At 40.0% G+C, this 234,018-nt stretch overlaps 1 protein-coding gene and 1 pseudogene across 2 annotated transcripts; one reads left to right on the top strand and one right to left on the bottom strand.

Annotated features, from left to right (window-relative positions):
• Positions 1 to 28,039: 28,039 nt before the first annotated feature.
• On the bottom strand, positions 28,040 to 215,227 carry ST6GALNAC5 (ST6 N-acetylgalactosaminide alpha-2,6-sialyltransferase 5). 2 transcript variants are annotated; one of them, XM_061186430.1, is made up of 5 exons: positions 215,213 to 215,227; positions 214,230 to 214,427; positions 47,500 to 47,909; positions 40,549 to 40,656; positions 28,040 to 28,271 (listed from the first exon to the last, which is right to left on the bottom strand). In XM_061186430.1, exons 1-5 carry the CDS (start codon positions 215,225 to 215,227, stop codon positions 28,040 to 28,042), a joined length of 963 nt encoding a protein of 320 aa, XP_061042413.1. The 2 variants fall into 2 exon arrangements, with proteins under 2 accessions (XP_061042413.1, XP_061042414.1); XM_061186431.1 differs by lacking the exons at positions 28,040 to 28,271; positions 47,500 to 47,909 and having other exon boundaries at positions 40,591 to 40,656.
• Positions 118,870 to 119,492, top strand: LOC133089038 (transcription initiation factor TFIID subunit 9-like; annotated as a pseudogene).
• Positions 215,228 to 234,018: the final 18,791 nt, after the last annotated feature.

The raw sequence follows: 234,018 nt of genomic DNA on the forward strand, positions 1-234,018 counted from the left end.
ACATGAGAAGAGCAAACATTTTTTTTTTAAAGCAAATTACCTGCTTTTAAGAGACACCTGGCTTTTGTTATTGTTATTCTGCAGATACTCAAGCAGCCACAAAATCCAGTAGATTGTGTCTGTAACTTTGATTCCCAAGGTCAGGTTCTTTGCAGAGCATCCCTTGGGGTTCCTTTAGACTGAAAGCTAAAGGTAGCAAGCAGTTCAGAAGGTTGAGCCTTTCTCCAAGGTTCCCGGCTCCTGTGTCTACATGGCTTTTAATTGAGTCCCTTGAAGAGTTGGGCATGGAAACAGGTTAGAAAGATACATACCCCTGGCTTGGCCAGCCCTGTTGTCGGTTTGGCTCTCTGAGGTGTCCTGCGGACGTGCCATCACAAGTTGCCTCGAAGCCAAGCAATCATTCAACAAATATATTTCCCACCTACATAGCTCTCAGCGCTGAGGTAATCATGGACCCTCCTTTCTTCCCTTCACATTGCTGGCTGCAGCTCAGACAATTGTACTGTTTTGTAGTATTTCTGGCCTCAGTTAGAAAGCAAATCAGTGGATTTCAAACTTTTGGGCTACCACCCACAGTAAGAATACATTTCATATTGTGACTATGCATATATGTGTTTATATCTATGTGACTAAAAAGTTTTACAGAATATGTACCCTCTCTAATGTCATACACTATTATCTTTATTTTTTTGTATTCTGTATTATAGAATTGTCTCAGCTGGGAGCCAGATCAATGGTTTTCAAAAATATTTTGCTTCTATCTGCACTAAGAAAGAGATTTCACACTGTGATCTGATGCACATACATGTGTGTGCATCTATATAACTGAAAGAAACGTTTTACAAAACGATACTGACTCTTTCTTCATATAAAGCACCTATTAATTTTCTATTCTATTGTATTATAGTTTTGTTGATGGCTTCTGAGCAATATATGGCTATATTTGCATCTCCAAGCTTCCTGCCGAGTGGACTCAATGAGAGTGTGGAGAACCCCAGCCAAGGAAAATGCCCCACAGGGTGGTAGAATTATTACGAACATCCTTGCACTGACAATGCACTTTACTGCTCCCTGGTGCCAATCTAATCTTTACATTGTGTGAATGACATAGCCTCAGTCTTGAAACCTGTCTGGTAAGTTAAAAATGTCTTTATTCTGTCTTGTTTATTTACAGTTGGGGATGGGGAGCCGGGTGAAGAGAGCTCCAGGAGAGCTTCTAGAAGGTATCATGAATTGAGAGCATAGGTTGAATACAAACTTTTTGAAAAGGACAAAAAATCCAACACAAATATGCTAAAATAGAAAATAGAATTTATCAATATTTACATAACAATGTCCAGGAGAGATTTGTCTTCAGGCTCAGCTTGATCCAGCGCTCAATGACATTCTAAGATCTATCACTCATATCTGTTTCCCCTGTGATGGCTTCACTCCCAAGGTGATTCTTCTTGTGGTAGCAAACATGGCCTTATCAGTCTCAGACTCTAAAGCATTATGAGCTGGGGGGAAGAGTTGTATCCCTGCATAAGGTCATGTTCCCATCCCTGAACCAATTCTTGTGTCTGAGGGACAGGATATGCCAGTAGGTTTAAGCCAGTCAGGGCCTACCCCTGGAGCTATGTATAGAGCTAACCACATGGTTAATGGTGGAGAGATTGACTTTCCAAAGAAAATACAGGGAACCTTTGCCCGAAAGGTAGGGAAATGGAAGCTGGGCTGCCAATGGCAGGTGCTTACTCCATTGAGCCTTTGAAGGCAGTGTGGAAACAGGGAAAAGAGTTGTGGTGGGGAAGGCTTGTCAACAGATGGGGACACAGGGGAAGGGTCAGCACTCGAGGTGCAAGGAGCAGCCTGGGCGAAGCCTGGAGCCACCTTAAGTCACCTGAGGTAGCTGGAGCTTCAGGACACACGTGGAGGAGCTGTGAGGGAGGAGACTAGAGCTCAAAAGGCAGACAGTGGGTTCTGAATCCAGGCTACGGAAAGAGGATTAAATCTGGCAGCTAGTCAGAATTCAGAAGAAGGTTCTGAGCGAGATGAGTACTTTATGAGACTTACCTTGCACTGGCAGAATGAATGGGAGAAAGGCAACCCTGCAAGGCCAGGGCGGTCCAGGCAAGAGTTAAATGAGCGCGAACAGGGAGCAGTGAGCATGGAGACAGAGGAACTGATGCCAAAGCTCTGTGCTCCTTTATCTCCTAACCTGAAATGAACTTTCAGTTCTGTTGACTTATGCAAAGGAAGGAGACATCCTTTAATATTTAATTGGCTTCAAATAAAGATCAAATAATTCCTGAAAACTTTACTTTTCAAAAGGGAAGAAACTACCCGTTGGTGGAAAAAATAAGCCAGTGCTTATATAACTCAATACACATGTCTATCCCATCAAATGGTTAAACTACTTTGCAATAAACAAGACAGAACAAAGATATTTCTAACTCACCAGACAGGCTCTAGAGACCTCCCTGGGACCTTCTGATCAGAGCTCCTCTCCTCCCTACCCCATAGAACCTTGGGTCCAACTGTCTTGTATCTGCATTACGTGTGTGCATGTTTTACCACCCATGGATTATGAGCAGGACAGAAGCCTCTTCATGTTGACTGAAATCATTTCTCTTACCCTGTCTCCCTCCCTTTCCCAAGCACCTCTGCTTGGACCCAAGCATCGTGATAGATGCTGGAGATACGGAGATGAGTTCCAGCTAGTCCTGAACCTGAGGAGGCTCCAGTCTAGTGTGGGAAGTGAGACATTTAACAAATACTGGGAGAGACATCTATGCAGAATACAGTGGGAGAAGAGGTCAGCTCCACATGGAGATCAAGAAATGCTCCATCAGAGGCAACATGTGATATGAGTCTTAAAAGACTAGCAGCAGGAGAAGATGGGCAGGAGAGAGGAAAAGCACTGAGTGGTAAGCAAGCACTCAGTCAGGCAGGGAGGTGTCCTAATGTGGAGGAGGCCATAACAACTTTGACCTCATGGGTGTCTACAGAAATATGTACCCATTTCTCTTAGAGCACTTTCAGAGCACCTCCCTGCCATGCTGGGACTGAGTTATCATGGGCAGGAGCCTTTCATATGTTCTTATTTGATTCTTACTACAACACTGTATAATAGATACAATAAGAGGAGCCCCAGTTTTACAGAAAACGGAGGTTTTAGCAAAGTGGTAGAGAGGCACACAGCTGGGAAGGGAGTAGAGGATGGGCTTGTGAACAGTCCTGGCTTGCAGGCCTTTTGCTCCATGAGGGCATACAGCCACTGCCCGCTGTCTGCTTGCAATGACTGTCCTTCTGGAGTTGAATCAGGTTGGAGAACTGGAGCTCCCCTTTGTGCCCTCAGCTAAGTCACTTCTTTATTTCACTTGCCAGAATCAGTCCAACAGTGTTGTTGTTGTTTTTTTTTTAATTGAAGTATAGTTGATTTACAATGTTGTATTAGTTTCATGTGTACAGCAAAGTGATTCTTTTTCAGATTCTTTTCCATTATAGGATATTACAAGATTTTGAGTATAATTCCCTGTGCTATACCGTAGGTCCTTGTTGCTTATCTATTTTATATATAGCAGTGTGTATATGTTAATCCCAAACTCCTAATTTATCCCACCCCCCTCCTTTCTCCTTTGGTACCCATAAGTTTGTTTTCTATGTCTGTGGGTCTATTTCTGTTTTGTCAATAAGTTCATTTGTATCTTTTTTTTTGGTTCCACATATAAGTGATATCATATGATATTTGTCTTTCTCTCTCTTACTTAGTTTGATAATCTCTAGGTCAATCTATGTTGCTGAAAATGGCATTTTTTCACTCATTTTTATGTCAGCCCAACAGTTTTGACACTTGCTTGAAGAAGAAGCCAGTTATAGATAGATAGACAGAATAAACTGCACACACACACACCAACACACACATTTGGCATAACATGGTGATGGTTAATCTAAAATGAAAGACTATCTGGTGTTAAGAATACAGGTTTATTTTTACTAAAATAAGGCAAACAAGATTCATTTCTCTCTACATTATAGCCACTTACAATTATATTGAAAACAAGGAGTAATCTTGTAGAAATTGAAACACTGATACTTAAAGTTATTTTGATGTTTTTCTTTAAAAAATAATTCTCAGCAGAAGAAAACATTTTTAACATTCCTTGAACCCCATAAAGCATTGCTTTACTCACATAACTTCCATGCTTAAACTTCAGTGATACATTGCTAACATCACCAAGTCACACTTTCAGCTTGGAACTCAAGGTCGGCAGTAATTTCACTGCAATCTATGTTTCTAGTTTTATTTCCAGGCTTCTTGTAGAGTTCTTCCTTTTTGTCCATGCTCACTTCTCTCTACTTACCTTTAGATTTTACCTTTAGTCCTGCCTCCTCAGTGGTACCTGTTGCTATTGACAGTGCTGTCTGTGCTGAAAATGCTCACTAGGAATCTGAAGACTTCTGAGGACTGAGGTCCCAATCTGGCACACTGTGGGAGCATATCCCTTGCCAGTGAACTGTCTACGATCTTCTCTCACCCTGTGGGTGAGCCCGGCTGGCGTTGCTTCCCCTTGTAGACCTCTTATTTGATGCAGAACAGAAAGCTCTAGTCTCATGGAGGGCTTAGCTGGATAGACAATTTGGCATCTGTCAAAAGCACGCCATGTTACTACCTCAAAGAAGGGTAAGAAGTGATAGTGAAAAGGTAAGGCATAAAGAAAATCAAGGTAATCCTTCCCAACATCTTGTTTCATTCGATCCCTTATTAAAGATGCCAAGCCAGATCCTCATATCTCTCTTGAAATCCAGGGGAGGAAGGAGGCAGACATGTGGGTCCAAGAGGTGGAAGGATGTGTTTGTGACACAAGGAAAAAAGGACGCTGAAAACCAGAGCAGAACACTGCAGGGAAGGGTTAAGCTGTAAATCAGCCAAGAGTCACAGAAAAGAACTTTGAAAATTCTTTGAAGCAAGAACTTAAGAGAGGGAATACAGTGGTCTCCAGGTGCCAACTTGATTTGTTTTTAGGTTTTGCCAGGGGGGATGATACAGACACTGTTTCTGTTTTAGCAACATGTTTGTTAAAGGCTTCCGCTTGTAAAAAAGTGGTGAAATATGTGCTGGATTGAAGTTACAAACACCAGGCAGGTCAGTTCTATCCATATTAGCAGCTTTCTCTTATCCTACAGGGAAGCCTTGCCGGAAAACCATCTCCTGAATAATATGCTTATCAATTTTACACTTAGCACAGGCAATAAGAGATTAAATGTGTACGAGATGACAAAATTAAAATTGTCTTGACAGGCTGACACCGGTAAGATTAAATTTAACATAGATAAATGTTAAGTTCTTTATTTAGGTTAATTGTTTCTTCCCCTGAGGTTGAAATGGTTTGACATACAGGATTATAGGAAGATGCTGTTGGAAATTGTAGTTTGTCCTATGACAACTTGCCCATTTTAAAATCCATTAAAATTTTTTAAAATTCCATATATAATTATTTTATATTTTGATTCTGATAATTCAGATATTCAAGGTCTTGTTTGTTATTTCTGTTGAATCTCCCTAATGCTGGCATATTTCCTTGGGTATTTTGTGATTTTGTATAGATTATACAGATACATGCTTGATAAGGAGTCTACATAGGAATGTTCCCCCAAAAGTATATGAACAGAAATATGGGTTTGGGCCCAAGTATTTGCTCTGAATTGGTCAGATGGTCTGGGTTGGACTGGATTAAATAACAGATTAGACAGGATAAAAGAATATTAACAAATTGGGGACTGGAAATGAAGAAATTAATTAGAATGTGGCACATAAACACAAGGAGATGAAAAATGTGAAAGAATGATTAAGAGCACAGAGAATAAAATAGAAGATCTGTTATGTATCTAACCCGAGTCCAAAAAAAGGAGAATAGAGGGAATGCAGGAGAGGCAACAGGTGAAGAGAAAATGGCTAATCATTTTCCAGAATTGATAAAAGATGTCAATCTATACATGTAGGAAGGAACTTGTATACCTAGCAAAATAAAGAAAATCTGTATCTAGACATATTATAGTAAAACTTCACAACCACAAAAACATAAACAAGACAGAATAAGCAGCCAGAGACCATACAACAGAATAAAGTGAAAAACAGAAGACTTTTCAACAGCAATATAAATCAGGAGACAATTGAACAGTATCATTAAAGAAGTGAGAGAAAATCACTTTTAACTTAGAATTGTGTATCCAGAAAAGCAAGGATGAGATAAAGACATTTTCAAGCATGTAAATCTGATATTATTTCCTTACAAATAAATCTTCACCAATGGAACTTCTAAAGTATGTCCATTTAAGAGTAATAGAGATCAGACCTTCAAGATGGCAGAAGAGTAAGACGTGGAGATCACCTTCCTCCCCACAAATGCATCGAAAATACATCTACATGTGGAGCAACTCCTACAGAACACCTACTGAGCGCTGGCAGAAGACCTCAGACTTCCCAAAAGGCAAGAAACTCCCCATGTACCTGGGTAGGGCAAAAGAAAAAAGAAAAAACAGAGACAAAAGAATAGAGATGGGACCTGTACCCCTGGGAGGGAGCTGTGAAGGAGGAAGAGTTTCCACACACTAGGAAGCCCCTTCACTGGCAGAGACGGGGGGTGGGCAGGAGGGAAGCTTTGGAGCCATGGAGGAGAGCGCAGCAACAGGGGTGCAGACGGCAAAGCGGAGAGATTCCTGCACAGAGGATTGGTGCCGACCAGCACTCACCAGCCTGAGAGGCTTGTCTGCTCACCCACCAGGGCGGGTGGGGTCTGCAAGCTGAGGCTTGGGCTTCAGAGGTCAGATCCCAGGGAGAGGACTGGGGTTGGCTGTGTGAACACAGCTGGAAGGGGGCTATTGTGCCACAGCTAGCTGGGCGGGAGTCCAGGAAAAAGTCTGGACCTGCCTAAGAGGTCCGCATTCCGTACCCCACCCCCCTAATCAGCTGCTCCTCCATGTCTGGGCGAAGAACAGATGCCAAAGGACAACCTACATGCAGAGGCGGGGCCAAATCCAAAGCTGAAGCCCAGGAGCTGTGCGAACAGAGAAGGGAAAGGGAAATTTCTCTGTGCAGCGTAAGAAGCAGCAGATTAAATCTCCAAAATCAACTTGATGTACCCTGCATCTGTGGAATACCTGAATAGACAATAAATCATCCCAAAATTGAAGTGGAGGACTCTGGGAGCAACTGTAGACTTGGGGTGTGCTGTATGCGACTGACTAGTTTCTGATTTACATGTTTATCTTAGTTTAGTTTTTAGCACTTGTTATCATTGGTGGGTTTGTTTATTGGTTTGGTTGCTCTTTTTTTATTAGTTTTTTTATTTTAATAATATTTTACAAAATATTTTATTTTAATAACTTTCTTTTCTTTTCTTTCTTTCTTTCTTTTTTTTCTCCCTTTTCTTCTGAGCCGTGTGGCTGACAGGGTCTTGGTGCTCCGGCCGGGTGTCAGGCCTGAGCCTCTGAGGTGAGAGGGTGAGTTCAGGACATTGGACCACAAGAGACCTCCCGACCCCACGTAATATCAATTGGTGAGAGCTCTCCCAGAGATCTATGTCTCAACGCTAACACCCAACTCCACTCAATGACCAGCAAGCTCCAGTGCTGGACACCCCATGCCAAACAACTAACAAGACAGGAACACAACCCCATCCATTAGCAGAGAGGCTGCCTAAATTATAATAAGGTCACAGACACCCCAAAACACACCACTGGACATGGTCCTGCCCACCAGAAAGACAAGATCCAGCCTCATCCACTAGAACACAGGCACCAGTCCCCTCTACCATGAAGCCTACACAACCCACTGAACCAACCTTACCCACTGGGGGCAGACACTAAAAACAACGGGAACTACCAACCAGCAGCCTGTGAAAAGGAGACCCCAAACACAGTAAGTTAAGGAAAATGAGAAGACAGAGAAATGTGCAGCAGATGAAGGAGCAAGGTAAAAACCCACCAGACCAAACAAATGAAGAGGAAATAGGCAGTCTACTTGAAAAAGAATTCAGAGTAATGATAGTAAAGATGATCCAAAATCTTGGAAATAGAATGGAGAAAATACAAGAAACATTTAAGAAGGAACTGGAAGAACTAAAGAGCAAACAAACAATGATGAACAACACAATAAATGAAATTAAAAATTCTCTAGAAGGAATCAATAGCAGAATAACTGAGGCAGAAGAACGGATAAGTGACCTGGAAGATAAAATAGTGGAAATAACTACCACAGAGCAGAATAAAGAAAAAAGAATGAAAAGACTTCAGGACAGTCTCAGTGACCTCTGGGACAACATTAAATGCACCAATAGGGGCTTCCCTGGTGGCGCAGTGGTTGAGAATCCACCTGCCAATGCAGGGGACACGGGTTCGAGCCCTGGTCTGGGAAGATCCCACATGCCGTGGAGCAACTGGGCCCGTGAGCCACAACTACTGAGCCTGTGCGTCTGGAGCCTGTGCTCCGCAACAAGAGAGGCCGCGATAGTGAGAGGCCCGTGCACCGCGATGAAGAGTGGCCCCCGCTTGCCGCAACTAGAGGAAGCCCACACACAGAAACGAAGACCCAACACAGCCAAAAATTAATTAATTAATTTTAAAAAAATGGTATGTGATTTAATATTGTTATAAAAAAAAATGCACCAATATTCGAATTATACGGGTCCCAGAAGAAGAAGAGAAAAAGAAAGGGACTGAGAAAATATTTGAAGAGATTATAGTTTAAAACTTCCCTAATATGGGAAAGGAAATAGTCAATCAAGTCCAGGAAGCGCAGAGAGTCCCATACAGGATAAATCCAAGGAGAAACACACAAAGACACATATTAATCAAACTACCAAAAATTAAATACAAAGAAAAAATATTAAAAGCAGCAAGGGAAAAAACAGCAAATAACATACAAGGGAATCCCCATAAGGTTAACAGCTGATCTTTCAGCAGAAACTCTGCAAGCCAGAAGGGAGTGGCAGGGCATATTTAAAGTGATGAAAGGGAAAAACCTACAAACAAGATTACTCTACCCAGCAAGCATCTCATTCAGATACGACGGAGATAGTAAAACCTTTACAGACAAGCAAAAGCTAAGAGAATTCAGCATTACCAAACCAGCTCTACAGCAAATGCTAAGGGAACTTCTCTAGGCAGGAAACACAAGAGAAGGAAAAGACCTGCAATAACAAACCCAGTGCAATTAAGAAAATGGTAATAGGAACATACATATTGATAATTACCTTAAATTTAAATGGATTAAATGCTCCAACCAAAAGACACAGACTGGTTGAATGAATAGAAAAACAAGACCCATATATATGTTGTCTACAGGAGACCCACTTCAGACCTAGGGAAGCATACAGACTGAGAGTGAGGGGATGGAAAAAGATATTCCAAGCAAATGGAAATCAAAAGAAAGCTGGAGTAGCACTTCTCATATCAGACAGAATAGACTTTAAAATAAAGACTATCACAAGACACAAAGAAGGACACTACATAATGATCAAGGGATCAATCGAAGAAGAAGATATAAGAATTGTAAATATTTATGCACCCAACAGAGGAGCACCTCAATACATAAGGCAAATGCTAACAGCTATAAAAGAGGCAACTGACAGTAACACAATAATAGTTGGGGACTTTAACACCCCACTTTCACCAATGGACAGATCATCCAAAAGGAAAATAAAAAAGGAAACACAAACTTGAAATGACACATTAAACTAGATGGACTTAATTGATATTTATAGGACATTCCATCCAAAAACAACAGAATACACTTTCTTCTCAAGTGCTCATGGAACATTCTCCAGGATACATCATATCTTGGGTCACAAATCAAGCCTTGGTAAATTTAAGAAAATTGAAATCGTATCAAGCATCTTTTTCAACCACAACGCTGTGAGACTAGATATCAATTACAGGGAAAAAAACGTAAAACATAAAAACACATGGAGGCTAAAAAATACACTACTAAATAACCAGGAGATCATTGAAGAAATCAAAGAGGAAATAAAAAAATACCTAGAAACAAATGACAATGAAAACACAAAGACCCAAAACCTATGGGATGCAGCAAAAGCAGTTCTAAGAGGGAAGTTTAGAGCAATAAAATTCTACCTCAAGAAACACGAAAAATCTCAAATAAACAACCTAAACTTATATCTAAAGCAATTAGAGAAAGAAGAACAAAAAGAACCCCAAAGTTAGCAGAAGGAAAGAAATCATAAATATCAGATCAGAAATAAATGAAAAAGAAATGAAGAAAATGATAGCAAAGATGAATAAAACTAAAAGCTGGTTCTTTGAGAAGATAAACAAAATTGATAAACCATTAGCCAGATTCATCAAGAAAAAAAGGGAGAAGACTCAAATCAACAGAATTAGAAATGAAAAAGAAGTAACAACTGACACTGCAGAAATGCAAAGGATCATGAAAGATTACTACAAGCAACTATATGCCAATAAAATGAACAACCTGGAAGAAATGGACAAATTCTTAGAAAAGTACAACCTTCCGAGACTGAACCAGGAAGAACTAGAAAATATAAACAGACCAATCACAAGCACTGAAATTGAGACTGTGATTAAAAATCTTCCAACAAACAAAAGCCCAGGACCAGATGGCTTCACAGGTGAATTCTATCAAACATTTAGAGAAGAGCTAACACCTATCCTTCTCAAACTCTTCCAAAATATAGCAGAGGTAGGAACACTCCCAAACTCATTCTACGAGGCCACCATCACCCTGATACAAAAACCAGACAAGAATGTCACACAAAAAGAAAACTAAGGCCAATAACACTGATGAACATAGATGCAAAAATCCTCAACAAAATACTAGCAAACAGAATCTAGCAGCACATTAAAAGGATCATACACCATAATCAACTGGGGTTTATCCCAGGAAGGCAAGGATTTTTCGATATATGCAAATCAATCAATGTGATACAACATATTAATAAATTGAAGGATAAAAACCACATGATCATCTCAATAGATGCCGAAAAAGCTTTCAACAAAATTCAACACCCATTTATGATAAAAACTCTCTAGAAAGTAGGCATGGGGGGAACTTACCTTCACATAATAAAGGCCAAATATGGCAAACCCACAGCCAACATCCTTCTCAATGGTGAAAAAACTGAAACCATTTTCTCTAATATCAGGAACAAGACAATGTTGCCCACTCTCACCACCATTATTCAACGTAGTTTTGGAAGTTTTACCCACAGCAATCAGAGAAGAAAAAGAAATAAAAGGAATCCAAATCAGAAAAGAAGAAGTAAAGCTGTCACTGTTTGCAGATGGCATGATACTATACATAGAGAATCCTAAAGATGCTACCAGAAAACTACTAGAGCTAATCAATGAATTTGGTAAAGCAGCAGGATACAAAATTAATGCACAGAAATCTCATGCATTCCTATACACTAATGATGAAAAATCTGAAAGAGAAATTAAGGAAACACTCCCATTTACCATTGCAACAAAAAGAATAAAATATCTAGGAATAAACCTACCTAAGGAGACAAAAGACCTGTATGCAGAAAACCATATGACACTGATGAAAGCAATTAAAGATGATACAAACAGATGGAGAGATATACCATGTTCTTGGATTGGAAGAATCAACATTGTGAAAATGACTATACTACCCAAAGCAGTCTACAGATTCAATGCAATCCCTATCAAACTACCAATGGCATTTTTCACAGGACTAGAACAAGAAATTTCACAATTTGTATGGAAACACAAAAGACCCCGAATAGCCAAAGCAATCTTGAGAAAGGAAAACAGAGCTGGAGGAATCAGGCTCCCTGACTTCAGACTATAAAACAAAGTTACAGTAATAAAGACAATATGGTACTGGCACAAAAACAGAAATATAGATCAATGGAATAGGATAGAAAGCCCAGAGATAAACCCACGCACATATGGTCACTTTATCTTTGATAAAGGAGGCAAGAATATACAATGGAGAAAAGACAGCCTCTTCAGTAAGGGTGCTGGGAAAACGGGACAGCTACATGTAAAAGAATGAAATTAGAACACTTCCTAACATTGTGGTACATGACTCTTTTTGAATTATGGTTTTCTCAGGGTATATGCCCAGTAGTGGGAATGCTGGGTCATATGGTAGTTCTATTTTTAGTTTTTTAAGGAACCTCCATACTGTTCTCCATAGTGGCTGTATCAATTTACATTTCCACCAACGGTACAAGAGGGTTCCCTTTTCTCCACACCCTCTCCAGCATTTATTGTTTGTAGATTTTTTGATGATGGCCATTCTGACTGGTGTGAGGTGATGCCTCATTGTAGTTTTGATTTGCATTTCGCTAACGATTAGTGATGTTGAGCATCCTTTCGTGTGTTTATTGGCAATCTGTATATCTTCTTTGGAGAAATGTCTATTTAGGTCTTCTAACCATTTTTGGATTGGGTTGTTTGTTTTTTGATATTGAGCTGCATGGGCTGCTTGTATATTTTGGAGATTAATCCTTTGTCAGTTGCTTCATTTGCAAATATTTTCTCCCATTCTGAGGGTTGTCTTTTCGTCTTGTTTATGGTTTCCTTGCTGTGCACAAGCTTTTAAGTTTCATTAGGTCCCATTTGTTTATTTTTGTTTTTATTTCCATTTCTCTAGGAGGTGGGTCAAAAAGGATCTTGCTGTGATGTATGTCATAGAGTGTTCTGCCTATGTTTTCCTCTAAGAGTTTTATAGTGTCTGGCCTTACATTTAGGTCTTTAATCCATTTTGAGTCTATTTTTAAAGTTGTTATAGACATATATATATATATATATGATGAAATTTCAAGAGTGACCATTAACAGAAAGAATATATAACTTCCAAACTGATAGAAAAAGAAAAGTCAAATAATAACAATCACAGTCAGTTGAGACAAAAGGACAGTATAGGAAAGAAAAACTGAGAAAAAGAAGAATGAATGGAAATTGTGAAGTAAGATTATTGTAACAAGTCTAAATATATTATTCATCCCCTCAAATTGGAAATGAACTCAACTCTCTCATAAAAGACAGAGATTGTCAGATTAGAGAAAGAAAAAGTTTTATTGTTTATGAGAAATGCCTAAAATATAAAGACATGAAATACTGAAAATAACAGAATAAAGAAAGATATTCCTAGAAAGTAATAGCCAAAAGAAAACACTGAGGTAGCTATTTTAATGGCAGAAAAATACAGACTTTAAGGAAAAAGCAATACTGTATTGGGAATAAAAGTGGTTAATACCAAATGATAAACATTAATTTCACCAGGAAGATTAAACAATCATAAAGTTGTATACACCTCAAAACAGCTAAAGCAAAATATTTGTAGACTTATAGGAGGAAATTCAATATTATATTGGAAGACTTTAAAATACTTCTCTATCATTGTTTGACTACACAGACTAAATAATCAACTATTGCTGTTTTTAAGAGAAATGATTTAAATAAAAAGACATAAAAAATTGAAATTAAAAGAATGTAAAAAGGATAGAAAAGAATATAAACATACAAACATTAATAAAATAAAAGCAAATATAGCTATACTACTAACAGGCAAAATGGACTTTAAGGAGTGAGGTATTATTACTAATGATAGCGAGGGATATTCCATAATGACAAAAGGATCACTTCAACAGGGAGATATAAGATACTAAATACATATGTAGCTAATATGTACATTTTCAAAATATACAAGGCAAAAATTTACAGTCTAAAAGAAGAAGTAGACAAATTTGCAATGATAGTTACAGATTTCAATACATCCCTCTTAATAACTGATAGAACAGCAGAGGAAAAACGTTAGTAAGTATAAAAATGATTTAGACCACACTAGTAATGAACTTGACTTAATTGACTTAAAGAATACTGTACACAACCATAGCAGAATACACATTTTTTTGATCATGGAACTTTGATCAAAATAGACAATATTCTGGGCCATAAAACAATTCTCAATAAATTTCAAATAAGAATTGAAATCATGCAGTGTATGATGTTTGACCACAGTGGAACTGAATTAGAAAATAATAATTAGAACATTTCTAGAAAATTCCTAAGTATTTGGAAATTATGCAACACATATATGAATGACTCATGCATTTAAAAAAATCACAATAGAAATTAGAAAATATTTTGAAGTGGATGAAAATGAAAATTCAACATACTAAAACTTGTGAGATGCTCCTAAAGCAAAATTTATAGAAAATTTTATAGCTCTAAATTTATATGTTAGGCAAAACAAGAAGAATGGTTGAAAAACAACAATCTAACCTACTTCAAGAAAACAGAACAAGCATAGCCAATTCAACTGAAGAAAGGAGAAGGAAGAAGATAATAAAGGTAAAATATTCAAGGTTATATTAAGCAAATGTACAATAAAGACAAGAAAGCCCTGGCAAATTAGAATGAGAAAAAGAGATATACCAGCTATCCTAAAGAAATTAAAAAGAGAATAATCATCTTATGAGAAACTTTATTCAATTTAGATAAAATGGACAAATATACTAAAAAACACAATTTACCAAAATTGACACAATAAGAAACAGAAAAATCTGAGTATCTTCACACAGAAAATCACAGTTCCAAGTGGCTTCAATTCTTCCAGACACTTATGGAAGAAATAATGCCAATATCACACAAACTTTTCTAGAAAATAGAAGAAGAACAAACACTTCTGAATTCATTAATGACACCAGTGTAACCTTTATAGCAAAACCTGACAAAGCTAATACAAGAAAAATTACAGGTCAAGCTATCTCATGAACACTGATGTAAAAATTCTCAACAAAATATTAGCACTCAAATACAATAAGGATATGACATCACAAAGTATATTCCAGTAATTCAAGTTGGTATGAACTTTTGAAAATCAATGTACTTTAGCACAATTACAGAATAAGGAAGAAAATCTATATGATCATCTTAGTAAATGCAGAATAAACATTTATTTCAATCCAAGACACTAAAATAAAAAGTCTTAGCAAACTAGGAATAGAAGGGAACCCCCGAGATCAGCTCAGTGCTTTGTGTCCACCTAGAGGGGTGGGATAGGGAGGGTGAGAGGGAGATGCAAGAGGGAGGGGATATGGGGATATATGTTTATGTATAGCTGATTCACTTTGTTATAGAGCAGAAACTAACACACCATTGTAAAGCAATTATACTCCAATAAAGATGTTTAAAAAAAAAAGGGAACCCCTCCATCTGATAAAGTGTATATATCTTCCAAAAGCCTGCAGTGAGCATCATTAGTTTTGGTTTATACTAAATAATATTAAACAATTTTCCCTGAAGTTGGGAAGAAAATAAAAATGACCACTCTTACTACTTCTAATCAACACTAGGCCAGAAGTCTTACTCAGTATAATAAGAAAATAAAAAATATAAGATGGAAAAGAAAGAAAACTGTCAGTATTCACAGAATTATGATTGTACATGAAGAAAATCCAAAGAATCTACAAACAAACTTTCAAAATCACTGAGTTCATTTAGCTCTAATGCTGGATATAAGATCAATATACAAAAAGCAGTTGTATTCTATATACTAATAACAAATAAGTAGAAAATTAAATTGAAAACAAAATCATTTGTAATAGCACCAAACAAACCCATCAAATATCTAGGAATAGATATAAGAAAAGATGTGGATGACCTCTATAGAGAAAACTTTGTGCTCAAGAACTGAAGACTTGATTTTGTTAAAATGTCATTCCTCTCCAAACTGTCCATAGAATCAGTGCAATCTCAATAGGAATCCCAGCAGGTTTTATTAAATACGGAAAATGATACTCTGATTCTAAAATTGTATGTGGAAATACAAAGTGCCAAGAATAGCTAAAGAATATTGAAGAAGATGAGTAAGCTAGATACCTTCCACTTCTAGATATCAAGACTTGTGAAGTTATAATAATTAAGATAACGTGACAATGGTGCAAGAATACAAAATGATACAGAATTCAGAGTCAAGAAACAATCCAGCATATATATGATAACCTGATTTACCACCAAAGCACCGGTGAAGAAAGGGTGGTATTTACAATAAATGGTGCTGTGTCAATTGTATTTTCTTAAGGAGAAAAAAAAAAGAACCTTGAGCCCTACCTCATATTATACCCCCAGGTCAATTTGAGATGGATCATATATACAATATGGAAAGGAGAGAAAAAACAAAGCTAGAAGAAAACATAAGCAGTTACCTTCATGACCTTGGACACAAATGATACTATATGAAATACTGATAAATTGGAATTAAAATGATTAAAATTAAAAACGTTTAGTCATCAAAATATACCATTAAGACACGAAAAGGCAAGCCACACACTGCAATATAAATAACAAAGGACTTGAATCTAGACTAAAGAATTCCCATAAACAAGAAAAAACCATGACAACCCAACTAAAAGAATGGACAAAAAGCATACTGCTTATGTTTTCTTCTAGGAATTTTATGGTTTCTGGTCTTACATTTAGGTCTTTAATGCATTTTGAGTTTATTTTTGTATATGTTGTGAGAAAATGTTCTAATTTCAATCTTTTACATGTAGCTATTCAGTTTTCCCAGCACAAATTATTGAAGAGACCGTCTTTTCCCCATTGTATATTCTTGCCTCCTTTGTCATAGATTAATTGACCATATGTGTGTGAATTTATTTCTGGGCTCTCTGTTTTTTTGTGCCAGTATCATAATGTTATGATTATTGTAACTTTGTAATATAGTCTGAAGTCAGGGAGCATGGTAACTCCTGCTTTGTTCTTTTTTTCTCAAGATTGCTTTGGCTATTTGGGGTCTTTTGTGGTTCCAGACAAATTTTAGGATTATTTGTTCTAGTCATGTGAAAAATGTCATGAGTATTTTGAAAGGGATTGCATTAAATCCGTAGATTGCTTTGGGTAATGACATTTTAACTATATTAATTCTTCCAGTCCATGAGCACAGGATAACTTTCCATTTATTTATATCATCTTAATTTCCTTCATCAATGTCTTAAAGTTTTCAGAGTATCGGTCTTTCACTTCCTCGGTTAAATTTATTCCTAGGTATTTTATTTTTTTTGCTAAGATTGTAAATGTATTGTTTTCTTGATTTCTCTTTCTGATAGTGTACAGAAATGCAACAAATTTCTGCATATTAATCTTGTATCCTGCAACTTTACTGAATTCATTTATTAGTTCTAATAGTTTTTGGTGGAGTCTTTGGGGTTTCTATGTATAGTATCATGTCATCTGCAAATAGTGACAGTTTTACTTCTTCCTTTCCAATTTGGATGCAGTATGCTCTTTGACATAAGGCTTAGCAATATTTTTTTGGATCTGTCTCCTCAGGCAGGGCAAACAAAAGCAAAAATAAACAAATGGGACCTAATCAAACTTAAAAGCTTTTACACAGTGAAGGAAACTATTAACAAAATGTAAAAGCAACCTACTGAATGGGAGAAGATATTTGCAAATGATATGTCTGATAAGAGGTCAATATTCAAAATGTATAAAGAATTTATACAACCCAATATCAAAAAACCAAACATCCTAATTAAAAAATGGCCAGAGGACCTGAATAGGCATTTTTCCAAAGAAGACATACAGATGGCCAACAAGCACATGAAAGATCCTCAACATCACTAATCATCAGGGAAATGCAAATCAAAACCACATCGAGACATGATCTCACACCTATGAGAATGATTATCATCAAAAAGACAAGAAATAATTGTTGGCGACGACATGGAGAAAAGAGAAACTGTTGGTGGGAATGCAAATTGGTACAGCCACTATGCAAAACAGTATGGAGTTTCCTCAAAAAATTAAAAATAGAACTACCATATGACCCAGCAATTCTACTTCTGGGTGTATATCTGAAGAAAATTAAAGCACTAATTTGAAAGGATATATACACCCCAATGTTCTTAGTAGCATTATTTATAATAACCACAATATGGAAGCAACCTAATTATCCATCAACAGATGAATGGATAAAGAAGATGTGGTATATATATATATATATATATATATATATATATATATATACAATGGAATATTACTCAGCCATAAAAAAAGAATGAAATTCTGCCATTTGCAACAATATGGATGGACCTGGAGGGTATTATTCTTAATGAAATAAGTCAGATAAATACTGTATGTTTTCACTTAAATGTGGAATCTAAAAAATAAAACAAATGAACTAATATAACAAAAGAGAAACAGATTTACAGATACAGAGAACAAACTAGTAGTTACCAGTGGGAGAGGAGTGGGGGAGGGGTAAAATAGGTGAAGGTGATTAAGAGGTACAAACTACTAGGTATAAAATAAACAAGTTATAAGGATGTATTGTATGGCACAGGGAATATAACTAATATTTTATAATTACTTTATATGGAGTGTAATTTGTAAAAATATTGAATCAATATGTTGTACACCTGAAACTAATATAATATTGTAAGTCAATCATACTTCAGTGTAATAAATAAATAAATAAAAATTTAAAAAATTAAAAGAATGGGCAAAAGCTTTGAACAGGCATGTCACAAAAGAGGATATGCAAATGGCCAATAAGCATATAAAAAGGTGCTCAAAATCATTATTCATCAAGGATATATGCACAGGAAACTATATTCAACATCTTATAATAACCTATAATTGCAAAGAATCTGAAAAAGAACATATATATATATCTATACACACACACACACACACACACATATATAAGTGAATCACTTTGCATTTGTGATTTCTGGTTTGTTAGTAAACCAGAAACTAACAAAATATTGTAAATCAACTATACGTCAATAAAAAATAAATAAAATATATATATATCCAGTTATATATATATCCAGTTAACAATCACACTTGAATTTTTGCCTAGACTGTCAGTTTCTCTCTTCCTGTTATATCCAATAATAAATTTATTAAAATTTAAACAACAAAAGGATATATGAATCTAAACCCATAATGATTTACCACTATCTAGCCAGAAAAAGGGTTACATTCCTAAGGACTGACAATACCTTGCGCTGGTAAGTATGTGAAGCAACTGGAGCTCTCAGTTACTGCTGGTGGGAGTGTAAACTGGTGCAACTATCTTGGAAATCTGTAAGTACCTACTAAGGCCAAGCACAGGTGAATCCTGTGACTGAGCAAATCCATTCTTTGCCGTGTACCTAGTAGAAATGAGCACCATGTCCATCAAAATACATATACAAGAATTTTCATAATAGCTAAATTTGTAGTAGCCCCAAACTGGAAACAACCCCAAAGACCACCAACATTAGAATTTGTAATTCTAGTGCAAAGTGATACTATGCAGCGATGAAAACAAAACTACTGCCCATAGGCATCAACGGGGATGAATCTTACAAACATAATTTTCACTGAAAGAATCCAGACACACAAGAAGTACAATACATACCATGTAATTCTATTTACATAAAACTTTAAAACACCCAAAATAAATCTACATTGATGGAAGTCAGAAAGGGATTATCCTTGACCAGGAGATTGACTGGAAAAGAGCATGAGTGAGCCTTCTGGGGTGCTGGAAATGTGCTAACCTGTGGTCTGGGTAGTGGTTAGATGGGTGTACAGATATATAACATTTCATCAGTCTGTATACATAAAATCTGTGTACTGCATTGAATAAAAATGCCTCAGTAAAAACTAGTGACTTAAAAAAAAAGAATAAGCAAACATCCCTCAGGAAGAAGAATAAAGTGAAGGGGAAATTGCCCTACAAGATATCAAGAATTATTATAAAGTTATAGTAATTAAGACTGTGTGGTATTAGTACAGGGGTAGACTGGTTAGAATGGAACAGAAAACAGAATAGAAATAAATCCCCACATATATGGAAATTTGACTGTAGATCACTAGAGAAGAATGAATTCTTCAGCAAATAGTGCTGGGATGGTTAGTATTTATATAAAACAAAAAGTATTTTTTCTACAAAAAATAAATCCCTGACTGCCACATGAAAGACAAAAGCTTTGAAATTTTTAAGAATAAGATATGGGAAGATACTTATTGACCAGGAACAGTGGAAGATTTTTTAAGTAAAGTATAAGACCCTCTAATCACATAAGAAAAGATAGAAAACATGACTACATTGAAATTAAAAACTTCTGTTCATTGAAAGACACCATAGAGAAAAAGAAAAGACAAGGCAGAAATTGGAAGAAGATATTTGCAACGCATATAATCAATAAAAATACAGTATATGGAATATATTAAGAATTTTTTAAAAGAAAAAAGTAAGGGAAGCCAGCAGAAAAGGGTGTGACGATGAATAGCCATTTCATAGAGAGGTAATACTAATGGAGAAGAAAAAATGCTAAACCTTATAAGGAATCAAGAAAATACAAGTTAAGAGGACAATGAGATGTAATTTGCACGTACCAAGTGGGCAAACATTTACAGTCTGAAAATACCAAGTCAAGTGTTAGCAAGGATGTGGGCAACCACTGTTAGGAGTATAACGTGTCCAAGCACTTTGGCAAACAATCTGGCAATATCCTGCACATGTGAACAACTATAGCCCAGCAATGTTATTCCTAGATATATACTCTGTATAAAAATTCTTGCACGCATGTACTAAAAGAACTTTCCAGAATGTTCATAAAAGCATTAGCAACAAACTGAAAACCCAAATGTCTACTTAAAGAATGGATAGAAATAAATTATGGTATATTTACACAATGGCATTATACAATCTTGAGAATAAACTAGAGTTACACACAAAGAAAATGGATGACTCTTGGGGGAAAAAGCAAGTTCAGAAGACTATACACAATGTTGTAACAGTTTTATAATGTTTATTAATATTTAAAACAAAAACCATTTTATTTGTTGATGTATCTGTATGTAATAAAATTATTTATAAAGCAAGAGAATGGGAAATCAAAAATCCAAGATGATAGAAGGAACACTCAGGTAGCTTCAGGGGTCGTGGTAATATTCTCCTTATGTTTGCTTCATAATTTATAGATTTGTCACTTATTATTTGGTATTTCTCAAATATTACATATATTTGAATATGATGTAATAGAACCTGATAAATATTCTGATAGAAATTGCTACCTATACGGTTAAGTTTCTGCCAGGAAATACATGATGACTGAAGGCAGAGACTCCAGAGGGTCTGTCTACCCTGTGGTGTCTAACCTGACTTTCCCACTTACTAGCTGCATGACCTAGTAAGTTACTGAAAGTTGGGAAAGTTACTGAAGTTCCCTGTGTCTCAGTTTTCACATCTGTAAAAGGGGAACAATGAAAGAACCTATTTACTTATTGGGGTCATGGTGAGGATGAAATGCATTTATAAATGTAAAGCACTTAGAAGAGTGATTGGTCCATGGCAAGCCGTGTCTGCTCTCATCTTCATCACTCTGGGGGCTGGGTATGCAACCTGTCCTAGTCTCAGCTTACTTATTTTCACAGTGGGATCATAGGATTATTGTGGAATACAATGTTGTGTTAGTTTCTGCTGTACAACGAAGTGAACCAGCTATATATATACATATATCTCCTCCCTCTGGGACCTCCCTCCCACCCCCTGCCCCGTCCCACCCATCTAGGTCACCACAGAGCACCGAGCTGAGCTCCCTGGCGCTATACAGCAGGTTCCCACCAGCTATCTGTTTTACACATGGTAGTGCACATATGTCAGTCCCAATCTCCCAGTTCATCCCACCCACACCTCCGTGTCCACATGTCCATTCCTTGCATCTGCGTCTCTATTCCTGCCTTGCAAATAAAGCAACTATATGCCAATAAAAAAAATAAACAAATATAAAGAAAATGACATTGTGCAAAGCACTCATTAGTCAGTAGATAAAATATAATTGTAAACATTTTGACTCAGTGTCATGGATTTCCTATATTTGTTTTTTTTTTCTTTTTTTTACTATTTTAACTATTAAAAAATTCTTTTTAATTTTTATTGGAGTATAGTTGATTTAAAATGTTGTGTTAGTTTCTGCTATACAGCAAAGTGAATCTGTTATACATATTCATATACCTACGCTTCTTTAGATTCTTTTCCCATATAGGTCATTACAGAAAATTAAGAAGAGTTGCCTGTGCTATACAGTAGGTCCTTATTAGTTATCTATTTTATATACAGTAGTGTGTATATGTCAATTCCAATCTCCTAACTTATCCCTCCCCTATATTTGGTTTTGAAATTAAAGACTAGTCATGTGGTAAAGAACTAAAGATGCTAATCCTTAAGATGATTTATGTAGTGAGCAATGACATTCTTTTATGTGTAGTTAGACATGGTATATATCGATACTAGCTTTTTACTAACATTCCTGTTGGGATTCAGTTTGAAATCCTGGCATAATGTCTTTCTTAATATTTCATTAAATTACATTTTGCAATTATAATAGCTCTGAAAATGTGGGGAAATCTATAATCCTATCCACTCAGAAATAAGCACTCTTCTCAGTTTCATGTAGCCCTTTTCCTATGTTCTAAAAAATGAAATCAAGATCACACAATTAAATAAATACGTGGAAGAGCAGACAATGAAGGGAAAAGAACTCCAGAGTGTCCACATGTTCAAGAGGTAATAGTTATGGTTTCTGTAGAGGCCCCCACCAGCAGCTACTCACCCTTCCTGACTTTATGCCATCTTACCCTCTCCTGCAACCAGGTGGTCCTCGGACACCAGGTGCTGGCCAGGTGGTGACTCAGGAGCCTGGGATGCTCCACCTGAGGATACCCTTTCTCAAGAGTTCTCCTTACCCCTCAGGTTCTGATACAGATGAAACCATTTTAGATGAGCTTCATGGAAACAAAAGGTTTTTTGCGGGGGAGGTATTTTGTTTTTAAGATAAATATATGCTTAATTTTTATAGACCCTCAGTAACCACCAGTTGGATTCTCAGCAGCTTAAGTAAGCTGTCAAGTTTAAGGCAAGCTATACTCATCTCATTTTAGCCTCCCTTTTATAGTTGAACCACAGAAGTCAGAGCCCAAAATGCCTTTCCACTTTTTCGTGTGGTATAGCATTTGTCAATATTAAATTTAATTTGTGCTAAGAGCAGCTCGCTGACAGCGAGAACACAAAGCTTGTTGAACTTCACTTTGTGTGTTCAGAACAGCCAGCATAGCAAACCTAATGAAATCAGCAATATTATTCTACCAAATCTAGCTCAGCTCTGTTGATTAAAAATGGTATAGGTTTAAGGACTGACCCTATAAAAAACCATTTAAAATTTAACTATTTCATCACCTATTCTGTCTCTTGTACTTTTTACATGGAAGAATATATACCAATTACCAATCCATTGGGCCAACATTAAGAGGTCATCATCAACAACAGACATTTATTGAGCGCCTATTGTGTGCAAGGCACTGTGCTAGGCATGGGGCTACAAAGACAAAGGAGAAACAGTCTCTGCTCCCAAAGGGCTTACAATCTAATTAGACTAACAGGACACATACATAAAAAGACAAAGGACAATCCAAGGTAGCATATAATATTAGGGCACTGAGCGGAAACAAACAGGATTGCAGCCTTTTTTTGCATTTCTATGGTGGCTCAATACCCTGAGTAGGTGGGGATGAGGGAGCTAGAATAAAGGGGTTACTCCTATTCATTTATAAGCCTTGTAGACACTCTCTCACCTCTTCCCACTCCAAAGTGTCCTATGGCATGTGCTAGAACCTAGGTGGTTGGTTCACTTTTACCCCGAAGGCCTTAGTATTATAGTTCTCATTGAAGTGGCCTTTTGATAGGGTGACGCATTGTCCTGGCTTTCCTGGGACTGTCCTGGTTTTGGTACAGAAAGTCCATATTTTGTAACTCCTCCCCTTCCCTCCTCCCTTGGCCATGGGGAAACCAGGATGGTACTTCTGAAAAACCTTGTCCTGTAGTCCTCCCAACCTACTGTGGCTATTGCGCTGGTAGGACCCATCCCAAATCTGTTCCCCAGGTAGGTCCCTAGTTTAAAAACCTATAAGGAAGACCTTAAGAGACCCCAAAGACTGCTGGTTTAAGAGTACACTGTAGACAAAAGACAGCAGGAGAGAATGATGGCAAAGACAGAATGAGGTTTAAGAGAGAAGCAGTGAGGGTAGAAGAAATGATTGGGTCAGGAATGAAAGATGTAAGGGTGCTAACATCACCTCCTAACACTTCAGAGAGAGAGAGTGGGAACACAGACCCTTCTTTCAGAGTGGGTCTGTTTAACAACCTGAATCATCATGCCAGTGGAATACAGGGTATATTTCTGAAATGAGGTCACTCCTACATAAGGGCAAATATTTGGGCCTGTTAAATCAGTACACATGCATTTAAATAACACTCTCGTTCTTGATAGAATTTCAACATTTTCCTTCCTTCTAAATCAATAATTTTAATTTTTGAGGTGAGTTTTTATTTCAAAATGAGGTTCTAGCCTTCCATTTTAATGTAATTCAAAAAGATCAGTAATGGAGAGAACTTCAGAAAACAAAGGTAATCTGTCTTGAGAGCTCTTGTTTGTAATCTGATACACATATCTGGTAGGAACCTAAGGGTTCCAAGAGACCTCACAGAAATTTCTCTTTTAAGTACAGTACCTTGTGTTTTGCTTTCATTTATTTTTTGGAGAAAAGCTCTAACTCTGCAATCTTAGGACCTTGGAAGTTCCTGCATTGCTCTGGTTTTAGGTCTAGCCCTTAGGAGCACATACCAGGGTTAGTGAAGCACAGGGACTTAGTTACCAAATACCCATTAACCGTAATGGAAATCACACAGCGAAGTCCCCACACAGCACACTGAATATTTACCTCTTAATGTTCTTTTAATGTATGCTTTCTTGGGTGAATATTTACTGGAGAATATTACAGGCAAGATTCCTCCTTTTATGGGCCATTTGAAGTGATTGATTTTGCCTGTGCATTCCTGTATCGTTGCTCATAATGGCTATGGCCTCTGCCAAATGTTCTTGCGTTGAAATAACAGATGCCGTGGATGGGCCAGCCGTAGCTTTGTGTTACTGGGGTCTTAAAAGCTGAGAGGAAGCTGATGACACAGCTGGGGAGAGAGGAGAAAGGTATGTAACATAATGAGTATGATGTAGGCTCCAAACACAGTTGGATACTGAAATCACTGAGGTCTGTAAACGTGGTTGTAGTCTTTTATATCAGAGTTGATTTTAATGGTGTTGCATCGTGTTAAGACTGATAGTCATGAAATGATATCGGCAAGAGAAGAATTCAGTTGCCCACAGCCAGTTCCAGCAGCACAGTCTATCAGAGTTCTAGGTATTTTCTTTAAATGCTGTAATAAAACCACTGTCCAAGTGATAATTTCTTACATATTTATACCATAGTTTTAAAAATATAAATTCACATACTCACATATCCCAGCCACATGTAAATTTAAAATATTTCCCAATGAAGCCAGGAATTTCAGAATTCCTTTGCTTTACACTCTTTTGAGTATCCGCGAGAGAAAAGTTACAAAAAAGAGGGAGCTATCATATGATCTTAAAAAACAAAACAAAAACAAAACCCCTAAAACCTGAGGATAATACAGACATTTGAGATATTATTAGATTAGTAATATAGCTACATCTTTGCATGTCCCAGTATGCCTTAAAAATAAAACTTGTTAAAGGAGCTACTTACATCTGAGCAATATAATCTCTTCAAGTGATGGGAAAGGTGGCCTATGAATCATTTATGTAAAATTCTTATGATTTTTTATAAGTTCATAAAGTACTGTCTGTCCAGAGTCCATGCTGTAGAAGAGATTGTGCTGGAATAGAATCCTATTGTTTCTTTAAAAAACTGAGACAATTTAAAGGACACATTCCAGTATGTTTTGGACAGACGTTTCCATTGTATTGGCTTTTTACAGCTCACGCTGCACCACAATACTACCAAATTTATTTTTGCTAAATGAATATCTGGACTGTGTTTGCATCTCAATAACAGTACTCCATATAATTAATAGTACTAGTTAATGCAAAGGAATGGAATCTCAGTACTAATTAAGGAAAGGGAAAAGAGGTGGTAATGTGAGAAACCTTCTTTAATCTCAAACCAGGTCATGTTTTGTAAAACAATGTCAGTCTCCATACATAGTATTTGCTGGTGCCTTCAAATTTGGCATTAGAGAAATTAATGCCTCCTAAGCCATGTGTAAAGAAAAAAAACATTGGTATATTTTTTTTAAAGGCTATTTTTGAACAATATTACTTGCGTAAATGAAAATCTTTCACACTAGCTGATCTTGGCTCGGAATAAAAATAAGTCCTTTATACTTGTGAAGACGAGGGAACGGCAGTGAATATAATGTGAGATTTGCAGTAAGTGAATCTGAATAGTTCATAGGATAAATGAGTTGTATGATGGGGAATCTCCTTGTATTCTCTTCTCCACACAAACTCACAGAAGTGCAGTTCCTTGCTCTTGTAGTCAGGGAATAGCATGAAAGATCCCCCCCACCCTCAGAATAGCATGGAAGTTCTCTCTCTCTCTCTCTCTGGTGCAAGAAGCACCAGAGAAGCAGGGGATGGATTTTGGCCAATGGGTTCCATGGAGGAGGTATGTTTTTAACCACAAGAGGGGGCTAGGTAGTAGGGGGATATAAAAGGCCCCCTAAAATAAGGCTCCTGCTACTGTGGGAGCCCCATCATTCCAAGTGCAAAGTCCTCATGTGGGTCAACAAGAGGCTCGTTGAGAGAATTTCCGATCTGGAATGAAACTTAAGAGGTCCGCTGGTACAGTGACATCATTCTGCAGAAGAGGAAACTAGGGCTTTAGTGAAGTAACCCACATCAATGATTACTAAAGCAAACTGTCTTTAAGTTTCTCTTGCTGGTATCTTTTTTGTTTGAACGACGCAGTTTTTGGTTTTCAATGTTGTCATTTGGAGCATTTCTGCATATTGGAAAATGTCATAGCTGTTCTTGAAGCCTGAGGGTTCAAAACATGCAACGCAACATTTCCAAGCCAAATACCGTCACATGCTAACGATGAGTACTGGGAACACGGCAACTCACCTCCCAGTTCCGGGCCTTTTCCAACCATCATTCAGGATTAAAGAATTAGGAAGGATAAATTACCACGTAATCATAATCTATAAAAATACTGGCCGAGAACACACTAAAAAAACTCTCAATAAATAAATATTGGGGGCTTCCCTGGTGGCGCAGTGGTTGAGAATCCGCCTGCCAATGCAGGGGACACGGGTTCGAGCCCTGGTCCAGGAAGATCCCATATGCCACGGAGCAACTAAGCCCGTGAGCCACAACTGCTGAGCCTGTGCTCTAGAGCCCACAAGCCACAACTACTGAACACACGTGCCACAGCTACTGAAGCCTGTGCGCCTAGAGCCTGTGCTCCGCAACAAGAGAAGCCACCGCAATGAGAAGCCTGTGCACCTCAGCAAAGAGTGGCCCCCACTCGCCGCAACTAGAGAAAACCCACGCACAGCAACGAAGACCCAACGCAGCCAAAAATTAAATAAATTTTAAAAATATTAAAAAAAAAAGTTTAAAAAAAAAATAAATAAATATTGGGCATTTGCTTATGAAAGTCAGTGAAGATGTACTCTTCAGAAATCAGAAGTCCATACTTTCAGGCTGCTTTTTACAAATCACACATACAGAGTCCAACAAATGACAAAGGTTCAGGTTAGGATACAATTTGATAGAAAAATGACTTTTGACGTGGTATTTCTACAAAGGAATACAACTAATGTTGAGTTCCTAATGTCTCAGTTTCGAAGGCAATACTTAAAGAGATCCAAAATGTTTTTAGCCATGGCAACATCATTTAAATGAGAGTTCAGCCCCTATGGTAACCCCTTTTGAAAGGGACGACACTCATTAGGATGTATTCATTCTGGAATTTTCCCTTACAAACCAACTGCACTGCTGTGTAGTCACGCCTCAGAGGCACCTGTACATGGTACTTCTTGAGGACTGAAGCTAGCCCAGCGACTAATTCTGTTCCTCTTTCATGTCTGGTGTTTCAGGAAGTTCAGTGGCCTGATGTCTGATACAGTGGGTTCTTGGGATTTCCATCTGGCCACACACATTCCTCAGAACACAGGTTTATTCTCGGGATGACTTATAGCAAGTGATTCTGGTTTCCAGTCCGGTTGAAAAAAGTGAATATTGAATGTCTGTGCCCAGTTCTTAAAGACTCGTTTCTCTGTGATAAAGCGGTGATGACTACCCTTCCGTCCTCGCTCATGGGAGAGGTACATTGTACATTCATCAGGTCCAAAAGGTTCGTAATAGTGATAAGGTACTGAAGGGTGATTGGGATCCCTGTAGGAGGAAAACGAGATAACTGATTAAAGAAAAAAAAAAAAAATTCCTTTCACAGATTTAGGTAAGATGTTATCTTTAATAAGCTGATAAGCACAAACCATACTTTCAAGTTAAATGAATTCAACAAACGGTTTTGCTGATGTTTAAGCAATATGCACGTGAAGAGGATCTGAGGCTGTGAAATAAACTCAGCGACCATCATTATCAAACAGCAAGATTAAACGTGAGCCCGTAGGATGTTCAGGCTTTTGGGATTTGGAAACTACGTAGTCCTAAGAGCCAGCTATAGTTATGATTTCCACTCTTGCCCCACGCAGTCTGTTTAGCACTAACAGCTATGAAGATATTTACAAAACAAAAACACATCATCCTCCTTCCCCACCCCCGCCCCCGCCCCACTCCAAACCCTCCAGGGGCTTCCACTTCCACTAAGAGCCTGGCCTACAGGGTGTTCCGTGATCTGGCTCCTCTCCAGAGCCTTCTCCTAACCCACTTGACCTTGTCTGCTATGCTCCCACCTTACTGGCCTCTCTGGTGGTCATCTCGACCAAGCTCGTCCCTAGCCTGAGGCCTTGGCTCTTGAGGGCAAGTCACCTGGCTGGAACGCTCTCCCACCAGCTCACTCCTTCTCACTGCTGGGGATCGATTCAAATGTATCCTCCTCTGAGAGGGCTTACCTGATGCCTGCCCCTTCTCTCTATCTCACTTGCATTTATTTTCCTTGTGGCATTAATCATTCTCTGAAACTGCTGTTGTTGTTTACTTGCTTATTGTCTGTTCATGAGAGCAGGCCTTTGTCTTGTTCTTAGCAGGTGCTCAATAACTATTTTTGGAAGTTCTGTTGTTGAAAGAAATTTATATGGAGTTAGCAGCTAAACGGCAAGCCTCTAAAGACAATTCCTCCTCCAGGTATGGAAAGTGGATGATCCAAGTTTGATCGCACGGGAGAAACTCAGCAGGCACGACGCCACCATTTTTCTCTTGCTGTTTTAGACGGACAAGGTACTCAAACCTAGAGTCTCTACATTGAGAAAGTCCAAATCTTCAACCCCTGCTGTGTAGCCCGAGAGTCCCCACATTTTTCGGTCTCTATATCCCTGTCTCCGCCTCAAAGGAGAAACACTGGCTCATTTCTTCAAGGTAATGTGAACAGGATTAACGTGGTGGTGGTGAGCGCCCTGATGTAGGGTTACTAAAATATCTCACCCCCAAAGAGGTCTGGTCTCAGACTGGGTTCCATTCTAGGCCAGTCCACCCCACCTCTTCTGTCTTGAAGTTTAAATGATAAGAGCAGTCAAGATATCCCAGCAGATAAACCTTCCTACCTTGATCTACACTCACCAAGCGGCCTTGTTGCAAGACTAAGCTCTTCTTGGTCTCTTCTTAGCGCTTCTCTTAAAAAGTGTCCCAGCTTCCTGCAAACCACCTTACAGCGCTTGATGCCCTGGGGTCCCCCTCCCAGCACTCAGCTGTACTCTAAGTAGAGTAACTTGGTTTCCCAGAGATGCTCATCCTGCTAGATACCTATTCGTCTTCTTCAGAGGAGATCAATACACAAATGGCTTTTAGAGTAGCAACTTTTCTGGGGTCAGGGATCGAAGTCTTTTATCAAGAGGGGTGTCGAGTTCATGGCTCTGAAGACAATAAACCTTTGAGCTTCCTCTCCTCTGAGGTTAAAGTTCTTCCAGGAAGAGAGATTTACTTTTGTCATGCAGCATTTAAACATTCCTCATCCTGGGTTGGATGCTGCACTGAGTTAATAGTTTGCATCTCTATTATGCCTGTCTCAGAAGTATCTCTATGTTCTGTAGTGAGACATCAGATCCCGTCCTGTCCGGTTATTATAGAGTTTGCTTATTTACTTACCCTAGAAATTGAAACCCCTTAGAATTTTAATAGAAGATGTTTTCAATATAGAAAGTGCATGGTAGGAAAAATTCAAGTTGGAATGGACCACTATGAAGAAAAAAAATTAAAAAAAGAGAAATAGAAATTTGTGAGACAAGTCTCCCCAGATTCAAACGGCATAATTTGGGGAATCGTGCTAAATTCATGTTGCCATGGTAAACTTGGGGTTAAGCTTTTATTCCAGTACGGATCAGGTTTTAAATCTGATTCATCTAAGTTTTGGACATAGTATTGGCATCAATCTGACTAAAGAGTCCATCAGGTTTCTAAAAATATCATGAGATTGATTTGGCACCTAGGCATAGAGGGAAATTGGAAACCAGCTGAAGGATGCTATAGGATCAATTTCCTTATTCAGGAAGACCATCTCCTTGAATGAAAATGCATCTGGCTCCACACTGATCTCCTAAAGGGAGAATTAAATTTACATATTTGGTTCATATGGTTTCAAAGGTGTCCAAATAACTGAGGGTTGTCTCCATGCTTTAAAACTTTGTCCAAATGGCAGAAAAGGGCTTGATGGGACTTAGAAGGCAGAGCCAAAGCAACTGCAGGAACAACTCTCCTGTAGGTTGTCAGCCTGCCATCAGGTGTCATCCACTGTGCCGTTCAGAAAGCCCTTCCTTCAGAAAGTTCAAGGTTATAATTCCTTAAGCCTTTTTTCCCAAGCCTGACTTTCTAAAGGCTGCCATAGTTTTTTTTCCCTCCACCTGATCCAAATGAAAACAGCAATAAAAATCAGCAGACTTTCCACATCGGGAGGCTACTACTGTAAAAGAGAGGATTCTGGATTGAAGAGAGGATTCTCAGGTTGCTGTCTGGGATCAGGGGATGCTCAGGGAGTGAAGGTGCAGGGGTGCAGGCTGTGCGGGCATGATAATCACAGAGCCAGTTCCCTAAGCGGCAGCAGCCTGTCATCAGCCCTCCAGGGGCCAGTGGGGGAACAAATCCTGCAGAATAATGTGAAGAAGGATTGTTTTTTCTCTATAGAGAAAGCAGGTGGGGAGAATGAGAGAACTACCATGTAGTGCACAGGTATTAAAGAAATACCACTGCCTATGTTCCACCTCCATAGAGTCTGGTTTAATTGATTTGGAGAGGGTCCCAGGCATAGGTTATTTTAAAAAGTGCCTTAGGTTTGAGTGTCAAAATAAATAATGGCAGTATTGGATTTTAAGTCCCATAAAATAAAACAGAATAAATATCCATGAGTCCATGATGATTTCAATAAATTACTGAATAAATAAATAAATGAAATACAGAATAATTCCAATTAATAATCTAGAAAGAATGAGGGAATAGAAAATCACCATTAGAACAATGCAGTAATTGTTGCAGGCAAGATGCACAGATGAATGGAATATGAGAGAGGAAAAACATGAGGAGAAATAGGTTATTTGCACAAAGTCCCCCCAATGTATTTATTAATGATAGAGGGAAAAATTGTAACTTTACAATGAGTAAACCTGGCAGCCACCACCTTCACCAAGTGACCAAGGTTAACATCGCCAGTAATAAGACATTCTGACATCATGTACCTCTTGATATGAAATGCTACTGCTTCTGTGGTAGCCTTCTCAGTAATGTATAACCTCAATCTAATAATTAGAAACTATCACACAAATCCAAAGTGATGGACATCCTACAATGACCAGAATTCTTCAAATGTGTCGGAGTCATGAAAGATAAGGAAAGACTGAGGAACTGTCACAGACTGGAGGAGACTAATGAGACATGATAAGAAAATGCAAAGGGATCCTGGATTGGGTTCTGCAGGAGAAAAATGACATCAGTAGGAAAAATGGTGAAATGTGGATAAAGTTTGAAATTTATTTAAGAGTATTGTACCGGTGTTAATTTGTTAGTTTTGATAATTTTGATAATTGGACCAAAATGGTAACATTAGGGGAAGCTGGGTAAAGGGTATACAGGAACTCTCTGTACAATTTTTGCAACTTTTTCTGTAAGTCTAAAACTTTTTCGAAACAAAAAAATTTTAAAAGGTAATAATGTTATAAAGTTCTGTAGGAGATTCTAATATGCAGCCAGGTTTAAGAAGGCTGATTAAGTTAAATACCTGCTAAGCCTCAGTGCTTAGCTTATACTATCTCCTTCATTCTCCATCAGGCGTCTAAGGTTAAGTATCACTACGCCATGTGATGGGTGAGCATCCAGCACCCAGGGTGAGAATCCGGCACCCAGGGTGAGAGTCCTGTGCCTGGTTTAAGCACACAGCCTCACTCATGGGCCATCCAAGATTCTAGACTTGACTCACATAGTGCTCAGTACTCCACATAGACTAACATTTAATCCTCACGTCGCCCCAGTGAGAGAGGTACTGTTATTACCTCTGTTTTACAAATGAGAAAGCTCATACCCAGAGAAACTGAAGAAGTTTCAGGGCCCAGATCTGAACCAAAGCTGTACTCTTAAGAGTGAGGCTCTGTGTCTTGGAAAAATTCCTGTGCCACCAGGTGGCTGTCTGCACTAATGGCACCCCAGGTTCCCATTGGGTTGGCACCACATGGCTGAGAGCAACTCTGTCCTTGCTGCATTCTCCCAAGCACCCACCTACAGAGGTGCCCCGTGCCTGGTGGGCACTGTGCAGCAGGTCAGGGTGCGAAGCACAGGCCTCATGCTCAGTCACAATTCTGCCCACTGATATCTTATCTGTGGCAGCAGAAGCTGGTAACGTGCCATTTTAAATCTTCTCAAGCTAAGCTGTGCAATTGGAAAGAAACCTTGTATCATTAACAGGTAAGGGTGGATATTTCCATTTCTGGGTATGATCTAGGTTGACCCTGACCTCCCAGTTTGGGCTGGACGATCTAGAAGGCTAAAAAAGATCCCGATGAAAGAATGGTGCTTTTGCCTCTCTTTAGAGCTCTCAGATACTCTCTCCAAACACACTGTTATTCTTGGCATGGTATACAGTACCATATAGCAGGTAGTCAGGAACTGTTTGAGGAATAGTGTTGAATCAGTAGCTGTCAAGTACCTCGGTTGTTCTGAATTTGGCTTGCACTGGGGGCCTTGGGGACATTATGGAGCATTCAGAAGAAAATGTTCCCCTAACAGGCCTTCCTACACAGCTGCTTCAGGCCTGGGAGGCCCCATGAACCACCTTTATTCTGTTGCCTCCATTTCTTGTTTTTACAGCCTCTTTTGGGAGGAAACTGCCACACACCTTGGAAGCCAGTGAAATAATACTTGTGTTTCTGGGGCACAAAAAACGCCGAGAGCCTGCAGCTGTCCACCCGTCATGGGTCAAAGGCCCAAGTGAGTTGCCTGAACCCCATATCCACACCCAACCACTCAGGCACCTCACATGGCGCCATAACATCCCATAACAGATGCATTGTACCCATGGGAGAGAGGAAGGTAATGAAAACACCCAGTGACCAGTAAGTTGGTCAAATTATAGCAAAGACAGAAGAAGAAATTATGGCAAAGTTAAGCATCTATGAAAAAAAAAAGTACAACAATGTATTTTAAGTTCACTGCATAAAATGTGAACCACGTGGATGCATTATATTCCATACCCGTCCTCTGTAAGCATCTGATTCTACAGGGTGGACTGTTGCCAAGTAGGAACTTGCCCTGTTATGCTGGCAGCTTTATTAATGTTCACTAGCTAATAACTCTAGCAGAATCAACTCTCTGATATTCACGATACCTTTGAGATGTCCTTCACATTATGGATAAGATATTAATTTAGTTCCATGACAGTGATCGCTCTGAGTCGTTACTCTGCTAATTAATACTCAAGAAATGATGGGTAACAGAAAGTTGTAAACTTGGTAATGTGTTAAGTATGACCAGAAATAAGACTGTTAGGTAGAATTTAAATGCTTGGCCCATTATTATCACAAATAATTTACAATGGAAAATGAGTTTAAAAATACTCACCATCACTTAGTTTGGAAGGCAATGATAACAGAGCTTTTTCATTGCAATTTATAGTCCATCTAGAGAGAATGGATTTGGCTTCCCATATGGATATAGCATGATTTAAAGGTCTATGTCCCCATAATAATATATTTTGAGGCTGTCTCTGGTGTGACACGACATTAATTTTCTCTGGCTTTCTGAACACCGATGAGCCCGGAGTCCAGTGATAGAGGCAGGATGGAGACTGATGCCTCATGCCTGAGGACCCAGTGCTGGCCTTGGCTGAGAATGATACAGTTGGTCACCAGTGACTTCTTTGGACCCTCGAAATCGGAACTTGCCACTGGCTAATTATACTCTTCACTCACCTGGCACTTTTGATCTCGGAATAAATATAGAATCAGTCTCCTAAACACCATCAAGGAAAGGAAGGTTTTTATTTATTCACTGAGTTAATCAATACTGAATACATACTACGTGCCAGACACAATGGCAAGAGCTAGAGACACAAACGTGGCTTGAGATAGGACCCCTTCCCTTAAGGAGATTACAGGCTGATGAAGGAGATGGACATGTCACTCAGTGCGCTGAGGCAGAGTGGGAGGTGGCAGAGGCCCCAGTAGGGGCCCAGGTGGGGTCTGACTCAGATAGGAAGGCAAGGAAAGCTTGGAGGAGGAGGACCTCCAAAGCAGTGGAGGGAGGGGTTAAGAGTTTTGGCTCTTGAGCCCTGAAGACCTGAATTCAAATCCCAGCTCCATCACTTACCTGCCCCACGACTCTGGCCAGCTGTTTCATGTCCTAAAGCTTCGTATGTAAAATGGCGATAATAATAATGTTTATCTCCTGGGATTATCATAAAGCTTCCATGAAGTGGCACCTGTACTCGTACTCAGCACACCACCAGCATGTGGTATGTGCAGAAAAAATATCAGCCATTAATATTACGGTGAAGAACCGGTAGTGATCAGCCAGATTAAGAAGGAGGGGATGGATGATCCGAGATGAGGGCAAAGGGGCAGGTGTGTGCAGGGTGAGCGCCTTCTTAAGTTCCTCAGCATGGCTAGAACAAGTCTGTGAGTAGAGGAGATGAGACTAAGGTGGCTGCAGAGGTCAGGTCCTGAGGGCTTGTGTGCTAAGCTAGGGAGTGTGAACTTTCTTCTAAAAGCTATGGGGACCTAGGGAGGGGTTTAAGTGGTACAGAGTCAGACTTGTGGTTTATCCAACAGCACAGTGGTGTTTGGAGAGGAAAGAGAAAGACCAGAGCTGGAGAGAGCGGTCAGGAGGCTACTGTGGCACCAGATTAAGGAGGAAACGGTTGCACGCCAGTCACATGACTTTAGTCAGTGTTCGATTCTGCCAGGTTTCGAATAACATGTCCTTCATCTGCCGCCATGGCCACTTATACATTCACTGTTTCCATTTGTGGTTTTAAATATGAACGTGGGGTTATTCGTCTCCCTAAGGAGTCCATGTGCTTAGTAGTTTAGAGGCTACTGGAAATCTTCTTGCCAATGAATGATTCCTGGAAGTCAGTCAGGCCCTTTGGCTGGGAGGGATGAGAAGGCCAGACGTCCAGGAGAGCTGGATGGAAAATGACAGCTCCAGGCTTGTAGAAGTGAACCCACCCACACGTCTTAGAAGTCAGGCACTCATGGATTGCTCAGCTGTCTGCTCCCAGGATATAATTTAGTCCCCTACTCCCTGTCCTACTCTACCTCCCTATATGTCCCAGCATATAGCAGCTGACATTCCCTTTGGGTCACTGCCACGCTAAGCTGATGGAAATGACTGCAGAAGTAGTCCGGTGTTTGGTCCTTCTGTGCCTTGGTTTCCTTGGCAAGGAGAAGGTGATGACTCTATTCTCCTTAAAAGTGTGTGAGAGTGTGATTTAGATTGGAAAGCGGCATGACCGTATCTTAGACCAGAGGTCGTCAAGGCTGTCAATGTTCTTATTTGCCATGGGACCCTTTGCGATATGAGAGCCCATAGGTAAAACAGAGAGAAGTTCATCTGCTGCCGATGAGGTGGGGCAGGAGGGAGCAATGTTTTTTCAGCTTAGCTCCTTGCCCTTGTTCCACCGGATCGGGTCAGGAGAAAGCCAGAGCTGGATGTTTCAATAAAGCCCTGCGGGTCAGAGACTACTGACAGGCAGAACGTGAATATTTTCTCCCACAGGAACCTTGGGAACCTTCTGTCCCTTATGACTGAATTGTGTCCAAGTGACACGCAGGAGACCGAAGGCAGGCACCCTGTCTCATTCATCTTTGATTATGTCCCTAAGTGCCCAACACAAGTTAGGTGAATGAATCAAAGTCTCTGTGATTTGTTTAGTAAATGACTTCTTTTGAGGGTCCTAGTTGTATCTCAAAGTCTGGAAAGGTTAATTTACCCAAAAAGAGCAGTTGGCTGTCCTTTGGTTTGCTGAACTCTGGCCCCATGTGCCTAACTCTTCCTTCCAGTGAGAAACTGGGCATAAAGAAGCCACAGAATGGGGGGCTCTGCTGTGAGCAGCCCGTGGGGTGTCCTGCAAGGAGCTGGAGGGAAAGTGGGACCCAATTCTCATGGGAGCCTTTCGTGTCATTGTCCCTCCCTGCCAACCAAGCAACGTTCATTAGTGCTCGCCAGATAGCTCCTTAAAATGTGCTCATGGGTGCAGATGAGTGAGCCCTTTCCCCTCGTAAATTTATCCACGCTTAATGTACACCAGCACTGTGCCAAGCATTCCTCATCTATTATGTCATGGAATTATCATACAACCCCGTGAGGTAAGGACTAATGTCATCATCATCTGCAGACATGGAAACTACGGCTTCTGAGACGGTCATTAAGTAACCTGCCCACGGTAACTAAGGCTCAGTGAGGTTGAATAACTTTCTCAAGGTCACACAGCTTCTGACCTTGAGAAATATGGCTCATTTTCAGTCATATAAACACCCTTTGACTACAGCACGAGAGAGAGAGGACAGGGCCATTCATTCACTCGGTATGTATGGAGCATCTGCTATAGGCCAGGACGGTACCGATCTACTGTCCTGTGCACCACGGCTCCAACAGTGACCCCAATACACAAAAGTCTCTGCCCTCGGGCTTCCCTGGTGGCGTAGTGGTTGAGAATCTGCCTGCCAATGCAGGGGACACGGGTTCGAGCCCTGGTCTGGGAAGATCCCACATGCCGCAGAGCAACTAGGCCCGTGAGCCACAATTACTGAGCCTGCGCATCTGGAGCCTGTGCTCCCAACAAGAGAGGCCGCGATAGTGAGAGGCCCGCGCACCGCGATTTAGAGCGGCCCCCACTTGCCGCAACTAGAGAAAGCCCTCGCACAGAAATGAAGACCCAACACGGCCAAAATAAATAAATAAATAAATATTAAAAAAAAAAATAACTTTGCATTCAAACTTTGTGTTAAACCACATATTTAAAAAAAAAAAAAAGTCTCTGCCCTCGAGGTGTTTATATTCTGGTGGACTCAACCAGCGTGAGGTCTGTCATCTCACAAAAGCTTCCCTACCACTTTTGGCCCCGGTGATATCTTATCTCCCTAAGTCCTACAGCTCATGACACATGTACCCTGCTGGCCTTAGAGTTCTTAGCTTCTTTCAAAATCAAGACAAAGGGGGAATGATCAGACTAGTAGCTGGATTATAAGCTACTTTATAAGTTGCTTTTTCCTTTTCTGGTGGTGATACTGTTTGCAAGAGTCATTTTAACTCCAAGTGGCTTTGCTGTGCTTGTTAGATTTCTGTGTGGGTAAGGCTTATCGTAAGCCTCCAGGAAGCAAGAGCTGTGGCCTGTTCTTTGAACCCCCTCCAAAATTCTTGGTACCTTTCAGGGCAATTCTCAAGGGCTTAGGATAATATTAATAATTATTTTATATATTTTATGTATAATATTAAAGTATTAGTAATACTAATGTTTTTAATAATCTTTCCTGAGCACTAGCTGTGTGCTGGGCACTGTGTCAAACATTCTACAGCCATGATCTCATTTAATCCTCACCATGACCTGTTTGCTTTTATCATTATTTTCTTATGCCCATTTTGCAGATGAGGACAGCAAGATTCAAGGTCACCGGCAGGAACTGGGTGCCTGGTGGTTCAGCCCATGTGTCCTGGACGTGAAGACAAAAGGCACCTGGGAATCAGTCTGGGCTGCTCCTCTCTTTCCCTTCTTATCCTTCCTAAACAGGCATCAGGACTGAAGAGGATGCTGTCACCAGCCTAACCCTCTGCGCCAGAGGACACCCAGCACACTTCTTCACTTTCTCCGATAGGACACTGGGGTTAGGGATCCTTCTGATGAGTTCTTGCCGAAAGCATCTTATGAGAACAACTGTTGAACCTGTGGGATGGTGGCTGAGGAACAGAAATTCAGAGCGGCTGGCAACATACGGTGCACGGACAGTATCTTGACTTCCTTGCTAGTATTACTGTATAAATTGTTCCCATCCTAAGTGCACCAAGCCGTGATGAGCTAACTCTGAGTAAGAGAAATGACAGGTTAACTTGCCTTTCATTTGTTTTCCATAATAAGTGCAATATTTCCTTGAACACTTTAAGTCATTAACATTTCAATTTATTCATGCCCTTTTTCTCCGGTGCCCTAATGGCAATATTACATAATTATATCTGCCGTCTAACCATCAGCTTTGATGGCTCTTTGCATGCCCAAAGGGGCCACTGCCACTGCCTTTGTTAGCCTGTTGGTTTGAGGAGGCAGTTTGCTTTTTTACACTATCTTACCTACTTTTTTGCACAGAGGTTGTCAAAGGGGAAAACAAGGCCAGTGCATTAAGTGATGAGGAACTGGGTGAGGATCCAGGCTCACTCTGGCCATGTACTAGGCGCTGTTCCAAGCACTTTACATGTATTCACTTATTTAATCCACCTCCAACCCTCTGAGGCAGAGTCTATTATTATCATCACATCCACTTCTAATGGCGAGGAAGCTGAGACACAGAGAGAATGAGTGACCTACTCAAGGTCGCACTAGGTTAGTAAGTGGCAGGGCTGGGCTTTGAACCTGTGCCGTCTGGGTCCAGACTCCACCCCCTTCCTTACTACATTATGTCTTCCCTGGGGATGCATGAGTCCAGGCAGATTTCAAAGGCCTGCTCTGTCCACCCCTTTCCTTCTCCCCTGTGACCTGACTCTTACATATAAACTAGTACTGCTGCTGTGTGGTCTTTGGGTTAAAAAGGGTGGGAGAAAAGTGGCAAAGTGATAATGGCACAATTAAGTATGCTTCATCATTCTTGCATCAAACCTCCAAATGGTAGATTTTGCCTAAAGGCCCACGGCCTTTGAGAAGTTGTTAGGTTTAAAACACATGAAGGTATAAGCAAGCATAAATTTTAATGAACAAGTTTAAAATGCCCTCCCACCCCAGATCTTACCATTTGAAGATCATGACTGAGGCCATGTGCAGGTCAGCAGGCATGCCTGAAAACTAGGAAACTTTCTGATTTTATTGGCATCACTCCTTTAGGTTACAGGTGAATTTCAATCGGCCTTCCACAAATCAGGCCCTGGATATTTCTCAGTGTGTCTGTTAGTACACACCGAACTCTACCTGGGCACATGCCAGGAGGTAACTTAAGGTAGCAACAGAGATGTATGTGTGTTCCCTTTAAAGCGATACATCAAAATAATTATGCCTGTGCTTTTGGTCTTAGAAACACAAACCAAGGCTACTGATGTGGAAAGGGAAAGAGACTAAGAGGAATATTTTAATTTTGGAAAACAGGCCTTACTGTCAAAGAAATTGCCCTCTTTAATTCATTAAAAATTACCACATTCTTTTCAAATGAGAATAAAACTAATATTTCTTTTTTTTTAAATTAATGAATTAATTTATTTATTTTGGGCTGCATTGGGTCTTTGCTGCTGTGCACGGGCTTTCTCTAGTTGTGGTGAGCAGGGGCTACTGTTCATTGCAGTGCACGGGCTTCTCATCGCAGTGGCTTCCCTTGTTGCGGAGCACGGGCTCTAGGCACACAGGCTTCAGTAGTTGTGGCTCACAGGCTCTAGAGCTCAGGCTCAGTAGTCGTGGCTCACAGGCTTAGTTCTCCGCGGCACGTGGGATCTTCCCAGACCAGGGATTGAACCCGTGTCCCCTGCATTGGCAGGCGGATTCTTAACCACTGCGCCACCAGGCAAGTCCCCAAAACTAATATTTCTTAATGCTTGTTCATTGTTAATATTATGCCAATTACTGCATTACTTTTGGTTGATAAATATTCAGAGGATAAATGAAGCCCACAAGATGGATTAATTCTCCAGCAGTACAAACAAAAACTTTCAATATTTTATATCACATAATTAAATGCTGTTTGTTGTTTCTAGAACCAGGACTTGGGACATGTTAATTAATTGCTTCAAGAAGACAGGAAGACATGTTTCATGGTTGATAGTTGGAATCAGACATTTATAAATACTGCACAACACTGCTGATGAATTACATTTGCAGAAATCCTACCTGCAGAAGTCTGGGGGCACCATGCCATAAACACTGATCCTGTCACAGAGCTCCAGGGCAATGGTCATTGTGAACCAGCCAGTGCTGAGCCAAGTGTTGGAGATCTTCCTGGAAGGAACAGCAGTTAAGTCTGCAAGCTGGTAAAATAATCATTATACCCACTCCATCTTAAATCTTTTCTGGAACAAGGCTGACTATAAACACACACACACACTCTCTCTCCATTTGGTAAACTCTCTCTCTCTCTCTCTATCTGCTCAAGCTGGAACTTTAGCAGATAGAAATCTGTTACTAATACCACCATATTCCATGATAATATGATAAATGATGTCAATGCTCCATCATGGTGGATTCTCAAGGGACTTCTACATAGTCAAAGATGATGATCAATGTTTCAATGTTTAAGTGCGAATTATTACCACTCAGTTTCTTGTAAGATGACAATTCTCGTGTGTCGACTCTTTATTAACTAGAATACTTGACTAGCTATAAGTATTCTTTTTTCTCCAAGCAGGGTGGATAACGAAGAGCTTATTAAATGTGAATAAACACAGTTGTCTTTATCTATCAATTGATCAACTGATCGACCAAATGATCTTAGGGTAGAAGCTTGCCTTCAACTAGACTAATTAACACCAACATCTTGACTGAATGTCTTTCCTTAGAAGGAGTACATTCATTTGGGAATGGGCTAACGACCAGAGGAAAAGGGACACAGGGATGCTTACGTTTAATTGAGCATTTGCTTTATTTTACCTCAGAACAGTCAAGAGCCCTGTGAAAATTTTTATTAAAAGACCAAAAATGGACAGAATTTAAGGAATAAATCGGTGGGTTCCAACATTCATTCATTTGCCCATTCAAACATCTGTATTGAGCCCTAACCACACACCAAGTCTAAGGGTAATCGTGGAGACACAACATCAAGGTCTAATTTGACTTGTGAGGATGACTTGGTCCACCAAGCTATGCTGCTGTGGATATTAATTTCAATTCTTCGGGGGTTGCTGCATTTACTTTTTTTTTTTCCAGTGCTTGTGGCATGCCTCATTAGCCAGTTTCAAACACCTTATCCCCAAGGTCAGACTGTCTGACTTTGCCCAGCCATAGCACCGTATGTGATGTGAATAAAAGAATCGCAGGAAAGCTTTTCTACTTGCACTGCATAGCACCCCTCTTTGAAAAGGAAGAGTTTTTGTTAAGCAGTTTGCATTATTTCCATTTCACATAAGGAATAACAACCAAAAAAGGCATTTTAAGATGTCTTTTGTTTTGTCACATACCTGACAGGAATGGGTAATTTAGTCATTCCTGAGTTCGTGGCTTCAACTTTCTAGCTCTTAATTCCTTTACTCATTTTTATTTTCAATTCCATTGTATCTGGATCCAGTAATATCCCAGGAAGTACATTTAAAAAATTCTCAAGATGGAAATAGCATGGATTTGTATCTTACTAGTTTCTATTATGCACCAGCTAAATGACCTGAGGCAGGTTATTGCTGTTATTTGAACCTTGATTTCTTATTTAGAAAGCAAGCATGGGAAGCTCTATCTTCCTGTGCTATTTTGAGGACTAAAGGAGAGAACATCATAAAAAGTTATCTAGTCTGGTGTGTTGATACATCAAGATCCCTTCCTCCCCTCTTGGTTGCTAGGTTGGAGCAAATGAAATAAATAATTCAACCATTACTCCCAGTGCTTTTTAGCACACACAAAACAACTGATATCCTTCCAACACTGCTACTGGCTCTTGTGTAGGAGCCATCATCAGTAGTCAGGGCAGTGCAGTAAGTCCCTTACATACGAACTTTCAAGTTGCGAATTTTCAAAGATGTGAACGTGCGTTCGCATGTCCAATCGCATAAGTTAGTTCACGTGTCTGGCATACATAGTCACATGCGTGCATCCTCTACAAGTGGTTGTGCTTTCATGTCCTTTACTGTACAGTACTGTATAGAGTACAGTAGTACAGTGTCTTTATTACAAGCCCAGGATGTCATCTATGATGAGGAAAAAAGAGCTACTACCCAGACATCACTGGATCCTTTTTTCAAGAGGGTAGATAGAATTGAATCCAGCGAGGGAATGGAACTTGTGCCATCAACATCAGGCATGAGTGAAATTGCTGCTTGCCCTCCATCTCCTATTGCTGACGATCCTTCAGCTCTACCATCTCCCACCTCCTCTCCCTCCTCCAGTCAGTAAGTCTTCTTGCCTGTTCACTAGATGCCAGCTCCTGTATGCAGCTGTTGTACTGTACTACTGTACTTTTCAAGGTATGGCACTGTAAGATTAAAAACTTTATTTTTTGTGTTTGTTTTTTATGTATTATTTGTGTGAAAAGTATTATAAATCTATTACAGTACAGCACTATATAGCTGATTGTGTTAGTTGGGTACCTAGGCTAACTTTGTTGGACTTACGAACAAATTGGACTTATGAACACACTCTCAGAACGGAACTTGTTCATATGCAGGGGACTCACTGTAATTAGAAAATTCTGGAGCCTCCAGCCTACATAGGTATTAACAATCCCCCTTGTTTTTCACCAGGGCTATAAATTCATAAGACCTCTGGGACTGAAGGAGGTGGGACAGAGCAGAGCTGACTGAATGGGGGAGGGGAAGAGAAGGCAGTGCCTTGCCTCAAGTTAGACCTTGTCTTCACCAAGGCTGTGACCTTGAGATGGCAGGTTGTTCTAGACTTAAACTGGGAGAGTGAATAACCGGAATGATGTGGCGCCCAGGAGGAGAATGACAGCTTACTTATACCCCCAGATTCCCGATCCAGGAATCACACTCATGTCGCTATGCTTTCGAGTTGTAGGAAACACTAAGAGGGCTTTTCCCAGGGGCAGAAACTTCCCTACAACTTTGGCTTTCTTTTGTGTGATGTAGTAGAAATCACAAGCCACAGCCTGAAATATAGGGGGATGTGACTCTACAGAAAAAGATTTAATGGGTAAAAATGGGGAGAATATAAAGTGGAGGACTAAAGAAACTAAGGTGAACATTTCTTTAAAGTGCCACTTAAAATTCCCCGGACTTGCGAAATAATAGTCTTTTGGGATCACATGCTATAGAAATGCAACTGCTTTGTGCTGTCTTTCTAAAAAGATTCAAACTCTTTTTCCAACAAAGGAATATCTAGTGTTTTTACACTTAATCAGCTGTAATGAAGGAATATGAAGAGCTGTCATGTGCTTATTAGGGAAAATGATCAGATATTCTTTTATATGATCAAGTAACACACTGAGCTGATAATGCTATAGGACACACTAAATTACAATTAAAGGCCTTTCTGCTCCACCAGAATCTCATTTATAATCTCTATGGAAACATTCTTCCTGCAGTTATTTCATTTATACTTCTTTTACCTAATTACTATAATATTGGTTCTGAATCATATTTTCCTAATGTACCCTATTCAATTATAAAGTTATTTTCAAGTACAGTTACTTTCTAACATCAAAGAATACCACCATCTATGTCATTTGTCACGCTTCTTAATTGCAGATTGTTCCTGAGCCATTTTTTTCTCCACTTTTAAATAGGGTGAAATTTCCATAAATCAAAATCTATTGAATTATCTCATTTCTTCAAAATATTAGCCTGAAATGAATGTCCTAATTATGAGATTGCAAAATTAGATGTTCCATACTTTGTGTATCTTTAATCCATGCCACTGTTTTGTTAGGTTTCAAGAAAAGCATACACAGAGGCAATACTGTTAGACCCTAAGTGTTTTGTGTTTTAGTTTATAGAAATAGTTTTGTTCTGAAGGGCTGTTTCTGACTTTGTTCTTTAGCTTGGAGTAGACTGAAGATTAAGAATATGGACACATGAGAATATTGAGTCAATACAATATTAGCTTCTTTAAGACAGTTTCTTAAAGGTAAGAGGCACAAAGATTCTAAAAGTTGACAGTGTACTTTGGCATCCTACAAATCCATCAGTGTGATTCCCTGTGTGGGGATTGCATGGATCCTAGTAGATGGATGAGAAGCTTGGTAGCCAGTCCATGAAATTTCATCTGTCTCTTACCATCTGGGCTCACTAAGGACACAGGCCTACTGAGCAAAAGGTTTTCACTGGTCAGAATTTAATGAATTTAGTGAGTGGGTTATGTCTTGATGTGAGATTGTTTCCTAAAGATGTAAGGATGTAAAGACTAGTCTCCAAGTTTTCAACTTAATCCCTTAAGAAGATCCAGAGCAATGTGTAAGTATCCTAAATAGCTAACACTGCAGCAGTGTTTCAGGAATACTTAAATTTAGCAAACAACCATTAAACTCAAAAGAGAGAAGTGTTTTCTATTGAAGAGAGTCTTTCTACTTATTTTGAATTTTCCAACCAGAAAAAATGAAACTGTAAATGAGTTCCCTCATCCTCCTTCTCTTATAAAGTGCTCTCTTGGTTAAATAACTCATTCAAATGAGCAACAGTCTCTTATTTGTGGTTTTTAAAGGACAGTAAGTGACTGGATTTCATGACAGCGTGTGATGATGACCAGGATCCCCCATGTGATCTACTGGCTGGGCTAACCATGGAGTTACCTGGGCTTCCAGGGAAGGAGGCCACAGTGCCAGTGGCCAGGTCCACCTCTCCTCACTCCATCAGATGCCATGCCCACTTTTGCCTGGACCAGCCCTCAAATGGTCACAAGGTTTTAAGGATTTAAAAAGAAAGCTCTTCCCTGCAAAGAATTTGGGAATGATGGGCTTTGGTCTTTCTTTAAGACTCCGTTCTTCATAATGAGCTGCCTAAGCTAGCCAAAAGGATTTAGTACTTCACATTCTTATCATATCTCTTTAGTTTTAAGATAAGAAATTGACGCAGGAACAGTTTTTGTAAGGGAGGGGGTAAATTACATCATTAAATGTGTATTAGTTATAAACATACGTGTTTTAGAATTAAGGAAATGAGAAAATTTAATTATTAGACTGGTCCTACGAGGCCTAGTCACTATGCCCTTTTCACATGTGAGGTCACGGAAATGTTAGATACCTTGTCCAAGGCCATATAACTAGTGAGGGACAAAGAATTCCAACCTAGAGCTGTGTGTTTGGACTACACCACACTGCTCCTTTCAATATCTATAGCTGTCCTTTTCTTCACCTAGATTTGGCCAGCTCCTCACCCTTTATCTCTGCTTCCTCTCTGGCTACTCCCCACCAGCACTCCTGTTGCAGCCACAGGGACTCTTCTCCAACCCCCTGGAAGTCCTCTCACCGCCGAGTCCTTATACCCATAAGGATGTTTCTCTCTCCCCTTCTCAGGTTCTTCTTTACCTGGATAAATACTTATTGGCCTAGGTCTCAGCTTAAATACACCTTTTGGAGAAAGTCTTTCCATCACACCCTCATCTTCTAGACCAGTGCTTTTCAAAAGATTTTGACCTATAGTCAGAAATACATTTTACCTCATGATTGAGCATACATGCTCACATGTATTGTACATGGTTTTCATTTCATTTTAGTTTTCTAAAGTGTGTAATTTAGTGTTTTTTTAATATATTCACAGAATTGTGCTATCATCATCCCTATCTAATTCCAGGGCAATTTTATCACTTCAAAAGAAGACCCTGTATATGTATATTTCTATGTATAAAACCGAAACAAATTTTATCCCATGAAATAATACTTTGCCTTACTTACTATAGGAGATGAATGCTGATATTGTCTGTTTTATTCCATTCTTTCCATTACATTAAAAAAAATCTTGCAGTGACTCAATACATACATTTCATGTTCCATTACTGAGTTGTAAGCAACAGTTTGGTAAGCCTTGTCCTAGACTACGGCAGGTCTCTCTGTCCCACTGGTCATAGCACCGTTTTCTTCCCCTCACATGACCTAGCACACTGGCCACTACTTGGTGAATATCTGGTGGCCCTGTTAAGACTATATTCTGGGAGGGCAGGGTCTAGATCTGCCTTATTTCTGACTGTGTATATCCCCAGTACCAGGTGCAGTGAAGTAGTAGGTACTCAATAAATATATGTTGACTGAATAAATATTTGCCTTTGAAAGAGAAAAATAACCCTATACACTTCTTTTTGGTTAGTGTTCACACAAGTAAAATAAAATGCAATAAACCTATTATCTTGCACTTACTACCAGTGAAAGCCAGGGGCAGTGTTGCCTCACCCTCCAAAGTAGGGATTTGGCCCTGAATTATCTATATAAATGTCTCAGTGCTTCCTTTCACTTTGCCCTATAAATTCCGCTTCAGCAGTCCAGTCTCCAGGAGGACCCTACCGATGAGCTCTATAGATGGCATAAGCAGTGTGGTCACAACAAAAAGCGCTTAGCAAAAGCTTTTAGAAATAAAATAATGCCATTTGCAGCAACACGGATGGACCTAGAGATTATCATATCAAGTGAAGTAAGTCAGAGAAAGACAAATACCATATGATATCACGTATATGTGGAATCTAAAAAAATAATATGAATGAACTTATTTATAAAACAGAAACAGACTTACAGACTTAGAAAACAAACTTATGGTTACCAAAGGGGATAGCGGGGGAAAGAGATAAATTAGGAGTTTGGAATTAACTACTAGTATATATAAAATAGATAAATAACAAGGACCTAGTGTATAGCTCAGGGAACTATATTAAATATCTTGTAATAACCTATAGTAGAAAAGAATCTGAAAAAGAATATGTATATTATATATGTATGTGTATATATAATATATATAAAAATTATATGTTTATAACTGAATCACTTTGCTATACACCTGAAACTAACACAACACTGTAAATTAACTATACTTCAATTTTAAAAATGGTTAAAAATTAAATTAAAGAAAAAGAAGCTTAAGGAGATGAGCTTATCTGACATAAGCATAAAAAAAAAAAGCTTTGCTTTTGTTGAATCAGCCAGCAAGGACATTTCCTCACCCTCCCCTGGACCCCGGCCACCCCCTGCCCGCGCCTCTGTACCTGTCTTTGCCGGTCTCGCGCTTGAAGAGCTCGTCAAACTGCAGCATCTTGTGGCGCGTGATCATGAAGGCCTTCAGCCGGGGCAGCACCTGGCTTAGGAGCTGCAGGTTGTTGTAGACCTGGCCCTTGCCGTCGCGCCGCATGTAGCTGCTGGGGCCCCAGAAGATGAACACGGTGCCCTGGCTGACGTTGAGCAGGTCGTGGCGGTTGCGGAGGATTCGCTGGAGGCTGGAATGCGCGATGACCCTCAGGCTGGTGCGATTGCCCACGTCGTGCCCGTAGCCGCGCGTAGGGGCGTCGTTCATGCGGATGACGCACTCGGTCTGGTCAATCCGGGGGCCTCGCAGGCTACGCAGCAGATGCCCCGAGCTCGTCACCAGGGCGCAGTCCCTGCAGTGCATTTTCAGGGGCTGCAAGGAGGGGGAGAAGGACCCCATCAGCGGCAACACTCGCTTGGCACCAGCAGGTCACTTCCCTGCCTCCGAGGGCTGCCATCTTCGCTCTTCTCCCTCCTATGCCAGAATACATCCCTTCTGCTATTACCTCATCAACCCTTACATTCTCTTCCAGACTGGTGACAGGGAGTACTGGACAACAGGGAAAGAGAGCCAGCTGTGACCTGTTGACCATTGGGCTCTGGGCTTTACTGATATTAATAGATCAAATCGTCATATCAACCCAGCAAACTTGCTGTTACTGCCATTTTACAAATAATGATACCCTAGGCTCAGAGATGTTAAAAAATTTGCCCAAAGATGCATAACTAGCAAGTAATGAAGTCATGCTTTCAAACCCAGGTCTTTCTGAATCCAAAGTTACCCCCAAGCTGAAGAAAAGACTATACTACAATTTGCTGTGACACTAGTTTTAATGCTCTTAACTCACCTTATTGGAAGTTAAGCATGTATCAGTGTTCTTGGATGCTGTACAAATATATTTATCCTAAATAGACATCGTCTAAGAATCACATGAGAAAAGACATGCAAATTGGAACCCCTCAGAAGCCATAATTTTGAAATGACAATTAGGATAATTTCTCCCATTTCAAAGGGAGAGGGAGAGAAATTGAGTCAGTCCATCTTCAAAAATGTAAAGAAAGCCTCAAGCTCATCCACTGTACTCATGCCCTGTGGAAGCCCTGGCTCTATGGTGCCCACCAGGGACAACACCAATGACAGTGCTCATTTCAACATCCTGAACCAGTGATGTACTTTCTGAACACCTACATTCTTACAAATTAAACATTTCCCTGTTCATGTTTAATGAGAAATATCTCTGAGTTGCTGCTTGAAGATAATGTAATTAGGGCCGGAGGCCCAGGCCAGCAAGTGCACAAAAAAATTACAATCAAGAATGTTCTGAAGGACAGTTGCACTGTTAGATTTTCCCCAGAGCCTCTGCCCTTCCTCCCTGTTAACTTTGAACTGGACGCACTGGCTCCCCGCACAGTCTCAGAAAACTGGAACCAATTTAGTGCTGCGTATATACAGTCTTGTATTTACTCTTGGAGTTTCCTAAGCCATAGCTCTGTCTTCCGAACCAGACAGAGAGCACCGAGGGCAGTCACCTTTCCTCACTGCAGAGCGTCCAAGGGCACCCACACAGGACGGTCCAGGCTTGTCTACACTACCTGTTAGCTATGGGACCTTGGCAAGTCACTAACCTCCGCAAGTTTCAGTTTTCTCATTTTTAACTGAGGATAATTAATGCCCCATTCCACTTTGATAGAATTAAAATGTACATAGTGGTAGGTTGAGCCATTTAAAATTGCCAATATTTGACCTGCGAAAGTAGCAATTGCATGGGGTTGAACCCAGTCCTTACCATAGGACATGGCACAGTGTCATTCATTAAGTGACGGCTGCTCTGGGGCTTTTCAGGCAGAGTGGAGCGCATGGTAGGTACGCACCGCATCAGTGTGTACTGATCGCTCTGGGTTGCTAATTGACACATGGGCTTATGAAATGGCAATTCTACCACTGCAAATTCTCATCATTCATTTGACATCCAGTTACTCTTAGGTGACAAATGTGCTGGGCGGCAAGAATGCGAATGGAATGGAAAAACAGAACCCCTCAAAGTTTATACTTTACTGGGGGGCAGTAGGTCAGAGATGTGCAATGACATGTGACACAATGCGGGGCTGTGCCTCACTGTTAGTAAAAGGGGCTGTTTAGAGCACAGCAGGGCTGGGGGCACAAAGGAAAGAGTGGTCAACTTAGTTAATATTTCTGATGTTCTTTATGTGCCAGGCACTGTTCTGAGCTTTTTATATAGTTGAATTAATTCTTCAAATAAACCTATAAGAAAGATACTACACCATCACCCCTGTTTTACTAAGGAGAATATTGAGAGGTAGAAGAGGAACCCGGTTTGTTAGGGGTTGTTTGGGTTTTAGCATCCAAAGTCCTGTATCCTGGGAAACCTCTACTCATGTTAAAACATTCCTACAAAGATGACAGGGGCATCTGCAAATAGCATGTGACTAAATGATGATTAGGGTCAGGAGACCCAGGGTCTAAAGCAGACTTTATCACAAATTGGGTACTTAACTTTCTCACCCGTAAAACAAAGAGAGCGCCAACTAGACACTTGTGGCCAGATGATATTCATTCGTTCATTCATTTAACAGACACTTATTAAGCACTTAATACGCCCCTGAGGTACAGTGTAACTCAGTCCGTTTGCTTAATAAGGTCACTTTGCAAGATTTCATTCCACTGGACCCTAAAGCCATTGGAACCTGCTTTTTCTCCTCAGACTCACCTAGCACTATTATCCTGAATTTTCCAGTTTGATTTATAATTTCAAGACATTGTGCTCATTTTTACTGGGGAAAAATTCTAAAGAAAGGTCCCAGCATTTCTTTCCCCATAATTAATTATTCTGCTGTGATTCTCAGAGCATAGGCTGCTTGACGGGTGAAACTTGTAACACCTCCCTCTCCCTCTCCCTCTCCCTCTCTCTCTCCCTCTCTCTCTCTCTCTCTCCGCTATGCCCATGTGAGGCCAGATGAACACCCTTTCAGGGAAGGCCAAGGTTCCTGACTGTGCCATACAGACCCTCTGTGATTACTGGGCGCCACCAGAACATGCTGGGGTCTACCCAGTCCCAGAAAGCCCTCCCCCATGAGTCCTGCCCACCTGCCTTAGCTCTGAGGTATTGATTACCTCAGGCACCAGCATCCTCTCTTTGAGTTGTACAGATGCACCAAACAATGCAAAAAAGATCTAAGTCTGAATTATGCCTTAAGTGCCTTTCGGTAAGTGGTGCCAATAAAGTGACAATAGCTGTTCTAAATAAACAATGTTACACTTCCTGCAGTTGAGAAGAGCATGTACCAAAGTCTGAATCACTTCCAAAGGCGGAAACGAAGTCTCTTTCCTGCATTCAGAGGAACTGAGGATATCTTGGGAGGCAGAAGGACTATACAAACTGTGGGACCCAGGTTCCTGGGATGCTACAGTCCCCTGAGACAGCCCTGCTCCTCCACATCGAAGTACCATTATCATCCTGAGTGTCTTAATGATATGGGTGAAAATACGCATGCCTTGGTGAATTAAGATTCCTGATGTAGTATTGAACATGTTCTTCCCTTAAACACTCAGATGCTGGGTTGATGAATCACTCAGCAGAGCATAGGAAGGTGAACTTGGGGCTCTGCCAGCAGCAGGCCAGGGAGATAAAACTCCACCGAGGACAGGAGAGGGGAGGTGGCTCCTGGTGAACTCACTGCCTACCTACGCCTTCCCTCCTCCTTCTTTCTCACAGTATTCAGCCTCCCTGATTCTTGGGGACATTTTCCTTAAAGACTCATTTGGTGAGGGGTTCTGCCCTTTGTAGGAAAGATGGGCACCATGTTAGGTCACTCCAACCTTGGTAATCTCTCTGGCTTCCTAACCTATGTACAGCACTCAATTAATACTAAATTGATTGATGGATTGATAAGTGAGTGAATGAAAGCCAACCTCCAGGCTTCTCAGTCCTCTGAGAAAACCTCCATATATACAAAGAAGACATGATGTGGTGCCCTAACCAACAATTCTCCTGCAGCCCTATGTACTAATACCACGGAGAGAAGCAGGGGAGAGCAAAGAGGAAGCTCTGTCTGCAGAGAAGGAGGCTGGGCCATTTGCCTCAGGGCCACTCAGCCCAGGGAGCCCCACAATGGCCAGAGCCCAGGGCACTGCTTGCAATTAATGGCTGACTGGGAAAATGGCCCAGGACACAGTAAGGGCCATTAAACCCAGCTGGTTATTAATCCCCAGTAAGAGCTTGATGCCAAGGTCATTAGAGCTGTTGTGGAGTGAAAAATGCTGAGGAAAATCTACAAGGCACGGAGGAGTTACCTCTTCTCCAGGCCACTGATGCTCAGAGCAGCAGCCCAGGCCCCAGGAGTGCGGTGCACAGGAGCCTGTGGGGGCAGGCGGGCTGGCTTCTAGAGGGAGTGCACACACACACACACACACACACACACACACACACACACACACACACACACACACACACACACACACACACACACACACACACACACACACACACACACGGGCACATGCAATGCTTACCATTTTATTTTTGCTGTCACTTTTGCTGTTTGATAACATGTAAGGATTTCTCATCATCCCATTTCCTAGGACAGTGGCTGCAACTCACTGGGGGCTCATGAATGTGTTAGAATATTTTAGAATATTTGGGATATTTAGAATATTTTAGAAGGTGTGAATGAACTTCTCTCTCCACCCCCGACTCCTGGGAAAAAAAACCCACAATCAGGGAATAGGGGAGAATGACAACTTTCATCACAACTTGCTCCTTTGGGCCGCGGTGACAGGAGCAATTCCTGCCTGAGAAAGCACGCTCAGGGGATCCAGGTTTGATTTCTGTCACAGCCCGGAAGAGCAAGTGCAGAAGGCCTTCTCCCTGTGCCCCAGCTGATGCCTCCTGAGCCTTTCTTAAAAGAACAGAACGGACCAAGTCAAATTTAACTTGACACCTAAAACACTCAGTGACGTCCTTGCAAACATTTGCAGCATGGCAATCTCAGGCTTCACTGTAAAAAATTCTGATTTATTTGGCAGAGAGAAAGCCACCTAAGAACATAATGTCCATTAGTTTGGTAATGAGACCAGTCTTGCTCTGGGAGCTGACTGTTGGTCTGGAGCAAACATAAGATGGATTAAATGGCTTCGCAGGTTTCAAGAATCTCTGCACTTTCCAATCTGATATTTTCCTGTAATTACTGGGCTTTAATTACCTGTCAATCTCCTTTTACCCTGACACTGGGTATAAGCCGCTCTGGTTATTTAATATGATTCACTGGAAAAGTGTTACTCTTCCAAGTTGCTCCTCTCCCTCTTGTTCAATGAAAGCCCGCCCATCAGCCAAGAAGTCCTCCTCTCTCCACCAGCACCACTTTCCATGATTTCCATCCACTGGCTGGCTAAGGATGAAGGAACTCCTTGGGTAGGAGGAAGTACTGAGCAGTGTTTAAAATATGGCCTTTGGAGTCACTGGCTTCGAACTTGCTTCTTCCACTCCTTAGGTGGATAATTTGGGGCAAATTGGCTTAGTTTCTCTGAGCCCCAGTTTCTTCATCTGTGATCTGGATATAGTAAAGTCAGTCTCAAAGAGAAGGTTTGCCTTTTCAATTAATGGTGTGCCTTCCACCCAGCTGCTCAAGACAAAATTCAAGGATTGTTCTTGACACCTCTTTCTCCGCCCCCTACAACGCATCCTGTCCTATTGGATCTCTCCTCCTATAGATGTCCCAAATCCTAGCTCTTCTCATCATCCCTGCTGCCAACCCCTTCATCAAAGCCACCATCATCTCTCTTTAGCTCCTGCTGCACACTCGTAACTCTTTACTTCCCTCATTCCATCCCTCCTCTATATTCCTGTCTCCACAAAGCTCCTGGGGTGACCTTTAATATGTAATTACCAGAGAGTTCTGTACAAGATGATGCCAATACCATACTGTTTGATTACTACAGCTTTGTAATATAGTTTAAAATCAGGGCGTGTGATGCCTCTACTTTTTTCTTCTTTCTGTTAATTACACTGCCATATCTCCATTTCCTGTTGTGTGATGTGATTTATATTATATAATATAATAATTGATATTATATCCACACCCAGGACGCTCTTCTCCTGATCTTTGCATGATGACACCTTCACATTCTTCAGGTGTTACCTCAAACCACCTCCCCAGAGAGACCTTCCCTGATCCCTTAATATTTCCACTGCCCTCCTTTGCCATCTTCTGTCACTCTCTCCATTATCCAAGCTTATTTTTTTTAATCTTTATTTTTTTTTTGGTTGCACCATGCAGTATGCGGGATCTTAGCTCCCCAACCAGGGATTGAACACGGGTCCCCACAGTGAAAGTGCCAAGTCCTAACCACTGGACTGCCAAGGAATTCCTTATCCAGGCTTATTTTTAAACTCAAGCATCACTACCTAAAGTAATCTTAATTATGGCATGTGTGTTTACATGTTTATGCCTTTCTCCCTTACTAGAATGTAAGCTCCAGGAAAGGTGGAGTTTTGTCTTGTTCACACTGTGTCTTCAGCCTCAAGAACAGTACCGAGAATAAAGAAAAAGTTCAACAAATATTTTTGAATGAATGACTGAAGGATAAACCATGTAGCACCTACCACAGTGCCCGGCACATCAACAGTATGAAAGAAATGTGCTTACTGTATTTGTGTCACCATTCTACTAGTAACCAGTCCCTGATATTTTTTTGTCTGGGTGAGTAGGTTGATATATTCTAAAGCACAGTATTTGAATTCTCCTGCATATGTCATAACCACCTTCAGTACTAGGTGACCTTCAAAGAGAAGTCCAGGAAATCCCATTAGTTTTTTAAAATTTTTAATGGAATTGCATTCTATTTTTTTTTACATGCATTCTATTTTTCAAATGTCTCTTGACAACTTTATTGATATATAATGTATATACCGTAAAATTCACTCATTTTAAATGTAAATTCAATGATTTTTAGAATATTTACAGAGTTGTGTGACCATCACCATGATCTAATTTAAGAACATTCCTGTCATCCTGAAAAGATGCACATCCTTACCAACACTTGTTATTTCTCATCTTATTGACAACAGCCATTCTTACAGGTATGAGGTGTTATCTCATTGTGGTTTAGTTTTGCATTTCCCTGATGATCAGTGATGTTGAGCACCTTTTCATGTACCTGTTGGCCATCTATATGTCTTCTCTAGAGAAATGTCTATTCAGATCCTCTGCCCAGTTTTTCTTCCAGTTTTATTGAGATATAATTGACATATAGCACTGTATAAGTTTAAGGTGTACAGCATAATGACCTCTGCCCATTTTTAAACTGGATTGTTTGTTTGTCTGTTTGTTTTTTGTTGTTGAGTTGTATGAGTTCTTTATATACTCTGGATATTAACCCCTTACCAAATATATGATTTGCAATATTTTCTCCCATTCAGTAGGTTGCCTTTACATCTTGTTCACGGTTTCTTTTGCTGTGCAGAAGTTTTTTAGTTTGATGGAGTCCCACTTGTTTATTTTTGCTTTTGTTGCTTTTGCTTTTGGTGTCAGATTCAAAAAACATCATCACCAAGACCTATGACAAGTAGCTTACCACCTCTGTTTTCTTCTAGGAGTTTTATGGTTTCAGGTTTTATGTTCAAATCTTTAATCCATTTTGAGTTAATTTTTGTGTATGGTGAAGAGGGTTGTCCAGTTTCTTTCTCTTGCATGTGGCTGTCGAGTTTCCCCAATACCATTTATTGAGGAGGCTGTCCTTTCCCCATTGTATATTCGTAGCTCCTTTGCTGTAAATTAATTGACCATAAACGCATGGGTTTATTTCTGGGCTCTCTAGTCTGTTTCATTGATCTGTGTGTCTCTTTTTATGCCAATACCATACTATTTGATCACTACAGATTTGTAATATAGTTTGAAATCAAGGAGTGTGATGCCTTCACTTTGTTCTTCTTTCTCAAGATTGCTTTGGTTATTTGAAGTCTTTTGTGGATCCATACAAATCTTAGAATTGTTCTATTTCTGTGTAAAATGCCATTGGAATTTTCATTGTGTTCTTGATTTGCATTTTCCTAATGACTAATGATGTTGAGCATATTTTCATGGTCTTATTTATGCCATCAGTTTTCAGGTTTCTAATTCCATCTATTGCACCCCATCTCTACCCCAAATACGTTCTACCATGAGTAGGTGATTCTATTGAACTCTAAGTCAACATTCTGTTGACTTCTGCAGGAGTCTTGTATGTGCAGGACCTACAAGCCAGAGGAGGATGCATGGTCTACGTGCATGGAGAACAGAGAGAAAGAGGGGCCTTTTACAACACCTTTAACTCAGGAGAGGTAAATCCAAAGTGGAAAATCAGGTGAGCATTGTCTGGGACATGTGTTTATATTTAAACCAGATTTTGTAAAAATAGAACTACCATTTGATCCAGCAATCCCACTTCTGAATATACATATGAAGGAGACAAAATCAGTCTTTTGGAGAGATATCTACACTTTAATGTTCATTGTCACATTGTTCACAGTAGCCAAGATATGGAAACTCTGTAAGTGTCCATTGATGGATGAATGGATAAAGAAAAGTGGCAAATAAAGAATACTATTCCACATACAATGGAGTAGTATTCAGCTATAAAAAGAAGGAAATTCTGCCATTTACAACAACATGGATGAACCCAGGGGACATTATGCTAAGTAAATAAGCCAGACAGAATACTAGATGATCTCACTTATATTTGGAATCTGGGGAAAAAAGTTGAACCCATAGAAAGAAAGAGTATAATGGCAGTTGCCAGGGGCTAGGAGGTGGGGTAAATGGGCAGATGTTGGTCAAAGGGTACAAACTTTTATTTATAAGATGAATAAGTTCTGGGGATCTAATGTACAGCATGGTGACTATAGTTAATAATACAGTATTGTATACTTGAAATTTGCTAAGAGAGTAAATCTTAAGTGTTCTCACCACATACACACCTCCCCCCCACACACAAAAGGTAATGTGAGGTGCTAGACGTTTTAATTAATTTGATGTGGTAACCACTTCACAATGTATATGTATATCAAATCATCACATTATATACTTTAAGTATATACAATATTATTTGTCCATTATACCTCAGTAAAGCTGGGAAAGAAAAGAAAGCCAGATTTTGATAATTAAAGTTAGAAAATTTACCTAGTCATATTACATTGAAATGAGTTTTCTAGAATTACAGAATAGAACGACTGGCAGAAATCTCAGAGATTAAGTAGCCCAGTAGTTCTCTGAGTATGGGTCTTCAACCAGCAGCAACAACAAAGTCTAGAAACCTTCTAGAAATGCAAATTCTCAGGCCCCACCCTAGACCTTCTGAATCAGATGCTCTGAGGTGAGGCCCAGCAATCTGTGCTTTAGCAACACAGGTGATTCTGATGCATCCTCAAGGTTAAGAACCCCTGGACCAGGACAGTACCTTCATTTTATCGAGGAAGAAGCTGGAACTCATGAGGTTATGTGATTTGCTCAAGATCACACACTAAGGGCAGCACCTGGGATAAAACCCCAGGTCTCCTCACTCCATAAATCTAAGAAAATTCGCCTATATCCGTAGACTGTTCAAAGTCACTGGGCACTCACTGAAAAGGAATCATGAATTAATAGCTTACTTAAGATGGAACCTACAAATGGAAGTGATATGGTGGAGACAGATGAATAAGAAGGAACATCCCTTATTTGACATGCTGCCCTCAGCAGGGCTGCCTGCCTTTGCACCACCTGCCTGCTTATTTGGAAGGAGGAACCAGGAACATAGCTAGAGAGCATCCAAACCCCCTACTACAGGGAAGATGCTGATGCTTGTGTATGTCTGGGGACTGCTCTTGCCACAGAAGTTGGGCCACTGGAGCTTCTCTCCAGCACAGCCTCTCAGAGGTGTGGCCAGTCAGGACCCTCCTGTTTGTTGGGGGTTGAATTCTGTCCCCCCGGAAAACATATGTTGAAGTTTTAAACCCCAGTACCTGTGAATGTGACCTTATTTGGAAAAAAGGGTTTTTGCGGATGTACTTAAGATGCTAATCAAGATGAGGTCATACTGGATTAGGGTTGGTCCAACCGCTGGTGTCCTTATAAGAAGAGATCAGAGACACACAGAGACACACAGGCAGAACACTATGTGGTGACCAGGCAGAGACTGCAGTGATTCATCTACTGGCCAAGAACACTGAGGATTGCCCGCAAGCACCAGAAGCTGGAAGATGCGAGGAAGGATTCTTAGAGCTTTGAGAGGGAGCGGGACCCTGCCAAAACCTTGATTTCAGACTTCTGGGCTCCAGAACTGTGAGAGAATAAATTTCTGTTGTTTTAAGACACCCAGTTTGTGGGAATTTGTTTTGGCAGCTCTGGGAAACCAATACACTGCTCCCAACAAGTTCTTTACTCTCTGCCTTCCAGCCTCCCGCCAGCGCCCCAGCCAGCAAGGCTCTGTCCTGCAGCTTTCACCCTTACAGTTCACTCTCTGCACAGCTGCCAGAGGGAGATTTTAAAGCATAAAGCACCTACTCCCACCTTTTTAGAAAAATAAAATCCAAATTCTTTGCTTGGCTGGAGTCTTGCCTACCTCATGGACCTCAACTTGTTGCCTCATTCTCCAGCCCCACTGACCACCGAGCTCCTTTCTGCTTCTGGGAGAGATCAGACAGTCCTTCTTTTGTCTCTGGCTTTTGCTGCCCCTGTTATTTACATGCCTGACCCCTTCTCATCTCTCACATGTCAGATTAAAAGCCACCTCCTCCAGGAAGCCCTCCCTGACTGCTCTAATTGGAGGTGGCCTCCCTCACTTATTATATAACAAAGATATTAACCACTAATAACACTGACAAAATGTTCAACTCATGTGTAAGGTACTGTTCTAAGCACAGTACAACTTAATCCTGAAACAGCCTTGAGAGGCAGGTTCTACCACTGTTGCAATTTTATCAGATGAGGATGTTACACAAATTAATCACCTATCATGATCCTGTTTATTTCCTTCATGGCACTTTCCACAATCTCTAATGATTTACATTTTTAATTTCTTTATTGTCTGTCCCCACCACTAAAACATCAGTGCCATGCGGGCAGAGATCATGATGTATGCATGGCATACAACAGGTGCTCAAGAGATAAAGAAATCTCCTAATACATCACTACCTTACTTTTTCAGCAAGCAGTAGATGATTTTTCTCTGTCCAGAAGGGGTGTGGATGGGCTGTCAGCGAGACAAGCCTGTTTCTAGAGCCCATTTCTTCTCTGAAATGCTGGTACAATGGTTGATGTTACACCCTGACTCACCTCACAGCCTTCAAATAACTCCCTGATGTGATTTCCTTCAAAGGTCACTCATATACAATTATTTCCTCTAGGAGGAGATTGGATATAAAGGCCCCCTGTGCTCATTAAAACAAATAAAAAGCTCCATTTTCATTACAGGAAGTGACAGTTAATGCTGCCAGACAAGCCTGATTCCACAGAACTGGCTTCTTTGGCCTCTGCTACACTTGAAAGTGACCTAAGGTAAATACAGCATGGCCTGAATCTGCGAAGAACACTAATAATTGATGATCAAAGGCAAGATAATTATGAGAACTCGGGAGTTCCACAAATAGCTTAGTTAAATGGAGGAAGAAAAGCCAAGGTTTCAGGTGACCAAATGAGAAAAAAAAATCTAATTGAACAAAACTATAATTAAATTTATAGCATTAAAGTAGACGGAACACTGTCTTGAGTCAGACTTGGGTTCGAATCTCAGTTCAGTCATTTATTGGTAGGTGCTTCCCTACTCTCAAGTCTGTTTTCTCTTCTGTAAAATAGCCATAGTAGACACTAAGCAAGGAATAACTATTATTACTATCATGGCTTAATTATTATAGATAAAAAAGAGGCCTCCTGAATAACCTGCTTCATCCTCTCCCCTCATGTCCAGTCACTCCCTGAGCCTGCGAACTCAACCTCCTTCACCTCTGTTGAGTTTGATCATTTCTATCCACCCATACACGGCTTCTCCTTGACCCCTCCCTGGTTCAACCCACGATCTTTGCCCAGTCACTGCCATGCCTCTTAGCCAGTCCTACCACACCCATTCCTGTCTATTCTCCACACCAGGCAGAGTGGCCTTTCTAAAATGCACATCTAATTAAGGCCTGCTTTTGCTTAGTGTCCCTATATGACCTCCATTGCTTTGAGGATGAGATCCTTCCAGTGGCTTACCAGGCCCTGATACCTTGCCAAGTCCTACTGTATCCCTCACTCTCTTGTGGCTCTCTACACTCTAGTCACACTGACTTTGACTCTGTAGCTCCTTGTAGCCCCAAGTGGCAAATTGCATAAGACTTTGCCTCAGGGCCTTTGCACGTGCTTTCCCTGGACCCTGATAACCTACCTGGCAGAGTTATTTTATGAGATAATAATAACAACATTCAAAGTTCCCTCCCCTGTGTCCTCTCCCCATTCATGATTTTTGTAATTCTTCATCACTCGTTCAAAGTACCACTTCCTTGAAACCTTCCTTAAACTCCAAGATTAGCTTAGGATCCTGTTTCTTCCTTTACAATTCTCATCATATCTGCAATCATTGATTCAGTGTCTCTCTTCCCCACAAAATGGCAAGGTTCCTAAGAATTGAGTTTATATCTGTGTTGCGTTTAGGTCACCAAAATATCCCCAAGACCTAATATATAGTAGGTACTCACTAAATATTTACTGCACAAGTAACCAAACTAGTTCATGCAGCCGAGGGGGCCATTCCAGAACCAAGGCCTCTCCCAGGCTTTCTGTTTGGGTTTTCATTTCCATTGATAAGCCCAAGTGTAGACCAAGGAACAAACTTATCCAAAATAGATTATTTACTTTGGTGCAAATACTCATTTTCCAGAATGACTCATTATTTGGGGTTCTGGATATTGACTAGTGCCAGGTAGCTAATAGCCAGATTGCGTCGGTGTTGATACTCTGGTTCTTGGGCTGATGGTTTATTTATTGAACTGCATACTTTAGGGGCTCTGAGAATGAAAGAATGGCCGTCAGCAGCCTGGATAACTCAGCACCCCAGCTGGGAACACATGAGTAAACAAAATCGTAATTTTTCACTTTGCCAAGCTCAGTAACAGTGTCTTGATGAGCTACCAGCAAAGCAGCCATTAGTTAAATAAATAAAGCACAAGGCTAGAAACGGGATTGCTGATGCAGGCAGTCTGCTCTGTTGCTGACCATTGATGGACATTATACATGATGTACACCCTGGGCCCCCTGCTTTAACTTGCTAAATATGATGCATCCTCTGGGCTGCATGACTTACTTGGTATTAGTGACAAATCACCTTTTCTTCTTTTCCCATTTCATTTGCTCACCACGTAGTTATTAAGCACCTACTGTCTGTGTAATGGCACCTCTTGGGCAGGCTGCCCAGTATACAACTGTCTTCGGTCCTCTGGTGATCCTCAGACTCACAGAGGAGACCTAAAGTACAAGGAAGCTGATTCCTGGCAAGAAGAGACAGCGGTGTCCCTGCTCCTTCACGAAGCCTGGGGGTTGGTGAAGGCAGATAGGTTTGATAACATGAGAGAGTTTCAGGGTTAAGAAAGGTTTCTTTTGGGGAGGTGCTTTTTTTTAATAAGAAATAGGGGAGGGACTTCCCTGGTGGTGCAGTGGATGAGAATCCGCCTGCCAATGCAGGGGACACGGGTTCGATCCCCGGTCCGGGAAGATCCCACATGCCACGGAGCAACTGGGCCCGTGCACCACAACTACTGAGCCTGTGCTCTAGAGCCCGCAAGCCACAAGTACTGAAGCCCCTGCGCCTAGAGCCCGTGCTCTGCAACAAGAGATGCCACTGCAATGAGAAGCCTGCACACCGCAACGAAGAGTAGCCCCTGCTCACTGCAACTAGAGAAAGCCCACACACAGCAATGAAGACCCAACGCAGCCATAAATAAATAAATAAATAAATAAAAAGAAAGAAAGAAATAGGGGAGATTTTTACCTGGTCTTCTTTTCTTGATACTCCTCTTTTGGCTTCATCTATTTATGTTAGATCTTTCTTTAGACTATGCTCAAGCATATTAGTGGATCCATAACTCCTGACGACTTTCAGGACCTTGATTCATGGCCTCAGCCATCCACTCCACGGAAATGTCTCCCATGCTCTGGTTCTTCCTCCATCTGTACCTGGATCCCAACTCCCTGCAGTCTTGAGGGTTATATTTATTTCTATTGAGGATACCAGTAAAAATCAGGTCCCATAAGTGCCAAAAGAACAATAACGATAGCTACCAGTCTTTACAGAGAAACTTTCTGTATTACCATTATTAAATCAGTTAACCCCAAAGTAAACTGGCAAAGAATATATTGCCATCTTGGTTTATATTATGAGGAAACAGAGGTTTGAGGTTAAATTGCTCAAGGTCATAGTTTCAAAGGCCCAGCCTGTGTTGGTACTGAGGTCAAACTCACTCCCCAGGGTGTGCACGCTGTGTCCAACAGGACAGGCAAAGAGCTGAGTGGAAAGATTACAAAGAAAAGATGATCGAAGGGTCCTAAAGGAAAACTAAAAGAAGCCTACATAGGCAAAGGACTAGTTAGATAACAAAAACGGCAGGAAAACACAGAAAGCATTAGAAAACAGAAATTGGAGACACTAGGTGACACAGTGGCTGTATGAGTTCTTAGGGGATCAGAAAAGTTCAAGAGAAATTTAGCAGAACAGCCTAGAATTCTGGAGGCATTCAGTGCAGGAACAAACGTTTCCACACCACTCAAAAGCCATCAGTATATAACATGCTGCATCATAATAAGTGACATTCATAATGGGGATCCTAAGTCATCAAGAAAAGCTTAAATTAAGTTAAGCTTTGTTCACTTAGGTAGGAAAGTATAAAATCAATTTGGAACCTTCAAAAATAATTTAGACAAACAGGATTTTGCACTAAAAGGGACTGTGCTTATGTTATTTTAAGCTTCATTTGCTCATAAAACTCATTCCTCAACCATGCTTCAAAATGAGGCTCTAGACAACTTTGAAAAGTTGTTTCTGAAGGGTAAATAAGCTCTTCTTTCCTCACTCAGGTGTGAGAGACTTTCCACCAACATTCATGCTTTCCCTCCACAGTGTAGTCATAGACAGAAGTGGCTGCCCAGTCAGGACTACATTTCTCGTCCCCATGCTTCTAGGGGGAGGCACGTGCCTCCCAATGGAATCGGAACAGAGGTCACTGAAGAAATTAAGCAGCAGGTGCTTTCTCCACTCTTCCCCCTTCTGCTGCCTTGGTATACATGGCACTGTGAACTTGGAAGCGCTGTGTCAAAGATGGCAGAGCCCACGAATGGAAAGAGACCAAGTCCACGAATCATTGTTTGGATGAGAGATATTAGTTACGCTCACCTTTTTGACTATGTGAGAAAAAAAAAACTGTCCTTTTGAGCCATGATGCATTTTTTGGATCTGTTTATGAAGCAGGCAGTGTAACTGTAATTATCGCATCAGGCATCCAGGAATCCATTTCTTTTTTGCCGACTTATTTTACCAAGTGGCTGGAGTGCGGGTACCACGTTTTCTTTCTAAATTACAGTTCTGATCACGTCACTCCTGCTCAAAGATTTTCCAGAATTGCCTGTTACTTACAGAGGGGAAGTCTACATTTCTCAAAGTGACCCTTCATATCTTATTTTTTACTGGTCCATTTCAAGAACGCTAAATTCCCCCAAACTGGACCACCACTCATTTATCCAAATGTGCCATGCCCTTGTCTTTGCCCACAGAGTGGCCGCCACCCCCAACTCCAGTCACTGAAAGCCAACCTACCATTCGAGTCCCCCATTAAGGCCATCTGATCAACAAAGTTGTCCTTAATTCTGATTGCGTGGGTTCATATCCCATCACTTACTAACTAGTGACCTTGGGCAAATTTCTCAACTTTCCTGTGCCTTAGATTCCTCGTGTATAAAATAATGGTAAGGACAGAACCTCCCTCATGGGGCTGTGAAGGTTCATGAATCCACAGGGGGGCCGCAGCTTGCTCTTCAGTGAATTCAGAGCCCTCAGCGTATCTCACACTTCATACTGAAAATTATTTCTTCCCCAGTTTTAACCATTCTTGTGTCACCTCCTTGGGAGGCAGAATAACTTTTTAATCTTTGTGTCCCCACACCATCCCACAAGGTGACTTAGATACAGAAGATGCCTAATATGTGTTAGTTGAATAAATGAACATATGAGTTTCTAAAGCTGCAGGAACTGGGTTTCATCCTTCCATTCACCCATGATTTGCTCAGAGGACTCTGACGTTTTCCTCTAGTTTGAATTCTAATCAGAGAAGGACAAGGCTTTTTTTTAGTATCCTGAAGTTCTGAAGAAGCTTTGATCATTTTTCTGACCTCCAGAGAAAGTATCCACCCCTTGAGCACAGAGACCTGTTTTACTAGGAAGTTTGCTTCAGCTTTGAAGGCATGAAACTTAGTAAGTTGCTCTGGCCACGCTGAGCAGAGGTGGACACTTTTGTCTTTTGTGCTAATTCCTGGGCATGCCTGAGGTGTCTGAGTTACCCAGAGTTTGTCTTCAGAGGCTATAGGAGGGTTAAGTAATTTGAGGCTGGAAGGACTAAATATCCTTCAGAGCTGACAGCACAGGGGGCCAGGGCAGGAGTCAGTGAAGGAAGGCACTGGTAAATACAGAGCCTGACAGACCGGATTCCCCACTGGCCTGGCCCAGCTCATTCTCAGTCACACTCAGGGCTGACACGGTGTTTGTTTCAAAAATAAGACTTACAAAAAAAAAAAAAAAAAAAAGACTTACTGTTAGACAGAGGCAAATATCATATGGTATCACTCATGTGTGGAATCTAAAAAATGATACAAATGAACTTATTTACAAAACAGAAAGAGACTCACAGACGTAGAAAACAAACTTACGGTCACCAAAGGGGAAAAGTTCGGGGGAAGGATAAATTAGGAGGTTGGGATTAACATAAACACACTACTATATATAAAATAGATAGTCAACAAGGACCTATTGTAATAACCTATATGCGAAAAGAATCTGAAAAAGAATAGATATATGTATATGTATAACTGAAACACTTTGCTGTTCACCTGAAACTAACACAACATTGTAAATCAACTAGACTCCAAAATAAAATTCAAAAACAAAAACAAAATAAGACTCATTTATGACAGATGCCAGGACTGTAAATCAGTCTTCAAATGCAGGAGGACATGTCTCTCTAGAACACTACTGGTGTTTAAAGATATGAGAACAGTGAAACTCCGACACTCTTTAAATAATATTTGGTACTAAATTGTTCCACGTCCGAATGGATTTTTCTCCTTGGATGGCACACAGGAGCATCACCCTCAACACATCTGGCGCTGAACGCATCTTCAGTCTCCCCAAAGCTGCCACTCTTCCTCTCTCTCAGTGAAGGTCTCAGCTCCACCCAGCTGCCCGTGCCAGAAACCTGGGAGTCCTACTTAACCCCTCCCTTTCCTTCTCCACCTCAACCAAACAATCCTTCGTCCTCAATTTCTCTCAATTCTGCTCACTTCTCTCCATTCTTACTGTAAACACCCCAGTTCAGCCCTCCACCATCTGTCACCTCAATTACTGCAACTCTAGTTACAACTGTGGTTTATTTGCCAGGGTCCCTTGCTAGACTACAAATGCCATAAGGGTGCTGCCTTATCCAGAGCTTAGCCCAGAGTCCGACCCACAGTGGATACTCAATAAGTGGTCACTCATCTCAAGTTCATGCTTCCAGCCATTCGAAGAGGCCAATGGGAAACTGATGTAGACCTTCACTCCTGTCCCCAGTTTCAGGTCCCCTGAGATGGGTCATAAGTCCCACATCTAAGTATAAAGGAACATGAACCCACTTCAATCCATCTTCAGTATAAAGGGCAGTATTTATTTTTGTTCCAAGCGACCAGAGGGAAGGGAATATATCTTTTTGGGATTAATTGCATGATAGAAACTTGAAAGGACCCATAAGCACTGTGCAGTGGAAGCTGGCACCTTTTTGCTCTCCTCTCTGTTATTAACACTTATTGTTTTCTGTCTCTAGAGTGGAGGTGAAGGGACCCTTTGTCAGCACCACTCCTCCCAGGCTCCTTCCATCAGCTGGGGGAACATTCATACTGGAGCAAAGGGTTCTTGGGTAGCTGATGACCCCAAACACTGTATCCCTGCCTGAGACCTCTGCCTGCCTTGCTCTTGATCACCTTAGGGGTGGACAGTGGGGCGAGGGCCAGACTCCAAGAATATGTTTGGCAGCAGAACACCTGAACCAAACACATTCCCATTCATTCATTCATTAGTTCAAAATACATTTCTTAGTAGTTTACTATCTTCCAGGTACAATCCCACATGCTAAAGACATAAGAGTGAGCTGACCAGACAGAACCTCTGCCATGATGGAGGCTACATACAAACTGGGGGGACACATAGTAAACTGATAAATAGGTAAAAAATGTGCAGTGGTTGACACTTCTCTGCTGACTTTGGAGAGCATGGGATTATGTCAGCGGCTCCTTGGCACATGGAGCCAGGGCTATTTCCCCCGCCCTGGAGAGTCACTAAGTTTAGCCCTTTGAACCCCTTTCAATGACACCTCTGCAAGCCAGTGCCAAGGCTGGAATTAGGCTTCTGAGATGAATCAGTCACAGCTCCACACAAAAGCAGCCCAGCCAGGATGCATGTGTGGACTTTCTAGAGAGCAATTTTAAATGCAATCGGCCATGCTGTGCCCTTACATGGTGACAGCAGGATTAGCGGGAAGGAGGGGGAAATTAACTGAAGAGGAGCTGAGGCTGGTCCAAAGCGCTCGCGGGGTCTGAGCACGAAGGTCCCCTCCACCGCTAAGGAGGGCCAGGAGTCCCTCCTTCGTCATATTTCCCAGGGCTCTTTTCCCCATAAAAGTGGCAGCAAACAAGTCAAAGGCGGCATGACATTTACAAGAAAGAAAGAGCATCCTCGGGAGGTGAAGGAACTTGCCCAAGGTCACAGAGTGAGTCAGTGTCAACGCTGGGACTAGAACTTGGGCTAAAACTTCCAGCCCAGTTTCCTTCCCATTATGCAATGCTGCCTCTTAACAGAAAATCTTAGGGGGTGATACTCTTTCCCGAAACTAGTTTGGACAAGTGCCAGCCTCCCTAAGGAAATGAGTGAGCATCATGATAGGAGACTGAACTGACCTGCCTGTATTTACATGTTTACTGCTTTATCATCTGCTGAGGGGAGTGGAACCTCCGAGCCAGGTGGTCTTGGCAGGCGGGGCTCTGCCGTCGGAAATGAGGAGACTGCCTGTGGGAGGAGGGGCAGGATGGGGGAGGGGGGCCGGGGTGATTTGACCCAATGGGTAGAGCCACCCAAGTGTCTCACTGTGTCTACAGAAGCACCCCATGTTCCAGACCTTTCTTAACCATATTTCCTGATCAAAATCCATCTAGTCCATGATCCATCTTTCCCAAAACTATTCCAGGTACGCAGAGAAAGCTGATTTTCACCAAGTAAATTGTGTCCAGGTATAAGAATGGTTTAATTGTAATCTCTTCAATTCCTTAAGCCAACAGAGTGACTGTGGTGGAATGGCAGGCATTTAAGCATCCTTGGAGTGGGACAGGGGCGTGTGTGTGTGTGTGTGTGTGTGTGTGTGTGTGTGTATGAGACAGAGAGAGAGAGAGAGTTTTCAGAATAGATGGAACTTTTTCAGCACATTTCAATGACTATGATATTTATGCCTAAGATAAACGGAATCCACAGAGGGAAAGCTGGGGACCAGGGGTAGGAGACAGAGGAAGTTAGAAGGGGTAGAGGGCCTGGGAGGTGACCTGACCAGCATTCAGGTGACATAGAAAGGCAGGTCACAGCTGGTGGGGTCAGAGGACAGGAAACGTCTGTGAATCCCTGCACTGGGAAGCCAGGGATCCGGAGCTCCATGGACTGTTATGGTCTCTGTTGGCTCCATCTAGGCAAGGCTTGGAACAGCTGTCTGTGTGCTGCCTCCTCCTGCCTGGACTTTATAAACAAAGATCATATCCTGGCTGGTCTCCACAGGTAGGTCCACTGCCTCCTTTCTTCTCTGCAGAGAGTTTCTGGGCCCCAAATGTCAAAATCCCCAGAAACAGACTCAGTCATTGAGATCTTCACTGGCCTTTCAGAGGTGAGATGCTCTCCCTATTCACAGTGATACACCTGCCATCTGAGCTCTGAGGTCCGGCGGGGACACGAGTTTCTCGCGCCTGGGAGGACACTGCTTCCTGTCCTTGACCTTCAATGCATCCCACAAGATTCTGTACTAGAAGTGAGGCTCTGACTGCTTGGGGGTATCAACATGAATCAACTCATTCATTCATTCCACAAGTATTTCCTGAGTGTCAACTCTTGCCAGGGAGCACGTTTGATACTGGGAAGTCAACGGAAAGTAAAGTAGCCATGGATTTCTGCCTTCATGGAACATATGGTTTAATGGAGGAAACAGATGTTAATCAAATAATTGCACAAATACATAATCACAAACTAATAAGTGCTAGGAAGTAAAAGCATAGCATGTTATGAGAATATTTCTGGCAGGAGCCAACACTAGACTGGGTGTCAGTATCCTGTTGTGGTCCTGGCTTCTGAGATGCCCTCAAGCTCCCAACCCACACCACCTTTCCTCCACTCCCCTGGGTCTGGACTGTGGCTAGTTTCTTGGGCTTTCTCAGAATTGTCACCGTGACGGTGACCCCTTTACCTGTGTGAGCTGTATGTAGCCAGCATTAGCACAGGACACCTGCTTAAGGCACCCAGATCACTCCCCCTTTTAAAATCATTTCACCCGCTTTGTAGCTCATGCCCTTCTAGCTGTCTCTGCACTGGCCCGATTCTGCTAGACCCCAGGCTCGGCCTCTCGCTTCTCTGCCCACGCTGTGTAAACACAGCATAATAATGCTGTGGGTACCAAAAAAAGCCAATCCTAAATTCTAACTTTGAAGGCTCCTGCCTCCCCCCTGCCATTATTTCTGAGCCTGCCCCAGATTTCAGGTCTGCTTTTATGGAGTTTCTTCCCAGACTTGTGTCATCCCACAATTCAGAATGGCCCTGGATTCCGTTACTGATGCTGCTGTGTCAGCACAAAGCTCTGGTTACCTTCCATGCCCCTCAGTGGGAGCCTGTGCTGTGAGGGCTTAAGTGGAATTTGTTAGCACATAGGCTCTGCGGACTCTGGTGGCCCTTGACAAAGATTCTCTTCTTGATCAAACTCTAGCGAGGCTCCTCTGAGCCTTCTTCTCAACGAGGCTTGTCAACCTTGGCTCACAAAGACTTGAACAGACGCTGACATAGTTTCTAACAGCCCAAGGCTGCATCCCTAGGATGACCGTAGCCCCCCTTAAAGTGTCTGCCTGAGAAAACCCAAGGCTGCCACCTGAAGATAGCCCATATCTGAAGACAGGGCCCCTGGAGGAGGACGGAAGCCTAACTTCCATAAGTGTCAGTTAGAAAACCCAGCTGTGTTTCACATGGATCAAGTACCTTCCCACTGTTGTCATTTTTCACTTCCCTGACTCTGCTGAGCCCTTGCTAAAGCCGTCCCTACACCCTCATTCTCCCTTTAAAATGCCCAGACACCTCTGTATAAATCGAAGTTGGGTTCAGTTCACACTGGACTCTTTTCCCTATTATTTCCCCCTTTAATCAGTCTATTACTGATTAGAATCCATCCTTATCTCTTTGACTAGTGTCCAGCTTTGTTTATCTTTGACACCGTGAAAGTGAGACCAGGGCACTGTAACCTTGTGCAGAGCTGTACCTAGAAATGTGCAAGGTACTTTTAGTTAGTTACCCAGAAAAATGAGTTTCTGCTTATATGCAGGAAAAACTCCCAATGCCAAGGCTGCCATAACAGACTACCAGACTGAGTGGATTAAACAGCAGAAATGTATTGTCCAACAGTTCTTGAGGTTGGAAGTCCAAGATCAAGATGTTGGCAGGGTTGGTTTCTTCTGAAGCCTCTCTCCTTAGCTTGCAGACGGCTGCCTTCTCACTGTGTCTTCACATGGTTGTCTCTCATTCTGTGTATCTGTGTCCTAATCCCTGATTCTTATAAGGACACCAGACATACTGGATTAGAGACCACCCTAAATCTCATTTTTACTTAATTACCTCTTTAGAGGTCTTAGCTTCAAATAGAGTTATATTCTGAGGCACCGCGGGTTAAGACTTTTAACATACAACTTTTGGGCAGTGGACACAATTTAGCCCGTAACACCCAGTTTGACCAGAAATATTTATTCAGAGAGAACACAGATGTTAAAGGAAGAAAAATAGAAAGGTTCTAGGATATCATCTCTTTTAAAAGCACCAATCCAGAGGACAGTCTCACTTTCAGATGTGAGAACAAAATGGGAGTAAGCTCTAACTACTCAAAAGAACTAAGTTTTTGTATTATTTTCCCCAATAGATGTAACTGAGTCTGATAAGTTAAAATATCAAAAAAGCCCAATTTTTATAATTGTTAGTTTTGTTGGTCCACAATGTGACCATACAGAGATAGAAGAGACAGAAGCCTCCTTCTTCAAGTTTCACGTGATCTAATTAACAAATCATGAATTCAGCTATGTGGCTTGACAGCCTTGAGTCTGATGAGTACCTCTAGGTCCTGGATGCGGGCATTCATTTGAAGAACACTCGGAATCTAATACTGTTGCAACCAAATACTGCATTAAATTGGCTCCCTTGGCCTGCATATTTTAGGGGTACAAACTTCACATGAGGAATCAAAACACTTTCTCAGGTCTGGAAAAATAAAATTGCAACCCAAGCATATGTCAGATGAAGCATGCTGTGTTTATAAGTCTCTCGGGAGCTCAGTTTTCTTAGGAAAGTTGAAGTTATATTACTAAGCAAGGCTTCTGCTTCAGTGAGGTGCTTGCTACCACCTTAATTTTCTGTTTTTATGGAATTGATGGCAAGTGAAAGCTTTCACTAGAGCAATTAAAATACCACTCTCCTCAAAAGAGAGAAATGATGCGGGCTGGGCTTCTAGGAGTTGCCCACGTACCAAATAGTATTTACCTAGATGTGCATTTTGTTGGCTGGAAAAAAAAATTTTTTAAAGACAAACAGGGGTGTAGCACAGACTGCTGAATGGCATGACAGCGTCTGTGTATGAAAGGCATTTCTGTTCTTATTAGGAGGTCTGATTACACGGTTCTCAAATCTCCCCTTAAGCCTCCTGAGATGAGTGTGAGGTGCAACCTTGTAAATTGTCAGCACATATAAAGCTAAGATTTAGAGAGTGGTTTCCACTGTGCAGCCTATAAAATGTGTCCCACCAGGAAGATTAGTATCAATCACAGGCTTATTGGAGAGGGAGATGGGGTCCAATGATAACCTGGCACTATCAACTAGAGTAATGGTCCAAGAAGAAAAAGCAATCAGAGAGGAGAAAGGAATAACCAGACAGAAAGACAGAAGTGGAAAATCAGAGTGCAATGTATCATATTGATGAACAGGAGCTGTTATCCAGGACAAAGGCTCACGTGAACAATGCGGTTCTTAAACAATGGGTCTCGTCTGCTGCTTAGCTTAAGGACAATGAGAGGCGACTTTAGAGTCACATCCGGCAGCCTGCCTCTGGCAGCACCAAAATGTAATGACGTCATGATCACTCAAGAGTCTTACCCGTCCTACTTGAGATTCATTTGCTAATTTCAGAGGCTTCTAAAAGAGAAACCGGCATTGTGGTTTCACAGGTAACTTCATCCTGGAAAAGATAAAAGCAACATGATCCAGCCCCAACCAATTTGGTTTCCTGGATTCTGGTAGACTCATTCAAGTTGTTATTCCTCAGATGTGAGTGGATAAGGAAGGGATGAAGGAAAGGTATGACTGCTTTTTAAAAAGGAGGCTGGTTTGACTGCTTTTTTAAAAAAAAGACTGATTTGAAGTTTTTCATGTCCTGGAATTCTTTGACAATCCTCTCATCAAGAGGTGCAGTCTAATTCCCCTTGTCCTAACTATGGGCTGAGCTTACTGCCTTATCTCCAGTGAACGGAATGCACTAGGAGATGGTGGTATGGCTTCTGCTTGGCTCTCTGTCTTGGGACGCTCGACCCTGGGACCCAGTAGCCATGCTGTGAGGAAGCCCAGGCAACACAAACACCATTTGTTGGTGTTCCGACCAATGGGTCCTACTGAGGTCCCAGCCGAAAGCCATCATCAGCCCCCAGAGATGTGAGGGAGCTTTAAATGATTCCAGCTCCAGACTCTATCTGACTACAATCATATGAATCATAAGAGAGGTCTTGGTGGAGATCTGCCTAGCTGGATCTAGTCAACCCTCAGAACTGAGAGATAACAGTAGTAAATGATTCTTGTGGTTTTACCCCAAGTTTAGGGTAGTTTTTTTTTTTAACTAATACATTTAGTAAGAGACATGGCATAAACACCATTGGCCGCTCTCTCCCAAACAATAGAACCGTAATCAGAAGGAAGTTGAAAAGACGTGGGAACTGCCTCATAAGTGCAACACCACAGCCTCAAATACCTCTTAGAAGCACATTCTAGGCACTTTAAAAATACCAATTAAACACGAGAATTCCCTCCGAAGCACACCTGTCATCATTACATGGATCATAAGGAGACTCCACATTTTCTAAAACGGAAACAGACTCAAAGACATAGAATACAAACTTATGGCCATCAAAGGGGAAAGGGAGTTAAATTAGGAGTATGGGGTTAATGGATACCAACTATTATACATCAGTATACGATAGATAAGCAACAGGATTTACTGTACAGCACAGGGAACTACACTCAATATTTTGTATAACCTACAAGGGAAAAGAATCTGAAAAAAATGTATAACTGAATCACTTTGCTGTACACCTGAAACTAACACAATATTGTAAATCAACTATACTTCAGTCAAAAAAAAGCGTCCCCAGTCTACTGTTCAGAGTCATCACTGAAGCCTTTGCTTGGTGTTATCACAATCAAAGTTTTCTTCATCGTCAAAAGAGTACAGATACTTGACTCAATTCTTTGCATTGTTTTGACAGTATAAACACAATCTGAGGGATTTTCATGTAGAATATGGTCTGGGTCTTTCTGCTAAACTGTTGCATTGGCAACGTGGCCTGGTGTCTATGGTCTGATGCCAAGATCGTTTAGTTTTCAGGCCAGTTTAAAGTCTAAAACAGGAATTTGCAGGAGGAAAATGAATTATGAGACACTCCTCCATTTCCATAACTATGAACAAAATGGCAATAGTTAGGTCAAAGCTCCTTTGACAAGTACATTTTTTTTTTTTTAAATATGTGTCAGGGCTGCAGGTACCTCCAATTGGGTTTTCTAGCAAAAGGAAATAACTTCCCAAAACACTGTAATTGCAACTGGGCAAGAACTCTCAGCAACCCTTCCGCTACTCAGATTATTGTGAACGAAGGACTCAGGTGCCACTTTTCCATTAAGCCGGGCTATTATAAAGTCTGCAGAAGTTCCTCCAGGCCAGGCTTTAGAATTACCATGAAGCAGAGAAGGGAGATGGTGCTCGGGACAGTGTGGGGAACTTTCTGCTGGAGTTACTGTGAGAACTGCTTTCAGCTCTCTACTGCCCTTATCTGTGAAGATGCAGCTGCCTCGGCGAGAACTCCCGGGGGCTTGAGCATCCTGTGCCACAGAGTGATGAGGACACAGCAGCAAAAGGAAACCTGGCTGGGCCGGTCCGCACTGCACTGGAGGGCTTTCTGCTGCCCCACGGCCCCTGTGCTCTGAGGCACTTCATGGTGACAACGAAGCACGCTGCCCCTTCTGCCTCACTCAGCTGTCAGGAGGGGACCTCCCCCTCCTTTCACGTGTGTTTTTCAAGGTTCCATGCCATTGGGCTGTGGGGAACATCTAATACTTCTGCTGCCTGTAACATATTACACGGGGGAAGATCCAGGTATATTTCCTCCTTGCCCCGCCATCCAGAGGATGTGATTTCTTTACAATGGAATGGTTTAAGCAGGGATGGCATTTTTCCTTCCCAGAAGCTCAAGGGAATTTCTGTGGATTCACATCTTCAAAGAATTGAAGTGTCCGGTCAGCAGGCCAAGGGGCTACATGGATGCCCCCCAAGTCCTTTTGCACCCCCCTGTCTCCAGCTCCCTGGGGAAATATGTTCATCTGTCATGTGATTTCTTGCTTTCCTGCTCGACGGGATGGTTTGCAGCCTCTTTCTTCTGGCAGTGCAATGAGAAAGAAGACAGTAGAGCATGATAATGGACTAATAACAATAATCATGCCCCTTATTGAATGCTTCCAGGTATGTGATATGCCTTATCTAGCTCACTTAATCCTCAGAACTTGTGACAGGTTCTTCACTTCTTCCCAATTACAGACCAGAAAACTGGGGATTTCAAGAGGTTAAATTACTTTCCCAGGGATGGTCAGTGAGTGACAAATGCCAGATTTGAACTAAGGCCCGACTCCCAGAGAGCCCAAAACTACGGCACATAACTTGGCCTCTTGGGCGTGACTGAGATCAAGTGTTTTGGAGCCAGAGTCCTTGTTGGTCTGTCTCACCCTCGCTGTGTGTTTTGCACACATGGCTTTTCCTCTCCAGCCTGCATTCCCCATCTGCAAATCTGCACACAGTAACAGTTTCCTAGAGACCCGCCGCTTGGGGCTGTTGTGAAGAAAATGGATGTTTGTACCTGGCGTGGTGCGTTGCGTGTGGTGAGCACTCAGTAGATGGCTGCTGCTGTGAGGATGCTGAACTCCTAACTGTCGTTAGGATTCTTCACTGTTTATAAGAGGTTTAATTATGATCCATAAAGGGATCAATCCTGATGGCAAGAGGATGCGGGTGCACCAGATTTTTCCAAGGGGTGACTCTTTCTGGAACTCTCCTTCCTCCCTTCCTCTTTCTATATTCTCTGCACCCCTGACAGAATCTTCTTATTCTTATTCCATTATCACATCACAGAAGAAAACCCTGTAATTCAGAATCAAACAAAAACTGCTTGGTGCAGACAGGGCATCCCTGATGAGGTGCTGCATGGATCTCGCTGGGGCGGAGGATTAAGCTTAGAAGTGAGCCCAGCTCTCGTCTGAATCAAAACGTTGGTTCTGCAGATGGAGGACCTACCTAAGCCCTTGACTGTGGACACGCCGAGGCTCAGAAACTCTTACCCCATGCCCAGTGCTCTTTCCTTTCCCTCCATTACTCCTCTTTACACACTATCTCTGCAACAACATGTCTTCCATATTTTGAAGAAGGCTTGTTTTCAATATTTCATACCAAATCCTTATACTCCTCTCTTTCCCTAATTATTGAGATTTACCAAATCCCAGAAATAATATACAGTAAACTATAACTCTTCCTCCCACAAAATAAGGATACAAATCAGAAGCTTTCTAATTTAAAAATACAAAAGGAAAATGCAAAAATTAGCATTTTAGCTTCCTTTGAAGACTTAGAGGATCTGGATCACTGAGTCCCTATTCCCTGTGATTCCAGGCATGTGGAGCTGAGCTGAGCAGCAGCCCTGCCTGTAGAGCTTGTGTCCTCGGCACTCACCAGGCCAGTCTTGCACATTTATCCTTCCTTCCTGGTTCCTGGAGTCATCTGTATTTGCACCACCTAAAACCATACCGATTGGATAACTGCCAACTCTGTTCTCCAGTTAACAGAGAATAAGACTCTGCCATTTTAGTATCTTGTGGAAATATCCTTTGTTTGACCTCATTGACATTATGATGTTGAAGGAAATAGACATTGATGTCATGTACTTAGAGAAAGGCTCCCACTGCAGGTGCCCCAGTGTTTACTGCTGGGGACGGAGCAGGGAGGTACTGGTCTCCACTTTCTTTTTGCCTTTTCCTGTTACAGAATCTGTAACACACAGCTTGGACCAAGTTCACTCCCTTCCTGCTCACCAACTCTGAAATATTACAGGAAGGCTCAGTCTCTCTCTATTTTTTGAATGCTGGTACCCAGACTTGTAGCACATAATGTCCCATTCATGCCATTGCTAATTCTCCTTCCTTTTGAATCATTCATGTCAGTCAGAAATAAGAGCTCTTGGAAATTCCCTGGCAGTCCAGTGGTTAGGGCTCCGCACTTCCACTGCAGGGGGCATGGGTTCGATCCCTGGTCGGGGAACTAAAATCCCACATGCAGCAGAGCACGGCCAAAAAAAAAAAAAAAAAAATTAAAAAAAAAAAAAAAGAAATAAGAGGTTTTAATCACAAGGCTTACCACATTGTATTTGAAACAATTATGAGTATATTACTTTCACTCAATTAAAAAGGAAGCATTTAAGTCGTTGAAGATCCTAATTTCAGTGCAATATCCCATCCCCTTTTGTGGATGTAGGACAGTTTAAAGGCTTGAGAATGGTGTTATCTTCTCCAGTATGAAACACATCCCAGTAAGTTTTTTGAGTAAAAACACTGACATACAAAGAGGCCAAAGGCAATGTGTTTAAATACCACTATGAAAGTAGCTGGAACAGGAAGCCTGACCCCAAATCTCAGCTCCTTCCCAGACTAGCAGCAAGTGACCTTGATCAAATCAGCCTACAGAGTCACCCTCACATCCCTCACTTTTTTTTTTTTTTGAGAAAAAAAATCTTTGCGTGAGCAATCACCATTGTGTACTTGGAGGCAGAAGCATTACTTCTGCTGCAGCCACTCTAAGAAGTGCTTGACAGTGACCAAAAGTCAATCTTCCTTCCTCCTGGAAAAGGAAGAGGAGAAAGAGGAGGAGGAGGAGGAAGGAGGAGGAAGCGGAGGAGGAGGAGGGGGAGGAGAAGGGGAGAGGGAGGGGGAGGAGGGGGAGGGGGAGGGAGAGGAGGGGAGGGGGAGCAGGAGGAGAGCAGGAGGGGGAGGAGCAGGAGGAGATGGGGAGCAGGAGGGGGAGGGGGAGCAGGAGGGGGAGGGGGAGGAGGAGGAGGAGGAGGAGGAAGATACTGCTGGGATGCTGGGATCCGGAGCCTGGCTCTGTGGAGACAGTCACTTATAGGCTTACAAGCTCCTCCATGAATAGGCCTGGGAGGCTCTCCAGTCCACCTCTCCCCTTTTCCACCTTGTATTCTAAGCTCCGACCACCTGTCCGTTAAGATCTGTCTTGCCTCTGGGGCTTTGCATATGCTGTTCCCTCTGCCTGAAAAGTCTTTTCAACCTGGCTCACTCCTGTTGTCCTTGAGGCCTTATGCCATTTCCTCAGGAGAGACTTTGCTGGACCACCGCAAGACTGCAGTAGGCGCCCCTCGTCTGCACTCCCTAAGCACCCATGCTCCATCCAACCACTTTAGTGCTGTCCACACTGTACCATTTTGCTCGCTTGCTGGTCTCTCTCTCCCTAGACTGTGAGCTCCTTGAGGGTACATAGTAAGCAGACACACACCGTGAGTTCTCAATAAATATTTTTTGAGTGAGTGACAGAATAAAGGATGTGTATATGCATGAGGAAATTGGTAAACAGAAATCTACTGATAGAGGAAATATGGTTTAGGGAAAAAAGTATCTTGCCCTGGAGATCTGGAGTTTAATTCCAGCTTTGTCATTAAGTTACCTCATGACATTAGGGAGGTCACTCAAGTTTCTAAACCATGACTTCCTATGCTGCAAAATATAGATTAAAAAACTCCACCTTTTCTACTTCACAAATCATTGTGAGGAAAACACAGTAATTTTTACACATGGACACGTTTCTCAGAAAATTCCATCCTGGTTATTTCCTGGTGGCTGACAACCAGGTCCCAGAGGCCTTCTCTTTTTAAGGAGCTGTCAGGTCCCCAGGATGCAAGGAAGGAGGTGAGCTGGTTTGGGGGCACGGGGGTTTTGGGGTGCAGTGAGGAAGCGTGGATGTAAATCGGAGTCTGTGTCCTGCTCTCTCCACCAGCCTGGGCCAGCAGTGTGTTTGAGAAGCTCTCAGCCAACTTAGTTAAGAACATGCCCCATTTTACAATATCTTCTGAGAGGGCAGTGGTTAAAGGCACCAAATTCATTGCTGGGATAATTCCAAGCCTTTTTGCGGGCAAAAAATCTGCCTCCCTATCTCCTTTATTCATAACTTTCAGAAAAGCTACACTAAATCTCCCATTGCCTCCTGCTAATTGCCCGTAAATCACCCATGTGTGAAGTTTCACATGCCTATCCAGAGGCATGAAGTGAAAGGGTCCCACGCATTCAGAGGCCCTGATGGGGAATCCTGTCATCTGGCTGATGGAACAGTAATAGATGTGGGAGTAAGCAATGCATAATGGATCATGGGATTTCAAATCCAACCTCCACATCTGAGCTGCCTGACAAGGTTAGGGGATTATATGGCTGCAGCTGCCTCAATTATGAAATAGAAAATATTCTCCCCTCTCCTTGCATCTCAGAAGGTGGTAAACATTTTATACTGGTTCCCTCTGTAAGAGCAAAATACTCTTTTACCGATCAGCCTGGAGCTTAAGTAAGTAGAAGGGATAGGGAAATCCAGACCCAAGAATGATGGGCAATGATCCTTTACTTATGACTTTATCCACAATTTGGCTTGACAATTGATGGGAAAGGAAGTGTGGTCAATTTCAGCCGACTGGACATCGTTTCCCATTGACTGACTTGCCAAATTGTTGATCAAATAATTAGTTAAAGTTCAGTTTGAGTAGTCATTTTGCACGGCCCTCTTCAAGACAAGTACTAATGGCACTCTGGAAGGGCCAGCCTGCTGCCACGAGCTGAGACATTAATTGTTTATCCTTTCACTCAAGGTGGTGAGCCACCACATGGATGTAAATAATCGTGATAGTCTCTAAGGGATGAATGGCAGCTGGGAGTGGGGCTGTGAAGCGAGGCGCTAAGAGAAATGCCACGGATTTAAGGATGGCTTCTCACAGAGGAAGGAGCTGTATTCAGATACAAATAGAAACCTAGTAGAAAACAAGTCACAACTCATCTCTGGCTAACAGAGGATGCTTCTCAGTGGTTGATCAAGGTAAACAGGTACAGTTTGGTGAGAAAGTTGCTGGTAAAGGCAATTATGTAAAAGACAACAATGCAAATCCCTCCAAACCAAAAAGTGCTTAGCCTCTTGCCTAGAGCATAGTGACTGACTGCTCAAGAAATATTAGCCCCTTTCCTCCTTGGCATTTCTAATTTCACAAAAGAGGCTGAATGATTTTAATATATGTATATTAATTTTTAAAATTGAAGTATAGTTGATTTACCATATTGTGTTAGTTTCTGGTACACAGAAAAGTGAATCTATATATATGTATGTATATATACATATTCTTTTTCAGATTCTTTTCCATTATGGTTTATTACAGGATACTGAATATAGTTCCCTGTGCTATACGGTAGGACCTTGCTGTTTACTTATTCTATATATAGTAGTTTGTATCTGCTAATCCCAAACTCCTAATTTATCCCTCCCCCATCCCCTTTCCTCTTTGGTAACCAAGTTTGTTTTCTATGTATGTGAGTCTGTTTCTGTTTCGTAAATAAGTTCATTTGTGTCATATTTTAGATTCCACATATAAGTGATATTATCATATGGTATTTGTCTTTCTTTTTCTGACTTACTTCACTTAGTACAATGATCTCTAGGTCCATCCATGTTGCTGCAAATGGCATTATTTCATTTTTTTATGGCCAAGTAGTATTCCATTGTGTGTGTGTATGTATGTATCACATTAATCCATTCATCTGTCGATGAACATTTAGGTTGCTTCCATATCTTGGTTATTGTAAATAGTGCTGCTATGAACATTGTGGGTGCATGTATCTTTTCCAATTAGTTTTCTCTGGATATATGCCCAGGAGTGGGATTGCTGGATCATATGGCAACTCTAACTTTAGTTTTTTGAAGAAACTCCATGTTGTTTTCCATATTGAGTGCAGCAATTTACTTTCCCGCCAACAGTGTAGGAGGGTTCCCTTTTCTCCATACCCTTTCCAGTATTTGTTATTTTAAAAAATTTTTAATGACTTTTTAATGATGGCCATTCTGACCAGTGTGAGCTGGTACTTCATTGTAGTTTTGATTTGCATTTCTCTAATAATTAACAATGCTGAGCATCTTTTCATGTGCCTTTTGGCAATCTGTATGTCTCCTTTGGAGAAATATCTATTTAGGTCTTCTGCCCATTTTTCAATTAGGTTGTTTGCTTTTTTTGTTATTGACTTATATGAGCTGTTTGTATATTTTGGAAATTAAGCCCTTGTCAGTCACATCATTTGCAAATATTTTTCTCCCAGTTCTGTAGGTTGTCTTTTTGTTTTGTTGATGGTTTTCTTTGCAGTGCAAAAGCTTATAAGTTTGATTAGGTCCCATTTGTTTATTTTTGCTTTTATTTCTATTGCCTTGGGAGATTGACCTAAGAAAACATTGGTACGATTTATGTCAGAGAATGTTTTGCCTATGTTCTCTTCTAGGAGTTTTACAGTGTCATGTCTTATATTTAAGTCTTTAAGCCATTCTGAGTTTATTTTTTGTATGGTGTGAGGGTGTGCTCTAACTTCATTGATGTACATGCAGCTGTCCAGCTTTTCCAACACCACTTGCTGAAGAGACTGTCTTTTCTCCATTGTATATTCTTGTCTCCTTTGTAGATTAATTGACCGTAGGTGTATGGGTTTGTTTCTGGGCTCTCTATTCTATTCCATTGATCCATATGTCTGTTTTTGTGCTAATACCACGTTGTTTTGATTGCTGTAGCTTTCTAGTATTGTCTTAAGTCTGGGAGGGCTATGCCTCCAGCTTTGTTCTTTTTCCTCAGGATTGCTTTGGCAATTCTGGGTCTTTTATGGTTCCATACAAATTTTAGGATTATTTGTTCTAGTTCTGTGAAAAATGTCCTGGGTAATTTGATAGGGATCACATCAAATCTGCAGATCTGAATGGCTTTAATAGCATACATTTTCCAGGTGCTTTAGTATAAAATTAGACACACAATCCTAGAGAAGACCCTAGAAACAGGGAGTCTGACTTCCTGCCGAGACACAGACCCTGACTTGGGGTTCATGAAACTCTAGAACTGGGTTCAAGCCCTCCATCAAAGAGTACATAAGAGTTGGGTGACTAGCTGGCTAGTTCTGGTTGTTCACGGTGCACTTGCATGATTGAGGGGCTGCCTTTGTCTTAGGTTCTCGGGTGTACACACTGCTCCTTCTGCCTGGGATACCCTCCACAGCAGCCTGGACCACTGCAAATCTTCTGTGACACAATGAAAGGCCTCCTTTAAGGGGCTTTCTTGGACTTGACTTTCCCACCCCAAAGAGGTTTTTAGTGCCCTTGCCTCAGAGACACCATAAGCAACTCTCAAATGTCTATGGAACCACCTCAGGAAGCTGGTGCTGGTTTTCTTATCTGTCTCCACCACTCACCTGTGAGATTCTTAGGGAAAGGGACTATTTCTTCTTTATTTCTATATCCCTTTCCACCTTATCCCTTTCTGTCTCCCCTAGAGTACAGCTGGTTCATCAAAAACACTCGATAAATGTTTGTGAATGAATAAATGAATCCTAAGATGTATTAGAAAACTCTCCTAATTTACTCATAATATTCTGGAACTTTAGCTAAAAGCATCTAGGCCACATTATTATAAAAGCCCTTCTGCTGGTTCACAATGGAGAAGGGCTCCCCTACTGAGAGGAGGTCTACTCAATTCAATTAGGACTTGTCCTTCTAGCTTTCCTCTCAGTACAGAAGGGTTTCCATAAGACAGAAAACCTATCAAGGCTTTGCATCAAAAATTTAAATAACTGCCATTCAGAAGCAAGACCTTCTCCCAGTCCCAGGTTGGGTGAAGCCCAAGAGCTGTTTCATACCGATGCTTTTCCTTTCTCATTTCTAGAGCAAGTACTGGAGTTCCCGTGCCTTCCAGACCCGTCTTGACAACTGGTCGCTGGGGTTCTGCAAAGTCTCTATTTCTATAAGTTTGGACGTTAATCAACTAAGAATGCTCCGGGCCACAAACAGATGGTCTAAGTTTATCTAAGGTTCAAAAAACTCCTAAATATGACTTCTGCAGAGAACGCATCATCCGTTCCCTTCACACTGGCTTTTATACCTCTCTACTGCTTTGGGATGCAGTTCTCGCCAATCAAATCTCCAAAAGCTTCAGGCCACTTTGACCAGGGCAGGTGGTAGTTAAAAGTCTTGGGCCCCAGAACAACCAGGTCTGGGGTAGATTCCAGCTCTATTGCTTGCCAGCTGTGGATCTTGGGCAAATCACTTAGTTTCTTTGTGCCTCTCTTTTCTCATCTGTAAAATGATGATAAAAATACCACGTTTTTCAAAAAAGAAATGTGAGGATTAATGGTAAAAATATATATAAAGCACTTGGAACAATATCATGTATATAATAAGCAGTCTTTATGTACACAGTTAATATGTTATCATCATCACTATATTACACAATAAAAATACAATCTAAAGATACTAGATACAAAATAATTATATTGTATTATATACTACATACACAAAATAGAAGAATAAAATTATTTTATACACAAAATGAAAATAAACATGATTGTATATGAAATAAAAATAAAACAAGTTCAACTAGTCTGAGATACAACTGTATAAACTACAAATGAGGAAGTGCTCTCAGGGACAGGGACTCCCAAACCTTGTCATGCTTTGGGACATTTGGGGTATTTGCTAAAAAACAAAAATAACTGGGCTACCTCCCCAGAGAATATCTCTAATGGTTTTTCTGTCCCCCTGACAGCATATCTGTGTTACTCCAGGGGTTAACATGGTGTGGCCTCCACTGGTGACACTTTTGTGCCCCTAAGTCTCTACTCGTGTTTGAATGTGTGGGTGAACTCGTACAGGCCAGAGAGACCAAGACACATAAAATAAAAAAGTTTCCACGTCTCTTAATTCTACGCAGGGAGTCATTGTTTCCCACCGTAAAAGCTTCATTGCTCTAATCATTGTTGTCCTACTGAGCGCCACTCAGAAGTTTCTTTTCTTTTTCCAATTTTTATTTTATCCTGGAGTATAGTTGATTTACACTGCTGTGTCATAAGTTTCTGTTCCTGTCATGGCCGACCTTGGAAAAAAGTTGGCCCTTATTCCCAGCAAGGAGTTGCCTACCAGCCAGAGAGTGCTGGGGCCTTCGGTCTGTGCTTTAAAGAGTCCAACAGCGGTAGCCTCAGGCTTCAAGGAAAATGATCAAAGGCTCTTATCTGAACTGAAACATCAGAGGATGAAGAAATTTCTGCCTCTTCAGGGTCCTCAACATCTGAATGACATGTAGATTTCTTTGGGAAGATAGAGGCGGCTCAACATTCCTTTCAAACATCACTTTCAAGAGAACGGGGGGGGCGCTTCCCTGGTGGCGCAGTGGTTGAGAATCTGCCTGCCAATGCAGGGGACACAGGTTCGAGCCCTGGTCTGGGAAGATCCCACATGCCGCGGAGCAACTAGGCCCATGAGCCACAACTACTGAGCCTGCGCGTCTGGAGCCTGTGCTCTGCAACAAGAGAGGCCATGATAGTGAGAGGCCTGTGCACTGCGATGAAGAGTGGCCCCCGCTTGCCACAACCAGAGAAAGCCCTCGCACAGAAACAAAGACCCAACAGAGCCAAAAAGAAATAAATAAATTAAATAAAATTAAAAAAAAATAGAACGGGTGAATTGAATCAATTTGCCCCCGAGTTGCCGTTGCTTTTAGAAATAATCTATGAATTTCCATTTCCAAACTAATTAGAGCGTGACCTTTGACATATTTAAGAAGAGGAGTGGCTAGGTGTTCAGTCCAGAATAGCTGGGTGTCCTGGAGCCACAGGTTCAGGTGACTGGCACACACTGAGCCACCCGGCTTCCTAGGGTGGAGACCGCGGGCCACACGTTTAGAGGGACGGTCTTTCAGGCTGAGGGAGAGTGCTCCAGGGAGGAGGGAGACATGGTCCAAAGCAGAGCTGCCCGAGGACCACTTGTTGCAGGTGTTAACCCCAATGGTTTCAATTGTATCTGGCAAGGTTATTATTTTAATCATAGACCATCCCTCCAATCACTGAGTAATATCTATCGAGCACTGATTGTGCAACAGGCCCTATGCATGTGCCTGGATAAGAGAGACGCAATGACTCTCATGTCTTCAGTGCTGTCACTTCATGGATGGTCACTGGTGAAAATGCCCAAGGGCTCCGCTTCAAGGACTACCAGAGCAAACTTTTTAATGCTCTCAATGTGGCTATTGCCACCAGGCTGATGAGCCCTTCAATTCCATTTTTCTAGCTTCAGTCAATAAATTAGAAAGAACAGCAAATGGGAAGGGAGCAAGGTCACTCTATTAAAAAAAATTTTAGTATTTTCCATAAAAGAGGAAATTGGCAGTTTGTCCTAAGAAAATACTCTAAGACAAGTAAGAAACTTGAAAACACCTCAATTTTCACAGTGATAGAATTATGATTTCCTGAGGGGGAAAAAGATCACCTATAACAAGGTAGGAAGTGAGACAAAAAGTGAGGAGAGAAATACAGCCCCAGAGGGAAATAAATCCAGGCAGACAGATCAGCTTCCTGTCACATGGGGGAGGACAGGAAGATGGTATTTTTCCACACAGCATAACAGTTAATGTTGGTCATTCAACTCGGCTGAAAAGTTTGCCTTTCACCCTCATTTGTTTCCCCTTTGGATCCCTCTCCTACCCCTAATTTCTTTATCTCCCTCTTCTCCCCAGCACCAAAGCCTTGCAATCCCCCGGCTACCTAGAGGTAGCATCTAACCCTCTCCCTAGTGTCTCAGGTTTATGGAGAAATTGGATTATTCCAGAAAATGCAGGTTGCATGGTTCTGGTACCCATGATCCCAAATCCTCTCTCCCTTCTCCTTTTACCTCATAAAACTCCTGTTCCCATCCATCAAAGTCAACTCCCAACGAAACTCCCACTGGGTCCAGCTGCTACTTTCAGCTAAGTCCAAACTGGAAAACACCAGATTGAATAAATTTACATTTTGATAGTTGGCTGTTCCAGAAAGTCTGGTGGAAAACCACCCAGGAGATATTTGGGGGGATTTCTTTCTAAAAACCCTAGTGCTACAGGTGCTGTGTTTTGCTGTTGTCAGGGAGAGACTGATTTGGGGCAACTCCAAGTCATAGAAAAATTGCTTAAGCACTAGGTAGCAGCCCAGATAGAAATTCCTGACAGGCTATGAATAAACAGCAAAATTTAGTTTCATAAATGTCTTTGTCTCAGCTTGAACTGGTGCTAGGATGGTTCACAGAGTACCTTCCTTGCAGTTTAATTTCTGGCCCTGAGAGCCAGGCCAAAGGCACCTCTTTGTGGTGATGAAACTGTATATCATAATAGCGTTTATTACAAAAGTAAGCTTTAGCTAATATTTTAATCAAGCGCCTACTACAGGTACTGTGCTAAGAGCTCTACATGCATTCTCTTAACAAATTTCATGAGATAGATAGTATTATTATCCCATTTTACAGATAGATAAATTGAGACTCATAGAGGTTAGTCACTTGCTCAAGGTCACTACTAATAATGATGCATCAGTCTGACTCTAAAGTGCAGGCTTTGAACCCTCCCACGTGTAATCTCCTCATCATCCCCTACTGCAATGTCTGATTACACAGAAACACGAAGCTCAGCTGCTTACTCAAAGTAAGCTCTTGTGCCTGTAGTGAGTTTCAGTTTTGGCAAAGTTCTTAGTGCTGAGTGTCCCAGCACCTCTGAGCCACTGGCTGGGCATTAAGCTGATCTCATCTCCAGGTGCTAACAGATACTATCACTTTATAAAAATCAACCTCTCCAACAGAGTCATGCTACTTTAAAAATACAGAATTCCACCCTACTCTCACAGGACTAAATACACACAAAGTAAAAGAAAAGAAAGAAGTGTGCAAAGAAAATGCCTGTCCTAGACATCCATCACTATTCAGCTGTATGTGACTCTTCAGTGCCCTCTGCGCTGTAAAAATCAGCTGCCCTCTCTCGGGCAGCTGTGAGGCCAGAAGTGCTAGCCTCTCAACCTTGCAGAAAGCACTCGGGAGGTGAGAAACAAAGCCATCTCGCATACAAAGGTTATAAGTTTGAAGCCAATTCTCATGTCCTTGCAGAGCTTTACATCCGCCTTCTGGCATTCAGATATCTGGAACTTCTAATTAACCAACCTATTTTCCTATATTCGAGCATTCATAAAGGCACAAAGGAGTGGAGAATGAGGCAATGAGGACTATTCTCCAGGCTTTTCTTTTTTTTAAAAAAACTTTCTGGATATATGTGAGGGATCCAAACACACTTATTCTCACTCCCAGAACTTCTCCACCTACAGTAGAATGGAAATGCCTGAAACAATAGGGACTTGGACTGTGTTGTTGATGGCTTTGTCCCTAAGGCCTAGAAGAGTTCCAGACCCAAGTAGATGCACAATACGTATTTATTAAATGAGTGAATGAACACACAAATGGAGTACATTTGAGAGCAGCTGGGGCATGTAGTTCTGAGGCCTATATGCAAACTCAGAGACCATTACGTTTCACTCACTGATTCATGATGGCAGGAGAAAGTTTTCAGATAACCCAGAGTTCATCGGAAAATTGAATTAAGCAGCTGGGCTGCGGTGGGGTGATAATAGCCTGGTCCCAGCTCCTTTTCTGCCTCTCAATCTCCACATCCTTTGCAGTGCCCTCCATGTTGACTCGGGGCTTGGCCAGATGACTTGCTTTGGGCAATGGGACAAGCAAATGGAATGTAAGCAAAGACTTCATAGGTGCTTGTGCATTGGGGCTTTTCCTCTTGCTCCTCTTGGAACCCTGCCTCCATAAGAACAAGACCACTGGGCAATGAGAGATTCTAGGCCCAGTCACTTCATTGCCTCAACCAATAGCTGAACAACAGCGAGACATATGACTGAGGCCAACTGGGACCAGCCGGCACCCAGCTCACCAACCACGTGACCACAAAAGCTTGAGCTAGCTCAACAGAGATCAGATAAGCCTATCCCAGCCCAGAAAAGCCACGCATTATTGTGAGCTGAATGAATGAATGTTGTTTTAAGCCATTAATTTTGGGGGTAGTTTGTCTTGCAACAATGTGTAACTGATAAATATGTGTTTCCCAAATTACCTGATCATAGAACCACCTGGAGTACTGGTTGAAAACTATGTATTCCTACAGTATGGCAATTCCTCAAAAAATTAAGCATAGAATTACCATAAGATCCAGTGATTCCACATCTCAATATATGCCTAAAAAAATTCAGAGTAGAGACTTGAACAGACATTTGCAGCCCAATGTCAACAGCAGCGTTATTCTCAATAGCCAAAAGGTAGAAACAACTTAAACATCCATTGATGGATGAATGGATAAACAAAGTGTGGTATATACATACCACGGACTATATTCAGACTTAAAAAGGAATGAAATTCTGATATATACTACAATATCAATGAGCCTTGAAAACATGCTAAGTGAAACAATCCATATACAAAAGCACAAATATTGTAAGATTGTGTGATTTCACTTACATGAGTTAACTAGAATAGTCAAATTATTAGAGACAGGAAATAGAATAGTGATTCCCAGGGGCTGAAGGAAAGGGGAAAAGAGGAATTCTTGTTTAATGGGTACAGAGTTTTAACTTGGGATGATGGTAAAGTTCTGGGTATGGGACAGTCATGCTGGTTGCACAACAATGTGAATATACTTAATGCCACTGAATTGTACACTAAGAAATGGTTAAAATGATAAATTTTATGTTACATAAATTTTTACCATAATAAAGAAAAAACCCCAACACTACATATTCCTAAACCCCACCTCATAGCCACTAAGTCACCATCTCTAGGGCAGGACAGGTTTGTACTAGACCATCCCATTTCCCAAACTGTTTTGGCTCAAAAGAACATACTTACACACTAGACCAGAATTAAAGTACATGTCTTTCTCCTTATAAATGAGGACAATATCTGGAAAAGTCACAAGACACTGGCTTTGTTTGAAGGATTAAAAAAAGGATTTCAGGCTGTAAATCCCTCATGATGGAAAAGTACCAGATTTCAGATAAAACACACTACAAGAGAAATCCCTTACTATTCTAGAGTAAAGCTGGCAAAGCTGCCTGCCTTCCATTTGTTTAGGTATCAAGGGGAAATACCACATTGAATCCAAAAGGTAATTCTAACCTTTTCATTCTCCTACAATACTGAAACAAGAATAAACTGAATCACTGTCTTGAAAGAGCCAGCTGTGTGAGTTTACTTCCCTTTCATAGTCACTAGATCTGAGTAATAATGAAAAAAATGTTGCATGTAGATGATTCTAAAATAATTTCCATTCCAGGTATGAAAACACTGCTTCTCTTCTATAAGAGGCTGACTGTTATTTACGCAAGATAGAACTTTCAAATAGTATCCTTGGGTAGGTAATTCACGTGGTAGAAATTATTCCATACTCTGCAGTGTATAATTACAAAAAAGAATTTTATCCTCAAAAACGTTTCACACATATTAGTCACAGAACTTTTAATGCCTCTGGATTTTTGATGGATTACTCAATGATGGCTCAAAGTCTCTGGGGAATTTTAAAACGCTAAACTTTAAAAGATTTAAGTTCTATTAATGAGAAAAAAACCCCAATATGCAAATGGTATGTAAAGGAAACTGGATCTTCTTTCCCTGTGAATAATGTCTTAAATTCTGCTCAGCACAGAATATAAATCATCTTGTCAATAGTCCTTACAGATTGTCATTGAATCTGGAATCAGAATTTACTTTGTTCAATTATACAATGTAGTTGTTCTAAACATTTTTTCCTTTAAAATGTCATTTAGAGAGTGTCTCTACGCCAGATTCAACCCCAAACTGTTAGCTTCAAATGTAAGCTTTTTTAGAGATAATCTAATTTTATTTCTTTAGTACAAAATGAAAGAAAGTTCGAATCTCTACATATACCCACTACAGTATTCAACGAGTGGTAATTTAGTTGCCTAGATCCTGTTTAAGAGGGATCAACTAATAAAAGTCCTAGAAAAGCTTCAATCCACATGGCAGGGTCTTCCATATATATAGCACTACTTGGTTGGAAGCTTTCTATAGACTTTTAGGTCATTTCGAGCCCAAGCTAGCCTAATCTGTTGCTGCCATGCTCCATGTTTCATGCAAAACTACTCCCCCTAGACCCTCACAACCTTGTCATGTTCCTTCATTGTTCATACTTGTCTCCTCCCCAAGAAGTCCACTTTTTCTTGAAACTAGGAGTTCTTGTTTCTTTTCCAAGAAACCATACAAACACTGTGTATCGCCTACATGTGAGAAACAATCCTTCATCACTTAGTTTTACTTCCCAAATTTCTACTCACTTACAGGGTTATTTATCTCTCTTTGTTTCAAAGTCATCTATTGTGAAACAAACCAAAAAAAAAAGAAAAGATCTGTTTTGTAATTTGCACTTCACAGGACCTCCCCTCCCCGCTCTGCTTTACCTAGCACACTCAACCTGCGAGTGTGCCAGCCCATCAGCCATCTCTTCTCCGGGGGCTCACGTGACACTGCTGAAACTGACCCTTCTGGGAGCCCTTCTTGTTAAAATTGAACACATCCTGGTACAAATCCTGGAAGATTACTCTCATGCATTAAAGTGCCATTTTCTCCCCTGTCATCTCTGCTGGTCTCACCTACTCGAATGTTGTGATATGATTTCCACCTCACACCTTTGCAGGCTCTTTTCTCACTTGGAATTTTATGGAGACACTAACATTGGCATAAGGGAAAAGACAGAATGTGCTTGCTGCCTGTATTTTCCAGGGCAACTCCCTGGCAATGCCATCCTTGTTCCAAACTCTCCATGCTGAAAGAAGTTCCACAGTTGTTCCATAAATTTAAGCCTTCTAGCCTCAGCTCTGCAAACATGCATTACAGTAAGGACCCTTAACACATGTGCAGAATGGTTAAAATCTGGTTTCAAACCTGAAACAATAGCCCTTAATGTGTGTGCAAACCACCAAGCCTGGCTTTTCTTCCCGTTTAACCTGAGCATTATTGTAGCTGTGGGCAGAGTAGGGTTGCAACAATGTACGCTGGAATTTATGTGTTCACAACACTGTGCTGGCATGAGATTGTGAGTGTCTTTGAGGGCAAGGAACACACCTCATTCACATTCGTTGTCTGAAAGCTTTGGCAACGTCTGGTGCAGAGCAAGCACTTGAAACAACCCTGTTGAGTGAGGGGTGAGACGAGCTCGCTGCTCCACACGCCCAGGGTCTACACACCCTGATACGGAGGAGTGTCCATACATGGAGGAGAGGCCACCTGGTACGGGGAACCCTAACTGGCCTGGCTCAGGCTTTTTTAAGTCGGGGGCTCAAAGCCTGGTTCTGCCACAAGTTAGCTGTGCAACTTTGCGCAAGTCGCTTAACCTCTCCAGGTCTCAGTCTCTTTTGTGAATGTGGTGGGGCCCTCAGGCCTGTGACCTTTAAAATAAGGCCACGTTTGTGAAAGCCCTTTGTAAATGAAAAGGTGCTTCTAGCACTGCAAGGCGATTAAGCCACATTTACCAAGAGCAGAACTTTCAAATGTGGTGATGTCTAGTGGTCTCTCTTTTACTTATCCATTCATTGAAGACGTACTTGTTCCGCTCCTCTTGGGCTCTAGGCTAGCGGCAGACAATGAAATGGTGAACCAAAAAAGACACGGCCCCTTCCCTCCTGGAGCCAACAGGCTCGTAGGTGACACAGACATACATTTAATAAACGCAAACGTAAATACCAAATAGTGATGGTGGCAAGCGCTACATACAGGAATTTAGGAGACTAAATTCCTAGGACTCTAAGAGAAAAAGAAAGCAGAGAAAAGGAGGGGGAGAGGAAGGGAAGAAGAAACAGTCATTCGAAAAGTGCCGGTAACTTGACCGTCAATAAGAATGTGGCCCATATAATTTTGAGGTAGGATCTATGGATCTGCTCTTTCCTCACTCTGCCCCAGTTCCCCCTGCCTCTCAAGGGCACTCTCTGTATTTAAAGCTATAACGTTTTAAATAACATAGAAAATGTAAGCTGACCACTTAATCTCATGCTCAACCCAAGAGACAGTGAACTGTATCAATGGTGGATGATTTACAGTTGGTGGGGAATTCTGACCATATGTAATTTTCTCCTTAGGTCTCACTTCTGAACCAACCCCAGTTTTGAGCTACACTAAAAAGTCTGGGGTTTAAGCTTGGGTAGACAGGAAATGAGTCTTTTTGACTCAATGCCTCTAGTCTGGGCATCAGCTCACATTTCTATAGGGGCCAAGACCACCTTTCTGATAATCTCTTCTGGAGTCTGGGCCAAAAGTCTAGCAAAAGCTGAAGCAGGACTTCCTGTCTCTGGCTGGTGATTGTCCTGTGTGGTGGTTTTCTCTTGACACTGCAAGAAATGGCTGCTGTGGTCTGTGGCAGTGTGGGAATACTCCCGAATCCCTTCCCATGGGGGCCCATAAATCGCATCTCAGAGTCATTCCGGTTTCTAAAATTTAATATACAAGTTACCCCAAATGGAGGTTCTAAGTGTGTCTCATGGTTTTTAATATATTTCTTTCACATTCCTTTTCACTTTCATTAAAATGAAACTTAAGAAAAGGTGTACATCTCATTCATCAGGAGGCCACAATACGGAGAGCTCCTGAGAAACTTTGGGAAATGCATTACCCACCCCAGGTCATGTCATTCTGAATTTCATTGTGACTATTTTAGTCACAGAGACAGTTTCACCTTACTGAGTAAAACAAAGTCATTTTGGAAAGAGAGCCAGTGACCAAATTAATTCTTTTATGGAGCTGTCTGATTTGATTAAGTTATTTTACCTCATTTTAAAACTCATTAAAGCTATCAAGCCATTTTGTATGTGATTTTTTTCTAATGTCTTTTCATTTACTGTCATGGAAGGCTTTTGGTGTCAATCAAAATAGATGACAATGCTAAATCACTGGCTTCATAGCATAATTCAACAGTGGGTGAGTTCAGCTGTCTCTCTGAAATATGACCTTGCAAGAGTGGTTGATTTGCCTGTTGCCTTCTCTGATAAGAAAAATATATTTACATTGTGGTTGTATGTATATTTCACAGTGTATGCTATTTTATAACAAGTTTGTTGAATCTTAAAGAAATTTCATCCAATACTAGGTGAAAGGGGGAACCTTTAAAAACAAGTTTTTTGTCCTCTCTTGCTGGTTTTCAACCAAAGCTTCCTCAAATAGCTTCTATATCAGGAAGCGCCAGTGGACAGAAATTCACAAGTGAAAACAGAAGAAATAAAGCTTTATGGGGAGAGCTTAATGAAAAAAAGAGGAGACAGCTGGATAAATGTGCACAAAGGAGGTGAATAACAAGCATTTTCAAGAGCTGAAAGCTAAACATAACACAGTAGAGAATTAACTGCTTAGATACAAGGAGTTGAGCCTGGGGGAGTCAGGCTTTGCCAATTTCTCCAACAGTAACAATTTCCTTAAACAGAAATCTCAGGGATTCACCACTGCAGTTACCGTCATTATTTCTAGTAATACAGGCATAGTTTGTTTTATTGCATTTTGCTTTACTGCACTTCACAGATATTGTGGTGTTTTTTTGTTTTGTTTTGTTTTTTAAACAAATTGAAGGTTTGTGGCAACACTGCGTCGAGCCAATCTATTGGCGCCATTTTTCCAATAGCATTTACTCACTTTGTGAATTCTCATAATATTCCAAACTTTTTTATTTGTACTGTATTTGTTATGGTGATCTGTGATCAGTGATCTTTGATGTTCCTACTGACTTGCTGAAGGCTCAGATAATGGGTTAGCATTTTTAGCAATAAATTTTTATTTTTTTTAATAAATTATTTTTAAAATTAAGGTATGGAAATTTTTTATTGCACACACTTAATAGACTACAGTATAGTGTAAATATAACTTTTATACTCACTGGGAAACCAAAAAATTCATGTGACTTGCTTTATTGCGATATTTGTTTTATTTCTGTCATCTGGAACCAAACCTGCAATATCTCCGGGGTATGCTTGTACAAGAAAAATATAAACAGGAATGAAACTCCCATATGACCAGAGAACAGTGCAGCAATATTCCATATTTCTCACAAAATTTATTAGAGAAAGCTGCAGTGAAACATAATGCTGAGACATGAGAGATGGTACTGTTTAATGGGTACTAAGAATGCTCTATAAATATAGGTTAATAAAGTATTCATTAACTTAATAGACATTGACTTAGCCATTGCTGTTTTCCAAATTTTGCACTGAGGGGTGGGATGACAAAGAAAAACTACAATACAGTCCAGGCCTCTGAGGCTTGTGAAGCAGCTGAGCAGCCAGTAATGTAAAGATGTAATTACTGTGCAGCACAAAGATAGACAAAATACTGCACAATCACAGAGGAAAAAGCAGCTATGCTAGAGTTCACAAAGGCATCTTGGTGGGGGTGATATCTGAGGTGTTTCTTAAAGTATGAGTAGACTAGCCAGGGGGAGAGAAGGGAGCATGGCACACAGAGAACATTGTAGGGAACTGTGAAAAGTTGAGGAATCCAAGTTCTAAGTGAGTAGGTGGGTAAGGAGGGCGATGAGGCTAGAAAGGCAAGTTGATTTCCATGCTAAGGAGATGGGTCTTTATCCTATAAGTAAGAGGCAACAAATTGGAAGGTAGATCAGGGGCCAGCGGGTAACTAGAGAGGGATGCCTCCTTAAAAGCATGCAAATTCAGATGTAAGGTACACAGTTGGGCAAACACACAAGAACCATCTGTGGGCCCAGCAAACAAGGGAGAGTTCGAGGCAGTCTTTATTTTATTATACTATTTAAAATAGAGGGTGTTGGGACCAGAATTAACCTTTAAAAAGGCTATTGGCTGCAGTAAAGAAAGGATTGGCAGAGGGGAATATTTGGAGGCAGGAAGACCTTTAGAAGGCTCTAGGAAAAAGACGATGAGGATCCTTGTCAAGGTGGTAGCAGCAGGGATGGAGGCGGAGAGAGTTAGAAGGTAGAATTGCAAGACGTAGAGCCATTCATTCATTCAAGAAATACTGATTTCAATATCAGGCATGGGGGGTACAATGCCAAGCAGGGAAGACATGAGCTCTATTTCTTTACCGTAGACTTATGACTACCTGGCTGTGGGAAATAAAGGAGATGTCGAGGATTACCTCTGGGATGTGCCTTTGCGAAATTGACCTCCCCCCGTAGACTATGGAAATTGCTGATTTCCTCTTCATTATAGAAAGCACCGATGAAAGTTTTTAATATTTACTTATTTCTCTGCCAAAATAGAAAATTCCCTCCATGCATTGATCTGTTTTGTTAGAAAACAAAAATTAAGGAAGCCGTAAAATGTTAAATAAGTTTGCAAAGTCAGGGGCAAGAATAAGTGTGTGTTGTCGGGAGAGGTGTTAGGAAGGCTTAAGCTAATGAGTTAGGTTTTCAGCACGTAAATTTAAGATGCCTGTAAAGCATCCAGGTGAAAACGTCCAGTAAGCAGCTAGATCTATGGACTGAGGGCTCACGAAACAGAACTGAGCCAGAGAAATAGTTTCGAGTCTCGCTAGGGAAGATGTGGAAACTGATGTCAAAGAACTGAAAAAACCTGCCCAGGAGAAAGCGTAGAACTAGCAGAGAAGGCTGAAATAGGAAATCTAAGGACTAAAATAATGGTGGGAAGAGGAGGACTATTTATGGAAACTAAATGAGAAGTGATCGGGGTGGGGGTTCAGAACAAAATGGTAATAGAACCTGGATGATTTTTAGATAATGCTCAGTGGATGTGTTTAAATAATTCTATGCCTTAGCTTTCACATCTACGTATTTGTTCATTTACACCTAGTGATGCATAACTGTGCTGAGCCCAAAAACTCACCTTTTAATTGACATATGGCCTCACATTTACGTTTTCTTTAGCATAATCTTGTATTTGCTTCTTGCAAGCCGCCAATCTTTGCAATGTGTTTGCTACAGACTAAAGTCCCTCTCAAAAGCTGTTTAGTCTATTGGTGCATCCAGAGAGTGCTGTTTATCTTCTGTCAGCCTCTCCAGATCCACGCTCTGCTCTCCTCCCCTCTGCTCTGGGAGGCTGATCTTTATGGATTGATCAATGGGCTCCACTTGCCATCTGGCTTTCACTTGGATTTGGCCAGTGAGAGGCACTGCAGGAGATGGGAGAGTGAAAAGAGAGAGGTTGGGATTTTTTTCCCCCTGCTTCCCTCCTTATGTGGTTTACATCCCTCTACTAAAGGCTACAGTTCCTTCAGGAAGCCTTCTCTTTACCCTCTGTGGGATCCTCTATCACTCCCACTGTTGGTCCCTTCAGGCTTAGAGACGGTAAAGGCTCCCTGCTATTTACCAACCCCAAGATACTGCATTATCCCTTCTCGGCTTTCCCCAAATCCTAACAGAGGAGTCAAAGTCTCATGGGATTAATTGTCTCTTTATTAAATTCTCAGATCACCCAGTTTGAGTGTGCTACCTGGTTTGCTGCCTGGAAGAGTTTGGTTCATAAAACGATCTGTCGACTGTCAGTTGATCCACTTTCCCACTGGTTCCTAGCATACTGTGTGTGTGTGTGTGTGTTGGGGAGGGGGTTGAATTTGAAACAATTAGGTGGAAGAGGGAGCAGGAGAGAATCTGGGGAGGCGTAAGCTGTCTTCTTTTAAGACTAGCAGTCTGCACAGAGCCGCGGAGCCAGCACCAAGATGATTCCTCCGGGGCACTTCTACTCAACCACTTAGAAACGAGCAAAAGAGACAACAGAAGGCTGAGAAGGTCCACATTTCACCCTGACAGAACCGACAGATTGGGGCGCGAAATCTCATGTGTCTGGATTTTCAGGTAACTGCTGTTTGAGTTCATGTTCAGAACCATCAATTCTGCGGTAGAGAAGTTCCATAAATCAGGTTGTCATACGTTGAGCAATGCCCTGAAGTTGCAAAGAAGATGTTCTTGTACTATTTTTGGCCACTGTACAAAGAAACTAAAGTGGCAAGAGAAAGAATCTTCAAAAGAATAAAAGAATATCCTTTTCATGATGGTTGGGCATGGGGTAGAAACTCCCAGCCTATGTGCATGGCTGGGTAACGCAGCCTTACACCTCCTCTATCTGGGAACCACCCAAGAAGAATGAAAAAGTAAAAACAAAAACTCAGTTTTGAATAAAACTTCAAGAGAGATTCTAATACATTTTTAATATTTTCTAAAAGCAACTGGGTTCTCCCAGGAGAAAGTGGAGAAAGGCTGAGGAGAGATTTTAAGATGTCAGTGGTAAGAGCCCAGCCTTGACAGATCTCAGGAAATGCCACAAAAATTCACTTCCTGAAACAGAGACGTGTACCCTGAGAAACAGAAGCTGGACCATTTGCTGAGCAGGAACAGAAGGTTACTTTCCACCCCAAAAGAACCATAACAAGTTCAGTAAAAAAGAGGAAAGATTCAGACCAAGAAGACACACTTTCAGGAGGCATTCTAGATTTGTGTAAGCTCTGAGAAGAAGACCTTTGTATTCTGAAACTGTGCTGGACAGAAATGCTCACTGGCCTTTCTCAAGAAAGCTGTTACAAAATACCTGGTCTAGGAAAACAAAAATCATTCAGTGATGAATAATAAAGAAACAATCACATCTATACAAAAATACTCTAAGACAAAAGGCAAAAAGGAGCAAAATTTATGAACAAAGTACATCCTCCTGTAAAATATTATCCTAGGGCAGAAGAAAGTTGTGAACATGTTTTGCCATGAATTTGGAGGGGAAAAAACCCAAAATGAAGTGATCAACTGGATGAAAGAAGATAGATAATAATGCAGAAATGGAAGAGCTCAGGGAAAACAGAGTAGAATAACAGGAGATAAGTTACCAATTGGCAGAACTTAGACAAGGTGTACAAGAGAAAAACAGCAAAATAAAAAAAATGAAAGCAAAATGGAGCACAAGAGTGAACAGATACTACAGAAAGAATCTACAGAAAGTATCTACAGGTACTACAGCAGATTCATAGAGGATCAAAATAAGAAAGTTAATGCAACAAAAGAAATAAAGACCTAGAATGATCATTGAGACATATTCCAGTAAAGTTACTGGGCTTAAAAGATAAGGAAAGAATCTTTTGGGCAGACAGGTGAAAAGATCAAGTCACTTTTATAAGGAGAAGTCAAGCTGACTTCATATTTTTATACAGCAACACTGAATACCAGAGGCAATACTTCCAAGATTCCCAAGGAAAGAAAGTTTAAGATAAGGATGGTATATACATGCAAACTCTTCTTCAAGGATAAAGACTACAAACAACAACTTTAAAGATGCAAAAACTGGAGGAATATTATTTTGTTGATCTCTTTTGTAGAAAATAATAAAGAACAACACTCAGCCAATCAAGAAGTTTGGAAAAAGATTGGAAGAGAGTAAATATATTTAACAATACCACTAAAACTAGAAAAAATGTTGGTTAGAGTGGAAGGTATAGTACAACTGAAAAATTGGGAGGGGAAGAGGGAAAGAAATTGGAAGAAAGAGTGTGTTTCCTGTCTTGTACAAGAGCTGGAAGTCAAAGGATTTCATTTAAACTTGATAAATCAAGAAATAAAAACCTAAACATTCTTAAAGCTATCAAGGCAAATACTAAGAAAGATAATTCTGACTGAAATCAACATGCAGAGGAGAGATGGGAGGAGAGAGGAGGAGGAAACATACTAAATGTTTAACTGCTCACAGTTGTAACTAATAAGGATGGACACTCATAAACATGACTAAGAGTAATTTATTATTAAAGATAACTAGAGAAAAACCATAAACTTCCCATCAAGAACACAAAAGAGCTTCACAAAGAAAACAAAGTGAAGAAAACTGATCATAGTGAACAGTTTCTAAAAAATAGTAAGAATTCATCATAGAAGATAAAGTGATAGAACTAATACAAAATATATCCAACTGGGCCAAAATTACCTACCAAATGAAAATGAATTTCAGATGTGATATTTAGTGTACAAGAGACACAATTAAAATAAAGGGATTCAGAAAAGTAAAAAAAAAAATCCAAAAAGGACAGAAGTATATCAGCAAATGTAAACAAAAAGCAGGAGTCATGATAATGAAGCATAATAGCAGACAATTTTTAACCTAACATTTATATAGCACTTATTACATGCCAGTAAGCATGTAGTAAACACTTACTGCTTACTTATCTTAAGTGCTTTATATATACTAATTTATGTAATCCGCTTCAAACCCAGTGAGATAGTTACTATCATTATGCCCATTTTTTTTGGATGAAGAAACTGGGACACAAAGACACTTAGCTTTTAAGTGTGAAAGTCTGAATTTAAACCTAACCAATCCAGAATTTGTGATCTCAGTAACAATATTTCCTGCTTATCCAGGACAAAAAGCATTAAGTGAGAAAAAAAGAATGTTAAAGGATACAATTCACAATGCAGAATATAAGTTACAAACTGTATATGCAACAAAAAAGTAGTATCAAGACTGACAGAGTAAAAATAAAAAGAGATATTTACAAGGAGAAACTGTAGTAGAAGGGACTTCAGTTTTTTTAACAGTATATTGAGATGTAATTCACATACCAGACATTTCACCCATTTAAAATGTACAACTCAGTGGCTTTTAGTGTATTCACAAGGTTGTGCATCCATCACTACGATGAGTTTTAGAAGAGCTTCCTTACCCCAAAAAGAAACTCTATATTAGCCACAGTCATGGAGATCTACACATAACTTTTTCTTTCTTTCTTTTTTAAAAAATATTTTATCTTTTAAAATAAAAATTGTGTGTATTTAAGGTGTACATGATTTGATACACATACACATAGTAAAATGATTACTACAATCAAGATAATTAACCTATCATCTCCTCACATAGTTACCATTTTTTTGTATGTGTCATGAGAGCACCTAAAATCTACTCTCTTAGCATATTTCCAGTATTCAATACAGTATCATTAACAATAGTCATCATGCTGTACATAAGATCTCTAGACTTAATCTTCTTCGTATACAACTGCGTTTGTACCCTTTGACAAACATCTTTCCATTTCCCCATCCCTTGGCCCCTTGTAACCAGTACTCTACTCTCTGCTTCTATGAGTCTGACTTTTTTTAAAGATTACACATGTAAGTGAGATCATGCAATATTTGTCTTTTTCTGTCTGGCTTGTATCACTCAGCATAATGTCCTTCAGTTTCATCTATGTTGTTCTAATGACAGAATTTCCTTCTTTTTTTAAGGCTGAGTAATATTCCATGGTGTGTGTGTGTGTGTGCGTGTGTGTGTGTGTGACATTTTCTTTATCCATTTGTTCGTCAATGGACACTTAGGTTGATTCCATATTTTGCCTATTGTGAAAAATGCTGCAATGAACATGACAGTGCAGACATCTCTTTAAGATACTGATTTCATTCCCTTTGAATATACACACAGAAGGAGGACTGCTTGATCATATGGTAGTTCTATTTCTAATTTTTTGAGGAACCTCCATACTGTTTTTCCATAGTGGCTGCACCAATTTACATTCTCACCAATAGTGCACAAGGATTCCCTTTTCTCCACATCCCCTCCAAAACCTGTTATCTATTGTTTTCTTGATAATAGCTATTCTAACAGGTGTCAGGTGATATCTCACTGTGGTTTTGATTTGCATTTCTTTGATGATTAATGATATTGAGTATCTTTTCATATACATATTGGCCATTTGTATATCTGTATTTCTCAAAAGAATGTCTATTCAGGTTCTTTGCCCATTTTTTAACTGGGTTATTTGTTTTCTTGCTATCAAGTTGAGTTCTTTATATATTTTGAATATTAACCCCTTATCAGGTGTGTGGTTTTCAAATATTTTCTCCCATTCTGTAGGTTGTTTCTTCACTCTGTTGATTGTTTCCTTCGCTGTGCAGAAGCATTTTCAGTTTGAGCTAATATCTTTTGCCTATTTTTGCTTTTGTTGCTTGTGCTTTTGGGGTCATATCCAAAAAAATCATTGCCCAGATGAATATCAAGAAGAGTTTTCTCCATGCTTTCTTCTAGTAGTTTTACAGTTTCAGGGTCTTACATTTAAGCATTTAAAGAACAGATAATTGTACAGTGATTCTAATACTTTCACAGTCTAGACAAAAAGGAAAATCTTCAAGTTCCTCTTATGAAAGAAGCATACCAAACCTTAAAAAATATAAAAGCAAGAGAAAACGATAGACATCTCACTTCTGAATAGTAACACAAAAATCCTAAATGAATTATTAGCAAGTAATTTATAAAAACCTTTTCATAATCCAATATACACATATGGAAAGACTGCATTAAATATAAAGATCCATAAATTATTATAAAGCACAGACCTATGCAAATACTACCCAGGTCAAGAATTTAAACATCACCAGCACCCTAGGAGGCCCTCAGGTAACTTTGCCCAATCATCCCACTCTCCCCTTTAAAAGTGACTACTATCCTAACTTTTATGAAAATCATTTTTTTATTTGTTTACATTTATCACCTATGTATCTCTAAATACTCTAGTTTTGCCCACTTTTTAACTTTACATAAATGAAATCATGCACAAAATATATATTTTGTGTCTTGCTTTTTGGGAAAATTTAAGCTATGTTTGTAAGATTTATTCATCTTGGTGCAAATGTTTGTAATCTGTTAATTTCCATTCATGTATAAAATACCCTAATTTGTCTATTATTCTGTTGGTGAACTTGTAGATTATTTCCAGTTTTTGAATGTTATAATGTTGCTCTAAGCATTCTTACCCTGCAGAATTAAAAATCATTATGACTAAGTGGAATATATCCCGGGAATGCAAAGATGGTTCAATATTAGGAAATATATAGATATAATTTATCACTTTAATGGGTCAAAAAAGAAAATAATGTGATAATTTCCACAGATACAGAAAAATATTTGAAAAAACTAAATCCATTCTTGGATAAAACAGTAATCATGGGTTAGTTGCTAAACATCAGATAATGTATCTACCTCTATCCCAAAGTGTCATTCTTAGTAGAGAAACACTATAAGTATCCTCACAAGCAAAGGATACCAAGTATTCACATTATTATTTAACCATGTACCAGACTTACAATCTTATAAAATTATGATGAGAAATAATGAGAGGTATAAAACTTGGAAAGGAGAAGGAATGGTAAGATTTTATATCTAAAACCCAATACTACCAATAAAGAAATGCAGTAATGTGTCAGCTTATGAAACTAACAAACAGAAATCAATAGCCTTCATACAAGACTCCATTTACAACAGCAACAAAAATAATAAAATACTTATGAATAAATTTACCAAGAATATATCCAGAATTCTATTAGGGGGAAAAAATCCTCTAAAAAAGACATAAAGAATATAACAGAAGATGTCAACAAATGAAAAGAGACACTACATGTTTTGATAGGAAGATTCAAAATCATAAAGATGTCAACCTTCCCTAATTTACATTTTAAATTCAGATCCAGTGAAAACACCATGTTTTTTTCCTGTAACCAGATAAGCTGATTTTCAAGTTTATAAATCAGAATCATCAAGAAAACAAGAGGGGGAGAAGAACTAGCTTTTTCAGAAATTAAAATATTCTGTAAAGCTTCAGTAATTAAAGCAGTCTGTTTCTGGTGTGCAATAAGGCAAATGAATCAATCCAATCAGCACATAAAGCACTAGAGAAAATTACCAGACAATCTCACTCATGACCATAGTTGTAAAAATCCTGAATTAAACATTAGTAAACTGAACGTAGTAAAACACAGACACACACACACACACACACACACACACACCTCACCCTTCATGATCAAAGGGGCTTTATTTCAGGAATACTAGTTTGATTTAACATTTTAAAGATTAATTAATGTAATTTGCCTTATTTTTAGTATAAAAAAGAAAAATTGTTGATATGATCATCCCCGTAGCTCAACACTCAGCCATGCCAAAAACATTTAACTAATTACATATAGGAGAAAACTTCTTTAGTCTGATAAATGCTATTTACAAAAAAAAAAAAAGAAAGAAATTTTTTAACAAACCTTGTACCTATTAATGACTTACTGAAACCTTCCTGAAATTGAGAATGAGACAAGAATGGTCGCTATTACCGTTTTAATTCAACATTGTACTGGAAGTCCTAAACAGTGCTATAAAGAACAAGAAATAAAAGTAGTTTTGGAAGGAAACAAAATTTTTCTTATTTATAAATGATGTGATTGTTTACACAGCAAATCCAAAAGAATTCAGAGATGAATTATTAGAATGAAAATGAATAAACTCCAGCTACATGCAACATATGATTCTCAAAGATAGTGTTGAGTGAAAGTCATACTCAAAGGAATACTTACTGTATTATTCCATTTACATATTGTTCAAGAAACTGACAAAACTAAATTATATAATTTAGTGACATATACACAGGTGATCAAATTATGGAGAAAAGGAAGGAAGCAATTATTACAAAAGTCAGAAAAAGCTACTTCTGAGGGGGTATTTCTGGGTCCACAGGAGGGAAAGCAGTGTGATATGAGGTTAGAGAAAGGCTATTAAGAATTCTGGGTCTTAGCCTAAGGTTAATGGGTTTGTTGAACAGTTCTGAGCCAGAAACTACTACTTATCTGGTATTTTTCAAGAGGACAACTCTGAATAATCGTGGGTTGTGGAAGGACAGAATCGGAAGTAGGGAAACCAGTTAGGAAGAGACTGCAGTAGCTCAGCTGAGAGATGTTGGTGGCTTGGATTAGGGGATTGTATTAGTTTTCTAACACTGTTGTAACAAATTAACACAAACATAAGAGCTTAAGACAACATCATTTATTATTTTCCCTTCTGTCAGACAGAGCCCGATGCAGGTCTCAATGGGCTAAAATCGAAGTGTCGGCAGGGATATGGTCCCTCCTGGATGCTCTAAAAAGTATCCATTCCCTTGCCTTTTCCAGCTTCTAGAGACTACATACATTCCTAGGCTCAAAGCCCCCACTGTCCATTTTCAAAAATAGCAGCATTGCATCTCTCTCACTTTTCTTCTGTAGTCACATCTCCCTTTGACTCTGACTTCAGCTAGGGAAGGTTCTCCCCTTTTAAGGACTCATATGATTAGGTTGGGTTCACCTGGCTAATACAGGATAATCTCCCTGTCTCAAGGTCCCTAACCTTAATCACACCTGCAAAATCCCTTTAGGTATGGTAAGGCAAGGAACTGTAGGTAACTTATTCACAGGTTCTGGGGATCAGGGTATGTATTAAGACCTATTAGGACATCTTTGTCCTATTTAGGTCATCGTTGTGGGCTTTTATTCTGCCTGTCACAGAGGTAGACATGCAAATGGACATAGTGTGAGTAAGGACATACTCAAGTTTTCACCTGAGTTTGAGAAGCAGTCTGGCTGCCTCTGCTAGCCTCTGCCTACCTTCTGAATTAGCTCCACCACCCACTCTCTATATGATGATCATCTAAACCTATAATCATCCTATAATTAAGACACCTCACTCTTCAATTCAGGCCTGTCGTGAATTTGTTCCTTAGTCCCCATCTTGCTCAGTCCTACTGATTATCTCTTCTCAAGGTCAAAGACATTCAGACCAACTCAAGGCTCTGGTTATGCACAGTTCCACGGTGGTTTTGTAGGCAGAACTGTGTCTGCTCTAATAGAAATGGTCATAAATGCACAGCAATCTGATTATCCAGAGCACTCCCTCTGTAATTTTAGCTTATTATCAATAAAGCATTGGCTGGTCATATTAAATCTGATGTATTTTCTAACTGGAAAAAAAATGTATGGCTCTTTGAACGGTTAGCCACATTTTTAATGTTGTAAGTAATTAGACAGGCTCTAGGTAGTGGGCAATATCTTTCTACTATCATAGTCCTGCCTACTCTCTCCCTCTGTCTGTTCCAGTTATCCTAACAATTCCCTTCTCTATTCTCACCAGATCTTCCACAAATGTCCCAACAATCCTATGCACAAATTTCCACAAGATGTAAGAGATATACTCCAAGAACTATGCTTTGAGAAGCCAATTCCATTTCCATACGGGTATGAAGTCTAACATAAACAACTCTAAAAAAAAGTCAGTGTTCAGCTATTCCCTTCAAAGCCCTTGGTAAACAGTAAGGAATTAAAAATCTCCCTTCACTTTTGGAGTCAAAAGAATACACTAATGAGTGGAAAACAACAGCCATATGTCTGTTTCTCTCAGACTAAGAAAAAAGAGGGTGATTAAAACTTCAGTATTTTGGTTTAAAAGATCAAATTAACACCATCTTTTTGTTACACTCTTTATTTTTTATACTTTTCTTAAAATATGTACGTATGTGTGTGCATGCACGAGAGAGGAATCATTCACAGATTCAACAATGCTTTATCCTCAGATATCAATTTCAGTACTCTACCCTATGCCTTTAGATCCTTTAGTTGTTATTGATGAAATTACTTCATAAATTTGCTTTGAATTTTCCAGACCTCCACTCTAGGATCTGCATTGTATAAACAGGTCTTTGTTAAAATGAAAGCAGGTGACATTATCACATACTACAATTGTGCTTTGGATCTATAATTACATCTCCTTCAAGAACTCTTGTCTTTCCACTGTATGTCTCTAAACTTTCTGTGAGCTGCTTGACATTTGATCTGGGATCATTCAGGCTGCCCTTCCCAGGCTCTTCTCTTCACTGTGTCTTTAAACTCCTTGCGGCAGTGATGTGACTAGAAATGAACACTGTGCCTTCAGACACAGCCAGCAAGTAGCTCTGAATTTTTTAGCATGTTTTCTTCAACCTTCCTCCTCAACTTGCCCTCTTAGTTATTCCATCTGTCTCTCAGGCTATGTGTGTGTTCAGTTGTTTCAGCATCCTTTCCTGAGATTACCAAATAATGATTGCTTTTATAATCAGCTAACTGTCTATCTGACTAAACAGTTGTTCAGTATTTGTTTCATTTTGGACAGTTAGCCCTCACCAGTTGTTTTACATTAATCAATTCATTCATGCAGCCAACAAAAAACTTATTCAGCTATTCCTATGGACCACCCTTTGTTCTACCTACATGGGATTCAATGGTTGGCAAAAACAAACTCTGTTCCTACATTCATGAAGGTGATAGTCTGGGGGAGGAGAACATTGTTATGGAAATGACCCTGCAAAAAAAGTAAAATTACAACTTCAAGAAATACCCCAGGAGTACCAGTTTCTATGAGAATGTGTGACAGGGACATTCAAAGAAGAATCCTCTGAAGAAGTGGTGTTTGACCTGAGATCTGGCAGATATACAAGTATTGACTAAGGAAAGGGATAGGATGGGTACATTCCAGGGAGCAGGAAGCGCCAGGGAGTGGCAGCAGCATATGCAAACATCCTCTGGTGGCGAGGAGCATGGAATGCTTGAGAAACTGAACTGAGGCCAGTATGGTCGGTGCATGGGGAGCGAGGGAGTTGGGGCGGCAGATGCTGGCAGAGAGACAGGCAGAGGCCAGACAACAGAGGAGCTCACAAGTCCTATAAAAAATTAGTTCCTAACACATGAAAGGATGCTCAGCATCACTAATCATTAGAGAAATGCAAATCAAAACTACAACGAGGTATCACCTCACACCTGTCAGAATGGCCATCATCAAAAGGTCTACAAACAACAAATGCTGGAGAGGGTGTGGAGAAAAGGGAACCCTCTTGCACTGTTGGTGGGAAAGTAAATTGATACAGCCACTATGAAGAACAGTATGGAGGTTCCCTAAAAAACTAAAAATAGAACTACCATACGACCCAGCAATCCCACTACTGGCCATATACCCTGAGAAAACCATAATTCAAAAAGAGTCATGTACCACAATGTTCATTGCAGCACTATTTACAATAGCCAGGACATGGAAGCAACCTAAGTGTCCATCGACGGATGAATGGATAAAGAAGATGTGGCACATATATACAATGGGAGTATTTCTCAGCCATAAAAAGAAACGAAACTGGGTTATTTGGTAGTGAGGTGGATGCACCCAGAGTCTGTCATACAGAGTGAAGTAAGTCAGAAAGAGAAAAACAAATACTGCATGCTAACACATATATATGGAATCTAAAAAAAAAAAAAAAAAAAAAGGTTCTGAAGAACCTAGGGGAAGGACAGGAATAAAGATGCAGACCTATTAGAGAATGGACTTGAGGACACGGGGAGCAGGGAGGGTAAGCTGGGACAAAGTGAGAGTAGCACTGACATATATACACTACCAAATGTAACATAGATAGCTAGTGGGAAGCAGCTGTATAGCACAGGGAGATCAGCTCGGTGCTTTGTGACCACCTAGAGGGGTGGGATAGGGAGGGTGGGAGACACAAGAGGGAGAGGATATGGGGATATATGTATACGTATAGTTGATTCACTTTGTTATAAAGCAGAAACTAACACAACAATGTAAAGCAATTATACTCCAATAAAGATGTTAAAAAAAAAAATTTGTTCCTTACCTCAGGACAAGGAAAACCACTGAAGGGCTTGTCCAAGGTAGGGTGACATCATTCAATTTGCATGTCCCCCTGCCTTATTTATTTATTTACATCCCAGGGACATGTGTTGTGCCATGAATAATAACTGTAAGCAGAATAACTCACAGAAGTTCAAATAACATCAGACCTTTTGAATGTGCAATACAGAGATTCTTAATTGAATTCATAATCTAGTCCCTCCAAAAGGGCTTTACTGGCAATGCCCAGGCACCAACTTGGGTGGCTATTTTGGGGCATACCCATATCCATATAATATATATTTTAAAGGGGGGTACTAATGGTCTTGTTTTATTTTTTCACCACTTCTTGAGCAAAACGAAGAGGGCTTAACATGTTACAGAGTCAGCCTAGAGAGGCTGCAGAGCACACAAATGCTATTCTCATTTCTGCTCAGGCGCCTTTGTTTTCCTCATCCGTCTCCAAAGAAAAGTAAACTGCTTTTGATGTAACACCTCTTGAGGTTTCAAGATAGAGGCTTTCAAAGGTGATGGAATAGTCCCTGAGAACCTACTTTGAGCAGGACTCCTGCAGGAAGCCCTGGGAGAGAAGGAGGTAGGAGTTGCTCATGAGAAGTTAAAATCTTCATGAAGAATTTGGGACATAAACAAGTGTCTAACAACGTGACATTGCATAAAGTTGTTACAAGGAATCTGATGAGCAGCCAGCTTTGAAGGACAGTTGGTCCTCAAAAAGCTCAGCAGAAATGAAAGCTTCAAGTGCCAAGAGGCTGCCACTCAACATCTGTAAGAATTTACAATCAAGCCCTACCCTGCCCTTGTCCATTTTGTGCTTCAAAAAGCATCAACCACATTTGGACAAGGCCCTAGTTTACCCTTCATCTCTCTAAGCATCTGTCCATTTCTAAACAAACTAGGCCACGATTCCTTATGTTCTACTGTGCCTACAGGCGAGAACGGAAGGTCTAGATAAGCAAGCCAAAAGCAAGCAGAACTTCAGAAGAATTCAAGGGTTAAAGCTAAAAAGCAAATCACACACACAAAAAGAGAAATACATAGATATAAATAGATATAATTATGTTACCACTGTAGCTTTAAAATAAGCAAAATATATCATTGTATTTACATTAAAATACCAAGAAAGTAAGAATAAATATATGCAGACTTTGAGTTTCTATACATTAACTAAATATGGATCTCTCTACATGTGTCCTCCAGAACCTACAGAGATCAATAAGGAGAGCAAATAAAACCACCCATAACCTCTGTCTACTGCATAACTAGAAGACAGAGGAAGCTACAAATCCCAGTTTACACAGAGCTAGGAAAAGAAGAATCTGGAATCTGCAGAGCCAGCCCTGAAGACTTGTTGGAGCTGAGAATCGTCTGGAGAATGCTTGGGGAAAAGGAGAAGGCAGCAGGCCTGGCAGTGGCAGAGCACAGATAAAATCATTCTTAGCAGGAAAATGTCACACTCTGAAAAGATAAACACTGACAGAAGTCTATAATCTGTTGGATCAGGACACCATTACTGGGCACACAAATGGAGGGAGCTGCCCAGAGGTGGCAGTCTTGGGAAGGCACCTTTCTGGGGAGATGAGAGGGGTCCTTAAAGCCCAGGTGATGAAGCAGGAGGAAGCAAGATGAGGGGTCCATCAGAGAAGAACGAGAAGGCACCGCCCCCCACCAATAAAAGGCGTCATCTAGTTTTGAAAAGCGCTCTTAAGTGTATCAACAGAAGACACTGCTCTTGAACTAAGAAATTAAGTGAGCCTCCCCAAAACCTTACCACTGTCTGCACAGAATCACCTGTTGCTGCTGATTCAGGAAAATGCAAGACTATTCAAAGGTAAAATAGCAGATATCATCCCCACAGAGTCACTGTAAGACCATGGAAATCGAGAACCAAAATATTTCAGCAGGTGAAAATTCTTCCCCCCAAAAAACTTCAAAGTAGAAGAAAGCTGTAACACAAACCACAACTGAATTAAATGTCCATAAAAAAGCACTTTGTATATTTTAAAAAAAAACCTCTAGTCAGAAATACAAAAGCTCAGAACAGAAATGGGCAAATTTTCAAAAGACAATGTGAAACAGGAATTGGTTGAGCGGGGAATCATGGGCACCCCATCACAAGGGGGAGAGCTGGCTCTCAGCACCTCAGCCAAGAGATTGTATTTAGCATCACTAATAATGAAGCAAACGGATATTCTGAGCCTCCTGGTGTGATGTACTAGGGGGACACAATACAGTATCATCTATGTAGTATTCTTTCCAAAAATATTTAACCTGAATCTAATCATCAAGAAATAATCAGACCAATCTAGAATATGGGATATTCTCGAAAATAACTGGCATGGACTCTTCAAAAATGTCAGTGACATGAGAAAAATGGGGGCGGGCGCTTGTCTAGTAAAAGGAGACTATAAAGAGACATAATAAATAAATGCAGTGTCTGATCCTTTATTCGATCCTGATTTGGAAAAAACCATCAGCTAGAAGGAATATTTTTGGAATAAACGAGAAAATTTAAATATGGTCTGTATCTCATATAAATCATGGTATCAAATGTTAAATTTATTATGTTGTGGTAATTATATTGTGATTATGTAGAATGATGTTTTTTTTCTTAGCTGAAGATATCAGCTGAAGTATTTAGGGTTGTGGTATCATGTCTAGTACTAACTTTCAAGTGGATCAACAAAATCTGTGTGTGGATAGATGCATGTGTGCACACGTGGATGGATAGAGTTAAAGATAAAACAAAGGTGTCAAAATGTTAATAATTAATAAATGTAGGTGTGCTGGGTTAAACTGTCCCCCCAAAATGCACGTTTACCCAGAAGCTCAGCATGTGACCTTGTTTAACAATAGAGTCTTTGCAGAGTAATTAGTTAAATTAAGATGAGGTCATACTGGATAAGGGTGGGCCCTAAACCTAATATGGTTCTTAGAAGAAGAGGAGACATAGAGACACACAGGGGAGAAGGCCATGGTGACCGAGGCAGAGATTCGAGGGATACAAGCCAAGGAATGTCCAGGGCTGCCAGCAATCACCAGATGTCAGGAAGAGGCACAGAATTCTTCCCCGGAGCCTTCAAGAGGGAGCAGGGCCTACGGACACCGTGATTTTAGACTCCTAGTCTCCAGAACTGTGAGAGAATAAGTGTCTGTTGTATGAGTTACCCAATTTGTGGTGATTTGTTCTGGAAGTCCTGGGAAACTAATACGGTAGGTACCAGTTAAAAGTGTCCAGTGAAAATACTTTGGGTTTTTCCCGTGGGTCTGAAATATTTCAAAATCACAAGTTGGGAAAAAATAAAAATAAATAAAATTTAAAAAATTTTAAACTTATGCATAGAAAAAAATCAAGGACATACACCAATCAACCAAATTTATCTCCCCGTAGTTGTAAAGAGTCCCTGCCCCTCAGTGACCTCAGAAATCCTCCTGCCCTCCATGTTAAAAAGTGAGCTTAATCATCTCCCTCCCTCCATCCCAAATTTATGCTTGTTATCTTATGAGACTTTGGTTATTGGGTAGAACTGCCAGATGTGGAGAAATGGGGAGATGATTGGGAATAATACTGCTGAGTCATGGAAATGCAGTTGGCCTTCAATAGAAGTGAGTGGAGCAAAGGTTCTAAAAAGAGGGTAAAGGGACAAAACAGATCCTCTATTCACAAGAGTGATAGACAGCATCACTTAACAAGTCAAAATATGAGCAAAGTCAATATTGGACCTGGATTGGGACAAAGAAACAAAGAAGGTGTTTGCTTCACATAGAAAGGGACGTGCCAGGGGAGGAGAGGGGTCGGACCTGTCACTAGGCTTTCTATAGTCTAAGAAGGTTATTTAGTCTGTGGACTTGGAACTGGTCTTCCTGGGTCTGGATTCAGGTTGTCTCTTACTCTGCCTCTGTGAGTTCAGAAAACTGGGGATAATAATCATACTTTTGCAGCGTTGTTGTAAGAAATGTATCTGCAAAGTACTAAGGAGAGTTCCTGCCACCAGCATTATGCACGTTTGAGCTGGACATTCTTCTTGAATCTCGGGCCTGGGTTAGGTACCTGGCTTCACCTGTTAGTCTCAAACCATGGTGGATGCAGAAGCAGTGACTTAGAGTTCAACCCTGAAATTTTGCAATGATCACGCCCAGTGTTTCAAGGTATGGGGAAAAGAATTCTGCAAATGGTACCACCATAGATAAAATTTTATTTTCTCCTTTGAAGTGTTTGTAATTTTCCAAATGTTTTACAATAACGTAGTGCCAATTTGATAGTCAGAAAAAATGAAAGATCTAGCCATGTCCCTCTTACTCATCTTCCCATTGAAAAAATGGAGGTAGTAGAGATAGTGGTGGGGAGGAAAGATTATGCGTTTTGTTTTGAAGAATAAGAGCATCAGTTAAGAAGCAGAAGCGCAGCCCCTGCCCCAGACCTGCCCAGGCAGCTGACACTGGGCCTGGTTGATCAGTAGGTCAGGGGAGACTCAGTGGAAAACTCGTAAAAATTAAAAAAAAAAGACTCAGGTTGACTTTAGTGAATTATTCTGATGAAAATACACAAGCTCAAAGAGGAAAGCAAAAGGACATCAACAAGTTTGGATGTTTATTTAATGTGGATTTATGGGCTTCATTACAAAAATCATTGATTAACGATAACTTAACTTCCAAACAAAACCCGACGTGTATATAGTTGAAAATAAAATTGATAAACACTTCAGCAGTCATTGCATTGTCCCAGGTTTCAGAACTGTAGATCCCTAAGTACTTTTTCATAATTTAATCCATTTTTAAAAGGGCACAATGACTAGGGAGTATGGTAGAAAAATGTTATTAAAAATATAAATATACGAAGCATCTGACTTAATGACTACCATATTGATTGCTGAATTTATCCATGTCTCTGTGTAAACAAATTAAACAAATCCCTGCTTGACACACATGATGGTCACAGATTCTTAGACACTTAAGAATCTTAAGAGGGCCCTTAAAGTATATCCAATTCAGCTCTCTATGCAAAGCAGGCATTATAACGCAATGTAAGTGATGAGTAGTTAGGCCCTCTGATGAGGTCTTCAGACCTCTGTCTGACCCACCCTTGTATTACCCAAAGCTGTAATAAAAAAATAGCTACCACTTAGCACACTCTGTGTGCTAGGAACTGTGCTGGGTTCTTCGCTTGTCTGTTTGAATCATAGCACCTGCTTTTTTTTTTCCTTTATGCCACTTATCACAATTGTAACACTATTTTTCACTAGTGTGCTTTTTTGTTCATTGTCTATCTTTCCACTGGACCGTAAATCTTTGAGGGCAAAAATTGTGATGACTTTGCTTGCTGCTGTATCCCTAATCCCTTCTACATAGCCTGGAACTCATCAAGTATTTGTTAAATTAATGAACACAGCTTTGGATTCTTCTCCCAATTTTAACACTACTGGAAACTAAAGGTCATTGAGGTGTTCCTCAAAGCTGATAAATGTCAGTGCCAAGAATCAGACCCAGCTTCATTTGACCACAGAGGCCATGACTGTCCTACCAAGCTTCTTGGTCACCCAATTAGTTTAAAGGGAACCTATGAATTAAGCAATTTCAAATTAACGAATTACATTCAATTCCTGCTCCCTCTCTCCAAAGCTAATAAAATGTGCATTTCAAATCTGAGTTTTAATTTTCTACAAGATGGTACTAATGCCACCTCTGGGCCTTGGTGCTTTTCTAATGCTTTACATTATATATTTCAATGTTTACACATGCTCACCATCCCTAATCATCTCTATGGCTGTCTTTTTTCCTCTAATCAGAACCCTACAACACAGTTTAAATCAATGGTGTGCTGCAGTCAGCCTGTACTGGCTCCCAGAACCCATGGTTAAATTTTCAGGGAGTTTGTGAGCTGGATGTCAAGCCACAGCCATTATTAAAAATTAAACCTACAAGAAAATAAATTATATGAAAAACAAATGAAATTTCAGTGGAGAAAAATAAGCTTTTAAAAAATGATGCTGGAACAATTGGACATCCATGGGCAAAAAATAGCTTTGACTTAAAACCTCATACCATACAAAAATATTAGCTCAAAATGGATTGTGGATTTAAATTTAAAATGTAAAATTTTAAAACTTTTATAAGAAAACATAGGAGATAATCTTTAGGATCTAAACCTACACGAGGAGTCCTGAGACATGACATTAAAGGCAGGATCCATAAAAGAAAGCATGATAAATTTACCTTCATCAAAATTTAAGATTTTTGTGACCCTTTTAAGAGGATGAAAAGATAAGTTACAGACTGGGAGAAAAAACTTGCAAACCACATACCTGACAAAATTCTTATATCTAGACGATATAAAGAACTCTCAAAACTCAACAGTAAGGAAACAAAAAAATCCAATTAGAAAATGGGTAGATGATATAAAGAGGCATTTCACCAAAGAGGTGATACGGGTGACAGACAAGCACATGAAAAGATGTCTAACATCATTAGCCATTAAGTAATGCAAATTAAAATCACAATATCGAGGGAGGAGATATGGGGATATATGTATATGTATAGCTGATTCACTTTGTTATAAAGCAGAAACTAACACACCATTGTAAAGCAATTATACTCCAATAAAGATGTTAAAAAATAAATAAGTAAAATCACAATATCATTATTCAACTATTAAAATAGCTAAAATGAAAAATAGTAACAACACAAAATGCTGGCAAGGATGCAGAGATGCTTGATCTCTCATACATACTGGCAGGAAAGTAAAATGATACAACCACTTTAGAAAATAATTTCCAAAATAATTTGGAAAAAGTTACTTGTACTTTATCATATGACTCAGCAGTCACACTCTTGGTCACATCCCAGAAAAATGAAAAATTACTTTCACACAAAAACCTGTACACAAATATTTATGGGAGCTCTATCCATAACAGTAAAAAACTGGAACAACTCAAGTATCCATCAGTGGGTGAGTGGTTAACAAAACTGGTACATCCACACGATGGAACACTGCTTAGCAATTAAAAGGAATGATACATGAAACAAAGTTCAGGGAATTACACTTAGTGAAAAAAAGTCAGTATCAGAAGTTTATGTAATGTATGGTTCCATATTTAAAACATTCTGGATATTTATTGTTATATTCACAATAGACATGGAGAACAGATTAAGGGTTATGAGAGACAAGGATGGAGTGGTGACAATCTAAAGAGAAAATGCAAGGGAATTCCTTTGTGATGATGGCACATTTATGTATCCTGAATGTCCTGGTGGTTATACAAATCTATACATGGGATAAAACTGCACACATACCACACATATACACAAACACACACACACAACAAATGAATCCATATAAAAATGGTGATAGCTGATTAATGTCTTTAGTAGTATTGTACAAGTCTCAATTTCCTGTTTGTGATATTGTATTAAGGTTATATAAGATGTCAACACTGGGGGAAGCTGGGTAAGGGGTATGTGGCACCCTGTACTATTTTTGCAAATTCCCATGTGTCTATAATTACTTCAAAATAAAAAGTAAACGAAACAAATGCAGAAGAAATAAATACTTAAGACATCACTTTCTAATTGCTTTACAACATTTTAATATTAACTATGCCTTGAAGTTATTCACATTCACTCTATGCTGGTTCTATTAGTCAGCTCAGGCTACCATAACAAAACACCAGAGACTGAGTGGCTTAAACAACAGACATTTCTCACAGTTCTGGAGGCTGGGGAGTTCACGATCAAGGTGCTGGGCAGATCTGGTTGCTGGTAAGAGCTCTTTTCCTGGCCTGTAGGTGACAGTCTTCTAGCTGAGGCTGTGTCCTTACATGGCAGAGAGCAAGCAAGCTGTGGTGTTTCTTCCACTTCTAATAGGGACACTAATCCTATCATGGGAGCCCTACCCTCATGACCTCATCTAAATTTAATTACCTCCCAAAGGCCCCACCTTCAAATACAATCACACTAGGAGTTAGGGCTTCAACATACAAATTTTAGGGGGATACATTCAGTCCATAACAGTGGAAATATCATACAAGTTCTGCTACTATGCCTCTCTTCCCTACTCTGCATTCAATGATATCTCATTGATAGCTGGAAACCAGCCATATGAGAGTGTTTATATCACAGAAATAAGTACGCACTACAAATCAGAACTTGGTTTATTGTACAGCTGATTGCAAAAAAATGGAGAAAATGTTAATATTGTAAATTAAGCTTTAAAGTGTGCTATGTCTGTAACCATTACATCATGAATAGTATCAAATTGAAAAACCAGTCTTCTAATATTTGAAAACTATTGTTTGATTCTGCAAAGAAGTTGGTCACGTTCTGATTCAGGTTTGTCCTGACTGAGAAAAGTTCCAACATTGGTCTTTTTTGTTTCTCTTTCTTCTAATTAAGTAACCAAAAATATCAACCACATTCATGTTGGGAGTATACTCATTCATTAACTGCAACCACAGATTGTCTACAGACACAAGAATTTTGCAAAAATCAATGAAAGCATTCTGTGAGGACCAGTTGGCTATATGGAATTTACAACAAAGCGTATTGTATATTAGTATCTTATTAGTAGTAGTATTAGTATTTTATTATTATTTCTAAAGTGTGTACTGCCTTCATAACAATAAAATTCATAATAAACTGAAGCATGGACATATGCACATTTTAAAAGAGCGCTAGTATGTAAACATTTACCGGCACGACGCTAGTTTAAGTCCAATCCTCTCTCCTTGTTTTTACTTCAGTGGAGACAAATCACCACTCCCCTTTAAAGCGGTGATGTAGGTTACCTGTGCCACATCAGGATTTTACCATTTGCAGATGTTCTGTTTCTGGGAGACTGATTTGACTCCCTGTATGTTCAGATATGTATGTTCAGAATCAATGACCTCCTACAACTGTAAACCCTTTTGACTTTACAGGAAGATGCTCTAGTTTCTCCCATGAAGAGTCTCTCACTGTGGGCTGGGTCAGTTCCACTTTGCTTTTAGGTTAGACGCCAAATTTACAAGTTTTCTAGTGGTTTTTCCATTTCTTTTGGTAAAACAAAATCTGAAAGCAAGATTTCTTTACAGCTGGTGGTTCATGGGATTAGTCACCTTGGGCCTTTACCTACTAAATATTTTACACTCAGTGTCCCTTTGCTATGGCATATACTGGTCAGAGATCAAACTTCCCAACCAATTTGCTGTTGGTTCCATGTGTAGCTACTTTCGGGCTCTGTGCTTCTGTTTATTCTGGAAGGCCTTTCACCCCGATTCCAGTGCCCAGCACCTACCCTTCTATCGAGGTTCAGTTCAGCTACCTTGCCTTTCCTTTCCTAATCCATTCAGTATGGAAAAAAATCATCCTTTTCTCTGAATTCCTCAATATAGCCAAATCTTTCTTCTGACATCTTCTCCCTTATACTGCTGTCACATATACCTGTGGCTTATGTCAGAGGTTTCTATTATCTCCTTAAGGAAGAGCTCTTCCCTAGTTTATTTCTAAATCCCACCATGGTGACTAGTTTAATGCCCGTACATAGTTAAGACTTTTAAAAAATTGGTTCAGCGGAATGAGTGGGCTATATGTCACCAAATGAACAAGTGAGTTCATCTCCTTAAGCCTCAGTTTTCTTACCTGTAAGTAAGGAATGATAATAAAGAGATTATATCTTATAGTTATTGTAAAAAAGAGAGCTAAGATATATAAAATGACTAGCACAGTGCCTGGTTAATGGTGGCTGCTCAATAAATGGTGTGTGTGTAATACACAGGATACACATATAACATAAATATGTGGTATATATAATTACCATTGCTGGCACTATCATTACCATATGATTATTATTGATACCAGGTTCAAGTTTCAGTGAGTGTGTCTATGAATTCTCTAGCACAGTGTGGTGTAAGAGCTTAGGCCTGTAAGTCAGGAGTCAGACAGAAGATGCAAGTTTTCATCTCAGTTCTGCCCAATGTTCATGATCTTGGGCTAGTCAACCTCCCTGGGCTTCAGTTCCCTTATCTGCAAAGTATGTGTGTGAATGCAAGGAGAAGGCTGAGCCTCTTTGAAGGTCTGTACCTCCACAACACCACGTGGCAAGTCCCCTTGGGTGAACTGGGGTCCCAGTGACAGGCAGCACACTGCCTTCAATAACTGCCTCTCCCTAAACCCTCAGCAACAGGCTAAGTACCCTTTGGCAAAGCTGCCTCAGTGATGTACGCATGGGTGCAGAGATCCCCAGCCATTCCACTTGTTGACTTTACTGGCTGGAGAAGGATTATTTCCTTCTTCATTCTGTGACTACAGTGAGCATTTGGAAGTTGTAGGGAAAAAAAAAAAAAATCAATGCCAAGGAGTTCTGGAGGTGACGTATCTAATACTTTTTCTCTTGGCAAGTCACTGCGGGGGGGATGCCTCTCAAGTTGATCACTGATGACAGTGCACCAGTGCATCCTCCCTGAAGACCCCATATGACACAGGGCTGGGGACCTCAATTACAGAGGCAGGAACACAGAAGTCCAGAATGACAGGGTGTCTCAGCTGGGAGAGGCCTGTCTAGTCTAAGCATTCGATTTTACACATGAGGAAACTGAAGGTCAGAGGGGCCAAAGGACTCCTTCAAGGTCGCAGAGCTAGTTAATGGAAGAGCTGGGTCTAGGAAGTGCACCTCCTGGAGTCCCGGATCACAGCTTCTGCTCCCACTTCAGTCCCACCTGCCGTGGGCCAGCATCGCGGCCGGCCAGGAGCCTCTCTGATGGCAAAAGTGAGTTCCAAAGAGGCACCAATGAACATTGTCTTCTCCCCTGTCCCCCAGGTCTCAAATAAAATCTGACTGTTGGAGAGAGTTGAAGTTGGCTTTGGGAAAAACTAATTCCAATCTTTAACTCCCATGAGAACAGTGAAAATTATCGTCTTTAATGTATATGCCACCCCATCCTCGATGTGATTATTCAGGAGCAGTGAGCAACTGGTGCCTCAGGGGCCCTTTTCCTTTTCTGGCTGAGCACAGACCCAGCGATGCACCTCAGGGCGTGGCTTACAAGCAACAGTAGTTATGTTTCCTGTAATGTATATGCCTGGACTCAGATGGCAGCTGCTAGACCGTGAGCTCCTAGAGAAGAGTACAGCCCAAGCATCAACCTGGCACAAGAGCCGGCACCTGGAAGACATTCAGAATGTTGGTTGGATGAGTCCAGAAAGTGTCACTCATGCTGGTGACCCCAATGTCACAGAATATGAAGTAGAATATGAAAAGGCTCTTTTCATATAATAATAGCTGCCCTTTAACAAATGAAGATGAGGTTGAAAACGAGTCATTTGAGCTTAAGGAAGCTTACGGTTCTTGATATGTTTTGGAGTAAGAAAATCAGACATACACTTTATCAGATTCACTCTAGTGGGAGTAGTCACACGGGAGGAAGGGAAGTAGAGTGAGAAGTATATTCTTGTTTATAGCCTTAGTTGAATAGTTTTCTTTCTCTCTCTTTTCACTCATTAATAAAATGATGTGCGGGATGACCTGGAGTCTCTAACATTGGGATATGGTACCATTCTGGAATTCTGTGCTCTGGGGCTTGGTAGGAGACGTATTGCTCCCATTCACCCTCTCTCTCTCTCGTTCTCACTGGCCAGTTCTCTTTCTTTGGGGGGATGTTGGTTCTGAGGAGAGAAATCAGGGAGCTGATCACTAAGGTGGGAGGAGCTTACAGGGGTCAGAAAGTCTTCCGAGGCAGAGACGTCTAAGTCCCACTTCATGTCCCCTTGCTGGCCCAAACTCCCTTAAGTTGGGATAATGTGGCTGAGTTACAACCAATGAAATGTGGAGGAAGTGTCACGAGGGCACTTCCCGGCCCCTACAGACAGGTGGGGAAACTTTTAGCTTCCTCTTTTCTTGACACAGCAACCTTGCAGGCTGCAGGATAGGAGAGGGTCACCTGATTCACTCTGGACTTTGAGTGCAGAAGAAAATCCTCAGGGTCTTAAACAATTTACTCGTTGAGGTTTATTTATTACTGAAGCATAGCCTACCTTATCCTGACCTTTTTTCTAATTTATCAAGCCCATTTCATCTGAGGATGACAGGGTGGGGCAGAATGCAGGACAGGAGACTTCTTCAGGATTCAACGTTTTGCATTGTTTGTTAGAGATCCTCTCCTGTTATCCTGCTTAGAAATATGAATGTGTCAGTGCAGGATACAGGGATTTGAGGGGAATTTATACACAAGCCCAAATTTTCTCTTCTGGCCCTAGTTTTCCCCAAGTGTTCCTTTCTTGTTTTAATATGTACTAAAAAAAAAACCCTTATAAGATAAAAGATAAACTTTGAAGGTGAATTAAATACTTTGGTAAACCTTCAATAGTTTTGTAACTTTTTAATAATCATGATCTTTTAACTTTAACAATCTGTCATTTAAAGTTACTAATTTTCCTTAAGAAAACAGGGGGGGCTTCCCTGGTGGCGCAGTGGTTGAGAGTCTGCCTGCCGATGCAGGGGACATGGGTTCGAGCCCTGGTCCGGGAAGATCCCACATGCCGCGGAGCAGCTAAGCCCGTGCGCCACAACTACTGAGCCTGCGCGTCTGGAGCCGTGCTCCGCAACGAGAGGCCACGATAGTGAGAGGCCCGCGCACCGTGATGAAGAGTAGCCCCCGCTCGCCACAACTGGAGAAAGCCCTCGCACAGAAACGAAGACCCAACATAGCCAAAAATAAATAAATAAATTTATTAAAAAAAAAAAAAACAAAACGGGATAAGCTTCATGACATTGGTCTTTGCAGTGATTTCATGGACCTGACATCAAAAGCATTGGCAACAAAAGCAAAAATAGACAAGTGGGACTACATCAAACTAAAAAGCTTCTGCACAGCAAAGAAAACAATCCTATCTCCTGTCTCATTTCTTTTTCCTACTCAGCCTTTCATCCCCACTCCTTCCTTCTGAATTACATAGCCTTATGGTTAATCATTTTAATGTGCAGATTAATTCTGGTCTTCATGTCCTGTCCGTAGCTGACAGAAATGAAGGTAATGAAGGAAGAAAAGATTCTGAGTCATTTACCTCTCCTCCCCCAAGAGATTTTTTATTAGATATCGCAAAGCAAAGAAATCAAACCCCTTTGCCGTTGATCAAGCCATGTTCAGGCTCTAGATTGCCAACTGGTAGATACTCCTTGACTGCTCCAAATTATAGATTTAAGCCTTAAAACAGGGATCTACTTCTGGGGGAAGAAGAACAGTTCTGCGGTAAAGTGTTGGTTCAGTTATTAGCAGACCAAGTACTCCCACACTTGGCACACCAACCCCACACACCATGTCTGTGTCAACTAAAGTAGGGACTCCAGTGTCCCTCAAAGGGCAAAGGTTCACAGTACAGATGCCCACTTCAAAATCCCCAGCTGTGAAAGCATCAATTCCTGCAACATCAGCAGTTCAGAATGTTCTAATTAATCCATCATTGATTAGTTCCAAAGACATTCTTATTACCACTAACATGGCGTCATCACAAAATACTGCCAGTGAATCATCAAATGCACTGAAAACAAAATGTGAAGATGATGATGACCGTGATAATTTGTAATCTAGCCTTGATGCATGTAACATGCATACTTGGTTTTAAACCCATTGTACTGAGGTTAAACACGCATGCTGGATGTTTCCAAGCTGCGTTTTAGAAAAACAGTATTTAATGAGTAAATATGGTTATCATACTTTTCAATTAAAAAAAAAAAAGATACCAATTGAGTTTCTTACTACAACATCTGAAATAAAAACTAATTGTCCTCTTGAAAAAATAAATAAATAAAGTTACTAATTTAGTTTAAACAGCTGTTGAAATAAATGTCTAGGTCCAAGATGGAGCTGCTTCTGCCTGGGGTGCGGTGTCAGCAAACTGAAACATGTAACTTTCGAGTCCCTATAAATGTTCCACTTGACCAGAAATGCAGTATATCCAGTCAACCAATCCCCACATGCCAAGCCAACTCGGGGCTCTATACGTATTCCCTTTTCCTTATTCATTTAAATTTTCCCTTCTCTATTCCTCATTCTTTATCCTATAAAAGCGTCCTGCCTTCCAGTCCATTTTGAAGTTCTTTGGACCCTTGGGAATGGAGACTGCTCACTTCATGAAGTGTTAAATAAAGTTTGTATCATCTAAATTGTCTTCTTTAATTATTTTAAGAGAGCTTAATCTCTACTTATTTCCTGTTACATGATAGAGAAGAAATTTCTTTTTTTTAATAAATTTATTTATTTTATTTATTTATTTTTGGCTGCTGCGTGCAGGCTTTCTCTAGTTGTGACAAGTGGGGGCTACTCTTCGTTGCGGTGAGCGGGTTTCTCATTGAGGTGGATTCTCTTGTTGCAGAGCACGGGCTCTAGGTACATGGGCTTCAGTAGTTGTGGCTCGCGGGCTCTAGAGCGCAGGCTCAGTAGTTGTGGCCCACGGGCTTAGCTGCTCCGCGGCATGTGGGATCTTCCCGGACTAGGGCTTGAACCCGTGTCCCCTGCATTGGCAGGCGGATTCTTAACCACTGCGCCACCAGGGAAGCTCCCAGAAAAAATGTTTTTAAAGCTACAGGATACAGCTTTTAGGCCAGGATTATTTATATTATCATCAACTTAGATGTATAAAATATTATTGATCCTAAACTTCAGTTAATGTCTAGTGAAAAAAAAAAGCAAATTTAGGAATTCTCGACCTGGTTGCATTTTTATTCTCAAAGTTAGTCTGTTGCTAATAAATAAATTATTGTTATGAATTTGAATTGTTACCCATGCAGACTGGAATCATGGATAACTGAGTAAATAAAAATGCTTTTGAGTTTGGATCAGTACGTTTTATAAGCCTAGAATTTCACAAGAGGAACTGCACTCAGCTAGTACTTCTGAAACCGGGGCCCCTGCTAAAACCGAGTTCCCCTGACAAGTATGATTAACCTCTCTATCTAAAACTTAATTCCCTTTCTTGTCCCACCCCTGTTCCCCTCAGGAGTAAGAAGTATTAAAGAAAAGGGGGGATTGAAATTGAGCAGGACCCTGCGAGGTCCTCCCATGTACAAAAGCCTCTGTGTCCCCCACCCTTTCTTGTCTGTAGAAAAGATTTTAGTCTCCTATGCCTTCCCTGAGTTCCAAAGAGAAGACTCAAACAGTTACTAATTAGAGAAGTGATGGAATGCAGAAACAAAGGAAAAGCAATTAAACAAGATAGCTTGAACAACAGTTCAGTGATAAGACAGAGTCCTCCTGAAGGAATATACATAACAATCTGATGCATATCTTTGAGTTGTTATGCAGAAATTAAGACCCCTGACCAGGTGGAGGATGGTGACAACGTGCTGACCCCAGTCTGGTTGGAACCAGAAAGTTGATTTGAGATTCCTGAAATTCCACCTTGTCACCTAACCACCACCCCAATCAAAAGAAAGTCATGCACCCTGCAACCCTCACCCCAAATGTTGCCTTTAAAAACCTTCCCTGAAAACCATAGAGGAATTTGGGTCTTTTGAGCATAAGCTGCCCATTCTCCTTGCTTGGAGCCCTGCAAATAGACATTGTACTTTCCTTCACAGCAGTTTTGTGTCAGTTGATTGGCTTTGCTGGGCGGTGGGTGGGCGAACCCAAGTTTGGTTCAGTAACACTTCCATATACTAATTCATATCTACTTAATTTTGTAATTTGGTAGGATGCCAACCTATCCATTCAGGGATAGGCACATCTATTTGAAAATAGTTAAGTTACATGTACAAAAAAAATGTATGTCTGCTTATCCTTATGTACATAGAATGCACCATTAAATTTAGACGCAAAAACATGAATCCCAAATCGCTTAAATTCCTAGGTAAAGTCATCTAAAGTATTAAAACTAAACAACTTAAACTTTTTTATCATCCACAAACCATTCTGGCCCACTCTTGCAAAAAAAGCTCACAAGGCAATTTGGGTTGGAGGCATTTTTCTTCTTTAACTCTTCCAAATGCAGCTTTGTATTAGCATGCTCAATAAAGCAAGTAACACTTCCACTTGATTGCTTGAGACCATTCTTGACCCTCATTTCATTCTAGTTGGAGGTAATTACTTGCTGCTAATGCAAAGTGCTAAAGACAGCCTTAAATTCTGTTGAGTTATTATGTAGATTGGGAATCAGACCTCTCCAATTCTTCTCTTAAAACAGCACCATAACTCTAATCTCTACTTTGTCAAATTCAAAAGTCTACCTATTTTTGAGTGAAAACTTCTTACTTAAAATAAGATATTGGTCCTGGACCTGGTGGAGGAAATGGGTGAGTTTCTTTGGGAATGAGGTCAGGAATGAATAAGTCAGCAATAAGGGAGGTGAAGTATATACTTTCAGGATCTAATATACCTCAGAATTGTGGAATGTAGCTCTTACTCTCTTTTTTTCATACCTGGTGTACTGAAAATATAATACAAGACTGTTTAGGCAATCTAAGTAGCAACTCTAAATTCAGCCACAGTCACTGGATAAGTTTTTGTTTTATCTGAGTCTAGATGAAAACTCTGAATATCAACTCATTTAAATTCAAACCAGTCATGTCTGTATACTAAGAAGTCATCTCTGGATTAATAGTATTTACAGTAAAATGGTACAGGGTTTCTCTTAGCCTCATTCCAGGAATGAATAAAAAACAACAGTAAAAGGCTATTTTTTCTGTGAATACCTAAATGACTTCACAGCCATTACTCCACTCAGAGGAAAAATGATTCTCATAGCACAGCGAGGGGGAGAGAATGCCTTGGCTTCTATTAAGAGTAATGGAGGTTGGGATGCAAAGTTCAGTTGTCAGGAAAGAAATAGTTGCCACAGGCCTGGAGAACAGGAGGAAAATTTACTAATTAGTTCTTCCTAAACCAAGAAGTTTATTGTTTAACTCTCCTTCCTTCACGAGAAAGTAAAGTACAGGATCATATATATTCCTGAAAAGGGTAAATGAAATATCTTCCAAAAATTAAAAAAGATGGCAAATGCAATAATAGAAGCTTAAATATATGGGGTTGTACATTCATTCTTTTTTCACAATGTAGAAAATTTAAGTCTACAAAATGTAGAATTATTTGACACCTGAAAATTGGAAATAGCGAGGGATGGTTTATCACCCCCGTTCCTCCCGGGAGGGCAGGGCCAAGCACATTTTCTACTGCATTCCTACTACTTTCCATTTTCTAAAATTATGCTTCTGGTCTAATCAAAACACTATTTTGACACAACCTTTTTAATCTTCCTTTTTTTCTCCCGCAAAATCACCTCAGGCATCACAAACCCATTTTATTGGAGACCGCAATCTTGTACCTAAAGAACAACTCAGCGTTAACCCCGGGCCCTCTGGACACCCTTTATCAGGTTTAGGTGAGTCCTGGAATCTTAGAACTCCCGACGGGGCTCAGGACAGTAAGGAGGGTTTTACAGATCCTTGCCGTGTAAGGCCCACACCACAGCTGCTTCACCCTGTGACTGGCATGGCCCTGGCACTTCTGCTGAGTCAGGAGAGAATCCAGTCAATCCCAGTTTCCCCGGAGAACCACTCCGAGTCGGGCCCAAGCTGCCCAGCATCCCCAAGGCAGCAGTGCCACCGTCTGTCGTGAGCTTCCTGGCCTCTTTTTTTCCAAAGATGGTCAGATGTTTGCCTAAGTTGGTTTTCCTCAATTTGCTAAGATTCAAATGTAAGGAAAAGACAATGTCTCCTCAGGTGAATTCTGGGGAGAAAAAGCTATAACTACAGATCCAAAAAAAAATGCTGGGGAAGACAAACTGGGAGAGAGAAGCAGAGAGCGGTTTCCAGGGAAAATCGGTGTCATTAGGCTGATGCTAAAATCTCCTGTGAACCTTAAAGCTTGCCCTTATTCAAGGAAGCTGCTTTACAGGCAATGTGCTAGCTTATTTCCACAAGTGAATTCGTTTGGAAGGATAGTTTTTCAGATTACAATTCACTCATTCATGCATTTGCTTGCCAGTGAGTATATACTGAATACCTGCATATGCCAGACTCTGTGTAAAGCCCTGAGGATACACAGTGAGCAAATGGACAAACATCCCTACCTGCATGTGGCTCACACTCTCAGGGGTGGGTAGGGGGTGCAGAATAAATAATTAGGGGGATAAGAAAGGAAGATAGAGAGGGGGCAATCTAACTTATTCTTGGTACCTTAAATACTTTTTATACTCAGCCTCCTTGGGCCTATGATTAAACAAAAATTCTTTGCTAAACAAAGCTTTCCCTTTTTCATAACGACTATCACATTTCTTAGCTCCGGATCATCTTGACCTATAAACTGTTAGCTGTGGAAGTGACCCAATAGCCATCTATTTCTCTCTTTTAAAAAATGAAAGCAATTCCACAGGAATTGTTGCCAGCATTCTCAGACAGAACCAGGAAACGTTTACTTCTAGATTTCTGGCACCGTATATCAGGGGAAGCACTTCTGCATCCTACCAGGATGAAAACTGTCACCTTGGGCAGCCTTAGGGTAAGAGAAGCAGCAGTGGGGACACACAGGCCTCCTCTCTTTTGATGGGTCTACACTCAAACCCTTGTGCTCCTCAGCACACGACAACTAAATAAATTATCTGCTGGGCAGCCACAACCTTCCTGCTGCACCCTACGTGCGCAAACTCACACCCTACTTTTGTTAAAGAACACAATGTGTATTGTTGTACTCCAGAGAAATCCCATACCATTTGAAATGTGTACAACCCGAACCTTGGCTGCTAACATGTCTTCATATTTTACAACTGGTTTCCGTGAACTAGATGTATTGTCTTGTCACAATACTGAATTAAAAGCATGAATTACATACTGAGACATCGGGGCGGCGGGGGGAAGCTTCCGGTTAAGCTCTCATGTTACTTGTATCTGATTGTTCATGGATGGAATTAGATAGCCTTCTCCCCAGCCTGCTAGAAAGAGCTGTGGTGTTGGGGGCACCTGGATTTAGAAGTACTTCAGGACTGCCTGCTGTAGGCCCTGTCATTATGTTGATGATAATGTGAACTCCTCAGCATGGGAAATTATATGCCACAAAGATAAACTCAGGTCTATTTTAGAAGGAGCTGCCAACCAACTTTCCTGACTGCTGCCTGTTACATGTTCAGTGCAAACCACTGAGCACAACACTGTATATTTAAGAAGGAACAGAGGTAGTTCCTAAGAGGCTTGTGTGATACAAGAAATTACCCGATGCCTGACTCATCACCCGAGCTTACCGAGTTGACAATCCTGGCATTTGGTCACCATGGCCACAGCTTCTGTATCTTGCCTCCAACTGCTACTTAACTAAAGCTGTGCCCAGTAATGACAATTTTTAGTTAATACTCACAATAAAAATGCTAATTTTTTGCGGCTCCAAATAAAAGTTTTCAGTGAATCTCTACAAGCATAACTAAGCCATCCAGTGAAACCAGCTACGATTGTCAGGCCTACGATTTTTGTGTTTGGATTTTATTTTTATTATGAACCCAAAAAGGCAGGTGGCAGAAAGGTGAGGAGCCAGGGAAGACAAAATAGGTGCACTCCAAAGCTTGTAACTAAGCTTGGCATGAAAGGGAAAGGTGTTTGCAGCTGCCATGTGGTGTGGACCTAACTTATCACCATTTTCATCAAACGTGAGATGAGGTATTTCGAAGAGAGGCAGTGTGGGTACAGCAGACCTTTTCCAGCTGGGGCAAAAGACCAGATTTGGGTTCCCAGTTTACCACTCATTATGTGACTTGGGCAAGTTATTTTACTTCTAAGGATCTCAGGTTTCATCACCCTGAGGGAGCCAGATGACATCATTTCTAAGGTTCCTTCCATTTAATACACGTTTGAAACAGCCTGTCATAAAAAAAGCACACTAACACGTGTCTGTGTGAGCTAACATTTATTATTATTTGATATGTACAAGTACCACACTTGTGCTCCATTATGTCAGTCTTATTTATTTATGAAGACTTCAGGGCCTAATAAGCGTAATAATACTGACAACAACTAGTATCTATTGAACACTTATTTCATGCCAGAAATGGGTCTGACGTTACCTGAACTCAGAAGTCCTTCCTCTCTAACATCTGGTCACCACAGCCACATCTTCTGTATCTTGTCTCCAACTGCTCCTTACGGAGCTGTGCCCCGTAATAACAATTTTAATTTAATACTCATAATTAAAATGTTAATTCTGTTAAATGCCTCAAATACAAGTTTTAGTGAAACTATACATGCATAACTAAGCTACAACAACTCAGTGAAGCTGGCTATGGGTGCCAGTCTTATGATTCCTGAGTTTTACACGCATTTGCACGTGCATAACTAAATAATCATCACAGTGACTCTTTGAGGGAGGTACTCTGATTACTCCCATTTTCAGATAAGGACATTGAGGCCTGGAGAGGTTCATTAACTTATGCAAAGTCATTCAGCAAGTAGGTGGCAGTCATGATTCAAATTCCGGAGGACTTACATTTACTGGAATATAAATTCCATGAAAGTAGCAACTAGGTCTGTCTTGTTTGCCTCTGCCTCTCCAGTGCCTGGCACACGGCAGGTGATCAGTAAATACTTGTGGAATGAATGAAAGTCTAACGCATATCCCTTCCTCTCAACGACTCTCCCGGATACATCACATAATCAACCCTCTCAGTGATCTTGTAAGAGGCTGCCAGGGAGACCCCACTTGTGAGCACAGGTAGATTAGCATAATTCTAACTCCACTCTTGGAAAACCAAGTGAAACCACTGCACATTTTGTTGACCCTGGGCCCCCTCCTCCTGCACAAAGGGTGATGGAGCTGTGGGATATTTGTGTCAGGGAGCCCAGGGTGGATAAGCCTGCTTCCCTTGGCCTTTGCTCTGGAAATGACATTCCCATTGACAGTGGGTCCTGATTTTGCAAGGAAAAGCCAGCTGGTTGATCAGTTGTGTGAGTGACCATCTCTTGTGGGAGCTATGATTAGTTTTCATCCTGCCTCTGTCTTTTGACCACCAATAAGACTGTTTCGCTTTCCTATCACCAGAACTGGCTCCCTGTTAATGCATTTCCAGCCCTAACAGAAGAGAAATGAGAAGGGAGATGGCGTGAGTGTCCCCATGGCACTCAACCTGCTAACACTAATGTTGAGCAGGGCCATCCATCCCGTTAGAGTTGACAGAGCATCCCTGAGACAAAGCGGATGCCACAGCTGAAGCCACAAGTGCCCAGAGTGCAGCCACGTCCATCCAGAACACAAGTATGAGAAGGCAGCCTCCTGGAGCAGAGGTTTGCTGCAAATTGAAAATATTCAGCTCTGTGGAATCCAAGCGGATTGATTGTTTAGTAAATATTTCACTGAGAACATCAGCTGTGGAATTTGGATGCTTAAGTGATGCAGATAATTAAATGTAAATAATTTAAAATTAATAACGTTTGAAATGTTAAGCATAATGAGACAGACGATATATCAGTAATAAAGGGGTTTCATTCATCCTGAAGAGCCGCTCACCGCCTTCAGGGCTGGGTCACAGCAGAGATGGCCTGCGTCAGTTCCTGGCTGTTCCAGGGATGCAACCCTTCATTCCAATTTGGCAAAAGCACTGCCAACAGATGTTTTCTGGTCCTCATCACTATAGTACGGGGATCTTTACAAAGGCTCTACCCAGAGCAGTTACTGGGGTGTGTGTGAAGAGGGGCAGGGGAGATTCTGTAAATGTATTACCAGAAATCACACCTCCAGTCCAAAGGCGCTAGAACTGAAACAAAGACAAATCCACATTTGTTTAGTGAATTATGTAATGGAAATAAGCTCCCTGGAGAGTTATTCCATTTAGTCTTTTCTCGTGCTCTCGCTCTCTCATCTTCAATCATTTCCCTTTTCCTCTCCAGTAGCTACTTGTCTTCAGTCTAAAAATAGTATGCTCAAGTGTTCCTCGTCGTACAAAGAGAATTCTCTCAATGTGCCTCCCTGTAAAAGTTGCTCCTCTCTCCTTTCTTTCCCCATCAAATTTCTTGAAAGAGTGGAGCACGTTCCCTCCTCCTTCTCTGCAGCCCCACTTCCCTGTGTGGCAGCCTGCCCCTGCCCTTACCATACCATGCCCAAACTGCTCCTGGCAGAGTTACCAGTGCTGTACTGCTCCATAAATCCAATGCTCTCTTAGGACCTCTCCACTGCGTCTCACACTCGTGACTCTGTTTTTCTGAAATCCTCCCCTCCTCTGGTTTCAGCTCTAACATTTTCTCCCGATGCTCCGTCTATCTCTCTAGTGACCACTTTTTAGTTCCTGGCCTGCCCTCAAAGGTGAGCTTTTCCCCTAAATTCTTTCCTTCTCTACACAACGGCCTGCAAATGAAAATCCAACAGAGAGAAAGCAGGAAACATAAACGTGTGGAATGGTTGGGATAGGAGGGGGTGTAAAGACAATAGGGAGTGGTGTAGGCTGTGGCTAAATGGATACTGAATACCCTCGTGCTAAATCCATTCAAATTGGAATACAGTCATTTTGATGTCTTCAGGGCCCTTGCTGAGAGCAAGGAATTACAAGCATAAATTTTATTGGTCAGGTAGGACAGAGGAGGAAAAGGAATGTTTCTTTTATGCATCCCCCTGGTGAAGATGAGACTGATATCAGTACCTGGGACAGGTTCGTGTTCGTTTTCTACTGGTTTTTCTCATCATCTGACACCGAGGAGTAACAGCTGCTGAGCACAAAGTACATTCATTCCCTGTGCTTCCTTTAAGTCTGCATACACTCTGGCTTGGAAATACTTATTGGGTGTTTGCCTTAATTAGTACATTTGCTCTTTCTTCTTCAACTCAGCAGCCTCAACCCTTCCTCACACCACCTTCTATCAAGCTGTTAGTCATTCTCTTTTTAAAAAACATTTATGGAGAATTTAACATGGTTTTAAACTGTGAACGAAAGAAAATATTTGCAAATTATATAGCTGATAAGAGGTTAATATCCAAAGTATATAAGGAACTCATACAACTCAATAGCAAAAAAAACCCAAACAATTCAATTAAAAAATGGGCAGAGGAACCGAATAGGCATTTTTCCAAAGAAGACCTACAAATGCCAACAGGCACATGAAAAAGTGCTCAACATCACTAATCATCAGGGAAATGCAAATGCTATCACCTCACACCTATCAGAATGACTATCATCAAAAAGACAAGAGGGCTTCCCTGGTGGCACAGTGGTTCAGAATCTGCCTGCTAATGCAGGGGACACGGGTTCGAGCCCTGGTGTAGGAAGATCCCACATGGCGCGGAGCAACTGGGCCCGTGAGCCACAACTACTGAGCCTGCGCGTCTGGAGCCTGTGCTCCGCAACAAGAGAGGCCGCGATAGTGAAGAGGCCTGCGCACCGCGATGAAGAGTGGCCCCCGCTTGCCGCAACTAGAGGAAGCCCTCGCACAGAAATGAAGACCCAACATAGCCAAAAATAAATATTAAAAAATATAAATAAATAAATAAAAGATTACTATTAAAAAAAAAAGACAAGAAATAACAAGTGTTGGTGAGAATGAGGAAAAAGGAAACACTTGCACACTGTTGGTGGGAATGCAAGCTGGTGCAGCCACTATGGAAAACAGTATGAAAGTTCCTTAAAAAATTAAATAAAGCTACCATATGATCCAGCAACCCTACTTCTGGGTACATAGCCAAAGGAAATAAAAACAGGATATCAAAGAGAGATGTACATTCCCATGTTTACCCCAGCATTATTCACAATAGCCAACTGTGTCCATCAGCGAATGAATGGATAAAGAAGATGTGGTATATATACACAATGGAATACTACCCAGCCATGAGAAAGAAGGAAATCCTGCCATTTGCAACAACGTGGATGGAACTTGAGGGGACTGTGCTATGTGAAACAAGATGGACAGAGAAAAATAAATACTGCATAATATCATTTATATGAGAAATCTTAAAAAAAAAAGCCAAACCCTTAGAAACAGAGAGTAGAAAAGTGGTTGCCATGGGCTGAGAGGGGGTGGATTAGGGGGAGAAATAGGAAAAAGTTGGTAAAAGGGTACAGACTTTCAGCTATATGATCAATAAGATTTGAGGCTTTAATGTAAAACACAGTGACTATCGTTAATAACACTGTATTGTAAAATCGAAATTTGCTAAGAGAGTAAAACTTAAATGTTCTCACCAAAAAAAAATTATTAGGAATTTAACATGGTTTTTAACTGTGCTGATAATTTAATAAGATTATTGTTATTTTTATTAATGTTCTGGTTACAAACATGGGTTTTGAGTGATTTGCCTCATCCTTATCTCCCCCATAAAGTCCTATTATTTTAGTGTGCGATTTTACAAAACTTCGGTCTTTCAGAAAAATCTTTTATTGTCAAATCACCAAAAACAAGAATCAAAAATAAATGACAAGCAAAACTAAAAACCACCTGCAGGGCTAGTTTAGGACCTCTGCTCTACAACTCCTCCTGAAGTAATCGTATCCTTTTTTATTATTTTTTTGGCTTCTATTAACCACTGCTATGTTGCTGATCCCCAGACCTATATTCTCCAGCCCAGGCCACTCTCTAGAGAGGGAGATGATATTTGATTATCTACAAAACATCTCAATGTGGCATCTCCAAGGAATGTGCCCAGAATGAGCCTCCTAAACACCCCTCCCCCACCAACGACAAACAGGCACACACACAGGCCCAGCTTCCTTCCTGTTCTAAGTTGGAGTGTGACTTCAGACGCAGTTTTGAGTCTCTACTCTCTCCCATCTTCCACCTTCAGTGGGTCACAAAGTCCTATCAATTCTCACTTTGTTTTTCTGTTTGTTTTTTTCTTTTTTTTAAAATTGGAGTATAGTTGATTTACAATGTTGTGTTAGTTTCAGGTGTACAGCAAAGTGAGTCAGTTATACATATATATGTATCTTTTTTCAGATTGTTTAGCACAGGGAACTATACTCAATATTTTGTAATAACCTGTAAGAGAAAAAAATCAGTTCTCACTTTGAAATAGCTTTTACATTCGACCATCTGCACCTAATTCTGCTGTCACTTCCCTCGTTGGAGACCTCATCTTTTGCCTGAAGAAATCCACTGTTTCCCTGACTCCATCCCTTCTTTGCACCAGTGTAGCTTACACACTGAGGTTTCAGACAGACTGAGAGATAGACAGTAAGGGGAATTGATGGAAGATGAAATAAGCTCAACTTTCCATTCTGGTCAGGATCAGGCTTAGCTCTTCATGGGCCTTTTTGAAGGGAATGAGTTATGAATTGTTATTGTTCAGCTAAATCGGAGAAGAAAAAAGTCAGACAATATCTAGAGAATCAACTAGATTTGATGGCTGTCAACAGTGAATGAGGCTGATTTTCTGAGCATCTGGCACTTAGATGGTGGTTGAGAGATATTTGCTGAATGAAGGTTGGAACACACGGCACTGGTGCCTTAGGAACCTGCAAACTCCCTGCACGTTTCCCCTGCACCATTTTGATTTTGGATTCTGTCTTAAAATCCTTCTATCAACAAAGAGAAAGGAGGACCTATCTGGTATCAAGTCAGAGGATGTTTATTCTCCTTCCTGGGAGAAAGCACTGGACTGAATTTGGAGGAGTTCCTGTATCTTGGAGGCACCAGGGAACTGATGATGGAGTATGGGAATGACTTTGTCAACAAGGGGATACTTTCTTTTCTAGTCTTATCCCTTTTCTTCTAGTCATACTTCTGCTTCTACCCAAAGGAAGCTCTCTGAGCCTGAAAGTGTTCAAGTATTAGTTAATTATGCTTAATAAATAAGTCAGAAATTATTTGTCTACTTCTATGATTTTAAAATTTCCATTTGAAATGGTTAGCTGGAGCAAATTTCTCTACTTCAAATTCACTCACTAACTTCCAATTACCTGACTGTTTATGAATAAGCTTCTCACCTGGCATTTATCTCTCTTCATAATAGGGCCCTACTTACCTGTCCACTTTCAGCCCTCAAACTCATTTACATAAGGACTGGCTGGAAACCACCGAGTTCTATGCTGCTTTTGGAACATATCCTATGTGTGCCCTTTTCCTGCTTCGGCTTAGTTTTTCCCCTCTGTCTGGAATGTCTTCACTTTGGCTCCTCCCACTATACTTTGAGGCCCAGATTAATTATTTCCTCCTCACGAAGACTTTCCTGGTCCCTCTTCCCATCCCCCTTAAAACTGGCTATGAGGCCTCTTTCTTCTAAATCCTAAATTACACAGGAATTCAAACAAGAATTATATCAGTAAGGTATATTACATGGCCCTTCCAATACCCTTATTGTATCATTTTAGACTACAGTTCTGTTTTTAAAAAACTTTATTATCTGTGTAATTTCTTGACACTGACCATGATGTCATAATCAGTTCTGCACCTCACTGGACAACCAAATGGCATCTTCAAGTCTCAGACATGATTCCCTGTCTCCTTTGCCAGTTCCTCTTCTATACGACTGTTACATTGAATCTTTTCAGGGTTCCATTCTGAATTATTCTAATATCCTGTGTTTATGTTACCTGTTTCTATGGATTTAAATAATATTTGCCTACTAACAGCTTCCAAATGTGCATCTTCAGTTTCAATTTTTCATTTGGACTTCCAACTCATATAGCTAAGAGCCAGCTCAGATATCTGAGACTCAACATGTACAACTGCATTCTTAAACTTCTCTAAATCTAGGAAGGGGAAGAAAAAAGAGGAGTCATTTTTAAAAAGGAAAATAACCCCTATTAAAAAAGAAGAAGACTTTCCAATGGTCCCAGAATCGCCCACTCCTAAAAGGGCCTTGGAATCATTCGGTCCATGTCCTCACCTGTAGGCAAAAACCCACATCTTCTGGTACAAAGTCCAATGTTCTTTCTACTACATCTCCATGTAACCTCTACTATGGGCCTTAGAAAGATCTTTAGTATCTAAGATTCATTATCAGTAGCTCAACGATTAATGCAATTTCAAAAGGTAAGACATTATAAAACTGAAAATAAATCTCACAGATTTACTCCATTTGGGCAACCTCACAAATACTATTTAATTACCTTATAATAATACTCTCTAAAGTGAGGATTGGTCCCACAATGGGAACTACTCCAAAGAAATGCTTCCTTCTTCCTCAGACTCCAATAGCATGTGCACATAATGTCTCAAAGAAAGAACATCCTTCAGTGAAACTTGCTGGTGAACTTTTCTCCAAGGGGAAAGGCTCATTCACAAGAAGAAACGGGCCACTGTTTTTGGTGTGTATGTTTTCCCTACTCTATTTTAGAGTATGAACAACCAAATAAACTCCAAGTTTGGTTCTTACTTCAATCTGAAGATAGAGCCGTTGCTTCAAATAAAAGACAATCAATCAGATATTTACTTGAAAAATCTGGGTACCAACAAAATAAAGAAAGTGATAGACTGGAACAGTATTTATAGTACATATGACAAAGGCATAAAAGCTTAATTACGTAATGAGCTTCAAGTGAATGTAAAAATAGTAAGACCCCTGGAAGACGGTCAAAGAACAAGATACAAAAGGAAATTGTATACGAACAAACAAATATGTGCAAAATTTTCAACCCAACTAGAGGTGTTTTTATTGACATTTTTTTTTTGAAAAATTAAGAATGTTTTTACCTCTGCAGAAGATAACCTTCCTATTACACTAGAGGAAAGTTCAGAGTGCTTGGGGAGTCTGGACCTATTCCTGGTTCTTCACCATATTAACAAATGACTGCTCAGAGTCTCAACTTTGTTGAGAAATTGGTATAATACCTCCAAGGGTTATCATCAATTGTACCTGAAATGTTCTATACAAGGTCTGGCACCAAATCCATACCTTGTAAGTGTAAGCTCATGAGAGTAGGACTTAATTTTATTCATATCTGTACTCCCAGGGGCAAGAAAGTGCCTGGACTTTTCAGAGATTTAATAATAATAGTAATCATAATTCTTGCATTATATTGCATCAAAATGATTTGAATTACCATCTTACAATAAATCTTTTTTACAAATCCCAAATGTTTTACTCTAAATGCTAGGGCCAAAGGTCTTTAGTTTTTGTGCTAACTTTACAATTCAATTTTTCAACATCTGAACAATTTTTCCTTTTCGAAAAAAAAAAAGAACTAACCAAGGAATTTAAATCATAATAACCACCTATACAACACCAATTTTCTTCCTAAATTATTCAGATTACTTCTGGTTATTTAGCACTTCACAGAAGAATTAAATTACCAATCTGCACCTTTACATATACATATTTATTCAATTCAACAAGAGTATGCAATGCCATATCGCCACTACTGATGATTTGTGCCTAAATAATAACTCCTGAATAGAGCTCACTGTCTTACGGGTCTTTGGTGGGATTTAAAAAAAATGAATTCTGCATGAGAGATGATATTAAAAAGGGAAAAACCCATAATTTGATTTTTCCGCCTATCTGGACCTCGTATTGGTTTCCTTTTATTAATTTCAGCAATAGAATCGCTCAGACATACTATAACTATTGTTATTTATTACTCATTTTCCACATATTCCCAAAAAAAGCTTTAGAGTAGTCCATTTTAACATGCTGTCATGTCTTCAATATTTGGTTCCCTGGAAGCAGCTGTAAAATTGAGTATATATAGCTAGCTCAGGATAACATACTGTGGAACCAATTTTCCTGTGACAAATAAATAAAAGTGTTTATTACCTGCCCACTTACTTATTATGCAGAAGTCATTTCTAGTAAATCAGAAATTAGGCAAAGTGAAATCTGACTTAGGAAACAACCAAGAGCAGAATGAAATGAAAATAATTGTAGTCTGATTTGTGAACACTCTATACAGCTTTAAGATATTACCTACAGACTCATAATATAATTGATTAGCTCAAAATTTCAAAGTCATGCCTCAAGACCCCACAGAGGCTTTCTAAAAGGGGGCCATCTGTCTGTCTTTCTTTTTTTTTCTTCTTCAGGACTGCTTCAGAGGATCCGTCAAGCAAAGGCTTTCCTTTTAGCCTGTTTATAACTACCAAAATATTCACAGTATTCCCTGGGCTTTCACCACTTCTTACATCCTCAGGTTTCAGCATGCAGGCCTTATTCTCAACCCAATTACCTGGATATGAAGCAGGCACTTCGCAGCTGTCACAAAACACCTATACCATTTTAGAAAGGCATTGCTATCAATAACCAAAAAAGCTGGGATTTTATCGCAGACAATATGTGAAATTGCACCTCACTGACAAAACCACTGCAGAACTCGGGTGATAATATTATTATAGTAATTACCATATGTCTTACATCAAATGCAACTCCAGTTTTATTATCATTCAGGTTTCTAGAAGGAGATAGGAGGGAGCTGTCACAGTTAGACAGTTTGTCCTCTATTCAACTGCCAGCTCCCCTCTGAAACACAGGCTTTCTATTCCACTAAAGGAAATACAATTATAACTCTATTTGCATTGAGAACAAGAGAAGCCCTGGGTTAATTACAGGTAAGGTTCTGTTTACATTCCCTGGGGCTCGCCACAGCCAGATTCCATTTCTGAGGTGAAAAAAGCTGCTGGAGTTTGAACTAAAGCCACATCTTTGTTTTTTAAATCCCACTCTTGAAATTCTGTGTGGCCAAAGGGAGCCTGTCACTCAAAGATCGTTCAAACGTAACCCCAGAAACCTCCATTTTCCAGAATCTGCATGTAGTTAAAGTAAGTTCAGAACCCAAAGTCTAAACAAAAGAAACAGAAGATGGAGTTGGAGGCCACCCCTGTGAAGATCAGGACAAGTGAGGGTGGTAATATGTTTATTATTAGTGTTGTATAATCAATTGATTAAAAAGGTAAGACAAAGGAGTGGTGAAAGGAGAAAGCCTGAATGCCAGTACACTAAGAGGACTATTTACTGACAAGAGACTGAGTTTCCAGCAAATAACTTCCCTCATCTGTAAGGCTTCCTGGCTTCCTCGCTTCTGGTTTTCAGGATGTTTCTCGGCTGAGGGCAGGATGGACTGGCTGTACTAACCTCAGCTGATTCCTGGGATGTGTTCCCCACTCCTGAGTTCACAGAAGAGAATTATTTCTCCTGATTTAGATTCAGCTTTCCAAAAATATGGACACAGCAGGTCTTATGCCATTTGTGTTCTTGCCAAGGTAATCGCAGACTGTTTAGCTGTCTGACTGCAATCTAATCATCTGAATTCTGGATAGTATTCTAGATGCCTAAAGCCAGCCTTTTCCCAGTCATTATCCATCATACCTATTTTATTTTGCTGATACTTATCACTTATAATCTGACATATCTTTTTTTAATATGTATTTGTGTAATTGTTTATTTTCGCTTCATCTTCCCTCCCCTCCCCCATTACATGCACATAAGAATGCCAGCTCCCTGAAAGCTGGGGTCTTTATTTGGAGCCTAGAATAGCACTAGACACATAACATGTACTTAATGATTATATTAAATGAAAGAATAAACCGCCATGATAATTTCAGAAGATCTGAACGTTGGCTTTGGCGGCAGCCATGGCCAGAGCACCAGCTGTACATAGATGATGCAGATATGGAGGTTGCTTTCTTTACAGAGCATTTGCTAGGAGCAAAATGTTAAGATATATTTAAGAAATGAAATGGAAAGCAATTCTAGTTTTATGGACTTAGATTCTTCTGAAGAAAAGACAAGTTACCTCTAAAGAGTTGTAATGCATGCACACTTTCCAGGAGAACCAGTCTCAGAGAAAAATGAGGGATGACTGACCTCGTTTTACCTAAATCAGGAGAGGAAAGAGGTGGGCACTGTAAACAGTTCCAGCGGGAAGGAGAAAGCAAGGAGTAATGCCCTTTCTAGGGAGGATGGCGGGCATGTGCCACATCATGCAAGGAATATGTCCTGCAAATGGAATTCCTTACTTGCAACCTGAAGGCCTACATTGTGTGTATGCGTGTGACTCTGTCAAGTTAAAAGGCAAGACAAAAGCGTAGTCTGTCGAGATGTGTGAGGACAGTCCATCTGCGTGCAAGAGGGATGGCCTTGGCAACAGCCTTGAAAGCTGGGTTGCGAGGTATTTCACACATTAATGGAGACAAACCAAAATCCTGTCTCCTTCAACTCCAAGTGAGATTTCAGAATGGTACTGATTCAGCTTTGGTGAGATTCTCACCTCCTCTTAGAAGCTGAGCTGTACTCAGCCAGACTCTCATTTGTGTTCAGTTAACTTCCTCTCTAATTTCCATCAGCAATTGTACACGTTTTCCCACCTCCCCTATTCAACAGGACCCCACTTACTCAGCACATGGGAAGACTAAATTCATGTAAATCCCCTGACTTCTCACCCCGACACCTAGAATGTATTTACTTCCACATGTAGGCTAATTTCTTTTCCTCTAGTCTGGGAGAAAGGTGTTCTCCCCTACCTATGGCTAATTCTTCATGCTGTCCACCCCACCCATGCCCTGTCACAAAATCCTGGACCTCGCTTTAACAATAATCCTCTTCCTTTCCCATACCGACGACCTCTCTTCTAGTAACTCTTCATGGATAACAAACATAAATGTCTCTTCCATCGTTTAAGGAAAAAGCTTTTCTTGACTCCTTATTCCCCTTTAGCTATCACCTAAGTGAATATTTACCTTGACTTTCTCATTCCTAAGTTATTTAGTGACTTATTAAAATCCAACTTCCATCCCATCTCACTAACGTAAAAAAATCACTTTCTAATTCCTAAATCCAGTTAACTCGGGTTTCATTTTACTTTTCTTTTTTTTGGAACTCTCTTTATCTTGAAACTCTTGGCATCCCTGACATCATTTTCTCCTAAATCTCTGCTGATCTTCCTGACTTGGTTTCCCTGCTGCTGATTCTTTTTCTTTATGTCCCTTAAATGCTGTTTCTTTCCTGGGCCTTATACTTAGTCTTCTTTACCTTCTATGGATGATCAAGTGATTTAATCCATTTCAGTAGCTCCAATTACCATCTGGAATATGCTAATGATTTGAAAAAAATCTCTCTCTGGTCCATAGCTCTCCTTGGAACCCTAGATATATGTGTCTGATACATTCTGAACCACAGAATTGGGTCAAAACAAATGTGAGAAACTGAGTCATCATCTACCAACTGAAAATCTATTGCAGGTAAACTTTCAAAGGCTATAAAATACTATACACATGATAACTGATTTTATTATTAAATATCATACACCTAAATCCCTCAGTCAGGCTTGCTAAGATGGCAGAAACAACTAAAATGGAGAAAAGGAACAATGAGTTCCAATAATTTCAATGCATATATATCTTGCTTTACCCACAAAATAAGCTTAGAGGTGAAAATCTGGGTAAGTCAAAGTATCAGTGTATTAGTTATCTATTGCTGAATAACAATATTACTACAAATTAGAGGCTTAAAATAACACATATTTATTGTCTCAGTTTCTATGGGTCAGGAGTCTAGGCATGACTTTGCTGGGTCTTCTGCTTAGGGTCTCACAAGGCTGAAATCAAGGTTTTGGGGTTGTGGTCTCAGCAAAGGCTCGACTGGGGTAGGATCCACTTCTAATCTCAAACTGGTGCTGTCACCTTAAGAGTCTCTTTGCCAGAGGTGGGTGGACCTAGAGTCTGTCATACAGAGTGAAGTAAGTCAGAGAGAGAAAAACAAATACTGTATGCTAACACATATATATGGAATCTAAGAAAAAAAAAAGGTCATGAAGAACCTAGGGGCAAGACGGGAATAAAGACACAGACCCACTAGAGAATGGACTTGAGGATATGGGGACGGGGAAGGGTAAGCTGTGACAAAGTGAGAGAGTGGCATGGACATATATACACTACCAAATGTAAAATAGATAGCTAGTGGGAAGCAGCCACATAGCACAGGGAGATTAGCTTGGTGCTTTGTGACCACCTAGAGGGGTGGGATAGGAAGGGTGGGAGGGAGGGAGACGCAAGAGGGAAGAGATATGGGAACATACGTATATGTATAACTGATTCACTTTGTTATAAAGCAGAAACTAACACACCATTGTAAAGCAATTATACTCCAATAAAGATGTTAAAAAAAAAAAAAAACGAGTCTCTTTGCCAGGTACAAGAAAAAATAGTTAAACGCATTATAAAATCAATAAGTAAAATGCGAAAAAAAAAAACAGTCTCTTTGCCACAATCCATATATATTTTTATGGGGGTTGGGGGAGGGATGGACCGAGAGTTTGCGATTAGCAGAAGCAAACCATTATATATAAACGGGATAAACAACAAGGTCCTACTGTATAGCACAGAGAACTATATTCAATATCCTGTGATAAACCATAATGGAAAAGAATATGAAAAAGAATGTGTGTGTATATACATATGTGTATATATATATATATATATGTATATATATATATAACTGGATCACTTTGCTGTATAACAGAAATTAACACCACATTGTAAATCAACTCTACTTCAATAAAGTAAATTTTTTTTAAGCCCTTAATGACTTAACACTTGTCACCTAGCAGTTTGGCAAAAAATATTAATAATAGCTCTGTTTTCAAGATAATAACTTGCAGCATTTTGGAAGGGCAATTTGGCAACATATATCAAAATTTTAAATGCACATTTTTTTGAACAAGGAATTCAACTTCTAGGATTTTGTTCAGTGGAAATAATTACACAAATGCTTTAAGATGCAATATGAAGATATTTGCTGTTCTGGTTGTGATAGCAAAAAATGAAAACTTAAATATTCACAAATAAGGGATTCAAAAAGAAATTGTTACTATCTATAGAATAGACTAGGATTCAACTATCAAAATACATGTGATTTATTAAAAAATATATATCTTCTTTAAATACAGGTATCATAAATATCTGAATTTTTGACTGACCTCAAAGTGTCTTCTCTCTAATTAGTTAAAAATACATACAGATTGCCAACAATGTTCTGTAATGGATCTGTTTTGTCAAGAATCCATTCTCAAACTTAGAAGCTTGGACTTTCATATTTTAGATTTCTTTCTAGGAAACAACACAAAGTAATAGAGAACTGCAATAGTGTAAGAGAAAACTTTGTAAATTTGCCATTTATTTCAGCATGCTTCTCCCAAATAGCCTGCTAGAGAGAAAGGTAATTAATTCATTTGAGCTTTACTCTCTTCCCTCCATCTGCTCTGAGGAAAGAGGAGGGCAGGGAGAAGCGAATTGGACTAGTAAACCATCAAAAATGTGCACTATGTTAGTCTATAATTGCTACTACTGCCCTTAGAAAAATATAGGTTAGTCACAAAACTGCTACTTAAAAATGACATTATCGCTTTGATAATTCTACCCACTAGTGTGAAAGTGCTAGTGACCACTGCATTTATTTACTTATATAACAAACTCTTAAAAAGTGTAATCTGTTTGCCAGACACTGTTCTAAAAGATTTATGCATCTTTCCTCATAATAATAGTATGAGTTAGGTACTACTGCTATCTTGATTTTACAAGAAGATACAGTAAGGCAAAAGAAAGGTCAAGTAAGTTGCTGAAGGCCACAAAGCCAGTACGGGGCAAGATTAGGATTTGAAGTGATGCTTTCTGCCTCTAGTCTATGCTGTACTACTCTCTATACTCACAGTATTCAATAGCAATACAATGCAAGCCACAAATGCAAATGACATCTGTAATTTTAAATTAAATAGTAGTCACAAAAATTTTTTTTAGAAACTAGGTGAAATTAATTCCTTTCTCCCCTTGGGCACACTACGTGGTATGCAGGATCTTACCTGACCAGGGATTGAACCAGTGCCCCCTGCAGTGGAAGTGTGGAGTCTTAACCACTGGACTGCTAGGGAAGTCCCTAGGTGAAATTAATTTTAATAACATTTTATTAAACTTAAAATATAAAAACTATTATTTCAACACATAATAATCAATATATGAATTATTAATAAGATATTTTACATTCTTTTTTCCATACTAGATCTTGAAAATCTGGGGCATATTTTACAATTGCAGTACACCTCAATGCAGACTAGCACATCCCAAGTATTAGCAGCCACACGTGGCAAAGTGGCTACAGTACTGGATTACACAGCTCTTTACTATACTTCTCTACTATACCATGCTGCCAGTGGCAAAGCCCCCCAATTTTTTTTAATATGAGAGGATACTTGATTTGTTTCTCTAATCTGAAACTTAAAAACATGTGAATTGGACAAATAAGACTACTGAGCTTTTTCATTAGATTTTTAACTCCCTGAAGGCAGGGGTTATTTCCACCATTTTCACCACCATATTCTCTGTGTCAAGAACAGTGTTTGAAGCAAGCACTCAACAAACATTTTTGAAAGGAAGAAAGGAAGGTTTGAAGGAAGATGGATTTGTATTTTAATCATCAGTTGCATGTATTAATCCCTTAGTAAGTTAAGATGGCAAGACTGGGTTCACTCAGTTGAATTAATCAAATGTCACCTTGTGCTAGAGCCCATGATAAGCACCAAGCTCTGAGAATATACAGATGATAGGCCCGAATTCTGGTAGGATGCACATAGGGAGACAGATACTTTAACATTACAGTGCGGGTATGGACAGGAAACAGAACCCCAATAGCCAAGGGAGTAGGGATGGCAAGAGGCTACATCCTGAAGAGCAAAGATGAAAAATTCCGAGCCTACTCAAGACTAGACAAGCACAGAAAACTGAAAAACAAACAAACAAACAAAAAGAGTAGACAAGCACATTTCCAAAGTAAGTCACCTTTTCACTTACAGCTATCCAATTATGCACCTGACCCTTACTAGCTGTGGTAGACTCACCCATCTGATTTAGTTGAAATTCCATGGAAACAAACTACCAGCAAAACCCTCAATGGTTCAAAACAACTCTAAAACCTAGGTATGGCAATGGAACCAATGTGCTGCATTTATTGTTATGAAATTAGAAAAAAACACCCCTACTGAATTACAGTATATTAAGGACTTGATGTGACAGTTGATACAGCACAAATAATCACAAGCATTTCCTTTTATTAAAAGTCCCACTTCCACAGCATAATTTTGGTGCAGCACACTATAATGAATATAGCTATAATACATCACATCACGTTAAAAACCAATGAAGGATGAAAATACAAGTACAATATTCAAAACAATTCAGATTAAGAAAAAGCTGTCGACCTTTATGTTCTATTCCCTGGTCTTAGTAAAGAAAAAATAGAAACAACAGAGTTGGTAGTAAAATGTGAGACTGTATTTCACCTTCATTGGTGCTAGAAGTCCCACAATATAAATTGCTGAATAACAGCAAAGTAACATAAGGTCTACCTGAGGCTCCTCCCAGTGTGTGTTTGCTCCCAGATTACCCCCATCAAGCTTCCTTTTCCCCAATAATCACACATTGAAAAGATCATCACTTTCTACTCTGAAACCCCAGTTAAGCCCTACAACATATGGTTAATCTCCGGGAAAGCAGCATTAATACTGGCATACACAATTATACTGGAATCACAAATAAATGACTTTAACAGATTTATGTACAACCTTTACGGATAAGTTCATCAATCAAATTTAAATGCTTGAATAACGCAATAATGCCACCTATTAGACCAGCCTAAAGAGAATGGATACATTTTATTGTTGCCAAGAGTAACAAAATGCAATGGAGATCCTGAGGGACTCTACAGTCAAGGAAAAAAAACTTTAACGCAATAATGCCACCTATTAGACCAGCCTAAAGAGAATGGATACATTTTATTGTTGCCAAGAGTAACAAAATGCGATGGAGATCCTGAGGGGCTCTACAGTCAAGGAAAAAAAATGTATGTCCCATTAAAACAAATGGGACAAGTGCAAAGAAAAAACTTGAAGGCTCAATTAAAATCATGTCTACTAAATCACACAAGTTTAATGTACTATTGTCCTCTGTATATTTATTTTTCCACCAGGGTTATTTTTTCTTAACATGCATCTCATCTTTTTTGAAGGTATCACGATTGGGCTTTTGCTAAATAAATCCCTGACCCCTTTCCCAATAGTGAAAAAGGAAAAATAGTCTCATTTCACTTTCAGTCTCTCCTGTTGCTAAAGTTTTGAAGATCACAGCTACCTTATTTTTTCCATCTGCTTATCACCTCACTACCCTCGAATACAGCATTATTTATAGTGGTGAGAAACTGGAACAGTATAAATACAGCTGACAGTAAGGAAACAGACAAACAATGGTACATTCCTAAAGTGTATTTTAAACATTCATTAAAATATTTTACTAGAAATTTTAATAATAAGAGAAGGTAAAAACAATATAATGTTAAAAAGACAAAAGCCAGACATAAAATTATGTATTAGTTGTTATTTGAAAGTATTAACATTTATACATAATTTTAATACACCATAAACAAATCAAAAGGCAAATGACAAATTGGGAAAATATTTGCAATATGCTATAGACATGAAGTATTTATTTATAACATAAAATAAATTTTTACAAAGCAATTTTAAAAAGACAAAATCCTAGTTTGAAAATGGGTAGTTCACAAAAGAAATTAAACTGTCTATAAATATAAGGAAAATGTTTGACTGCACTATTAATGAAAAACTGTTAGTAAAAGTGACCTATCATTTTTACTTAATGAATGGTATAAATGTTTCATTCTCTTCTAGTAAATTGGGAAAATATTGGTAATACTGATGACAGTATGAAGAATCCACCTTTCTTACAGATTAACTAGTGAAAGCATACATCCTCACAATCTTTTTTTTGGTAGTCCTGAAAAACATATCAAAATTGACCCAGTAATTCCTTCTCTAGAAATTTATCTCAAAGAGCTATTAAGTACAAGAACAGATGTACAAAGAGCTTCACTGAAGCATTATTTTAGAGAATAGAAAACTAGAAACAACCTACATACTCATAAATAAGGGCTGGCTGCATAATTTCTAAAACAACCATCCATTCATTTAAAAGAATTATCTGCATGCATTAAAAGGAATGTTTTTCTATATTTCCTGATATGAAAAGATCTCCCTGAAATTTGATTGAATTAAAAAAAGCCAGATGCAGGCCATGATACGGAGAATGACCCCTTACATAAATTACAGTGATAATTGTGTGTTTAGGTACGAATAAAGAGATGACTGGATGATATATTAACAATGGTTGCCTCTGGATGATGGGATACTTACACTTTTTTCTATAATGCTTGAATTTTCTAAATAAGCATACTATTTTAGTTTTAGAAAACTATATGCAAAGATAAAAATGAATATCACTTGATAGCAGGATTATAACTTGATTTTTTTTTCTTTTAGAGCTTTCAATAATTTCTAAGTTTTCTACTATTACTTTGCTTCATTTTCACAAGAAAATCAATAAAATAAATAACAAGAAAGAAAGAAAAGAGCCCTGGAATCGCTTGCTGAGGCCTATTTCTTTGTTCCAATCAGGCAGACACTTTTGCTCAGTTTTCCCACAAATGTGTCAGCTGGAGTTGAGGGGCGTGGCGCTGCAGAGTTCTGCTGACACAGCAGATTTCAGTAACCAGGGAGCCTGGAAAAGCTGCTTGTGGGTTGAAGTCCTGGTTTCAGTGTTGCTGGCTTATGGATTAAACTGTGTCAGTCTAGGTCCCAGCTATCTCTTCTAGACAGTTTGCCAGTAGTTATCTTTTAAAATGTCATCTCTCTAAAGCAAAACATGCAGTTTTTGAAATGGCAATTTGTATCTCCTCCAGTTTCAAAGAATGGAAGGAATGCTCACATTTATTAATGTAACTTCTGTAAAAAATTAGAATCTAGGTTTTTCTTTCTATATTTGTTTTCAAAACATATAACTGATGATAGAGTGTATCAGGTAGGACACAAACTCTTTATTGTTTTTCTTCTTTCGGTATCAAATATTTGGCTTGGATGACTCCCTAATGACGGAGGCTTTAAAACTCCTGAATGTATTTCCATGAGAGGTTCTGTCATTTGAAATTTCAAAGAAAGGACAGACTGTTCTTATTATGAATTAATTTGACTACACTATTGACTGAAGGCAGAAAAATGGACTCTGCACTGGTCTGTTCACCTCTATGATCTTCAAGTATGAGTTACTCTGGTAGCAAAGATAAATGTGTCTTTGGCTTTGAATTGGCAAATTCAAATAGATTGCTGGAATCTTTAAGGAAACCAGGCCAGCCAGAATTATTTACTCTTTTTAGTTTTAAAAAAGTGAAAAAATCTAATTACTGCTTATGGGTCTGTACTGGTCAGGAATGTTTGGACTCAAAAGACTGCATAGTTCTTAATTCTTCAAGGTCTCTTGGAACCTCTTGGTCCCCTTGGTTGAAATTGTCCTTGGTCTAAAACCCTAGAGATTTAAGCTAGTAGGACTGCTGATGCTCCAGTTCAGGGGAAGAGTAGAGAAGAACTTTTGGTATGTAGGTGACAGTATGTGAGGAAGCTAAAGAAACATGTTTGAACTAGCCCACCAGTAAAGCTGACACTGAAGAGAAAAGAAGACATGCGAAAATTCTGGTTATAAATATTTCATGAGAAGCAAAGTATATTAAGTACTCTGGTATCCTCCAGAAAGTCCAATAAACTGGTAGACACAAAGTTAGATCTCAATAATACATGTGGATACATTCAACCATGCAACAAACATTTGTGTGTTCCTATGTCAAAATAACTGTGGTTGGTATGTCAAGATGCATGAAATGGACCTGCCATCATGAAATGTGATTTGAATGAACCTTCCCAAAGGGAAGCATTATCTCTAGATACTTAGGTAGTGGAGCACCCCTTCAATGTTCTGCATTTCACCTTTCACAGTTGGCACTGGAGTGGAAGGGCTTAGTGGTGTGCAAAAGCAATGCCACTGAACAGACACCAGTTCGCGGACTTTGAAGATACAAATATATCTTTTATCTGGAAGAAAAACTCTTTAATTCAGGCTTCAACTCATCCACACTTATATACTTACACACACATACAATACTAATCTACACTAATATACTCGTGCTTTTGCGTGCACACACGTGCCCACATACACACACACAAATTAAGACAACCCAGCAGAAATCTGTCTCTCCCACTCTTTGGTATCACAGCAGTGTTGATTTTACCCTACCCGGCTTTAATGCTCATTTTAGTACCATCATGCTGTGTTTATCTGACCGTGCTTTCAATAGGACTTTCATTTGATGCATTTACAAAAGCCCAGGAGTACAGCATGCAGTTTCTTTTCATTGGAATGGCACATTAACTTTTGAAGTGTTGAGCTGATACATTATAGTTTCTGTGAATGTCTGGATGGTATTTCCTAGATGTGGCAGGGGGCGGCCATAACTTGGGATCATGCTTTTCCAAATACACTTAATTATGTCAATTGTACTGCTTCAAATCCATGAAATCTAACCTCAGCGGGGCTAATGATGGAACTCGGTAAACCTTTTATTCATCTCTAGTTGACAACCAAGTGCCTTCTACATGAGCTGTCCTATGGCCGCAAGTCTCCAATTTCTGCTTCTATCCTGCACTCGCTCTTTCTTTTTTCATTTGGCAATATCGTTTATTTATTTACTTATTGGCTCCATTGGGTCTTTGTTGCTGCACGTGGGCTTTTCTCTAGTTGCAGTGAGTGGGGGCTACTCTTCATTGCGGTGCGTGGCCTTCTCATTGCGGTGGCCTCTCTTGTTGCGGAGCACAGGCTCTAGCTGCATGGGCTTCAGTAGTTGCAGCACACGGGCTCAGTAGTTGCAGCACGCAGGCCCTTAGAGCACACGGGCTTCAGTAGTTGTGGCACGCAGGCTCAGTAGTTGTGGCTGTCGGGCTCTAGAGCACAGGCTCAGCAGTTGTGGTGCACGGGCTTAGTTGCTCCACGGCATGTGGGATCTTCCCGGACCAGGGCTCGAACCCATGTCCCCTGCATTGGTAGGTGGATTCTTAACCACTGTGCCACCAGGGAAGTCCCTTGTTTAATTTTTTAAAATAAACTTTCTGTTTTGAAATATCTGTAGATTCATATGTAGTTACATGAAATAATAGAGAGAGATCTTGCATGCCTTTTGTGCAGTATCTTCCAAATTGTAACATCTTGCAAAACTAAAGTGCTGTATCACAGCCAGGGTATTGATGATGCTGTCGGTGTTTAAAACATTTTCATCACCATGAGGATCCCTCATGCTGCTCTTTTAGAGCCACATTGATCTCCCTTCCCGCCCACCCCCATTCTTCTCCCTAACCTCCTGGAAGCCACTAATCTCTTCTCTATTTCTTTAATTTTGTCATTTCAAGAATATTATATAAATGGAACCATCCAGTAGGTTACTTTTTAAGATCAACTTTTCTCACTCAGCGTAATTCCCTGCAGATTCATACAGGCTATTGTATCACTCATTTATTCCCTTTATTACTGAGTAGTATCCCATGGCATGGATATGCCACAATTTGCTCATTTGTTTATCCATTCACCAATTGAAGGACATCTGGTTGTTTCCAATTTTTGGCTATTATGAATAAAGCTGCTATGAACATTTTTGTACAGGTTTTTGTGTGAACATAAGTTTTCATTTCTCTGGGATAAATTACCAGACTGTTATTGCTAGATGATATAACCAGTTTTGAGAAACTACTGAACTGCTTGCTGTGTCAAGCACAGCAAAGTGGCTGTATCCTTTCACATCCCTACCAGCAATGTGTGAGTCAGTTACTGGCAAAGCATTAGGTACTGTCACTAATTTTTATTGAGCTATTCTGGTAGGTAGGCAGTGATATCTCACTGTGGTTTTCATTTGCATTTAACTGATGACTAATAATGTTGAACATCTTTTCATGTGCTTATTTGCTATATATATCTTCTTCAGTGAAATGTTTGTTCATATCTTTGTCCATTTGCTAACTGGATAGTTTTATTTTTTTTACTGCTGAATTTTGATAGTTCTTTATATATTCTAGATACTAATCCTTTGTTGGATTTGTGGTTTGCAAATATTTTCTCCTAAACTGTATCTTATTTTTTCTTTCTCTTAACAGGGTCTTTGTTGAGCAAAAGTTTTAAATCTTGATGAGGTACAATTTACCAATTTTTCCCTTTATGGATCATGCTTTTGGTGTCAAGACTAAGAACCCTGCCTAGCCTCAGATCCTGAAGATTTTCTACTAATGTTCTTTTCTGGAAGTTTTATATTTTTATATTTTACTTTTAAACCATAATGCATTTTGAGTTATTGGTTTATAAGGTAAAAGGTCTAAGTCAAGGTTCACTTTTTTTGCCTATGGATGTCCAATTGCTCCAGCACTGTTTGTTGAAAAAGCTACCCTTTCTTCATTGAATAGCTTTTGCACCTTTGTTGAAAATCAGTGGGGCATATTTGTATGGGTCTGTTACTGGGTTCTCTATTTTGTTCCAGTGATCTATGTGCCCATCCCTCCAGCAATACCACACTATCTTGATTACTGTAGCTATACAGTAGGCTTTGCTATACGGTACAGTGATTACTGTCACTGTATTCCTTTTTTTTAAAGATTGTCTGAGCTATAATGAGGCCTGTGTCTTTCCATATAAATTTTAGAATAAGTTTGTCTGTGGCTTGGGTTTGGCAGGAATTGCAAAGTCTCAAGTATGTTGAATCTTCTAATCCATGAACACAATGTCTTTCCATTTATTTGCCTTCTTTGATGTCTTTCAACAGTATTTTGTGGTTGTCAACATATGGATTCTGTACATGTTTTTGTTAAGTCTATACTAAGTATTACTTTGGAGTGATTGTAAATCATTTCAAGTTTTTAATTTCAATTTCCACATATTCATTGTGAGTATATAGAAATCCAATGGATTTCTGCATGTTGATCATTTATCCTGTGACCATGCTGAACTCATTAGTTCTAATAGGTTTCTTTCTTTCTGTTTTTTTTTTTTTTTTGAGATTCTTTGGAACTTCCTATGTAGATAATCATGTCATCTGCAAAAAGAGATAGTTATATTTCTTCCTTTCCAATACATATGCTTTTTAAATTTCTTTTTCTTACCTTATTTTGGTGGCTGGAACTTCCATTACTATGCTTACCAAGAGTGGTACCACACATCCTTTCCTTCCTGTCCCCATCCTAGAGGGACAGCATTATCTTTTGCTGTTAAGTATGATGTTAGCCATATGTTTTTTGTAGATATTCTTAATAAGTTGAGTAAGTTACCCTCTATTCTTAGCTTGCTGAGTATTGATTATGAATGGGTGTAAGATTTTGTCAAATGCTTTTCTGTATCAATTGATATGATTCTACGTTTTTCTCCTTTAGCCTTTCAATTGATTTTCAAGTGGTGAATTCGTTTTACACACTTGGAGATTTCCTTTTCTGGAACTTTTAAATTACAAATCTAATTTCATTAATGGCTTTAGGACTATTCAGGTTGAGGTGAGGTAGTTTGTAATTTTCAAGGGATTGGTCTATTTCTTCTAAGTTGTCAAATCTATCAATGTACAATTGCTCATACTATTCCATTACTGTCATTTTAATGGATCCAGATTTGTAGTGATATCCTTGTTTTATTTCTGATATTGGTGATTTGTGTCTTCCCTCTTTATATCTCTTTCAGTCTTGCTAGAGGTTTATCAATTTTATTGATTTTTTGAAAAACTAGCTTTTTGTTTTGTTGATTTTCTTTTTGTTTCATTGTTTTCCTCTTTTGGTTTCTCACTCTTCTTTATGCCCAAGAGCATGTCTCCAAGAGAGGAAAAGAAGAGCTCTTTGTCTCTCTCATTTTCTTTCTAGTTCTTGGTGTCCCCACCCCATCTTTTCTTCATTCCTTTTGTGTCAGGAGAAGGCTCCTCCCTCCTTTCAAAGGCTAAGCACCCTCTCCCCAGTTTTGTCTCAGTTTTCTTCTCTGGGATCATGCCACATTCAGTAACTGTGGTTTCTCTTTCAGCTCCAAGCTTCTGTTCCCATCTCTATTCCACCCTAAATAAAGTCCCTCAAGCACAATTCCCACTAAATTTTGCTTCTCTTCACCATCAAACTTCTCTAGCAGGTAGTCTACATTCTCTGCCTCTAGCACTTTATTTCCCACTCATTCTGGCTCCCCTCCCTCATTCTAGTTACTTCATCCTAACCATGTCTCAGTTTACTTCTGATTATGCTTGTTGGTTTCCACTTCTCCTGACACTAACCTCTCACTAAATGATAGTTCCTACTGCCTTTACCCAAGACTGACTTTGACCTTGTCTTCTGTTTTGTTGTAGCTTCTGCTTACTGTCTGCCTATTATCTCTGTGTCTGTGGGCTTTGGTATCACTCTATTATCTGTGTTTCTGTATTCACACTCTTCAAGAGAGCACTGGATTGGTTGGCCAATCACTCTCCAGTACAAATTGCCTGACTGGCCACGTCTGTTTTGTAAGATTAGCCCATAGGCTGACTCTGGGCAGACCACTGTTCCCTGATCCAATCATCTGTGACCAGCATAACAAGGTAGTATGGGTACAAAGTTTGGTAACTATACATAAGAAACTTATCAGAAGGGAGCCGTGGGTAGAGGGTCTATGAAGCACTCAGAGTAAACCACAATTTAAAGTTCCAGATTGGGTATACTAATGGTGTTAGTTTGGAGTTTTTGGTAAAGGAGACAAGTACACTATTCTATTATAGTCATTATATCTGATCCGGTAGGTTTTTAAAAGAGTCTAAATATCAGTACTTTTAGTTTCAATTTCTTCACAGTTTCTATGTCACATGAGTCTCAAATTCACCAAAGATTATCAGTCATATGGCTGTTTTCCTCTAAGATGTCAAAGAATAAATAAGATTGATTCATGGAAAGTCACTGAATTTATAGCAGTTGAGATTTTAAAATTTCTAAGTTTTGTTATTTCTTTGTAGAAGGCAAGACTAAAAAATTCACCCGTACTTCAAAAGGCCAGATATATAGAGCTGACTAGAGAAACTATTCTAAGATACTTGACTCTCCTTTACTAGATATGACATGCATACACTTTCCCTTTTTTTTCCCCCCCTAATTTACATGTGAAAAACTGTCATCACCAGAAAGATGAATACAGCATGTCAAAACATGATACAGGACGTTATTTCTCACTGCCTTATTTTTCCACAAATATTTCCATCTTCAAGCTTCAGCATAGCTTTCCACCTTATTTAATGCCATATTTATGGTGTTTTCTCTGATTTTTGTTAGCAGTCCTCAGTGAAACTGGTTATAGCTCTTTTCTATTATTTCTTGAACAATGCTAAAAATTTCATTCTTTAACACTACAGTTCTCATTCTCACTCTAGTTTCAATTACAAAGATATTTTAGGGTAAACGTATTCTGAGTTTGTCAAGATTATAGTGAAGAAAGGTCAGAAGTTTATTTTTTTAAGGAACTAAGAGCCTTGGCTTCATCTTTGGGAATTTAGCTTGGTGCACCCCACGTTTACTCAGCACCGTCAAGCACTGGGGACGTTAAGATGAATTAATACAGGTTCTAACATCGAAGACCTCACAGCCTAGCAGATGAGACAGTTGGTTCATCTATACCCAGTGTGACCACTGGTATATTTCTTCTGGAAAAAAAAGGAAAGTTACCTTGTCCTGTAGAGGGAGAGGCTGTTAGAGAAAACTTTTCAGATAAGAAGATGGCTGAGCCATGCCTTGAAAAATGAATAGAAACTCACTAAGGGAAGAAGGCAGAGATTTGTGAGATTGGGCAGGGTAGCAATCTAGGAGTGGGATTAGACAGTGTGAATAACTGGTGCATGTGAAAAACTACACTGTTTAGTGCTAGAAAATACATGACTGGCTGAGAGTGCAGGAGCCAAGACACGAGCAGGGTGGATGGGAGGGCCTGTCTACACCCTGCAGGAGCTTTCGCTCCATCCTCAGGGCACCCAGGAAGCTTGAAAGCCGCTTAAATTGGGAGTGCCATGGTCACATTTGTTCTTCAGAAGGATCACCCAGTCAGGTGCATGGAAGATAAATTTGGAGGCGTAAACCCAGAGGCAAACAAACCAGCTCAGAAAGAAAAAATTAAACTGCCAACCTACACACACACACACACACACACACACACACACACACACATGATTGAAGAGAAAGACAACGGTCTGAGAACCAAGGCATTGGTAAACAGAATAGAGAGGTGCTTACCTGAGGAAGTGAAAAGGTAGGATATTAATGCTACTACTTTACAATATCCTAATGACATTCTGGGAATCCTAACTTATGAATAGAAAGAAAGGGAGAAGAAAAGAAGAAGCGGGCATAACAGAATCTTTATGATTCTTCAGTTGTAGAGGTCACTTCACGTCAGTAAACCTCATTTTAAATCTGTGTGTGTGTATGTGTGTATAATAGATGCAGTCCACTTAACAGAGTGATTTGGGCTGCTACCCAACTAAAGAGAGTGTTCAGTGGGGTCCAAAGTATCAAAATTTCACAAACACTAAAGCTGTGGAAAGAGGAGTGTCTAGTGCTTGTTGTGGGACCTCTTTCTTCTGACTTGCCTCTCCAACACTGATGCTATGGAAAAATGACCCCCATATTTAGAAAAGTTTTACTGAGCTTTCTTCTTTTCCTCACTTTCAAACTGTGTTAGAAGCCAGGAAAGATTTCAGGCACATCAATCAATTTGACTCTTGCCTATGTCTCTATCTTTTAGAAAGAAGGTAATTTCTATCCAACTCATTAAATTTCTTTTTAAAAAATTACTTTGAGAGTTTATAAGTGTAAGCATCAAGCGTTATTAATTTAAGGGTCTCAACTAAAATGAGGCACTGTCCTCAGGAACCAGGTGACTGTAAGTAGTTCACTGATTGGTGGTTGTATGTACCCTCTCTTATCTATTAAAAAAGGCTGAAAATGAAAAAACAAATTACTTTTAATATGTCACTGGATAAAAAATTATCTATTTAAAGATAAGAAACCAAAGATTCAAATTATTTATAACTCCATTAACCGGAGGCAATAGGAATGTGTGTGTGTGTGTGGTGTGTGTAGGTTGTCAGTTTAATTTTTCCAAATGATTGAATCACACTGCATATATTTGTTAGTGATCCTAGCTCAATAATAACTCATAAACAAATACAGGACATTTTGACCCTGATGTCAATATTTAGCCTAATTTTTCCTAGCTTGATTTTTAGCAATGTTCAATGTGAGGAGCAAGTCAGTTTTCCTCTATCACAAATTTTACTCTATGCTCTTTTAGTCTTTTCAGCTTTATTTTGTGTTGATTATTTGTATCATTAATGTTCATTATAAATTGAAGACATAAAGAGGTTTCTCTTTGTTTTTATGTATACATGTGCAAAGAGCAATAGTAAAGCACACGCCTAAGATCTTGGTTCTAGGCAAGGTCAAATAATGAATTCAAAACTCCATTTTCCAAATCAAAACTTGTATAGTTGAAGGAAGCAGGGCTCAGAGTCTTGCCCACCTGACTTTCTACTCATCCTGAAGGGGTTCCTGCGGAGACTCCACAATTAATCTAGGAGGAATTAATTCTCAAGAAGAGCAGCAATTCTACTTAGGATGTTTTAGTTTGTTCATTATAATTATTTGTCAACTTACTTTGTTAATATCTATACTAAATTTTTTGGTAGCATTTGACACACAAAGCTTAATTTACAGGGAAACTGTACTAACATGTTCGTTTAACCAAACATAAGGGAAAATTCATTGTTTGGGCCATGAAGCCAAAGCCAAGGTAACTTTAAGGTATATCCTAATAGCAAGAATACCTAAAAGGTGAGAAAAGGCCTCAAATTTTGTCCTGACAAACATTATCCTATTTTTTTGCGATGCCAATGACATACCAGCTAGATTTTAACTGGAGCACTGAAAGAGAAATATGGTAAAGTTTATTCACGCCTTGTGGTTTGTCTTTACTGAGCACTGAAGAGCGCTTCAAAATCCCATCCTTTAATAATTTCATTCATTTTCTAATGAATACCAAAATCTTGATGTTTAAAGAAACTTTACTTTTTCCATTCACTGAAAAATACAATTTAGACCAAGATCAAATTGGAAGAGAAAATTTCTGGGTAATGAAGTTTTAGTTCTGGTCTGTAAGATCAACATATGACATCTGAATAGGGCATAAAGAGTTAGGCGTTTTTTTTTTTTTCTTTTGAAAGGAACTAAAGAGAAAACAAGATGGAGAGCCTCTCTGGCAATGCACAACTGTTCTTAAGATGCTGAACAAGGGATGGGTTGGGAGAGACAATGCAGAGCAGCTGTGCAAGGTGGCTGACTCACTTCTCTCCTACATGTGTCATCTGTCCCAGCCTCCCACCTGCAAACTGTGTCTCCGAAACACTTAGAACACAGATATAGAAAATTTTGTTTTCAACCAAAATTTGGATTCTCTTCTTGGTCCAAAGGCAAAAGATACTTTCCTCCTAAAACCATGAATGCAGCCAATCCATGGGAGATATATTCTATGTGAATGCTTCAGAGAAATTTTTTTTAATGCATATAACTAGATCAATCTTGTTTTATTTTGGTAGAAAACATGTTTTCTCTTCACTTTCTAAATTCTCAAATACACAAATGATTATTATTACCACCAAGGAATTTTTAGAAACATGTTAAAATCTTAACAAAGATCTATACCCACTGCAAGTCTTCCCTGAGTGAGTAGTGTGCTTACTTGCTCGTCTCTCATTTTCTAATAGGAAGTGCAGCTCTTTAATTAAAGATGAATGTAGCTCAATGGACTGTGGTCTTTCGGTGCACAGGGAATCCTAGAGCGAATGGCGGTACCTTTATTAAAGCCTGGTTTTCATCATCTAGGATTCCAGTGGGTGCTGAATTTGAATTATGCTTTTTTTGGCCTTGACTACTTATTTAACTATACTCTTTACCTAGTGAGTAATTAGAGGAACAAATTTTCTAGTCACAGGGATTCTGAATGGCATATAAATCACCACTACCTGCATTTTTATCTACATCCACATAAACAACTTTAATTTTATAGATATAGATGTCAGTGGTGATAATACACATCCAGTTCACGGTGTTAATAAATGCGTCTTCAAATTTACATTGATAACAACCTACAAGGAATGGTATCTTTAGAAACATCTGATCCTCAGTGTTTTATGTTTTAAAGTTCATGTTGGAACTTTCTCTATAAGTGTTTCACCAGGTATCAAATTTGTTATTTAAAACTCAGATCTCCAAATCTGTTTGTTATAAGTACAGGCAAAACCAAAATCTCATATCTACGACTAAATAAAAATGTTTGGTTGACTTCTCTGGGCAATCAATTCAGACAGCTAAAATGCTCTCCCCTGAAATTACTATATTTACTTAGGTTTTTTTCCCCCAAAGACTAAAAAAATTATCCATCTTTAACCACTGCAACTGTGACATTGCATATCACCACCTGGGTGTTCTAATTCCATGATTGCATATATTTACACAAATTACATAATAAGATGCAATTACAATAATTACAGAGCCAACAATTGAAAAAAAATTACAAATTCCAGCTAAAATAACAGTATATGATATGAAAATCATCAGACAAATCAATACAAAGAAAGAGTTATAAGATGAATAAAACAATACAGGAACAACCACGCCAGCAAAACGTCTCAGTCTTAGCAAATGGAAGCATGTTATGCTGAGAAATTTGAGGCTTCAGGTTTAAGGGTAGAGTTCTTTCTCTTGTAAATTTGGTTCCCAGTCCTATACTGTGAATGTTTAACATCTTGACTTTCCTAAACACATTATGACTAGAGAACCTTTTTCCTTGGTGATTTCTTGTTAATTCAAAGAAAAGAAGAAGAATTACTAAAGTGATAAAACATAAACACATTACAGATAATGCTATGGCATTTTAGTTAGGGAAGAGCAAGTCCTGCTATGCTTTTCTTGTCCTTTTTTCTACAAGCTGTCTCCAAGCGTACATCTCATTTTCAAGGATTTACAGTCTTTTGTCCAATTTGTTTTCCTTTTTGAAAAGTATATTCATAAGACAAATTATGCAACTGATACATTTGAACTCTCCATAAATTGTCCTGTAGTGTATTTTATTTGCATCTCAATTTCTCACTTTGTTTTCTATTTCAGACAAATATCCTTAATATAAAAATTGGAAAGGTTGCCTCTTTGCTTTCTTTTGCAAAGATTTTACTAGATCTGAAACTGTGTCTTGCCAGCCTATGACTGAAAAATTAACATTCTGATATACCAGAATTCTTCACAAAGAAGCTTAGATTTATCCTTTAGTCTAGCTTATTCATAATTTATATATGTTCCAGGTACTAATTCACAGTATATTTTATGTAATATTTCACAACAACCCTGCAAGGTGATCTTTTACATCAATTGAATTCTCACTTTACACATGAAGACACTGAGGCTTTGAGAGCTTAAGTACAGAGATAAGTGTCAGAGACAGAAAGTAGTTGAGCCTAGATTTGATTTCAGGCCTACCTTAAGCATTTATACATTTACTGACTGCTGACACTGCATAGATATGAGGTTGTGAGGATACAAAGATGAATCTGACATGGTCACTGCCCTTGAGGCACTTCATGTCTTACAGGTGAAAGAGACACAAATACCAATAATTTCATATAAAATGGAAAGTGCTGACAAACAGGCCTGAAACAGGTTTCTTAAGGCATTATTAGATGTCTCATGCATTTTACTGTACAGTAGCAAGGCTTTTTTAATAAACACAGTAGTGAGGATTGAAAATAGTGATAAATCAGATTCTTTAAGAAATGAAACTAATATGTAATTTCAGGAAATAAAATTTCAACTTCTTAGAGTATCAAAGACATCTATAGGATTTCAAATTCATTGATTCACTGATTCAGAGATTAATGGAGTGATTTAGTCATTCAATCATTAAGAAATGATCATTAAGTAGCTCCTCTGGGCCAGGTACTGCCACAGGCTTTGAGGATGCAAGGATGGACAAGACAGACAAGCATGCTGCTGTGATGGAGCTTACAGACGTTCAAAAAACCCAACAGAGTGTGTTCAGTGTGATGCGAAGAGAAGGGGAAGGGGTCATGGGCACACAGAAAAAGCTCTAACCCAAACTTTCTGGAGGGAGGGAGGTCTAAGCAGAGATTAAGAAGTAGCCAAGCAAAGAGGAGGCGTATGATCCCAGTGGTCTCGAGGCAATTTGCTGTGTAAACATGTTGAGAAGAAAGCAAGCATGGCAAAAATCAGAACCTGAGAGATATTTAGTCTGCTTGGAGCCTTGGATGGGAAGGAAAATGGTGAGAGGTGAGTAATACGAAAGGAAATCTATTGCATTAAAATAGGGTTTTAGGTTAATCAGGCAGAGGGAAATAAACCCTTCCACAGGCTCTGCAGGTGGTCTTGCATGCTGGTAATAGCTCACGTGTTGCCAAAATAGAAATGTAATGCACTAAATTAATGTTTTTAGTGTTCCTTCCTAATAAGATATATGAAAATAATGACAAAGTATAAAGGAGAAGACCAGGATGATCTTGGGACTACAACTAGGGTGAACCAAGGATAACCACTTAGCTGGAATCCACTAAGTGAAACAGTCAAAGTCTAAGCTCAAATATCTGTCTTGATAGTCCCAATTATGAGATCCTTCTCCCCAAGCTTAATAAGGAGCAAAAACCTCATGTAAATGAAGCATACAGCAACCAAGACTAGGGTCACGTGGAGTGGAAGGGGAGATTTGGAAGACTTTGAGTCCAGGACAAAGAATGAGATCACAGGGGAAGCACTTGGGTGGCAAATGAAAGGGGCTGCCCAGAGCCTGGCGAGGTAAGAAATTGCAGAGAAGGGCTTTCTCTCACCTGTGTAGTTGCAGCTAGTGAAAATCAATGAAGTGTCTTGTCATCATCATCCCTCAGAAAGACCTCATCTTGGACTTAGTGGCTTTTATGAGTTTGCTTGGGTTATTAGCCAATCTAACAGCCTGCTGCCTCAGTTGCTCTTTCTGTCCCTTGCTGCCACCAAAGATAGCTGGACATACTCAGAGACAATAGGAACTCACAGAGGCTAGAGTAGTAAGCAGGGTCAAGATCATAACTGAATCCTAAAAGCCATGTTAAGGGTTTTATCCTAAGAACAGAAACCCAACAAGTGGGTAGAGAAATGACCTGAGAGTTGAGTTTTAGAAAGATTGCTCTGGTGGTAATGGATTAAATGAGGCAAAAGGATGGATGGACCCAGGAAGCCTAGTTAGAATAATGCTAAGGGAGCCAGTGGAGGAATGATGGTGGTCTCTTCTAGATGGGCAAGAGTGGGGATGCACAAAGTGGTGGCTTCAGGAGGCTTAAGAGAGGCTATTGATTGGTATGTGTAGCATTTGAGATGGCAGAACCCAAGGATGATACCTAAACACACGATTTTGGAAACTGGTTTAACAATGATTAATAGAAAGTAGAAATAGGAAACAGTAGTAAAGGCTCAATTACGGGGCGCAGGAGAAAGCTGAGATGATGAGTTTTCTTTGGAACCTGTTGAATTAGCATACCTTTGGAGCATTCAAGGGAATGTGTGCAGTAAGTAGTTGGATATGCAGATTTACAGCTTAGGAGAAAGACCTGGGGTGGAGATACAGACGGACGTCTTGCATTAATCATGCGACTTCTAAGCAAAAAGAGACAAGTTCAAGTTCTAAACACATTCACCTTACTACTTAAGAGAACTTTCTGTTTATACTGCATCTTATCAATCAGAAGTGTCTTCATAAAATTCTTGTCATTCCTGTACTCAACAATCAAAAAATTATGGGAGAAGTACTATATTTAATGTTAATATTCCTCTAAAATTCAATACATTAAGTGACATTAATTCTCTTTTCCCATCTTGTACAGATTTTCAAGAATAATTATGTGTTCAGGAAGGTCAAAAGTTCAGATAATATTTTAACTGCCTTTCTCAATTTAAATTCTTACTTCACCTTTTGCAACAGTCATGAATGATTCTACCACTTTATTTCCCCCAGGGAGGAAATGATTCCTGAGAAGTGCTGCCAACAAAAACCAGTGTGAGAAACCATAATGAGAGTGGCTTTATTCTGGAAGCTCTTGGAAAGCCCACTTTGGTTAGGGGGTGTGTCACTTTTCTTGTCATAGTCTCCATCTCAAAAGGGCTTTTAACTTGGCTATATTACTGCCCAGTAGAGAGGAATTTGGGCAGGCAATTTTTTTTTACATTAGCATGGAATTTTTTGTTGCTAGATAATAGCTTAAGTATCATCTGCTGCAATTCGGTTAAGAAAAAGACAAAGAAAGGACTCATTATGGCTTTTCCTCCCCCAAAATGATGAATACATTTAAGACAAAAGCATTTTGCTTCCTTTGAAGCAGTCAGGTCATGCTAACTTTCTGTATGCTTAAAAGAATAAGATAGTTCTACAAAAACACTACAGAAGTCACCTCTCTCCATCTTAACACCAGCTAAAATTCACTCTGCTCCAAGGAAAGACTGCAGCAAATGAAAGAGATGAATGTACCACTCACCTCCCCCAAAGCTTCACATATACATCAAACAAGCCAGAACATGCCCGAGTGCATTTATTGGGAAGATTTTCTTGATAATCCATACATAAACCCAGATTTGCAAAAGGCTGACTTAAGAAACTGAGGTTTTATTCTATGAAAATAACTTTTCAATACAGAATTTCTGTCTTTATAATTGGAAGGATTGTTTTACTCATTATCAAAGCACAGAATTTTTAGTTTTTCATAGAACTCAAAAAGAAAGATCCCTTTCTCCAATCACAGTTTGAAGAACAGTATCCTGAGAGTTAGCAATTACATTTCTTAATGAAAGAATGAGCACGGTTTCTGATTTGGACATAAGCACACCACAGAGAAATATACTGTTTCCTACTCCATTTGTGCTCCCGTCTACGCCTTCTGTCTCTATGCAAATCAGGTAGAGAGGATGTCCGAGCAGCCTGACCAATGTGGCAGGAGATGACCACCACCACTGTTCACCTGACTTTAGGCAGAACTGCTAGACAGTCTGGTTCCAAGACAGCAAAAATGAAATGGCCAAGCTGGAAGGGGTCTATTCTTTCTATGCTCAGGAAGTGCCCTGTAACTCTGATTCCTGTAAGTGATGACCCCTCTACTCCAGCCTTGGCAGAAAATCTCTACCACTACATGAGAGATAAACAGGATTTGCTGCCGAACTCCACAGAAAATAAACAACACTCTACTTTTAACTTCACTTTTAACAAAGTTTAACATATAGCGAGAAAGATGCATAAATAAGTGGACAGCTCAATGAATTTTCTCAAAGTCAACACACTCATGTAAACAGCACCAAGATCAAGAAATGGAACATTATCAACCCCCCAGAAGCCCCTTCTCTGCTCCCACTCACAGCCCCTCCCCCAAGGATAAACACTAATCTGTCTTCTACAACATAGATTTGTTTAGCCTGTTACTAAACTTTATTTAAATGGAATCATATAGTTTGTATCTTCCTAAATGGCTCTCTTGATTCAACATTAAGTTTGTGAGATTCATTTATACTGTGTGCATTTGTAGTTTATCCATTCTTGTTGTCATATAGTATTCCATTTTAAATACATCCCAATTCAAATACTGATGGGAGAGGAAGCTGATAGGATCAAGAAAACACAGGGAAGTTTCAGAAGTGGGGAGTGTGCTGCGGCACCTCTTTTAACGCTTGCTCGCTTGCTATCACTCTTCCCTTAGTACTTACGGTCTTGCAGCCTCGGTGCACTGTAACAAAGGTTGAAAAGCGAAGATAATTTCTGGCGTGGAGCGACGGTAGCCGGGCCTTGACCTTCTAAAACGGAACGGAGAAGCCTAATGAGCGCGTAGTGATGACGCAACACGCAGCCTAGTCTTTTCTCTTCCCCAGCGACGTGTGAGTGGAAAATGCCTAGGCGCGTGCTGTTGTCATGGTAACCAATACCCGCCTCTTTGCCCTGGGAGCTTGCTTGCGGCCTGTTTCTTCAGGCCTTCAGACTTGGGTCTTGGACTGGAACCACACCACTGGCTTTCCTGGACTTCCAGCTTGCAGAGAGACTTCTCAGCCTCCAAAATCGAGCCCCTTGCAAATGAAAGTCTAAAGAGCTCTACAATGATTTATGAAGAAACTCAAAGACACACAATTTATAGGAAGAAAATTTCTAAGCCGTGTGGATGAAAGGCTATTGGTGCTCCAGCCAGGCATGAGGGCTGTGCCTCTGAGGTGGGAGAGCCAACTTCAGGGCACTGGTCCACAAGAGACCTCCCAGCTCCATGTAATACCAAACGACAAAAATCTCCCAGAGATCTCCATCTCAACACCAAGACCCAGCATCACTCAACGACTAGCAAGCTACAGTGCTAGACACCCTATGCCAAACAACTACCAAGACAGGAATACAAACCCACCCATTAGCAGAGAGGCTGCCGAAAATCATAATAAGGTCACAGACACCCCAAAACACACCACCAGACGCGGACCTGCCCACCAGAAAGACAAGATCCAGCCTCATCCACCAGAACTCAGGCACTAATCCCCTCCACCAGGAAGCCTACACAACCCACTGAACCAACCTTAGCCACTGGGGACAGACACCAAAAACAACAGGAACTACGAACCTGCAGCCTGCAAAAAGGAGACCCCAAACACAGTAAGATAAGCAAAATGAGACAACAGAAAAACACACAGCAGATGAAGGAGCAAGGTAAAAACACACCAGACCTAACAAATGAAGAGGAAATAGGCAGTCTACCTGAAAAAGAATTCAGAATAATGATAGTAAAGATGATCCAAAATCTTGGAAATAGAATAGACAAAATGCAAGAAACATTTAACAAGGACCTAGAAGAACTAGAGAGGAACCAAGCAATGATGAAAAACACAATAAATGAAATTAAAAATACTCTAGAAGGGAGCAATAGCAGAATAACTGAGGCAGAAAAACGGATAAGTGACCTGGAAGATAAAATAGTGGAAATAACTACTGCAGAGCAGAATAAAGAAAAAAAAATGAAAAGAACTGAGGACAGTCTCAGAGACCTCTGGGACAACATTAAACGCACAAACATTCGAATCATAGGGGTCCCAGAAGAAGAAGAGAAAAAGAAAGGGACTGAGAAAATATTTGAAGAGATTATAGTTGAAAACTTCCCTAATATGGGAAAGGAAATAGTTAATCAAGTCCTGGAAGCACAGAGAGTCCCATACAGGATAAATCCAAGGAGAAACACACCAAGACACATATTAATCAAACTATCAAAAATTAAATATAAAGAAAACATATTAAAAGCAGCAAGGGAAAAACAACAAATAACACTCAAGGGAATCCCCATAAGGTCAACAGCGGATCTTTCAGCAGAAACTCTGCAAACCAGAAGGGAGTGGCAGAACATATTTAAAGTGATGAAGGAGAAAAACCTACAACCAAGATTACTCTACCCAGCAAGGATCTCACTCAGATTTGATGGAGAAATTAAAACCTTTACAGACAAGCAAAAGCTGAGAGAGTTCAGCACCACCAAACCAGCTTTAAAACAAATGCTAAAGGAACTTCTCTAGGCAAGAAACACAAGAGAAGGAAAACACCTACAATAACAAACCCAAAACATTTAAGAAAATGGGAATAGGAACATACATATCGATAATTACCTTAAATGTAAATGGATTAAATGCTCCCACCAAAAGACACAGACTGGCTGAATGGATACAAAAACAAGACCCATATATATGCTGTCTACAAGAGACCCACTTCAGACCTAGGGACACATACAGACTGAAAGTGAGAGGATGGAAAAAGATATTCCATGCAAATGGAAATCAAAAGAAAGCTGGAGTAGCAATTCTCATATCAGACAAAATAGACTTTAAAATAAAGACTATTACAAGAGACAAAGAAGGACACTATATAATGATCAAGGGATCGATTCAAGAAGAAGACATAAGAATTGTAAATATTTATGCACCCAACATAGGAGCACCTCAATACGTAAGGCAAATACTAACAGCCATAAAAGGGGAAATAGACAGTAACACAATCATAGTAGGGGACTTTAACACCCCACTTTCACCAATGGACAGATCATCCAAAATGAAAATAAATAAGGAAACACAAGCTTTAAATGATATATTAAACAAGATGGACTTAATTGATATTTATAGGACATTCCACCCAAAAACAACAGAATACACATTTTTCTCAAGTGCTCATGGAACATTCTCCAGGATAGATCATATCTTGGGTCACAAATCAAGCCTTGGTAAATTTAAGAAAATTGAAATCGTATCAAGTATCTTTTCCGACCACAACGCTATGAGACTAGATATCAATTACAGGAAAAGATCTGTAAAAAATACAAACACATGGAGGCTACACAATACACTACTTAATAACGAAGTGATCACTGAAGAAATCAAAGGGGAAATCAAAAAATACCTAGAAACAAATGACAATGGAGACACGATGACGCAAAACCTATGGGATGCAGCAAAAGCAGTTCTAAGAGGGAAGTTTATAGCAATACAAGCCTACCTCAAGAAACAGGAAACACCTCGAATAAACAACCCAACCTTGCACCTAAAGCAATTAGAGAAAGAAGAACAAAAAAACCCCAAAGCTAGCAGAAGGAAAGAAATCATAAAGATCAGATCAGAAATAAATGAAAAAGAAATGAAACAATAGCAAAGATCAATAAAACTAAAAGCTGGTTCTTTGAGAAGATAAACAGAATTGATAAACCATTAGCCAGACTCATCAAGAAAAAAAGGGAGAAGACTCAAATCAATAGAATTAGAAATGAAAAAGGAGAAATAACAACTGACACTGCAGAAATACAAACGATCATGAGAGATTACTACAAGCAACTCTATGCCAATAAAATGAACAACCTGGAAGAAATGGACAAATTCTTAGAAATGCACAACGTGCCGAGACTGAACCAGGAAAAAATAGAAAATATGAACAGACCAATCACAAGCACTGAAATTGAAACTGTGATTAAAAATCTTCCAACAAACAAAAGCCCAGGACCAGATGGCTTCACAGGCGAATTCTATCAAACATTTAGAGAAGAGCTAACACCTATCCTTCTCAAACTCTTCCAAAATATTGCAGAGGGAGGAACACTTCCAAACTCATTCTACGAGGCCACCATAACCCTGATACCAAAACAGGACAAAAATGTCACAAAGAAAGAAAACTATAGGCCAATATCACTGATGAACATAGATGCAAAAATCCTCAACAAAATACTAGCAAACAGAATCGAACAGCACATTAAAAGGATCATACACCATGATCAAGTGGGGTTTATCCCAGGAATGCAAGGATTCTTCAATATACGCAAATCAATCAACGTGATACACCATATTAACAAATTGAAGGAGAAAAACCATATCATCATCTCAATAGATGCAGAGAAAGCTTTCGACAAAATTCAACACCCATTTATGATAAAAGCCCTGCAGAAAGTAGGCACAGAGGGAACTTTCCTCAACATAATAAAGGCCATATATGACACACCCACAGCCAACATCGTTCTCAATGGTGAAAAACTGAAACCATTTCCACTAAGATCAGGAACAAGACAAGGTTGCCCACTCTCACCACTATTATTCAACATAGTTTTGGAAGTGTTAGCCACAGCAATCAGAGAAGAAAAAGAAATAAAAGGAATCCAAATCGGAAAAGAAGAAGTAAAGCTGTCACTGTTTGCAGATGACATGATACTATACATAGAGAATCCAAAAGATGCTGCCAGAAAACTACTAGAGCTAATCAATGAATTTGGTAAAGTAGCAGGATACAAAATTAATGCACAGAAATCTCTTGCATCCCTATACACTAATGATGAAAAATCTGAAAGTGAAATTAAGAAAACACTCCCATTTACCATTGCAACAAAAAGAATAAAATATCTAGGAATAAAGCTACCTAAGGAGACAAAAGACCTGTATGCAGAAAATTATAAGACACTGATGAAAGAAATTAAAGATGATACAAATAGATGGAGAGATATACCATGTTCTTGGATTGGAAGAATCAACATTGTGAAAATGACTCTACTACCCAAAGCAATCTACAGATTCAATGCAATCCCTATCAAACTACCACTGGCATTTTTCACAGAACTAGAACAAAAAATTTCACAATTTGTATGGAAACACAAAAGACCCCGAATAGCCAAAGCAATCTTGAGAACGAAAAATGGAGCTGGAGGAATCAGGCTCCCTGACTTCAGACTATATTACAAAGCTACAGTAATTAAGACAGTTTGGTACTGGCACAAAAACAGAAATATAGATCAATGGAACAGGATAGAAAGCCCAGAGATAAACCCATGCACATAAGGTCACCTTATCTTTGATAAAGGAAGCAAGCATATACAGTGAGAAAAGACAGCCTCTTCAATAAGTGGTGCTGGGAAAACTGGACTGGTACATGTAAAAGTATGAAATTAGAACACTCCCTAACACCATACACAAAAATAAACTCAAAATGGATTAAAGACCTAAGTGTAAGGCCAGACACTATCAAACTCTTAGAGGAAAACATAGGCAGAACACTCTATGACATAAATCACAGCAAGATCCTTTTTGACCCAGCTACTAGAGAAATGGAAATAAAACCAAAAATAAATGGGACCTAATGAAACTTAAAAGCTTTTGCACAGCAAAGGAAACCATAAACAAGACCAAAAGACAACCCTCAGAATGGGAGAAAACATTTGCAAATGAAGCAACTGACAAAGGATTAATCTCCAAGATTTACAAGCAGCTCATGCAGCTCAATAACAAAAAAAAAAAACAACCCAATCCAAAAATGGGCAGAAGACCTAAATAGACATTTCTCCAAAGAAGATATACAGATTGCCAACAGACACATGAAAGAATGCTCAACATCATTAATCATTAGAGAAATGCAAATCAAAACTACAGTGAGATATCATCTCACACCGGTCAGAATGGCCATCATCAAAAAATCTAGAAACAATAAATGCTGGAGAGGGTGTGGAGAAAAGGGAACCCTCTGGCACTGTTGGTGGGAATGTAAATTGATACAGCCACTATGGAGAACAGTATGGAGGTTCCTTAAAAAACTAAAATTAGAACTACCATACGACCTAGCAATCCCACTACTGGGCATATACCCTGAGAAAACCATAATTCAAAAAGAGTCATGTACCAAAATGTTCATTGCAGCTCTATTTACAATAGCCAGGACATGGAAGCAACCTAAATGTCCATCATCGGATGAATGGATAAAGAAGATGTGACACATATATACAATGGAATATTACTCAGCCATAAAAAGAAACGAAATTGAGTTATTTGTAGTGAGGTGGATGGAGTTAGAGTCTGTCATACAGAGTGAAGTAAGTCAGAAAGAGAAAAACAAATACAGTATGCTAACACATATATATGGAATCTAAGGGGAAAAAAAAAAGGTCATGAAGAACCTAGTGGCAAGACGGGAATAAGACACAGACCTACTAGAGAATGGACTTGAGGATATGGGAAGGGGGAAGGGTAAGATGTGACAAAGTGAGAGAGTGGCATGGACATATATACACTACCAAACGTAAAATAGATAGCTAGTTGGAAGCAGCCGCATAGCACAGGCAGATCAGCTCAGTGCTTTGTGACCACCTAGAGGGGTGGGATAGAAAGGGTGGGAGGGAGGGAGATGCAAGAGGGAAGAGATATGGGAACATATGTATATGTATAACTGATTCACTTTGTTATAAAGCAGAAACTAACACAACATTGTAAAGCAATTATACTCCAATAAAGATGTTAAAAAAATATTGATGGATATTGGGGTTATTATTAATAGTATTTCTATGAACATTATTGTACGTGTCTTTTACTGAATGTGTTGGTGCCAGTCATGAGACCTAATAACTGGGAAGTGCAATCCCTTCCCTTTCCTCTTCCAACCAAAGATTCTAATAGAACCCTCACTTTGTAAAGACCAGATCTCTTAATGACGTCAAGGACATGTGTAATAAACTTTTTCACTTTTTACCATCTGGCATTTTATTCATCCTTCTTCCAGGAAAACTACCCTTTGCCTATTTAGGACCCATGTATTCAAGTAGGGCTCCTCCCAGAATAAGCAAGGAGCCTTTGGACTAAGCCAATGAGAGCATCCCATTCCTGTTTTGTTTCACATTTATAACAGCAATTATATTGAGATATAATTCACACACCATACAATTCACCAGCGTGAAGTGCACCCTTCAGTGGCTATCAGTACAGGCAGACCTCGTTTTATTGTGGTTCACTTTACTGTGCTTCACAGACACTGCATTTTTTACAAACTGAAGGTTGTGGCGAACCTGTGTGGAGCAAGTCTATCGGCACCATTTTCCAACAGTATTGGCTCACTTTGTGTCTCTGTGTTACATTTTGGTAATCCTCCCAATATTTCAAACCCTCCACCAGCAAAAAGATTATGACTCACTGACGGCTTGGATGATGGTTAAAATTTTTTAGCAATAAAGTATTTTTTAAATTAACATATGTCCATTTTTTTGGCACAATGCTATTGTACAGTATAGTGTAAACATAACTTTTATATGCACTGAAAAACCGAAAAATTTGTGTGACTCCTTTTATTTCAATATTTGCTCTATTGTGGTAGGCTGGAACTGAACCTGTAGTATCTCCAAGGTATGCCTGTATATTCAGAGTATGTGAAACCATCACCACAATCACTTTTTGAACATTTTCATCACCTCGAAAAGAAATCCCATACCCTTTAGCTCTCACCCTCCTATCTACCAATTCCCCACCCCTCCATCCCCACCCCAGCTCTAAGAAATCACTAATCTACTTTCTGTTTCTATGGATTTGCCTATGTGGACATTTCACAGAAACAGAATTACATAATACGTGGTTTTTTGTGACTGGCTTCTATAAGTTAGCATGATGGTTTCAGGGTTCATCCATATTGTAGCAGGTATCAGTACTTCATTCAATGGCTGAATAATATTCAATTGTACAGATATGCCACAAGTTGTTTATTCATTGATCAGTTGACAGACATTTAGGTTGTTTCCACATTTTGTCTGTCATAAATAATACTGCTATTGATCATATAATAATACTGATCAATACATTGATCACAAATAAACATTTGTGATCAATGTTTTTGTAGCTGAATATTTTCATTTATATTGATATATACCTAGCAATACAATTGCTGGGACATGTGGTAATTCTATGTGTAACCATTTGAGAAATTTCCAGACTGTTTTCCAAAGTAGTAGCACCATTTTACATACCTGTCAGCAGTGTATGACAGCGGTCCCCAACGTTTTTGGCACCAGGGACCAGTTTCGTGGAAGACAATTTTTCCACAGATGGGGGGGGAGGGGAATGGTTCAGGCGGTAATGCAAACGATGGGGAGTGATGGGGAGCAGCAGATGAAGCTTCGCTTGCCCACCGCTCACCTCCTGCTGTGCAGCCTGGTTCCTAACAGGCCACGGACCGGTACTGGTACCTGGGGGTTGGGGACCCCTGGAGTATAAGGGTTCCAATTTCTTCACATCCTTGCCAACACTTATGATCATCTGTCTTTTTTAAAACAGCCATCCTAGATGTGTATGAGATACATCCTAGGGGGTTATCTTGTGGTTTTGATTTACATTTCTCTGATGACATATGATGTTGGGAATCTTTTCATGTCCTTATGGTCTATTTGTATATGTTTTTTGCAGACATGTCTCTTCAGACCCTTTGCCCATTTAAAAATTGGGTATTTGTCTTTTTGTCACTGAGTTGTGATAGTTCTTTATATATTCTGGATACAAGTCTCTAATCAGATATACAAGTTGTAAATCTTTTCTCCAATTCTGTGGTGTCTTTTTACTCTCTTGATAGTATCCTTTGAAGCATAGAATATTTTAATTTTGATGAAGACCAATTTATTTTTTTTTGTTGTTGCTCATGTTTTTGGTGTCATACCTAAATATCCACTGCCAAATCTAAGGTCATGCAGATTTACTCCTAAATTTTCTTCTAATCTCTTAGTTTTCTTCTAAGAAATTAGCATTTACATATATCTTACATTTAGGTCTTTGATCCATTTTGAGTTAATTTTTCAATAAGTATGAGGAAAGGGTCCAATTTCATTCTTTTACATGCAATTATCCAGCCATCTCAACATTATTTGTTGAAAAGACTATTCTTTATCCAATGGTCTTGACACCTTTGTTAAAATCAGTTGACCATAGACACATGGGTTTAATTTTGCACTCTCAGTTCTGTTCCATTGACCTATATGGCTATCCTTATGCCAGTAACACACTGTCTTGATGACTCTCACTTTATAATAAGTTTTGAAATAGGAAAGTTTTGAAATTTGAAAGCCTCCAACTTTGTTCTCGTTTTTCAAGATTGTTTTGGCTACTCTGGGTCACCTGCAATCCCATATTAATTTTAAAATCAGCTCATCGATTTGTACCAAGAAGCCAGCTGGGATTCCAGTAGAGATTGCACTGAATCTGAACAACAACTTGGAGAGTACTGTCAACTTAACAATATTAAGACATATGATCCATGAACATGGGATGTTTTCCATTTATCTAGATTTTCTTTAATTTCTTTCAGCAATGTTTTGTAGTTTTCAGAGCATAAGTTTTGCATTTTTTGTTAAATTTATTCCTAAATATTTAGTTCTTTTTAATGCAATTGTAAATGGAATTATTTCCTTCATTTCATTTTTCAGATTGTGTAATAGAGAACAAATCTGACTCCATATTGGATCTGTTTCTTTTATTTAACCTTTGTATTCTATTGGTTTTTTTACAAGTTAATCACTAAAAGGATGTTGCCTATAAGCTTAAATTATATATACTGACCCATCTCTGGAAACCCTGCCTCCCAGGTAATGAGCATTAAGCTAAAATACCTTTGTTTAGCTCACAGGAAACATCCTGACCAGGCCCACCCATGATTGACTACAAGAAGGAAGAAATTAACTCATTCCCTCCAGAGGATGACCAGGACCAGGAAATGTTTGAGTTTACTTTCTCCCCTTTTAGTATAAAAGAAGCCTGAATTCTAACTCAGGGAACATGGTTCTCTGGGACACTCTTCCACCATCTTCTCGGTCTGCTGGCTTTCCGAACAAAGTCACTATTCTTTGCCCCAACAACTCATCTCTCGATTTATTGGCCTGTCCTGCAGTGAGCAGTATAAGCTTGGACCCGGTAACAACTGTTCATTGTAATTGTATAGAAATACAATTGATTTTTGCATATTGATCTTGTATCCTGCAACTTTGCTGAACTTGTTTATTAGTTCTAACAGTTTTTAGTATAGTCCTTAGGACTTTTATAAAAGATCATATGTCTTTTTTAAAAAAAATCTCTTAGAGAAACATAATCATAACAAAGAGGGAACTAGTTAATCTCAATGTATTATTTTCTAACAATTTTCTGGAGATGAGAAGATAACATCCTCTGATCCTAAAGGATACTCTGCAAAGGAATTCAGGGGAGAAAAAATGCATCCTGTTTTCTCAGTTGACTGTACAATTAGGTTGGAAAATAATCATGTGTAACATTTTGCAGTTAGAAATAGATTATTCCATTTTATATGGCCACCTAGTGAACATAATGAGGAGAATTAAAAATCAGCTTTATAATAAAGTGAAAAAGCAAAATTCAAATTGATAAAGACACTCTGGAAATTCTCTAAAAGAATACATAAGATTCTATTGGCTATACTAGGCAAAAGATCAGGAAAATGTTACCCAGTTCAGAAGACCAATGCAATGGAGTTTCTCTGAAAATAACAAATCCATTTATAGCCAGCACAAAACATTTCTCATTCAATAGGTCTTATATTCCCAAAGTGTCTTGTTCTCTTGTTTCTTGTTATTTCTCAGCAGTTTCTGAATGTACCATAATTTATCCTCATGTTTCCCAGATACAGTGTTTGACGACTTGCAATAAAAGCACTAAAATGATACCATGTTAGACTATTAGATCATATATCACCACAGCCTGGGCCAAACTGCTCCACATGAAAACATAAGTTTTAACCATACTCACAATGAAGAACACTGCCCTACTGTAAAAAGAAAAACCTAACCCTGGGCTGTGGTGCTCTCAGTGCTGCCCCCTCGTGGCAGATGCAGAGAGAGGACACAGGGAGGTATTAGCTGGAGCACCCAGGCTCCTTTCAACCCTAATTGGGAAAGGTCCTGAAAGGCTGACCAGTATGCTGTGATATACAGTAAGACCTTATATTCTACCAAAAAGATATTGAGGGCTAAGAAAGTAAGATGTATCCCATGAATAAACAGTTCTTAATGTCCTTGAAGTATTTTGTGGCCCTGTCATTGATGTGTATAAATATACCAATCATTTATTTTCATCAGAAGAGGATGTTGGAATTAATGTACCATGAACACTTGTTGCAACTATTCCATTTTCTCAACCTCTATGATCTAAAGGAAAACATTTTCTCATTCGAGACTACTGAGGAGCTTTATAAAATATTTGAGAATTACACTGACATCTAATGAGGCTAATAATGTGCTGACTGTAAACATCATGTTATTTCCTAAAACACCGATGTTCTGAGCAAATATTAATCCGTAGGTCTGTTCCCAATTCATTATCTGAATTAATTATATATTCAGATAATTCTCAGCAAACCAGTGTTATTAAAGTATGGAAAATATTCATTAGCAATAAATGTATCTAATGTGATTTTTTTAATCACTGAGGGAATAAGAAACATATTTAAGAAAAATCATTCCTATTTGCAAAATGTAAAAATGAAATATTTGAAATGATAATTATTTTTATCAGTTTGTTCACTGTTGAAATTAGACTGACCACTTTCTTGCTTTCATTTTGTTCGTTGTTAGAATGTTCAACCGCTTTGACCAGGAATCAGGGGATTTATTAAAATCCTAGAAAAAAGAAAAACCCATGAATAATTGGCTCCTCCTTATGGCAGATTTGATAAACATCCTCTCTTATAGCTAGTGGGAAGCAGCGCATAGCACAGGGAGATCAGCTTGGTGCTTTGTGACCACCTAGAGGGGTGGGATAGGGAGGGTGGGAGGGAGACGCAAGAGGGAGGAGATATGGGGATGTATGTATATGTATAGCTGATTCACGATGTTATAAAGTAGAAACTAACACACCATCGTAAAGCAAATATACTCCAATAAAGATGTTAAAAAAAAAATCCTCTCTTGCAAAACTATGTTCTAATTCTGGGCTAACTAACACCAAATGTTTCTTTGAGAAATGACTATTTCTACAATATTGTGACCTACAATTTTTAATAATTATAGTTAGGAATGAATATAAGGTACTGAGTATACCTATGATTGTGGTGAAAACACCAAAGCATAATCACATAATTTCGCATCTCAAACAAATTTCAATATTTATCCCATCCCAACTGACTTTCATTGCACATCTACCACCTGTAAAGTACTTGGTAGCATTTTATTTTATTATTGATTAAAAAATTTTTAGATGATGGAAATCTTTAAAATATTGAAATACAATTAACATAAAATTGTGTAAGTCTAAGATGCACAACACATTGATTTGATACACTTATATATTACACTATGATTATCACTGTCATATTTGACAGCACCTCTATCACCCCAAATAATTAACATTTCCTTTTGATGCTGAGAACATTTAAGATCTAGTCTCTTAGCAACTTTGAAAGATACAATACATAATCATAATGCTGTGCATTAGAGCTCCAGAACTTATTCCTCTTCTAACTGCAAGTGTGTGCCCTTTGATCAACATCATCTCAACTACCCCATCTCATAGGCCCTGGCAACCACCATTCTACTCTCTGTTTCTATGAGTTCAGCTTTTTCAGATTCCACATAAAAGTGATATCATATAATATTTGTCTTTGTCTGGTTTATCTTACTTAGCATAATGCCCTCAAGATCCATCTATGTTGTTGCAAATGGTATTTCCTTCTTTCTTATGGCTGAATAATATTCATATCCATATATATATCACAACTTCTTTATCCATTCATCCATTTATGGACTCTTAAGTTGTTTCCGGATCTTGGCTATTGTGAATAATGCAGAAATGAACATGGGGGTGCACATATCTTTTCAGTATGTGGTTGTCATTTCCTTTGGATACATACCCTGAAGTGGGATTGCTGAATCTTTTGGTAATTCTATTTTTAACTTTTTGAGGAACCTCCATCCTGTTACGCATAGTGGCTGAATCAGTTTACATTCTCACCAACAGTGCACAAGGGTTCCCTTTTCTCTACATCCTTGGCAACACTGTTATTTCTTGTTTTTTTGATAATAGCCATTCTAACAGTTGCTAGGTGATATCTCATTCTGGTTTTCATTTGCATTTCCCTGATTATTAGTAATGTTGAGCATCTTTTCATGTACCTGTTGGCCATTTGGATGTCTCCTTTGGAAAAATGTCTATTCAGTTCCTCTGCCCATTTATAAATTGGATTTTTTTTTTTGATGTTGAGTTGTATGAGTTATTTATATATTTTGGATATTAATTCTTTATCAAATATGGTTTGAAAATATTTCTGCCATTCTGTAGGTTGCTTTTTCATTTTGTGATTTTCTTTTGTAGTGCAGAAGCTTTTTAGTTTGATGTGGTCCCACTTGTTGATTTTTGATTTTGTTGTTTGTCCTTTTGGTGTCATATCCAAAAATTTGTTGCCAAGACCAACATCAAGGAGCTTTCCCCCTATGTTTTCTTCTAGCAGTTTTATGGTTTCAAGCCTTGTGTTTAAGTCTTTAATCCATTTTGAGTTCATTTTTGTGAGCGGTGTAAGATAAGAATCCAATTTCATTTTTCTACATGGGGTTATCCAGTTTTCCCAAAGAGACTATTCTTTCCCCTTTGAGTATTTTTGACTCCTTGTCAGGTGTTAGTTGACTGTATATGTGGGGGTTTATTTCTGGGCTCTCTTCTGGTCCATTGGTCTATGTATCTATATTTATACCACTGTCATACTGTTTTGATTACTACAGCTTTGTAATGAAATTTGAAATCAGGAAGTGTGATGCTTCCAGTTTTGTTCTTTCAGGATTATGATGGCTATTCTGGGTCTTGTAGCTCCATACACGTTTTAGAGTTTCTCTATTTTTGTGAAAAATGCCATTGGAGTGAAACTTAAAAGCTTTTGCACAGCAAAGGAAACCATAAACAAGACGAAAAGACAACCCTCAGAATGGGAGAGAATATTTGCAAATGAAGCAACTGACAAAGGATTAATCTCCAAGATTTACAAGCAGCTCATGCAGCTCAATATCAAAAAAACAAACAACCCAATCCAAAAATGGGCAGAAGACCTAAATAGACATTTCTCCAAAGAAGATATACAGATTGCCAACAAACACATGAAAGAATGCTCAACATCATTGATCATTAGAGAAATGCAAATCAAAACTACAATGAGATATCATCTCACACCGGTCAGAATGGCCATCATCAAAAAATCTAGAAACAATAAATGCTGGAGAGGGTGTGGAGAAAAGGGAACCCTCTGGCACTGTTGGTGGGAATGTAAATTGATACAGCCACTATGGAGAACAGTATGGAGGTTCCTTAAAAAACTAAAATTAGAACTACCATACGACCCAGCAATCCCACTACTGGGTATATACCCTGAGAAAACCATAATTCAAAAAGAGTCATGTACCAAAATGTTCATTGCAGCTCTATTTACAATAGCCAGGACATGGAAGCAACCTAAGTGTCCATCAACAGATGAATGGATAAAGAAGATGTGGCACATATATACAATGGAATATTACTCAGCCATAAAAAGAAACGAAATTGAGTTATTTGTAGTGAGGTGGATGGACCTAGAGACTGTCATACAGAGTGAAGTAAGTCAGAAAGAGAAAAACAAATACCGTATGCTAACACATATATATGGAATCTAAGGGGAAAAAAAAAAGGTCATGAAGAACCTAGGGGCAAGACAGGAATAAAGACACAGACCTACTAGAGAATGGACTTGAGGATATGGGGAGGGGGAAGGGTAAGCTGTGGCAAAGTAAGAGAGTGGCATGGACATATATATACTACCAAACGTAAAATAGATAGCTAGTGGGAAGCAGCCGCATAGCACAGGGAGATCAGCGCTGTGCTTTGTGACCACCTAGAGGGGTGGGATAGGGAGGGTGGGAGCGAGGGAGACACAAGAGGGAAAACATATGAGAACATATGTATATGTATAACTGATTCACATTGTTATAAAGCAGAAACTAACACACCATTGTAAAGCAATTATACTCCAATAAAGATGTTAAAAATAAAATAAAGAATTCTATTCCAAAAAAAAAAAATGCCATTGAAGATTGCATTGAATCTATAAATGGCTTTGGTAATATGTACATTTTAACAATATTAATTTTTCTGATCCATGAACACAGGATATCTTTCCATTTGTTTATGTCTTCTTCAATTTACTTCATCAAACTCTTGTGCTTTTCATTGTATGGGTTTTTACTTCCTTGGTTAAGTTATTCTTAAGTATTTTATTGTTTTGGATACTATTTTGAATGAGATTGTTTTCTTTATTTCTTTTTCAGATATTTTGTTGTTAGTATATAGAAATACAACTGCTTTCTGTATGCTGATTTCATATCTTGCAACTTTACTGAATTTGTTGATTAGTTCCAACATTTTAAAGACTTTGCATTACCTATTGGAACATCACCATTTTTCTCATGAAGTTGCACTGCTGAGATAACATTGTGAAAGGTAAGGATTTTTTTCCTTTTGAGTATGGTCTCAATCACCAAATGACAAGTGACAATGAGGTGCCTATAAATTCCATACGGAAGGTCTATTGGGCACAGCTGGATGCAAAGATTCCTTGCTTAAAGTTCCCCCCTGCCTCTTCTGTGCTCCAAACTGCCATGTCACCTGATATGGTTAACTACACTTGGCTGATCTTTGTCATAACTCCCCACATGAAACTCCTTAGGATCTGGAACACTGCTGCCACAGGGGTGGTGGCCAGGCGGGGGGTGTATACTCTGTCTTGTAACGGGCCCGTTCAGGTTAACAGAAGGTCAGTTACCAAGAGACCTCATACATGTAGCTCCAAAGTAGATTCAAAGCAAACCTCAAAAAGTTTTATGATAATTCAGTTTTTGTTTCAGCTTCCAAGAAGGTCACCGGGGAAACTTTGGGGATTTGACGGATTTTAGAAAGGCAAATGGTACAAAAAATGAGTTTCTTATAGAGAGGCTTTCCATGACAGCATTGTCTTGAACTTATTTCAAAGGTAAGGAAAAAAAAATCTAAAAGCCTATACCACTCATGACTGATTTGAAAATGTTTACATTTGTATGCTAAGGCCACATTTCAGGGTTAAAGAAAACCTGAGTATAATTAGCATCTTCTATTAATGACTGATATTTCCTGAGTGCTTCCTATGTGCTGGGTATCATACTAAAGGAAAAACATTTATTATGTTATTATCATCTTATTAAATCCTCCCAATAATCCAGTGAGGTAGATACTGCTACTCCTTACATATTATAGAGGGAACTGAGGCTCAAAAATAAAGTGAATTTTCCCAAATCACAGTCAATTAATGGCAGATCTAAGATTGGAAATCTGGTCTGTCTCCAAAGACAGTGTCCTCAAGCATTATGTTATAATTCTCCTTTTCTAATGCCTCTGCCTTCTTTTTGCTCACCTCTTCTCACCTTTTACACCACTTTATGTCTCAATATGCCATCATGTGATTTCATCTTTCTCTGTTATGAGGGATGGAACCCAAGTCTGCCCATCCATCCTTCTGTCTATCCATCCCTTCCTCCCTCCCTCCTTTCCTTCCTTATTAACAAAGTTTTACTAAAGCTATTTTCTGAGCGCTGGGTCTCCAAAGCTCCCACAATCCCTAAGGGCAGGATCTACATTTTCTATTGTGATATTCCCTATGCTTACCAAGACTACAGGTGTAAATTAAAGAGTGAATACATGAATGATATTTAGAGCAAAATCGTGCTCTGTAGGAACCTCACACGCTTGGGGCTACAGCAAAGAATCTGGACTTTCTAGCAACTGCTGCTGAGAATAAACAAGTTATGATGAATGACTGCCAAGTGTTGATTCATTTGAGGAACAGCCTAGAAAGCAGCTAGAGGCACCCACTATTCCATTGTATATTTAATCCTCTTCCCTTTCTTTGCACAACTGGGCAGATTGAGGTGCAAAAACTTAAAATGAGAGGTTTAATTATGTGTTCTGAGGGTACCATTTCTGTTTTATATTGGTTCATTTGTTTGTTGCTTAAAAGTACTCCAGATATAAGAAAGTTGGTTTTTTTTCCTTAGTTCCTCTGTTGTCAGCTACAAGTGACCCTCCTTCTTTAAAAATATGTGATTGTGTAGTGTTGCTTAAGGGTCTTCTGTTTTTCCACCTTAGACATTCAACAATAATCTCATTATTTAGGAGTGAGATTAGTTTGGGTAGAATACTTAAAATATATTCACATGTTTCTAGAGTTGAAGGAAAACTTTGAGGTACTGCTTTTGCTCTGTTCATACACATATCGACTATTCATAAAGATGAGTATCAGAAACCCTATTTAGGACTTCCATGGTGGTGCAGTTGTTAAGAGTCTGCCTGCCAATGCAGGGGACACGGGTTCGAGCCCTGGTCCAGGAAGATCTCACATGCTGTGGAGCAACTAAGCCCGTGTGCCACAACTACTGAGCCCGCATGCCACAACTACTGAAGTCCGTGCGCCTAGAGCCCATGATCCACAACAAGAGAAGCCACCACAATGAGAAGCCAGTGCACCCCAACAAAGAGTAGCCCCTGCTCACTGCAACTAGAGAAGGCCCATGCACAGCAATGAAGACCCAACACAGCCAGAAAGAAAGAAACCCTATTTATCTACACTGCTTACAAGTAATAGTGACTGCCTTTCAAGGTAAATGGAAAAATCGCTGTGACTAAAGAAAACAAAAATCCTAAACATGGCTCTTTCTATTCGGGATCTATCTATGGTTTTGCTTATTGCAAAATGCAATCTTTTGAAACAACAAAAAACCAAAGGGGCCCTAAATAACAATAGCAGCAATAAAAGAGGCAGAGTCTTTTTTTCTGTCCCTAGTAACACTCTCATGGGAATACTTTTATGTGAGACTGTCATGTACAAGTTATGAAATCAAGTGTGAGCTCTGAGAGACTTTAGAAATTTTACAATCTTTTAACTACTTAATAGTGTACAAAGCAGACCTATTCTTAGTCTATATAAACCAAACAAACTCTCAGCTGCACAGGCATCTCTGCAGGATCTTTGGAAATAACGGACCATGATTCTTTTCCATGACTATTGATAATCATTGTCCTTGACAGTTTTAAGCATGTAGGAACATGTGATGCCTGGTATGGCTAGTGACTATTCATATAAAATAATTGATAGAATAGAATTGAGAATTCACAAATAAACCCTTAAATTTATGAATGATTTATTTTTGACAAGGGTCCCTTGGCAATTGAATGGGGAAAGAATAATCCTTTGCAACAAATAGTGCTCAGACAACTGTATGTCCACGTGCAAGATGCAAAGATGAAGTTGGATCCCTATGTCACATCATGTACACAATTAATTCAAATTGGGTAATAAACATAAGAGCTAACACTATAAAATTCTTAGAAGAAAACAGGAGTAAATCTTCATGATTTTGGAATAAGTGATGATTTTTTAAAAATATGACACCAAAAACACAAATGATAGAAGAAAGCAAAGGTTAAGTTAACATCATAAAAATTAAAAACTATGATTCATTAGGTTAATGTGAATAAAAACCACAGTGAGGGAACTCCCTGGGAGCCCAGTGGTTAGGACTCTGCACTTTCACTGCCAAGGGCATGGGTTCAATCCCTGGTCAGGGAACTAATATCCCACAAGCTGTGCAGCGTGGCCAAAAAGAAAAAAAATTCTTCATACCCACTAGGAAGGTTAGAATAGACAAACACAGATGATAACAAGTGCTGACAAGGATGTGGACAAATTTAGAACCCTCATACATTGCTGGTGGGATGGTAAAATGGTGCAGCCTCTTTTGAAAACCATTTGGCAGTTCCTTAAAACGTTAAACCCTGGATTACCATATGATCCAGCAATTCCACTCCTAGGTTTATACCCAGGAAAAATGAAACATGTGTTCACAAAAAACTTGTATTTGAATGTTCATTATCTTTAACAGCCAAATGGTGGAAAAACACAACTGTCAATCAACTGATGAATGGATAAATAAAATGTGGTCTATCCATAAAAGGGAATATTATTCAACAATAAAGAAGAAAGAAGGTCTGATACATGAATGAAGTTTTTAAAATTATGCTAAGTGAAAGAAGCCAGTCACATTTTTTATAGAACTAGAACAAAAAATCTTAAAATTTGTATGGAGACACAAAAGACCCCGAATAGCCAAAGCAGTCTTGAGGGAAGAAAACGGAGCTGGAGGAATCAGGTTCCCTGACTTCAGACTATACTACAAAGCTACAGTAATCAAGACAGTATGAGTATGGTACTGGCACAAAAACAGAAATATAGATCAATGGAACAGGATAGAAAGCCCAGAGATAAACCCACACACCTATGGTCAACTAATCTATGACAAAGGAGGCAAGGATATACAATGAAGAAAAGACAGTCTCTTCAATAAGTGGTGCTGGGAAAACTGGACAGCTACATGTAAAAGAATGAAATTAGAACACTCCCTAACACCATACATAAAAATAAACTCAAAATGGATTACAGACCTAAATGCAAGACCGGACACTATAAAACTCTTAGAGGAAAATATAGGAAGAACACTCTTTGACATACATCACAGCAAGATCTTTTTTGATCCACCCCCTAGAGTAATGGAGATAAAAACAAAAATAAACAAATGGGACCTAATGAAACTTCAAAGCTTTTGCAAAGCAAAGGAAATGACAAACAAGATGAAATGACAACTCTCAGAATGGGAGAAAATATTTGCAAACAAAGCAACAGACAAAGGATTAATCTCCAAAATATATAAACAGCTCATGCAGCTCAATATTAAAAAAACAAACAACCCGACCAAAAAATAGGCAGAAGACTTAAATAGACATTTCCCCAAAGAAGACATACAGATGGCCAAGAAGCACATGAAAAGCTGCTCAACATCACTAATTATTAGAGAAATGCAAATCAAAACTACAATAAGGTATCACCTCACACCAGTCAGAATGGGCATCATCAGAAAATCTACAAACAACAAATGCTGGAGAAGGTGTGAAGAAAAGGGGACCCTCTTGCACTGTTGGTGGGAATGTAAATTGATACAGCCACCAGGCAGAACAGTATGGAGGTTCCTTAAAAAACTAAAAATAGGGGCTTCCCTGGTGGCACAGTGGTTGAGAGTCTGCCTGCCAATGCAGGAGACATGGGTTCGAGCCCTGGTCTGGGAAGATCCTACGTGCCATGGAGCAGCTGGGCCCGTGAGCCACAATTACTGAGTCTGCGCGTCTGGAGCCTGTGCTCCACAACAAGAGAGGCCGTGATAGTGAGAGGCTCATGCACCGCGATGAAGAGTGGCCCCCGCTTGCCACAACTAGAGAAAGCCCTTGCACAGAAACGAAGACCCAACACAGCCATAAAAATAAATAAATAAATAAATAAATAAAAGAACTCATCATCAAACTTATTAAAAAAAAACAAAAAAAAACACTAAAAATAGAATTACCATATGACCCAGCAATCCCACTACTGGGCATATACCCAGAGAAAACCATAATTCAAAAAGACACATGCACCCCAATGTTCATTGCAGCACTATTTACAATAGCCAGGTCATGGAAGCAACCTAAATGCCCATCGACAGACAAATGGATAAAGAAGGTGTGGTACATATATACAATGGAATATTACTCAGCCATAAAAATGAACGAAATTGGGTCATTTGTAGTCACATAGATGGATCTAGAGACTGTCATACAGAGTGAAGTAAGTCAGAAAGAGAAAAACAAATATTGTATATTAATGCATATATGTGGAACCTAGAAAAATGGTACAGATGAACCGGTTTGCAGGGCAGAAATTGAGACACAGATGTAGAGAACAAACGTATGGACACCAAGGGGGGAAAGTGGCAGGGGTGGTGGTGGTGGGATGAATTGGGAGATTGGGATTGACATATATACACTAGTATGTCTAAAATGGATAACTAATAAGAGCCTGCTGTATAAAATAAATAAATAAGTAAAAAAGTAAAAAAAAAAGAAGCCAGTCACAAAGGGCCAAGTGTTGAATGATTTCATTTACATGAAATATATGAAATGTCCAGAATAGGTAACCCATAGAAATAGAAAGTAGATTAGTGTTAACTAGGGAATGGGGACAGAGGAGAATGAGAAGTAACTGCTAATGAGTATGGGGTTTCTTTTAGGGGTGATGAAAATGTTCTAAAATTAGATCATGGTGATGATGGCACAAGCGTGTAAATATGCTAAAAACCAATGCATTGCAGACTTTAAAAGGATGGATTATATATGAATCAAGCTGTTATTAAAAATCAAATCAGATTGAGAAACATTTATTGAATAGTTGCTTTATTGTCTGTTTTTTTCTAAATATATTGGGAGCTCCAAATTAGAGATCTATTGCATCCCCTAATGCACCTAGCTGAGAGATTAGAAATAAAAATTTTGTCACCCAAGAATCTTTTATCAGTCAAATTGAAAGCATCTAAGAATGTCAGCTAGGCAAGGAATCAGGAATTCGATTCACCTATTATAATTGAAAAAGTGATTTATATGTATATTCCAACCAAATGAGATAAAGACAAATCAATACAATAAGAAGAAAGTTGGGGCAAAAATGACAGGGGAGTCTTCCCTTATCTGCTTTAAATTGAAAGTTAGAAATCCAATTATAGATTATGTTTTCTCATGGGTTCTTTGGTTTGGGGGCTTCCTCAGTTATTCCACTTAAGATTTTTATCCCAGTCACAGGACTAGACCTTTTATTATTATTTTTAAGTCTATGCCTTAGGTGAAATCTCTTGCCATGTTTGATGACCATCTAAATTAAATATTGATACTGTTCTATTTCAACACTTCTAAAATTTTTTTTTATATGGTTGGGACGCTGTGCTAAAAGAATGATTAAACAAAAAATATTTCCACCTTCTACAAATAGAAGTCTGCATAATAGAGAATTTTACTGGAAAGACTTGATATTATTTGCTGCCAACCTTGCTATATAATCCTCCACTTTCCCACTTGTGAATATCTTTTAATTATGCTTAAATTGATACATATGGTGTCAACTCATCTATGTAAAAATAATGTACATAGAAAAAAGACTTTAAGAAAACATTCCAAAATTTTTTAATGGTTATGCCATCTCTAGTTTAAAAAATCCCTGGAGATTTTTATTTTATTCTTCTACTTTTCTGTATTTCTAAATTAACCATAATAACCATATATTTATTTTAAAAAATAATATTTAAAAATGTGCCACTGATACAAGCACTCAGATAATAAAATTCCTGAAAAAGCTGAATAAAATGTTTTAAAATCTTTTTTATTAAGTTAACAAGCAAGTAAGGAAGTGCCCAGAGTTTGACAATGAAGCCAGAGTACAAATCAAGCCTGAGGAGTGGGCACTGAAGACAGCTGCTGCTCTAAGGGTAACTGCTGATCCTTTCACTTAGAGCCTTAAATTTCAGCAGCCACGTGGAGGGACAGGAGGCAGAGCCTTGAGCCTGAGCAAGGAAGGGGAACCCTGTCATTCCATAACCTTCAAAGAAAGAGTGAACTAGAAAAAGAAAATATACCCAGCACAGGGGAAGTATAAGAAAACCTGCCTGTTCTGTCCTTGAATCTGGGTAAAAGGGGTAAACAATCTTCCTTGAGAATTCATAAAAAGCACATAGATTTGCATTGTTTACATTCACACCACTGGCATGCGTGCAGAAGGTCAGGCTTATTTGAAAGTGGCATTTCGTAGTTGTTATGGCCCCCAGGAGCTTGACAGAAGCAAATGAAAGCTTTCTTTGGAGGAATGCACTTTCAACATAGGTCACTAAGAATTTCCACAGATATAATCCAGATGAACATGGAGTCACAATAAATATACACATCCACACAAGCACAGACAAACACATAAATAAATGTTTCCTTGAATAAAATCAGCACAAAACCAAAAAACATATTTAGACTTCCAAAGATTTAAAATATTGGAGTTATCAGATGTGGAAATAACATGTATGTAAGTAAGAAGACACTATGAAAAAAGACCAGGACAATGTGGGGAAAAAAATCTAGAAATGATGATTTAAATGAAATACTTGGGGAGAAAACACTTGGTGAATGAGTTAAATAACAGATTAGACATAGCTGAATAGAAAATTAACAAACTGAAAAATCAGAAAAAATCACCCATAATGCAGTATAGACAAATAAACAAAACATTACAAAGAGATAGAGTGAAGGAGAGACACTATATTTAAAGAGATAATGGTTTAGATTACCTAAAAAGTAATGACAGCTAGCCTGATGGCAAACAGCTCAATATCAACAATGAGAGGGAGAAAACACAGGAATTAGCCCTTCAAAATACTGAGAGAGAAAATAACTAGTGATTTTGAATTGTATTCTCTTTCCAGAATGTGAACAAAGATATTTTCAGAAAAACTAAAACTGTGTTTACTACCAATAGAACTTCATCAGCAGAACTTCTAAAAAATTTATTTCAGGAAGAAGGATAATGGAAATCTAAGTTGAAAGGAGAAATGATGAGTAAAAAAATTGGTAATATGCAGGTAAATCTAAATAAACATTGATTATCTGAAATAATGACAATAATAATGCTAATATCCAATTTGTTAGGCTTAAAAAAAGAGAAATAAAATACTTCAATACAATAGCAGCATGTAAAATTACTGTTTGGGTTGACCAGAGTTAGTGTTCTAAGGTCCTTGAATTTTCTGGAAGGAGGATAAAGATATTAATTATCTTATGATTTTGGTAAGTATGCATGTTAAAATTTCAAGAATAACATTAATAAAAGAATAGAAATCAAGAGTATAACTTCCAAGCCAGTGTAGGTTAAAAAATGGAATAAGAACGACAATCTCCTTTCCCTCCCACACAGAAAACTCCACCAACCCAGGGAAGAGGGAAAAAGAGAAGAAAAAAAAAAAAGCATAGAAAAAGAGATAAATACAAAGCCAATGTTTAAATGAGATTTTTAAAAACCTTTCAATAATGTATAGCAAAAATCACAATAAATGTAAATGAACTAAACTCTTAAAAGACAATGATTATAAATTTAGATTAAAAATTAATTCCTGCTATATGCTATTCATACAGGATATACGCAGTATTACCCTTAAAATGAGATGAGAAGGACCTCTGATCTGGGCCCTATGCTACTCAAAATGTGGTTCTTGGACCAGTAGCTGCATGGAGTTCTTGTTAGAAATTCAGATTCTCAGGCCCTGACTCAGACCTAAAGATTCAAATTCTGCATTTTTATAAGATCCTCAGGTGATTCATACACACATTTATGTTTGAGAAGCATGGCTTAAAGGGCACAGAAAATCATAAACAGTGCACAATTATATCAAAGACCACACGGGCACCTCTCTCATTGTTACAGTATTATCCATAATCGTAAACAACCACTCATATCGAACACCATTCAGGCCCCAGAAAAAGTGCTTCTCCATATTTCTTGCCCTCTGCCCTTGAAACAAAAGGCCACTGTGTTCAAATGCTATGAAGATTTATGGATTGTACTGTTGCTAGGGTGGAGCTTGTCACTGCTTCAGTGTGTGTAAGGGGAAGGGGGTAGAATGAGAAGAATTTTAGATTGAGATAAAATAGAACATATGAAAAAGAGCCTCAGGGGGAAAAAACTGAAAAAATAAAATCTTCAAAGAAGTAGTCTACTTACATTATAAGAAATTGGAGATAATGCAAGTAGACTGACTTTTGTCAAGCATTACCCACATAAAATTATCAAGTATGATATTACAACCTTTTCCCTTAATGAAGATTTAATTATTGATCAAAAAATAAAAGGTACAAGATAATTATTCTGATAAAATCTGTAACTGTGGTAGGTCACATGAAATCTCTGAAACTTGAAAATCTTTCCTAAATGAAAACATAATTACTGATTAAAGCAATTAGGATGTATGTGGGCCTCCATTTGTACTCTTGCCTCAGGCCCTGCAAATATTAGCGACAGGTCTGGCCATATATAAAACATAAGCATACAAAAGACTAAAAGTTATAGGATGGATATAAAAGGCAAAAAGATATAAAAGGCAAACATTAACCAAAAGAAATCTTAATGGCTATCAGCAAAATGGAAACAAAACAGACTTTAAATCATACACAATTTTTGAAAAAACACATAACATGTTCACATTTATGTTTAAAAAATGAAGACTGCAATGCAGAAGACTGTCAGAAATAAACCAAATTTATACCATTACTTACACTAAAGTGGTAGGATCATGGGAACATTTCCCCTTTCTATTTTTCAAGATGTTTACATGATCTTTAGACAAATGTAACTAGTGCAATTAATGGCTTCTTCTTGTCTTTATTTTTTTACTTTTATTTTTATTTTTTTGCATGGAGGTGGGAAACAGCTAGGGGTAGAGTGGCCTTCCAGGTGTGAGGTGATAGGAGTTAGAGACTCAGGTGCTGTCATGGGGAGGGAGAGGAGGGAAAAAGGAAGGAGGTACTTCAAAAAATCAAGAAGAACACCAATGTTCATTGCTGCATTATTCCCAATGGCCAAAAGGTGGAAACAACCCAAGTGTCAATCAAAAGATGAGTGGATAAACAAAATATGGCTTATCCATAAAATGGAATATTATTCAGCTGTGTAAAAGAACAAAGTTCTGATACATGCTACAACATGGATGAAAAGATTACGCTAAGTGAAATGTCAGACATAAAATGACAAATACTGAATGACTCCACTTTATGAAATGCATAAAACAAGCAAATTCATAGAGACAGAAAGAAAGTAGAATGGAGATTACCAGGGGCTGGAGGGAGAGGAGAATAGGTAGTTATTACTTAATGGTTACTGAGTCTCTGTTTGGGGTGATGAAAAATTTTTGGAAATAGTGGTGATGATTGACAACACAGTGAATTAATTAAAATGTAATTAAAATGCCACTGAATTGTACACTTAAAATGGTTAAAATGTCAAATTTTATGTTACACATGCGTCACCACAATAAAAACTTTATAAAGGTGGATCAGACAGATATAGAGAACAAACTAGTGGTTACCAATGGGAAGCGGGAAGTGGGGGGAAGGGCAGGGCAATAAAGAGGTAGGGAGTAAGAGGTACAAACTATTAGGTATAAAATGAGCTACAAGGATATATTGTACAACATGGAGAATATAGCTAACATTTTATAATACCTATAAATTGAGTATAACCTTCAAAAATTGCGAATCACTATAGTGTACACCTGCAACATATAATATTGTACAACAGCTATACTTCAATTAAAAAAATAAAGCGGGTTCCTTGTAGACAACCACAACAGCAACAAAAGTGGGTCAGAAGGATTCAGTGATGCTTCAATCTAGAGGATAAAGGAGGGAGTTCAGGCACCAAAACAAAGGACTGATTTCATCAAGAGCTTATTGGCAAAGATCTCCTGTTCTCCGATTCATCCCTTTTCTTGGAAGCCACCAAACCAAGATGTATAAAATACACCCCCTGCCAGTTGGCTGTCATGGGAGAAGCAAGCCCTGATGTCTTTAATGACAGAATTCTTCTACCCATGCACTGGAAGAATAATGAGCAGCTCTGAAATTCTGCCAAAGTTGAGAAATAACACTTAGCGCACATTTGAAAAATGTAAAAAAGAGTAGCTCAGAGACGTCATTGAGTACCAAAAAAAAAAAAAGTCAAGAAGAACAGTCACAGATTCAACAATTTGGGTTAAAATAAGATAAAGGAATTGAAATATTTTATAAAACCAGAGGATAAAAAAGAAATACAGAAAAGTTTGCTGATTAAGAAGGTGATACAATTATTTGTGCTGCAAAATTTCTTTTTAGGAAGGACAGTTATATCAAAGTAAACCTGTATTGTATACGGACAAGCAATTAGATCTGTAATATATATGGACAGGGAATGAAATCGTAAGTGGAAGCCCAGAAAATAAAGGCTAACATGAGGCATACATCTGGAAAGGGACCACCCACTGACCAGGAAGATGTCGATCACCTCTGAGTCCTGGAAGCCCGTATGAGTTTGCCACCAGCTACGTCCCCAAAATAGCTACTGATGGGTTGGAGGGAATTTAGAGAAAAGTGACCAGAAGGATTAAGGGACTGTTGGGACTGATTCATAAAACTGAAAAATCCTGGAACACTTTCTGTAACTAAGCAAACAGGTAGAGTATGAAAGGTAGGGATGGAAGCATCACCACTACTAAAAAGTGCTGGAATATGGAATCTAAGGAAAAAAAAAAAAAAAAAAAAAAAAAAGGTCATGAAGAACCTAGTGGCAAGACGGGAATAAAGACACAGACCTACTAGAGAATGGACTTGAGGATATGGGGAGGGGGAGGGGTGAGATGTGACAGGGTGAGAGAGTGTCATGGACATATATACACCACCAAATGTAAAATAGATAGCTAGTGGGAAGCAGACGCATAGCACAGGGAGATCAGCTCGGTGCTTTGTGACCACCTAGAGGGGTGGGATAGGGAGGGTGGGAGGGAGGGAGATGCAAGAGGGAAGAGATATGGGAACATATGTATATGTATAACTGATTCACTTTGTTATAAAGCAGAAACTAACACACCATTGTAAAGCAATTATACTTCAATAAAGATGTTTAAAAAAAGAAAAAGTGCTGGAGAGCTGTAAACAACGAGGAAAGAGAAGAGTGTTTAGGGAATTCCCTGGTGGTCCAGTGATTAGGACTCCGAACTTTCACTGCTGAGGGTGTGGGTTCGAATCCCTGGTCGGGGAGTCGGGGAACTAAGATCCCACAAACCGCACACCACCGCCAAAGGAAAAAAAAAGTGTTTATGCTAATAAGGGATGTACACATCTTCAGGATTAATAAGTGGAGAACTCAGTACCAATATCAGGACATATTTACTAATCATCCCAACTCTAACTGGAATATATTTGGGTTTTAAGCTATTAAAAAAGATGTCTTTTGGGGACTTCCCTGGTGGTGCAGCGGTTAAGAATCCACCTGCCAACGCAGGGGACACAGGTTTGAGCCCTGGTCCAGGAAGATCCCACATGCCGCGGAGCAACTGGGCCTGTGCCTCACAACTACTGAGTCTGTGTTCTACAGCCGGCGAGCCACAACTTCTGAGCCCACATGCCATAACTACTGAAGCCTGCGCGCCTAGAGCCCGTGCTCCGCAACAAGAGAAGCCACTGCAATGAGAAGCCCATGCACCGCAACAAAGGCCCAATGCAGCCAAAAAAAAAAAAAAAGTCTTTAGGATCTAACTGTATAGCTCATGCCCCCCCGCTATACTACCAATCACGTGATATGGTAACACTATATACATATAGACCCCAAATACCTAGCATATATGAATTAAAAGCAGGATAGAAGTACATTAAAGTGTAACAGATACATACATTTGATATGTATGAAAAAAATCTGTAAGGAAATACATTAAATTATCAACAGTAATTATGTCTGGGTGGTAAGTTTATGAATAATTGTTATTTTCTTTTCTTACCATTTGCCATTTTGAGAAGACAATGAGAATATACGCAACTGGGTGGGGGTAAAGTTTGCTTTTCAAAACTAGCCTTCTATGTCTCTTCTCGCATTTCTTTTTCAACATGCTATTGCGGGGATGACGCAGAAGAAGCTTTTCTCAGGTAGAAGGTGTTCCACGCTCTCCAATACGGTCTACAGGCACAGTTTTCATGAAACAGTACTGAGTTTTGGTGTTCACAGGCAGAATACCCTGGAAGATACAGGTCTGCTTCTTTTCCATCCTTCAGACTTTCTAAAGGGTGACACCCCATCAAGATGCTCTGTGGACCCATTAAGAATGACCCTTCACTTGCCAGAGATTAATAACTCCCTTGAGGACCTGAGTCTGCTCATCTTAGAGGGCCACCATGGTGCTCATTTCAGGAAAAAAAACCAACAACATTGTGATTCCTAGTCAGAGGAACTTATTTTTGAAGGATTCCTTGTCCATTGATGTTCTGTTCTGTTGTCACACAGCACAACAAATCACATTCAAATGTAATAATGTCAAACAACTGTTACCCCACTGCAGAGCCCGTGACAAACCACCCTTATTGCCTTTCTAGAACCCAATCAGTATTTCATGTCTGTACAACCAGAAAGAGAGCCCCTTTGTTAACAGGGAAGAAGCAACTGGTCTTATTTTTTCACTCTGGTCCTTATTCTTGGTCCTGGGTCCAGTTATTTCATCTTTATACTTCACTAGTGCAGGCCCATCCAGTCCGGATACGCTGTACTCTTATGACAGCTTTCTCTGACTTTTATTTCTGAACTTCTGTATTAAAACTCCATCACATTTCAAATGGAGCCAAAAACCACACACAGTTGTTAGTAAGAGTGATGGGCATAATTCTTCAGGGGATTCATGATGGCTAGAGCATCAGGGTAAAGCTTCTTTTTCTTTGGTAGTGGGGAACACACACAGATTCTTATAATCCCCTCTCCCTTTCCCATGTTCCAGAAAACAAGCAGCATGTGATCACTTCCACCACTTTGTTCAAAACTTGCAACAAAAGGCATAAAAATGAAATGATTCAGCTTTATGATTTGCACTACAGAATGGAAGCACATACTACTTAGGTAATGGGAGACAACTTGGAAATCCCTGATGGCAGCCTCGCAGATGCAACATTGCCAAGTAACTCCAAATAGGAGCCCCATAAAACCAGAGTTCATTCAGATGTATATATTTTTTGCTCCCAACCAAATGCTTTTGAATGAATTAGGAACCAGACCCCCCCTTGACAAATTTTTCCTTCTGGTGCAAGGCAAACAGAAACTTTACTTTTCTTAGAAGCTGTGAACAGACTTAAGTGATTTAAAAGAACACTAATTGCTCTCTCTCTAACTATGGGAATGAAAGGAGAGAAAACCACCTTCCACCCCATACTTCCAACAGATCTATACCTGGTGAGATTTATTATGCAACAAAGTCTCCCTTGATAAGGTTATTCTAGAATAAATTCTCTCCCAGTAGAACTGTTACCTAATAAAGTGTCTCCATCACATTTATTCCACACCCCACTGGCTCTGCTGCAGGTGGAGGGTTTAATTCCTGTCATTCGTTGCCAGTATGCATCAGGGAGTCTCCACGAACAGCTTGCTTCAGCCTTAACCATCACACCATTGTTTTGCTCAAGTCAGTATGCGGTATTAAGATGCACAGTGAGGTTCAAAATTAGACAAAGTTGGAGTGCCATCTGGGATCATCCTCAAACTCTTTTCACTAAATACTGAGAGGCAATCTTGAACCACAAACCTTCTGCTGCTCGAGAAGATGCACTCAGCCTGTCTGCACCGACACAGTGGGGTGGGTGATCACAGAAACTTAAGGCAGGCAGAAACCTTAGGTCTCTTTTCCTCTCACTCACTCAGATCACATCCACACTCCGTTAACCGGTCCCTCTTCCTGTAATCCAGGACCGCTCTGACCTGTGCCATGCCAAAGTCACAGTGATCCGTTGAAACACACATCTGATGAAGTCACTCCTCTAATTCACTCTTTAAAGACTTCCTCAAAGCTTTCAGGAAAAAAAGCTAATCTCCATAACATGTAAATTTTTCTTTCCAAATCTGTGCTGTAATTTTATGTCTGTTTACATACCTCTCTTCTAGATGTAAGTTTCATAGAGTCAGGGATCCCACCTTGTGCATCGTTGCCTTCTGGGTCCCGAACACAATGGCAAGTCACACAATATTATTCGATAAATGAGAGAACGAATGAATCTAGCTTAACTGCCCCTTCTACAGACTAGCCTAAAAGGTACACGACTTTCCAAGGTGCTCATAACAAGTAAAAAGCTTGGGCGTGCCTCCCTGCCTCCCAGGATACCATACTGTCCTCAAATACAGGCATTCCCATCTCTCAACACCTGGGCAACCACTCTGGAAAGATCAGCAAATGCTGCTCTGCATTTAAAGGGGAACCAGAAACTAAAGATGTGTCTGCCACAAATGTGAAGTCCCTTCTGCCTCTACTTATCATTTCTGTCATTCTTATGTTAAGTCTATTAGCCAGACTTGTTCAAATCTCTTCCTATTACACATAATTACAACAGGATTCTGTCCACCTAACGTTCAACAAAGATTTGTTGAGTTTCGACATGTATGAGGTACAGCTTTAGGTTCTGGAAATAGCAGGATGGATAAGTTATGTTCCTGGTCTCAAGAAGGTACAGCCTAGTCGAGGAGACAAGCATGCAGACAAATAATCGCAATACTTTGTGATTAGAGGCCTGCACAGGATACAGAGAATACTTTAGCACTTACAAAGATACAGTCATTGTCATATGTGCTTCCTCCACTGTGATTTTCCTGTGGGCAAGGACTAGGTCCTTCCTCTCGTTTCCTCCTCTGAGTCTAGCACATAGTAGGCACTCAGCCAATATGTGATTGACTAACTGATACACTGCTGGCATAAGACAATGCGGGGCTTACTCTGCATAGAGGTCGTATCTGGGAAAACTTTAGGAAGGAGATGCTTGCGCTGGATTTTAATGGATGATATGTCCCCTACCTGGTGGATACAATGAGAGAGGGAGGAAGAGCAGGTAAGTGTGAAACAGCAAGCTGTGTTCCCAGGGTGTGTGCAGCCTGGGCTGCGGGCTGCTGTGGGAGGTGAGGTTGGAGAATTAGGCCATGCAGACCCTGTCGGGCCTTGTGAGCCTTCCTATGGAGTCTGAACTTGATCCTCCAGGCAGTGGGAAGCCATTGGAGGCATGCAAGGAACACAAGCAAATCTGTAAATGAGAAACACAGTAATGCAGTTCAGTCAGTGGAGAGGTCCCATATGTGCAATTAATTTCCAGAATATGCTTTCTTATTAAAAAATGGTTTAACTCTGCACTTCGGTCTGTCAGGGTATCCTCAGAATCTGTGAGGTTCCCAGGAACAATAAAGACACCTCCTTAGCTATTAAAAGAGAATATAATAAAGAACGTTTCCTTTTCATTCTGAGCTACAACAACTATCAAGGTTAATTTTCCCTACCATGGGTAAAATGGTTTCTTATTTGCCTAAAGTAATTCTATCTCAGAGTAAGAGTCACATCTCAGAATTTAGGAGGAGTCAATGGTTACTTGCAGAATGGCAGTCCAGATACTTGGTGAACTGAGTCTCCCAATGGTGTTTCCTTCCCCACTGTGGAGAAGGTAATTCAGATAAATAAGTGGTCTAGTCATGACATTTTCTGCAAATAATTAAACACGACACTTCTTTTGGCTTGGTTTACTTTTTAAAGGCAAAATCCACTCTGATTTGCAAATTGTTCCAATTACATCGGTGTCATACATTTTGTGCAGCCTTTAGAGTACCCGTTGCTAAGTCAGTGGTTGGTGGGAGCTCTTTTTAACTACCCAGAGGCATATTCTCAAATTCATTTCAGAATAATAAGATGTTTAAATATTTATCTCTTTCCAATAACTGGATAGGCCTAGGCTCTTCATTTTAATAAATTCTGTTCAAATAATGTTGAGTCACGGCTTAGAATATACTGGCACTGAATTTCCCTTACGGTAATGATATTCACATTAGAGACCCACATTTTAGCCCTAGCTCTGCCACTAACCCTCGACTTTGGGCAAATCGCATGACCACTCGTGAATTCCTTTTGATAATTTTGAAGTTTTCATTCTAGCTCTAAAATTTTGAGTATGTTTTAAGAGCTCTGATTAGTACAAGAAAGTAGAAATGAAATAGTTACAGAACTACAAATTGTGGCTGGAGAAACTGACATTTATGATGTGTAGCTATTCCTTGTCAGTAACTCCAAGCAGTCAGAAACAGTCTTATTTTAGAAGAAATATAAAATCTTTATATAGATACACTTATTTATTCAACAAATATTTATTGAAGACCCATTGTATGCCAGGCTGGGAATTCAATGACAGAAAAAGAGAAAAAATCCCCAGTCTCCAAGAGTCAAGCTGAGAAAGCAGACAATTTTTGACAAGAAATGACAATCAACCAGAATAAGTATTATCATGCCATGCTGGCTATGATGACAAAGCACACAGCTCAGATCTATCCTGGGTTACAAGTCCGGGAAGGCTTCCCTGACGATATACTGTCTAAACTGAGACTATTCATGCCTGTGGCTTTTATTTGGGAAACCATATTGAATAGAGCATGCAATGAAAATATTTATTTGTCCCAGGCCCACACTAACAGTTTAAGACTAAAAGAGCTTATAAAGAGGAATCTGAGCACATCTCATAAATGCCCCCACCCCCAAGTTTTTATTGATCACTTGATCATAAATCTGACTCACAAGGGGATTCTTCTCTTGAATCACAAAGTATGGGTAATAATATTATTATTTAAGAAATAATCATTCCTTGTCTTTCTATATCTAAGATCCTTCACAGCTGATCAAAGGCTATTTAATAGGTGTATAGAAGGTTTCCAGAATGATTTACTGATTGATGATGTGTTTTAATGTTTCAGTCTTTTCTCATCTTTAATCTCTCTTTATCCCAATATTTGCAGGACAGGAATTATACTGAGCTGCTGTTTGACTTCAGAGGTATGGAAAGTCCCCTCTATAACAGATGTCATGTTTCCAGGATGGATTTGATTGCAAATATTCTGTCTTGTGGCCAACACAATTATGTTCAAATTCATCATACCATGAGTTATGAGATTTGGTTTGGAAATATAGTCACCATATGTTACAGAAACAGGTGAACAGGGTAAGAGGGTTCACTCCCTTCAAGCGTCCAGGAGATCCTATGCCATGCCAAAGGAGAATCATAAAGAGATTAAATATTTTGGACTTAAAATTAATTCATGCCAGCAGAGCTTCAAGATGGTGGAGTAAGACGTGGAGATCACCTTTCTCCCCACAAATACATCAAAAATACATGTACAAAAAAAATACATGTACATGTGGAACAGCTCCTACAGAACACCTACTGAACGCTGGCAGAAGACCTCAGGCTTCCCAAAAGGCAAGAAACTCCCCACGTACCTGGGTAGGGCAAAAGAAAAAAGAAAAAACGAGACAAAAGAATAGGGACGGCACCTGCACCTGGGAGAGAGCTGTGAAGGAGGAAAAGCTTCCACACACTAGGAAGCCCCTTCACTGGTGGAGACCGGGGGTGGTGGGGGGGAAGCTTCAGAGCCACGGAGGAGAGCGCAGTAACAGGGGTGCAGAGGGCAAAGCGGACAGATTCCCGCATAGAGGATCAGTGCCGGCCAGCACTCACCAGCCTGAGAGGCTTGTCTGCTCACCCACCAGGGCGGGCGGGGGCTGGGAGCTGAGGCTCGGGCTTCGGTTGGATCGCAGGGAGAGGACTGGGGTTGGCTGCATGAACACAGCCTGAAGGGGCTAGTGTGCCACAGCTAGCCGGGAGGGAGTCCAGGAAAAAGTCTGGACTTGCCTAAGAGGCAAGAGACCACTGTTTTGGGGTGCGTGAGGAGAGGGGATTCAGAGCACCGCCTAAACGAGCTCCAGAGATGGGCCCGAGCCGCGGCTGTCAGCGTGGACCCCAGAGATGGGCATGAAATGCTAAGGCTGCTGCTGCAGCCACCAAGAAGCCTGTGCGCAAGCACAGGTCACTATCCACACCTCCCCTCCCGGGAGCCTGTGCCGCCTGCCACTGCCAGGGTCCCGTGATCCAGGGACAACTTCCCCAGGAGAACACACATCGTGCCTCAGGCTGCTGCAATGACACACTGGCCTCTGCTGCCTCAGGCTCGCCCGGCATTCTGTACCCCTCCCTCCCCATGGCCTGAGTGAGCCAGAGCCCCCTAATCAGCTGCTACTTTAAACCCGTCCTGTCTGGGCAGGGAGCAGACGCCCTCAGACGACCTACATGCAGAGGTGGGGGCTAATCCAAAGCTGAACTCCAGGAGCTGTGCGAACAAAGAAGAGAAAGGGAAATCTCTCCCAGCAGCCTCAGGACCAGCAGATTAAATCTCCACAGTCAAATTGATGTACCCTTCATCTGTGGAATTCCTGAATAGACAATGCATCATCTGAAATTGAGGAGGTGGACTTTGGGAGCAACTGTAGACTTTGGGTTTGCTTTCTGCATCTAATTTGTTTCTGGTTTTATGTTTATCTTAGTTTAGTATTTAGAGCTTACTATCATTGGTAGATTTGTTTATTGATTTGGTTGCTCTCTTCCTTTTTTTTTCTAATATATATATTTTTCCTTTTTCTCCTTTTCTGACTGTGTATGTGTATGCTTCTTTGTGTGATTTTATCTGTATAGCTTTGCTTTTACCATTTGTCCTAGGGTTCTGTCTGTCTGGTTGTTTTTTTCTATAGTTTTTAGCACTTCTTATCATTGGTGGATTTGTTTTTTGGTTTGGTTGTGCTTTCATTCTTTTCTTTCTTTTTATTACTTTTTAATTATTTTTATTTTTAATTTTTTTTTATTTTTTAATTTAATAACTTTATTTTATTTTATTTATTTTACTTTCTTTATTTCTTTCTTTTTTTTCTCCCTTTTCTTCTGAGCCATATGGCTGACAGAGTCTTGGTGTTCCAGCCAAGTGTCAGGCCTGAGCCTCTGAGGTGGCACAGCCGAGTTCAGGACATTGGTCCACCAGAGACCTCCCGGCCTGACATAATATCAAATGGCAAAAACTCTCTCAGAGATCTCCATCTCAATGCTAAGACCCAGCTCCACTCAACGACCAGCAAGCTACAGTGCTGGACACCCTATGCCAAACAACTAGCAAGACAGGAACACAACCCGACCCATTAGCAGAGAGGCTGCCTAAAATCATAATAAGTTCACAGACACACCAAAACACACCACTTGATGCGGTCTTGCCCACCAGAAAGACAAGATCCAGCCTCATCCACCAGAACACAGGCACCAGTCCCCTCCACTAGGAAGCCTACACAACCCACTGAACCAACCTTACCCACTGGCGGAAGACACCAAAAACAACGGGAACTACGAACCTGCAGGCTGCAGAAAGGAGACCCCAAACACAGTAAGTTAAGCAAAATGAGAAGACAGAGAAATACACAGCAGATGAAGGAGCAAGGTAAAAACCCACCAGACCAAACAAATGAAGAGGAAATAGGCAGTCTACGTGAAAAAGAATTCAGAATAATGATAGTAAAGATGATCCAAAATCTTGGAAATAGAATGGAGAAAATACAAGAAACGTTTAACAAGGACCCAGAAAAACTAGAGAGCAAACAAACAATGATGAACAACATAATAAATGAAATTAAAAATTCTCTAGGAGGAATCAATAGCAGAATAACTGAGGCAGAAGAACAGATAAGTGACGTGGAAGATAAAATAGTGGAACTAACTACTGCAGAGCAGAATAAAGAAAAAAGAATGAAAAGAATTGAGGACAGTCTCAGAGACCTCTGGGACAACATTAAACGCACCAACATTCGAATTATAGGGGTCCCAGAAGAAGAAGAGAAAAGGAAAGGGACTGAGAAATATTTGAAGAGATTATAGTTGAAAACTTCCCTAATATGGGAAAGGAAATAGTCAATCAACTCCAGGAAGGGCAGAGAGTCCCATATAGGATAAATCCAAGGAGAAACACACCAAGACACATATTAATCAAACTATCAAAAATTAAGTACAAAGAAAAAATATTAAAAGCAGCAAGGGAAAAGCAACAAATAACATACAAGGGCATCCCCATAAGGTTAACAGCTGATCTTTCAGCAGAAACTCTGCAAGCCAGAAGGGAGTGGCAGGCCATATTTAAAGTGATAAAAGAGAAAAACTTACAACCAAGATTACTCTACCCAGCAAGGATCTCATTCAGATTCGACAGAGAAATTAAAACTTTACAGACAAGCAAAAGCTGAGAGAATTCAGCACCACCAAACCAGCTTTACAACAAATCCTAAAGAAACTTCTCTAGGAATGAAACACAAGAGAAGGAAAAGACCTACAATAACAAACCCAAAACAATTAAGAAAATGGTAATAGGAACACACATATAGATAACTACCTTAAATGTAAATGGATTAAGAGCTCCAACCAAAAGACATAGACTGGTTGAATGGATACAAAAACAAGTCCCGTATATATGTTGTCTACGAGAGACCCACTTCAGACCTAAGGACGCATACAGACTGAAAGTGAGGGGATGGAAAAAGATATTCCATGCAAATGGAAACCAAAAAAAGCTGGAGTAGCAATTCTCATATCAGACAAAATAGACGTTAAAATATAGACTACTACAAGAGACAAAGAAGGACACTACATAATGATAAAGGGCTCAATCCAAGAAGAAGATATAACAATTGTAAATATTTATGCACTCAACATAGGAGCACCTGAATACATAAGGCAAATGCTAACAGCCATAAAAGGGGAAATCGACAGTAACACAATCATAGTAGGGGACTTTAACAGCCCAATTTCACCAATGGACAGATCATCCAAAATGAAAATAAATAAGGAAACACAAGCTTTAAATGACACGTGAAACAAGATGGACTTAATTGAAAATTAAAGGACATTCCATCCAAAAACAAAAGAATACAGTTTCTTCTCAAGTGCTCATGGAACATTCTCCAGGATACATAATATCTTGGGTCACAAATCAAGCCTTGGTAAATTTAAGAAAATTGAAATCGTATCAAGTATCTTTTCTGACCACAACGCTATGAGGCTAGATATCAATTACAGGAAAAAAATCTGTAAAAAATACAAACACAGGGAGGCTAAACAATACACTACTTAATAACGAAGTGATCACTGAAGAAATCAAAGGGGAAATCAAAAAATACCTAGAAACAAATGACAATGAAAACACGACGGCCCAAAACCTATGGGATGCAGCAAAAGCAGTTCTAAGAGGGAAGTTTATAGCAATACAATCCTACCTCAAGAAACAAGAAACATCTCAGGGCTTCCCTGGTGGCGCAGTGGTTGAGAATCTGCCTGACAATGCAGGGGACAAGGGTTCGAGCCCTGGTCTGGGAAGATCCCACATGCTGCGGAGCAACTGGGCCCGTGAGCCACAATTAGTGAGCCTGCGCGTCTGGAGCCTGTGCTCCGCAACAAGAGAGGCCGCGGTAGTGAGAGGCCCGTGCACCGCGATGAAGAGCGGCCCCTGCTCGCTGCAACTAGAGAAAGCCCTCGCACAGAAACGAAGACCCAACACAGCCAAAAATAAATAAATAAATAAATACTAAAAAAAAAAAAAAAGAAACATCTCAAATAAACAACCTAACCTTACACCTAAACAATTAGAGAAGGAAGAACAAAAAAACCCCAAAGTCAGCAGAAGGAAAGAAATCATAAAGATCAGATCAGAAATAAATAAAACTAAAAGCTGGTTCTTTGAGAAGATAAACCAAATTGATAAACCATTAGCCAGACTCATCAAGAAAATAAGGAAGAAGATTCAAATCAATAGAATTAGAAATGAAAAAGGAGAAGCAACAACTGACACTGCAGAAATACAAACGATCATGAGAGATTACTACAAGCAACTCTATGCCAATAAAATGGACAACCTGGAAGAAATGGACAAATTCTTAGAAAAGCACAACCTCCCAAGACTGAACCAGGAAGAAATAGAAAATATAAACAGACCAATCACAAGCACTGAAATTGAAACTGTGATTAAAAATCTTCCAACAAACAAAAGCCCAGGACCAGATGGCTTCACAGGTGAATTCTTTCAAACATTTAGAGAAGAGCTAACACCTATCCTTCTCAAACTCTTCCAAAATATAGCAGAGAGAGGAACACTCCCAAACTCATTCTATGAGCTAACTCTATGAGCTAATCAATGAATTTGGTAAAGGAGCAGGTTACAAAATTAATGCACAGAAATCTCTTGCATTCGTATACTCGAATAATGAAAAATCTGAAACAGAAATTAAGGAAACACTCCCATTTACCATTGCAACAAAAAGAATAAAATACCTAGGAATAAACCTACCTAGGGAGACAAAAGACCTGTATGCAGAAAACTATAAGACACTGATGAAAGAAATTAAAGATGATACAAACAGATGGAGAGATATATCATGTTCTTGGATTGGAAGAATCAACATTGTGAAAATGACTATACTACCCAAAGCAATCTACAGATTCAATGCAATCCCTATCAAACTACCAATGGCATTTTTCACAGAATTAGAACAAAAAATTTCACAATTTGTATGCAAGCACATAGCCAAAGCAATATTGAGAAAGAAAAACGGAGCTAGAGGAATCAGGTTCCCGGACTTCAGACTAGACTACAAAGCTACAGTAATCAAGACAGTATGGTACTGGCACAAAAACAGAAATATAGATTAATGGAACAGAATAGAAAGCCCAGGGATAAACCCACACACATGTGGTCACCTTATCTTTGATAAAGGAGGCAAGAACATACAATGGAGAAAAGACAGTCTCTTCAATAAGTGGTGCTGGGAAAACTGGACAGCTACATATAAAAGAATAAAATTAGAACACTCCCTAACACCATACACAAAAATAAACTCAAAATGGGTTGAAGACCTAAATGTAAGGCCAGACACTGTAAAACTCTTAGAGGAAAACATAGGCAGAACACTCTGTGACATACATCACAGCAAGATCCTTTTTGACCCACTTCTTAGAGAAATGGAAATAAAAACAAAAATAAACAAATGGGACCTAATGAAACTTAAAAGCTTTTGCACAGCAAAGGAAACCATAAACAAGACGAAAAGACAACCCTCAGAACGGGAGAAAATATTTGCAAATGAAGCAACTGACAAAGGATTAATCTCCAAAATATACAGGCAGCTTATACAGCTCAATACCAAACAAACAAACCCAATCCAAAAATGGGCAGAAGACCTAAATAGACATTTCTCCAAAGAAGATATACAGATTGCCAAGAAACACATGAAAGGATGCTCAACATCACTAATCATTAGAGAAATGCAAATCAAAACTACAATGAGGTATCACCTCACACCAGTCAGAATGGCCATCATCAAAAATCTACAAACAATAAATGCTGGAGAGGGTGTGGAGAAAAGGGAACCCTCTGTACTGTTGATGGGAATGTAAATTGATACAGCCACTATGGAGAACAGTATGGAGGTTCCTTAAAAAACTAAAAATAAAACTACCGGAGGGGCAAGATGGCGGAAGAGTAAGACGCGGAGATCACCTTCCTCCCCACAGATACATGAGAAATACATCTACACGTGGAACTGCTCCTACAGAACACCCACTGAACGCTGGCAGAAGACGTCAGACCTCCCAAAAGGCAAGAAAATCCCCACGTACTTGGGTAGGGCAAAAGCAAAAAGAAATAACAGAGACAAAAGAATAGGGACGGGACCTGCACCAGTGGGAGGGAGCTGTGAAGGAGGAAAGGTTTCCACACACTAGGAAGCCCCTTCGTGGGCAGAGACTGCGGGTAGCAGAGGGGGGAAGCTTCAGAGCCACGGAGGAGAGCGCAGCCACATTGGTGCGGAGGGCAAAGCGGAGAGATTCCCGCACAGAGGAGCGGTGCCGACCAGCACTCACCAGCCCGAGAGGCTTGTCTGCTCAGCCGCCGGGGCGGGCGGGGGCTGGGAGCTGGGGCTCGGGCTTCGGTGCTAGCCGGGAGGGAGTCCGGGAAAAAGACTGCAGCTGCCGAAGAGGCAAGAGACTTTTTCTTGCTTCTTTGTTTCGCGGCGCGCAAGGAGAGGGGATTCAGAGCGCCGCCCAAACGAGCTCCAGAAACGGGCGGGAGCCGCGGCTATCAGCGCGGATCCCACAGCAACAGGGACGCAGAGGGAAAAACGGAGAGATTCCCGCACAGAGGCTCGGCGCCGAGCAGCACTCACCAGCCCGAGAGGCTTGTCTGCTCACCCGCTGGGGCGGGCGGGGGCTGGGAGCTGAGGCGCGGGCTTCGGTCGGATCCCAGGGAGAGGACTGGGGTTGGCTGCGTGAACACAGCCTGAAGGGGCTAGCGCACCACAACTAGCCGGGAGGGTGCCCAAGAAAAAGTCTGCAGCTGCCGAAGAGGCAAGAGACTTTTTCTTGCCTCTTTGTTTCGCGGCGCGCAAGGAGAGGGGATTCAGAGCGCCACTTAAACGAACTCCAGAGACGGGCGCGAGCCGCGGCTATCAGCGCAGAACCCAGAGACGGGCATGAGACGCTAAGGCTGCTGCTGCCACCACCAAAAAGCCTGTGGGCGAGCACAGGTCATTCTCCACACCGCCCCTCCTGGGAGCCTGTGCAGCCCGCCACGGCCAGGCTCCCGTGATCTGGGGACAACTTCCCCGGGAGAGCGCACGGCGCGCCTCAGGCTGCTGCAACGTCACGCTGGCTTCTGCCGCCGCAGGCTCGCCCCGCCTCCTCCGTACCGCTCCCTCCCCCCGGCCTGACTGAGCCAGAGCCCCCGAATCAGCTGCTCCTTTAACCCCGTCCTGTCTGGGCGGGGAACAGACGTTCTCAGGCGACCTACATGCAGAGGCGGGTCCAAATCCAAAGCTGAACCCCGGGAGCTGTACGAACAAAGAAGAGAAAGGGAAATCTCTCCCAGCAGCCTCAGAAGCAGCGGATTAAAGCTCCACAAACAACTTGATGTGCCTGCATCTGTTGAATACCTGAATAGACAACGAATCATCCCAAATTTAGGAGGTGGACTTTGGGAGCAGGATATATTAACTTTTCCCCTTTTCCTTTTTTTGTGAGTGTATATGTGTATGCTTCTGGGTGAGATTTTGTCTGTATAGCTTTGCTCTCACCGTTAGTCCTAGGGTTAGGTCCGTCCGTTTTTTTTTTTTGTTTTTTTTTTGCTTAAAAAAATTTTTTTTCCCTAATAAATGTTTTCTTAATAATTTTTTCCTTATTTTCTATTTTTAAAAAATTTAAAAAAACTTTTTTAATAAGTTTTTTCATATTTTTTATTTTAAAAAATTAAAAAAAATTTTTTTCTTAATAAATTTATTCTTAATTTTTTTTCTTATTTTTTATTATAATTGCTTTATTTTATTTTATTTTATCCTTTTTCTTTCTTTCTTTCCATTTTTTCTCCCTTTTATTCTGAGCTGTGTGGATGAAAGGCTCTTGGTGCTCCAGCCAGGCATCAGGGCTGTGCCTCTGAGGTGGGAGAGCCAACTTCAGGACACTGGTCCACAAGAGGCCTCCCAGCTCCATGTAATACCAAACGGCGAAAATCTCTCAGAGATCTCCATCTCAACATCAAGACCCAGCTTCACTCAACGACCAGCAAGCTACAGTGCTGGACACCCTATGCCAAACAACTAGCAAGACAGGAACACAGCCCCATCCATTAACAGAGAGGCTGCCTAAAATCATAATAAGGCCACAGACACCCCAAAACACACCACCAGACGTGGACGTGCCCACCAGAAAGACAAGATCCAGCCTCATCCACCAGAACACAGGCACTAGTTCCCTCCACCAGGAAACCTACACAACCCACTGAACCAACCTTAGCCACTGGGGACAGATACCAAAAACAACGGGAACTACGAACCTGCAGCCTGTGAAAAGGAGACCCCAAACACAGTAAGATAAGCAAAATGAGAAGACAGAAAAACACATAGCAGATGAAGGAGCAGGGTCAAAACACACCAGACCTAACAAATGAAGAGGAAATAGGTAGTCTACCTGAAAAAGAATTCAGAATAATGATAGTAAGGATGATCCAAAATCTTGGAAATAGAATAGACAAAATGCAAGAAACATTTAACAAGGATGTAGAAGAACTAAAGAGGAACCAAGCAACGATGAAAAGCACAATAAATGAAATTAAAAATACTCTAGATGGGATCAATAGCAGAATAACTGAGGCAGAAGAACGGATAAGTGACCTGGAAGATAAAATGGTGGAAATAACTACTGCAGAGCAGAATAAAGAAAAAAGAATGAAAAGAACTGAGGACAGTCTCAGAGACCTCTGGGACAACATTAAACGCACCAACATTCGAATTACAGGGGTCCCAGAAGAAGAAGAGAAAAAGAAAGGGACTGAGAAAATATTTGAAGAGATTATAGTTGAAAACTTCCCTAATATGGGAAAGGAAATAGTTAATCAAGTCCTGGAAGCACAGAGTCCCATACAGGATAAATCCAAGGAGAAACACACCAAGACACATATTAATCAAACTATCAAAAATTAAATATAAAGAAAACATATTAAAAGCAGCAAGGGAAAAACAACAAATAACACACAAGGGCATCCCCATAAGGTTAACAGCTGATCTTTCAGCAGAAACTCTGCAAGCCAGAAGGGAGTGGCAGGATATACTTAAAGTGATGAAGGAGAAAAACCTACAACCAAGATTACTCTACCCAGCAAGGATCTCATTCAGATTTGATGGAGAAATTAAAACCTTTACAGACAAGCAAAAGCTGAGAGAGTTCAGCACCACCAAACCAGCTTTACAACAAATGCTAAAGGAACTTCTCTAGGCAAGAAACACAAGAGAAGGAAAACACCTACAATAACAAACCCAAAACATTTAAGAAAATGGGAATAGGAAAATACATATCGATAATTACCTTAAATGTAAATGGATTAAATGCTCCCACCAAAAGACACAGACTGGCTGAATGGATACAAAAACAAGACCCATATATATGCTGTCTACAAGAGACCCACTTCAGACCTAGAGACACATACAGACTGAAAGTGAGGGGATGGAAAAAGATATTCCATGCAAATGGAAATCAAAAGAAAGCTGGAGTAGCAATTCTCATATCAGACAAAATAGACTTTAAAATAAAGACTATTACAAGAGACAAAGAAGGACACTATATAATGATCAAGGGATCGATCCAAGAGGAAGGTATAACAATTGTAAATATTTATGCACCCAACATAGGAGCACCTCAATACATAAGGCAAATACTAACAGCCATAAAAGGGGAAATCGACAGTAACACAATCATAGTAGGGGACTTTAACACCCCACTTTCACCAATGGACAGATCATCCAAAATGAAAATAAATAAGGAAACACAAGCTTTAAATGATACATTAAACAAGATGGACTTAATTGATATTTATAGGACATTCCACCCAAAAACAACAGAATACACATTTTTCTCAAGTGCTCATGGAACATTCTCCAGGATAGATCATATCTTGGGTCACAAATCAAGCCTTGGTAAATTTAAAAAAATTGAAATCGTATCAAGTATCTTTTCCGACCACAACGCTATGAGACTAGATATCAATTACAGGAAAAGATCTGTAAAAAATACAAACACATGGAGGCTACACAATACACTACTTAATAACGAAGTGATCACTGAAGAAATCAAAGGGGAAATCAAAAAATACCTAGAAACAAATGACAATGGAGACACGACGATCCAAAACCTATGGGATGCAGCAAAAGCAGTTCTAAGAGGGAAGTTTATAGCAATACAAGCCTACATCAAGAAACAGGAAACATCTCGAATAAACAACCTAACCTTGCACCTGAAGCAATTAGAGAAAGAAGAACAAAAAAACCCCAAAGCTAGCAGAAGGAAAGAAATCATAAAGATCAGATCAGAAATAAATGAAAAAGAAATGAAGGAAACAATAGCAAAAATCAATGAAACTAAAAGCTGGTTCTTTGAGAAGATAAACAAAATTGATAAACCATTAGCCAGACTCATCAAGAGAAAAAGGGAGAAGACTCAAATTAATAGAATTAGAAATGAAAAAGGAGAAGTAACCACTGACACTGCAGAAATACAAACAATCATGAGAGATTACTACAAGCAACTCTATGCCAATAAAATGGACAACCTGGAAGAAATGGACAGATTCTTAGAAATGCACAACCTGCCGAGACTGAACCAGGAAGAAATAGAAAATATGAACAGACCAATCACAAGCACTGAAATTGAAACTGTGATTAAAAATCTTCCAACACACAAAAGCCCAGGACCAGATGGCTTCACAGGCGAATTCTATCAAACATTTAGAGAAGAGCTAACACCTATCCTTCTCAAACTCTTCCAAAATATTGCAGAGGGAGGAACACTCCCCAACTCATTCTACGAGGTCACCATCACCCTGATACCAAAACCAGACAAAGATGTCACAAGGAAAGAAAACTACAGGCCAATATCACTGATGAACATAGATGCAAAAATCCTCAACAAAATACTGGCAAACAGAATCCAACAGCACATTAAAAGGATTATACACCATGATCAAGTGGGGTTTATTCCAGGAATGCAAGGATTCTTCAATATACGCAAATCAATCAACGTGATACATCATATTAACAAATTGAAGGAGAAAAACCATATGATCATCTCAATAGATGCAGAGAAAGCTTTCGACAAAATTCAACACCCATTTATGATAAAAGTCCTGCAGAAAGTAGGCATAGAGGGAACTTTCCTCAACATAATAAAGGCTGTATATGACAAACCCACAGCCAACATTGTCCTCAATGGTGAAAAACTGAAACCATTTCCACTAAGATCAGGAACAAGACAAGGTTGCCCACTCTCACCACTATTATTCAACATAGTTTTGGAAGTGTTAGCCACAGCAATCAGAGAAGAAAAAGAAATAAAAGGAATGCAAATCGGAAAAGAAGAAGTAAAGCTGTCACTGTTTGCAGATGACATGATACTATACATAGAGAATCCAAAAGATGCTACCAGAAAACTACTAGAGCTAATCAATGAATTTGGTAAAGTAGCAGGATACAAAATTAATGCACAGAAATCTCTTGCATTCCTGTATACTAATGATGAAAAATCTGAAAGTGAAATTAAGAAAACACTCCCGTTTACCATTGCAACAAAAAGAATAAAATATCTAGGAATAAACCTACCTAGGGAGACAAAAGACCTGTATGCAGAAAATTATAGGACACTGATGAAAGAAATTAAAGATGATACAAATAGATGGAGAGATACACCATGTTCTTGGATTGGAAGAATCAACATTGTGAAAATGACTCTGCTACCCAAAGCAATCTACAGATTCAGTGCAATCCCTATCAAACTACCACTGGCATTTTTCACAGAACTAGAACAAAAAATTTCACAATTTGTATGGAAACACAAAAGACCCCGAATAGCCAAAGCAATCTTGAGAACGAAAAATGGAGCTGGAGGAATCAGGCTCCCTGACTTCAGACTATATTACAAAGCTACAGTAATTAAGACAGTTTGGTACTGGCACAAAAACAGAAATATAGATCAATGGAACAGGATAGAAAGCCCAGAGATAAGCCCACGCACATATGGTCACCTTATCTTTGATAAAGGAGGCAAGCATATACAGTGGAGAAAAGACAGCCTCTTCAATAAGTGGTGCTGGGAAAATTGGACAGGTACATGTAAAAGTATGAAATTAGAACACTCCCTGACACCATACACAAAAATAAACTCAAAATGGATTAAAGACCTAAGTGTAAGGCCAGACACTATCAAACTCTTAGAGGAAAACATAGGCAGAACACTCTATGACATAAATCACAGCAAGATCCTTTTTGACCCAGGTCCTAGAGAAATGGAAATAAAAACACAAATAAACAAATGGGACCTAATGAAACTTAAAAGCTTTTGCACAGCAAAGGAAACCATAAACAAGACCAAAAGACAACCCTCAGAATGGGAGAAAATATTTGCAAATGAAGCAACTGACAAAGGATTAATCTCCAAGATTTACAAGCAGCTCATGCAGCTCAATAACAAAAAAACAAACAACCCAATCCAAAAATGGGCAGAAGACCTAAACAGACATTTCTCCAAAGAAGATATACAGATTGCCAACAGACACATGAAAGAATGCTCAACATCATTAATCATTAGAGAAATGCAAATCAAAACTACAATGAGGTATCATCTCACACCGGTCAGAATGGCCATCATCAAAAAATCTAGAAACAATAAATGCTGGAGAGGGTGTGGAGAAAAGGGAACACTCTTACACTGTTGGTGGGAATGTAAATTGATACAGCCACTATGGAGAACAGTATGGAGGTTCCTTAAAAAACTAAAAATAGAACTACCATACGACCCAGCAATCCCACTACTGGGCATATACCCTGAGAAAACCATAATTCAGAAAGAGTCATGTACCAAAATATTCATTGCAGCTCTGTTGACAATAGCCAGGACATGGAAGCAACCTAGGTGTCCATCATCGGATGAATGGATAAAGAAGATGTGGCACATATATACAATGGAATATTACTCAGCCATAAAAAGAAATGAAATGGAGGTGTTTGTAATGAGGTGGATGGAGTTAGAGTCTGTCATACAGAGTGAAGTAAGTCAGAAAGAGAAAAAGAAATACAGTATTCTAACACATATATATGGAATCTAAGGAAGAAAAAAAAAGGTCATGAAGAACCTAGTGGCAAGATGGGAATAAAGACACAGACCTACTAGAGAATGGACTTGAGGATATGGCGAGGGGGAGGGGTGAGATGTGACAGGGTGAGAGAGTGTCATGGACATATATACACTACCAAACGTAAAATAGCTAGCTAGTGGGAAGCAGCCACATAGCACAGGGAGATCAGCTCGGTGCTTTGTGACCACCTAGAGGGGTGGGATAGGGAGGGTGGGAGGGAGGGAGATGCAAGAGGGAAGAGATATGGGAACATATGTATATGTATAACTGATTCACTTTGTTATAAAGCAGAAGCTAACACACCATTGTAAAGCAATTATACTTCAATAAAGATGTTTAAAAAAAAAAAAAAAAAAAAACTACCATACAAGTAAAACCATAATTCAAAAAGAGTCATGTACCACAATGTTCACTGCAGTTCTATTTACAATAGCCAGAACATGGAAGCAACCTAAGTGTCCATCGATGGATGAATGGATAAAGAAGATGTGGCACATATATACAATGGACTATTACTCAGCCTAAAAAGAAACAAAATTGAGTTATTTATAGTGAGGTGGATGGACCTAGGGACTGTCACACAGAGTGAAGTAAGTCAGAAAGAGAAAAACAAATACTGTATGCTAACACATATAAATGGAATCTAAAAAAAAAAAGGTTCTGAAGAACGTAGGGGCAGGACAGGAATAAAGACGCAGATGTAGAGAATGAACTTGAGGACATGGCGAGGGGGAAGGGGAAGCTGGGATGAAGTGAGAGAGTGCCATGGACATTATATACACTACCAAACATAAAATAGAAAGCTAGTGGGAAGCAGCCGCATAGCACAGGGAGATCAGCTTATTCCTTTGTGTCCACCTAGAGGGGCGGGATAGGGAGGGTGGGAGGGAGACACAAGAGGGAGGAGATATGGGGATATATGTTTATGTATAGCTGATTCACTTTGTTATACAGCAGAAACTAACACACATTGTAAAGCAATTATACTCCAATAAAGATGTTTTTTAAAAAAAGAAAGAAAGCACAATATCCTAGCAATTACAGGTTTTCCTTTAGGACACATATTTTATGTTAGGACACATCTTCTGTAAACAGTCAAACAACATCACCCTGCTAATGAGTAGAAAACAGATCAAATCATCCTAATCTGTTCTTGGCAAAGTCAGTCTAACTGCAGACGGAACTTTCCACTGTGACTATACACACGTTTGTCACTGAATCTGACTTTTCCAAAACATCTCTAAGTGGGAATGCTTGGGCTTGACATTAATAGCTCTTTGACTTGAAATAGCTCTTTTTCTAATAACTCCTTTTCACAACCAATGAGAGAAAGAAAGCCAGAAAACCTTTTACTCTCACAAGGGTGATATGAGGAGTGAAATAAAATGGTTCCAAAAATAAAATAAATAAATAAATAAATAATAAATAAATAAAATCCACTTTGAAGTTGATTTAATATTTAAGTTGTTTACTAATTATTCACTGACAGTCATTTATGTAATATGTATATAGAAACATACACACATATATTTAAAAGGGCTAATGAATAATAGAATTTTAGTTTGAATGTTTTATAACTTCTAAGGTAACAACAGTATCTAACTTACTTTATAGATGAGAAAGATCACAGAAATTGCTCCTTTTTAGTGTCAGTGCCTTGATGTACTGTTTCTTGGTTTCATATTATTATTCAGCACTTGCTTTATTATTTAACCTTTCTTGCTTCTTTGCCTTTTCTTTCCAATTAGATCAAAGGTTCTTTGAGGGCAGGGACTGTGTTCTTCTTCCAGGATACCCTGGAATTTTGCAACTATTAGGCCTTCAATGAATATTTACTAAGGGCTATGAGTAGTTCAAAAACCCAGAAACAAATTAGCTACAGAACTACACACTATGATGATTAAAAACGTTTCAAATGATGATTCTCAAACTTTAACGTGCACAAGAACCATAAGGGAAGCCTATTAAAATGGTAGATTCCCAAATCTCATTCCCAAAGACTCTTATGTTTCAAATCATTTCCTATTATCATTATTATTAGGAGGAGGAGTAAATCAAATTTAGGAAAGATGAGACATATCAGGGCCTGGGACTGCACCAATGTGTCTTGCAGAGAAAGGACTTGACATAAGGTAAGGCAGCTCTGTCCTTCTCCAGGGATACCCCACCCCCAATACGCCCTGCGTTCTTCTTTCCTTCCATAAATACTTACTGTGTGCCCACCAATGGCCAAGTATTAGGGCCTGGATTTAAACTGGTCAACAAGATGTATCAGATGCTTTGATATCAGAGCACTTAGATTCTACTTGGGGGGACGGCAGACAAGAGACAAGTAAACTTTAAGATTATTTCAGATATTGTTAAGTATTATAAGGAAAATAAAACAGGCTGGTATGATAGAGAATGACTCGTGAGAAGGGGGCTATTTAAAGAGTGTGGTACACAAGAAGATAATATGTGATCTGAGGACTAAATGACCGTAAGGAATCAACCATGCAAAAGATCTTGAGTGAGAGCTTTCCAGGGAGATGAAACAGCAAGTGCAAAGGTCCTGAGGCAGAATGAGTGTCCAAGGATCAGCAGGGAGGCCAGAATGCCTGAAACTTGAGAGGGAGCCAGGTCAGACCATCTGCTAGGTACAATCTGGGCTTTGGCATAGAAGTATCTTGGGATTACTCCTGTGGGAAGGTGGAGAAATACTTCTGGTTTCAGAATTAAGGAAGGTTAACTATTCAGTAAATGTTAAAATAGTTTAACTTCTCCAGTTAAAAACACCCACATTATTGGAACTCTTCTCCCATAAAAAACAGTTCATTTCATGATTCCATTTGGTTGATGCTTTGTGATAACACAGTTTTGTCATCATTGGCAGATTACATTTTGTAATACTTGAGCACTGAAAATAAGCTCACTTTAAATTTCTTTGAGATCCAAATTATTTATCATTCATTGGATGCCTCAAATATTATACAACAGGGTCTAATAAATGGTGTAAACTTATATTTGAGAATGTATATACCTCTCTAAAGGAAGAATTCTTACGCCATAATTTCAACGTAAGTTATATGGCATATACCTTTTTTTCCGGTTGTGAATTACTTTTCAACTCTTGCATTGACTTGTCTTATCATTCCAACTGGACATCTACCAATTAATAGTGATAGTACTATTACCTCTAAGCAGTTTGGTTTTGTCTGAATAACTGAGTGCTTAAGGAAAGAAAGAACCAAGGGCAAACATGTCACCGGTACGTGTAAAATCCATTCTTGGGAACTACTACCGAAGAGAAGAGATAGCAGCTCAGCTTCAGGCCCCATGATCACTGCTCTTTCATAAGCCACCTAAGAAGAGGGCAACCCAGGTGACAAGTGGGCCTTCTGCGATAAGGGCTCCGGTCCACTGGAAATGGGAATCAGCTCACAGTTTCATTGCACAGGGTCCACCAGATGGCAAATGACTTTATCTACCCGGAGCCAACCCAGACTGAACACATAATGTGTTTCATGCCCCCTTCCACTCTGCTGGGAGACTTGGAGCTTTCCTCTGAGGGTTGCTTGATTTAGTGAGTGAGTGTGTGTGTGTGTGTGTGTGTGTTTGTGTGCATGTGTGTTTTAGTTTGATTATACATTATGCTGCAGTTCTAAAGGCAGAAGTTTCTCCAAGCCATGAAGATTGACTTCTTTGCTTAGATCTGGAAGATCTGATTAGAAATCAATGGCTTCCAAAATCGGGGACCAGGAAATGGTAGGATGCAGATACAGTAGCTGCAGTGACAGACATGTAACAAGATGGAAATGAGTTGGTGGAACATGTGTGGGAAAAGGTCAGGGGAAGGGTTGGGAATGAAGAGAAAAAAATCTATCTAAGAGAAAATGAAATGGTTTCATTATCACAAGAAACTCCAAGTAGCCTTCACTTACTTAGTCATACTGGAATTACAATTTCCGCTAGCATCCTTTGTGAAAGAGGAAGTAGGGAATACGAACATGGAAAGCGATATTTTAAGCTTCAACACATATTGCTCATCATTGGCTTGACTTGCAGCATGTCTTTCAACAAAAGCACATAGTGATTTAATCTCAACAGTAATTCAGTCTGCAGCATATGAGACAAGACTATCATTGCAGACAGGCGGTAATTTGTGAAATTCAGGTGCTGGGGATCAGGACCACCTGTTGAATTTAATCTTGGAGTTATAATGTTAATGCCATCATGTAACTGAACAAAAACACTACATATTTATCAGACTTTGGGACCTCTAGCCATGGAGATGTGAACGTTTTCCTAAATGGTATCTGTAACTCTCTCCAGAGTCAGTAAATCAATGGCCAATTGAAAGTCTGTTGGAATTCTGATTCAATATGCAGCAGCATATGGCTTGGTGGTCATCACATTCAGCATATCCTATAATTTTTCTAAAGCTTGATGTGAGAGTGGGGCAAAAAAGCAATCAGAGTATCATCTGGCAACATAAGAAGAATAGAAAAGCTTTCATTTATCATCCCCTGTGCTAACTGAAAAAAAACATCCTAGTAACAGTCTAACATATGATTTCTACCTCTGCTTAAGCAAGACTATAGGAAGATCCCAAGTAAACCTAAACAGCAATTTTGGGAGAAGGCATAAACATTTTACACGTGCACCTTCAGAGAGCCATTGGAAATGAAACTGCCGAACTTCCGGCCAGTTAGATAGTAGCAGTAAAGTGACTACATTCTGAGCAGAAGTTTACATTTCCTTCAGTGGGACAATTGGAATAATGCCTAAAAAGAAGGCATAGATTTTAATATTTGCATTTGTTCCTTTGCTTGAGGTAGGGTAAACTTTGTTGAACCCTTTGGGTATGGAATTTTGTGAGAGGTTGGTTTTCTATGAAAGAATTTCATTGGTATTATCTGCTAAGACCTTCCTGGTCACATTTTTAATTCTCTGCTAAGAATTCCAAGGTCTTCCACACATATGTATCATTCACATAACACTTCACAGTTTACAAAACCCTTCACTACAGATTATCTCAATTTCTCATACAGAGTTCCCACATTCCTTCCCCAAAAGGGCTGTTCTTCATTTTAATGAAATAAGGCTCTGATACATTGAAAATGGAATCCAACATATTTGTGTGAATAAACACTGTTTTGAAGAAGAACATGAGGGCATCTTATTTTGCCTTAGGCTATCAATATTCTTAGCTGGTGTCTGTCCAGCAGGAGAGCACAGGAAGGGAAGTATTAGCAATATCTTCCTAAAGGCAGATCAAAGCTTACAGCAAATTTACCTTTTGACACTCCTATTAACCAAAGCTTCACAAGTGCTAGATAGCCATTTCCACAAAACAATAGCCATGAAAATCCACCATGTTCAATATATTCATTATAAACACATAAACACCACATCCCTCCACAGTCAGAAGTCAATGCACAAACTTTTCTAGAACTCCAGCCCTTGTGGGTTGCTTGCACATGCAGATACAAAGTATGTAATCAATCAACAACTTAAAGAGAAAACAGAAGCTTGTGAAAACAGAACTTGTGAAACTGATGGCCCTCTCTACTTTTGATTTAAGATCTACCACCAGCACTCTCCCCAGTAAATCACTTCCTAATGAAATCTCTCCCTCTTTTCTGCTTCCCTGAATTCTTCCCAGTGCAAGTTCCACTTTTTCAAAGAAACTTTCCTTGATCCTATCCGGGCAGAGATCTTTCTCATCTCTGTACTCCAACAGTAATAACTGTTTATATCCAGTATTTCCTATACATTTATATCTACTGTCTATCTCTCTGTCTCTCTGTCATCTATCCATCCACCCACATTTCACGGTATGTTGTTTGTTTTCCCACAGGCATTCAAAGATCCCTAAAGTCTGCGTCCTGCCTTAAATTCTTTTGTATCCTCCAAAATCCTTAGCATTATCCATTGCACAAGTGAGTAGAAGTATTTTGATTGCTACTTAAAAAAAGTTTGACTTTTTCATGCATGGTTAGAACCATCTTTTCACACAAAAGGAGCACCTGCTAAATATTACTTTGGTTCACAATCATACAACCTAGTAATACAAAAAGCAGAATAGCTGGGTGGTTTCGAGAAATCCTCTAGCTTTATAGGGCATATACAGAATGGAATTGTGTTTTAATAAAAATATATTAGCAGCTTCAAATAATGGGGAATACATTTAAACTGTATTAAAATATCTTTTCAGAACCAGGAAACTTGATTAGGATTCTCCCAGAGGCTTCACACACTGAAACGAGAGATTTATTATTCCAGGGAAAGAAGGCTCAATTTCTTAAAAATTCACCTTATTAATTATTAGCCAAGCCATGCAGCGGCTTCCCGGAAGGCAGAGGAAAATAGGCCCTCAACGATGAGTTTCAAGCCAATGGAAGCTGAGTTTGTGCCTCAAGCCTTCCGCGCTTGTCTGGGCACCGCTCCCCAGGGCTGTAGTAATTTAGCCCAGAGCATCCGAAGCAGAGATCAGATAGGAGTCTGCGAGCCTGAGCTGCGGCCGCGGACTGGCTGCTACTCAGCCTCCGGTTCCCTGTCGGAGGTAAGCTCGGGCTGGTACCCGCGCCATTCCCGGGTCTCCTCCCACTAGGGCGCGACTTGGCTGCCAAACCCGAGGCTTCAGGAACCCTGCACCCAGCGATAGCTGCAATTCTGGGGATGAGGCGGTTCTAATTACAGGGACAGTTCCTGTTAGGAAATTAGGCTTTGGGGTGCACCCATCTCATCCCTATTCCCTGAAAAACTTTGCTTCCTTCTCCAAATAGAAATTCACACCAAGTAGGAACTATCCTGTCCCACCCCAGCGGGTCCACTCGCACTTCCAGCCTCTGAATGGCACCTACTCACGGCGCCTCCCAACCCCGGGGAAGGGGGCAAGGTCAGGTGTGCGGGATCCCCAGGCTGGGTGGCGGGAAGGCTGGCGAGCAAGCTGTCACCTTGTGGTCCGCCACGCCAAGGTATCCGTCCAGTGGCCGCGGTCCCGCGGGGGCCTCGGGGTGCGGCGGGGGGCTGCCGGTCGCCGCTGCTTGCTGCTGCTGCGGCGGCCGCTCCTTCTGGCCGCCTAGGCTGCTGTACACGAGCAGCAAGCTGGTGCACATGGTGGTGAGCGCTAAACACACTGCCAGACCATGGCGCTGCGGGAGAGAGCACAGGAGAGTCGCTGAGCGCCGACCCGGGAGGAGCGCGCCCGGCGGGGACTCCGGCGCGACGGTCAGACGGGCGGGGGCAGCGGGGGTAGCCCGGGTCCCACCTGGGCAGCACGCAGCCCGGCAGAGGAGGCACCGTCGCCCCGCGTACGGCAGGGGATGCTCCCCGCGCGTCGCTGCTCTGGGCCGCCGCCGCCTCCCACATCCCTCGGCAGAGGACAGGTGGTGCGTGGCGCCCGGCTACGCGAAGAAGAGCGCGCCGGCGGCGGGGGCAGGGGTGGGCTCACACTTTGGGAGGGGACCCCCTGCCCCAGCTCGGCTTTGGAATGTCTAGCTTCTCCTTTCTGGACCCGTGGGGCTCTACCTTGGCGATCCTTGCAAGTTTGAAATCCGACAAGGAAACCAAGAAAGTCTGCAAAGGTCCCCCCTTCCCGCCCCTCTTAGTTTTTTGCCAGGCTGTTTCGTTAGGGTATCCCCTTCCCCGAGCAAGGCGCCCACCACTCCAAGGCTTCTCTAGCTCTCCGCTGGCCGCTCGGAACTCCCGCCGGAGATCCAGGAGCCCAGCAACCCGAGTTCCCATTCGAGCTCTGGGATTCCGAACCAGGCTGAAGCGAGGAATCGGGAGTGGACGCGGAGCAGGTGGAAAGTTGTCCCTTTGGAACGGGCGACCTCGCAGCGCAGGGTCAGGCACCCTGGAGCTCTCCCGTGCGCCCCGGGGACGCTGCGCCCGGGGGTCCCGCCTCTGCCCAGAGGAGTTATAACAAATGACTCACCACCAGGGTCTTCATTTTGGGCACCTCTTTTGTGCGGAATCCTCAGGCACACGCGTCCGGGGCCACTTTTTCTTGGAGGGTTTCCATCATGGGTGATGGGGCGGAAGCGGCTCTGATTTTCGCCGGGCCTCCAGCCGCAGCTGAGTGAGCAGGAAAGCCGCGGGACCCAGGAAGAGCCGCTGTTGCAGAGATTAGAGACAGAATTGAAGCTGAACCGGACCCTCGTAGTCTCTCAGCGATCTACACAACTGCCGCCTGCCGGGTCCTAAAGCCCTCTGCATTCCCCCCTTCCCGCCCCCAAATAATAATCTTTTCAGCCGAGTAGAATTTCTGGGGCGAGAGAGTTAACCGTGCCCGTATACCCACCTCTTGGTCCGAGAGCTTATTTATCTTTTATGAAGTCATCAAGTAAAAGGGAAGGAGAACCCTATTGGATTCTGAACATGATAGCCATTTGAAAATCTGCAAACTATGATTTCTGTTCTGTGATTTTGATAAAAACAAGTCAACAGCCCAAATGTCAATAGCTCTATTTATAGCATTTGCGTTTATGTTCATAGCGTGGAGGAATCTGTCACGAAATAATTTTTTCAAAGAAATTATTGTTTCAGTTGTCCAATTGTAAGCTTTCTGATATTCTCTTCCCCTTAATTTTACTTTTTAAATCGATTTATTCTCATGCAATCTTTATATCCTCATTTTCATCGAAATTTTTCATTCATTACTTGTTTTAAATATTATAGTTTATTTTTCTATCAGAACCTTGAGGTTCCTAGTGTTCATCTAAATGATATAAAAGTGTTAAGAACATTCAGCACATGATATCCACAGGATTAACTGGACCTGCAGATTCTGCCTAATTTAAATGAAAGATTTCTGGCTGCTAGAGCTAAAACTGCTTACTGCTTATTTTATAAGAATCCTAAGGCCTTTGGTGCTCTCCTGTGTTGGTCTACTGCACTGACAGTACATAATTTCACATTCAGAACTTCAATTAAAATTTTAAAAAAATCATTTGTTTTTTCTTGGGAAATTCACATCCATAGCTTGTTTTAAGGATACTCTCCCTCCTCCCGCCCCGCGTTGAATTACAAATGGCATTTGTTAAATGTCTAATTTAGTTAAAAACATATTTCTTGTGAAATTGCTCAGCCAGCGAAAATAGTTGTCTTAATGGATTACTTAACAACTCACCTGTAGCAGCGTAATGTTAAAAATTACATTAAGATGGAAATGATCAGCAGGCCAACTGAACCATAGGCACAATAAGAGCTTTCTCAAGGCCGAAAAAGGCATTACAATCCTTTTTTAATCTTCACTAATCCATTGCTGGACTGATGATAAAACAGGAACTATTTTTAACTTATGAGGCATCCTTCTATACCCAGTATTAAGAAAGTTAAAATTAATCGGTGCAACAATGACTATCAATGCAATGCATTTGGGGGAAAGTGAGAAACATATGGGATTTAGCCTTTCAAGGAAAAACAAAAAAATCCAAACACTGTCCAACATTGCCAGCCTTGAAGCTATTTATTCAATTTGTGCTTTAGGCGTGAATAGTACCAGTTAGGGCAGAAAAAGCAGCAGCCAGAAGAGAATCTTATTGGGTCTTGGCAATTCTTTATTGGATGGTTGCACTTGACACACAAATTAGGGAAACAAAGGACCAACTTGATGAATCATTGCAAGCAGATTATCTGTGTTTCTCCAGGGCTCCTTTTGAGATGCTACTAGTGGTAGCTTCTGCAGTTTTCAGAATCATTCCCCTTGTATCTAGTAAGTTGCCCAGTGACCAATAAAACACTTCTAATATGTTTTGTCATGCCAAACAGAGCCATCATATTTATGATTTAAACTCATGGCAGCATGTTGGACATCTGTTACACAGTATGTCTGACCAAATTCATTAAGCTTATGCTTTTTTTTTACCTCCTGGGATAGCAGTTAGTGAGTAGCTAGATCTACTTATGAAATGACCAGGGTAAATTTGAAAAATGTAATTCTGAAGTTGATTTGAATAATGTCAAGGTCTCTGGCCTTCAAATATTTGATTAGATTGATGCAATGGTTTTAGGCACTCTGGCCTGAGAGCCAAATGAACAAGGGGGAGTGGAGAAGGGCAGGTAAAACAAGTGACAAGTTAAAATCCTTGTGCTGTTTAATTCAGTGATCATTTAATGATCACCTGCTATCGGGTGGTTTTATATTAGGGAATGCAGAGAGGAATAAGGCACAGATCTTCTCATCTAAGAGCTCACAATTTAGGGTGTGTGTGTGTGTGTGTGTGTGTGTGTGTGTGTGAGACAAGTCTTCAAGTTGGCAATAAAAGACTGAGTACTAGAGATTCAACATATATTTGTCAAGTGCCTACCATGTTAAGCACCTCCTCTGGTGAGCACCTGCTACATGGCAGGCATTGGGATACCTGGATAAATAGATCACATGCTGCCCTGAAGGAACTCACAGCCTACTATTCCCAAATAACTGCCATGAATCTTTATATTACAAAAAATGAGGAAACCGTCAAAATACTTGATTGGTTTTTCAAATTCTGAGTGCTTGCTTATTATTACCTGAGGGGTTTGATATCATAAGGATAGCCACCTCTATGTAACTTTTTGCACACTTCTAAGTTAATAATTTGAAGAGCCAGAAAGAGCAGAAAATAGGCAACATTCACAGACACTTGATTGACTTGGAGACAAGTAGACAAGTCAGTAAAGCTTTTTTAGTTCATCTAACTTGTCCAGTTCAATAAGTTGGGGAATCACAATTTGCTTCTCAAAATCCAGGTAGCTGAAATGGATTTCTCACCGTTTGAAATTTCTCCATATTTCTGCCTCTGGTGCCATCACATCCAATCAAATAGATTCTTACTTTTGAAAAAAAAAAAAGAAAAGAAAGGAAAGGAAAGGAAAAGAAATTGAATGTTCCACAATGTAGGTTATGTGATAGGCTGAAGGCAATAATTTACGAAACAAGGCATGTCATGGGGCGAGGAGGAGTGGGGAGGTGGGACCTGGAGTTGGAGGGAGCGCCTGCCAGCGCGCAGGGCCACAGTGGTACCACAAAGCTCTGAGGGAGGCAGAAGACAGACTGCTGGAAACTAGTGAGCCCTGCCCATGACTCCTAAATGACCCCTCAAATCAGAAACAAATGTTGCAAACATTCTAAAGATGTATGAAAAGCGGAAGACAACATAAAGTAAACTGCATTTGAGATGCAACTGATTTCCACCTTATAACCTTAAAGAAAAACGGTTCTGCTAAATGCTGCAAGAGCAAAAAGCTTCACAATGGCAGAAAGCCCTAGAACAAAGTGGATACTTGTTCCTTAGTTTCCTTAACTCTCTTTACTTCACAAGCTGTGCCTAATGGGCTGGCTGGCTGAGAACAAGTCCGAGGAGTCAGGCTGCCAGGACCCAGATTCTGACTTTACCACTTACCAGCTCTTTGACCTTGGGTAAGTTATTTAGCTGTGCCTTAATTTCCTTACCTGTAGAATAGCAACCGCGAGCACCTACCTCAAAGCTCTGTTGTGAAAGTTAAGTGAGATACCGCAAGTGAAGTGTCAAGAGGAGTACTGACAGATTGTTAACCATGACTAATAATATTTTATGATTATGATGAATAAACTGGGTTTGAAGGTGAAAGACCAGGGTTTGACCTGTGTGACCAAGAGCTGCATGACGAGCAAAGGACTGAAAAATATTAAGCAGACTCTTGACTGACCTGTAAAATGACTAAACAGAGCCTAGCCCCCGCTTTGTTAGAGGGCTCATTAAGATATTGTAGGGCTTCCCTGGTGGCGCAGTGGTTGAGAGTCTGCCTGCCAATGCAGGGGACATGGGTTCGAGCCCTGGTCTGGGAAGATCCCACATGCCGCGGAGCGGCTGGGCCCGTGAGCCACAATTACTGAGGCTGCGCGTCTGGAGCCTGTGCTCCGCAATAGGAGGGGCCGCGATAGTGAGAGGCCCGCGCACTGCGATGAAGAGTGTCGCCCGCTCGCCGCAACTGGAGAAAGCTCTCGCACAGAAACGAAGACCCAACACAGCCAAAAATAAATTAAAAAAAAAAAGATGTTGTAGACGTGACTGCTTTGTAAATGATGAAGCTCTGCATGAGCTGAGATAATAGTCATTCATTCATTCATCCAACAAATATCAAGTGAGTATCTACTATGTGCCAGGCACTGTTCTAGGCCATGAGGATGTTTCAAAGACAAGCAAGCCCATGAGGCTTATAGTCAAGCAAGGGCAATAAACTAATATAATAGAATAGCAGGCACTATGGAAAAAAGCAGTGTAAAACAGCTAGAGACTGGGGTGGGGTGTAGCCCTGTTTTCGCTAGGATAGTGATATTTGAGGAGAGATTTGAATAAAGGGAGGGAGGGAGCCATGAGGCTATCTGGAGGAAGGGCATTTCAGGCAAAGGAAACAGCATGTGCAAAGGCCATGAGGTAAGAGCTTGGCTGGCATGTTGAAGAGACAGCAAGGAGGTCGTGTGGCTGGAGTGGAGGGGGTGAGAGGGAGACTGGTGGGGGGAGGGCAGAGACGTAGTCCAGGGCCAGGTTGTCTAATGCCTCACAGACCATGAAGAGGACAGTGCGAAGGAAACCCACTCAAGGGTTTAGAGCAGAGGAAGGCCTTGGATCGTTAATGTTCTGGAAAGATCACCTGGCTGCTGTGCTGCGAAAAGCTTTTGGGGGAGCAGAAGGGGGGAGACCACTTAGGAAGCTCTTGCGGTGGTCTAGGTGAAGGAGGAGGTGGTGCTTTTGGGACAAGTGACTGGTTTCAGGATGTGCTGATACTGGGTATGAAACACGAGCAAAAGAGAGGAGGCGAGCAAGCGCAAGGCTTTAGGAGTGGGTGGCTTGGGGAACGAGGTTGCTAGTTCCAAGATGGGGCATGCCATGGGAAAAGCAGGTGTGAGGGGCTATGAATGGAGAATTTGCACTTAGAGGTGCTCAGTATGAAATGTCACGAGCGGTTGGAATTCAGGCGTAATGCTGGGCTTAGAGACATGGACAAAGCATCACAGTTCATGAAAGGATGAAGTCACCTAGGGATAAGCCAGGACACAGAAGAAAAGAAGTCACCGGCCTGAGCCCTGGGAGCTCCAAATTCCAGATGCCAAGAATAGGAGGCATTATTACAGTCATGATAATACTGAAAAAACAGTGAATGACTCTCTCAACTTGATTTGATTTAGATGGCTGATTATTTTCATTTTGAATGGATTTTCCATTCCAAGACAGTGAGTCATTTATGCCCTCAAAGCACTTGTCAAGTTCTGTTATTGTATCAAGCATATTCATTTATATATTTATTTTTCATCCTTCCTTCTAGATCATAAATTTTCTAGAACTGGAACTATGTCCTCTTACTGTTTATATCCTACATAAACCCATAAGCCCAGCATATAAGTGAGGTTATAATAATATTACTCACTAACATTTATCCAGCTCCTTACTATGTGCCAGCACTAGTCTAAGAGTTTTACATGTATTCACACCTTTAGTCCCTACAACAACCCCACGAGGTAGGTACTATTATTTTCCCCATTTCACAAATGAGTGAACTGAGGCACTGAGAGTCGTTTGTCCAAAGTCACCCAGACTTTGGCAAGTGGTAGCATTAGGCTAAGTCAATATTTGTTAAGACAAGTCAATATTTGTTAAAGAATGAATGGATAGACGCTTTGTAGGAGTTCCCGTAACCACGTTCTTCTACTGAACTCCAAATTGGTCTGATTTATAAGAATACAGTTTACACCCAATCTTTAGATAATATAACCTTGTTTATATATAACAAATATAAACAAGGCAGTGCCTTGTTTTGTGATGTACTTTTTTGCTACTTTTATTTCTTCAAGATATATTTTACAGACAGTAAAATACATAAAATTAGGGGTACAGTTTGATGAGTTTTGACAAAATTATACACCTGTTCACCATCACCACTGTCAAGATATAGATCATTTCCATCATCCCAGAGGATACCCTCATGCTTCCTCCCAGTCAGACGAACTCTTACCCAATAGGCAAACAGCAAAGATTGTCCTGATTTTTATCACTATAGATCAGCCTTGCCTGTTCTAGAACTTAATATAGATGAAAACATACAGCATACGCCTTTCAGTCTGACTTCTTTCTCTTAGCACACTATTTTGAGATTTATCCATCTCGTTGGGTGTTTTAAGGGTTTGTTCCTTTTTATTGCTGAGTACTATTCTATTGTGTGAAAATGACACAGTTGTTTTTACCCATTCTCCTGTTGATGAACGTTTGGGTTGTTTGCAGTTTGGGGCTCTTAGGGATAAAGTTACTGAGGACGTACTTGTCTTTTGGTAGATGCATGGCTTCATTTTTCTTGCATGAATACCTAGGAGTGGAATGGTTGGGTCATGTGATAGGTGTCGGGTTAACTTTAAAAGAAATTGTTAAACTGTTTTCCAAAGTGGTTGGACCATTTTTTATTCCCACCAGCAACAAATGAGGCTTCAGTTGTTCCACACCCTGTCAGCACGTGGTGTGGTCAGTCTTTTAAATGTCTCTTGGCTTTTGTACAGTTTTCCAGATAAAGTTAGAGATCCTTGCTTAGCATCCCAGGTCCTTCCCAACTATGCATCCACCACTCCCTTTGAATCTCATCTCTACACAGGAACCTTCTGAATTAGCCGTAAAAACTGTTCTTTGAATTTCCAATACTTATGGTCAGTCAGCTGGGTCTTTCAACAAGCCCCTTTCTGTCCTACTCCTTCACATCTCAGCCTGTGCCCCATCCACCAGCATCCCCCACTTTCAGATCCTGCAGTCGGACACTGAGGCCCCCCCTTAACGCTCTCCAGCTCAGTTAAAAGCACAGGCTTGGAATCACACAGACCAGGTTCGGCCCAACCTCTCGCGACTGAGAGCAAGCCACTGACCGCCCTTCTCAAGTTCCTCATTTGTAACAGGCAGATAGTAAAACCTTTCGAGCAGAGTAGTTGTGTAGACAAAATACACTAACATATGGAAAGTGTTCATCACCATTCTGACTATACAGATAGATCAAACAAAAGGTATGTTTTCATAAGGGGCCGCCTCTTTGGTATAAAAGAATTCATCCTCCAATGTTTATTGAGCTTATAGTAAAAATAATAGTTAATAGGTATTGTGTGCCTGCTGTCAGGCATGGTGCTAATTGGAGGCAGTGGCTTTTTTAATCGGGAATGATGTCATCTCCACTTTACCAACAAGGAAACTGAAATGTAGAGATGTGAGGTCGTTTGCTCAAGGTCACATGGCTAGAAAGGGACAGAACAAAGATTTGACCAGGCCTGTCTGACTGCAGAGCCTTCCCTCACAAGCTCCACATTCCACACTCCACTGTCTTCTACATGCTCTGACTCTAGGCCAAGTCCTCCACTGAATGCTGGAGATGCAGAAAGGAGAAAGACAGCCCTCACTTACAGAAGACAAATCCATGAGCAGGTAATTATACCCCAATATGTTAAGTTTAAATGTTGAGTTACAAATGAAGAATTAGAGGGATCACAGAAGAGGGACATATGGCTGGGTGAGAGTGTTTCAGATATGATTTCTGGCAAAAGAGAAACGTTCAGCTGCTTTTAAGGGATCGCTAGAAACAGGTCAGGAGAAAGCCAGTGTCCCTTGGCAGAAAGGACAGCATAAACAAAGCAAAACCGTGGGAGCATGGAACCTCACGGTAGGTGCTGACAACAGAGAAGGAGTTTGTGGGTAAGGTAGAGAGTGATCAGAACCAGAGTGGTTCTGTACAGCTGTGCAGGTTGTGCAGTGCGCAAGGATGTGCATCTAAGTGGGTATCACAGTCACAGATACTGCAGATTTGTATATTTATTTCATCAGTTTCCTTGAAAATGACCATGACCATGTGTAGACTATGCTTTACACATATCAGAGTATTATAACAATTTTCCATTAGATAGAAGTAGAGAGTTGTAAGTACCAGAAGCCTTTAAAAATTTGCACAGTAGTGCCCTTTGGGCTGGGAGTAGTGTAGTCAGAATTACTTTCTAGGTGGATGTCTCTGGAGACAGTGAGAGGGATGGCTTTGTAGAGGGAAAGACTGGAGCCAGAGAGGACAGCTAGGACCCTGTTGTGGAAATCTGGGTGAGAGATAAAGGCTTCAGCCAGGGCAGTGGTGGTTGGGATGGACTGAAGAAATTCTTAGGCGGGTATTATGTTATAATGGGCAAATGGATCAAATCCTAACTATGCAGAAGAGGATTTATAAATAAGTGCCTTTTTGGGAATTCCCTGGCGGTCCAGTGGTTAAGACTGGGCGCTTTCACTGCCGTGGGCCGGGGTTCGATCCCTGGTCTGGGAGCTAAGATCTCACAAGCTGCGCGGCGCGGCCCCCTCCCCCAAAAACGTGCTTTTTTCATGCAAAATGGAGTGTATAATTCTGGCCACATTTCAAAATGATATAGAATTATAATAAAAAATGGCTTATATGATGTCGTAGTTTGGGTTCTCTCGCAAGCATACCCTGCAATAAAGATCCATGCGCAAGCATCTCTTTGGCAGGTGGAGCGAACCCCTTTGGGGAGTGTAGGGAAGCGATATAGGGAGGGACGGCAGCCAGTAAATGGTGCATCATCCAGCAAGTTACAACGGTAGACAACTGGGGCTCAGTCCTGCTGGAGAAATTGTGGCAGCCAGTGTAGAAGTCAGGCCTTGGTGTTTCCACCGGGGGCTGGAGGAGCAGGGGCATTTGGTTGAGGGCTGCCCTGGGCTTGGAGCGATGGGCGCTGGTCCTTTGGCCCGTGCTGCCTGCCTCACACGTGGCGGTGCAGGCAGGCTCCGGAGGCTGGAAAAGTCACTCAGGCAGGTACTGGCTGGTGCCGGAGGTTGAAGTCCCCATGGAGTTTCCAAAGGACTCTTGAGAGTTTCCAAAGGATTCAAATTCCTTAGGTTGTTTGAACCTCCGGAGAGTTTTGTGACGTAGGAAAATGTGTGGTTTCCAGCTAAGCCTGGGCAGCTCTTGCTCATGGTCAGTTCCACTGGCCTCCAGAGCTGCTGCTCCAAACAGAAACGCCTCTTGTCAAGGTCCCTCCCCTTTTCCTCACTACTGACTTGTTGGGATATCTGTCTCCTGGTATAGATTGTGGGCCGTTGAATTTAGAAATTTTGTATAATTCACCTTTGTTTTCCCAGAGCCTGGTAAACAGTGGGTGTTTAGTGAATGTGATTGAGTGGATGGATGAATGATTATTATCATCGCCATTTTAACTGTGTTAAAATGTTAAAACTGGGACTGACAGAGCTAAAGCAACTTACCCAGAGTCACACAACCAGTTAGAAGAGACAGGACTTGAACTCAGCTCCTCCACATTCCTCTCGAGAAATCTTGCTGCTGCCACGCAGCTCCGTGATGGTGGGCATAGCGACTCTTTGTTAGGGATTCATAAATCCCACAGGCCTATAAAGTTTGGAGTATTTGAAGGTAGGCCAACAACTAGAAAGGAAGGCCAGGAAACTTCAGGGGAGGGAGTTTTTCACATTAGGAACGGACTTTTGTTTTCTTATTTATGATGTCTCAAAGTCGAATGGGGAAAGACAAATAGGGGCAAACACTGTGACCCTCATAAAATAAAACAAATTTTTCCTCCAAATGTGAAAGACAAAGGACCATCCCTGTAGGACCCAGTGCAACGATCTGAAAGCTGAGTGAGCACGTGCTGTAAAGCTCGCTGTGCTCCTGGGTAACCCGGGAAGTCAGGGGTGATGCTGGGCCTACATCAAGGAAGGCCGGCCTTTTTATTCCTTTTGTGCAGCATGCAACGAAAGGGGTAGCAGCTGCAAGAGGGAAGCCAGCTAAAGAGTTTTCAAAATGAATTTAAAAGTGCATTCTTGAGTGTCCTTGCAATATTTCTGCTAATGTAAAAAACATGATTGATCTATAAGCATCTTTCTACTTCTCTTCCCATGCTAATTTATATCATTCTTGTGTCTTCTTCCTTTTATTTCAAGATATTGCATATGCCATTTAAAACAGCTGATTTTATTTAAGTAGCATTGAAATGTGACACTTTTAAAGAGTCAACTTTTAAAAAAAGTTGACTAATTAAAAGACCTAAATTTGTGACTTTTGAATTTCTTTTTATCTGTGGAACTTATACTTCACTTCTGTATAAAGTTAAGGGTACAGGCTCCACTGTCAACTACATCCATGTTTGAATCTCAGCTCTACCATTTATAGGCTGTGACCTTGAGCAAGATACCAAGTCTCTCTAAGCTCCAGTTGTCCCATCCATGCAAGGGCAATGGTAATACTGCCCTCCTCAGCTGGGCCATTTTAAGGATTAAATGAGGTAATGATGAGGGTTTCCAATAGGTATATAGAATTTTTATGTATTTAATCCTCACAACAACCCTCTCAGTTAGCTACTGTTGTAGTGTCCTTTTACATATAAGGAAACTGAGGCATACATAGGCAAAATATCTTGCTCAAGATCACAGAGTTACTAAGTCGTAGTATCAATATTTGGACCCTCACACATAATGAACTTAAAAAAAAACCTGTCAATTATTATTGTAGTTTAAATAAAATATTTCCTGTAGACTCATTGTGTGAGTTAAAATTAGAGCTGTCTGGTTGAGGTAGGAATGGGAAGCCCAGATCTCTTCCTCCTGCCTGAGGTGGCCATAACTTGGAAGTTATGCTTGGAAACCACTGGCCTTCCTATTGCTGGTAGAGAAAAATAAACATGAATAAAATATGAAAAACTGACGGATCCTTATAGGTGTTCTGTTTGTAATGCCTTCTATGTCCCACACCTGTCCTATCGCTCCTCAGATAAACAGGTGCATCTCCTAAGATGACGGACAAGGCAAGAGCCACGATGAGAGTTTTTTTGGGGGCCTGTTTTTGTGAGATCCAAACGAGGGTAGGTCAGTGGCACAACCAGATAATTTCGCATTAAAATTTGTACTTAACAACTTAAATTGTTTGAAAAATATTCACTCACTCATTCATTCATTAAGCAAACAGTCATAGAGTACAAAGTATGTATCAGACATGGTTCCAGTATTTGAGGGTTGCTAGTTGGGCTCAAGATACTGAAATAGAAACCCAGCTATATATGCTCACACCTCCTCTCCCCGAGTCATCCCACTTGACACCTGCAGGTGCCCCTGCCTGCCCATTTCCCACTGTGTGTAGTCTGGATGACCACTTCTTTGTTGCACCATCTCAATCCAGACACTAACGTCTTTTCCCACGTGTTCTTATATATTCTGTAATGTTTCTATCGTCACTTCCCATAGAGGCATGCATTGTTTCATTTTCTATTTTCAGAACCTTACTTCCATGCCCTTCCAACCAGGGTAAACTTCTTATGTGAATTTATTTCCCTTTTCACGTCAGAAGGCAGGGATTTTCTTCAACATGATATCTCTGAAGGGACAGGGCTGTCACAGCACCTAACTTGCAAGATGATCATGAAGCTTGACCTCTATAACACAGGCTCTGGCACATAGTAGGCTCTCAGTTACATGTGATTTCCCCTCTTCTTTAAGAACACAGTAGCCTAAATTATATGCTGTGAGATCATTTACAATTTATGCATTGTTATACATCAAGGACTTAAAAATATGGAGGTCATTTCTTCCTTTTCTAAGTTATCATCATATAGAATTTATGAACCCTCAGATTCATGGGCTTTCGATGAATGACATAAAATTGAGGCAATAAAGCTCCATTCCATATTTTGGCTCAGAACTTCTTTCACATACATTTTTGGACCTAATAATAGTATTTTCCACTTGTAAAACTTCTTTTCAACTTGGACACTTGTACGATGGTTGACATTGTTTCATGCTTATGTCAACTAGTCATATGTACCAATGAGTTGAGTTTTAATTTTCCATGTGTAAATTTGGTGCCTGCATCTGCACTGAAAAGTGATGAGATTTGAATCTAAGTGATTTGACATGCAGGGGCTTCTAGGATAATTAAATAATTAATTAATTAAATAATTAATTGCTTCACCTATCTAGCATTTATTGAGAGCCTACACGGTTCACATGCAGCATGCTATGTGCTAATAATACGAAGACGAAAGAGTTTCTCAGGAAGCTAACAGGCAATCAGTAGAGACAGTTCCATAAAGGACTGCAGTGTGGTATGTGGAAAGTGCAGCAATAGCAGCACTGGTATAGTGGTAGCAAAAAAGCAGGAACAATCAATTCACTAAGTTTTTAAGTATGCTATGATGAGACCAACAGATCACGAGATGATTGCCACTGAAGAATAATTTATGCTCTGTTATATTCAGAGATCCCAAGAGGAGGGGCATGCTATACCACAGGGGGCCACGTGAGAAAGCTCCAGTGTTGGTCAGGATGTAGGGGGAGGAAGGGATGTGGTCAGGAGCCTTTCTTGTGGTGGAGCAAGGCAGGATAAGCAAGTTTAGGAGTGGCTAGTTGAATGACTGCAGCAGGCTCTGGGGCTGAGGGGCTGGCCCTAGTTGTCTAGTGTCTGGTCCTGGGGTGATTAAGGAAAGTGGATGAGAGCTGGTAAAGGAGACTGTTGGGGGTATGGGCTCTGGATTACTTAGTGTGTATGTGAAAGGCATGCTTCTGGGCTGGTTGTTTGCTGTCTTTCTCTAGGAATTAGCTAACCCTTGGAGAAGCGGTCCCTCCAGAAACAGCAAGGCCCCAAATATCAAAGCATCAAAATATACAAAATGAAGAATATGGTTAATATAACCATGTCGGCCAGGGCAGCCAGGAGAACAGGACTAAACCAAGAGCAAAAGAGCTTTCTGGACCGAGGGTTCCGTTTATGCAAATATCCAGGGACATGGAAGAACTTGTTTGTATTTTAATATGTTTGGAGTCTGGAGTCAGGACAAAACGTGAGCAGTAGGGCCGGGGTGGTGGTGGGAGCAGCAGCCAGTGCGTGAAGTTTGCCTGGATAAGGAATTTGGACTTCCTGTGAAAGGTAGTAAGGTATCACTGAAGGGTTTCACAGAGGAGGGTGACGATGATTTCAGTTTCCTTCTGTTTGGTGGAAATCTATGCTATTATATCTATGCTACTTAAAAATTAAAGAGGTTTCACATTTCAGCTTTGTAAGATAAACAACATGATCTCTTTAGTACTTTCAATGGTTATGTAAAGAATATTTACTCTTTGTCTCCTACAGATTGTAAATCCTTGGTGTTCTCTTTCCAGCACCCTCCAAGCAGGCAGGTAGTACAGCAGAGAGTACGGGGTGATAAGGCAGTCGTTAAGAGGACCAAGGCCTGGTCATTCCATTGGTTGAGTCACCTAACTTCTCCAAAGAGAAGATAAGGTCATCCACTGGAGCTGGTCAGTTGGCGTGGATCCTGTATCTGCCACTTACTGTGTGAGTGACCTCAGGCAAGTTATTTAACTATTGTCTCAGTTTCCTCATATGTAAAATGGAAATAAAAAGAATATCTATATTACAGGATTGACAAAAGGCTTTGGGTTTGGTTTCCCCATCCATCATGCCTCTGCCAGCACCGTCTCTGTGCAAACCAATGCCTTATAATACAGTATTATTATGATGGTCTAGGCAACGTTGGACCAAAGAATGTACATCATCGCAGAATAAAGGGCAACGGGATGATGTTTATGGAAATCACTGGTACTATCATATTCCTCAACCCCCAGGAGCAGCTACTCTTCTAAAGTGGAAGAATAGAATATTGAAGACTGTTGTTCTTGGCTGAAGCCGGCATTCTGTAAAGTTAGTGTGCTGTCTTATAGGTTGCTATAAACCAGAGATTAGTATCTGGCCTGTTTTCCTCTAGTATCTGGCCTGTTTTCCTCCTCCTGTTCTCTATGACCAAAATACAGACATTGGGGAACCAAAAGCTAAGGGGAGTGGTGCCTTGTGTGATTACATCTAATGCCTCCTAGCAACCTTTGTGCTTCCTGCCCTTATGCCTCTGGGTTCTATTTCTACTAGGAGATACAATAATTGTTCCCATGAATTGGAAGCTACCAATGCTGCCTTGTCCTTTCAGACTCTTCATGCCACTAGGAAACTGCCCCCAAAAGGGATTGTATTTCATCTGGGCTTGTTGATCATGAGGAGCAAAATAGGGTTACAGCTACATACACAGTGAGACTAGGGAGAAGTAAGGGCGGAAACGGTAGATGCTTCGTGGAATCTTAATGGAAGACTGTCACAACCCCACATAGGCAGGTCCACCAAGGACTCATATCCCTCAAGAATGAAAGTCTGTGTCAGTGAACTGAGCAAAGAACCCCAACAAATGAGTTGATGGTTCAAAGCAAAGAGACACAGAATGTGTAGCCTTGAGCTGTATTTCCTTCCTTGCTATTCTATAGAGATGATACATAGATAGATAGATGATAGATAGATAGGAAGTTGGCTCGTTGACTGGCTGGCTGGCTGAATGGGCACATACACACATACATATTGATACATACATAGGTGTTTCCGTAGTGTAGCGTTTATTGCGTTCGCCTCACACACATACGTACATACATAATAAAACCTCTCACCATAGTATGAAAATTGGAGCCCAAACTTTTAAAAAGTTTGTGATTGTATAACGTTTCTGAAAAACAATATTTGCGGTTGGTCTTTCAGTCACCGTGTAAAAGAAAAGGAAATATTTTCAATTATTAGTTATGCAGAAAATAGACCAACTTACAAACAAAATATGTCCTACAAACAAAACTAGGACAGTCCCAAATGATTATAAGGCAGTCACTCTCTAACTTACCCTTTCTCCTAACCTCTTTCAAGAAGATAAGAACTTTAGCTCAGCCCAATTTTGGAATAGGAGCTGGGTGGAGGACAGGAGTCAATCTAATCACATTGCATTGCACTGGCACAGTCTTCCTTTTGTGGGAGAGAGTGTAAGTACATTTTTATTTTGGTATGGTTTCCTTCTTTTACCTGATAAATGTGTTACTTGAACTAAGTTTTAAAGATTATAGGGGTAAGTTTTGTTAATTTTCCTGCCTCCCAGAATTCATTCTCCACTGTTTTCTTTTGAGAAAGATTTTGAGAAAGATTTTCTTGTGAGAAATCACCTCTCCCCCCACAAATCACTTCTCATTTGTGTCATTTAGATGGAATTCTCAGTCAAGGGGCCCTGCCCTTCTCTAACCAGTGAGTGGGTTCATGACCCCGCACACATGTCCTAGGCTAATTGGACTTTATCTTCCAGTAGGTGAGAGCTTGAGCCGAGTGATGCAAAGAAGGAAACGAAATCAGGTTGAAGTGGACTCATCCCCATGGTGGCAGCACCATGTCTGGCTCCTCCCACCAGAATCTCTGGAGCTGTCCTGATTCTTGCCCCTTCTGAGCCCAGTTCTTCTAATATTCCTGCCATCTTGTGAACCATCCTATATCCGTCCAACAAATTCATTTTGTTTCGTGTTAATTAGAGATTAGATTGGATTCCAAGACTAGATTGGAATCTAATAACCCTAACTAGGTCAGAGTAGAAAAGCTCTTAAAGCAGGCAGGAAGGGGAAAGATAGATACTCTTGACAAAATGAAGTCATGAGCAAAGTGATGATGGTCTTAAACAACATGATGAGTCTGGATAACCCCAAGTAGCTCAGAACAAAGAGTCAGTACAAAATTAATCCTGAAGGGGTTTTTATCCTTGCCTGGTGATTCCCAATATGTGGGCTATGGATCTCTAGGTTACTGCAGTCTAAAAAGACAAATTCTTTAAGAACCTCATCTGTAGATTGAATGAAAATCCATGGAATTACTGTCATGTGATATTCTGTGAAAAAATTTTAAATACAAGAAGTCTTATCATTGAAACAGTAGGGGACAACTGGTCTAAGTCAGCAGTTCTCGATTGTAGAGTGGTTCACACATTTCCCTCTCATGGTGCAATTTGATATTAGTTGAAATGTCAAGGGTTACAGGTACATTATTTCTTTTATAAATTAGAGCAGATTCAAGGCTGCTCTAATCTTGTCTACTTGTATTCTGATTTGTTTTCTTGAGTGGGAGAGAACTGAGTGGAATTTTAACTGCTGCTCCAAGAATTGTACACAAATCATTTGTCTATTCTGTCTCCGTCACAGAGCATGGTGGGCCTCTGCTACTGGGGTGACACTGATGATTATAGAGCTAATGCATTGTCGAGGTGTTTGTGAGTTGTAGTTCCATCATTACTTTCTTTTATCTTTCATTTTACCCTCAGGTACATTTATTATTTATTTTGAAAAAATCCAAACGTATGCCAAAGTTAACAGAATAGTATAAAAAAATTCTTACATTCCCTTCATTCAGATTTCCTAATTGTTAACGTATTACTGCATTCCCTCTATGTCTTCTAATCTCTCATATGTATATATCAGAAAGATGAGAGAAGATGGCATATCTATCTATCTATCTATCTATCTATCTATCTATCTATCTATATCAAGCAGTCATTCATTGCTGTGGTATTCTTGCAAAGAATGCATGCCTGAGTCTAGTCATGAGGAAACGGGGTGGACCTCAACTGTGCATTTAACTGTCCTGTCTCCTTAGTCTCCTTCAGTCTGGAATAGTTCTTCAATCTTTCCGTCTTTCGCATCCATGGTAATTTCAAATAACACGGGCCTTTCAACATTGCTCAAAACATGCACTAAGTATATATTTTAAAATTTTCTAGTGGAAAAACAAAATGGAATTTTTTTCTAGCATTAGGAAAAGGAAAATGAATCAGGTGAAATTAATAGGGATAATATACTTATTTAACCCATTTCTTTCAAAATGTTATTTAAAAATGTAATCAGTACAAAAATTATCTATCTATGTTATTTTTTCCAGATAAAATTTTTGAAATCCAATGTAAATATAGCACATCTCAGTTAAGACTGGTCACGTTCCAAGTGCTCAGTAGCCACATGCAGCCAGCGCTAGCATACTGGACAGTGCACTGTCACAGTGTCTCATAGTCTGGGTCCCCCAGTAGTTTCCTCATGACCAGACTCAGGCATGCATTCTTTGTAGAAATGAAGCTGTGCTCTTTGTGGTTTGTCACATCAGGAGGTACATGGTGTTGACCTGACTCATCACTGCTGAGGTTAACCTCGGTCACTGGGTCATGAGATGAGGGTGTCGTCCAGGTTTCTACGCTGCCAAGTCACCATTTTTTCTTTTGTAATTGATAAGTATTTATCCTGTTCCTCTCAAACCATCTTCCAAGGCAACTTCTGCCTAAATCAACTGCCAGTATATTGATTGCCAGATGGTGTTTTCTATTTCCATCATTCCTTCTATATTTATTAGTTGGTTTTGGATTATAAGGAAAAACTTTTCCTTCTTTCCCCTTCATTCACTCATATCAGCATGGACTCATGGATATTTATTTTACTCAATAATAGATTTTAATCTGTTACTATCAGTATTTATTTTGATGCTTATAGTGTCCATATTTGACCAGTGGGAGCCCCTTCAAGCTGACTCCTCTGTCCCTTTGATGTATCTTTGTCATTCTTTGAGTATTCCTTCAATTCTGGTCCAATAAGATATTCTAGGTTTGTCTTGTATTTTCCCTGTCTCACCCTTGGGATTAGCTATTTCCCCAAGGAGTCCTGTTTCCTTCTAATGTTAGACAGAATTTAGAAACCAAGATTTTGGTATGATGTGCTTATTTATACTGGGTCAGCAGACAGAGCTAAGATGCATACATATACATATATTTATATACACATACATTAATATTTATTTGTATAGCTATTAAAAAACCATGAGTTCCCACTGATGCCCCCCAATTCCAACTGAACACTTTAGAGTTCTTTTTCAGTCTTCCCCTTTTCTATACTTGTAATCCTTCTTCTTATAGTGAGAAACTTGGTTCCCATTATTTTGAATATGTTTATTTATTTGTTCAGTCCCACTGCATGTCACCAATGGCTAGATCATGCCAGCTGTCATTTTGATCCTCAGCCTCACTGCTGTCTCCTTGTCCTTGTTGCTGCCTTCTTGGTCTCACAAATACCTCCTTCACACCACTGCCTCCTTGGCCCCCCGACCTTGCAGGTACCTCCTTGGCCCTACTGCCTATCAGCCCCTCCCTTGCTTGGCCCCATGCATGCTACTTCTCCAAGAGAAAGGGAAGGGAAGGGGAGGGAAGTGAAAAGGAAGAGGAAATGCTTCTTGTTTTTAAATTAAGAAGTCAAGCATAGACTTAGGCTTTTGGGAACATGGCAGATTAGATATTTTGAAAAGCTCTCTCACTGACAAACACCTAAGTGATGGATAAATTAAAAATCAAAAAAACAAACAAAAGTTTTAAGTATTGATGCATTACTAAATGTTCAAGAAAGTAAGAGAAATTTTTAAAGGGCAGTAACCCCTAAAATGTAGTAAACAGAACAAAATTTAAAATTATAATGATTAAGAGCTGAAACCAGAGTGGTAAGTGGACACAGATAACTGGGCTGTCCTGAGTGGGAAGGGGGAGGGAATGTAGTTCCCAGTATAATAGAACTTTGAGGATTGATGCCTCATAGAGGGATAAGAAATACTAGGCCTGAGGCCTGTGCAATGTGGGCAGATGAGCAGACCAGTCCCACATACATTTGGGCCCTAAAAGGAGCCACACGTTCATCAAAAGGTGGGTTAGACATTGACAGTGAAACCGGCCTACTTCTTCCAAGGGGAAAAGCAAAGGTATCTCCTGAGAATTTGCTACCATAGACCTACTCTCGTGTGGTGTCTGGGGTTTACGTTTAGACTACCTCTGTGGCTAGGCAAATATCAAGCTGACATTAAATTAAACTGGTTCTGGAGTCTGAAGCTCTTGCAAGT

The sequence above is a fragment of the Eubalaena glacialis genome, chromosome 3 (genome assembly GCF_028564815.1).
Source record: "Eubalaena glacialis isolate mEubGla1 chromosome 3, mEubGla1.1.hap2.+ XY, whole genome shotgun sequence".
Classification (NCBI taxonomy): domain Eukaryota; kingdom Metazoa; phylum Chordata; class Mammalia; order Artiodactyla; family Balaenidae; genus Eubalaena; species Eubalaena glacialis.

What these genes read in the sequence shown, in the direction of transcription:
- ST6GALNAC5 (XM_061186430.1), bottom strand. An exon ending in TTGGCGTGGCGGACCACAAG is followed by an intron (nt 47,910 to 214,229) that starts GTGACAGCTTGC and finishes CCCTCCTTGCAG; the next exon opens with CCCCTGAAAATGCACTGCAG. An exon ending in CGCGAGACCGGCAAAGACAG is followed by an intron (nt 40,657 to 47,499) that starts GTACAGAGGCGC and finishes TGTTCCTTCCAG; the next exon opens with GAAGATCTCCAACACTTGGC.